Source organism: Pelobates fuscus, chromosome 3 (assembly GCF_036172605.1).
Source record: "Pelobates fuscus isolate aPelFus1 chromosome 3, aPelFus1.pri, whole genome shotgun sequence".
NCBI lineage: Eukaryota > Metazoa > Chordata > Amphibia > Anura > Pelobatidae > Pelobates > Pelobates fuscus.
Window position 1 is genome coordinate 175,884,602 of NC_086319.1, and position 288,358 is coordinate 176,172,959.

The window sequence follows — 288,358 nt, forward strand, 5'->3', positions numbered from 1 at the left end:
CGAAGAGGGGGCGGACCGAACAGCGCATCTGTTCGCCATCCGTGGCGAACGCGAACAAGCGATGTTCGCCAGGAACTATTCGCCAGCGAACAGTTCGGGACATCACTAGTCTGCACTACTCCAGGTCCCATGAATCCTATGTTGTTTGATAGCCTGTTTTTTTCCAGTAACATCTGTCCTTAGAGTTAGGCTCCTTGCCTGTGGGATGCCCTAGGTCCCGCCATTGTTCTCCAGGAGACACACAGACAGCACTTTCAGAATATTCCAGAGAGTATCAATTGCTTCATTACGTTTGTAATGAATGACAAAATTTAACAAATAATTAGAAGCACAAGAACTGAATATTTCTAAGTGAAATAGTGCCCTACAATGTCCTATTTGCATGACAGAAGGTAACACTCAGTTTGAGAGCCTTTGTCTTATAGCCTTGTACTATAGCAGATCTATTTCCTTTTATCTATGCTTTAATTACAGACAGCACATTCTTACCACTTTCACCTTTAATCTCTGAATGGGAAATTGTTCTTAGTCAAATAAACTGTGGACTAAAAAAATATTTAACACCCAATCCATTATTACCTGCGCTACATTAAAGGGGGAAAAAATCCTGTCACTATTTGCAGTGTGCAGTGTTAAAGTGTTTTCAGTTAATAACCTAAATACATATTCCAAACTACATCACCACAGCTGTGTCCCCTGGTTTTAGGTAAAAATTGTTAGAAGGAGTTTGATTTAAAAAAAAAATAAAAAATAGGGCTCCCCACAGCACCCATAGACTGACCCATCCTCTGATACATATAATCTAGAATTTACATTTCTATTCTCAATGTAATTTTGTCAAAGGCGGTGTTAAGTCAGAGTGCTAGGGGAGTGTCAGCAAGGCACTCATCCTATCAATGCTATCCAGGTTGAACAAGAGACATTGATAGTAGGGAAGTGTAAATTCGTAAAATTCACATTATCAATGTGACTAATCCGATTATGGTCTCTGACTGCCATTGATTTTCCAGTTTTTGCAAAACTCTGTCCTAAATGGTTTGAAATCAAAATGGAGGATGGAGCTTAAATTCTAGACAACAAAACAACTGGGCAGTGTTGAAATGGTTCTGCTACCCAGAGTGCCTCAAAAAATGGCAAACATAATTTTAAAATACTACAGATAATACAGAATATTTTACTGAAAGATTTACCCAGAATATAGGCCATTCATTATGTTGTACTGATTGACTGATTTGTATGTGACAAATCATTGTTAGGAAATCATGTGTATATTGTTATACAACTACTTGAAACTAATTGTGGTAACAGTTTTGGTTTTGTCACAGATCCCATTGTTTGTTTATTGTTTGCTCCAAAGACCTATTGTCATCTCTGCAAGGTCAGCTCCTTTCATCAACCACTTTTAAAAAGAAAAGTTCACGCTAAAGCAAGGGAGCTACCCATACAATACAGCAACATTCTAACAACACAACAGCATAATATTCAGACATAAATTCTATAATATTGTAACATCGCAAAGATTTATATCGTATGCATTATTTATAAAATGTTATAAATAGTATGCATTTATTTAGTACTGCAACATTTTAACAACACAAACCAGGGGTGTTCACTAAAGTGTGAATTATAAAGAATGCAAAGTGAATCCAAACAATTATTCACTAAAGTATGAATGGAAACTGAATTTTATTAAAGACACGGAGGCTCCTATTATGCATATCTCTTTCTTTATTTCCTCAGCAGCAAAGATAGAGGAATATAAATATTATCAAAATGAAAGAAAAAACTGTACAGGCATAACGAGTAGCCAATCACATAACAGAGGAAGTAGCTATATAAGTCCTGTGTCTCCCACAATCCCCCTCTTTCTTTGCTGCTTCCTCAGACAGCTAAGTATTTTACTTGAGCTCTCCTACTCATTGCATTTTGTTTACTTGTGATTCATGTTTCGCTTATGCTTGTTTCATTATTGTCATTTTTATTTATTGTGATTACTATCTAGTACCTACATCGTTGGTGTATTTGGGGGTTTCCCCTAGGGGCTTTGCCCGCCGCCGCGGGCTGTTTTCCCTCATACCGCCCCTGTTGCCGCTTCTCGGCGCTATCTCAGCCGCGTACCCCCTTTCTCTGTGGACGCGACTGAGTGTGCTCGTTTTTCCCCTCTCGCGGGCTGCCCACGCGGGTAGGTGCACGCGCCCCTTCCCCCGCCTGGAGCCGGTCCACGGGCACACCCTGACACGTGCGGCGGCCATTTTGGGCGATCATTCGTTTCACCCTGCTGTGCCGTGCGGTCGGTCCCTCTACTACGGGCCCCCTTACTACACCAACGATCAGGTTTAGTTTTTCTCTGTTCTACTGGGTTAATCAACCCATTTCTAGTATTCAGTTTGCTTCTCTCATACCTCATTATGCAGGATAGCAAGGATGGGCCTACCGTCCCCTCTGGGGATTTTCCAGTAGATAATCCTGAGGGCGCTATGGCCTCTCAGGAGCTTCAGGCCCTGTTAGAAGCTACTATGGCTTCCTCCCTTGAAAAGGCTATTGCCTCCGCTATGGGGACTGTCTCATCCTCTTTTGCCCAGTCCCTTCAGTCTGTGCTCTTGCCTTCTATGACTGCCCCTAACCCTCTGAGTGTGGGGTCCCCCTCCCCTGCCCTAACTGTGCCGGGTGCCCGTAAGGCAAAGGCAAAGGCTAGACATATCGGGTCCCACTCCTCGATGCAGGCTTTGCCTGTCATGATTGACACGCCTCTGGCGGTCGCAGATAGCGCGCATCCCACGCGCACAAGAGCCCCTGGCCGGGCTAAAAAGGCTAGATTGTGGAAACGGGCTAGAGCCCTGGATGATGGGTCGGATACCGACCGGAGTGTGGACGATGATTCCGATGCTATGGAATATGACTCCTATGGAGAGGACGAGTCTGACGAGGATAGACCCCTTGCGGGTGTAACCCCTTCTGGGTCCTCTGCCGTCCCCCGTAGAAAAGTGCCAGACCCCGCTGGGGATAATGGAAAAGGGTTTTTAGACCCACAGGGGAACCCCCTGTTTGACCCGGACGACCTGCGTCACCCGCGGTCTGCCGAATGGGTCCCTCCGGACCATATCGCCCAGTATGTGGCTAAGAGGATTCGCACACCTCTGTCAAAGGAAGGCCGCAATAAATTGCGTGCCGAATGCCCACGACCTTCCCTCCCTGGCGCTGCCTGTAAGACCCCTGAAGTGGACCCTCAGATTGCCCAATTTCTTAATAAGTCTGGGTGGAAGCCTAAAAAGGGTCTTGATCACTCCCTAAAAGGGTGCCAGGATAAAATTCTGGATACGCTGGGCCCCCTGTCTAAGCTGTACGAGCTCCTTGAGGCAGCCCGTAATGGCGACTCAGTTCTAGATATGGATGTGGCCATCGGGTGGGTCCAGCGAGCTATATGCCTTGTGGGGAATGCCAACACGGCTATGTCTTCCGAGAGACGCAAGGCTATTCTCTTGAAAATAGACCCTAAGCTGGCGGCTATGACCGTAGCTGAGCCTGACTCAGCCGATGAGGGGATGTTGTTCGGCACATCCTTTGTGAAGGACATGGGGTCCTATGTAAAAACCTTTACGGCTATTGACAAGGCGCAGGCCAATATGAAGCGCGTCTTCGCGCCCAAGGTTTTCGGTGGGGCCGGGCGTAGCAGGAACCGTCCTCCCGGCCGTGGTTTCCGAGGCTCATTCAGGACCAACAGAGGTTCCTTTTTCCCCTCTCGAGGGCTCCAGGACCCGAAAACGCCTCCTTTCTTCCCGGCTAGAGGGAGATCGTGGGGCTCTAGATACCCCCGTGGTGGGTCGTCGGGCAGACGCCCTTATGGTGAGTACCCCTTCTTCCCTTCTCGATCAGGTTCGGGTGGCGGGGAGGCTAGCCTTATTTTACCCAAGGTGGGCAGTTATTACCTCAGATGCTTGGGTTCTGCAATGCGTAAAGGGTTACCAACTAGATTTTGTTTCCCTGCCGGTCCAAACGTATACCCCCAGGGAATTGTCCCTCCCACGGGAGCAGGACGCGATGATCTCCGCGGAAGTCGCGGAGATGTTCTCAAAGGGCGCCATCGAAGAATTGCCGTTCGCCACTCCAGGCTTCACGAGCAATCTCTTCCTTGTACCCAAGAAAGGGGGCGGTGTCCGCCCAGTGATAAACCTTCGCCCTCTCAACGCCTTCCTACGTTACCAACATTTCCAGATGGAAGGCATCCATTGTCTCAGAGACCTTCTGAGACAGTCGGATTGGATGGCCAAATTGGACCTGAAGGATGCATACTTCACGGTTCCTATAGCGATAGAATCCAGGGACTACTTGCACTTCACCTGGCACGGACGGCGTTGGCGTTTTACATGCCTTCCGTTCGGCCTCTCCTCGGCTCCTTGGTGTTTCACCAAGGTTATGAAGCCGGTGGTGTCGTTCCTCCGTACCCGAGGGGTTCGACTAATTATTTACCTGGACGACATCCTGATCATGTCACAGTCGTTGGAATGCCTAAAGTTGCATTTAGACTGGACTATCAACCTCTTACAGAACCTAGGTTTTCTAGTAAACTGGGACAAGTCGGTCCTGACACCCGCCCAGTCTATGGAGTTCCTGGGGTTCCAGGTGGATTCCGTGCGGCAGTTCCTGTACTTACCAGAATCCAAAATAAAAGCCATCCAGAAGGAGCTCCGTCGAGCTCTTCGCGCTTCGGACTTGTCAGTCCGGCAGTTGGCGAGGATCATCGGCCTACTGGCCTCCTCCATTCAGGCGATATTCCCAGGCCCCTTACATTACCGGGCTCTCCAACGGCTCAAGGGGTCACACCTACGTTCGGGTCGATCGTACGAATCCCGACTTTGTCTGGACGAGGAGTCCAGAGACGAGCTGGTATGGTGGTTGGCACACATGGAAGCCTGGAACGGAAAAGCAATTTTCGGTTCCGTTCCGGACGTGGTCATAGAATCAGATGCCAGCTTGCACGGCTGGGGGGCTCGTTGTGGCGACATCTCCACGGGGGGCAGATGGTCCGACGCAGAGAAGTCGTTACACATCAACTGCCTGGAACTCCTGGCGGGGGCCTTTGCGATTCGCAGCCTTACCCCTGGAAAGGCGAACTGCTGTGTTCTCCTCAAATTGGACAACGTATCGGCAGTCCGATACATAAATCACTTGGGCGGGACCAAGTCCAAAATGTTGGCTCTGCTGGCGAAAGACTTTTGGCAGTTCTGCCTCCTAAACAACGTCTCGGTGACGGCGGAACACATTCCGGGCCTGGACAATTCAGGTGCGGATTGGAACTCCAGACATTTGAGAGACTCGGGAGACTGGCATTTGCACGCCTCGGTCTTCCAAAGCTTAAACAGGCTGTGGGGTCGGTTCGAGATGGACCTGTTCGCATCTCGACTGAACACTCAGTTACCGAGGTTCTTCAGTTGGAGACCGGACCCGGCGGCAGTGGCGACGGATGCCTTTCTTCAAGAATGGCCTCCAGGCCACCTGTATGCTTTTCCCCCATTCAACATGATCGCTCGTACGATCTCGAAGCTGGTTCGTCACGACTGTTGTCTGACCCTGATCACCCCTCTGTGGAGATCACGGCCGTGGTTCCCTCGTCTGATGGAGTTGTCCATAGACTTCCCTCGTCTGTTGCCGAACTTCCAGGACCTCCTTCTGGATCCGGATGGGAACTCGCACGAATTGGTGCTCCAGCACCAGTTGCCCCTGGTAGCATGGTTCCTTTCAGGGGACGCTGGCTTGTCCCTGACGTTCCACAGTCGACTCTCTTGCTCCTCGATAACGCCTGGGCCCCGGGCACACGATCAGCTTACCGAGCTGCATGGAAGTCTTGGTCTGATTGGTGCATGGAACGGGCAGTGGATCCCATATCTGCCCCTCTCCATTTGATACTGGGGTTTCTTACAGCCCTGTTCGACTCAGGCAAGGCGTACAGGACTATCAATGTTTTTCGATCGGCCATATCGGCCGGTCATGGTGGTTTGGAAGGTGTACCCATCGGCAAACATCCTTTTGTATGCCGTCTTCTCAAGGGTATTCGCTTCGTCCGTCCGCCTAGGTCGCGGTTTTCGACATTTTGGGACGTCAACATTGTGTTGCGTTTTCTGTCGGATTGGTACCCTAACCAGGACTTGACTCTTAAACAACTATCCTCCAAGATGGTTATGCTGTTTTGCCTGGTCTCTTGTAAGAGAGTCTCCGATGTTAGGGCTCTTGACTGGGGTGCCTTTGTGTTTACGCCGGATGGCGTTACTTTCACCATATCTAGGAGAACTAAGTCGGCGTCCAAATCCTTCGTATATCCTAGATTCCCGTTGTGTCCGGCGCTCTGCCCGGTGGATTGTTTGAAGGCCTATCTAGAGGCTACACGTGCGGTGCGCTCCTCTGAACGCCATCCCCTATTCATTTCGTTTAAGGCTCCTCATCGCCCAGTATCGACTCCGACGCTGGCGCGTTGGATTCGTTGGCTTTTATCCCTAGCGGGTATAGACACATCTGTCTTTACGCCTCATTCTGTAAGGGGTGCTATGGCCTCGAAGGCATCCACAGTCGGTTGCCGCCTAGAGGACATCATGCGCGCAGCGGACTGGTCCCGAGAGTCGACCTTCAGAGACTTCTATTTCAGACCAATTGAACACGTCGCATCTCAGGTGATAGCACAGCTTTAAACTTGCATAATAGGAGCCTCCGTGTCTTTAATAAAATTCCTAGATTTTACTAGTAACATGACGTAAAGTCATGATTTTATTAAAGACACGGAGGCGAGTATTATTCCCTCCCACCCTCCCGGTGTGGATTTGGGATTGGAGATGCTTCGATGCAATACAAGTACGTGGGCAATTAGGTCTGTATTGAGTTCATGTTTTTTGTACTGTGCAGTTTTTATCATGCTTAGATGATTTGACAGTTTTGTATTGATTTCTAATCATGTATATATTCTATTTCAGAATCGTGTTTCATGTAGATCCCTCACGTTTATGTCTGGTAAGTCTACAGTTTGAGTTTGGAAATTACCATATTTTTCTATCTTTTTTAGCTTGAAGTTCTCGTTTTGTTTCCCGTTTCCTGTTTGGATCAAGTGGGACATCGTGTATCTTACCTGGTCTTCGGTTGCGCAAGAAAGAGGGGGATTGTGGGAGACACAGGACTTATATAGCTACTTCCTCTGTTATGTGATTGGCTACTCGTTATGCCTGTACAGTTTTTTCTTTCATTTTGATAATATTTATATTCCTCTATCTTTGCTGCTGAGGAAATAAAGAAAGAGATATGCATAATACTCGCCTCCGTGTCTTTAATAAAATCATGACTTTACGTCATGTTACTAGTAAAATCTAGGAATTATACTAAGATATGTAACAGGGTTGATGTTCCAGGAGGGATAAGCCAAATGGCTAATGATTTAGGTAAACTAGAAAAATGGTCAGAGTTGTGGCAACTGACATTTAATGTGGATAAGTGCAAGATAATGCATCTTGGACGTAAAAGCCCAAGGGCAGAGTACAGAATATTTGATAGAGGCCAACCTCAACATCTGAGGAAAGGGATTAAGGGGTGATTATTTCTGATGACTTAAAAGTAAGCAGACAGCTGAAGTGGTAGAGGTTAACACAGTAAATAAGTTTAAGCATGGGTGGAATAGACATAAGGCTATCCTAACTATAAGATAAGGCCAGGGACTAATGAGAGTATTTAGAAAATTGGGCAGTCTAGATCGGCCAAATGATTCTTATCTGCTGTCACATTCTATGTTTCTAAGTGCATTTAAAGCTAATTTCAAATAGTTAGGTCAAAATATCTGAACTGGATGTTTACAATTCAGATATTGTGACCTAAAATCTGAAATTAATTTTGCATTCAGTTTAATTCACAATTTACACTTTTTGTGAATAACCTTCAGAATATCTGAACTGAAATCATTATTTTATGGGAGAATTGCTGTATTTGAATTCATTTTGCAATACTGACAATCCACACTATCATAATCCCACTATAGTCTCTGTCCCAAATATAGCCCCTGTCCCTCACTGCAGCCCCTATACCCCTACTGCAGCTAATATCCTTCCCACTATTCCACCAAAGCTGTATGTTTATGTGTCAGTTTCCTCTGTGTCATAATGTGTGTGTGTCTGTTTACTCTGTGGGTAACTGTTAAGTGTGTATTATATTTTCTTTTTGTGACTTTAATATTTCAGATCTTACATACACAATATTTACATTATCTCATATTTCCTTTTAAAATATTATTTACTACCTTTAATCATGCTTGCTCTCAAATCTGGAATTAACTTAAATATTGATGTGGGATTATTTAAAAAACCTTTGCACTTGTATTCAATTATTGCACTAACTCCATTTTAACCTCATACTGTGACAATCCTCCATTTTGTCCTCCTAACCTGACTTCTTCAATCCTCCATTTTGTCCTCATAACCTAACTTGTTCATTTTAAAACTACCTTACATGACAGAATTTCCCAGCACATCTAATACAATAGAACAAAGACTGTATTTTCTATAAAGACATGATTAACACAGGAATTGCTGACTTTTCCTTAGATTTGCAACATAGTATAGTTTGAAGGCCATGAGAACACAGTAGTAATGAAATGTTCTATTCATAAGAGACCTTGCACCTGGCCACGAGGCCTGAGATCACCGACCGTGTAAAATGACGCTCAAGACCCCTTGTCCCCCACCCGTGTCCAGAACAATCCCACCTCTTGGTGGGTGGACACGGGACTAACCACTTAGTTGTTTGAACCAATTAATTATATTGATAGGAGGACACTAATCCCGACACTTGACAATTAATCCAATTAATGATGTTTATTTACTGATATTCTAATAATCAATGATGACGTAAAATGTCTCTTAAAAGGACCTGCGCGTCCACTTTTTAATCACTTGCCAATAAATTTTCTCGAAGTTATTTTAACCTGAACCTTGTGTGTCAGACTTAATTACTTCAGCGTATATACGCAATTTATTTTATTAATTTGGACAGGAACAGATAGACATTTAAACATTTTGGTTTACTGCTAAAAAGTACCATAACAACTTGGCGCCCAACGTGGGGCACCGGGCTATGTCTGGCCGGTGAGCCGTCCTAAGGAAGACGCTGTTGGACGGAGGAATCCAGGGGGAAGGAAAGGAGATTGATCACCTCCAGGTACACGGTAGAGACTTCTGCAGAGCCACCGGTATGTTCCGGCCCCTTTGATTGACCCGTCCACGTGTCTGTGACTGCTTCCCGGGAGGACATCAAAGACAGGTAATATCTTGCCCGGTGTCTCGTTACTCATTTGTTTACCTGCATTTTAGTCTATCTGTTGCCTGGGTGTGTTTGAATTGTGTTTGAATTGTTTGCCTGTTTCCCCATTTTGAGATAAAGGGGGGGTGGACCTGCAGGGGATTTGCCTGGGGTTCTGTCTTGCTTGTTTTCCCCTTTTTGGGATAAAGGGGGGTGGACCTAAGGGGATTTGCCTGGGTCTTCAGTATATCTGTTTATCTGTTTGTATTTTGCCCCTTTTGGGATAAAGGGGGGTGGACCTGAGGGGATTTGCCTGGGTCTTCTGTTGCCTGTTTTACTCCTTTTAGGAACCACGGTGTTGTGGTTGTAGGGAAAAAGGGGGGTTGACCTGTGGATGCGTTCCTGGGGGTCTTCTTTGCCTGTTTACCTCTTTTAGGAGCCTCGTGGCTGTGGCTGTAAGGAAAAAGGGGATTGTTGGAACTGTGGATTTTGTGTAGACTCATAATTTCCTGTGATCCTTCTCGTGACACTCTGAGAGCTTAGCTAGCCTCATTGTGCACGTGGTAACCCACAGTTTCGGTTACTGGGGCTAGTGGAATTCCAAGTTTGGTAACCACTGTCCCGAGTACCGAGGCTGGGGGGATTCCAGTTTTGGTAAACCTCAGCTTCGGCTGGGGGGATTCCAGTTTTCTTTTGGTAACCACAGCCCAGAGCGCTGGGGCTGGTGGAATTCCAGTTTTCTGTTTATTTGTGGTAGGGGACTTAGTCTTGTGGTAAGGGACTCTGTTTCCTGGGGGGGGGGGTTTCAAGTAGGTATTGCTTGTTCCCCGAATCACGTAGTAGTGAGACTTATAAGTGGGTTTTATAGGGGCACTACGGGGTTGAGGGAGGTGACTTTGGAGTAAGCACATGAGTAAAGGAAAGGAATTACTGTTGATTTCATTTGAACTGTGATGCATACACTGTATTTCAACTGTATTGTTGTCTTGTTTCTTTAATAAGGAGTCTCATGTACTCCTGTGTCTGTCTCTAAGGATTTTTCCTTGCCTTTCATCTTTTCTACACTCTCTATATTATTATACTATCCACTCCCATTCCTCTTAAAAGAGAAGTGATTGGTCACACACTTCTCACCTCGCTCCAATCCGTGTCTACCACCCCGGGTAGGCGGATTCAGTGACTGGTCTACGTTTTGGGAAGACGCACCTGAGAAAGTCCCACGATTCTCGGGTGGCAGTCGAGCATTGTAGACGTTCCTGTTCAAATTTCCTTCTCTCTCTCTATATCTAGGACGCTGGTATAGGGGTAGAGGGACTATGGGACAGGATTTAGATAAGCCCAGCAAGGGCTGGTTAGCATGTGATTTGGTAGAGAACAGAGAGGGTGAAGAGATGGTTAAAGGTGTTGAAAAGATTGCAAAAGTATGTAAAATTGCTGTACCGACATGTGGGAGATTGCAACCAGAAAGTTGGCGCAAGTTACTAGCAGAAATGAAAGGCAAGCTTACAGATAATGGTTTATTAAAGACTGCTGAAGCATGGTACAGAGTAGCGAAGGCTATTCAGTTAGAAGGTTGGGTTGAGGAAGAAGTAAATCACAAAGGTGTGAAATTGTTTGTGTATCATAAAAACTGTGTTGCTGGGGTTTTCCCTCAGCCAGCGCCCCAAAATGGCGCCCAGGGGATGTCCGTCCCCAAGGTTCAGTCAGCCATAGGTGATAGCCAGCTGACTATGTTCCCCACTCCCGATCCTCCCGAATCCCATCCCATCACCTCCCCTGTCTGCCCGGTCCTGAATTCTGATGGATCTTTCTTTACCCCTTCCCTTTCTCTAACGGTCCCATCATCCTCCCTTCCATGCCTAATCCTAACATCTCATCTGCCGCCTCCTCCCTGCAATCCCTCTCTATGGTTAATCCCCTTCCATCAGCACCCACCCAGCTAACTACCCCTCCCTCCCATGCTACGACTCCTCTTTCTGCATCCATCCCTACTAATCCCGTCCTGTCTCCTCCGATAACCAGCTCCGCCCCAGTCCAATATCCTACCTCCTTAACCGTACCTGCCCACCCTACTCTTTTGCCCTCCCCTGCCTGGCCCTACCCCTTCCCATATCCCATGGCCTTGCCCTACCCCGGTTACCCTCCCTTTCCCCAAGCCACTCCCCAGGTTCCGGTCATGCCCAGTCCGGCCCAATCTGCCCCGGAAGTGCCCATATCAAATATGGCCGCCGCTTCTTCCCTTAATCCCACAGCAACCCCTTTCCCCGCCTCCAATATGGCGGCCCCCAGCTTGGCCCTGATGCCGGTAATTCCCGGTGATTACCTATCCCCAGGTTATGACTCACTGGCCACCCCTGCATCTGGGGCTCTTTCCCAACCACCGACCCTTTCACCTCACGCGGGACCTGCACCGCGTAGAAGAGTCAATATCATAGAATTCGATGATGACGAGATGGACAGGGTGTCCCATGTCTCGTCGGAACTTGCTGCGGGAGCCCCAACTCATCGTTCTATCGATGATCCCTTCGGCCACAAGGGTCGGGGAGAACAGGCCCCTCCTAAATATGTAGCCTTTAACCCCACTCAAGCTAGTGCTCTGATGAAATCGCTCCCTGACCCAGAAAAGCAGCCTATGCCCTTCTACCGAGGGATAGTTCAAATTCAAAAGACTTATTCAGCCGCATGGCGTGATCTATTGAGCATTTGTGCAATTAAAGCAGGGGATGCATATTGGCCAAGTATGGCCCGACACCTCAGTACAGATCAACTCAACAGTGATGTTGATTACCCCTCTGGAGTAACTTTTTGCACCCAATTAAGAGAATGGGCTAAGGACAAACTTGCAGATCAGGCTGCTGGCCTTACTGATGTTATTCAAGATAAAGGAGAATCAGTGGAAAGGTTTCATGCAAGACTGTATCAAATGTTTACAGATTTGGGGTTTGATCTTACTGACAAGATTCATTCACAAATGCTATCAGGTGCGTTTGTCCAAGGTGTTAAGGACTCTATACGCAAGGGAATCATTGCTGCACGCCCTGAATATAAGGTTGTTCCCCTGGACACCCTACTTTTAGTTGCTAGAGGTTTGGAATCCGCTCAGACCCCAAGAAGATCCACTTCAGCGCCTCTTATGGTATCTCGCTCCACCCCAGTCCCAAAGGGTACTAGACCGGAGGAGGGGGGACATTGTTTTAATTGTGGAGCCAAGGGGCACTTTAGAAGTGACTGCCCAGAACCTAAAAAGGAGCCAAGGGAGCCCAGAAAGCCCTCAAAACCTGCCCCGGCTCCCAAAGCCACCAAACAGGTTCCGATAATTGAGGAACCGGATGATTAGGAAATTGGCAAGCCTGTGTCTGTAACCCCTGTAATGGCAGTGTCTACAGGGGATAAGGGGGGGCCACTTGCCACAGTGACTTTGCCCATTGAAGGCCACCCTACCACATTTCTAGTTGACACAGGTGCAGCCCGTAGTGTTCTGCGAGAACAAGACCTGCCAGACCCATCCTTTCTGTCAAATATTGATGTCTCTTGTGTTGGAGTGGATGGCCAGCCAAGACATAGCCCTTTAACAACTCCATTACGAGTTGGCTCTAGCCTGCTTGCTCGCTTTGTGGTATCCTCCACATGTCCAATTAACCTATTAGGTGCTGATGTTCTCTCACGCCTGCAAGCATCCATCACCTTCACCCCGGATGGGCAGGTAGAGATGTCCACACCTCTATCTGAATCAGACACCTCAGCCTTGTGCTCCTTGCCTCTAATGCTGCATTTGGAAAAGCCCCGTGAGAAAGCAGCAGAATTAAGGTCCAATTTCCCAGAGGCATTAAAAATACAGGTGCCCGCCAAGTTATGGTCCTCAGGCCCAGAGGACATAGGTCACCTAAATGTTCCCCCTGTGGTGGTAAAGCTCATTCCAGGAGCTAAATTACCAAGAAAACCACAATATCCATTAAAACCAGCACAGGCCGCTGCCATTTCTACCCACATCAAGGCACTCTTGGAGAAGGGTGCCCTGGTGAAATGTAAATCTGAATGCAACACCCCATTATTCCCTGTGAAAAAGAAGACTCCCAAAGGTGAGCCAGAGAAGTACAGGATGGTTCAGGATCTCCGTGCTGTCAATGAAGCTACCGTCCTGGACACCCCTCTTGTACCAAACCCCCACACTCTGCTCTCTGGAGTCCCACCATCTGCAAAATTTTTCACAGTCATTGACCTAGCAAATGCTTTCTTCAGTGTCCCACTGGACCCATCCTGCCAATACCGGTTTGCTTTCACCCATGAGATGCAACAGTATACCTGGACTGTCATGCCCCAAGGGGCACAAAGTTCACCAAGTCAATTTGCAAAGGCCATGGCCACCATCCTTGACCCATGGCAAGCTGAGCACCCAGAAGTTGTCCTGCTCCAGTATGTGGATGATTTACTGCTCTGTGGAGATGATATACCCACTACTGAAAAGTGCTCAATTAGTCTGCTTTGTTATTTGGCAGAACAAGGATGCAAAGCTTCGCTCATCAAGCTACAGTTCTGCCAACCTTCAGTAATTTTCCTTGGACATTGCCTATCTCAAGGTACCAGACATCTTACCCGGGACCGGGTGAGAGCTGTACTGGATATTCCAACTCCAAGGACTTCGAAATCTCTCCATGCCTTCCTAGGCCTCATTTCCTACTGCAGAGCATGGATCCCAGAAGCCTCCCTGCTCATGCAACCTCTCTATGACGCACTTAAGTCTGACCCTTTCTGTTTGACTAATGAAGCTCTGGACAATTTCAATGCTCTCAAACGTGCCATTGCTTCTGCTCCTGCCTTGGGCCTACCTGACTACTCAAAACCTTTCAAATTATTTGTCTCTGAAAGACAAGGCCACGCAACAGGAGTTCTCACCCAAACCAATGACTTAAGAGGCCGCCAAAGGCCTTTTGGATATTTCTCATGTCAACTGGACATTGTGGCCAGAGGGACTCCTTCCTGTCTCAGGGCTGTCTTTGCTGCAAGAGAGCTCATAGAAAGAACCTCAGACCTGGTCCTTGGCCACCCTCTGGTTGTTTTGGCCCCTCATGACATTTCTGCCATCATCAACCAAGTCCAGCTCAAGCACGTGTCTCCAGCCAGACACCTACGCCTCCAATGTCATCTTCTTCTACCTGACAACATTTCCATACAAAGATGTCAAGTTCTTAACCCCTCCACTCTTCTTCCACTCCCTGAGGGGGGTATCTATTATGGATTTATCACAGATGAAACCTACATTTACCTGCTTTGTGGATGTATCAAGAAAGTCATGCATCCACATTTGACATTTTATGAAGATGAGAAGCCTCTCTGTGAAGGCCCAGATTACGCCTTCTGTACCATGTGGTACAAACCAGACATTGTTCCCGAACCTTGCTATGAAGATGAGCTTTACCACTGGACTGATGTGAAGCTCACTGCTCAAGATTTCTATTGTGACTCTGAAGGCAATAGCATGGTCTTGATCCAACTACCTCAACAACTTAACTACCTCTACCGCCATTGGGATACTGCTATCCCACATATTCCTGTTACCAAATTGAAGACAAGGTCATGGAATGATCTTGGGCCCATGGCAAAGCTATGGGCCACCATGGATGAAGAACAGCTACAGGAAAATGGTATTGTCAAATACCCAACAACTGACCTTCTGGAAGCATGGCCACGCCACTTCCTAGAAAAGGAATTTCAAGATCTGGTCATAGTGAATGATTATGACCCCGAAACACCTCATGACTGTTTTGAACAGATGAAAATGGAGACTGTACACCTACCAACTGTGCATGAGAATCCATTACAAGATCCAGATTTTACCCTGTTTGTGGACGGCTCAAGATATGCTGATGAAGAAGGAAGATATCATACAGGATATGCCGTAACCACAACAGACGAAGTTATCAAATCATCATCCTTACCGCCAGCAATGTCTGCGCAAGAAGCTGAATTACAGGCTCTGACTTCAGCATGCAAAATTTCCGAAGGAAAACGTGCCAACATCTATACAGATTCAAGATATGCTCTGGGTGTGGCACATGACTTCGGCCTAATTTGGAAGACAAGAGGATTTCTTACCACCGCCAGTACACCAGTCAAACATAGTACTGCAATCAAGGAGCTAATGGATGCCCTCCTACTCTCTGAAGAAGTGGCCGTTTTGAAGGTAAAGGCCCATGGGAAATTGGATACAGATGAAGCAAAGGGCAACCATTTGGCCGATCAGGCTGCTAAGCTAGCAGCCAGGGATCTGCAGGAAGTGGATAAAGAAGTGTCCGGAGAAGAAGAAGAAGAAGAAGTCCCTATTTTTGCTCTGCAAACTCTTCCTACTGATTTGCGAATTTTGCGAGAACAGCAAGCTGCAGTCACTCCTGAAGAAATCCAAAAATGGAAAAATAAAGGAGCTGTCCAAAAGGACGGAGTATATTACAACAACTTTAAATTTTGTCTTCCAAAAAATTTATATCCAGCAGTTGTCCAATGGGCACATGGGCCTGCACACCTGTCAAAGGAATTGATGGCCGCCCTCATACAGAAGTATTATGAAGCACCCGGAATCACAACATTGATCAGCAGCTTCTGTAAGGCCTGTGTTATTTGTGCAAAATGCAATCCAGGAAGACCAATCAAGGTGCCTGCAAAACACCTGGCAAAGCCCATGTACCCCTTCCAGCGAATTCAAATTGACCACATCCAAATGCCCAAGAGTGGGCCCCATGAATATGCACTAGTCATAGTGGACATGTTCTCAGGATGGCCAGAGGCCTACCCAGTGGCCAATATCACTGCAAAAACAACCGCAAGACGCCTACTTACAGAGATAGTATGTAGGTTTGGACTCCCAGAAGTCATTGAAAGTGATCAAGGCCCAGCCTTCACAGCAACAGTGACTAAAGAAATTTGGACTGCTCTAGGGGTAACCCTAGCCTTCCACACCCCTTACCACCCACAAAGTAGTGGTAAAGTAGAGCGCATGAATGGCACTCTAAAAGCCAGAATGTTAAAAATGTCACAAGAAACAAAGATGCCCTGGCCAGAAAGCCTGTCAATAGCTTTATTTAGTGTTAGGCACACACCTAGAGGGAAGCATTCACTGTCCCCATATGAAATTCTATTTGGGACAGCACCCAGACTAGGTTGTTATTATCCGCAACAGTTACAGCTCCAATCAGATGTTTTAGTAGATTATGTAACTGAACTTGCAAGTGCCTTGAACAAAATACATGCCCAAGTTTTCTCTTCAATTCCAGATCCCGATTTGGATACAGGTACCCATAACCTGCTTCCCGGAGATTGGGTTCTGGTCAAGAAGTTTGTGCGGAAAAATACCCTGGAACCAAGATTTGACGGTCCATTCCAAGTTCTCCTGATTACCGCAACCTCCGTCAAACTGGCCGGTAGGCCAAATTGGATCCACGCTTCCCACTGCAAGAAATCTCCAGCCCCTGAGGAAGCAGATACCGCACAAGCATGTACCTCTGGTACACCTTCTCCTTAATCAGCCTTATAAAGGCCCAACAAGTAGCCATCACCAAAGATATTAGTGGGTATACCTTCTGGTACAATTCATCATGCACCCATGTGGCTACTTACACCTTTGACTATTGTGACATTGTAGAATGCCCGTTCCCCACATCACAAATCCAGAGTATTTACAGAGATATCCCTCATTCAAAAGACCCATATGTTTGTGTAGTTGACAAACAATGGGGGCACAATTGTAATCATTGGGGGGCGGCGGGATGGAATGCCGGGCCTGCCTGGGGTTACAAACCAAAAAGTGCCTTATCTAAAGTAGATGATCAAGGTAGATCCCTTCTCCAGAGAATGACTTTGAGAAAGCCTGGGGGAGGCACACCAATGAAATTAATCCTTAACATTGAGCATCCAAGCCCAACGGATGCAGACCAGTATGTGATGGGAATGTATTGGAAAAAGGGTTCCTACCGTAAATTAGGGCATTTCTTCCTAAAAGATATGTGCAACTCTTCTGAGTGGCAAGGGGCCACCCATATGGTCCCTAACCCATTAAAACCTCATATCCAGACCTTTCAAGATATGATGGCCATTGCTAACCCCACCTTTGAAGATACCATGGCCGCTGAAACAGGTTTTAATGATGTAAATTTATGGTTAGAATGGATGAAATATAATGCTAATAAGCATAATAAGACTGCATGCTATGTGTGTGGTGGTGCCCGGCCTCACCTGGGTACCGTACCTCTAATCCTGCCAGTAGATATAGAGGAATGTGTTTTAAGCCTTTTTGCCTATCACTATGATTTTAACAGGTCCATATGTAGTGCATGGACAAAGGAGTATCCTCTCCTAACCAAGGATGTCAAACCCCCAGACGGTATTACCGTGTATAAAGGTAATTACACTTGTTATGCTAATTATGATGGAATTGGTAGATTCTTGGGTAACTTCTCTAAGGGGTATTGTGCTACCTACAGGAGTGTCTCTATGGACTTGTTGCAGTTTCACACCAGGTCATTAGGGGATATCTACTGGTTGTGTGGGGATTTACAGCTGAGATCCAGAATGGACAAGGAGTGGTGGGGGGAGTGTACTTTGGCTAAAGCTATTATGCCTATACATATTATCTCTGACACACACCTCGTCACCCATGAGTCCAGGCACACTAAGGTTAAGCGTGACGCCCCAGTGAAAGGAAGTTTTGATCCTCATGTTTATATTGATGCTATTGGGGTGCCTAGGGGGGTGCCCAATGAATTTAAAGCCAGAGATGAAGTTGCTGCAGGATTTGAATCACTTTTTGCCATAGTTACCACAAACAAGAATTTAAATTGGATCAATTACATTTATTATAATCAACAGCGTTTTGTTAATTATACAAGAGACGCCCTCCAGGGGTTGGCCGAACAGTTGCAGGCCACATCCCAAATGGCTTTCCAGAATAGAATGGCCCTAGATATGATCTTAGCCGAAAAAGGAGGGGTTTGTAAAATTTTACCTGACACCTTGACCTGTTGTACCTACATCCCAGAAAACACAGGCCCTAATGGTAAAGTTACTTTAGCCATAGAAAAATTAAATGACCTGTCTATAGAGTTAAAAAGGAATTCTGGGATACAAGATCCCTGGGAAAGATGGTTTGGTTGGATGACAGGATGGCAAAAGGCTTTAATGCATATTGGTATGGCTATACTAATTTTTCTTTTTCTCTTTGCTCTTCTCTTTTGTTGTATCCTCCCATGTCTGAGAAAATCCCTCCTGAAGACTGTTGACCAAGCGGCACCCACTTTCACCCATCTCGAAGTTGATGACCAAGAGCTCCAAGACATCAACTCACCCTGTCTGCCGCTGCAAACAATCCCTTTTGTTGATAAAGTGCAGGAATTCTAGGAAGGGACTAACTTAGGGACAGCATCTGTCAGTGAATGGTAAAGACCCCGTGTTGGAGAAGTGGTGGGTTAGCTGCCATGGGATACCCATGGGTGTGAAGTGTTCGAGAGCCATACTGACGGATGAGTTAGCCTATCAGGGTCAGAACTAGGGACAGCCTTGCACTTTGCATTAACACCTAGCTAGCGGCCACGGGGTTTCTGTGCCTTTGGGTTAACACGTCTTCCTGGTACTAACTTAATAAAGTTTTATCTCTTAGAATCTAACATTTCATAGGGGGGACTGATGTGGGATTATTTAAAAAACCTTTGCACTTGTATTCAATTATTGCACTAACTCCATTTTAACCTCATACTGTGACAATCCTCCATTTTGTCCTCCTAACCTGACTTCTTCAATCCTCCATTTTGTCCTCATAACCTAACTTGTTCATTTTAAAACTACCTTACATGACAGAATTTCCCAGCACATCTAATACAATAGAACAAAGACTGTATTTTCTATAAAGACATGATTAACACAGGAATTGCTGACTTTTCCTTAGATTTGCAACATAGTATAGTTTGAAGGCCATGAGAACACAGTAGTAATGAAATGTTCTATTCATAAGAGACCTTGCACCTGGCCACGAGGCCTGAGATCACCGACCGTGTAAAATGACGCTCAAGACCCCTTGTCCCCCACCCGTGTCCAGAACAATCCCACCTCTTGGTGGGTGGACACGGGACTAACCACTTAGTTGTTTGAACCAATTAATTATATTGATAGGAGGACACTAATCCCGACACTTGACAATTAATCCAATTAATGATGTTTATTTACTGATATTCTAATAATCAATGATGACGTAAAATGTCTCTTAAAAGGACCTGCGCGTCCACTTTTTAATCACTTGCCAATAAATTTTCTCGAAGTTATTTTAACCTGAACCTTGTGTGTCAGACTTAATTACTTCAGCGTATATACGCAATTTATTTTATTAATTTGGACAGGAACAGATAGACATTTAAACATTTTGGTTTACTGCTAAAAAGTACCATAACAATATCAGTGTCTACACTTTTAATTTTAAATTTAAGCCAATAAAAAATAGTTTCTCATAACAGGGGCACCACTGGAACTTGGAAAGACAGACAGACAGACAGACAGTGTGCAAACCCAATTTCAATCTGAATTAGCTTTCAGCAGATGTTTCTTTGAAATGGACAGACATTGAATGCTGACCATGGATTAAAATAACTCATTGGCTTGGAGGCCTGTTATCTGGAGATTGTTTGATTTCCCATGTACCTGAACATACTACCGTGCAGCAAGTCAAACTGAAAAGACTTGTCTAACTAGCCCTGACTGAGAAGAATAATAGAATCCTACTTACCCCATAGTGCTGTCAGAGAAGAAGCTCTGCAAATGGGAGGTCACTTGTCATCATTATATAGCCACAATTCTCCAGTGTTTAACTCATCAAATTCCATTATGCTTACTATACCAAATTACAACAAATCACAAAAATGACAAGGAGTGACACCGACCTATTTACTTAAGGGGAAAAAATAAATATCCAGGCACACCTGAGGTTTCTTCTAAAAGTCAGTCTTTTTATTTGAAACAAGGAATGTTAGAATTACTGATTGTAAAAGAAAACTGTCACTGGCTAGCTTTTTTGTAATTAATATGGGCTGCAATCAAAGATAAGACATTAGAATTAACAAACAAACTTGAGACAGAATTCAGTCCCAATAAACTTAATAAGCAGAAATTGTCTACTGCCTGGTTTTGAGGTATGACAAATAAAATGAAATCACAATATACACCTGTATTTACCAATATCCTGGAAATTTGGTTAAAATACGGTCATTTGACCAGAATTCTTCTAAACCAGACTGTGTATGTAATTGAATAAACCTCATTCCAGCACATTTCAGTCACTCTGGACAAGAAAGTAGATATCATTATAATACTCTGTAAACTAAACAGATAACATGGAATGAATCAAAGTGAAGTTTCTGCAGTAATCAATCACTTGCAAAGTGGAAAACAAAAATCCTGCATCACATTTAGCCATGCACCAATGAAGGATTAACGAATTCCCATGCTAGCAATTAATTCTCAACCTTCTGTTTTAATCTGTGATATTTATTGAAAATGCATACAGAGTATTTCACTAAAATTGGAATCTAAAGTGAATTTCAAAATCAAGGTAAAAGTAGCTGAACTGGAAAAATAATCTAAGCCAGCTCTGCTTTCAGTTCAGCTACTCTGGCCTTACATTTGAAATTTACTTTGAATCTCACTTCAGTGAATAACCCTGATAATGCTGGCCTTTATCTTAACCAATTCAGCCCTGAAGTACATATCAGGCTTTTAATTACATATCCCATATTAAAACATAGAAGTGATCATGGTGCATTAAGTACAGACAGATAGTGGGGGTATCCAGTTGTTTAATGCAGCAGGAATGTGCCAAATCAAAAATATAGAATGTGGTGGGCAAAAGTTCTTGGGGGGCTTTCATTTTTCTGCCCTTCACTGAATTTATTGGCTACCCTACTTAGTAGCAGCAAGCAACTTGAAAAACACAAAGCAGATTCTTTTTTTCCCATCTAATAATTAATTTAAAAAAGCAAAGTAAAAAAAACCCAACAAAAAAAAAACCCAACAACTGGTTATGCCTTTAATTTTGTACACAGTACAATTGACTACATGCTACTAAATACACTCTCACCCCTGCACTTGGTTATAGTACCATTAATGGTGTGAGTGTTCAGGTCTCAGGTCATGTGACATCCATTGAACAGGTAGTGGACAATCTATTGCAATAAAAATAAAGGACAGATTAGCAATGAAACTGAGGGGAGGAGTGAAACTGTTCCGTTTAGAAGGTGTGCACAAACTACTTAAATGAAGGGAGGAGCCAAGCACCTTTTTTTGACCAGGTGAAGGGGCTGAATTTGTAGTCACATTTCTGGATCCGTTGAATTGTTTGTTGTGTTTGGGATGTTTGTTTGAGTTAGTATCTCGCATTCTGTCTGCATCACATGGCGATCTCTTTCGTTCAGAGCTGCACAAACGGTAAGTGGGCAATACAATCAGTACCATGCAATGGGGGACTGTTAGAGTTTAGCTGGGAATAAGTACAGTGAGGCTGTTTAGGAATGTCTGTGTTGCCCTCCACTTGCCACAGCACTGTATTCTCTTAATTGGAATGTACACTCAAAGCTTCTAAATTCATCATCCTGCAGAGGATCAACATAGAGTATCTCTAAGGTTTTTAGCATTCTAACTCAATTTAGCCAAATGTTAAATATTCCTCGTATTGTAAAATATTTGCTGTGTTATATGTAGTAGTTCTCAGTTGGCAAATATTGAAGACCTTTTCTACCTTGTGTATAAAACTGGGTAAGTGACTAGTGTGAGCTGTTGGGAATTCAAAGTGCAGTTGGAATTTTACACTGAAAAGTGTTTTTAAGTCTATGTTCAGTTTTGGGTATTTTTGCTTGAAATTTAAAATTCACTCTTCCATTGGTACATTTAGTAGTTAATTCCTTTATGTAGGGGATGTAGGACAACAAGCTGTATTTTTCAATACAATAACCTGGATTGGCTCATTACCTGCTAGCTAGGTCTCTTATTTAGTGGATTAGTCTACACATGTAGAATATAGACCTCTTTTCAAGACAAATTCCCACAATAAGCTGAAACCCACCTTAGCTTTAATTCACCAGAACTAGAATGTACTAAATGTCTTGATAAAAAACAATCTTCAGTGCTGGAATTCTACTTGATTCAGCTTACCATATGGGAAAAAAAAACGTTTATTAATTGCATAAGGTAATCGACTTGAACCAGTGCAATCATTTCAGGAGAAATCCTCCTTAACCCCTTAAGGACCAAACTTCTGGAATAAAAGGGAATCATGACATGTCACACATGTCATGTGTCCTTAAGGGGTTAAAGGAACACACTAGGAATACAAACCTGCATTAAATAAAAGTTTTAAAATAAGTTTAGGCCTCCGACCCCCTCTCTTTACCTTAAAAATATTTTACCTTTTCTTCTCCATCGCTGTGCAGGTATTGCAGCAGCTGGCCTAGACTTGATGATCTCAGCCAATCCAATGTTTTCCCACAGGAAAGCATTGGGGGGCTATTGTGCATGCGTGGTAAAATGCCATGCTGTGCCAAAACATGTCATCATAGATATGCACTGAATCAATACATCTTGTTGGGGAGCGTTCAGTATCTCCATGGAGATGCAGCACTGACCCAGGAAATAACTGAAGTGATAGTCTAAGTCAGGGGTCCTCAAACTGTGGCCCTCCAGATGTTGCTGAACTACAACTCCCATGATTTTTTGAATTGCATAGATAGCCAGAGAATCATGGGAGTTGTAGTTCAGCAACATCTAGTGTTTTTTTATTTAATTTTTTTTGTGCTTATTTGGGGATTTTTCTTTTCCTGCATGGCTCTAGGCTGTCTTTATTCTACATATTTTTATGAAAGTGTGGAATTGTCACTTCATCAACCATTGAGTTTATATTTAATCGGTTTCATACTGTGAGTGTTTTTTTTTTTTTTGCTTTTATCATGGTTTTTAATTTATATATTTTCACATGCCTTGGCTTTGCATTATTGTCTGCCTGATTGTCATCTCTGCCCACCCCCTCTCCATTTAGATCAGGGCTGTCCAACATGCGGCCCCCAGATGTTGCTGAACTACAACTCCCATGATTCCATGGCTATTTGTGTGATTGAAAGAATCATGGGAGTTGTAGTTCAGCAACATCTGGGGGGGCCACAGGTTGGACAGGCCTGATTTAGATCAAGCTTAAAGGGACACTCGACACCCAAAGCACATTAGCTTTCTAAGGTTCTTTATGTTAAGTTTGCCCTTGAATTTTTTTTTTCCAACTTTACATAAAGTATAGACTTCACTAGAAAATTACTTTTCTAAATTAACCTTGTTGCACCGTCCACCCCCAGCTGTCAGACAACCAGTCTTGTTACTTCCTAGTAGTTTTGCTCCTTCAATCTAAACCCAAGGGGCAACTGCTGCTCAGTCTTGTAAAGACTTCTCATTGAGTTGCATTGGGAAGTCTGTAATTGCTCGCTCACAGAAAGTTTGGGCTGGGGAAGGTCATTTTAGGCTAGCTCACTATGTAATTGTGTATTTTGTATGTATTGTTCTTTCACTAGAATCCAAAGTGTATTCTAATTGGTAATATTCATCAAAATGTTGCATCCTGAAAAAATAAGCTGTATTGTTTGTTACTTTGCAAAATGTTTAGAGCAAGACCATGACAAGCCTCCCCCTTTGTGCCTTTATAAGTTCCTATGTTGGTGCATAATGGAAAGGGAGTAACTGTCAGTTTGTCAAACAATGGGTTGACAGACCTGTTTTGGACAGTGGGATATTTGGTGTGTCCTCGAATAGCCATACTCCGCTAAGGTTTAACAACATTGGAGGGAAACAAAGACCTGAAAAATGAAAGCATTTAATTCAAACACTAGGCCTCGTGCTTTTTAACCCCTTAAGGACACGTGACATGTCATGATTCCCTTTTATTTCAGAGGTATGGTCCTTAAGGGGTTAACAATCACTAGAATATTGTCATAAAACATATCTTTATTCCAACTCCCCGACAGTTATCTTTCTGTAACTTCTTTGCCTTCTACAAAATTCTGATGACTTTTTTTTTGTCAATCCAAAGCCTTTTCATAAATCAGGAATTTCTGTATTCCTCCATTCAGATGTTTCTCATAAAGCAACAAATCCCAAACATTAACAGCGTTTAGCATCGTAATGCTGGGAATGAAGGCATGTTATTTGATTTAAGCATTGTCGTTTTCTCAGGAATAGCAATGTTTTGAATTGCCGGACTGTAGGGCGATCACATTTAGTCATGCACCAATGAAGGATTTACACAAAAAAGACTACATTTAGATGTGGTAGTAGTGTTGGCGATTTTAAGAGCTTGCAAGTTTATATAATATTAAGTCTTTAACTTTTGGCAGTGCAATGTTTAAATAATGTAGCACTTTGTTAGTGCTTAGAATTAAAGTCATTGGGGTCAATAGAACTTCCAAATAACTAGAGGGATTATTTAATCCCGAACCTATTGTTCCTGTAAGTTTATTTGTAATTGTCCTATTTATAGTTAAATCCCCCTCTCATAATATTGTAAAGCGCTACGGAATCTGTTGGCGCTATATAAATGGCAATAATAAATAAATAATACCTGCACCAAGCATGTTACTGGTGGAGGTATATCAGCAAAATGGTGAGGCTGCTCAATGGGAGCTGTGGTATGGCTGTTTTTAGAATGAGAAATGGCAAAAGCATGTTCTTTCATGTGTTTTACAATAACCCCTATAGCTATCAGAATTCAAGCTCCAGATGATATCTGATCATTTACACAAAATTCAGTGATTAGTAAATAAACCTGACACTGTGTTTTAGTTTTGGTTTGTCTGTCCATGTTTGAGATTCTTCTGAAATTCTTCTATGTTCAGATATGTTTTTGTTTTTTTTAATTCTTTATTTTTGTAGTGCATGAAGATATAACAACGTGTATGTGGTACCCCAAAGGTATTCCACATGCTTTTCAATGACATTCACAACATTGGGGAACATAGTAATATTTGCACAATTTTTGTATTAATGTAAAAGGTCATATGTTACACGTAGCTTAAAAGTGGGTTCAATCCTTGAAACAAGAAACAGTTAAGTAAGATCATGTATATAGATATGTTATGCATAGTAAACATGCTATTCGAACTAGTAATGACCAGCTATTCCATTTAGTGAGGTTTATCAATTACGAGGTAAATCAACGCATGTTATATAGTAAGACTCAGGCTTGGTAGTTACACCGTATAGGTTAAGTTGAGGTGTGTGCTTTGTGGTATGTCTGCTATACATACTGTGAGTGGTGATAACTGTGCACTGAGTGGGCAGATATAAGTAAAGGCAGCATTGAACCTAAGATGTAATGTGAGTTGTAACATGCTGCTTTCGGGTAACAGTGAGGTTTTGAAGGTCAAAAGCATAATGCTGAACGAGTAAACTAACTTTGCTGGGTACACTGATTCATTCGCCTTAGGACTACTAATGATAAATTATATATAAAGGGAACGTAATCATAAACAGAGAAGCCTGACATTTTTAACCACTCGACTTTTCAAGGGGTTTGAGTGGGCAGCGCAGAATGACAGTCCTGCCATCCAAAGTGGGTCTCTCAGGGGTGGGCTGCACATTTAAGTGTTCCAGCAAGTGTGGGTAGTCCGTGTCACAGGTGCCCTAGGGTGAGTCTTTCTCCCACAGTGCCGTTCCGCCAATGCCTCGTGTGGGCAGAGTACAGACCTGAGAAACTCTGCATGTTGCTGTTCAGATTATTAGACAGGTTTGTGTCCATATGTCAGTCCCAGAGGCTCACAGGAGAGCCTGAACTCATCGGGTGTCCACTGGGATATACCAGGGCTGCAGTGCCATCAGTGTCTGTGCCATGAGACAGTCCGGAGCTTCTTGCCCGTTCATCCAATGTCTTGTCTATGTGGTGGTCGGTGTTTGCTTGGCAGTGGGTATGTATCATGCCGGAATGTACCTGTCACCTAGACGTGAAACAGTGCTGTGCCCGGGTGCCTCGTGTTTCTCCTGGACGCAGGTCTGCCATCTTGTGGGCCTTTGTTTGTCCGAGTCCCATTCGTGAGGCAGGTGTCTCGCCGGTCAGCCTTAGTTGCTAGGTTCTCAGAGTAGTCGGCAGCTTGTGTGCACCAGTGGGGTTTGCCCTGTTTGGAGGCATAACTGCTGCTGTCGGGGGGGCATGGTGCTGTTTTTTGCCCCGCTGGTTCGCGGTGCCATTTGTTACCGGAGGCCGCCATATAGTAGCAGTGGGGCTTCCCCCGAAGAAGGCGCTGGGTAACCGGACGGATCCATGCCTCCATTTCTCTTAGCGCTTGCCTGTAGAGTTGTCTTCGGGAGCTCAGCTTCCCCCAGAGGTAAGCGCTGAACCTCTCGTAGAATTCCAGAGTGTGCTGGGGTGGTTTGGTGAGTGCGCGTTTTGTCTTGGTCTGCTGTAGGGCTGCCATCTTGGCTAGGCTCCGACTGCCCTGCATGCTGCGGGGTTTCGGCGCTTGGGCTATCTGAGGCGTGGGGAAAGTCGTCCCCAGCGAGGACCGGGATGTTCCCCCACTGGTCCATAGGGGGGGGGGGGGGGGGGGGCAGCAGGGCTTTTGTATTCTCTCGCTTGTGAGCGCTTTCCGGGCCGTGGGATCGTCCGCCTCCCCTGGACCTCAGGTCCCGCTCTGTAGTAGGCCGCATGTCCGGCGTCTGTTGTTTTTCGACGTGCCGGGCAGGTATCTTTTAGATAGCATGAGTCCTCCTGTGCCCTTTGCTGGTCACCATTTGCCGCTAGCGCCGTCAGTTTGCTCGTTTTCACCAATCTTTTGCCTGTTGCTGCAGCAGCTCTGGGATTGTCAGATATGTTTTATTTTATGATCACCCCAATATCACTCAAATTGGTTTGGATATTATACTGCACAACAAATCGACCAATCCCCATGACTTTGAGGTAATCCTGGAATAAACAAATTTGTGTATTAAAAATGTACCGAATGCCCCTTTGAAAGGCTTGCTATCTTAATTTTGTCTAATTTTTACCACTAAATTACAAAACTTTTAAAGTAGTTCTGTTGGTTGCTCAAATGCAGTTGTGCTTCTTATGCCAGTTAAATCAGTTCTGCTGAAAAGATATGCCACACTGTGTGTGTGTGTGTGTGTGTGTGTATATGTATATTGTTTTGGAGATGATCTTCAGTATATATGTAACACCTTGGTGCTCCTTCAGTTACATTCCTATTTAATGGCACTCTGTCTTGGAATATAATTCCCTGACAACGACACCTGGTTTTTGTAGTTCAGCCTTATCTGGCATCTTCTAATCTGTCTCAAAACGGAAGCATTCTTGTACAGATCAGAGAATGATGGGTGGGGCACCAGGCATTCCCACAACAAGTTGTCCTGTGTGGATCTGGATGTCAGGTAAGTATTCTTTATCTGCAAATCTATAGACTTGCAATTGCGTTCCCAATGCATAAATGGAACTATCTCTGTTAAACATGTCCTGTTACATTTTGACGGTCTGCCTTTGACTTGTTTTATCTTGTATAAACGCTCTGGTTAACGGGGTTAATTTGCACTTGTTTGTATGTACAGCAGTAATTTAAAAGATGTAAATTTTTGCAATTATCAGTGATACAGTAAAGCAAATTGAATGTAATTTTTTTTTCATTTTTCTAATTTTGAGGTATGGCTAAGCAAGAGGTTGCACACTTCCTTCTAGTTATAGTGATTCATACCATAATGTAATAGGCTGAAAGTGGTCAGCTGATATGCTCAATGTCTAGAACAGCAGTTCACAATTAGTCCACAAGGCACCCCTACCAGTCCAGGATTTAGGGAGTTACACACACGTGTGTGTGGGCAGGGGGGGGTGTGTATATTTTATTTTACTGCATGACAAGTCTTTGATGCAGTGATGTACAATGCAAAAAGTCAGAGCTCCACAGCAAAAAACACCAATGAACGGATTGCTATGACTGTATCTTGTACTAGTAAGTTCCTCACAAGCCACTGACGTAACCTCACCACGTTCCTGGATCACAGAAACTTTCCTTTTTTTTTTTTTTTCTTTCAGTGGTTGCTTGCTCATGCAGCATTTCACAGTGCATAGGTAAACCGAAGAATATTCATATACTTCTGTAAGATTTTATAATGCTATATATCGTTCTAGCTAGGGGCTTTTGTAGTCAGATGGATCTCAAACTTTTTAAATTTTATTTTCATTGGTCTGTGTGGCATGTGCTGATTTCCAACGGCCCATGTTCATTTGGATGATGGTACGTCTCCTTTTTTTTTTTTTTTTTTTTTTTTTTTTTCTTCTTCTTAGGGACCCTGGTTACTTTGAAATGTCCTTCACGTCAGGTGGTCTGCAAGATCTTGAGTGATGATGACACCAGCTTGGGCTCTGCTCTAACAACAGACTATGACTTTCTTATTGGGCTGGCTCTGGCTGTGCTTTCCTGCCTTCTTATTGGAAGTAGTGTTATCCTTAAGAAAAAGGGACTGCTACGTCTGTCACAACAAGGCGGGATCCGTGCAGGTAAGGAGATCTGTTGATAAATCTTCATTTGGTCCAAGGGAAATGTATACTTGATTGAAATGTAGGGAAACCTAAATTGTGACTTGTGAGTGAAACTTTTGAGTCTGAAGACCTATCACCCAACAGAGTATAATGTGTTGCTGCTGTGCTTGCATACATATGTAATCTTTAGGGTCTCGTAAGGGAATTGTTTTGGGCAATATAACAAGCTACAATTTGTTTCTTTACTTTGTTCCAGGTGCTGGGGGTCATGGCTATCTCAAAGACTGGATGTGGTGGGCTGGCCTTTTAACAAGTGAGTACAAAACCAACACCACTGCCTAATTTATCAGTTTTACCTAATGAGTAGACTTATACACACTAATGCAGATAAGAGCTGCCTTTTTGTTTTTTGTGGAGAGTCCAGCAAGAAAGTGCAGAAGCTGTGCTGATTTTATTAAATTCTGACTAGTAAAAAAAAATAATGAAAATACTGACGTGATTAAGGGCCCCTTAGTAGACTTGCTAAAACCTATGGTTCTATGCCAAATACCATCTTCATGGAATTTTACTCTATACCAATTTTAAGAGTTTAAAACAGGACCTTTTCATAAAGACCAATTTTGGGACAAGGCTCTATTCCGTAGACTTTTGTCTCACGTGTGGTAGTGCGTGTGTAGTTTTTATTTACTTTAATGGATCCATTTTCTTCTCTTTGCAGTGGCAGGAGGTGAAGGTGCCAATTTCGCAGCATATGCTTTTGCCCCAGCCACAATTGTTACACCTCTGGGTGCCCTTAGTGTCCTAATCAGGTAATAATTGTATTATGTCGGATTTATTTTTAAATGAAACTAATCTGTTCTGTTAATCTAGGTTGCACAAATGCCTGACTACTTATCATGGAACTGTGCCAGAGCCCTCCTGTCATAATAGTAGGCTTACACTTGTTACGAACATTAACTGTGTAGAATTTTGTTTTTTTGTTTTGTTTTATGAATGTCTCTGCACAGATATTGTTGGTGCCAGGTCAGTTTTTAGCTCAACGTGTGTGTATTCTTCACCTTCCCATTTTCCATGGAACTATTGTATAATTATGCTGACACAAAATATTAAGATCTCATTATAACCTTTCCTATCCAGTGCTGTCCTGTCTTCTTACCTGCTGGGAGAACGGCTGAACCTTCTAGGGAAGTTGGGATGCATTCTCAGTGTACTGGGAAGCACTGTAATGGTAATCCACTCCCCTGAGGAACAGGAGGTTAATACTTTGGCAGAAATGACTTCAAAACTCAAAGATCCAGGTAAGTAAACAAATTACCTTCAGTTTCCATGTGTCATTTATTTTTTTTTACCACTTCCATACCTAGACTAATATTGTTAACACTGGTTTGATGTATTATGAATGGTCAATCATTAACACACTGAAACATTCCTATGCTCCACCCCATATTAAAAAAGAGTATGTAATAATGTCATTACAGAAACACTATAAGCATCAAAAACGTTGGCTTAATGAGCCAACTTGTGTATATATCATGCCCCTTCAGTCTCACTGCTGAATACTCTGCCATTTTAGAAGTTTAAATCACTTTTTTGTTTCTGTGCAGGCCTAGCCACACCTCTGCTTACTGTGACTGACTGCATGCATAAAATATGGTTTCATTTTCAATCCGATGTAAACTTACTTTAAAAGTTTTTAGATCTGCTCTGTATATTGAAATTTAATCATGTGCAGGACGCGTGTGTGTGTTCGTTCAACTTTATTACCAGAGCAGGAGATAAGAAATTCTAAATGAAACTGAGTGCAATAAAGTGTCATCTCCCCCCTCTCTCTCCCTCACACTCTCTCCCTCACACACTCTCCCTCACACACTCTCCCTCACACACTCTCCCTCACACACTCTCCCTCACACACTCTCCCTCACACACTCTCCCTCACACACTCTCCCTCACACACTCTCCCTCACACACTCTCCCTCACACACTCTCCCTCACACACTCTCCCTCCCCCACACTCTCCCTCCCCCACACTCTCCCTCCCCCACACTCTCCCTCCCCCACACTCTCCCTCCCCCACACTCTCCCTCCCCCACACTCTCCCTCCCCCACACTCTCTCTCCCCCACACTCTCCCTCCCCCACACTCTCCCTCCCCCACACTCTCTCTCTCTCACACTCTCTCTCTCTCTCACACTCTCTCTCAGCTGTGCGGGCATTATCTATACACCAAAACAGCTTTATTTTTATATAAGCTAAAGTTGTTTTGGGGACTATAGTGTCCTTTTTAAAAGCTTGCCATGTTTGATTTCCAAGCAGAAAGTATGTCACTTGAGAAGAATACAGCTTGCATATCTGTGACCCACATATGAGCTGTCCAGTATTAGACCCAGACAGGTCTACAGAGGTCTCATATGAAGTCACCATTGTTTGCCTAAATAAACAAAATAAATATCTCCCTCTTCAGAGTATAGTCAAAACATTGTTAAACACAGATCTTATCAAACCATAAGACTTGCATTTCTCACAGAAATCTCTAATCTAACTTCCCCCTTCCTTGATTTTTTTTCCCCCCATAAATTACTGCATGAAACATAACACAAGTGTTATACAATTTATAACTTTCCTAGATTTTATAGTATGAATTTGCTATAAGCATATACAAATCTATGTATTCCTTTTTTGTGTGTGATTAGATTTTTTTTTTTTGCAGGTTTTATAGCCTACATAACCTTACTGCTAATATGCTGCCTGATCTTGATCTTTGTGATCTGCCCTCGCTGTGGTTGCAGTAACATCCTCGTCTATCTGGCAATATGTTCCCTCTTGGGGGCTTTCTCAGTGTCTTCTGTCAAGGGTTTAGGAATTGCTGTTAAAGGTCTTCTTATGGGTCAGCCTGTTGTTCAACATCCCCTTCCCTGGATCCTTATCCTGATCTTGGTTGTATCCGTAGTTACTCAGGTCAACTATCTCAACAAGTCTCTGGATGTATTTAACACTTCAATGGTCTTTCCCATCTACTACGTCCTATTTACCAGTGTGGTTATCACAACGTCCCTTATCCTCTTCAAAGAATGGGTTTCCATGTCACCGGTGGATGGTGTTGGGGCCGTTTGTGGGTTTGTTATTATCATCCTAGGCGTCTTTATGCTTCATGCTTTCAAGGACTTCAACATCGGTCTTCAAAGCCTTAAGCAGCAATTGCAGATCCAGCAGTCACCCCTACATACTCCACCAACCTCTCAAAAAGAGGACCAGATTACTTTAATAGACTATATGGAGACTGAGAGCAAAGACAATGTTCCAAAGGTATTTGTGATCTATACATAGAAAATCAGAGACCATACCCAAGTGTTTGCTGCACTGGTGCTTGGTTTTATGATTTGTGTATATTTTTATTTTTTTATGTATGTTTTAGCAGCCACATATGACTTTTCTGCCAATATTGCAGCAATATTACTATAAATGACACAAACTGGTTATGGACCTTAAGTTTCTGTGAACATTTTTCAATTGGAGCGGATTCTACAAATTAAATTCTGCTTGAATTTTGCTACCCTCTGAAATTCTCACAAAGATTTGGACCTACATCTACAGCAAGAAACAAAGCTTACAATAAAAATGTATCATAAAGAGCTAAAACATACATTCTCTGGCTGTAATGCAAACTTAAATATATATATAAAAGATTATATTGCATGGTGCATAACCTAAGGTTCTTTTGTATCCATTAGCAGAAAATTATGGGAGCAATCTTCCTTTAAATTGGACGAGTGTCTAAAATGGATTCTCCCAGCATGCAGTTTACATTTTCAGGATTTTTATATACAACTTTGGGATTTAAAAAAGTACAATGAAATATTGCCTCAAGATTAGGGTTGCTTACTGGAAAAACCTAGAAATAGCCTTGCTTCTTAGACAATCTGCCTCTCATTTTAGTAAATATTTTGAAGGGTCTAATTCAGTCTGTGAATAGGTAACCCATCACCTGGTCTATTTAATCCTCTATTTGCTTTATCAATTCAATGTTTACAGAATCCACATTCAAAGTTAATGAATCTTCTTGTAATACTTTGGTCTGTAAATGTGTAATGTTTCTGTTTTTAAATGTATAAATGTATTTTAAAGTTTATTTTGTTATCCACACCTTTTTATTTCCCCTCTATTCTCTCATCCCCTCCCTTAACTGTCACTACCAGAACTATTCAGTTTTGCACTTTTCTGCTCCCTTTACGAAGTTTGAACATGGAATACTTATGAAATGTATCTCACCAATTTGTATTTTTTTTTTTATTGCTTGCTTCACTGCACCAGCTCCTTCTTCTGGTGTAGAGGTATACCCTGATTACTAAAATCTCACTTTAGGGAATATCTAAATTATTATTTTTTTTCCTTTAAATTATGAGGTGAAAACTTAAGACTAATGTACTTATTGAAGTAGTTTTTATTCCCATGCTGGCTATATCTATAAGGTGATGGGTATTGGTGAACAGGGGCCCAGTTGGGTGCCAAGGCCCTTTAAGAGTGCACCCAGGTCCCTATAGCATTGGCAACCTGGGAGGGGGGGAGATAGTGGGACTGGCTGGTGGCCTATCTGCCTTTGCAGTAGGAGAACTCCAGGAAAGCCACCCTTCTGCACATAAAATGTCAACAGGAGGGTGGCTAAAAATGTTGTGTAACAGTTTGTCAGTATGCATGTATGTGGCAGTAAGCGTGTGCATCCATTACATGCAAACACACACCTGCAGACGTGTGTGTGTGTATGTATGTATATATATATATCTCCATTTATACACCAATATTACTAAGTGCATCTCCATTTAAAGACCACATACACACTTCTACACTCACATTACATAACCTTACTACACTGCTTTCCAATGGCAACAGTGCATACAAATACATATACATGCACATAAAAACGTTTTTACTTCCAAATGCACAAATACAACTCCAAGGATGGGCACGTTGTGGATGGTTTTGTGTCCATGATGCAGTGTAGTACTTCTATGTAGTGTTGTCTTTTAAAGGCAGCTGCACTTCTGTAGTATTGGTGTATACATGAAGGGCTGTATTTATATATAATTTTGTTCTTCTGCTCCTGAATAAAACTATTTTCTCCACTCTGAAGCCTTTTGGAATTTGGTTCCATATGATTTATTAGGTGACACTATCCACTTATGTAATTAGGTGTCATTTTTCTTTCAATATTATGGGGATCTGGGGTTATGAAATTGTGACCATTAGACCTGGGTTTTCAGGACTCCACCCCCTGTGTTACTCAGGACATGAGATGTTGACTCCTTCTGAGATGAGGGTGAGAGAATAAATTGGCCCTCACCTTACATCATTCATGTCTCAACAGGTGGATTTATTACTGTACTATAAACCTACCTCATCTAGTCTTCGCTAGTGTAAGAAGATCCTTACATGCAATATTTATATAGCGCCATCAAATTCCATAGCGCTGTACAATGGGATATGTGAACATGCAGAACCAATGGCACTTTCCACAGAGAGGTTCACGTTAAACCCCTTAAGGACATGTGACATGTCATGATTCCCTTTTATTCCAGAGGTTTGGTCCTTAAGGGGTTAAAGGAACTTTTTCTTGGAGAAAGGATAGCCAAGAAAAGTGTGGGTTTTTTTTTGTGTGTGTGTGTGTGTGTGTTAGTCAGAATTGGAAATTACAAATTCTTTTACACTCAGATTGTAGTTCTAGTTCTCAACCAGTAGAGGTCACACCTGCTCTCTATCCCCAAATGATAGGGGGGAAGGGGGGTGATAAATGCATGAATATCAACAGAAAAGGAGACAGCAGTAATACCCACTATGTCAATAGTAGAGGTCCTACCAATGCATTTATTCCTATAGTGCTAGTTCAATTTAGGTGTCCCTTCATTGCTCCTAGTACCTCATAGGAGCTAGCTTGTGATCTTTAGAAAGTGGTGTCCTTTTTTAAAGGAAGGGATGTGACCAGTCAGGTGAAGCACTTGACATGCTTATCATCCTTGAGTAGGGATATTCAGGAATGCACTGAGCCATGATTACAGGTACTATACAGGTTTATCTATTCTCAGAACTTGCAACATTTTCTTTCAATGGTTCCAAAAATTTTAGACAAATTGTCCAGATTGGGCTCTAAACTTTGTGGACACATTCTAATAAATTTGCTGCTAGTCAGATTCTGAAATGATTCTCTGAAAAGGTTTCACCTACTGCCGATTGCATCTAAAGTAGCAATAGTTTTAACATTTGTATTCCCAAACTGCTCTTAGTTCATGAAGGTTAAAGTACACTGATTTAAGGAATCAGATGGGTAAGTTTGTGTAAACAAATGTTAAACATTTAAATACTTTATTCTGAAACTTTGACTTACAATAATTTAAAGATTAAGAATTTAACATGTACAAACAAGTGTTTGAAAAATCAAAACCAGAAAAGACCCTTATGGGTCAACTACTAAAAAGGTCCTTTTTCTTTTGGTCTGAAGCGATTAAATAATAGCTCTTCCTCTTTGCATTAAATATTCAGCCACAGAACTTTCCCCTATTTTATCTATATGAGAGGATATCTGTGTGTTCTTCCCAAAACTGTTCTCCGATGAGGTCAGTGTGCAAAAGGACCGGTTCAGTTCGCCAGCGGGACACTTCCACTTCTTGCTCATCTGTCTCATTGGGTAACTTAACAATTTTCTTACTGACTTCATTTACCTACAAAAGAACAGTTTTCTGATCATAAACCCAGAAAAATCACATCTATCATTTAAAAGTTTAGTAATACCTAAAATAGCTTTTACACAAAATATACAAATTACATCTGCTTAAAAGTTATGAGACTTGTTAATGTTTTTTTTTTTCTGATACAAACCATTAAACTTTAAAAGGAACACTAAGCACCAAAACATTAGCCTAAAGCAGCATTTCCCAACAACAAAATTGGGGTTCCGCTGCAATTTGCCCCAAGCATTTAGGACCATCCGATGGGTATCGCTAAACAGGGGTCCAGCCAGGTGACGCAGCAGTCTAAGACCACTCCGGGACCACTGTTGTATGGGATGCTTGGAGAAAGTGACAGCACTTCCTCTCAGACAGGGCGCAGAAGAGATTGACCAGCACACCAGGCTTAGCCTGCAGCACTGAAGACCCTCCTGCAGAAAAAAGTTAAGTGAACAGCAAAACAAACGTGTGTGTATCTGCCTATGTGTGTCAGATATACACAGTATATATGTCAGTGTTTGTATCTGTGTGTCAAGTTGTGTATGTGCCGGTGTGTCTGGTAATGTTAGTATGTATATGGCAGTACATGTACAGACATCCCAGCAATCCAACACCAACAAAACACACTCCTGCAAACACGCCATAAAAAGACACCCCTAAACTCTAACTCCAAAATTATATACAAACACCAATACTACACACAAATGTACATCCCATTTAAAATCCAAATACACCTCTGCACACAAATGCTAACATTCCAAACAAACACATCCTTGTATTAAAACTACATACAAACACAGCTGCTAAGTACTGCAATCTGTTTACTATTTGTAGAAATTAGTGGATGTATATACAGAAAAAAATAGGACATTATGCTCTGCTATTTGAAAGGTTTATGCAACGGCATGATATTTATTTTTTTGGGGGGTGGTGGTGTTCCACGATGATACTTTGTCAAAGGGATCCACTAGCCAATCTCATGGATCGGTAGAATTCACTCTATAAAAATGAATATTTTACTGAGGCTTTTATTTTTATTTCAATCCTCGCCTTTACAGGTGTGTAAAGGGGACTTAGAGAGCATCCAGAAAGCTATAGACACATTTACATGGCAGGGTGAGCGACGCAGAGTAGCTAGAACTCTATTGTATAGACTTAATGGCTAAGATCGTCAATTTTAAAGATCTCAGCCTCCCAATGCTTGCCTATGGGAAAGCATTGGATTGGCTATCGTGCATGGTGGCAAACCACCATGCTGCACCAACCAGCATCTCCTCATAGAGATGCATTGAATCAATGCATCTTATGGGGAGTGTTCAGCGTCTTGATGCAAAGCGTGGAGACGCTAAACATATGTGCTGCACATCTAGTGGCAGTCTAAATGACTGCTATAGACACTAGAACTGCTACATTACGCTGTAGTGGTTCTAGTGATTATAGTGTCCCTTTAATGTTATAGATTTTCAAAAGATGTGCAAAGTAAGCAGCAGCCAGACAACTTCTAGGGATCACCACTAAAATTACGGACAGACAGACAATGAGGTACATGTCTTCTTAAAGTTGGAAATTAAATGTGCCTTTATTACAGCCACAAGCTGACACTAAAACATATGAACTCAAAAGTGAGTTTGTCAAAATAAAAAAAATCTACACAAGATTTGACAAAGATGCCCTTTCAATTCAAAAATGTTGACAGATCACCTCTTAATGGCTCAAAAAAAAAAAAGCGCAAAACCTTTAAGAAGACTAATTTATTTTGTAGCAATTCAAAAGAGTCACCGTGGGCCACCAATTGACCATTCAGGCTAGTGCCAGATCAAAGTCAGCTGTGGTAAGAGACTCACCTTCTGCCATATAAGCACAGATCCTTTTCTGTATATTAATGGCTCATTGTTGTAGTTGATGCCGAATTCTGAAAATAGAATTTCATTTTTGTCCGCAGAAAGGGTACCCTGTAGCGAAATAACATCCTTAAAAATCACACAAAACAGTTTGATAAACTGTGCTCTTATGCTACGTCATACAGGGCCATTTTCCTAGACCTGCCAAAGCTATGTAAAAATGCAGGATGCAATTTGGTACCAAGTTATAATTTAATATACTAGCATTTACTGTAGTTGTCAGAAAATTAACGATTACCAGCCTCTAGTGGAACAAATTTCTCTGCCAGGGACTTATTCCATCCATTTAATGATAACAAGTGTGCCTAAAATATTAGCTACACTTACCTTTCCAAAAATAAAGGAATTTTAATAATCATACAAAAAACAACAATAAAATTGTTAAAGCACTTTTTAAAGGGACACTATAGTCACCTGAACAACTTCAGCTTAATGAAGCAGTTTTAGTGTATAGAACATGCCCCTGCAGCCTCACTGCTCAATCCTCTGCCATTTAGGAGTTAAATCCCTTTGTTTATGAACCCTAGTCACACCTCCCTGCATGTGACTTGCACAGCCTTCCATTAACACTTCCTGTAAAGAGAGCCCTATTTAGGCTTTCTTAATAGCAAGTTCTGTTTAATTAAGATTTTCTTATCCCCTGCTATGTTAATAGCTTGCTATACCCTGCAAGAGCCTCCTGTATGTGGTTAAAGTTCAATTTAGAGATTGAGATACAATTATTTAAGGTAAATTAAATCTGTTTGAAAGTGAAACCAGTTTTTTTTTTAATGCAGGCTCTGTCAATCATAGCCAGGGGAGGTGTGGCTAGGGCTGCATAAACAGAAACAAAGTGATTTAACTCCTAAATGACAGTGAATTGTGCAGTGAAATTGCAGGGGAATGATCTATACACTAAAACTGCTTTATTTAGCTAAAGTAATTTAGGTGACTATAGTGTTCCTTTAAATAACTTTATTTTAGAAATATATATTATAACTATACTTACTGTTTGTGAGCATTATGTTCAAATGCAAACAGACGCTATTTACATTATGTTGCCATTTTCAGTAAGCTGCACTGCTAGTAATGCCTGGAGGGTTTTTACAGATACCTATAAGCAGGCTGTTTGATCAGGTTTTTTTTTTTCACACTTACTGTACGCGAGGAAAGGAAAATTTGAGTTCAGACCCTGTGTGACGTACTACAAGACACAGGATACAGTCTAAAGAGTTTAATTCTCAAAAACAATTATATTAAGGATGAAAAATCAGAATTGCGTACCTTGTTTTACATAAATACGGATAATCCCTAGTTTAATGAATGAACAGAATTGTTTCTTTTTAGGACATATTAAAGAAATTGTTAAGTGCATGCAAATAATAGCCATAGAGATTATGTGAAATTATGTTATGCTAGATCAATGGCTCTAAGAGAGAGATCATAATTTGCATATATTAAAAGCTAAACAAATCTCTGTGTTGGCATTTTAGAAATTAATCAGTTACATTTATATACACTAATTCTATATTTTACTTTGATTTGTATTACCATATTTTGTTTTCTCCCTGTACACTAAAATGTTAATGTTATACACCTTTTCTTAGATATGAAATTAGCGAGCTCCAATATTGATCATGTGTCTAATTAAAGCTAAAAAAATAATAAATTTGGACAATTTTAAAGGGACACTATAGGCACCCCGCGTCAAGGCACCTGGGCGCTGAATCGGGTTGTAAAGTAAGGGTTAGTCACGCAGAACCAATTCTTGAAAATAATATAATTTGATTATTTTATTGATTAAATATTGATTCATAATGTGAAATCTGTGGCTGGACTGATAGATCTGGAGCTGCCTGTAGTAGCACAAAATGAGGATTGGTTGCTAGTAGCAGTGTTAGAGGAATTGAAATGGTGGCATAGTGGAATGTTCTTGAACTGTAAACTGTAAACTACTGTGATAAGCCACGAATATAACAGAATTACCAGATTCTAACTATCAGGATGGAGATGCTATAGAAGTGCTTACCCGCAGCCGTTCCTGTGCTTTTGCTGGTGTTAATCTGCCTTTCTGCACCAAGGCCCAAAACACGGTGTTGTACATATTGTTTATGTGACCTGAATGGAAAAGGGTCAGATGTGAGAAAATCTGGAAAAAAACTATTTCAGGTAGTCGAGTTCAGCACGTTTCTTCTACGATACCAAATGGGAATTCTTCACTGACATTACACACATCCCTAACCAATCTTGTGTGCAATTACAATAAAAGGTGAATTTGAAAGTAGGACACTATTAAACACTATTAAACATTGACCAAGCCAAAATTATACTTCAACTCTTCCAAAATATACTATTCTCTAGCTTGAGGCAAACCCTTAAACCAGTTATGTCTTGCTAAGTGTCCAGCAAATTCATTTTAGTACTATACATCTCTGTGGTAATCAAAAACAAGGATTCCATCCTTTTATTGCATACACTCTTGAAATATCCTAAAGTTAATAAAATGCACTTACAAACTTTAAGAGTAACCAAGTGTCAATCATATGCCATGATCTTTCTTAACATTGACAAAAAAAAAAAAAAAAACGCTCAATTTTAGCTCCAGAAAGGCTGATAAGGGCTAGGAGATGCTGATGCCCCTTTACTAATCACACTAAAGATAATCAGGACCTTGATTGGAAAGGTCTTTAATATGCTTTATTGGGTTGTTGTATTGGAAGAAAGCTTGCTTCAGACTTTCCAGAGCTAAAATTGTGAGTGTAGTTCATGTTTGTATCTTCCCAAAATGTTTTATAATTGAAACAGTTTATAGCTTATAAAAAAAGAGTTTGAAGCCCGATACCAGACTATTACATCAAGAGAAGTGTTCTTTCCATTTGCCATGCAACCTATATCCAACTTAAATGAATGCTTCCAGTTCAGCTACTTGGACATTAAGTAGCTGACATTACTTGAACACTCCAAACACCTAAATCACTTTAGCATTCGTAAAATGCTTTATATATTTGCACAATGTGTCCTCTTTTTACTTTTTCACAAAAAGTGCTGCTTTCAGTATCAATACGCACTTTCATGAATTAATCTTGTACATTCCCCTGGCTGTCAGACAATTGGTCCTGTTGCTTCCTGGTTGTTTAGCTCAGTGAAGCTAAACTCCGTATGCAAGCAATTGCATAAACTGCAGCCGATGAATAACCTACATACATTATAAAACCTTGCTGGCAGGGGTTTAAGTTAAAGGGACACTAAAGTCACCTGAACAACGTCAGCTTAATGGGGTTGTCCAGGTGAGTACAATAGCTCCCTGCAGGCTTTTTCATGTAAACACTATATTCTCTGAGAAAATACAGTGTTTACCTTAGAACCTAGGAAACACCTCCAGTGCCAGTCACTCAGACAGCCACCAGAGGGACTTTCAAGTTAAGTGCTGCCTGATGCACAGTACGCACATTTGACGTCTTCAGCTGAAGACATCAAATGTGCCATCAGGACACAAGAGGCACCGTGATCGCGCTTCCTGTGTCCTGTAGTAACCCAGAGCAACAGAGTGGGAGAAGATCTCTGGCAAAACCCAACATCGGCTCTAGCTGACAGGCAGCTGAAGGCAGGAGACCGAGCAGGAGGATCTACTGACTTCAAACAGTAAGTAAACTTATTTTAAAAATTAGTGAGAGTGAGAGAGTGAGTGATAGAAAGGGATGGATCCATCCATCCCTCTCTATTATTATTATTATTGTCATTGACAACAGATTCCGTAGCGCTTTTCAATATTATGAGAGGGGGGATTTAACTATAAATAGGACAATTACAAGAAAACTAACAGGAACGATAGGTTGAAGAGGACCCTGCTCAAACGAGCTTCCAGTCTCTCTATCCACCCATCCCTATGGACAGAGAGGGATGGATGGACGGACAGAGAGGGATGGATGGACAGAGAGGGATGGAGAGAAATGGATGGAATGGATAGAGAAGGCTGGATGGATAAAGAAAAATAGAGAGGGATGGATATAGATGTATAGATAGAAAGAGTGTTTGTATGTTTACAATATTTACAATGTGTGTGTTTGTATACAAACACTATATATATAGAGATCTCTATATACAGTGTTTCTATGCAAACACACAAACTTTGGGCATAAGAGGGTTGCGGAAGGAGGGGGCAGGCACAGACAGAGAGCTGAGCTGTCAGTCAGCTCAGTTTGTGAACGTGTATACCGTGCACATGCGCGGTAGACCGCTCAGAGTTCATTCATAGAGCGGCATTGATTTCAATGCCACTCTATGAAGAACAATGCAATTGGTGCAGTGCAAATCTGCACATGCGCACCACATACCGATAACGCTTCTCTAAGAGAAGCGGTTGATTGAGTCCTGCTATTTTGTAATGTTGACGAAAAAGGGGGCGTGGCCGGCAGAGGATCTCGCCGCTGGAACGGAGGTAAGTTTACACAATTAAAAGCACTCTGATTTTTTTTTTTTTTATTAGGGGGAAACTAATATAAAAGCAAGAAAGAATGCTAGGGAACCTGTCCTTCTTGCTTTTATATGTTGACTATAGTGGTCCTTTAAAATTACAAAATCCCACAGACAAGAATGAAAAACTCTTGATTTATAGTGCCTCTTCATGGTCAGTAATAAGTCTACCTGCTATAACATAACTGTGCTACTATTTTGTCAGCATTAAAGGCGAGTTTGCCTAGTATGAATGTTTATATATATATATATATATATATATAAAATAAATGTTTTAACAAATATGGTGCCAATTCCTGCTTAATTGATTTCATATGTTCAGAATGCTGAGAGATCATCGTAGAAAATCTACAACATCTGATCAGTACTTTTTAATTTTTATCATCTACATTTTATGCACTACCTATGATTTGTTTTCTTTTTCTTATGCACAGATCTCATTTTCCTAAGTGAGAGCTGGTTGTGCCGGTCAAGTGAAGTGGAGACATCATTCGTGTATGTGGAATAAACATTTATAAAAATAATTTTGGACATGCCCTCTAAAAACATGCTAACGCATCAAAGATATAGACCGATTCTTGTGGCGTATCAATGCCAGTCTCAGTTTCACTTTATTGCAAATCATGGGCATTGTAGTTTGGGAATCAGAGAATTATCTACAGGTTGCCCCGGTTCAGAAAATAATTAACAGATGTTCCTTACAGTCAGCTTGCCTCCAGCTTAGATAATCCTTTAGGTTTTCCTCAGTAGGATATATCACGACTCTAGCATCAAATCCGGGTGGGTATAGAATTGGCTGAGTTGAGAAGAACTCCTTCCAGTAAAAAACATAGCTGGACGCAAACTGTGAAACCACGTGTGTCATAAATTTGCTAAAAAACAGATGCAAAAAAAATAAATAAATGCAAAAAGCAGAAAATGCTCTATTACTTTGTTAATATAAGTAACTTGAAGAAAACTCTAGATTAGCCTGTCTAAATAAAAGAAGTGACACAAGATACAGGATGTGCATTGTCATTTGTATTCGATTGCAAAAGATGGATTTTCTTTGCTCTTTACAAGAAAGGAATCAGCCACTGATACCTTGAAATATTAATGAAATGCATTTTTAACAGCAAGTCTGATTTCAGTCTAATCTCCCCCTCCCCCACCTCATTTTACAAAAAGTGCAGATTTCAACCGAATTTGGCACATGCCAAAGCAACCTTGTTACACCCTCATGGCTTTCAGACAGCCAGTCCTGTTTCTTCCTGGTTTGGTTAGCTCAGTGGAGCTAAACTCAAGAGGAAGGCAATGACAACAGGAAGCTTATAACGTGAAGGGGAGATGATGTATCTATTTGTAGGTATTTCTACAGTGCTATGAGTGATCACACATCTGCCTGACATACAGTGAGAATATTTGGGTAGTATTCCAACAAATGGTTCTAACTATTCAAAAAAGATGCCACAGGCATTAAGCACTGTGGCATATATGTATGGTGGCAATAGAGGGTACATTTTCCTTTTAGTACAGTTAGGGAAAGTTTAGAGAGCTCATGACCCCTGGTTAGGTTGTTGGGCAGAGTGGGACAAGTAGCTGGGCAGATTTAGTGACACAGCTGTTGCTGGGGACAAGAGCTGGCTGAGGATTGGTTGCTGGCCTTGAGCCAGCGAAGCGAGGAAAGCCAGGTAAGAATAAAAGGTGGCAGCGTGAGCACAATGACAGTCAGCTATTTGCAGGACAGGAGAAGCACGGACGGACCCCCGCCCTCCCTCCCTATTTGCTAACTTTCTTTATAATTAATGTCGTGGTGTTAAAAAGCTTGGGGCACAGTCATCCTCAGATGTTCTGAGGAAGGATATGTGTTAAATGGTTGTATATAAAAGGTGGTCAGGTTAGCTATGACTGACTGGCAATTAAGTGATGGTGAAAGTTAAACGTTTTGGAAGTAAAGTGAAAAAGTTTATGTGAATTTGTAACAGTTTGCAAATTATGGTGGTATGCCCCCCTTTGAAACATTAAATAAATACCACGGCCTAGCCCATTGAAACATAAATAAACTGTGTGTGTTTATTGTGTGGTCTAAGTTATTTATGCAAATTATTGCCTACCATACATAAAAGTTAGGTGTGAGTTACTGAGCAGGAGGGTCATGCATTCCAATTTCCTGTCTTGACCGCATCATGAAGTATGGTAGATGCAGAGGGTCACCATGCTCTAGCAACAGCCATCTTGGCTGCCATTAAAACATGAGAGATTCAAGCAGCATGTGGTCATCTAACTGGGAAGGGGGTAATCCAAGTGGGAGGGCACAAAGCCATAACCTTAACACCAGGTGTGGTATTGCCAAAAGCTGTATGATGTAGCAAAAAGACCTTAAACAGATTATTCTGAAAATCTATGTACATACAAGGAACACCTTTAACTAGTTCTCCAAAAATGAGTGATTAACCTATTAAATTAGATAGTAGACAAGAAATCCCCCCCCCGCCCCCTCCCACTGAAATTCCAACCCAGTCAAGAGATATACAGAGACAAAGTTGGGACTACTTTGTCTCTATATATTTCCTCCATCTGACCATCTTAAAACTCTGGGCAGAGCTAGTGTCAGTCGAATTCAGCAAAGTCCCCAGACGGTGAAAGTGCCGTTTTAAAAGTATAGGACCACTGTACCCAGGCCACTTAATTGAGATGAAGTGGCCTGGGTTACTCAAGTGGTCCTTACTTGAAATCAAATCCAGCCTGGTGGAATGAATGTGTAGTTCCTCATGATATTATATACAAATAAAAAAATAAATAATAAAAAAAAGCCCTACTACTGTTTAAATCATCAAGTAAACAAAAAAGTAAAACCTGGAGGATGTAAAAATGTACCTAGCTCTTCTTTTGTGCCAGTTGGAATTCTTGTGAAAGACAAAGCTGTACTCGTCACTAGAGCCGTATGCTATGCAGATATTATCCAGCTCTTTCATTACATTCTTGGCACATCGGTTCATGAGCTGAAGAGCGCGGATATCATTGGGTTTGGTAAAATTGTGCTGCTCACTAAACCTGTTATAAGAGGGAAAATAATGATAGACACAATATAACATGCTGACTTTTACTTATTTATGTGGCTTTATGTAAAATCTATAATAGTTGCAATTCCTGTACCCTGAAACCAAGCAAATCCTGGTATATAATTTAAATATTAACAGGGTTATTCACTAAAGTGAGAATTCAAAGTGAATTTCAAATTGAAGGACACAGTAGTTGAACTGGAAGCATCACTGACTTAGAGAATTTTTCCCCTGGGTGCAGAATCAACATATGCAGGTGAGCAACAACAATATCACATAATCGAAAGCCAACGTGCTGTTTGGTGTAATGGCTCTCACTAGCTCAGGACTCATACAGGGTTATTCACAAGTGAGAATTCAAAGTGAATTTCAATTTTTAGACCAATTCAGCGATTTTGGCTTTAAATTTATAAATTCACTTTGAATGCTCACTTTAGTTAATAACCTAAAAGTATCCATAGGCGTGCGCACGGGGTGTGCCGGGTGTGCCTGGGCACACCCTAATCCCCGCGGCACGCGCTATGTATTGAGACCGGCAGGGGAGATCTCAGGATCTCCCCTGCCGGCTCATGCAGAGCCGGCTCTATCCGAGCGCCGGCTCTGCTCTCAGCCTCCCCTCACCGGCCCACAGGCATGGAGGGAGGCAGGAGAGGACCCGGGGAGCTATTGCCAGCAGCTCCGCCGGGTTCCTCTCGCGAGATCTGAGCGTTGCCACGGCAACGCTCAGATCTCGCGTGAGTGAACTCTAGCCCTGCGGGGCTAGAGTTCACTCTCCACTGGACCACCAGGGATGGATGGCGGCAGCAGCAGCAGGATCCCCCCTCCCAGGCATAAGGTAAGAAGGGAGGGGGGATAACTGATCTGCCCCCACCTCCACTGGACCACCAGGGAAAGCAGCAAGGAAAGATCCCCCCTCCCTACATGAAGTAAGAAGGGAGGGGGGATATTAAGTAATGTACCCCCACCCCCCACAATCACCCATACACAGCACCCATACACATCACATACACACATACAGCACCCACACATACACATCACCCACACACATACACATCACCCACACACACACAGCACCCTTACAAACACACAGCACCCTCACACAGCACACTAACAGTACCCTCACAAACACAAACAGCACACTACCAGTACCCTCACACACAAACATCACCCTCACACACAGTACATTTACAGCACCCTCACAAGTGCACACACACACAAACAGCACCCTGACACACAGTACATTCACAGCACCCTCACAAGCACGCACACACAAACACCCACATAGTACACTACCAGCACCCTCACACACACATCACATTAACAGCACCCTCACACAGCTTTGTGTCTGTGTGTGTATATATATATATATATATATACACATATATACATATATATACACGCCGCGTGTGCTTGTGCTTTAGGGTGCACACCCTAATGAAATAGGCTGCGCACGCCTATGAAAGTATCACAGCATTGCAGTAATAAACCGTGGTCACGCTCTGAATTGACCGGAGCTTGCGTGAGCCATACACCTGGTTGGCACAAAGCAGAGGATAAAACCAGAAACTCTTGGCTTGCCTGCTGAGTCTCGGCAGCTCCTAGCCAAAACTGATGGAGCTGACTGAACAGGGAAAGCAGCACAAAACTAGCAATTCTGAATTTTGGGCTGCTGGTGGGAGCAAAGGAATCACACCATGATGGTGTCACCAGGTACAGTCTGCACCTCCCTAGTGATGCCACTGGTGGGAGGGTAATACCCATCAATAAGTGTTGCCATGAAATTAAGTTATGGGGCAATGTGAGCACTGGCATGGACTTTGCTTCTCAGTCGCTCTAACCATGTACAAATCAGCAAGTATAGGCAACCTCCAGCACTCCAGATGCTGTGGACTACATCTCCCTTGATGCTTTGCCAGCATTATGTTGACCACAACTTCTGAAGTGCTGAAGGTTGCCTAACCCTGTTTGTCTACCATTGTATGTACTCTTAGTACTGGGAGCTCTCCCAGTCTGTGGATTTTCCCCCATGAACCATATACACTGCCAATGAATGAACTCAGAGCAGCACATGTCTCACCTGTGGAAGTTCTTTCCATCCAGTCTGACCACCACCCAGCAATTCCTCAGGCAGGTGTCCTGCACCTCGAACTCCTTCACGTACTCAAACTTGCTCTTCGCCATCCCCGCACCCCCTCTGGAGGTCCGCCACAGTACGAGCGCAGGACACCACGAGTACCTACCAAAGACCAGCGAGCACATGAGCGGAAATGGAACACCGTTCTCTCCACCAGACGCACTCTCTATGATTCGTTTCCATGGTGACATGACGCTTCGAGGATCTTGTGACGTCAAGTATGGGCAAAGGAAGCCCGGATGTGTGAGGGCAAAGCACTAAGTCACAGGATTACTGGCTGAGCAATGCCAGGCTCAGATAACGGCTGGATAGGGCTGTGGACTTAGAGGATTCAGTAAAAATGTCCGCCTTTTTTTTTTCTTTTTCCAATTGTATTTTATTGAAGTTTTTCAAAAATATAAATCCAGTACACAGTCACAAGTAGACATACATTCCGTGTTACAGCGAATTTTCTTTTTTTTAAATGTCCAATAGTTACATTTTAAATAAGTTTTCATTATTAAAATAATAGTTATAGTATTATAATAAAAGTCACTAAATACTTTTTTCCCATGGCAACATAACCGAATACATAGCACTGTGTGACCTGAGAGAAACTCTGACACAAATACAGTAACACTAAGCATGCAGAGATAGCAGTTATAGTTACTTATTATCAATATATTCATAGTATATTGCCAGCTCATAATGTATTGCTACATCTACTTGTCCTAATATTAAACAGGAAGAAACAGTGACTATGTATTAATGATTTCATTGTATTATTCTAGTTCAGCTCTAGATATGATTTATAATTTATTATCTTTTCTCACGGAGAGCTGAGAGGCTGGATTGGGGTAGCTGTGACGTCATACCCACACTATTATTTGATGTGTTGGAGGCGGAGCCCACGCTGACTAAATCTAGCATGCAGTTGCGCAATTACAGAGCCCGCGCCTATTGGCTGTCAGTCGGCGGGGGCGGGGCAAACCGGTGGGCGTGACGCAGGGCGCGAGGCGGAGCGCGGAGCCCGGTTTGAATGCGCGGTGTGAGGACGTTGGTGGCCGCGGAGGACGTTAGGTGAGCCTTGCTGCGGGCGGTGACCAAGTGGGGCAGGGAGGATTTTGGGAGAAATCTCTGAAGAAGGGCATGAACACTCCGGGCCTGTCTGCAAACCCGGGGCAGAAAGATGTCCAAGGGCCCATGGAGATGGTATGGGAGATCCGAGGTCTGAATTTGGACCACACCGAGGAGGAGCCCTTCCCATCCACCCAGATTATACATATAAAGGAACAGAAACGCGGGCTGCTCTATAAAACTGGCCAAACACAGACTGAAAGGGCCCTATTGAGATCAAGGGCGGTGAGTGGTCAGATAGTGAGTGATTTCAATGGTGGTAGAGAAATGAGTGGTCAGGAGGCGGCTTTCCCTGACATTGGCCACTCCTGGGGCCAATATTGTGCAGCCAGTACTCAGACTGGCCAACACATGGACACACAGAGTAACAATCAGACCATCCCCAGCATCACTTGTTTCTTATCAAATAAAAGAAAAATCAAAATGGAAAAAAATGATGATGACGAAATCGCAGAACAGTTGGAGAAAAAGGATCAAATTGTGCAGAACCAAGACATGTTTAGCTCAATCTCCAAAGACTTAGGAAAGCCAATAATTGTTCATGGCCTCCCGCCGGCGACCATGGTGCAACTCCAACCAGTATCAGTGTCAGATGTAGTCAAAAGTTCCACTCTTTCCCAGATACCGTTTCCATTAAAGATACAGTCTTTAGCAGGGCCTTCGAATAAATTGCAAAGTAAAGATGTTCCTCTTACAGTGCTTCCTTCAGAAGCAGGTATGTCACGTTTTAAACATAAAGGGGGAGATTTATAAGTGTCGCCAACACTGTTGCGTCTAATTTGTGGCAATTTTTTTTTATAAATTCTTTATTTATTCCAGTAGAAGACTCCAATACAATAACAAAAGCAGCAAAACAGACTTATATACAGTAGAACAATGACAAATTCACAATGGTACCAACAGATTGAGAAACACAGTTGTTATTCGTATTAATAACTAAGGCAAAACAGTTCAGTTCCGCAGTACAAGTCTCTATAACAGTGGTTTTTAATTTTAATTTTTAACACTATTTATTAAATCGGTTTCTTTTTTTTGTGTGGCCTAACAAGCATTATTTTGAATATACGCAACCAAAATATATCTTTCTTACCACTACTGTTTTTCTGCCATGCTAAATTTGGGGTCTTCTAAAATGGAATTTTTTTGCTAAAACTGTCAGATTTTATTAAGAAGACAACTGTCATTTTTAGATCACTTAAAAACACATGATCAAAGTAATGATTTTAAAAAACAAAACACTGTATTTTCAGAACACTTTAATAAACATCCCACAAAGAGTTATTTTGTGTAAAATTACCAGTTTTATTTTGTATCTCTCTATTACAGTTTTTGCCAGCTTTAACAACAACTAAACATTTCTAACTGATTTTTAGTAATTGTACTTGCTGACAATTCGGAGATATAGAGTACCTTGGCATACAGAGCAGGAAAGTGTTCATGCTCACTGAAGTGTGGTAGATTGAAATCTTCTTTGGTCCAATTTAGGCTAACTATTCGAGAATGAAACCTCTCCAGATCACTTCTATTCCAATTTTGGACACAGTTTGTCTACACTCTATATTTTGCTAATTCTCCTGATTATTAAATACATGTCAAAGAATATTGACCTGTGTGACCTAGGCTGACCTATGTGAACTAACAAGCTCTTTTTTTCCCAACGGCTGTATGTATGTTATCATCAGGAAGTCACATTGTGATATTCTGTTGCAGGCACAACTGTAATCTTTAAAACACATTGATGCTTCAATAAAAATAGTTTTATTCTTATTAAGACAGAATTTTAATTCACATAAAACTTATGTAAAGATAAAAATTCATGTCCTTATATCTGATTGACAACAACGTGTATAGAAAAGGGAACTAAAATTGTGTATAAATTTAGGTGTGCACGAGTATATAGGAGTATATATAGGCACACGAAGAATATAAATGCGGAATGTAACTGAGGGTCAAACCCAAAGGTGACTAAAGCTAACGAGATTGTATTGTATTACTGGCTTGTTAAATCCCACTCTTTTTTCTGTACCCCCTCCCCTTCTAAAAATCTCAATAAAAATTCTTGAACACTAAAAATTCAGTTAACATCTCAAAAAAACACACCATGCACTGTAGTGGTTTTGATGTCAGGATTGCCGTGCCATTTCATAAAGTAAGTAGTTGAACTGTATTAGAACAATTTGAGTTCTTACCTGGTATTCGCCAGGCAGTGCAGCCTTTAGAAAGCGGGAAGCTTATTGGCTATGAGTGATCAGCTGATGATTTCAGTCTGCACTGCAATTCTTAGCACTGGGAAGCTAATGGAAAAATCCAAAGCAGAAGCTTCCTGCTTTCTGAAAACTGTAGTGGCATCTCACAGAGCCCATATAAAAAGTGAAATCGTTCTAAAATAGTTTGACAACTTACAAAAGGAGGATGGGGGGGGGCGACTGCCCACTCCTGGCACCATAACCACTACAAGGCGCTATTTGACTTGTGATCTGGGTTTCCCAAAGTGCCGCCTCTTTGCTAGTGGCGGCTCTAGACTTTGTGAGGCCTTAGGTGAAACTCAAACATGAGGCCTCCACTAACATCGAAAGTAAAAAAAAAAAAAAAAAGGGGGGTTGTATTGTGGGTGTATAAGGTTATAGAAGCAAGCGTCTGTATTAATTGTTTAGAGGCTTGCAGTGTGATTGGCCAGAGCTCGCGACACACTTGCCACATGGTCTTAAGCTCTGCACCCAGCAAAGCTGCAGACCGGATGCTGTGATTGGCTCCCTCTATGTTCAGACTGAATGGAAGGGCCGCCGGGTCCCCTCCTATTTTTGGATCCTTCGTCACAAATGGCCTAATTAAAGAGCCACCTCTGCTCCCTGCCTCCTCAGTTTAGGAGCTTCTGTGAGAAATAGAAAACAAATTAAACAGAGTCCACGGGGAGAGTCCGCGGGTAGACACACACCCGGGGGTTAGTGTCTCCCACAGAATCTGATCACCAGTGAGGGTGCCTCTGGGCTTATCCCTTTAGTATAATAAATGCAAAAAGAAAATATGCACATCTCTCACACACTGAGGGGATGCTGCCTGGAAAATAGAAACAGTAACTTGTTGTGAATAACACTTTAATCTATATGATACACACTTGAGACATAGTTAAAGGCCTTAAAAATGCTTCTCCTAAGCCTTAATCTAATATTGCTTAGATAGAGGGCAGAGACAGAATGGAAGCCATAAATATGGCATACCATAGAATTAATATACGAGTGTGTATCTGTAGGCTTTATTGTAATAGGCCAATTACCACACTATAAAACATAAATATCGCCATGAGAAATACTATGAAGCAATGGGAGAGAGGACAAAAAATACTGGCATCAATTTCTGAAAAAGTTAATTAGCTTAGAAAAGTATAAACAGGAAAATTCAAAGTGTGTAGACACAGCCTCTCTCCCTTAACATCTAACTAGACAGGTGTAGGAGGAAAAAGAAAAGAGAAAAAAAAGTCTCTGAAATCATAATTCCATCAGAGTTAGACATACAACTCCTTCAATTCACAAAGTGTAACAACATAGTGAGGTAACGTGCCCGAAAAAAATTATAAAAGTAACCACCCCATAGCAAAAACAATCCGACGCACGTTTCGGTGCAAATACACGTGCACCTTCGTCAGGGAAAAACTGTGAACTAGAATATCCTCCTCTCCTCTATATACACCCTGTTCCAAATTATTATGCAAATTCTATTTAAGTGTCACAAAGATTAAATATTTTGTTTTCAGTTTAACTCATGGATGGCATTGTGTCTCAGGGCTCTTTTGATCACTGAAAACAATCTCGGACACCTGTGATAATTAGATTGCCAGGTGAGCCCAATTTAATGAAAAACTAAGAGCACCATTTTCATGCAATATGAGGAAGAAAAAGGATCTCTCTGCTGCAGAAAAGAGTGAAATAGTTCAATGCCTTGGACGAGGTATGAAAACATTAGATATTTCGCGAAAACTTAAGCGTCATCATCGCACTATTAAGAGATTTGTGGCTGATTCAGAGCAGAGACGGGTTCGTGCAGATAAAGGCACATTGAGGATGATTTTTGCCAGATCCTTGCATCAGATCAAGAGAGCAGCTGCTAAAATACCATTACATAGTAGCAAACAGATATTTGAAGCTACTGGTGCCTCTGGAGTCCCACAGACATCAAGGTGTAAAGTCCTCCAGAGTCTTGCAACTGTTCATAAACCTTCTATTCTGCTCAAAAGCAGAAACAGCTGCATTTGGCAGAAAAATACATGAAGACTAATTTTCAAACAGTCCTGTTCACTGATGAGTGCCATGCAACCCTGGATGGTCCAGATGGATGGAGTAGTGGATGGTTGGTGGGCGGCCACCCTGTTCCAACAAGGCTGCAACGTCAGCAAGGCGGTGGTGCAGTCATGTTGTGGGCCGGAATCATGGGAAGAGAGCTGGTCGGCCCCTTTAAGGTCCCCGAAGGTGTAAAGATGACCTCTGCAAAGTATGTGGAGTTTCTGACTGACCACCTTCTTCCCTGGTACAGAAGGAAGAACTATGCTTTCCGTAATAAAATCATCTTCATGCATGACAATGCACAGGGCCGTCTTTAATATTGATTGGACCCTGGGCAAACATTTACCTGGGCCCCTTGGACCCTGGCCCCCCATCTCTCGGGCATGCAATCACAACCTCAACTCCAACTAAGTGGCAGAACTAATGTATAGAGTGCCCTGCTGCAAGAATATTTTTCAAGCCTTCCCTGTATCGCAAGAGGGAAGAAAAGATAAATCCCCATCTTTCATATAAGTCATGCGATGCTGTGACAGCTGAGGATCTACCATCCTTGCAGGGTTGTGTTTGTGAGCAGTGTTTGTGCATTTGAAGGTAAGCATGTTATAGCATGTTTTTGTATAGAGTGTATGTGTGCATGTAGGGGTGTATTTGTATTTACTGTTACCATTGGAATGCAGTGGTGTACTTGTGTGTAGTGTTTGCGTTTGAATGCAGGGGTGTGTGTTTGTCTGTAGTGTTGGCTTTTAACCCCTTAAGACCGCAACCAAATGTACAAGTTGTGATCCAAAAAAAATGTAAACAAAAACTGGAATTTGCGCTATATGTCTGTCCAACCGTAATTCACCTCTTTCATATTAAATGCACCAACACTTATTATATATCATTTTATTCAGGGGAAAGAGGGCTTTCGTTTAACATCAAATATTTAGGTATGGAACATAATTTAATATGAAAAAAATATAAAAAAAATGGGAGAAAATAAGAATTTTTTAATTTGTTTTAGTTCTACATGACATTTTAACTGTGAATGTCAAAATACTGTTTGCTTTTACTGCAATACAATACACATATTTGTATTCAGCAATGTCTCACGTGTAAAACAGTACCCCCTATGTACAGGTTTTATGGTGTTTTGGGAAGTTACAGGGTCAAATATAGCATGTTACATATTTCAGTTTTTTCACATTGAAATTCGCCAGATTGGTTATGTTGCCTTTGAGACCATATGGTAGCCCAGGAATAAGAATTACCCCCATGATGGCATACCATTTGCAAAAGTAGACAACCCAAGGTATTGCAAATGGAGTATGTCCAGTCTTTTTTAGTAGCCACTTGATCACAAACACTGGCCAAAGTTAGTGTTAATATTTGAAAATGCAAAAAACTAATTTGAACGCAAATTTTGGCCAGTGTTTGTGACTAAGTGGCTACTAAAAAAAACTGAACATACCCTATTTGCAATACCCTGGGTTGTCTACTATTGCAAATGGTATGCCATCATGGGGATAATTTTCATTCCTGGGCTACCATACGGTCTCAAAGGCAACCTGGCGAATTTTAATGTGAAAAAACTGAAACGTAAACCGTATATTTGACTCTGTAACTTTTTAAAACACCATAAAACCTGTAAATGAGGGGTACTGTTATATTCAGGAGACTTCGCTGAACACAAATATTAGTGTTTCAAAACAGTAAAACGTATCACAACAATTATATTGTCAGTGTAAGTGCCATTTGTGTGTGAAAAATGCAAAAAATGTCACTGTCACTGACGATATCGTCGTTGTAATATATTTTACTGTTTTGAAAAACTAATATTTGTGTTCAGCGAAGTCGTCCGAGTAAAACAGTACCCCCCATGTACAGGTTTTATGGTGTCTTGGAAAGTTACAGGGTTAAATAAAGGGCTAGAAAATGTAATTCCCTGAACCTTCGGCCTGGGTTGTCAGGCAGGTCCTGCAAATTGTAATTAATGAAATGACCTAATTATGTAAAATTATTACATAAATATATACGTAGAATTATTATATATATATATATATATATGTGTGTATATATATATATGTGTATATATATATGTATATAATTTTTTTTATTATTTTTATTTATATATAGGTATCTATATATAGTGATATATACGTATATACTTATGTATATAAATATATATATTATTTCGTTCTACATGTATTTTGATATCAATATATATATATTCATTTTAAAATACAGTTAGAATGAAATGACGCATGTTTATATATTTTTTATCTATTTATTTTTATTATTTGTTATTATATATATTTAATCAATATCATTGTACGTGTATTTTGATATTAATATATATATATATAATTATGTATATATTAATATTAAAATACACGTAGACAGTGTATGTATATTTATGTGTATATGTGTATATGTGTATATATATATACTTAGATCATAAATATAAATATATATATATGATCTAAGTATATATTATTTAATTTTACACTTATTTAACATGTTTCATTTATTTTTCAGACAGCAGGGGGAGTACCTGTCATTACAGGCACTCCCCCTGCTGGCATTGACATGGACGGCTAAGCCGTCCATGTGATCGCGGGGTCCTCGCAAGGACCTCGCGATCACATGGCCCTGGGGGGCCGAAGAGGACGGAGGGGGACTCTGTGGGCTCCAAGGTAAGTCCCCCATACCGCGATCGCCGGCGTGGGATCGCCGGCGTGGGATCGCCGGCGACCGGGTAAGTACATTAGATCGCAGGATGTTCTATGCCGTCCTGGGGCGTTTAGAGCCACCAAAATAAGGACGGCATAGAACATCCTGCGGTCTTAAGGGGTTAAATGCAGGCGTGCTTTTGTCTGTAGAGTTGATGTTTTAATATCATTTTAGCGTTTTAATACAGGGATGTGTTTGTATTTGCATGCAGGGGTGTGTTTGTATGTATTGTTTGCATTTGCATGCATGGGTGTGTTTGGATGTAGTGTTGTTTTTTAAATGCATATGTACATTTGTGTGTAGTATTGGTGTTTCAGCAAAGGGGTTTGTTTATATGTAATGTTTGTGTTTGCATGGGTGTGTTTCCATGTTCTGTTTGATTTCTGGGATGTATGTACTTACATATTAACACATATAAATATACACATTAACACGCAGATACACCTTGTCACATACTGGCATATACACACACATACACAGATACACACCCTTTGGCACACAGATACATGCACTTTGATACACACACTGACATACACACACTGGCACAGCCACACAGAGACACACACACACATCGACACAGATATGTACACACACTCAGATACACACATACACAGAGGTATGCATGCAGGGGTGTATTTGTGTACAGTGCTAGTGATGGAATGTAGGAGTGTATTTGTGTTGGCATTAAAATGTTGGGATGTATGCATTACCACACACTCAGATGGACACTTACACACCGACACTTACATACACACAGGTACACATACACACTGACACACAGATACACACACACACAACTAGATACACACTTACTGAGACCCATGTACACACACATATATAAGTGTCAATTTACATATTTTAATCTCTGCCCTCTATCTTGGCCAATATAATATCTTAACTCTGTTCTTACATAGTTAAAATAAATATTTGTCAATGTTTTATTTATTTATATTTAATAGGGCACTGTCAGGTTCATCTAGACATTTCTAACATGTAGTTATCCCCAGTGTGTTTCGTTACAAACACCCACACATGGGTGTTTGTAATGTCTGATGAAAAAAAATAATAATATTTAGCCCCTCTCCTGTCTCCTTACCTTTTGGGTTCAGAAGGGTGGTTTTCATGGGGTCCAGTGGGAGCTTGCTGGCCCTGGCTGATAGGAGTCTGCATTCAGCTGCCCCAGTCCCTCTCCCCCCACAATGCTTGCATCCTCTGTGTGGTGTGTGCCCCCTCCCCAGCAGCACTGAGGAGGAAGTGATCTGTTCTTACTGGGAGGAAGCGATCTGGCCTCACTTCCTCCCAGCATGCCCGGGAAACAAAGAGACTCACAGGGAAGTATGTGAGGGGGCTAGCAGTGAGTATGTAGTCATCCACCCCCATATTACAGGGGCCCGGTCCGGAGCAGTATTAAAGGGCTGTGGCCCCTGATTACCTCTGGTGCTACAGGGGGCCCATGGGGCAGCTGCCTTAGGCCCCCCAGGAGTAACTGGGCCCGGGGCAGCTGCCCCTTTTGCCCCACCTTAAAGACGGCCCTGACAATGCACCATCTCATGCTGCAAAGAATACATCTGCATCAATGACTGCTATGGGGTAAAAGGAGAGAAAGTCATGGTGTGGCCTCCATCCTCCCCTGACCTCAATCCTATTGAGAACCTTTGGAGCATCCTCAAGCAAAAGATCTATGGGGGTGGGAGGCAGTTTACATAGAAACAGCAGCTCTGGGAGGCTATTCTGACATCTGACAGCAAACAAATTCAAGAAGAAACTGTCCAAAAACTCACAAGTTCAATGGATGCAAGACTTGTGAAGCTGCTATCAAATAAGGGGTCCTATGTTAAAATGTAACGTGACCTGTTAAAATGTTTAAAAAATTAAAATGTTGTTATAAGTTCGATTGAAATAGCTTTTGATTTCAGTAAATATGCTGCAAACACAACAAATGACAATTTTCAGTTCTTTACAACCTATAAAGTGTTTTGAAACTTACTGTGCGTAATAATTTGGAAAAGTGCATTGTTAGTTTTTTATGTTTAAAAAAAATACTGTTATCATTAGGAGGTTTGTTCAATCAAACTTGAATTGTACTCTTAATAGTTGATAACATGAGAATTATGCTGACTGTTATTTACATCAATTATTTAGGTAAATGAGAAAAATATAATTTGCATAATCATTTGGAACAGGGTGTAGGCATGTTCCAGATGGGAGCCAGGAGTGATACATATCACTCAGATTGTAGCCGTGGGAAAGCCCACGTCATCCTGGTGAGTAACACCCACAGGCTTGTAATCCAATCATAAGTCAGAAAGGATATAAAAAAATCATGAATGTGTTAGATCATAGTAATGTGTTGGAGTGAATAATCCAAGAAGTCCCACAATCTAAATAAAACCACATACACCCCCCTATGGTCTGTAAAATTTATCAAGATTCATAATAAAGAGGGGTGATGAAACCCCAAGGTGTCTAATATTACAGACTTATATAATATGTAGAGTCTCTAAACTAGATCATGCAGTGCTCATACTTAACCCTTTAAGTCCGGAGGACGTACTATTACGCCACGCAGAAACCGGCTCTAAACGCCAGCGGGCGTAATAGTACGTCCTCGCTTTTATTGCCGCCCACGTGGCCGGCGGTATTCTCCCGCTGCAGATCGCGGTCGGGGGGGATGCCTGGCCCCCCGGGCAACCCCCCCTGTGGCCGGTGACCGCGATCTGCAGTCTCTGATCGCAGTGACAGGCTGTCACTGCGACCAGTATTCAGCATGTGTCAGCCGATTTCAAATCGGCTGACACATGCGGCCGGCGGCTTTCCCCTTCTGCAGATCGCGGTCGGGGGACTTACCTGGCCCCCCAGGCAGTCCCCCTGGGGTCAGTGACCGCGATCTGCTAGGTCTGAGATCGCAGTGACAGGCTGTCACTGCGATCTCAGAGCGCTCTGATCGCAGTGACAGCCTGTCACTGCGATCAGTGTTACATGTGTCAGCCTATTGGCTGACACATGTAACTGGCACAATGATCCCCCTGCAGATTGGAAGGGGGGAGTGCTTGTACCACCCAGGCACTCCCCCCTGTGGTCAATTACCCAATCTGCAGGAGGTGATCACAGTGACAGGCAGTCACTGTGATCACTGATCCTGTGTGTCAGCCAGTGATGTGACATCACTGGCTAACACTGTCTCTGCCCCCTGTCCTGTAAAAAAAATAAAATATTAGTTCAAAAAATAAATAAAAAAAATTACAGTTACAAATAAAATATACTTAGATCATATATATTATATATATATGATCTAAGTATATATATATATATATATATATACACATACACACATTTACACATACACGACGTGTATTTAAATATTAATATATATATATATATATATATATATATTAATATCAAATTACACGTAGACTGATACTGATTAAATATATATATAATTATTGTTATATATATATTTATATATAATATAAAAAAAATATATATGTAAATACGTAAAAAAATAAAATTAAAAAAATATTTAAAAATAAATAATTAAAAAATATATAGATGTGTGTTATTTCGTTCTAACTGTATTGTGATAATAATATATATATATTTATATCAAAATACACGTAGAACAAAATAATATATATCATAATATATATATCTATATACATAAATATATACGTATATATCACTATATATACCTATATATAAATAAAAATATTAAAAAAAAATTATATATATATATATACGTATATATACACATATGTATATATATACATATATTAATTCTACACATATATTTATGTAATAATTTTACATAATTAGGTATCCTAATTAATTACAATTAGCGGGACCTGCCTGACAACCCATGCCGAAAGTATAGGGAATTTAATTTGCTAGCACTATATTTAACCCTATAACTTTCCAAGACACCATAAAACCTGTACATGGGGGGTACTGTTTTACTCGGGAGACTTTGCTGAACACAAATATTAGTGTTTCAAAACAGTAAAATGTATTACAACGATGATATCGCCAGTAAAAGTGACGTTTTCTGCATTTTTCACGCACAAACAGCACTTACACGGACGATATTATTGCTGCAATACTTTTTACTGTTTTGAAATACAAATATTTGTGTTGAGCGAAGTCTCCCGAGTACAACAGTACCCCACATGTACAGGTTTTATGGTGTTTTCAAAAGTTACAGCGTCAAATATAAGGCTTGTGTTTCAGTTTTTTCACATTAAAATTCGCCAGATTGCTTACGTTGCCTTTGTGACCCTATGGTAGCCCAAGAATGAAAATTACCCCTATGATGGCATACCATTTGCAATAGTAGACAACCCAAGGTATTGCAAATGGGGTTTGTCCAGACTTTTTTAGTAGCCACTTAGTCACAAACACTGGCCAAAATTGGCGTTTTTTGCATTTTTCACACACAAACAAATACTAACGCTAACTTTGGCCAGTGTTTGTGACCAAATGGCTACTAAAAAGGACTGGACATACCCCATTTGCAATACCTTGGGTTGTCTACTATTGCAAATGGTATGCCATTATGGGTGTAAATTTAATTCCTGGGCTACTATACAGTCTCAAAGGCAACGTAACCAATCTGGCGAATTTCAATTTCAAATGTAACACGCTATATTTGACCCTGTAACTTCCCAAAACACCATAAAACCTGTATATAGGGGGTACTGTTTTACATGTGAGACATCGCTGAATACAAATATGTGTATTGCATTGCAGTAAAAGCAAACAGTATTTTGACATCCACAGTTAAAATGTCACATAGAACTAAAAAAATAAAAAAATCTTTTTTTCTCCCATTTTTTTATATATTTTTTATATTAAATTATGTTCAATACCTAAATATTTAATGTTAAATGAAAGCCCTGTTTCCCCTGAATAAAATGATATATAATAAGGGGGGATGCATTTCATATGAAAGAGGTGAATTACGGTTGGACAGACATATAGCGCAAATGCCAGGTTTTGTTTACGTTTTGTTCTGTTCACAACTTGTACATTTGGCTGTGGTGTTAAGGGGTTAAGATCTCGTTAAAAAATAAAATTAGTGGATAATAAATAAATACACGTTGGAACACCTGTTGGTAAGGCATATCCTCACGTCCCGCGGGGATAAGACAAAAGTCTGGGTAAATTCTAACCAGAAATTAGCGATGAAGCGATCTGGGTCACATGAAATATGTAGGGAATACTTAATCCCGATCCCTTAGATAAATGATAAATACCCCTGACGAGTAAATCAATAAATAAATGGGAAACTAGAGAGTAGGTAAGTCCAAACTTATCTTCACTGTGTATATAAACGTCCCTATGTTCAGCCGCTAGCAGAGTTAATAGTAATTAATTAATCTGGCGCAGTCCCCAAAGTACAAAGAAGCCAATCAGTTCCTTTTGGGGCGGGGGGACGTGTCTTACCATGTTATGCAATGAGAGACCTCACGATTGTAGTGTACGTGAGATTCTCATGAAAAATCAACACTGCACAAAATTGTAACTCACTATGATATGCTGTACTTAATATGAACTATCCAAAGCAAAGGAATAAATAAACGCAAATAGAAATGATAATGAAAAAAAATATTTAAAAATAATAAAATAAATAAAAAGTAATAATAATAATGCTATAACAAACTAATCAGAGACCTTATTGTAAAGATTAGTGTCATAATAAACCATCTTACAAATATAGTTTAAAATTCGTATTAGACACCACTGTGACAACACAAACCATAATTTCTGGGGCATGCCTACTCTATAAGAGACAAAATGAATAAACAAAAATATCCCAATATTATTAAAATGTGTGAAAATATAAGTTGAACAAGATACTGTATAAGAAATGAGAAGTGCTACTATAGCTGATTAAAGGGAGGCAATTCAATCCAAGATGAATGATGTATGAGAGAAACCTTAATTCAACCCTAGTGGTGACAGAGTTTTAAGTTGAAAAATCCAATAACTCTCTCTTTAATAACTCTCTCTCTCTCTCTAAAACTACTCTTTCAATGCCACAGAAATGCAACCTATCCGAAGAGCCCCCATGATGTAGTTTGAGGTGTTTTGAGATAGGGGTATGAATATGCCTAGAAGGGTTGACAGAATTCACATGTTCTAGTATTCTTCTTTTAAAGGCATGGCGTGTCTTGTCTACATAATTAATCTGGCAGCTACAATTAAGCAGATATCCCAGTCCCATCGTTTCACAATTGAAGAATGTATTAGTTGTAAAAGTTTCAAAATGACGGGTGGGAGTCCGGTAGGCAGATATTTGTGCTCACCCTTGCAGATGAACACAGTCCAAGGTGATAAGGTTAGAACCCACCAGGACTGTGAATCTGTGCACGAGGGCTGTGCATGAAAGGTGCTCCAATTCACAGTACAGACAAGGACACAAGCAGAAGGATTGTTGAGGATAAGCCAAAGTCAGCGGATGACAGAGGTCAGGATAAACAAGGAGGGAAGCCAAGGTCAGGAGGGTCAATCTGGAGAATAAGTATCAGGAGACAAAACAGGAACAATTCACGATCAAAAAACTGACAGAGTTCCCAGGGCAAGGCAGTGTTTAAATACCCGGTTGATTATCGATCTACCTCAGCTGAAGCACAGGTATCAGCCACAGATGGAGTCCAGCCCCCTAGTGCTGCAGACAAAGCCAGGAATCTGGAACAGAATCTGCTGTGGCCCAGGATACGAAGGACCCAGGTTCAAATCCCCTTTTGGGCACTGGGCGTCTGGCCGTCTGGATGTCACGAGAACCGTGACACAGAATCGGTAGAGTTCGTAAAGTTGGAATGGCGCTGGATTTGTATTTGCAAGCTTTACATATCCCACATTGGTAAGTTCCAATTGTGGGAGATAAAAGCCATGATGATTTAACAGTAGGAAAACTTGGGGCCAAGGTATCCTTAAGATTACACCCCCTTCTGACTGTAATAGAAACATGGGGTGTAACTACTTGTTGTAAATGTCTTGGTATATTAATGGCCAAAATCTTTCCAAGATAGTTTTGACTATATGCAACTTATGATGTTGGTGTTGTTGGTAAGTCCTCTCTCAGTCAGAAGTGCCCTTCTATATGCTTACTTAAAGCATCAATTAGGGTATCTTAGCTTTAAACTACTGTACTGAGGGTTTTAGCTTTCAGTTTAAAATCTTCTACGAACAATTTCGTCTCATGCAAAGCTCATGCAAAGCTACTGTCCAATCGGTATTCCCCCTGGTGGGTGCCAGCTTTCCCAGTTCAACAAAAATTGTTTGTTGCAGTGGACTTGTGAAAGAGTGTGGTGCAAAGTTTCTTATCACTTTCCACGCTAATCGTGATATCCAGAAAGTTCAACGGTGTCCACCAACCTCTGTTGTCAATCTTAGGTTGATATCATTATGATTCAAGAGGTCTACAAATTCTAAGAAAGCTTCACTAGTACTTGTCAAGACTATCAGAATGTCATTTATGTAACGTTTCCATAGTTGAATAAACTTGGTATATTTTGCAAGCTCATCAACAAATACAAACGTCTTCTCCCACCATCCCAGGTGAAGGTTGGATATGAGGGGGCACAAGCCGTCCCCATAGAAGTCCCCCTCACCTGGTGATAGTATTTTCCCTGAAAGAGAAAGTAGCTGTGCGTCAAAATAAATTTTAAAAGTTTCCTGACAAGCTGATTATGTGCAGGTATTGATGGAGTATGTGTGTCAATGAATGACATTATATATGGGAGAGTCCCACCTCATGTGGTATGGAACTATAGAGGCCTTCTACATCAAGACTACATGGTATGGCATTTTCTGATAACTGTAAGTTGTCCAGTACATTTCAGGTTTGCTTTGTATCTCTAAGGTATGATGGGAGTATATTGACCAGGTCCCATATGGTCAACGTAAATACTGGCATTTTGTGTCAAATTATTCCTACCCAACACTATTGGTGTGGCTGTGAGTATAGATTGTTGTTTGTGAATTTTCAGTAGTGCATAAAATGTAGCTACCTTGGGATGCTTGATCCACATAAAGTTATATTCATCCTTGGTTATTAGAGCCTTCGCAAGGGCTTCATCAAGCAAAGATTTAAGCTCTTGAGAATACTTCATAGAGGGATCTGAATGTAGAATGCTATATGTATCACAATATCCTATCAAACACTGTACCATCTCTACATACTGCCACCGATCCATTACTACCTCGTTACGTCCCTTATCTGAGGGTTTAATAACCATGGAGTCAGTTTTCTTAGCCATTTGCATTAATTTGTGGTCATGTAGCTGCAGGGTTTGAGTTTCATTATTAGCTACTTAGCTTATTAGCTTCTAGACATGTACACCATGGAAATTTTTGTTTTTTACGAATGATTTCGTACTAAATAGAGATTTTGTTCGTCCATTACGGATTATGTCCGTAAACCATTAGTTTTTAGGATGAAATTCATGAAAAAATAATTTGTTTTCATCCATTAGGAAATAAATAGCACTGCGCATGCAGCTCCCTCCTTGTAATAAATATTAATTCCTACTCCCCCCTGCATTAAAACCTATGGGGGTTACTGTGATCCCCATATTAATAAAAGGGAGGTTAAATCCTCCTGCATGCCCCTACTCGTGGCATACCGCGAGTAGGGGCATGTCGCCTAAACAGCAAGCAGCTAGTGGCTGCTCGCTGTCATTTTCAACTGAATATAAATCAGTGTGGGGGTCACTATTACCCCAATATTGATAAAAGGGAGGTTAAATCCTACTGCAAGCCCCTACTCGCGGCATGCCGCTTGTGGGGCATGTCGCCTAAACAGCGAGCAGCGGGCAGCTATTGCTTCCCAGTCGCTAGTGCAATAAGGGGAGACCTGGCACAGGTCCATGGTGGGGAACCCAAATAACTAAAATGGCACTATGTCCCCCCCCGCACCCCCACCAGTGACCCGTGGGTGGAGGCTATTAATATAAACTGTGGGACCTAGTGTCCCCCGCAGGCCCCTACCCATGACCGGCGGGTGGGGACCCTAATTAAATAAATACTGAGGGAGACCTTATGCCCCCCCCCAGGTCCCCACCCATGAGTGGCAGATGGGGACCCTAATTAATGAAAGGGGGGACCTAATGTCCCCCCTGATCCCAACCCATGAGCAGCAGGTGGGGTCCTTAAATAAATAAATAATGGGGGGACCTAATATCCCCCACAGGTCCCCACCCATAAGCGGCAGGTGGTGACCACAAATAATAAAGTGCCACTTATGGGTGGGGACTTTGAGGGAACATTAGATCCCCCCATTATTTAATGATTTAAGGTCCCCACCCATCGCTCATGGGTGGGGACCTGGGGGGGACATTAGGCCCCCCCAATAATTTAATTACTTAAGGTCCCCTACTCTCCCTTCATTTAATGCAGTCACAGATTAGTATACTATGGCAATGCAATAGTGCAACAGTATATTTATACAAAATGCACAATAAATTGCAACAGTTAGATAATGTAGCAAAAATACATATCAAAAATAATATGTCTCTAGGATCACAGGTGGGTTTAAAAATAGCATTTTGAAAAATGAATTCAATCCAATTCAATTTGCCACAATCCAACTGAGACACCCACGGAGAAAACAAGCAAGGCGCAGACAGCGAGACAGGGTACAGAAACCTCCACAACCTAACACTGCGGACCCAACACTAAAGGTCGGAAGGAGCAAGGAACACAATCACCTACCCAGATCCTAGACAGCCACAACCCGCCACACCGATCCGGTCATAAGATATTGCATCGGAACATGCCTGAACCATACGAGGACCGGAATCTGCCACAGCCCAGCAAGAGGGCACAAATAGACATCATACCGGGCCAAAGAATGGACTATCGGTTCCAGCACATTAATGGCATCGGGTGAAGGTTTGCAGCAGAGAGGACTCTCTTAACTGCAGCTGAGCTCAGTTTGCACTCGTTACATTTATTTTTCATTTGTTGCTCTGTTTTTCCCTCTTGATTTGCTTTTCCCTATCTCTGCCTCAATTCTGCAGTCTCACAGTGTATGCATTGCCAGTTTGTCATTAGTTAACTGATTATTTGTTTTATCACTCAATATTTGTTATTGGTATTTCTTAAATCTCATCCTATAGTGACCTCAAAAGCATAATGCATCACACTATAATGTCTCAAGCTGTTGTAACTGTGGCATGGGCATCAGGGTTGGGGTATTGAGGTTGCATTGACTCCCGGTTCACCAGGGTGCGCGGGGTCTAGGCCCGCTGTCTTTCATTTTGCATATCTCCATTAACCCACTGTTGACGGGCTCTGAGCTACAAGACGGCACTGCATTATCACTATCACTGCCTGTACTGTCCCTGCCTCACCTGAATGCCCAGGTTACCCCCAGGTCACACACAACAGGTTGTCTAGCTGACACACCCACATTGTTTATGCCTGCAGCCAACCTACATCAGGCTTCTTACTTTTGTGCCACTTAACTCCCTTGACGAACACCCGTTACACACATGGCACAAGGCAACCGACATACCTACTATAGCGACGCTTATACAACTACTCGGCCCTAGGGGCATCACCATACTCGTAGGCTCGAACTATGCCTAATCTTTAAACGCACCTGACACTACTCGAAATTTCTATTTTGCCTCTCGTAGCTGCCACCCTAGACGAAAGTAATGTCAGAGACAGTTCTACCTAACCTAACTTCTCTTGTTAAAAAAAAAAATGTGCTGTTAACGTTTGCCATGTTATTGACAATCTTGTTCACTTTATCTGCTTGTATTTGCTGTCGTGGCAACACAAGCGTGTTTGTTATTCTAAGCACAATTAAAATAAAGAATTAAAAAAAAAAAAGTAATTGACTCTTTTTAAACTCTCTTTAAACTATATTTAACTATAATGTATTTTTTCAAATGTTTGTTTAATAAAAGGAATTATTATTAGGGGCATGCAGGAGGATGTAACCTCCCTTTTATCAATATGAGAATCATAGTGACCCCCATACTGATTTATATTCAGTTGAAAATGACAGCGAGCAGCCACTGGCTGCTTGCTGTTTAGGCGACATGCCCCTACTCGCGGCATGCGGAAGAATTTAACCTTCCTTTTTATTAATAAGGCGGTCATAGTGACACCCATAGGTTTTAATGCAGGGGGGTAGGAATTTATATTTATTACAAGGAGGGAGCTGGTAGCGTGGCCGGCTCCCTCCTTGCTTTTTTTTCCAGCGCATGCGCAGTGTTATTTCTCAGTGCTGTGGGGGTTAATTCCCCTGCAGCACAGAGTTTATTAAACGAACGAAAAGAAAAGGTAATGCATTCGGCATTTGTCCTTTAGTTTCGTTTACATTTTGTATGTAGGGCTTTCGTTTACGTTTTAGTAAACAAATACGAAAAAAACTGAATTTTCGGTCAAAATCGTATTCATACGAAAACTAATGCACATGACTATTAGCTTCTGTTAGTTTTCTTGAACTCAGCAGATCGCTCTTAGCCACTGGGCTAAAACCCTAAAACCAGCACAGCCAGGCTTTGCTCAGTGAAACAAGCATTTGGTGCGGTTTACCCCATATTTTGACATATACACATATAACAAGGTTTTTGTAATGTGTTTTTCATGAAGCTGGTGTTTTCTGCACAGTTTTTTTCTCTTTTCTATTTCTGCACAGAACCCCATAGTGTGTTCAGCTGATTATAACGATACCCCCCATTGAATGCCTTTGGCATTATTCTGTAAAGCTACAATGCCATATAAGAGACAAGGCTATTTCAGTTTCATAGATGGATATGATGGGCATATTTTGGGGTATTATAGTTGTTTGACTGTTCAAATAACCCCACAAAAGGCTTTCATTTGATAAAGCAGACACCCCAGGGTATATTATATGGTGTATATTGTGCCTTAACTTGTCACAATTTTTTCACCAATTTATGTCAATGTTTGTGGTGAGGGGAACAAAATAGAATTTTTACATACATGTTGCATTTTTGCAGAGTATTTCTTACACTTGATATGTACCACTGTCATAAAATCCCCCAAGTTATGCTCAGTTACATCTTCTGAGTAAGACAATATGCCCACTGTATGACCTAGACACTATTTTGTGAAGTTACAGTGCTGTAAAAGAGACGTGGAAAGTTCAGGTTTTTAAGTGTGAATTTTCATGGAGGGTTTTGATGAGTCCGTGTCCCACTTTGGAGCACTTGAGCAGGCTACATATTCCAGCTACACCATAAAGGCATACAATTTCTTAAAGAAGACATCCTAGGATATTTCAAAAGGCATATTTTGAACCTTAGCGTGGGATAATTTTTCAGCTAGCTTGTATCAAGTGTAGTGGAAATAAGCATTTTTTCTGCCTTTTTGACAAACAAAGTGAGTTTGCACAGTATATTTTGCAAAGCTTATGTGTGCTATGACTTTATAATACTTCATATGTTTTTCAGCGATGTCGTCTGAGTACAACAACACCCCCGTATGTACCTTTGCCAGGTATATGTGGATGCTGAAGGGGCACATTTGAGACACAGCCATTCATTTTTTTTTCTAACTTTGAAGTTTTATGCTGTGTCCATGTTCCATTTTGGAGTAGTTTAGCTGGTTAGTTATTCAAACTTCCCCACAAACACATACCATTTTTTAAAACGTCGGTAGGTAACTATAAGGTCTCGATACCCAACTTATTGTTGGGAGAACCATGTACATTTTTAGGAAGTACCATGATAATAAACAGTGTATTTAAACATTTTTAAAAGTTGAAAGAAGAAAGAAAATTAAGTGTTGTCAAAAACTTGTAGTAACATGCGGTCCTTAAGTGGTGAGTGTTTTCTCTTAGGGTGCGTGTTAGTCAGAGTGTTAAGGTAGTATGCACGATAACTCGCTAGTCAGTCAGCGTACCTACTGTGTGTCTTCGTATCCTAGAGTGGTAAACAGGCTTAGGGTAATGTACGTGGTGGTTCTCGTTTAGGGTGTGTGTTTGGCATGATAAATTTTTACATATCGATCGTGTTTGTTGCGCCGCACTAGCAGTGGACAGTCGAGGAGTATCTATATGCAACTAGGCTTTAGGAATACTGTGCAGTTTCGCCGACATTCCGACGTTTGAAAAGCTGTGCGTTGTCTCAACCTAGGTTAATATGCAGGCTTTGCGTGGGATATGTGAGGGTGTAAGTAAGACATAGCAAGGTTGAGCTTCGATAACAAATTGGCATATTGGGGAGGATAAGTTAGCTACGGTGTGTCAAGTGGTTTGCATGAGGTCCAGAGAGTCGTGAGAGTATACTGTCACCTAAATTACCTGAGGGCCGTGTAGGTGTGGCATGTGCCTGCGTTCAGCTTTGTATGAGGAAGTGGTGGTGTGATCGTATGTTAAGTCGCTACGCTGGTAGCAAGAATTGGTGCCCTAAACTAGGTAAGTGTTAAGGTAGTAGATCTAACAATACATCTATCAATGAAAAGAACGGGCTAGGAGTGATCTTGAGTAGTGATCTCAGTCTTTTGCAGAGGTTTTGGCTCCCCCTTCTCATCCGGTCTGCGAAGGTGTCTTCTCTCGGGGAAAGCACCTCTGGTGCCCAGGTCACTCACAAACATACGTGGGGGGTGGGATGTGTCTGGGGCAGTTGGTTACTGACCCGGACTGTCGAGAAAGTGTTGGGGTATAACTTATGTCCCGACTGGGTGAGCGTACCTGTTGTGTTCCAAGTCAATTATGGAGGAGGTAGAGAATGGGCCCCGTCGCCTTTAGGTAGTGGCCCGGGTGTAAGGCTCCACTGTGGTCGATCTTGGCTCGAACACTGCTGCCGTCTGTGGGTTCCAGTGGTGCCGGTGTGCGGGAGTCTCGGGTAGGGTATGGGCTGTGTCCGTGAGGCCCATATTCTGTATAATGGCCGCTGCTTCCTTGACGTCCTGGGCTGTGTGGGATACCTCCCTGTGGTAGATGGTTAGGGCACGTGAGAAGTGCCAGCGGTAGCGGATTTTGTGCTGCTGTAGCCTCAATGTGAGTGGCCGAAATTCCCTGCTGCCCGATATGTCGGCATAGAAGTTGATCTCCATTGCTTCAAAGTGGTATGGCAGCTTGTCCCTAGATGCCGCCAGCATCGCCATTTTGTCTCTCCCATTGCGGAATTGAACAACCAGGTCTTAGGTGGCGCTTTCGGCGGTTTGGGCACCCGGAATACCCCTTCTATCTCCACGGATTTAGCCTGTCGTGGTGTAATCAAGGCCGCCAGCAGGCGCCTGACCATGTGGGGCAGCTCTGCATCGGGGACTGTGTCCGCGACCCCCCTTATTTTAAGGTTGTTTTTTCTACGTGTGTCCTCCTGGACCGCGAAGCGGCGTTCGTATATAAGATTTTGCTTTTGTAGGTCACGGACTGCCGTTTGAAGTGATGCAATTTGTTTTGTACCTTCGGTGGAGGTCCTTTCCAAGTCCCCGAGGCGGCCTGTCAGGCCCTGTATGTCTCTGCGTATGGTAGCCATATCGGCCATGAGGTTCCGCTGTAGGTCCGCTAAGAGCTCCTTCATCACTGCCGTCGTTACAGGGGCAGAGTTGTTGTGCTGCCGAGGCGTCTTTGGCGCGGCTGTCTGCTTGGCTGGGTACTCCTCGCCCAGATCCGTGGACTGGTCGTCGGAGAAGTCCGAGCATTCTCCCATGAGGGCCGCCATCTTGGCCTCTTGCTCGCCGTTTGCCTGCCGCCACATGTCGCCGATGGACATCCCCAGTCGGGGTTTGTCGGGTTTCATTTTTTTTGTTTTCTTCCCCATGGTAGTTCTATTAGCTTGGGGGACTTCTTCGGCCCAAATGCGCCAGTAGATGGGGTTGTTTAACGCTGGTTTGGGCCTTAGTTTCCAGGAGCTCTGGAAACATGCGACCGCTCGTTGTGGTCAGAGACTGGGCCCCTTAAAACAGCATTAACACCCAACACTCCCAAGCAACCAAGTCCTGCTGAATCTTCAGAGCAGAGACTGGGCCCCTTAAAACAGCATTAACACCCAACACTCCCAAGCAACCAAGTCCTGCTGAATCTTCAGAGCAGAGACTGGGCCCCTTAAAACAGCATTAACACCCAACACTCCCAAGCAACCAAGTCCTGCTGAATCTTCAGAGCAGAGACTGGGCCCCTTAAAACAGCATTAACACCCAACACTCCCAAGCAACCAAGTCCTGCTGAATCTTCAGAGCAGAGACTGGGCCCCTTAAAACAGCATTAACACCCAACACTCCCAAGCAACCAAGTCCTGCTGAATCTTCAGAGCAGAGACTGGGCCCCTTAAAACAGCATTAACACCCAACACTCCCAAGCAACCAAGTCCTGCTGAATCTTCAGAGCAGAGACTGGGCCCCTTAAAACAGCATTAACACCCAACACTCCCAAGCAACCAAGTCCTGCTGAATCTTCAGAGCAGAGACTGGGCCCCTTAAAACAGCATTAACACCCAACACTCCCAAGCAACCAAGTCCTGCTGAATCTTCAGAGCAGAGGTATCATCTCTGGAAGATCTACTCAAGAATACCTGTATTACTGTTTCCTTTAAACTCTTATTTTAAAATTGTGTTCAATTCCATCTCCCTCCCTATACTATCACTACTTAATTGATACCTATATCTCCCATCCCAATCTTCTGTTTTTGTTTTGCTTAAAGCTGGTGTGATCATGTCATTTTATGTTCATTCTTTAAGACTTTTTGTTAATTGTTTGTTTACCTAGTGTTACTACTCACTGATAATCTTGTAAATTTATGTTCATGGTTTATGACTTTCACCTATCTGATCCTTCCTATCTTTTTATCCCAAATGTTATCTCCTTTTAGCTTTTCATCTCTAATTAATTACCTCAATAGCCCCATGTCTCCCCACCCATAATAGTGTGTTTTATTTCTTTTTTTTTCTAACCTCAGACCTTATATTTCAGACTGGGCCCCTTAAAACAGCATTAACACCCAACACTCCCAAGCAACCAAGTCCTGCTGAATCTTCAGAGCAGAGGTATCATCTCTGGAAGATTGCCCACCCTCCCCTCCCCACACCATCCCACCCCATGGTCAACAACTTACTTATAGATAGTGCACATCAGCTAGTTTCCTTAACACACCAATCAAATCACTAAACCTCTCCTCACCTGAATTTATTTAACACACTGCATCCTTACATTGGTTTAATCACTCATTTATATTTGTGTGTTTGTATATATGATCTACATATCTATATAATACACATTTTTTTTCTAATGTTCTCCCTTCTATTTTTCACTTTAACACTAACTTCTCTCATCACTAAAATATCCCTATCCTTTCACTCACCTGTCCCTAGCAACACCATAATTATTACTTCCACCTTACTCCCCTCCCCTCTCTATTCATCCCATGCACTCTACACATACCTTTCCAGCCTATCTCCACCAACTCCTCCCAAATCCTCTACATACATACCCTCCTACAAAACTTTCAAATCCTACTCCCACCTTCACTTCCTTTCTATCATTCTGCTCCTAGCTGCTGGTGATGTCTCTCCTAACCCCGGCCCCCTCGCAACAAACTCAGCACATACTAACCCAAGGATCCACACTAATCTCATACCCATCTCATGTTCCTCTAAATCCTCCTTCAATACTGCCCTCTGGAACGCACGCTCTGTTTGCAATATAACTAAATCCACTGCTGTCCATGACTTCTTCATCTCTCGTTCTATAGATTTACTAGCCATAACAGAAACCTGGCTCTCCCCCTCTGACACTGCCACCCCTGCATCTTTGTCCTTCGGTGGTCTCCAACTTACCCACAACCCAAGAAACTCTGAATGTAAAGGTGGTGGTGTTGGGTTTCTCCTCTCCCCTCACTGCTCTTTTAAACCTCTTCCCACCCCCCCTTCTCTCTCTTTCCCATCATTTGAAATACACTCAATTCGCCTTTTCAAACCCTTCTCTGCTAACATTGCTGTTATTTACCGTCCCCCTGGTTCCCCTCTTCTCTTCCTTGACCACTTTGCTGCCTGGCTACCCTATTTCCTCTCTTCTAACATTCCATCCCTAATTCTCGGGGACTTCAATATTCCTATAAACCCACCTTTGACCTCTGCAGCCACTAAACTACTTTCAATTACTTCCTCCCTCGGGCTATCGCAGTGGGCAAATTCTCCCACCCATGTAGCTGGCAATACCCTTGACCTAATCTTCACTTATGCATGTACAGTATCTAATATCTGCAACACTCCATATCCACTCTCTGATCACCACCTCTTATCATTTGCTCTCACATACCCCCTCACCCAAAAACCTCAGCCTAACCCCCCTCAACTCAGGAGGGACCTTAATTCTCTTGATCTCCAACAGTTGTCAGCTGACATTGATTCACAACTGCTGTCCATCCCTTCCCTCTCCTGTCCTTCACAGGCCATCTCCATATATAACTCTACTCTTACATATGCCTTGAACACTGCAGCGCCACTCCAAACAAGCACCTCGAGGAGGACCCGCCCCCAACCATGGCATACTAAATCAACGCGCTACCTGCAAAGATGTTCCCGTTGTGCTGAACGCTCCTGGAGGAAGTCTTGTACACAATCAGACTTTCTCCATTATAGATTCATATTGTGTTCATACAGTGCAGCCCTTGCCCTTGCCAAACAGTCCTATTTTTCCACTCTCATTAGTTCATGTTCCCGCAACCCCAGGCGTCTCTTTCACACCTTTAATTCTCTTCTTCGCCCTGCTGTGGCCACCCCCAAAACTAACCTTACTGCTGATAACTTTGCATGTTACTTCACTGACAAGATTGAACAGCTAAGGAAAGAATTCTCCCCTCCTTGCCTTTCTGTTTCTCAATCACACATAGATCATGCCTTTCCTACCCTTCAGACATTCTCCCCAGCTACTGTCCAAGAGGTGGCTGCTCTTCTTTGCTCCTCTCGCCCCACCACTTGCCCGCTCAATCCTGTCCCATCTCACCTTATTAGATCTCTCTCCACTTGTCTTGTGCCTTCTCTAACACACATCTTCAACTGCTCACTCTCTTCTGGCATCGTCCCTGCTGACCTTAAACATGCCACTGTAGTACCTATACTAAAAAAACCATCCCTCGACCCATCCACCCCCTCTAACTACCGTCCCATATCCCTGCTCCCTTTTTCCTCAAAGCTTCTGGAAAGACTTGTCTTTACCCGTGTGTCTCATTTCCTCAATTCCAACTCTCTCCTTGACCCCCTTCAATCTGGCTTCCGCCCTCTCCACTCTACAGAGACTGCCCTTATCAAAGTTACTAACGACCTAATCGCAGCTAAATCCAAAGGCCACTACTCCATACTAATTCTTCTTGACCTCTCAGCGGCCTTTGACACCGTTGATCATGCTCTCCTTCTTCAAACTCTTCAATCGCTTGGTCTCTGTGACTCTGTCCTCTCATGGTTTTCCTCTTATCTCTCCCAACGCTCATTCAGTGTCTCCTTTTCTAATGATACCTCCTCCCCTTGCCCTGTCTCAGTTGGCGTTCCCCAAGGCTCCGTCCTTGGTCCCCTTCTATTTTCTCTTTATACTGCCTCTCTTGGCAAACTTATTGCCTCTTTTGGATTTCACTACCACCTGTACGCTGATGACACCCAGCTATATCTCTCCTCCCCGGACCTCTCCCCTGCCGTCCTGCAACGTGTCACTGCTTGCCTTTCTTCCATCTCTGACTGGATGTCCTCCCGCTTTCTGAAACTCAATATCTCCAAAACTGAGCTCCTTGTCTTTCCTCCTCCTAATACTGATCCTCATCTTTCGCTCTCCCTCCAAGTTTGTGGTACCAACATTAGTCCATCCTTGCAAGCGCGCTGTCTTGGCGTCATACTTGACTCTGGTCTCACCTTTGAGCCTCACATCCAGCATGTTGCCAAATCCTGTAGATTCCATCTTAAAAACATAGCCCGCATCCGCCCCTTTCTTGCACCAGATACTACCAAGGAGCTTGTCCATGCTCTAGTAATTTCCCGCATGGATTATTGTAACCCTCTCCTGATTGGTCTTCCCAATAGCCGTACTGCACCCTTACAGTCCGTAATGAATGCTGCTGCTAGATTGATTTTCCTCTCTAGTCGTTTCTCTCACACCTCACCCCTCTGCCAGTCCTTACATTGGCTTCCTGTATGCTATAGGAGTCAATTCAAGGTACTAACTCACACCTATAAAGCACTGAACAACTCTAGCCCCTCTTATATCTCCTCACAGATCCATAGGTATGTCCCTTCTCGGTCTCTCCGTTCTGCCCATGACCACCTGCTGTCCGTTGTCCGCACTCGTACGGCCAACTCGCGCTTGCAGGACTTCTCACGGGCGGCTCCCTTCCTGTGGAATAGCCTGCCTACCGCCATCAGACTCTCCCCTAGTCTTGCATCTTTTAAGAAGTGCCTTAAAACCCATCTCTTTAGGAAAGCTTATGGCCTCCAAGACTAACCCTTACCTCACATACCTGTCTCTTGCCCTCTCCTAAAGGGCAGCCCACCTTATTTGATTGTAAATTCCTGTCCTAATGTGTTTTACACCCCACCTCCTATAGAATGTAAGCTCGTTTGAGCAGGGTCCTCTTCAACCTATTGTTCCTGTAAGTTTATTTGTAATTGTCCTATTTATAGTTAAATCCCCCTCTCATAATATTGTAAAGCGCTACGGAATCTGTTGGCGCTATATAAATGGCAATAATAAATAAAATAAATAAAAAAATCTCACATATATATTATTATTCTTATTATAGCCAAATTTGCCACCCTAACTCCTCCCACAGTTTTTACACTACATAGACAGAAATATACCGAAACGTGCGGATTGTTCCCGATTGGATTGCTATTACTTTGTGAAACGTTTCGCCGAATGGTTCACGGAATATCGTAATTCTTGTGGCGAAATTGGTCCCATAGGAATGAATGGCAAAATGTTCAAAACTAAAGTGGGAGCTGGCAAAAGCTGAAAAATCAGGACATGATTTCTAAACTGCCACCACTCCCTCATTTTCAAGCCCACCTACACAAATCCTATATCAAAACGTTCAGCTATCCCTGCTGCCACTAGAAATGTCCACGGCTAAGCCATAGTCCTCATAGTTGTCACAATATGACCATTTGTTTGCAACTCACGCCGTCCGTTGACATTCATTGAAACTCCACTCTGCAAAGCTCAAATTTGAAGGGCAATTTCTAAACTGAGACTGTGCCTTCATTTGTAATACTTCAGAGACATACTATGCATCACAATGTAGGTCTGGGTCTTGTGATTCTCACAATATAAAGCTCTTCGCTGTAGGATGTACAGTTTTTAAAATACGACCATTTGAAGATGGCAACCGCCAAAATTCTCTGACCTGTGCCAGGCTGAAGCAGCAAGTGATGTCATAGACATGACCTTTTGTACACCTGCTAATGTTTTTATAAATGTATGTTTTAATGTAACTGTAAAGCACTTTGGGCAACAACGTTGCAATTAAATGTGCTATATAAATAAATAATAACAGTTACTCCGCCCACTCCAGTTGTAGACTACTGGTGGAGGCAAGAACACTTCACACAATTTCCCCAGAAATTTTAGCTTTTCTAGTTATTAAGTGTTCTTGCATAGCAAGACCACTTACTGTTATCTCACATATATATTATTATTAAGTGTTCTTGCATAGCAAGACCACTTACTGTTATCTCACATATATTATTATTATTAAGTGTTCTTGCATAGCAAGACCACTTAATGTTATCTCACATATATATTATTATTATTATTATTAAGTGTTCTTGCATAGCAAGACCACTTAATATTATCTCACATATATATTATTAAGTGTTCTTGCATAGCAAGACCACTTACTGTTATCTCACATATATATTATTATTATTATTATAGCCAAATTTGCCACCCTAACTCCTCCCACAGTTTTTACACTACATAGACAAAAATATACCAAAACGTGCAGATTGTTACCGATCGGATTGCTATTACTTTGTGGAACGTTTCGCCGAATGGTTCTCGGAATATCGTCATTCTTGTGGCGAAATTTGTCCCATAGGAATGAATGGCAAAGCTAGAGTGGGAACTGGCAAAAGCTGAAAAATCAGGATATGATTTCTAAACTGCCACCACTCCCTCATTTTCAGGCCCACCTACACAAATCTTATATCAAAACGTTCAGCTATCCGCGGTGTCACTAAAAATGTCCACGGCTAAGCCATAGTCCAAATAGTTTTCACAATATGACCATTTGTTGCAACTCATGCCGTCCATTGACATTCATTGAAACTCCACTCTGCAAAGCTCACATTTGAAGGGCAATTTCTAAACTGCGACTGTGCCTTCATTGTTAATATCTCAGAGACATACTATACATCAAAATGTAGGTATGGGTCTTGTGATTCTCACAATATAAAGCTCTTCGCTGTAGGATTTATAGTTTTAAAAATATGACCGTTTGAAGATGGCAACCGCAAAAATACTCTGACCTGTGCCAGGCTGCAGCAGCAAGTGATGTCATAGACAAAGCCTTTTACACCTGCTAATGTTTTTATAACTGTATGTTTTAATGTAACTGTGAAGCACTTTGGGCAACAACATTGCAATTAAATGTGCTATATAAATAAATAATAACAGTTACTCCGCCCACTCCAGTTGTAGACTACTGGTGGAGGCAAGAACACTTCACACAATTTCCCCAGAAATTGTAGCTTTTCTAGTTAAGTGTTCTTGCATAGCAAGACCACTTACTGTTATCTCACATATATATTATTATTATTATTATAGCCAAATTTGCCACCCTAACTCCTCCCACAGTTTTTACACTACATAGACAAAAATATACCAAAACGTGCAGATTGTTACCGATCGGATTGCTATTACTTTGTGGAACGTTTCGCCGAATGGTTCACGGAATATCGTCGTTCTTCTGGCGAAATTTGTCCCATGGGAATGAATGGCAAAGCTAGAGTGGGAGCTAGCAAAAGCTGAAAAATCAGGACATGATTTCTAAACTGCCACCACTCCCTCATTTTCATGCCCACCTACACAAATCTTATATCAAAACGTTCAGCTATCCCTGCTGCCACTAAAAATGTCCACGGTTAAGCCATAGTCCTAATAGTTTTCACAATATGACCATTTGTTTGCAACTCACGCCTTCCATTGACATTCATTGAAACTCCACTCTGCAAAGCTCACATTTGAAGTGCAATTTCTAAACTGCGGCTGTGCCTTCATTGTTTATATCTCAGAGACATACTATGCATAAAAATGTAGGTCTGGGTCTTGTGATTCTCACAATATAAAGCTCTTCGCTGTAGGATGTGTAGTTTTTAAAATACGACCATTTGAAGATGGCAACCGCCAAAATACTCTGACCTGTGCAAGGCTGCAGCAGCAAGTGATGTCATAGACAGGGCCTTTTCCACCTGCTAATGTTTTTATAACTGTATGTTTTTATGTAACTGTGAAGCACATTGGGCAACAACGTTGCAATTAAATGTGCTATATAAATAAATAATAACAGTTACTCCGCCCACTCCAGTTGTAGACTACTGGTGGAGGCAAGAACACTTCACAATTTCCCCAGAAATTGTAGCTTTTCTAGTTATTATTATTATTATTATAGCCAAATTTCCCACCCTAACTCCTCCCACAGTTTTTACACTACATAGACGAAAATTTACCAAAACGTGCAGATTGTTCCCAATCGGATTGCTATTACTTTGTCGAACGTTTCGACGAATGGTTCACGGAATATCATCGTTCTTGTGGCGAAATTTGTCCCATAGGAATGAATGGCAAAGCTAGAGTGGGAGCTGGCAAAAGCTGAAAAATCAGGACATGATTTCTAAACTGCCACCACTCCCTCATTTTCAGGCCCACCTACACAAGTCTTATATCAAAACGTTCAGCTATCCCTGCTGCCACTAAAAATGTCCACGGTTAAGCCATAGTCCTGATAGTTTTCACAATATGACCATTTGTTTGCAACTCACGCAGTCCATTGACATTCATTGAAACTCCACTCTGCAAAGCTCACATTTGAAGGGCAATTTCTAAACTGCGACTGTGCCTTCATTGTTAATATCTCAGAGACATACTATACATCAAAATGTAGGTCTGGGTCTTGTGATTCTCACAATATAAAGCTCTTCGCTGTAGGATGTACAGTTTTTAAAATACGACCATTTGAAGATGGCAACCGCCAAAATTCTCTGACCTGTGCCAAGCTGAAGCAGCAAGTGATGCCATAGACATGACCTTTTGTACACCTGCTAATGTTTTTATAAATGTATGTTTTAATGTAACTGTAAAGCACTTTGGGCAACAACGTTGCAATTAAATGTGCTATATAAATAAATAATAACAGTTACTCCGCCCACTCCAGTTGTAGACTACTGGTGGAGGCAAGAACACTTCACACAATTTCCCCAGAAATTGTAGCTTTTCTAGTTATTAAGTGTTCTTGCATAGCAAGACCACTTACTGTTATCTCACATATATATTATTATTAAGTGTTCTTGCATAGCAAGACCACTTACTGTTATCTCACATATATATTATTATTATTAAGTGTTCTTGCATAGCAAGACCACTTACTGTTATCTCACATATATATTATTATTATTAAGTGTTCTTGCATAGCAAGACCACTTAATGTTATCTCACATATATATTATTATTATTATTATTAAGTGTTCTTGCATAGCAAGACCACTTAATATTATCTCACATATATATTATTAAGTGTTCTTGCATAGCAAGACCACTTACTGTTATCTCACATATATATTATTATTATTATTATAGCCAAATTTGCCACCCTAACTCCTCCCACAGTTTTTACACTACATAGACAAAAATATACCAAAACGTGCAGATTGTTACCGATCGGATTGCTATTACTTTGTGGAACGTTTCGCCGAATGGTTCTCGGAATATCGTCATTCTTGTGGCGAAATTTGTCCCATAGGAATGAATGGCAAAGCTAGAGTGGGAACTGCAAAAGCTGAAAAATCAGGATATGATTTCTAAACTGCCACCACTCCCTCATTTTCAGGCCCACCTACACAAATCTTATATCAAAACGTTCAGCTATCCGTGGTGTCACTAAAAATGTCCACGGCTAAGCCATAGTCCAAATAGTTTTCACAATATGACCATTTGTTGCAACTCATGCCGTCCATTGACATTCATTGAAACTCCACTCTGCAAAGCTCACATTTGAAGGGCAATTTCTAAACTGCGACTGTGCCTTCATTGTTAATATCTCAGAGACATACTATACATCAAAATGTAGGTCTGGGTCTTGTGATTCTCACAATATAAAGCTCTTCGCTGTAGGATGTGTAGTTTTTAAAATACGACCATTTGAAGATGGCAACCGCCAAAATACTCTGACCTGTGCCAGGCTGCAGCAGCAAGTGATGTCATAGACAAAGCCTTTTACACCTGCTAATGTTTTTATAACTGTATGTTTTAATGTAACTGTGAAGCACTTTGGGCAACAACATTGCAATTAAATGTGCTATATAAATAAATAATAACAGTTACTCCGCCCACTCCAGTTGTAGACTACTGGTGGAGGCAAGAACACTTCACACAATTTCCCCAGAAATTGTAGCTTTTCTAGTTAAGTGTTCTTGCATAGCAAGACCACTTACTGTTATCTCACATATATATTATTATTATAGCCAAATTTGCCACCCTAACTCCTCCCACAGTTTTTACACTACATAGACAAAAATTTACCAAAATGTGCAGATTGTTTCCGATCGGATTGCTATTACTTTGTGGAACGTTTCGTCGAATGGTTCACGGAATATCGTCGTTCTTCTGGCGAAATTTGTCCCATAGGAATGAATGGCAAAGCTAGAGTGGGAGCTAGCAAAAGCTGAAAAATCAGGACATGATTTCTAAACTGCCACCACTCCCTCATTTTCATGCCCACCTACACAAATCTTATATCAAAACGTTCAGCTATCCCTGCTGCCACTAAAAATGTCCACGGTTAAGCCATAGTCCTGATAGTTTTCACAATATGACCATTTGTTTGCAACTCACGCAGTCCATTGACATTCATTGAAACTCCACTCTGCAAAGCTCAAATTTGAAAGGCAATTTCTAAACTGCGGCTGTGCCTTCATTGTTTATATCTCAGAGACATACTATGCATCAAAATGTAGGTCTGGGTCTTGTGATTCTCACAATATAAAGCTCTTCGCTGTAGGATGTGTAGTTTTTAAAATACGACCATTTGAAGATGGCAACCGCCAAAATACTCTGACCTGTGCCAGGCTGCAGCAGCAAGTGATGTCATAGACAGTGCCTTTTGTACACCTGCTAATGTTTTTATAAATGTATGGTTTAATGTAACTGTGCAACAACGTTGCAATTAAATGTGCTATATAAATGATAACAGTTACTCCGCCCACTCCAGTTGTAGACTACTGGTGGAGGCAAGAACACTTCACACAATTTCCCCAGAAATTGTAGCTTTTCTAGTTATTATTATTATTATTAAAGCCAAATTTTCCACCCTAACTCCTCCCACAGTTTTTACACTACATAGACAAAAATTTACCAAAACGTGCAGATTGTTCCCGATCGGATTGCTATTACTTTGTAGAACGTTTCGACGAATGGTTCACGGAATATCATCGTTCTTGTGGCGAAATTTGTCCCATAGGAATGAATGGCAAAGCTAGAGTGGGAGCTGGCAAAAGCTGAAAAATCAGGACATGATTTCTAAACTGCCACCACTCCCTCATTTTCAGGCCCACCTACACAAGTCTTATATCAAAACGTTCAGCTATCCCTGCTGCCACTAAAAATGTCCACAGCTAAGCCATAGTCCTGATAGTTTTCACAATATGACCATTTGTTTGCAACTCACGCAGTCCATTGACATTCATTGAAACTCCACTCTGCAAAGCTCACATTTGAAGGGCAATTTCTAAACTGCGACTGTGCCTTCATTGTTAATATCTCAGAGACATACTATACATCAAAATGTAGGTCTGGGTCTTGTGATTCTCACAATATAAAGCTCTTCACTGTAGGATTTATAGTTTTTAAAATACGACCGTTTGAAGATGGCAACCGCAAAAATACTCTGACCTGTGCAAGGCTGCAGCAGCAAGTGATGTCATAGACAGGGCCTGCTAATGTTTTTATAAATGTATGTTTTAATGTAACTGTGCAACAACGTTGCAATTAAATGTGCTATATAAATGATAACAGTTACTCCGCCCACTCCAGTTGTAGACTATTGGTGGAGGCAAGAACACTTCACACAATTTCCCCAGAAATTGTAGCTTTTCTAGTTATTATTCTTATTATAGCCAAATTTGCCACCCTAACTCCTCCCACAGTTTTTACACTACATAGACGAAAATTTACCAAAACGTGCAGATTGTTCCCGATCGGATTGCTATTGCTTTGTAGAACGTTTCGCCGAATGGTTCACGGAATATCGTCGTTCTTGTGGCGCAATTTGTCCCATAGGAATGAATGAGAAAGCTAGAGTGGGAGCTGGCAAAAGCTGAAAAATCAGGACATGATTTCTAAACTGCCACCACTCCCTCATTTTCAGGCCCACCTACACAAATCCTATATCAAAACGTTCAGCTATCCCTGCTGCGACTAGAAATGTCCACGGCTAAGCCATAGTCCTCATAGTTGTCACAATATGACCATTTGTTTGCAACTCACGCCGTCCATTGACATTCATTGAAACTCCACTCTGCAAAGCTCACATTTGAAGGGCAATTTCTAAACTGCGACTGTGCCTTCATTGTTAACATCTCAGAGACATACTATACATCAAAATGTAGGTCTGGGTCTTGTGATTCTCACAATATAAAGCTCTTCACTGTAGGATTTATAGTTTTAAAAATATGACCGTTTGAAGATGGCAACCGCAAAAATACTCTGACCTGTGCAAGGCTGCAGCAGCAAGTGATGTCATAGACAGGGCCTTTTCCACCTGCTAATGTTTTTATAACTGTATGTTTTTATGTAACTGTGAAGCACATTGGGCAACAACGTTGCAATTAAATGTGCTATATAAATAAATAATAACAGTTACTCCGCCCACTCCAGTTGTAGACTACTGGTGGAGGTGTTATGGTACTTTTTGCAGTAAACCAAAATGTTTAAATGTCTATCTGTTCCTGTCCAAATTAAAGAAAATTGAATTGCGTATATACGCTGAAGTAATTCAGTCTGACACACGGAGTTCAGGTTAAAATAACTTCGAGGAAATTTATTGGCAAGTGAAGCAAGAGCGGGCTCGCAGGCCCTTTTAAGAGGCATTTTGCGTCATCATTGATTATCAAGATATCAGTAAATAAACATCATTAATTGGATTAATTGTTAAGTGTCTGGATTAGTGTCCACCTATCAATATAATTAATTGGCTCAAAAACTTAAGTGGTTAGCTTCGTGTCCACCCACCGAGAGGTGGTATTGTTTTGGACACGGGTGGGGACAAGGGGCTCAAGCGCCATCTCCCTTAGCATGAGGTTTACTCGGTGGAAAGGGGGGCTTGAGCGTCATTTTACACAGTCAGTGATGTCAGGTCTTGTGGTCAGGTGCAAGGTCTCTTATGAATAGAACATTTCATTACTACAGTGTTCTCATGGCCTTCAAATTATACTATGTTGCGAGTTAGGGGAAATTCAACAGTTTCTGGGTTAGTCATGTCTTTATGGAAAATACAGTCTTTGTCCATTGTGTTAGATGTGTTTGGGAAATTTTGTCATGTAATGTAGTTTTGAAATGGAGAAGTCAGGTTATGAGGACAAAATGGAGGATTTGTCACAGTATTAGGTTAAAATGGAGTTAGTGCATTAATTCAATCAGAAGTTTAATAAAGATTTTTAATAATTCTACATCAGTCCCCCCTATGAAATGTTAGATTCTAAGAGATAAAACTTTATTTGTTAATACCAGAAGGTGTGTTTGCCCAAAGGCACAGAAACCCCGTGGCCGCTAGCTAGGTGTTAATGCAAAGTGCAAGTCTGTCCCTAAGTCTGACCCTAATAGGCTAACTCATCGTCAGTATGGCTCTCGAACACTTCACACCCATGGGTGGCCCATGTTGGCTTGCCCACCACTTCTCCACACGGGGCCTTTACCATTCACTGACAGATGCTGTCCCTAGGCTGGTCCCTTCCTAGAATTCTCGCACTTTATCAACAAAAGGGATAGATTGCAGCAGCAAACAGGGTGAGTTGAGATCTTGGAAATCTTGGTCATCAACTTCAAGATGTGTGAAAGTGGGTGCCGCTTGGTCAACAGTCTTCGTGAGGGATTTTCTCAGACAAGGGAAGACACAACAAAAGAGAAGAGCAAAGATAAAAAGAAAAATTAGTATTGCTATACCAATATGCATTAAAGCTTTTTGCCATCCTGACATCCAACCAAACCATCTGTCCCAGGGATCTGTTACCCCAGAATTCCTTTTCAACTCTTCAGAGAGCTCATTTAATTTTGCTATGGCTAATGTAACTTTACCATTAGGGCCTGTGTTTTCTGGGATGTAAGTACAACATGTCATGGTGTCGGGCAAAATTTTACATACTCCTCCTTTTTCAGCTAGAATCATGTCTAGGGCCATTCTATTCTGGAAGGCCATTTGGGATGTGGCCTGCAACTGTTCGGCTAATCCCTGGAGGGCATCTCTGGTGTAATTAACAAAACGCTGTTGGTTGTAATAAATGTAATTTATCCAATTTAAATTCTTGTTTGCGGTAACTATGGTAAAAAGTGATTCAAACCCTGCAGCATCTTCATCTCTTGCTTTAAACTCATTGGGTACCCCCCTAGGCACCCCAATGGCATCAATGTAAATGTGAGGATCAAAACTTCCTTTTACTGGGGCTTCACGCTTAACCTTAGTGTGGCTGGACTCATGGGTGTTGAGGTGTGTGTCTGAGATAATGTGTATAGGCATAATGGCCTTAGCCAAAGTACACTCTCCCCACCATTCCGTGTCCATTCTGGATCTTAACTGTAAATCCCCACACAACCAGTAAATGTCTCCTAGTGACCTAGTGTGATGTTGCAGCAAGTGTACAGGAACAGTTCTATACGTAGCACAATAACCTTTGGAAAAGTTACCCACAAATTTACCAATCCCATCGTACATGGCATAGCAAGTGTAATTACCTTTATATACGGTAATACCATCAGGGGGTTTGACATCTTTGGCTAGAAGAGGATACTCTGCTGTCCATGCTTGACATATGGACCTGTTAAAATTGTAGTGATAGTCAAAAAGACTCAAAACACAATTTTCTATATCTACTGGTAGGGTTAAAGGCACAGTACCCAGATGGGGCCGGGCAACCACATAGCATGCGGTTCTGTTATGTTTGTTGGCATTATATTTCATCCATTCTAACCATAGATTAACATCATTAAAACCTGTTTCAGCGGCCATAGTATCTTCAAAGGTGGGGTTAGCAATGGCCATCATGTCCTTAAAGGACTGGATGTGTGGTTTTAATGGGTTTGTGACCATGTGAGTAGCTCCTTGCCACTCAGAAGAATTACACATATCTTTAAGGTAGAAATGCCCTAATTTAGTATAGGAACCCTTTTTCCAATACTTTCCCAGTACATATCGGTCTGCATCTGTTGGACTTGAATGCTCAATATTTAGAATTAATTTCATTGGTGTGCCTCCTCCAGGCTTTCTCAGAGTCATTCTTTGAAGGAGGGACCTACCATGATCATCTACTTTAGATAAGGCACTTTTTGGCTTGTAACCCCAGGCAGGCCCGGCATTCCATCCCGCCGCCCCCCAATGGTCACAATTGTGCCCCCATTGTCTGTCAACTACACAAACATATGGGTCTTTTGCATGAGGGATATCTCTATAGATATTCTGGATTTGTGATGTAGGGAATGGGCATTCTACGATGTCACAATAATCAAAGGTATAGGTAGCCACGCGGGTACATGATGAATTATACCAGAAGGTGTACCCACTAACATCTTTAGTGATGGCTACTTGCTGGGCCTTAATTAGACTAATTAAGGAGACAATGTACCAGAGGTACATGGTTGTGCGGTATCTGCTTCCTCTGGGGCAGGAGACTTCTTACAGTGGGAAGCGTGGATCCAATGTGGCCTGCCGGCCAATTTGACGGAGGTTGCGGTAATCAGGAGAACTTGGAATGGCCCGTCAAATCTTGGTTCCAGGGTGTTTTTCCGCACAAACTTCTTGACCAGAACCCAATCTCCGGGAAGCAGGTTGTGGGTACCTGTGTCCAAATCGGGATCTGGAATTGAAGAGAAAACTTGGGCATATATTTTGTTCAAGGCACTTGCAAGTTCAGTTACATAGTCTACCAAAACATCAGATTGAAGCTGTAACTGCTGCGGATAATAACAACCTAGTCTGGGTGCTGTCCCAAATAGAATCTCATATGGGGATAATGAGTGCTTCCCTCTAGGTGTGTGCCTAACGCTGAATAAAGCTATTGGCAGGCTTTCTGGCCAGGACATCTTTGTTTATTGTGACATTTTTAACATTCTGGCTTTTAGAGTGCCGTTCATGTGCTCTACTTTACCACTACTTTGTGGGTGGTAAGGGGTGTGAAAGGCTAGGGTCACCCCCAGAGCAGTCCAAATTTCTTTAGTCACTGTTGCTGTAAAGGCTGGACCCTGATCACTTTCAATGACTTCTGGAAGTCCAAATCTACATACAATGTCTGTAAGTAGGCGTCTTGCGGTTGTTTTTGCAGTGATATTGGCCACAGGGTAGGCTTCTGGCCAGCCTGAGAACATGTCCACTATTACTAGTGCATATTCATGAGGCCCACTCTTGGGCATTTGGATGTGATCAATTTGAATTCTCTGGAATGGGTACATGGGTTTTGCTAGGTGCTTTGCAGGCACCTTGATTGGTCTTCCTGGATTGCATTTTGCACAAATGACACAGGCCTTGCAGAAGCTGTTGATCAATGTTGTGATTCCAGGTGCTTCATAATACTTTTGAATGAGGGCGGCCATTAGGTCTTTTGACAGATGTGCAGGCCCATGTGCCCATTGGACAACTGCTGGATATAAATTTCTTGGAAGGCAAAATTTAGAGTTGTTGTAATATATTCCGTCCTTTAGGACAGCTCCTTTCTTCTTCCATTTCTGGATTTCTTCAGGGGTAATTGCAGCTTGTTGTTCTCGCAAAATTCTTAGGTTAGTAGGAAGAGTTTGCAAGGCGAAGATAGGAACTTCTTCTTCTTGACCGGACACTTCTTCATCCACTTCCTGCAAGTCTCTGGCCGCTTGCTTAGCAGCCTGGTCAGCCAAATGGTTGCCCTTTGCTTCATCTGTATCCAACTTCCCATGTGCCTTGACTTTCAAAACGGCCACTTCTTCAGGGAGTAGGAGGGCATCCATTAGTTCCTTGATTGCAGAGCTGTGTTTGACTGGTGTACCGGCGGTGGTAAGAAATCCTCTTGTCTTCCAAATTAGGCCGAAGTCATGTGCCACACTCAGAGCATATCTTGAATCTGTATAGATGTTGGCACGCTTTCCTTCGGCAATTTTGCATGCTGAGGTCAGGGCTTGTAATTCAGCTTCTTGCGCAGACATTGCTGGCGGTAAAGATGATGACTTGATAACTTCATCTGTTGTGGTTACGGCATATCCTGTGTGGTATTTTCCTTCTTCATCAGCATACCTTGAACCGTCCACAAACAGAGTAAAATCCGGATCTGGTAATGGATTCTCATGCACAGTTGGTAAGTGCACTGTTTCCATTTTCATCTGTTCAAAACAGTCATGAGGTGTTTCTGGGTCATAATCATTCACTATGACCAGTTCTTGAAATTCTTTTTCCAGGAAATGGCGTGGCCATGCTTCAAGAAGATCAGTTGTTGTGTATTTGGCAATGCCATTTTCCTGTAGCTGTGATTCATCCATGGTGGCCCATAATTTTGCCATAGGCCCAAGATCATTCCATGATCTTGTTTTCAACTTGGTAACAGGGATATGTGGAATAGCAGTATCCCAATGGCGGTACAGGTAATTGAGTTCTGAGGGCAGTTGGATCAGGACCATGCTATTGCCTTCAGAGTCACAATAGAAATCTTGAGCAGTGAGCCTCACTTCAATCCAGTGGTAAAGCTCATCTTCATAGCAAGGTTCAGGAGTAATGTTTGGCTTGTACCACATGGTACAGAAGGCATAATCCGGGCCTTCACAGAGAGGTGTCTTATCTTTGTAAAATGTTAGATGTGGATGCATTTTCTTGATACATCCACAGAGAAGGTAGATGTAGGTTTCATCCGTGACAAACCCATAGTAGATACCCCCCTCAGGGAGTGGAAGAAGAGTGGATGGGTTAAGAACTTGACATCTTTGTATAGAAATGTTGTCAGGCAGAAGAAGATGACATTGCAGACGCAGGTGTCTAGCAGGAGACACATGCTTGAGCTGGACTTGGTTGATAATGGCAGAGATGTCATGAGGGGCCAAAACAACCAGGGGGTGGCCAAGGACCAGGTCTGAAGTTCTTTCAATGAGCTCTCTTGCGGCAAAAACAGCCCTAAGGCAGGAAGGGGTCCCTCTGGCCACAATGTCCAGTTGACATGAGAAATATCCAATAGGCCTCTGGCGGCCTCTTAAGTCATTAGTTTGGGTAAGAACTCCTGTAGCATGGCCTTGTCTTTCAGAGACAAATAATTTGAAAGGTTTGGTATAGTCTGGTAGGCCCAAAGCAGGAGCAGAAGCAATGGCACGTTTGAGAGATCTGAAATTGTCCAGAGCTTCATTGGTCAGGCAGAATGGGTCTGACTTGAGTGTATCATAGAGAGGTTGCATAAGCAGAGAGGCTTCTGGGATCCATGCTCTGCAGTAGGAAATGAGGCCTAAGAAGGCATGAAGAGATTTTGAAGTCCTTGGGGGTGGAATGTCCAGAACTGCTCTGACTCGGTCTCGAGTGAGATGTCTGGTACCTTGAGATAAGCAATGTCCAAGGAAAATAACTGAAGGTTGGCAGAACTGCAGCTTGAGAAGTGAAGCTTTGCATCCTTGTTCTGCCAAATAGCAAAGCAGACTAATTGAACACTTTTCAGTAGTGGGTATATCATCTCCACAGAGCAGTAAATCATCCACATACTGGAGCAAAACAACTTCTGGGTGTTCAGCTTGCCATGGGTCAAGGATGGTACACATGGCCTTTGCAAATTGACTTGGAGAATTTTGTGCTCCTTGGGGCATGACAGTCCAAGTATACTGTTGCATTTCATGGGTGAAAGCAAACAAGTATTGACAGGATGGATCCAGTGGAACACTGAAAAAGGCATTAGCCAGGTCAATGACTGTGAAGAACTTTGCAGATGGAGGGACTCCTGAGAGCAGAGTGTGAGGGTTTGGCACAAGAGGGGTGTCCAGAACAGTTGCTTCATTGACAGCACGGAGATCCTGAACCATCCTGTACTTCTCTGGCTCACCTTTTGGAGTTTTCTTCTTCACAGGAAACAATGGAGTATTACATTCTGATTTGCATTTCACTAGAGCACCCTTCTCCAAGAGTGCTTTGATTTGGATAGAAATGGCTGCAGCCTGTGCTGGTTTTAGAGGATATTGTGGTTTTCTTGGTAACTTAGCTCCTGGAATAAGCTTTACCACCACAGGTGGGACATTTAGATGACCTATGTCCTCTGGGCCTGAGGACCATAACTTAGCAGGCACCTGTGTTTTTAGCACATCTGGGAAATTGGACCTTGGTTCTGCTGCTTCCCTACGGGGTTCTTCTAATTGCAGCATCAGAGGTAGGGAGCACAAGGCTGAGGTGTCTGAAACAGATAGAGGTGTAGACATTTCTACTTGTCCATCTGGAGTGAAGGTTATAGATGCCTGCAGGCGTGAGAGGACATCAGCGCCTAACAGGTTAATTGGGCATGTGGAGGATACTACAAAATGAGCAAGCAGGCTTGTGCCAACTCGCAGTGGGGTTGTTAGAGGACTGTGTCTTGGTTGGCCATCCACTCCAACACAGGAGACATCAATATTTGACAAGAAAGATGGGTCTGGCAGGTCTTGTTCTCTTAGAACACTTCGGGCTGCACCTGTGTCAACAAGAAATGTGGTAGGTTGGCCTTCAATGGGTAAAGTCACTGTGGCAAGTGCCCCCCCCCCTTTATCCCCTGTAAATACTGCCATGACAGGGGTTACAGACACAGGCTTGTCAACTTCCTAATCATCTGGTTCCTCAATTAGTGGAACCGTTGCCTCGGCCTTAGGGGCCGGGGCAGGCTTAGACGGCTTTTTGGGATCTTTTGGCTCCCTTTTAGGTTCTGGGCAGTCACTTCTATAATGTCCTGTAGCTTTGCAATTAAAACAAGTTACATCCTCTAGTTTAGCACCCTTGAGGGCAGGGGAGGGGCGGGCCACCATAATGGGAGCTGGATTGGGTCTTCTGGGGGTCTGGGCAGGTTCCAGACCTCTAGCAACTAGGAGTAAAGTATCCAGAGGAACAACCTTATATTCAGGGCGTGCAGCAATGATTCCCTTGCGTATGGAGTCTTTAATACCTTGAACAAACGCACCTGACAGCATTTGTGAATGAATTTTGTCAGTAAGATCAAATCCCAAATCTGTAAACATTTGATACAGTCTTGCATGAAACCTTTCCACTGATTCTCCTTTGTCTTGCACAACATCAGTAAGACCAGCAGCCTGATCTGCAAGTTTGTCCTTAGCCCAATCTTTTAATTGATTGCAAAAAGTTACTCCGGAGGGGTAATCAACATCACTTGTAAGCAGATCTGTACTGAGGTGGCGGGCCATGCTGGGCCAATATGCATCCCCTGCTTTAATAGCACAAATGCTCAGTAAGTCACGCCAGGCGGCGGAATAAGTCTTTTGAATCTGAACTATCCCTCGGTAAAAAGGCATAGGCTGTTTTTCCGGGTCAGGGAGGGATTTCATTAAAGCACTAGCTTGTGTGGGGTTAAAGGCAACATATTTAGGAGGGGCCCGTTCTCCCCGACCCTTATGGCCGAAGGTATCTTCAATAGAACGGTGGGCCAAGACTCCCGCAGCCTCCAATGAATCCTGAGACAGCCTGTCAACCTCATCCTCATCTAATTCTATGATCTGGGCCCTTCTGCGTGAGGGGATCACCTGAGGTGACAGAACCGGGGGATGAGAGGGAGTCCCGGAGGCGGGAGTCGCCATTGGGTCATAATCTTGGGATCGGTAATCACCGGGAAGCACCGGCATCAGGGGTGCTGAATGACTGGGGGCCGCCATATTGGAGGCGGGGAAGGAAGTTGCATTGGGGTTAAGGGAAGAAGCGGCGGCCATGTTGGATGTGGGCACATCCGGGGCAGACTGTACCGGACTGGGCATGACCGGAACCTGGGGAGTGCTTGGGGAAAGGGGTATGGATAATTTGGATAGGGCATGGACATGGGGTATGGGAAGGGGTATGGCCAAGCCATCTGGGCGGGGGCTGGGGCGGTACCTGGAGAGGGTAGGAAAGTTGGGTAGGGATTAGGGAAGGAGGTGGGAACCTGGGCAGTGGTAGGGGCGGGCAAGGGGGAGGGCAGGAGAGTTGGGTAGGGATTAGGGAAGGAGGTGGGAACTTGGGCCGTGGCGGGGGCGGGCAAGGGAGAGGATGGAGAGGAATCAGTAGAGGCGGGTGAAGAAGGAGGAGCCGGAGTGGGTTCAGCAGGATTGACGGTGGCAAGGGAGGAGGGGTTAGCTAACTGGGCGGATCCAGATGGGAGGGTAGGATTATCAACGGAGAGAAAGTGCAGGGAAGGAATGGCAGATGAAATGTTAGGATTAGACACAGAAGGTGGTTTAGGGATGGATGAGGATGATGGGAGTGTTAGGGAAGGAGAAGGGGAAAAGAAAGATCCATCAGAATTCAGGACCGGGCAAACGGGGGAGGTGGCGGGATGGGTGTTGGGATGATTGGGAGTGGGGAACATAGTCAGCTGGCAATCACCCATTGCTGACTGAACCTTGGGGATAGACATCCCCTGGGCGCCATTTTGGGGCGCTGGCTGAGGAAAAGCCCCAGCAACACAGTTATTATGATACACAAACAATTTCACACCCTTGTGAATTATTTCTTCCTCAACCCAACCTTCTTGCTGAATAGCCTTCGCTACTCTGTACCATGCTTACGCTGTCTTTAATAAATCATTATTTGCAAGCTTGCCTTTCTTCTCTGTCAGTAACCTACGCCAGCTTTCTGGCTGCAATCTACCACATGTTGGCACAGCAATTTTACATACTTTAGCAATCTTTTCAACACCTTTAACCATCTCCTCACCCTCTCTGTCTTCAACTAAATCACGCGCTAGCCAGCCCTTACTGGGCTTACTCAATTCCTGCCCCATATTCCCCCTTCCCCTACACCAGCGTCCTAAATATAGGGAAAGATAAGGAAAATTGAACAAGAACGTCTACAATGCTCGACTGCCACTTGAGAAAGGTGGGTCCTACTCAAGTGCGTCTTCCCAAAACGTAGACTAGTCACTGAATCCGCCTACCCGGGGTGGTAGACACGGATTGGAGCGAGGTGAGAAGTGTGTGACCAATCACTTCTCTATTAAGAGGAATGGGAGTGGATAGTGTAATAGTACAGGAAGTGTAGAAAAGGTAAAAAGGTAAGGAAAAATCCTGAGAGACAGACACAGGAGTTTGAATGACTCCTAATTAAACAAACAAGACAACAATACAGTTGAAATACAGTGCATGCATCACAGTTCAAATAAAATCAACAGTAATTCCTTTCCTTTACTCGTGTGACCCAAGTCACCTCCCTCAACCTCGTAGTGTCTCCGCTCGGAGAACGACTTCCTCAAGTCTCACTACCAGCGGCCACAGGAAACAGCAATCCTCTCCGACCCGAATCCTGTCTAGCCTCCCTCGTTACAGCAGTCCACAAAGAGTGGCCACCTCTATCCTCACTCCCGTAGTGCCCCTATAAAACCCACTTATAAGTCTCACTACCACGTGGTGCGGAAAACAAGCAATGCCTACTTGAATCCCCCCAGGAGACTGAGTCCCCTACCACAAATAATAATCAGGAATGCCCCCAACTCAACACTTAGAGCCGGAGGGTTCCGGGGTCAGGAAAGCCCCCAACTCAGCACTTAGAGTTGGAGGGTTCCGAAGCGCACAATGAAGCTAGCTAGGCTATCAAAGTGACACAAGAAGGATCACAGGAAACTATGAGTCTACACAGTTCCCACAGTTCCAACAAACCTCTTTTTCCATACAGCCACAGCCACGAGGCTCCTAAAAGAAGTAAACAGGCAAAGAAGACTCCCAGGAAAACTTCCACAGGTCAACCCCCCTTTTTTCCCTACAGCCACAGCCACGTGGCTCCTAAAAGGAGTAAAACAGGCAACAGGACTCCAGGCAAATCCCCCGGGTCCACCCCCCTTTATCCCAAAAGGGGCAACAGACAAACACAGGACCCCCAGGCAAACTACCACGGGTCCACCCCCCCCCCCCCACCCTTATCCCAAAGGGGAGACAAATAAGCACTCAGCCCGGGCACTCAAACTAGACCATGCCAATACAGACACACCCAGGCAACAGATAGACTAAATGCAGGTAAACAAATGGGTAATGAGACCCCGGGCAAGATATTACCTGTCTTTGATGTCCTCCCGGGAAGCAGTCACAGACACGTGGACGGGTCAATCAAAGGGGCCGGAACATACCGGTGGCTCTGCAGAAGTCTCTACCGTGTACCTGGAGGTGATCAATCTCCTTTCCTTCCCCCCGGATTCCTCCGTCCAACTGCGTCTTCCTTAGGACGGCTCACCGGCCAGACATAGCCCTGGGTCCCTGTTCGGGCGCCAAAGTTGTTATGGTACTTTTTGCAGTAAACCAAAATGTTTAAATGTCTATCTGTTCCTGTCCAAATTAAAGAAAATTGAATTGCGTATGTAGCGGAGAGCCGATCTTGCACAGCTATTCTCCACTAGAGATTCCAGTGAGGCTCAGGAACAAGGTGATGTTAAGTCCATAGGCAAGTAATACAGCAGTATCCCCATCGCAATCCCAATAACTGGACGACACACAGTTTCAGGAGTAGACTGACAAGCTTTATTCCACAGTTCCTTATAAAGCCCTCTCCCATGCAAGGGAGGAGGTTCTATCACTTAAGACATTATCCAATCTCTAAGTAGTAACCTCCCACAGATCTCCTCCCCTCCTCTAGCATCATAATCCCCTTATTGTGTACACAGTTTTCCCCGAGTTTTGGATGTACCCTAAATACTTGGGGTACATCCACAAATCCAACATCCCCAGATAGCTCTATTCTGGGGGACCAACATACTTAAAAATTAGCCCATTCGGATGAATGGTTCGTGAGATATGGGGTTCCAAAGATTTGACCGACCGCATGGGTAAAGTATCCGAAAACAGTTCCATGCATTTTGGCCCTGCGGTCGGTCACAAACAAGGGAATGAAAACAGGCGAATTGCCTGTGTTATAGAGCCTGGAGAGGGTTTGAATGAATTCCCTTGTTTATGGGGCTCTTTCTACCGAACGGCGGGTCATTCGGTAGTTTCCATACGAATTTCTGGAAGTATGGAGGTCTCAGCGGTGTTTGCCTAGTCAAGTGTCCGATTTTAGTTCCAGACACTCGACGGCAAAACACCGCTGTTCGGTAGTTTAAGATGGCCGCCGCCACGTGTTTGTTTCCCGAATGGCGGCCACCCAGAGGACAAAGACCACACTGCACTGATTGCCAATTACCTGTTTGCATCATTGTTGCAAACGGTAATTGGAGGCACACTCATTCCTGGGTGGTCTGGTTGTTCGGTAGTTTCATTCCCTTGTTTTATTTGAATGATTCTACCGAACAACTAGAGGAATACAATTCTTTACATACATTTAACTGTCATTATACCCGGATACCATGCTTTCTATACATGTACATACACATTAAACCAGCCATATGACCAAATACACTTATTCTCATACATGTCGTGGGACAGCCCGGTACCAATCCGCTACACTGCTCCCCCTTGCCCACAAGCCGGCATACACAGTCTGATCCAACACGGATCGGCTTGGGGATGTCCGGGGGCTCACGGATCATTTCTCTAAGTCAGTTTGTCTTGACAACCCGTCAGCATTTCCATTCTGCTTTCCCGGCCGGTACTGGATATTAAAGTCAAAAGGCTGTAGCGCCAAACTCCAGCGCAGCAGCCTGGCGTTGTCTCCAGCCACCCGGTTCAGCCAGACTAACGGGTTGTGATCCGTGAGCAAGGAAAAGGGCTGTCCATATAAATAGGGTTGTAGCTTCTTTAGGGCCCACACCACAGCCAGGCATTCCTTTTCGATGGCGGCGTAGCTTACTTCTCGAGGTAACAGTTTGCGACTGATGTAAGCCACTGGATGTTCCCCGCCATCGGCCCCGACTTGACTCAGTACTGCCCCCAATCCAAACATAGAAGCGTCTGTGTGAACAAGAAAACGTTTAGTTGGATTGGGAGCTGCCAAGACAGGGGCATTTATCAGTGCATTTTTCAATTGTTGGAATGCCTGCTCACACTCCGGGGTCCAGTTTACTTGGCGGGGAAGGTTCTTACGGGTCAGGTCAGTGAGGGGTTTGGCCAGGGCGCTATAATTGGGAACAAACTTCCGGTAATACCCTGCTGTCCCTAGAAACGCTAAAACCTGGGTCTTAGTCCTAGGGGTGGGCCACTGGGCTACAGCCTCTACTTTGGCGGGTTCGGGTTTTTGTTTACCGCACCCTACTCTATGTCCCAGGTATTGTACCTCAGCCATGCCGATACTACACTTGGCCGGCTTCAAGGTCAGACCTGCTTCCCTTATCCTATCTAGTACAGCTCCGATGTGAGCTAAGTGTTCCTGCCACGTATTGCTAAAAATAGCAATATCGTCCAGGTAGGCACATGTATAGTCCTGGAATCCATCTAGGAGTCGATCCACCATCCTTTGGAAGGTGGCTGGGGCGTTTTTCATCCCAAATGGCATGACCTTAAACTGGTACAAGCCAAATGGGGTGACAAAGGCCGACTTCGGGATGGCGTCTGGGGCCAGGGGGATTTGCCAATACCCTTTACACAAGTCAATAGTGGTGAGGTATTGGCCCCTGGCCATTCTGTCCAGTAACTCGTCTATCCGGGGCATCGGATAGGCGTCAGATACAGTCTTCTCGTTCAATCTCCTATAGTCCACGCAGAAGCGGGTCGTACCGTCTCGCTTTGGTACGAGGACTACAGGAGATGCCCAAGGACTGTCTGAGGGTTCAATCACCCCCAGTTGGAGCATTTCGTCGATCTCCTTACGCATGTTTGCCCGTACCGCTTCTGGAATGCGGTATGGCGTCTGGCGCATGGGTAGTTGCCCTGGGGTCTCGACCCGGTGAGTTGCCAGAGGCGTGTATCCAGGTACATTAGAGAACGTGTCGCGTTTCTCTTCCAATAGTTGCTGTACCTCGATCCGCTCCTGTGGGCTCAGCCGATCTCCCAGCGCAACCTCCCCTAAATCTCCGGACAGCTGCCCATCCCCCAGCAAATCGGGGAGGGGTAAGCTGTCAAACTCTTCCGTGTTAGGGGCACAGATGGCGGTTACCTCCTCAGTACGCTCGTGGTAGGGCTTCAGCATGTTCACATGGAGCATGCGTCGCCCCCCAGTCCCTGTGCAGGGGCCGATAATATAGGTGGTATCTCATCTTTGCTCCACCACCTTATATGGGCCCTGCCAGGCGGCCTGTAACTTATCATGTCGGACAGGTTTTAAAATTAGTACCTTCTGCCCGACCTGAAAGCTACGGTCCCTGGCTCCCCGATCATACCATGTACGCTGGCGGGTCTGGGCCTCCTGAAGGTTTTCCTGTACCGTCTTGGTCAACGCTTCTAGGCGGTCCCGAAAGGCCAACACATATGGTAGGATGGGAGTGCCATCTGTGCTCCGGTCTCCCTCCCAATGCTCTCTAATAAGATCCAATGGGCCTCGGACCCTCCTTCCAAACAATAATTCAAACGGGGAGAACCCTGTGGATTCCTGCGGCACCTCCCGGTATGCAAATAGGAGGTGCGGCAGGAATCGTTCCCAGTCCTTGTGGGTCTCTGCGAAGGTTCGGAGCATCTGCTTCAAGGTACCATTGAATCGTTCGCAGAGCCCGTTCGTCTGGGGGTGGTAAGGGGCGCTGATAATAGGCTTAATGCCACAGATCCTCCAGAGGTGTTGGGTGAATTCTGCGGTAAACTGGGTACCCTGATCCGAGATAATCTCCCTGGGTAATCCCATCCGGGAGAATATCCGCATGAGGGCATCCGCGACCGTCTCAGCGTGGATGTTGGTCAGAGCCACTGCTTCTGGATACCTGGTGGCATAATCTACGACCGTTAAAATATACCGTTTTCCTGACGGGCTAACTTTATTGAGGGGGCCTATCAGATCCACCGCTATTCGGCTAAAAGGTTCCTCTATTATGGGTAAGGGGTGAAGTTTAGCCTTCCTGCGATCCCCCCTTTTTCCCACTCTCTGGCAGGTATCGCAAGTCGTGCAATATCTGCGTACTTCCTGGCTAATCCCTGGCCAGAAGAAACTCTGGGTTAGTCTGTACCTGGTGCGACTAACCCCTAGATGTCCGGATAGCGGAATATCATGCGCTATCCGGAGTAATTCAGCCCGGTACCGCTGTGGTACCACTAATTGTCTCCTCGCTATCGGGTCTAACCCCGTAATCTGTTTGGTTGTTTCCCTGTATAAAAGTTGTTTATCCCAGATAAACTTCTCTCTCTCCGCCCCGGGGGAACCCGTGCCAACCTTGTCCCTATACACCTGAAGCGTGGGGTCTGTTGCGACTTCAGCTACAAATTCATTAGGTGGAGCCCAGGGGACACATTCTAGAGGGGGGGTAGGGTTGCTTACCTGGACCTCCGGCAGTGTGTTGTGGTCCTGGGTGCGGGCCTGTTGTCGGGTGACTACAGGGTTGACCTCTCCTGTGGTGGGTGACTGGGGCTCAAAAGCAGAAGTGAGCCTCCCCAGATCGTTCCCCAATAAAACCTCCGCCGGTAAATGTGGCATCAACCCCACCTCCACTTCCCCTGCCCCCGCTCCCCAATGTAAATGTACCCTTGCTGTAGGTAGCCAGTACACTGCTCCCCCAGCTACCCGGACGGCAACAGTTTTGTTCAGTTTTGCCTGATCTGAAATCAGGTGGCTCTGTACCAAAGTGATGGTGGCTCCCGAATCTCGTAATCCCCGGACTGCTGTACCATTCAGATATACCGTCTGTCGATGGTGCCGTAGATTATCCACATTGGCCTGGACCGGATCTGCCTCGTGCAGTACCTCCCATTGTTCCACAGTAGTAATGGGTACTGCGGAACCATATGGGGTGGTGACTAGGTCCTGGTAGTGGTGGGCTGCGGCCGCCCTGGGTGGAGGTGGGCCTGGACGAATCCAGGTGGAACGGTCCCGTAGCTGTGGGCATTCCCTTTTATAATGTCCCCACTTCTGGCAGTGATGACAGGGGCCAGCGGTGGGTTGTCGGAACCGGGGCTGTGCAGCGGGTGGTGGAGGTGGTGGTAGCGGTCTCGGTGGAGCTGGGGTGTAGTTGTTTCCCCCGAATGTTTTAAAGGTTGCTTTTGGAGCTGCAGGTTTTTGTGACCTGCGTGCATCCAGGTAGTCATCCGCTTTCCTAGCCGCCTCGGTAAGGGAAGTAGGGTTTCTGTCCCTTACCCATTCCTGGACCTCATTGGTTACTCCCTCATAGAACTGCTCCATCAGCAACATTTGTATTACATCCTCCATAGAACGTGCCTTGCTAGCTTGCACCCACCCGAGCGCTGCCCCCTGTAATCGGCATGCCCACTCTGCGTGCGAGTCCTTCTCTGTTTTCTTTAGATCCCGGAACCTCCGCCGGTATGCCTCGGGTGTTATAGCATACCTGGCGAGTATAATTTCTTTCACTTTACTGTAATTCCTTATTTCGTCATTAGGTACAGTCCGATATGCCTCTGCTGCCCTCCCGGTTAACCTTCCGGCCAAAATAGGTACCCAGTCCTCTGCGTTAATTTTATGCAGTGCACACAGTCTTTCAAAGTCTTGCAGGAAAGCGTCTATATCTTCCTCTGCCTCCACATATGTTTTAAAAGCCTGGTATGGTATTTTAGGCTTACCTTCCTGTGGCACATTAATTGCAGAGCTTTGTTCTGGTGCCTGTGTCCTTAGGATGAATTCTTGTACCTCGGCCATTGTCCTGGTAACAATTTCTGTTGGGGGGTTTTCCCCATAAAAGGATAGCCTGAACTGAACCTGCCTCTGGAATTCCGATCCTTGTGGTGTTCCTCCCGGCTCCCTCTGTGCCGGAACTGAATCGCCCTCCATTCTGTACTCTGCCATGAGTTCTGTAACAAGTACTGCTTTCTTCTTATTGCTGGCTTGTATACCCCTTGCCTCTAGGAGGTCCTTTAGCGTGGAGCGTTTTAGCGCAGAAAAATCAATCTCCATCCGTACTCCATTTACGCTTGTTCCTCTGTGAGTTTGGATCCCAGCGCTGCCAACCAATGTAGCGGAGAGCCGATCTTGCACAGCTATTCTCCACTAGAGATTCCAGTGAGGCTCAGGAACAAGGTGATGTTAAGTCCATAGGCAAGTAATACAGCAGTATCCCCATCGCAATCCCAATAACTGGACGACACACAGTTTCAGGAGTAGACTGACAAGCTTTATTCCACAGTTCCTTATAAAGCCCTCTCCCATGCAAGGGAGGAGGTTCTATCACTTAAGACATTATCCAATCTCTAAGTAGTAACCTCCCACAGATCTCCTCCCCTCCTCTAGCATCATAATCCCCTTATTGTGTACACAGTTTTCCCCGAGTTTTGGATGTACCCTAAATACTTGGGGTACATCCACAAATCCAACATCCCCAGATAGCTCTATTCTGGGGGACCAACATACTTAAAAATTAGCCCATTCGGATGAATGGTTCGTGAGATATGGGGTTCCAAAGATTTGACCGACCGCATGGGTAAAGTATCCGAAAACAGTTCCATGCATTTTGGCCCTGCGGTCGGTCACAAACAAGGGAATGAAAACAGGCGAATTGCCTGTGTTATAGAGCCTGGAGAGGGTTTGAATGAATTCCCTTGTTTATGGGGCTCTTTCTACCGAACGGCGGGTCATTCGGTAGTTTCCATACGAATTTCTGGAAGTATGGAGGTCTCAGCGGTGTTTGCCTAGTCAAGTGTCCGATTTTAGTTCCAGACACTCGACGGCAAAACACCGCTGTTCGGTAGTTTAAGATGGCCGCCGCCACGTGTTTGTTTCCCGAATGGCGGCCACCCAGAGGACAAAGACCACACTGCACTGATTGCCAATTACCTGTTTGCAACATTGTTGCAAACGGTAATTGGAGGCACACTCATTCCTGGGTGGTCTGGTTGTTCGGTAGTTTCATTCCCTTGTTTTATTTGAATGATTCTACCGAACAACTAGAGGAATACAATTCTTTACATACATTTAACTGTCATTATACCCGGATACCATGCTTTCTATACATGTACATACACATTAAACCAGCCATATGACCAAATACACTTATTCTCATACATGTCGTGGGACAGCCCGGTACCAATCCGCTACAGCGTATATACGCTGAAGTAATTCAGTCTGACACACGGAGTTCAGGTTAAAATAACTTCGAGGAAATTTATTGGCAAGTGAAGCAAGAGCGGGCTCGCAGGCCCTTTTAAGAGGCATTTTGCGTCATCATTGATTATCAAGATATCAGTAAATAAACATCATTAATTGGATTAATTGTTAAGTGTCTGGATTAGTGTCCACCTATCAATATAATTAGTTGGCTCAAAAACTTAAGTGGTTAGCTTCGTGTCCACCCACCGAGAGGTGGTATTGTTTTGGACACGGGTGGGGACAAGGGGCTCAAGCGCCATCTCCCTTAGCATGAGGTTTACTCGGTGGAAAGGGGGGCTTGAGCGTCATTTTACACAGTCAGTGATGTCAGGTCTTGTGGTCAGGTGCAAGGTCTCTTATGAATAGAACATTTCATTACTACCGTGTTCTCATGGCCTTCAAATTATACTATGTTGCGAGTTAGGGGAAATTCAACAGTTTCTGGGTTAGTCATGTCTGTATGGAAAATACAGTCTTTGTCCATTGTGTTAGATGTGTTTGGGAAATTTTGTCATGTAATGTAGTTTTGAAATGGAGAAGTCAGGTTATGAGGACAAAATGGAGGATTTGTCACAGTATTAGGTTAAAATGGAGTTAGTGCAATAATTCAATCAGAAGTTTAATAAAGATTTTTAATAATTCTACATCAGAGGCAAGAACACTTCACACAATTTCCCCAGAAATTGTAGCTTTTCTAGTTAAGTGTTCTTGCATAGCAAGACCACTTAATGTTATCTCACATATATATTATTATTATTATTATTATTATTATTATTATTCTTATTATAGCCAAATTTGCCACCCTAACTCCTCCCACAGTTTTTACACTACATAGACAAAAATTTAGCAAAACGTGCAGATTGTTCCCGATCGGATTGCTATTACTTTGTGGAACGTTTCGCCGAATGGTTCACGGAATATCGTCGTTCTTGTGGCGAAATTTGTCCCATAGGAATGATTTCTAAACTGCCACCACTCCCTCATTTTCAGGCCCACCTACACAAATCTTATATCAAAACGTTCAGCTATCCCTGCTGCCACTAAAAATGTCCACGGCTAAGCCATAGTCCTGATTGTTTTCGCAATATGAGCATTTGTTTGCTACTCACGCAGTCCATTGACATTCATTGAAACTCAACTCTGCAAAGCTCACATTTGAAGGGCAATTTCTAAACTGCGACTGTGCCTTCATTGTTAATATCTCAGAGACATACTATACATCAAAATGTAGGTCTGGGTCTTGTGATTCTCACAATATAAAGCTCTTCGCTGTAGGATTTATAGTTTTTAAAATACGACCGTTTGAAGATGGCAACCGCAAAAATACTCTGACCTGTGCAAGGCTGCTGCAGCAAGTGATGTCATAGACCGGGCCATTTGCACCTGCTAAGGTTTGTATAACTGTATGTTTTAATGTAACTGTGAAGCACTTTGGGCAACAACGTTGCAATTAAATGTGCTATATAAATGATAACAGTACTCCGCCCACTCCAGTTGTAGACTACTGGTGGAGGCAAGAACACTTCACACAATTTCCCCAGAAATTGTAGCTTTTCTAGTTATTATTATTCTTATTATAGCCAAATTTGCCACCCTAACTCCTCCCACAGTTTTTACACTACATAGACAAAAATATACCAAAACGTGCGGATTGTTCCCGACTGGATTGCTATTACTTTGTGGAACGTTTCGCCGAATGATTCACGGAATATCGTCATCAGGGCCGGCCTTAGGCATTTAGACGCCCTGCGCAAAAAATCTTCACAGCGCCCCCCCCCCCCCCGTCATCCATGTATGCTGTAATGTTTGTGTTGTCTGTGTATGTGATAGTAGGTGTGATGACTGTGTGTGATATGTATGCTATGTGTGATATTTGTAATGGGTGTATTAACAGTGTGTGATATGCGTGTATTGGTTGTATGTGACACACACACACACAGAGTCAGACGGCCATACACACACACAGGAAGACATCCACACACACACACAGGCAGACAGTCATACACACACACACAGACACACAAAGGCAGACAGTCTCACACACACACAGACACACACACACAGGCAGACAGTCAGTCATACACACAGACACAGACAGTAATACACACCGACACACACAGTCATACACACACACACGCAGTCATACACACAGACAAACACGCAGACAGTCATACACACAGACAAACACGCAGACAGTCATACACACAGACACACACAGGCAGACAGCCATACACACAGACACACAGAGGCAGACAGCCATACACACAGAGGCAGACAGCCATACACACAGAGGCAGTCATACACACAGAAGCAGTCATACACACAATCACACACACAGAGGCAGACAGTAATACACACAGACACACAGTGGCAGACAGTCATACACACACACACAGACACACACATGCAGATAGTCATACACACAGACACACAGAGGCAGACAGTCATACATACAGAGGCAGACAGTCATACACACAGAGGCAGACAGTCATACACACAGACACACACACAGAGGCAGACAGTAATACACACAGACACACAGTGGCAGACAGTCATATACTGTCAGGATCGGGACAGGGATCCAACACGCAGAGTACAAACAGTAGCCAGATACGTATACCGGACCTTAGAATGGCCGGACTAACGTAAGTAGTACAGTATAGAATGGTCAAAGACAAGCCGAGGTCGAGGGTAACAGAAGACAGGTAAGCGAGAGACAAGCCGAATCAAGGGTAACAGAGATAAGCAGAGTAAGGTAAACAAGCCGGGTCAAAACCAAAAGGGATAATAGAAAACACAAGCACTGAGTGACTAGAACAAGCTAGAACCACGACAGGGCAATGAGCTAATGAAGGAAGCTCTGTTAAATACCCTGTTCAGAGCAGTAACCACACCTCCGAGACGTCCTGATTGGTCCTGCAGCAATTGACTGACAGGTCGATCCGGGGGAGTGTCCTGATGATGACTTCCTGCCTAGATGGTGTAAAAGGCAGTCACTCCCTCGCGGCCGGCCTTGCATGACCGGATATACCGCAGGGAAGGGAGTCATCAGACCGTCTGAATGGTGGAACAGCTAAGTCTCTACCTCTTTTGGAGGTAGAGACCACAGGTACCCTGACAGTACCCCCCCTCTCAGATACGCCCACCGGGCGGAATGAACCGGGACGAGATGGGAAGCGAGAGTGATACGCCCTGCGGAGACGGGGAGCATGAACATCCTCCTGAGGTACCCAACTCCTCTCCTCAGGACCATATCCCTTCCAATCAACCAGATATTGTACTCTCCCCCGGGAGATTCGAGAATCAATAATAGAGTTGACCTCATACTCCTCCTGACCCTCCACCTGAACGGAGCGAGGAGGGGCTATTGTGGAGGAAAATCTGTTACATATGAGTGGTTTCAGCAATGAAACGTGAAACGAGTTCGGAATGCGTAAGGTATTAGGAAGAGCTAAACGATACGCAACCGGATTGATACGGGTCAGCACCCTGTAGGGTCCAATATACCGAGGAGCGAACTTCATGGAGGGCACTTTTAAACGGATGTTCCTCGTGCTCAGCCATACCCTATCACCTGGAACAAAGACCGGAGCCGCCCTTCTACGTTTATCAGCGTGTTTCTTGACCAACATAGAGTTGTGCACAAGGATTTGTCGAGTTTGATCCCACAACTTCCTCAAATTGGCAACATGAACATCAACCGACGGCACCCCCTGGGAAGGAGAATCCAAAGGAAGAATAGACGGATGAAAACCATAATTCATGAAGAAGGGGCTTGAATGAGTAGAATCGCAAACGAGATTGTTGTGTGCAAACTCCGCCCAAGGAATCAAACCGACCCAATCATCCTGGTGTTCAGAAACAAAGCATCGTAAATATTGTTCAATTTTCTGGTTGGTACGTTCAGCAGCTCCGTTAGACTGAGGATGATAGGCAGAAGAAAAGTTTAATTTAATACCAAGTTGAGAGCAGAAGGACCTCCAAAAGCGGGAAACAAATTGGGAGCCTCTGTCCGATACAATTTGAGAGGGTATCCCATGTAGGCGAAAAATCTCCTTGGCGAATATCTCTGCCAATTCGGGAGAAGACGGAAGTTTAGGCAGGGGAATGAAGTGTGCCATCCTAGTAAACCTGTCAACCACGGTGAGGATAACAGTCTGTCTTTTAGAGATAGGTAGATCGACAATAAAGTCCATGGCCAAACAGGACCATGGTTTCTCTGGAACCTCCAAGGGTTGCAGGAGTCCACATGGAAGCGTATGGGGTTGTTTGGTTTTAGTACAAACTTCACATGCAGCGATGAACTCCTCAACATCCCTCCGTAAAGCAGGCCACCAGAAGTCCTTAGAGATCAACGCGTAAGTCTTGCGAATACCAGGATGTCCCGCCATCTTGCTATTATGTAAACACTGTAAAAGTTCCAGTTGAAGAGCAGGAGGAACGAAATGACGGCCCGCAGGAGTCTGTTTAGGTGCTAGATGTTGCAACTTAATGATCTCGGCCAATAATGGAGAATGAATCCTGAGATTCGTATTAGCAATGATATTGCATTTCGGAACTATAGAAGAAAGAACTGGTTCAGGTACAGTAGAAGGTTCATATTGGCGAGATAATGCATCGGCTTTAGAGTTTTTAGAACCAGGTCTGTAAGTCAGTACATAATTGAAGTGAGTCAGGAATAAGGACCAACGAGCTTGTCTAGAGGATAAGCGCTTAGCCTCCCCAATATAGGACAAGTTTTTGTGGTCCGTCAAAATCGTAATAGGGTGTAGGGTCCCCTCCAACAAATGTCTCCACTCCTTTAAGGCTTTAATGACTGCTAACAGTTCCCTTTCCCCGATGTCATATCTGCTCTCAGGCCCAGAAAATTTCTTAGAGAAGAAACCACAAGGGTGTAACGGTTTATCCACCCCTAACCTTTGAGACAGAACAGCCCCAACTGCTGTCTCAGAGGCATCGACCTCGAGCAAGAAAGGCAGAGTCGTATCAGGATGGACTAGAATGGGAGCCGAGGCAAAAAGTTCCTTGAGAGTCTTGAAAGCACCCAGAGCCTCCTTAGACCAGAACTTAGTATCAGCCCCTTGTTTGGTCATATTGGTAATAGGCGCAATGATAGAGGAGTATCCTTTAATGAAGCGCCTATAGTAGTTGGAAAAACCAATAAACCTTTGGATAGCCTTGAGTCCTTTGGGCAAGGGCCAGTCTAAAATAGATTGAAGTTTTACAGGATCCATTTTAAAACCTTCCCCAGAAATCACGTATCCAAGAAAGTCTACCTGAGACTGATCAAAACTGCACTTCTCCAATTTGCAATATAGACCATGTTGCAGCAGCTTGTGTAATACCTTTCTGACCTGTCTATGGTGAGTCTCAATCTCCTTAGAGTGTATTAGTATGTCGTCCAGGTAAACGATAACACAATCATGCTGAAACTCCCTAAGTACCTCATTAATCAAATCTTGAAATACTGCAGGAGCATTGCATAGTCCAAATGGCATCACAGTGTATTCGTAATGGCCATACCGGGTATTGAATGCCGTCATCCACTCGTGACCTTGCTGGATTCTCACCAAATTGTAAGCCCCTCTGAGATCTAACTTGGTGAAGATTTTGGAGCCCTTAAGACGATCAAATAACTCGGTAATCAGTGGGATAGGATAGGCATTTCTGACAGTTATTTTATTCAAGCCTCGGTAATCGATACAAGGTCTCAGCGTGCCATCCTTCTTCTTAATGAAAAAGAACCCAGCCCCGGCCGGAGAAGAAGACCTCCTGATGAATCCCTTTTCTAAATTCTCCCGAATATACTCCTCTAGAACCGAGTTTTCCTGAACAGACAAAGGATATACATGGCCCCTCGGAGGCATAGTGCCGGGTAGAAGCTTAATCTTACAGTCAAATGACCTGTGTGGAGGCAAAGAATCGGCATTCTTCTTGTCAAACACTGCCCTTAAGTCTAGGTAAAGGTCTGGTATTTGTCTTTCTGTGGACTGAGTAGGATTCTCCGGTATGTTAATATTAGCTAATGGAGAAACCTTGCACAAACACCGATCCTGGCAGCCCTGGCCCCACGAGAGTATCTCTCCTAACTCCCAATCGATAATAGGGTTATGTTTTTTCAACCATGGGTACCCCAGAACTATGGGAACGGAAGGAGACGAAATGAGCAGAAGAGATAAATTCTCCACGTGTAGGATACCAACATTTAAATTAATGGGTATGGTCTCACGAAAGATAACAGGGTCTAGTAGTGGTCTACCATCTATGGCCTCAACGGCCAAAGGTGTCTCCCTTAGCTGGGATGGGAAATTGTTCTTACTAGCAAAGGCTTGGTCGATAAAATTCTCAGCAGCACCGGAATCTATCAATGCCTTAGCCTTTACTACTTCCTTCCCCCAAGTTAAGGAAACTGGTAGCAGAAGCCTGTGATCTTTATAATCAGGAGTAGAGGACAAAATAGAAACACCCAAGGCCTGTCCTCTAGAGAGACTTAGGTGCGAGCGTTTCCCGGGCGGTTAGAACAGTTCGAGAGTAAATGACCCTTGGCTCCACAATACATACACAAACCCTCTCTTCTCCTGTGCTGTCTTTCCTCCTCAGAGAGGCGGGTATACCCTATCTGCATAGGTTCAGTAAGCAAAGATATCGTGGAGTCAGGACTTGGAACAGCGGGAGCTAACCTAAAAGAAGGTCTCTGGTTCCTCTCTCGAGTGTTCTGTCTCTCTCTTAGACGTTCATCTATACGAGAGATGAATGAAATTAAATCCTCTAAATTCTCAGGGAGTTCTCTGGTAGCAACCTCATCAAGGATTACATCAGATAGGCCATTCAAAAATACATCCATATACGCCTGCTCATTCCACTTGATTTCTGCCGCCAGAGACCTGAACTCTAGTGCATAATCCACCAGTGTTTGGTTCTCCTGTCTCAGGCGCAACAGTAATCTGGCTGCATTAACCTTTCTACCTGGAGGGTCAAATGTTCTTCTAAAAGCAGCTACAAATGCGTTATAGTTATAAACTAATGGATTATCGTTCTCCCATAGTGGGTTGGCCCATCTCAGAGCTTTCTCAATGAGTAGGGTGATAATAAATCCTACTTTTGCCCTATCTGTAGGATAAGAGCGAGGTTGCAATTCAAAGTGGATACTAATTTGGTTTAAAAAACCACGACACTTCTCAGGAGCCCCACCATAGCGTACTGGGGGGGTAATGTGAGAAGAAGCACCCACTGTGGCTACCTCTAGACCAGAACCGACAGGAGAAACAGGGGTATTACGTATCTCCTCTGGTGGGTTATTGGCACCAGCTAATAGAGCCTGTAGCGCAAGCGCCATCTGATCCATTCTGTGATCCATGGCTTCAAACCTAGGATCAGGAGCAGCCAGCTGACTGTTTGTACTTGCAGGATCCATTGGCCCTGTCGTAATGTCAGGATCGGGACAGGGATCCAACACGCAGAGTACAAACAGTAGCCAGATACGTATACCGGACCTTAGAATGGCCGGACTAACGTAAGTAGTACAGTATAGAATGGTCAAAGACAAGCCGAGGTCGAGGGTAACAGAAGACAGGTAAGCGAGAGACAAGCCGAATCAAGGGTAACAGAGATAAGCAGAGTAAGGTAAACAAGCCGGGTCAAAACCAAAAGGGATAATAGAAAACACAAGCACTGAGTGACTAGAACAAGCTAGAACCACGACAGGGCAATGAGCTAATGAAGGAAGCTCTGTTAAATACCCTGTTCAGAGCAGTAACCACACCTCCGAGACGTCCTGATTGGTCCTGCAGCAATTGACTGACAGGTCGATCCGGGGGAGTGTCCTGATGATGACTTCCTGCCTAGATGGTGTAAAAGGCAGTCACTCCCTCGCGGCCGGCCTTGCATGACCGGATATACCGCAGGGAAGGGAGTCATCAGACCGTCTGAATGGTGGAACAGCTAAGTCTCTACCTCTTTTGGAGGTAGAGACCACAGGTACCCTGACATATACACACACACAGACACACACAGGCAGACAGTCAGTCATACACACAGACACAGACAGTAATACACACAGACACACACAGAGGCAGACAGTAATACACACAGACACACACAGTCATACACACAGACACACACAGAGGCAGACAGTCATACACACAGACACACACAGAGGCAGACAGTCATACACACACACAGACACACACAGGCAGACAGTCATACACAGACACACACACACAGGCAGACAGTCATACACACAGACACACAGAGGCAGACAGTCATACACACACAGACAGTAATAAACACAGGCAGAGAGTCATACTCACCTGACAATCCCACAGTTACCTGTGGAGTTCATTGTGGAGGCAGTGCAGCTCCTGGTGACTGTTTGGTGGGGAAGCAGGGACTCCTTCCTGCTTCCCCTGCAGCAGTTTTCCGGCGCTTTTAGCTCCGCCCCCGCCGCACGGTAAGCTCCGCCCCCGCTGCAAATGTAAAAAAAAAAAAATTTTTTTTTTTTTTAATCCCGGCCGGCTATGCGGCCGCACGGCGCCCCCTGCTCCATGGCGGCCTGTGCGGCCGCACAGCTCGCACACCCCTAAGGCCGGCCCTGATCGTCATTCTTGTGGCGAAATTGGTCCCATAGGAATGAATGGCAAAATGTTCAAAACTAGAGTGGGAGCTGGCAAAAGCTGAAAAATCAGGACATGATTTCTAAACTGCTTCATTGAAACTCCACTCTAGACAGCTCAAACTTGAAGGGCAATTTCTAAACTGCGACTGTGCCTTCATTTTTACTTCAGAGACATACTATGCATCATAATGTAGGATTTGGGTCTTGTGATTCTCACAATATAAAGCTCTTCGTTGTAGGATTTATAGTTTTTAAAATACGACCGTTTGAAGATGGCAACCACCAAAATACTCTCACCTGTGCCAGGCTGGAGCAGCAAGTGATGTCATAGACAGGGCCTTTTGTACACCTGCTAATGTTTGTATAAATGTATCTTTTAATGTAACTGTAAAGCACTTTGGGAAACAACGTTGCAATTAAATGTGCTATATAAATAAATAATAACAGTTACTCCACCCACTCCAGTTGTAGACTACTGGTGGAGGCAAGAACACTTCACACAATTTCCCCAGAAATTGTAGCTTTCTAGTTCATACATACACACATACATACTGAAATACATAAACATACATACAGATAGATACATACATACTGACATACATACACACATATAGACAGACATACACACACACACAGACAGACTGACATACATACATACATATACATACACATACTGACATACATACACACACACACACACACACATACTGACATACATACATACTAAAATACATACATACTGAAATACATACATACCAACACATACATACTGAAATATATACATACAGATAGATACATACACACTGGCATACATACAGATACATAAACACACACATGCAGACAGACATACACACACACACACACACACACACACACAGACAGACTGACATATATACATACACATACTGACATACATACATATACATACACATACTGACATACATACATACAGACACATACATACAAACACACATACAGATAGATACATAAATACATACTGACATACATACACACACACACACACAGACAGACAGACATACACACAGATAGACAGACACATACTGGCATACATACTGACATACATACATACTGAAATATACATACATACATACTCAAATACAAACATATACATACATACACATACATACATACATACTGAAATACATACACATATATATACATACATACATATTGACATACACACAGACATAATACATATACATACATACACATATTGACATACATACACATACATACTGACATTCATGCACATACAGATATACATACATACATACTGACATACACACACACATAGTTAATTTGTCTTACCTTTTCTTTGCAGGATGGTGGCTGGGGCTGATGGGAGTTGGCATGGCGCTCCCGTCCTCGCAGCGTGTCTCTCTCCGCTCCCGGCCGTCACTTCCTCCCAGCACTCCTTTGCGGCTGCAATTTTTTAAAGGGGCCCGGTAGCGCTATTGCACGGCCGCAGCGATGACCGGGCCCTTGAAGATGTAGGGCCGTAAATGCTTTGGCCACCCGGTGGGCCCTATCAGCATGCAGCCCAGGTGCAGCTGCACCGGCGGCAATTCCACCGCTACACATGGCGGCCCTATACATATCCACTATACACACGCTACATCCACTAAACTCACACTCTGCATCCTCTTTACACACACTGCATCCAGTCTACACACCCACTGCTTCCTTGTGGGCGGACTCAGGGTGTGCCCTGTGGGCAGACTCGATGACGGGTGCTAGCGGGCCAGATCTTGAGCTGTGTAAGGGGATCTAAAATTTCTGATGGCAGCCTTGGCTGTCCACACACATCTGGGGATATGTCCACATACATCTTGGCAAATGATATGGCATATTATATCACGGGATGAAATGTGGCATTCGAGTCTGTGGGGGGAAATATGAAATGATGGCAAATGGTACTATGGAGGGAAATATATGGTATATGAGATTATGGAGGGAAATATGTCACATAAAAACTCGTGGTGAAATATGGTATACAGAAATCATGAAATGAATACGAAATGTTATGGTATATGGGATCATAGGGTGAAACATTAACTTATATGGCACATGGGATCAAGGAGTGAAATATGACATGACATATGAAATGATATGGCATATGAGATTATGGAATAAAATGACTGCTCACAAAACATTCATATTTTGTCTCCACGCCATCCCCCACCCCCAAACAGTGGCCTACCATGTGAACAAGAGAGGAAGGGCTCTTTAAATGTTGAAGATTTGTTTAATACTTAAAAAAACGTTTTATACTTTAATAATACTTTCTTATAGCATTATTAGAATAATATTAATAAATCAATTAAAACCACTGACCCTTCTTTATTTTCCTTAGTATCATAACTGAAAATATAGCATGTTACATTACTGTAACTCAAGATTAAACGTACATCTATGGTGCAACATAAGGAAGGAAGTAAACGATAACGTGTAGAATGCAGAGGTGCAGTTATTTTTCAATTATAATCTACAGCCAGACGTGGTACTCTCTCCCTTCATCGATAATCCATAAAGCATTCAGCTACACGGCCCAATACAATATATACTTGGAATTTTAGTATAAGTAAAATATAAATAGAGAAAGAGTGTGAGTGTGTGTATAAATAAACAGCATATGAGAGTCAATAATGATATCTATATTTATTTTATTAAATGATTAATTGTATTCTATAGATATTATTTATAACAGGTTCATTTTACATGGGGAGAGATCCATTTTGATTAATAAAGAAGACACAAGTTAAAGCTTGTTCTAAGTTGATCATTTCGAACTTCAGTTGCATTAATGTCAGGAAACAGAAAATATGTTTTTTTGGATTGTGTTGAAAACAAATACAAAATAACTTTTAAAGTTCATAAACAGTTATCAAATTAAAACAAGCTCGGGATGGTGTTTGAGGACCACATTTGAGTTATTATTCTTTATCGAATGTCTGATGCAACATTTTTATGCAAAAGTTTATTAATAAAAATGTTTCTTGTCTTCATCTAGGAATGCCTGAAAGACCTTTTAGTACAAATCGCAGTGGGCAAGTTAAGCGTCCTATGAATGCATTTATGGTGTGGTCAAGAATTCACCGCCCAGCAATGGCTAAAGCTAATCCATTGGCCACTAATTCAGAGATTAGTGTACAGCTAGGGCTAGAATGGAGTAAGTTAAGTGAAGAGCAAAAGAAGCCATACTTTGAAGAAGCACAAAAAATCAAAGAGAAGCACAGCAAAGAATTTCCAGGTATCTGAGATACTGAGGTTTGCTATGGTCATCAATATTTTATGCCACTGTTTTTGCATTTTACAACTACACAATGAAAATGACTGTTACTTTCATTAAATTAATGATAGGCAATAAAACAGTGATAAATTATTATTTATCACTAGTTTTGCAATCCGGCTTCCCTTTAAACACAAACTTTTTGCAAGAAAATCTTTTTAGGAATTATGAAAACATATGACAAATTAAACCCAGATTTGAAAGCCCTATTCCATTACCCTTTTTTTTTTTTATCTGTGGTTGCACTAATGCATTATCAGATTCAATTAGGATTGCACACAGTGATTGCAAGCCATTTAGGTCTATATGATGGTGCTTCAGCAGCACTATGTGCATAGGCAACCATGTGGCTATCTTGCAGAGCTGCCTGTCAACCTAATGTGCTTGGACACTGTGACAGAACACCCAGTCAATTGTGCCCATACCAGGAGCAACCCACACCATCATGTTTGTCCCTTGTTTTATTTCCATATTTTCACCAACAGACTATTGTCACTACCCCTGGCATACATCACCTTACCCTCTAGGTAATTAACTAGGAGCACCCTTTTCCTTGACTGTAACTGTAGTCCAGAAAGCCGCAAACACTTTCGTGTGACCTATGTACAACTCTTCTGGAACTCCGGTCTGGCCACGACTAGCCTTAACCCCTGGCCAACTTTCACCCCGTTTTTTTCCCCACTTCTCTAATAGCTACAAGAGCTTTTTTTTAGAGGGAAGGTGCCTCAGACTATGTGGCACAATCACTCCATGGGAGCCAGGGAGAGTGCCCCTTATTTCATCCATAGGAGGTTCCGACATTTGACAGGCCGAAGCCCTAATTGTTCTGAAACACTTTTGGGCACGGACCACGTGTGCAAAACTTTACTCTGTTGGCGTTTTGTCATCTCTTCATTAATCCGGGCACTATTTTGCCAACATGAGTACTCTGTTCAGAGGTATCTGGGGATGTATAATGTTTTGGGTTCCTGTATGTGTTTATTGTGTTTTTGGAGTGATTTTATATTGTGCGCTCTGTATCTGGGAGATAATTAGTTTAGCGAACAGCAGCTCAATTATCTCCCAGACACAGAAGCACCAGGGTGGGATCATTGTACTTTTAATAGGTACCTCATGCTGGGGGTCTGTGTATATATACCTGTGCTGATCTTAATAAAAACAGATCTTTTCCCAGCATTAAGTCTTGACTAATGTATGGGGGGGGGAAAGCTATAACACTGCTATACTCTAATGCTATCCTGGGAACAATAATCACTGACTACTGCGCTGAATGGGATACTTCAAAGGGGAAAAAGGCAGCCTTGACGGTGGCACTCGTACCCATTAATGAGTGGTCCGCCACAGACACAAAGGTCACCCCTCTGCTTACAGTCCTTGGTCCTTCACACACCTCTTTCCATCCCAATTTCATATTTGCCAATTTTAGGCGATATGTTACAGACTTCTGTAGTGGTATGGTGCCAGAAATGCCCTGGCACTGTCCAAGTGTAATGTGTTTGTGGCGACCTGTCTGGGTCAGGTTGTAGGGGAGCCCAGCAGATGCAGGAAACAGTACGCCCTTACTAACACAGCCTTCATGAGGGACCTGGAGGTGGAGACAGGGTCTTGATAAGTCCATGGTGGCAAGGTATAGAGCAAGGTATCTGAAAGGGGCGAGAACAAGGCTTAGTCGGGATTTCCATAGGTCAGCGAGGTAGCAGAGTCAGAAACAAGTCATAGACTGTAAGCCATGGGAGACAACCATGGGGATGGAATATGAACAGGACAGCGATAAATAGGACAGCAAGACAGCATGTAACGCCAGGACTCACAGCAAGCTGTAAAGCAACCAAGCAACTGTTGGTGCATGCACTGGGGGTTTATAGACGAACACGATCACATGACCAGTTCTTACCTGTAGGTGGAGTCCTGGTTATGTCCATAAATTAACCCAAAGTCCTGCTGGATGTCCTCGCTGACTCTGGTCTTCTCAGAGCTGGAGAAGCCAGATGTCAGTTGAATACAAGAGCTTGTTTAACTCATTCTTTGGTTAAATGCACTCAGCTGACATTGGCATTTGGCTCTTCCTGCTCTGGAAGACTGCAAGCACAGCTGCTCAGGTAAGTGTCAAAAATGATTTGACAGATTGTAGAGAAGTATTGAAGCCAGTGTTAATCTTTGAAAAGCATGTCAGACAATGTCGAGCATGGAGGCTTTCAATTATCGAAAGTCTTCACTAGGAAGTGTAAATAAGAAATCCACTAGAGGAATCATTTCCCGAGAATCATTTCTCGGGAAATAGCAATATTTACATTTGTCAGACTGAAGGAACAGGATCTCTGCATCAACACCACATGTAGCAATTTTGTTTCTTAGACGGTTCCTTTAAAAAAAGGATTTAAAATAAATTAGACCATGTTTGACAGCCAGGGCCGGATTTAGATGAAAAGAGGCCCTAGGCTATTCCACTTATGAGGCCCTTTCACCTCCCATTTTTAAGTTTGTAAATTTCATGAGAGACAATAAAATACATCATTACTGTGATATATATCAATATGTTAAAGGAAACATGTTGTGATTGGTACTAACCTTTATAAAAAATGTGGCATGGATAATAAATAAAAAAAAAGTCGAGATGAGGAGGGGGGGGATGATTGTGAGAGGGAGGGGGGTGATGAGGAGAGGGGGGGGTGATTGTGAGAGGGAGGGGGTGATGAGGAGAGGGGGGGTGACTAAAAAAATTACCTTAAATACCTGGTGGTCCCCCCCCCCCCCCCCTTAGTACGCCACTGGTAATTTCTCCTTATTTTCTGTTCAGTGTTTTAGTGTTTACTGTTTTTAGAATAGTGTAGTTTTAATTTTGCCAACAATTTGAATGTAGGCCCCTCTTGATCTTGAGGTCCTAGGCTGAAGCCTAGTTAGCCTATAGGAAAATCCGGCCCTGTTGACAGCTACTATGGTGATCCATAGAATATGTTAAGATGCTGTCATATTGCAAATGCACTCACATTAGCTTCTTACATAATGAAATACTTGCATGTGTTCACACTAACTTGCTACCAATTTTGTAATTTCGGCTGTTTGCCAAAATAAATTCAAGTTACAGTTATATAATGAATATGGACTTAAAGTGCAGTCTCTCAGCTTTAATTTGAGGTTATTCACATCAAAATTGGAGAAAAGGTTTAGGAATTACAACTTATATGTAGCCCCTCTTTTTTCAGGGACCAAAAGTAATTAGACAATTGACTGAAAATCTACTTCATGGACTGGTGTGGGATATTCCTTTATTATTTCTTAATTAATTAAGCAGGTCTAGAGTGGATTCCAGGTGTGGCATTCACATTTTAAAGTTGTTGTTGTTGTGAACCAACAACATGCGGTCAAAGGAGCTCTGAATGCAAGTGAAACAGGCCACCCTTAGGCTGCAAAAAGAAATCCATCAGAGAGATAGCAGGAACATTAGGAGTGGCCAAATCAATAGTTTGGTACATTCTGAAAAAAAAAGAACATACAGCAACACAAAAAGGCCATGGAAAACAATAGTGGTGGATGATCGTAGGACTTTTTACATAGTAAAGAAAAACCCTTAAAGGACCGCTATAGTGCCAGGAAAACAAACTCGTTTTCCTGGCACTATAGGGTCTTTAGGTCCCTCCCACCCTCCTGGCCCCACTCCCACCAGGCTGAATGAGGCTGAAGGGGTTAAACACATACCTTTCTCCAGCGCCGGGCTCCCTTGGCGCTGGGGAACTCTCCTCCCTCTCCCGACATAAGCTTTGAATGTGCATGCGCAGGAAGAGCCGCGCGCATTCAAACAGTCCATAGGAAAGCATTTCTCAATGCTTTCCTATGGACGTTAGCGTCTTCTCACTGTGATTTTCACAGTGAGAAGCGTGGAAGCGCCTCTAGCGGCTATCAGTGAGACAGCCACTAGAGGCTGGATTAACCCTATTGTAAACATAGCTGTTTCTCTGAAACTGCTATGTTTAGAGCTGCAGGGTTAACACTAGATGGACCTGGCACCCAGACCACTTCATTGAGCTGAAGTGGTCTGGGTGCCTATAGTGGTCCTTTAACAACATCCAGCCAAGTGAAGAACCCCCTCCAGGAGATGGGCATATAATTATTTAAATCTAACAAAATAATGGACCTAAGTGTATGTATTAATTAATTCCTGCTCTCTTTCTCCATAGACTGGGTCTACCAACCACGTATTGGAAAGAGGAAATGCTACCCCTATAATGTTTCCAGTGAACTCTTCTGTCCTTCCTCAAAGTCCTCTCCAGTATGTTCCTTAAGCTCCTCTGTCTACACTGTTACAATGCCTCCATCGGATCTGGCTAATGGTGAGTTGACAATATATAAAATAAATATAGTGTGTTTGCAAAGTGTCTGTTGCAGTGGTTGCCATGTTACCATTTTAACCAGGGAAACTTGAATGAATGACTGAAAAATGAAATCCATTTTATCAAACACAGTACAATGCAAACTTTAATTGATTCTAATTAAAGCATGGGGCAAGCTTAGGCTTTAATTTAATTAGAGTTGATCATCTTTATCAGTTCCTAGTAATTTATTGGTTCAGGTTTATTACATTAACACTGTTAAAGGCTTAGAGGAAGATGATAATTAAAGTAGATCTGCCAGTTTCAGAGGCCTTTGCATATTTTGGTGAGGCCTATGGTGGATCGAGATGGTGGGATCTTACATAGACAAAACCTGAATACCACAGCCATCATTTGTAATGGTTGCTGGGATTGGACAAATGTTGACAACTTTTGTTGTCAAGTTTTGTTAATCTCTGTCTTTTTAAGTCCTTACCTAGTCTTATAATATCTTTAGATTACGTTGGAATTTCAGTAAAATTCCAGAAAAGTCTTAATCAGTATTTCATAGTGGGAGACCTGCTTTAACATTTTGAATATAGAAACCAATACCTATACTTTACATTGAAAACATTGGCTTAAGTGATTTAATTTCTTCTATTAGGCACACATTGCTCGATAAATGGCCTCATCGGATTTGTCAACTAAGTTGTCCATACATGCTTTTTACCTTTAGGCATATGGTGGGGACTTAATATTAAATAATGGGGGTTATCAGGTTGCTGTCCACCCACCTGCCCCCATCTTTGGACTCTGTAAAATAAAAAAACAAATTGGGGAAGGCCATCATAGTGCCCCCCAACCCCACTAGAACGGAATGGTGAGTGGTGGCTATCATATAATATACATAGAGGACCAAGCGATTTCCCCCCAGCCTTCCCTTATGAGCAATGGGTAGGGGCTATTAATTAAATAAGAGAGGGCAACAGAGTGTCCCACCTTGAAAGCTCATTGGCATAGAGCTCTTGCTTGGTGAATGTAAGGAAACATGGAAACATATATCGATTCTGCATTAATTTTGCCACAGTTTCAGGCCCATGTTTTCAAGTGGTAGATCCACGAAGGATGCAGCCATGTTTATCTAAACAGCAATTGGATAAATACTTGCAAAAAACATGATATACAGGGATATAATTTCTAATTAGTGTGGTAATAGCTTCTTGATCCAAGGAGACATCTGACTGCTATTTTGGGGTCAAGAAGGAATGTCCTCCTAGTTTGTTGCAAAATTGGAAGCGCTTCAGACTGGGTTTTTTTTGGCTTCTTTTGGATCAACATCAAAAACATATGCGAGAAAGGCTGAACGTGATGGACGCAAATCTCTTTTCAGCTATGTAACTATGTCATTCCCTCTGGCTCTAGGTCCAACTTGGGTTTAACCACAGCAAGCCAGCTGCAAAGGAGAATCCCTAGATTGTAAAGGCTAGTTAAATGCTTAGGCACATCATTGTGGATGTAGCATAATACATACTAGGGCACACTCGCGTCATTCTAAAATGAAGCAAACCTAAATGTTGCGAGTTGCGACCTTGACACCCGTTTATACCTTAATTGTTTGGCGTTCTGAAAGCGCTCTTGCACATGTGTTAGTGATGCTAAATTGACGCAATGGCCTGAGCCTATACATACACTTGCTTTTCCACTTGCTTTTTTGGATTTTCATTTAGCATTATTTAGCCATTTGTAAGTCTGAAGAAAAGAAGATTTAAGAACAAAGAAGACATCTAACTATAATAAAGAAGTTTTCTTGCAGAGTTTTACTCAGTTATTAAAGTAAGGAGATTAGGATATTTTTTTTAATTGTGGAGATGGCTAGGGATGAAATTTTTTCTTAAACCATACAGAAAAAACAAGGGAAAAAGACTTGTTATAGAGACAGCATATATCACCTATGAAAAAGAAGTTCAAGCATAATATTAACCGAATTTAAAGGTACACTATAGTCACTAGAACAACTACAGCTTAATGTAGTTGCTCTGGTGAGAATAATAGCTCCCTTCAGGCATTTTCATGTAAACACTGCCTTTTCTGAGAAAATGCAGTGTTTACATTGCCCCTAGGGACACCTCCAAATGGCCACTCCTTAGATGGCCACTGGAGGGGCTTCCTGGCTCAGGGCTGCACAGTAAGCAGCCCTGCCGTTCAGCGTCCCCACGCTCTGCATGGAGACGCTGAAATTTCCTCATAGAGATGCATTGATTCAATGCATCTCTATGAGAAGGTCCTGATTGGCCAAAACTGCATTTGGCCCCGCCCCCATGCTGATTTTAGCCAATCCAATTCTTTCCCTATGCGAAAGCATTTGATTGGCTAAAAATTGTTTATTTTGATGATGTCACAAAGGGGGCGGAGACAGCGCCAGCGGACCCACACGGTGCTGGAAATAAGGTGAGTTTTAAACTTTTATAGGGGGTTAGGGGGGGGGTAGGTAAGCCACCTAAATGGTGGGTTTAGCACTATAGGGTCAGGAATACATACTTGTGTTCCTGACCCTATAGTGATCCTTAAATATTAACTGGGATAGAAGGACTAGTAGTTCAGCAAGCAGAATCAGGTTTTTGAACGTGTTAAATGACACCTTCATGTTGCAACTGGTACAAACACAAACTAGAAAGGATGCATGTCTGGATTTGATTATAACAAACAATGTTGATCTTTTGACCAATATTCAAGTAGGGGAGCACTTGGAAAATAGTGATCACAATATGGTGTATTTTGAAATAAACTTCTAAATACAAAAGCACATGGTTATACTAAAACATAATTTTTAAAAAGGGCTATTTCAATAAGATAAGGGCAGCTTTACAAAATATTGACTATCATATATCCTGTGGAACTCACTTCCCTCCTCCGTTAGATGCTCACCCAGTCTCCACTCCTTCAAAAAATCATTAAAAATCTTCATAAAAGCGTATCAATTAAACTGTTAATAGCTCCCGACTGATTCCTCTATTGCAGCTGTCTTTAGTCTAATACTATCCTTAGCTTTTGTGTCACTTTACCCCACTCCCTCTAGCCTGTAAGCTCATTGAGCAGGGCCCTCAACCCCTCTGTTCCTGTGTGTCCAACTTGTCTGGTTACAACTACATGTCTGTTCGTCCACCCGTTGTAAAGCTCTGCGGAATTTGTTGGCGCTATATAAATAATAATATAATAATAACAATAATAAACTCTTTAGTGAAAAAAAAACACTGATCATAAATGGAATATATTAAAATAGATTTTATAAAGGTACATTTCACAGTATGTACCATTAGGTAACCATTAGGTAAGAAATATAAAAGAAACAAATTGAAACCAATGTGGCTTAGTTGGAATGTAAACCAAGAGATTAGAAATAAGAAACGAGCATTTAAATCAGACATATCAGAGGCATCCTATATAAGCCATAAGGAAGCCAATAACGCATGTGAATGGCAATTAGAGGTGATAAACTAGAAAATGAGAAAGTGATAGCCAAAAAAAAAAAAAAGAGCAAAACCAACCCCAAGAAATTTTTAAGTACATAAATTCTAAAAAAAATAGGGAAGAGTCTAGTATAAAGGTGTGAGTGCAAAACAGTAGTGTTCAGATTGGTAATTATGGGCTCACAGGGTGAGAGGGACCTCATTCGCCCAGAGTAGTGTATGGCTACCTGGGTAGGGAGATATGTTTAGAGTAATAGAGTTGCAAAATCCTCTGATGTGGAGGACAGGAACCAAAGCAACCAAATCTCTATGTGTGTCTGCTTCCTACTGGTTACCCTAAAGACCAGTCTCTCAATAGAGTACAGTTCCTCCATTTGAGAAAACCACAGCCATTGGGTATGGTTGAAGCTGGTTTTAGAACTGTTGGATCAAGCTCTTCACCACATTAATATTGCAGATTGTCAGCTATTTTTGTATATAGCTGTTGGGGTATTTGTGTGGGTGAGCCGGAACTGGCTTGGTTGGAAAAGGGGAGGTTTGTACAAAAATCGACAGAGGTTTGAGTGGATCCGTTGCCAGAAGGTCTGAATTCTTGTGCATTCCCACCAAATATGTATAGTCAGTCTTACCATCTGCCTGATGGCAGTGCCAGTAAAGCCCAGACAATGTTGGGCCAATGGCTTGCATTCTCTGTGGTGTTTGGTACCAGAGTGACAGAAGATTATATACAGACTCCTGCACCTTGTTGGATAATGAGCAGTGGTGAAGCAGATCACAAATCTTCTGCTACTGTGGCACTGAAAACAACATCTCCAGGGCATACTCCCAGGTCCAAAAGAAAGACAGTAGGGTATTATCTTTTAGGGTATTATTTTGATAGAATATCCCGTGCCAGGGCCTTTTGGAGAAGTGTGAAGGCCAGCCTCCTGCCCATGACCTTTGAACCTGTTCCCAAGATCCACTAAAAAAGGCTAGAGAGGGGCTATGGAGACCCCTGGATGCCTACTCTGCCTCCCAGCTGGAATTGGGGACCTCTGGGTATTGCCTGGACCCATCCTGCACATGGAGCCATAACCAGGAGATACCCTGAAATTCTCTGGAACTGTTTGCCGCATTGGGACTGTGCTATGATCCGGTAAATCTTTGATCAGGTATTTGTCTGTCCCCCAACCACCAATGAGGGCACAATTTGATCAACATGGGCATTCAATCCAGGGACATATATAAAATGTGGGTGTGCCGGCGTTATCGGAAATATTGACGACTGAAGAACCTGCTACAGTGAAACGCGTTTTGGATGTAATACTGGACTGGAGTCGTATTGGAGCACTATTTTATTTAGTTTTGCCCTGTTTTTATACCAAGTTTATTAATACATTTCTTCTGAAAAGCACTACAGTGGTCCTCCTGTTGTTACTCCAGGCTCCAGATATCAGTTTGGAGAAGTGTCATCCCACAATTTGACACACTTCTCTTAAACCTTAATGCCAGGGACTTAGGGCTCAGAAGTAGGTGAGCTGACAACTTTATCCCCACCTACTCTGCTGTTTATACATGTTGCACTATTGGTTTTCCTTGTTATATTTTCCTCTGAGATTAAGACAAATCTCCATATGCAAAATATGTGATGCTGCCTTAAAGAGCACAACTGTGATATTACTGTGCCATATCTTAAGGCTATATTCCACCATGTATATTTTAGTCCTTAGATTTGTACCATCTGCATTATATGCTTTTCTTTTGTTTATATTTCATGTACAGTTATTGGAGACTTCTCTACATACCCATATTCTACACAGGGTAAGAATATTTACGCTTTTCTATACTAGTGCTCCACTCTTTTTTTTATAAGTTCTTTACTTATAAAATACCTGTACATTTAAGCTCTCAGCAAAGTGGTGGTGGGGTCAAGTGGTCTGCAAAGGGTGGGCGCAAATAGGCCCTGCATATAGGGAAAAGGGAGGACTGAACCTAACTGTCCCTAGGCCATTAGAATGGTCCAATGTCCTGGTCTGAACTTCTCTTCCTTCTGTTGGGACAAGTTAGAGCAGTATAGTTCATCGGGCCAACCAAGGGCCATAGGTTCAATAGGCTGAGGCTGAAGGAACCCTCCATAGAAAAAAATAAATAGTAAAAAACGAAGGACTAAATAAAAGTCTATGATGAACAGTCCCTATCCATGATGGTAAACCAAAAGTCATGATAAAGGCCCTGCAGCCCACTCTGAGATGGGGGCACATCTCTCCATGTAGAGTTCAATAAGGCCAAAACATAGTTGTCCACGCTACAGGACCACACTTCCAAGGATACACAATGTAAGTGGCTGGCACTGTCAGTGCAGTTCAGCGTGGCCAAGAATCACTATTGGAGTAGCCGAACAATAATCATGCAGGGGGAAAAAAAAAACAAGAAAAAGTATGGAAATAAACAGCTATCAAAAGATAACTGTAAAGTGAACTGTCCCTAATCAAGGTTTAGGACATACTTGTCTGATTGCAGCTTGCCTACCTGTCCTTGGTTATTGAGGCAAAGCCACTGGGGCCCGACCAAGCAAGGGCAGTTGGGGAGTAAAAGTTCAGTAGATGAGGCAATCTCATATTAAGGGGAGGAAGTTGCAGGACCTCTTCCAGGCGCAAAGTTCGTCGTCCATGTGGGTTAAAGACCGTAAAGTCTGTAGTGATAATCCAATGATATGTGATCTTCTGCACCATAAGTTCCCTGATAAGTAGATTGATAGCTCGCCGATAGCCCAGTGTGATAGGCAAGAGGTCTGGGAAGCGCTGGAGGTGGTGTTGGTGGTAACATAGCTCGGAAGCCTTGCAGGCTGCATGCAGTATCTCCTCCTTGAGGATAAAGTTCCGCAAGCAGCATTTTTTGTATAAGTGGGGGTGGAGTGATGACAGAGTGTGTTGCATGCGTTCTCGTGGAATGTGGCTGAGGGGGCGATCGAGGGAGCTGACCAAGTGCTGAGGGGATGGGTTGGTCTACCCGGCGTATTACCTGGGGTGCTCCACGGATCCCACGATAACGGTCAGAGAGGATCAAATGCTTGGCTGAGAAGTAGGGAGCTACTCATCTTGCTGCTGGATAGAGCTATATACTACAGCCAGTTTCTCCATAGATAAAGTTACCAGGGGAGAATAACCAGCGAGAACCTAACACACTGATAGCAGGAGAAAACAGCAAGCTGCAATAATGTAGATTGGGAGTACTTCACCAAAAGCTAAGTGCCCAAATGTTACAAAATGTATGCGCATAGTCTGTAGGAGATTGTACAAACGTGATAGCATAAAATATTTGGTCATTTGATTACTAAAGGGCTCTTGAGAAAGAGGGGAATATACAGGACACTATACAAAGCAGAATTCAGGGAGCAGTATATGAGCTAAAGTTCATTTCATTTTGCTCACAGTGTCGACTGCCTGACAGTCATAAGTGGGTCGGGTTAATACTCCCTGTGGTGTTTTTTGTTGGTTTGATTTAGTTATTTATTTTTTATTTATTTATGTTAAATACGAAAGGAATATCATATCATTATTCCAAAAAGTTTATAATCTGTAGAGAGGGATTAAACAAACCAAGAAACAAAATGGCTACTAACAAAATCCCAAAATGGCAAGCATGTAAAAAAAAAAAAAAAAGAAGAAAACCCTGAAAACAAAACAGAAAAACGCCTTTTTTTTTTTTTTTAAAACCTGGAGGAATCTCTCCTATCAAATATCCCAACAGAGGGAGATAGATACAAAGGACAAACGAAGGAAAATCAAGAGTCAACAGAAGGAAGAAACGAATATGACCATCTACTCAGAAACCTAGACAAACAAGTTGGGAAATTGAGAGAAGAAATCCAAGTTAATACCCTGGATATTAAGAAATAACTGCTGACTCTTAACCTACGAATACAAGGGATAGAAGAGAAATTAAATTGGGATGGGATACAAGGAAAAAGCCCACAAAGAAGAACATCTGGCACTAGAAAAGAAAATGGCTGACGTGGAGAACAAGTTGATAGACCTGGATGACCGGTCAAGACGGAACAACTTAAGAATCAGAAGAGTATCAGAACAAATAATTGCAAAGAATCTGGAGCCATATGTAGAAGATTTTATCAAACACCTGGATGTGGAATGGGACGCCAGAATCCCTATGATGGAGAGATGCCATAGAGTGAATAAACCTAACGATGTCCCAGACCACCTCCCAAGAGATGTACTGATATGCTGCGTGTCTTCCAAACTTGCAAATACTGATGCAAATACTGAAAGCTACAAGAAATAACAAATGCGCATAAGAATACGAAACCCTGAAAATATTTCAGGACCTGTCATGGACAACCAGAAAAAAGAGGAAAACCTTTTCTGATGGTACATTAATTTTGAGATATAATAATAGTAAATACCGATGGGGGTTCCAAACGAAAATTATTATTTTACATGAAGGAAAGATTACTCCTATAGTCCGAGCAGAAGATCTAAAAAGCTGGCTAACTGCAAACAAAATTGAAAGCAGCTCCAATCAACAGTCAATAAACAGCGAGGCCCCAACTACTAAAAAGAAAGGATAAAAATAGAAAAAAAGGGAAAAAATTTGCACTAGCGAAACTTAATTCCTCAAGTATGGGAGACGAAAGAGAAGAATATATGAAATAAGAAGAATCACGGATAAATATACATATGCACACGTGTGCCTTTTTTTTTCTCTTTCTTTCTTTTCTTTTGAGCTTAGAAGCCCAGAGAATGGGGAATTATAAGCAAGTAAAATTAGGAACTTAGGGGAAATAAAATAAAAAGAGAAGGTCCCTATGTGTCATGACATGAAGGGGTGCTGCCCTGCAACAGCACTGTCCCTTTAAGTGTGGGAACCAACTTAGCAGAGAAATAATTCTAGGACACGATAAATGGAGTAATAAAGAAAATGTATTAAGGCAAACCAAAAGGATATAGATATATATAATATATACAAAACAAAATATGACAATGCCACAAATATATACAATAACCCAATATATACAATAGAGCAGGCAGAGTCCACGATAGTCCTAGGCAAAGGTAAAGGCTTAGTCAGGTTAGTGCAGCCACCAAGTACAAAATGAACATCAAGGGGCAAAGTCCTAAGCAGGTCACACAGCAATAATGCAGCAAGGTCAGAATCACTGGAGAAGGAGTCTAGACAGGAACACTGCAGGAGAACACTGGAACAGGAGACACAGGACACAGGACCATAAGGACATCGGAACACCAGATCAGGAAACACAAGATACTCAGGATACTCAGGAAACAAGACACAGGAGACAGGAGCCAGAATCACGGGAGCCAGGAAACAGCAGGTACAGGGTCAAGGATAGAGGGTAATGATCTGACAGGGAGTGAGGGGAGAAACCAGAATATATAGGTGCTAAACAAGGGCCAGGTGTAGTGCCTAACGAAAGGAAATGAGAACAGTGCCAAACAGAAAGAGTGGTGAGTGCGAGTACTGCACGAGGGCATGTCGACTAAGGAGTGTCGTGACACTATGAAAAGGGACATATAGTGCGTCCAGGGAACTTCTAATAGGGGGTAGCCCTTAAAAATTGAAGAACAAGCACCAATGTGATACAAAGACATAAAGTCTGAGGAACACAAAAAAGTCCTCTGGGTTTGCAAGTAAATATATGTAATTGATTAAAAACACATTTTTTTGTAGAACATAAGTATCAAAATAAAAATTAAAAATAATAAGTAAACTAATCACTCCACATCTAAATCCCTGAGGAAAGCTAGTAAGCTTAGCAGACCTAATGGGGATTCAGGATAGCAGGTAATCTAGGGTTGCTAAATAGCAAATGTTAATAGTTGGGTAGCTTTATAATGAGAAAAATGAACCAATTGGTAGAAATATTTAATGTATCCCCTGTCTTGTAGTCAGTTATAATGTTTGGTTAAAGATGCCTAAGCGGACTTAGTCTGTATAGCCTTAAGTGCTAGTATTGAAGGTCTGACAGGTTATGTATTTCTGCTCTATCCAAAAAATAAACACTGTATCCCCTAGTCAGTGGCGTACACATGACCCATGGGGCCCCGGTGCGAAAATTGATCCGTGCCCCCCCCCCCACCCCCCGCTTACTCTGCGCAGGCCGGGGCTGCAACACATGGCGGCGGGCACCTGGTCTCAGTGGTTGCAGTGCTACGACCCCTGCGACTGCGGTATGTATGCCAGTGCATTCAGATGCACACACTTAAAGGACCACTACAGACACCCAGATCACTTCAGCTCAATGAAGTGGTCTGGGTGCCAGGTCCCTCTAGTTTTAACCCTGCAGCTGGAAACATAGCAGTTTCAGAGAAACTGCTATGTTTCACTGAGGGTTAATTCAGCCTCTAGTGGCTGTCTCATTGACAGCCGCTAGAGGAGCTTCCGCTATTCTCACTGTGAAAATCACAGTGAGAAGACACAGAACATCCATAGGAAAGCATTGAGTAATGCTTTCCTATGGGGCGGTTTGAATGCGCGCGCGGCTCTTGCCGCGCATTCGGAGCTGAGAGGCGGAGGGATCCCCAGCGCCAAGGGAGTCCGGCGCTTGAGAAAGGTAAGTGCTGAAGACACACACACACACTGTCACGAACAGGCGCATACACACTAGCTAACAGACACACACATTTACTGACAGAGACACACTCAGCGACAGACATACATACACACTCACTTACAAAACATACACTCACTGACAAACACTCACTAACAGACACACACAGTAACACACTAACTGACACTCACTAGCAGACACACACTCACTGACACTCACTAGCAGACACACACTAACACACACACACACTAACACACACACACATGTTTGTTTTTTTTAATTTAATTTAATCCCCCCAGCCTCCTTACCTGGGGTCCAGTGGTGCTTCTGGGCTCCTGGGCAGCCGGTCACTGGGCGGGCAGGCGGGCTGGCCGGCGCGCGAGGGAGCACTCTCCCCTGTGTGCTCCCTCTTCAGCTCCCTCGCGCGCCGCGTACTGATGCCAGCGCCGGATGATGACGTCATCTTCCGGCTCCGGTATCAGTGCTGTGCGCTAGGGAGCTGAAGAGGGAGCACACAGGGGAGAGTGCTCCCTCGCGCGCCCGCAGGACCGGCCAATCCTATGGGGAAACACTGTGATTGGATCAGGCTCCCACTTCTGCTGATGTCAGCAGACTGCTTGCGTTTTTTTGAGGCAAACAGCATGCAGAGTTACAGCTTCAGGCTTGAATATAGTAAGATTTTTACTATATTTATAGAGGCATGAGGGGCCCAGGGGGGCTAGATGGTGGGGTTAACACTATACATGTTTGTGTTCCTGACCCTATAGTGATCCTTTAAATTCATTAAAAAGTCTAATAATAAAATAATAGGAAAAAAACTTTTTTTCAAACATTTGGGGGAAAAAAGTCATTTTCCGTTTTGGTTTTGGGCCAAGGTTATCCTAAATTTTTGGTTTCGGCCCAGAATTCTTTTTTCAGTGCATCCCTACTATTAACATTAGAAGAACCAAAAATATCGGTCCTAGAGGTACTGAAGGAAATAAATAAATACTCAAAAGTCTCAGGATATAAAATGAACCTAGAGAAATCAATATTCGTCACAAAAAATATGAACAGTAGTCTAACTTTCTTGTACAAAAAGCCATAGATTGCCATGGCAGCCTCTGTTATCCAGGTTAGCCATGTGGAGAGCCATTGCACACAGCTGGGCCATTTGGTGCTCCAATGCGATTGATGTGGATGTCTGTGCTGTGCTATCTGCCTCCAATGGCCCATGTGGACGGAGGACTATAAGGTAGTAGTAGCCACTCGGAGGTCCATTTTGGTTGGCAAGTCCCAGACCAGCATGTTGTGGTACTTACCTTATCCGTAGGCTGGCCGGGGTCGCTCGATCTCCTCTTCTGAGCAAGCCGTGTGCACTGACTGCAGTGGGCTCACATCACGAGCGCGCTCTTAAAGGGCAGTGGGAGCCACAAGTGGGTTCAAGCTCCCATTGGCCTATGTCATTCCGGCCCCCCCACAAACACACATTTTGGGGTGTAGGCATGACATGTGTCAATCAAATGTTAATTAAAGGCTATTTAAACTTCCCTCGCCCTATCCACTTTGCCCTATCGTGGTTTTTGTTTCAGTACCCTTTAGTGCATTCCTTAATCCTTGTGCAATCAGTAACTGTGATGAAAGTAACCTCGTCACTGGCTTTTGGAGGGGCCTGCTGGCCAGCCTATTGCCTCAGGACTATGGGCCCTGCAATATACCTTGCCAAATGCACTTTAAAAGGCATTGTTCATGGGAAGTATGTACTTTTGTACTTCAGACAGAGAGACCGACCGTTAGCCCTAATTCTCTGGAACTGTTTGGGCATGGGACCATGTGCACGGGGGTAAAAAATAAGACTTCCAGGAATTACCTGAACCCCTGCTCTGATCTGGGGGATTTTTGGATATGTTGTTTACCCAGATCAGGGCTATTAGGGGATAATTAGGGGATTATTGGGATATGTTGTATTTTGGGGTACTTATAAGACTTTGTAAAATATGTGTTTTTTATGCTTGGGGATAATTACATTGATACATTATCTACCTTAATTGTATCACAGGCAGAGGAGAGGGATTGTGTGCTGTATGTGGGAGTGTCAGGCATTGTTACATTGATTCTATTGGTATGTACAATTTGTGTCCTGTGCCCCATCAGGTCCAGTGGGTGTTTCTCTGGCCTGAAAAGTTGTATAAAAATTCATCCTGTACCATTAAACTCTCAGATCATCTTGCACCTTAATGACATTTCAGCTCGTGTTTGGGGATTAGAGAACTACACTCTGGGGATTGCTATAATCACTATACTCCCCTAAATAAAATCACTAAGCTCTTGTAAGAGCTGTTCCTTCTTGACTCTCTGGAGCGAGAGAGGTTCACCCACTGGAACCTGGAGTATTGTCGTAGGTCCAGGGTTGGTAGGAGACCAAGCTGCGGCAGTTCGTGGGGTTTGCAGTGGTTATGGTGCTCCAGCACAGTGCTTATGGTACTCGTCAGTACTAGGAAGCAGCTATTGACGGAGGTCGGGGTGCAGTCGGTCCGTCACAGTAACCATTTCCTATAGATGAATCTTACCAATTACCAACAGGAAATCAAACCTTGTGCAAACAGTAACCTTTTCCTATAGATGAATCTTACCTGTAACAGTAAAAAAGAAAACTCTTAGCAAAATCTTAGACAGTTGAAGATTCTGTAAAACTTTCCAGAATATCTCCAATCACACACTTTGAAGCAGCACTTGATGTAGCAACCAAGCTACACAGTAACTCATGCAGGTGTGATTTACAGGACAAAAAGAAGAGTTAGATAATGTACTAGTTGAAGAAATAGCTAAAATGACAATGAAAGGGGAAGTTATCATCATGGGTGACTTTAATCTTCCTGATGTGAACTGGAAAACCAAAATAGCTGCTTGTGCAAGGAGTACACATATTCTAAACTCCCTACTGGGATTGTCTCTAAAACAAGTCATTTAGGAGCCAACTTGTAAAGAGGCCATACTAGATTTGTGTTAACAAATGGAGATTTGGTATCCGATATTAGTATAGGTGAAAGTTTAGGATACAGTGATCATCAGTCAGTGTGGTTTAATATAAGAACGGTGACTGAGTCACACCACACAAAAACAAAAGTTTTAGACTTTAGTAAAACAGACTTTTCTAAAATTAGAATATGTGTAAAGGAGTCATTATCAGACTGGAGCAATTTAAATGGAGTCTGTAACGGCACCCCCAGGCATAAAAGGGTTAAACCGCCGTTTAGTAGATCTTCCCTTCCAGAGACACAGGCACAGCTACTGTAGACACCAATACAGCAAACCGGAGAAGCATATGAATGCCGTAAACAGGCAAACCGAAACCATACGAATGCTGTAAACAGCCGAATAGGAAAACCATACGAATAGGTTTACACTCCTAGCAGTCGAACTGGAACAGCATACAATAAATCCCCCCAAGAACGAGACAAAGCTCCGTGTTGAGGGTCAAGCAGTGAACAGACAGAGCTGTGGGTTTATTGTTCTTACATTAGTACCTTAGTACATTAGGTGGTACATTAGTACCACCCACAGGGTTTTGGAAAACAACCAATAAACACGTACAATACACTCAGACACTCCCACACAAAATCCTCCCCTCTGCCTGTGATACAATTACCTTACACAATGGGTAATGTAATTATCACAAGCAGAGAAATACAGTTTTTCCACATTATTTATAACTTAAAAAGTATGCATCACATTCACATAAACTTACATTTTCAGAATCAGCATACTCCAAATACAAACATACGTCAAAATCATACAAATTGGTCCAGTGGTTCAAAAGATAGATCGTAGTCCTTTGTGACCAAATGAAGCATGGCTTTTCTGCCCAAAACCGGTTCCACAGAGTCTTCTATCCTGGAGATAATTGGGGAGTAATGCAATTATCTCCAAGGACAGAGGCAAAACTCCATTGAACACATGGCAGCAAAAGACAATAAAATACATAAAAATATATAACTGTGCAGCCATTGCATAAAACAGGTACATTCAACATATCCCCAGATAGCTCAGATCTGAGCACACATTATTACTGAATGGCGCTCAGATCACACACATACAGTTCAATTACCATGGAGCCAAAGTCTTTCCCATAGTCTTTCATTATACGAATGGGCTCTATGGCATAGCTATCTGGGGTATCACCGCTCAAACAGGGCAGGCACAGAATGACCCGGCTTTTGTGTCTTTGCATTGGAAAATCAAGCTTTTTAACATGGGGCCATAGTCCAGAGGCAACAGGCGGGCAACTAGGCTCCTCCAATGCAATGTGGCGAGATTTGTCTCGTCTCAGGGTCCAAGAGAAATGTTATTATTTAAAAGTTGTACTGCTGAAGGCAACAGAAAATTGCATTAGGCTTGTCAGTAAAAGCAAAAAATTCAAGAAACCACTGTGGTACTCCGCAGATGTGGCCAAAATAATAAAAACAAAAAGTTAGCATTTAGTAATTATAAAAAAAAAAACAGAGTGAGGAAGATGGAATGGTCTATAAGATTAGGCAGAAAGAGGATACACAAGTTATAAGAGCTTCCAAATCACACACAGAAGAGAAAATAGCACCGTCAGTATAAAAAGGGGTCAAAAATTTTTTAGAGAAAGGGAAAGTAAAAAAGGATTAGTTAGATTAAAAACAAAAGAAGGAAGGTATGTAGAAGAGGATAAAGGTCTAGCTGACTGCCTCAATGAATATTTTTGTTCAGTATTTACAGATGAAAATGAAGAAAAGGGGCCTCAGTTAGGAAAAGGACAAATTAGTAATGTGTTACATGTAAGTTTACAGAGGAAGAGGTTCTATTTCAATTGTCAAAGGTAAGGACAATTAAGTCAACGGGACCTGATGGAATACACCCAAAGTTATTAAAAGAGCTTAATGGTGTACTAGCAAAACCATTAACAGATTTATTTAATCAATCATTGTTAACAGGAGTAGTCCCAGAAGATTGGAAGTTACAGAATGTTGTGCCCATTCACAAGAAAAGTAGTAGGGAGGAGTCGGGCAACTATAGGCCAGTAAGCCTTACTTCAGTTGTGGGGAAAGAAATTTAAACCATGTTAAAGGATAGGATTGTTGAACATCTAAAATCACATGAATTTCAAGATCAGAGACAACATGGGTTTACTTCAGGGAGATCATGCCAAACTAATCTTATTGATTTTTTTGATTGGGTAACTAAAATAATAGATCAGGGTGGTGCAGTAGACATTGCTTACCTAGATTTCAGTAAGGCTTTTGACACTGTTGCACACAGAAGGCTTATCAATAAACTGCAATCTTTAGGTTTGGATTCCAATATTGTTGAATGGGTAAGGCAGTGGCTGAGTGACAGGCAACAGAGGGTTGTAGTCAATGGAGTATATTCGAAGTATGGGCTTGTCACCAGTGGGGTACTTCAGGGATCTGTACTTTGACCCATTCTCTTTAATATTTTTATTAGTGATATTGCAGAAGGTATTGATGGTAAGGTATATCTTTTTGCTGATGATACTAAGATATGTAACAGGGTTGATGTTCCAGGAGGGATAAGCCAAATGGCAAATGATTTAGGTAAACTAGAAAAATAGACAGAGTTGTGGCAACTGACATTTAATGTGGATAAGTGCAAGATAACCTTAACATCTGAGGAAAGGGATTTAGGGGTGATTGTTTCTGATGACTTAAAGGCAGGCAGACAATGTAATAGAGCAGCAGGAAATGCTAGCAGAATGCTTGGTTGTATAGAGATATTAGCAGTAGAAAGAGAGAAGTGCTCATGCCTTTGTACAGAACACTGGTGAGACGTCACTTGGAGTATTGTACGCAGTACTGGAGACCGTATCTCCAGAAGCATATTGATACTTAAGAGAGAATTCACAGAAGGGCTACTAAACTGGTTCAGGGATTGCAGGATAAAACGTACATGGAAAGGTTAAAGGAACTTAACATGTATAGCTTGGAGGAAAGACGAGACAGGGGGGATATAATAGAAACATTTAAATACATAAAGTGAATCAACACATTAAAGGATGAGACTAGATTTAAAAGAAGAAAAACTACCACAACAAGTGGACATAGTCTTAAATTAGAGGGGCAAAGGTTTAAAAATAATATCAGGAAGTATTACTTTACTGAGAGGGTAGTGGATGCATGGAATAGCCTTCCAGCTGAAGTGGTAGAGGTTAACACAGTAAAGGAGTTTAAGCATGCGTGGGATAGGCATAAGGCTATCCTAACTATAAGATAAGGCCAGGCACTAATGAAAGTATTTAGAAAATTGGGCAGACTAGAAGGGCCGAATGGTTCTTATCTGCCGTCACAGTCTATGATCTATTGTGTTTATTCTGGTATTGACATTGGCTTTGCTCCTGACTCTGAGTTTATCTTTTCCTTTCCTGTCTTGATTCCCCGTCTGACTGATTAATGTGTACCTCACTCTGGCCAGTTCACATTTTCGCTGTCTGTCAATTACCCTGACCTTGACTCGTCTCTGATTACGCTTTATCCCTGTCTGACTTTTAGTCCGACCATTCTGGCCATGTCTTGTCCCTTGCTATCCTAAACTCTATGTGTTGGGGTATTACACCGTGACAATCGGGTAGGGAATTGTGGTCAGAAAGCAGAAAATTCTAGTCTGCAAATAGAGAGCCAGCAGGGCAGAGAGGTTTCCTTGCACTGAGGAAGTAAGATGGCCCTTCTTCAGTGCAAAGTTCTGCAGAGAGCCAGTGGGCTTATGAGCTTTTACAATCTTCTGGTGCAGTGTGGTGGCAGGCAATGGCATAGGAGCTCAAGATAGCACATCCATATTCATAGGCAGCCTAGCCACGCCCCAACATGATCTTTTTTAATAGCAAGCACTTTTCTACTATCTTTTGTAAAGAGAGCAGACGTATTGAAGCCAATGGACCTGGCAAATAAGCAGTCATGTCTGCTTCCTGCTCAGAATAGGTTTGTCATTATGTTATGTCTGCTTCCTGCTCAGAACCGGTTTGTCATTATGTTTGCTGGTCGTCATGGTAACCGTAGTTGCATTACAATCAACTCGTATCAGGCTGGCGAGTGTTCCAAACAGTTAGACAAGCTAACTTTGGTCTGTAGAATATTCAGGAAACATATCAACTCACACTAGAGGGAGGGCAAATACATAATATCAAAGCCACAATCTTAAAAAAACAGGGGTTCTGAACTCCCAGATTATGTCATATTTGGGTCCCTATGATATTTGAGTGGGTCAATAATTGTTGCAAAGGGTGATATTATTCAGGTATATTATAAGGCAATACCAACACAATGTGTAAATACAAACGAAAGTGGAAAATATGTAAAACAATAATAATATCCTTTTCATGAAAAGATTTATTCCCCAGGACTCCTACAAACCCTAAAAACAAATACAAGAATATACAGAAAAATACTGCAAAAATAAAAATATCTCATAGAGTGGTAATCAAATAGGCAATATCTTATTTAATAATACTCTCTGACCAGGTAATATATAGAGGAAAAATAAAGACAGAATAGTGTAACACACCAACTTTAAAATATTATTGAAAATGCACTTACAAAACACATAAAATCAGAATATATATCATAATCTCTAAGACAGGCACGGCCTCAACTGCATCTCACGATGCACAGTATACCTAGAATATATTGGAAAGCTAAACCGCTGCCAAGTCCATGCATAGACACAAACAAATACAAGGATAAAATCCAACAAGTCCTATATGATTTGTCTACCTGTATAGATTTTTTTTATGGACACATTATCTTCCTCCTCAGTGTCATATCTTCCTTATTCCTTTCCCCGGTCTTTTATTTTCCAACAGGTCACAGCACCACCCACTCAGTGTGGGTCATATGTAACCCATTTGCCCCAATATCAACAAAGTCACATGTATAAGTCTGTTCTCAAATGCCTCACATTGCAAATGCAGAAAATTGGTATTTTCCCCTTGTATATTATTATATTATAAGGCAGAGCTTAAAAAAAAATCCTCTAAAATCTAACAGCCAAGTTCAAAGTTAGGAGCCAGTTAAAATGTCTAGTTTGTGGGCTTTATTTTTGTACAAAATATAACCAAACTTATAAATAATCATTTGAAAAATGAGCACAATATATTCCAAGTACTAATTATTTAGCAGAGAAACAAAAGCAGAAAATATTCAACCATTAATATTTCATTTTCACTTAAGTTAACTCTAATAAAAAAATCAGTAAAAACATTTTAATCCTAACCAAATACATGTTAAATAGGAATACAGGTTGTTTAATAATTGTGAATGTTAAACAAAACATAATTTAAGAAAAACAGAAAAACAATTAGCCTTTAATAACCATGTATTTTTCAGTAAAAGTCTAGCTCGTGTCAAAAACTTATCTCAGTTCCTTCTTCTGGAGGTAAAAGATTATTTTGGGGCAATAATCTTTGCAATAATTGTCAAATGGGAATTCAGACACAAGGATCTTCCACCAGCATCTAAACTAATTAAAGCATTTTATGGGAAGCTCATGTCCACTCTCACATAGATAGCATCTCAACTTATCTTTTACTTTCTGCAGTAGTGACACTCTGTCCATCACCTGGTTGAAGTCCTTTTCAATCAACTTCAGTTTGAATAATTGCACCTTGTTGTTCTCTGCTCATTATCTTTTTGCCTCCACCACTGTAACATACTCTTTGTTATTTTTACCTGACAGGTGTTTAAGCTTCTTTTTTACTTTCTAGAAATGTAAAACTTTGTCCATTAGTTGTTTGTGTTGTTTTTCAAGCAGCTTCATTTTGTTAACGGAACACTAAAGCATTAGGAATACAAATGTGTATTCCTAATGCTGTAGTGTCCAATTCACCATTGCGGTTGCTCTACCCCACCCACCACGCAAGATTTAAGAAGGTTGTTGTGGTGGTATACTTGCAAGTAGCTGGGCTGTCAGTGCTCCTTTCTCCCAGTTGTGATTGCAGCTAGAGTGATTATAGGTCTGAGGATTATAACTCTTAACGCTGTTCCACCCAAACTCTAGCTAAGATTTAGTGAAGGGTGAAGAAGAACTGGTTTATTGGAACAATAGTTACACTTTTATGCCTGGGGCCTCAACACTAGGTCCACAGGAGAGCAATGGTATTGCAACGTGTCCGGCGCCTTGATGTCTGTTCCATGAGCAGATAATTTAATTAGCAGACAGACACCTTGGCATTGGGTTAACAAAAACACATGAAAATGAGGGTTCCCGTGCCACCACCCCCAAAATAGAGCAATCCCTGGGATGCTCTCTTCTGAGCCCCCACTCTGTCCAAAAAGCGCTCGGACAGTAGGTGTGTCTAACCCGAGTTAGCTAGAAAGTAAAGGTTTTACCAGGCCGCAAAAACCTTTCAATCCAGCGCAGAGTTCCATAGTGATGGGTAGAAATCCTGGTCACCTGAAATTATGTTACTTTCCGTTGTTACATGGAGCACCCTCAAGTCCTTGGTGCTGTTCAATCCCTTGCCCTTCTGGGACTGAGAGCCCCCTCGTCAATGGTTTACCAGACCACGGCAACACTGCAATGTGATCAGGAGTTCTAGAATGTTTTAAGGTTGCTTCCGGTCAGCCGTGCCATGCTTCAGTGAGTTACCAGCTGGGCCGCGGAAAAGGGATGCTGGACTAGGAGGCACAGGCTGGAGGGGTAACTAGTAGTGATTAAAGTCATTTAGGAGGGAGGTGGTGGTTGGGAGACATGTACCAGTCCTAGGTGGCCAGGTGGTCTGTCACAGTAGTTTACTTACCTTTTATCCCATACCTCTTTATAAAGTTGGTCCTTCCTCCTAGATGATCTCAGCCAGCCACACCATGCTAATCATATTGTCTCTAAGAGATCGTCTGATTAAAATAGCTAGATTTCACTCAGCTATTTCTCCACTAGAAGTAACCCTACATTGCAGGGTTAAAATGAAAGAGACATGGCACCTAAGCCGCTTCATTGAATTGTCCCTGTAATCACACTTGGTATTTCTCTTCTACTTGTCTTTTTAACACCATAACGTGCAATCTATTACTCTCTGTCCAGTCTCTTTTTGCTTTCACCTCTATAACATGATCTTCCTTAAGAACAAAAGCTTCTAAATTATATATTATCAAGAGATCAGTCATATTGGAGCCAGTGACCCTGGCACAAGCGTATTTCATGTCTGCCTCCTACTCAGAACTCTGTGTGTCTGGATCAGTTGGTCAATGTGTTTACTGGTTGTTATGGTAACTCCATGTGCATAACAATCAACTCATGTCAGGCTGGTGCCAGTATTGGAAACAGTTAGTTAAGCCAACTGCTGTCAATAGAATATTCAGGCAATATGGCATTAGACAAAAAGAACATTGTCAACGTTTGTCACTTTACCGTTTGTGCCCTTATTTTGGAACTGAAGTACCAAGCATCCAGTCCTTTTGAAGAGTCAATGCAATCACTGATGGTCCATTCATATTAATCATATTGAAGTCACTAAAGCGTTCCTCTTGCATTGTTGATTTGAACTAATTCGTTATATATAAGAGTGAATCTTTCACAACAGGCAACAAAACCAGCAACGCACAACGCTGAAAGAAAATTTCCTAAAATTGGAAATCTTTCACTGCGAAATAGTACTCTGGTATAGAATTCTCAGTAACAACAGGTGACATTGTTGTGGAAATGATTGGCCAAAACAGTAATTCCCCTGACACCATGTTATTGCATGTTCTTTCTGTGGACAAGGCAAAATTATTCAAATTAAAATGACATTTTCCTATTTCTCAAATGATCAAAAAACATTCTTCCAATAACTTAACTGTGTCTCAAAGGAATTTTCATTTTTCAGATAGAATAAATATTGTTTGCAGTGTTGCTCAAACCAAGTAACAGCACACCTCAAGCACACCTTGGGGTGCCCAAAAGGTAGATCGCCAGATGTTGTAAAACTGCAACTTTATAATGCTTTGCATGTCTTTAGAATTCTTTAGAATGGCAAAGCATCATGGAAGCTGTAGTTCTACAACATCTGGGGGTCTACATTTTGGGTAACCCTGCCTTAAAACATTGCTTTAGTTGATGTGTTAGAAATTAATCTTTCCTTATACTGCCCTGGGTCACCGTTAAACGATTAAAGGAACACTATAGTCAACTAAATTACTTTAGCTAATTAAAGCAGTTTTAGTGTATAGATCATTCCCCTGCAATTTCACTGCTCAATTCACTGTCATTTAGGAGTTAAATCACTTTGTTTCTGTTTATGCAGCCCTAGCCACACCTCCCCTGGCTATGATTGACAGAGGCTGTATGAAAAAAAAAACTGGTTTAACTTTCAAACAGATGTAATTTACCTTAAATAATTGTATCTCAATCTCTACATTGAACTTTAATCACATACAGGAGGCTCTTGCAGGATCTAGCAAGCTATTAACATAGCAGGGGATAAGAAAATCTTAATTAAACAGAACTTGCAATAAAGAAAGCCTAAATAGGGCTCTCTTTACAGGAAGTGTTTATGGAAGGCTGTGCAAGTCACATGCAGGGAGGTGTGACTAGGGTTCAGAAACAAAGGGATTTAACTCCTAAATGGCAGAGGATTGAGCAGTGAGGCTGCAGGGGCATGTTCTATACACCAAAACTGCTTCATTAAGCTAAAGTTGTTCAGGTGACTATAGTGTCCCTTTAACCCCTTAAGGACCAAACTTCTGGAATAAAAGGGAATCATGACATGTCACACATGTCATGTGTCCTTAAGGGGTTAAAGAGAAAACATATTGTATTCTCTACAAATAACATAACAGAACTAAACATTTTTTTTTTTAATTCTCCTTTTTAAATAGAAGAGAGAAAAATGTGTAAATCTCAAATCCATGAGAAAATTGAGTGTAGCATGTGGAAAAATGTGTGCTATGTCAGAGTCTATTGGCAATTGTAACAACACTTTCTTTAACTAATGCAACACTTTCCTGGTGTGATACAACGCATTTAAAATCTGTCACAGGTGCAGACAGTGAACTTACTTTTCTTTCCATTTATCTCACAGTATGTAAATATTAGAATTTGTATATTTTATAATAAAGATTTGAAGTCACTTCTTCCAGCTGTCTCATTCTCATACTGAAAATGTGTATTCTTTTCAGGATACAATCTACTTAATTTTAGATTACATCAGAATTTAGCACACTTAGATTTAGTCATTGAGCAACACAGTTTATGCAACTTTTTTATTTCAAAAACTGTCAACAAAAAAATTAATTTGTCATAGCACCCTAGATGTCATCGACACATGAAAACAGGTGAGAGTAGAGGTGGGAGACCTAAACTAAGAGACGGCCTGTTTTTATCAAACAAAAATGGGAAATTGCTGCTGAATGTGGTCCCTTGAATGTTAAAAGGTTACTTCAACCCATCTAACTTATTTTTTTAATGAATAATAAATAGGATGGGACTTTTCCACTAAAAAAGCCAATATTATCAGACAACACGTGCATCAGAAATTCATATCAATCCCTGTTTTTTCTATAGGTCAAAATTAGATATATTATATTTTTAGAGGGCAAGAATTTTTAAATTAAACTGGGCACTCAGAAACAGGTTTCTTCCACCAGCAACTAAATAAAATCAAAGCATTTTATGGGCTCCTCCTGTCCATTCTCACATAGGGAAACTCTCTTTATTCTCCAGAAGTGTGATTGTTTGTGCATCAGCTGATTGGTGTCCTTTCCAAGCAGCTTCATCTTCATTAATAACACCTTGTCTTTCTTTGCCCATTCAGTTTGTGCCTCCACCACCGTAAAATGTTCTTTCTTATTTTTCCCTGTGAGTAGTCTAAGGTTAGAGACAGATTTCCCATTAGACAAAGTAGGTACCTGCCTACTGATGCATGTTTAGGTACCTGTAGGGGTTGCATATCAGCACTTATAATGCATGTCTTTTTGAGTTGAAGTGGGCTGGTAGGGAGAGATAAGTATCAGGAGCCTCGGTCAATGTCCTCTTTAGTCCAGGCAGCCTTCTAGGCTTGATAGCAGAGCTGCAGGAACACAGGAACTGACTTGCAGGAGAAGCAGGCAAAGAAAGCTCTGTGTGATGCACAGGTTATAACTGCTCCTGCAGCTCTAATAACAATCTTACGAGACTGGCTTGACAATAGAACACATAGAAAGGTGAGTACTTTGCAAATAACTATTAAACCCCATCATGCCCTTATCACCCCTTTCCACTAACACAAAATGTAACCCTTTCCAAAACTGAACAAGCCCCTGTCCTTATTCCCAAAGTTAGCAACTAAACCCTAAACCTTTAAAAAAAAAAAAAAAAATCCTTCCCATTTAAGGACAACTGTCACCTTCAATCATCGAGTTGTGAAAAAAAAGAAAAATTATTTTTGTTAAATAAGTATATAAAGAAAATGAAAATAAATCTCATCCCTACCTTCAGTATGTGACAGGATCCTTCCGCCATATACATGCATCTTGGATCAGTCAGTCTCTGTTGTAGTCTCTATGGTTTTCCTTGCTTTGACCAGCTGTCGAATTCAAACTCGGTCTGACTCAAGGTGCATGTATATGGCTGTAGGATCTTGTCATATACTGAAGTTGTATTTTCTTTCAATACTTGAAAGGGTTATTATGTAAACAGAATAGTTTTGAGGTGACAGTTGTCCTTTAATCCTAGATTTGACTTCTCTTAAAAACGAATTATTGTCCAATGAAATCTTCAGTTACATTTATTAAACTCACTTTATCTGCCTTTTTTTGGAGGGGTGTTGGAGATGTGGACTAATACACTTAATACAGACAATATATACTAGCTTGGTTACAATTTCTACAGCTTAATGTTGCTTAACCTGACTGAATACCCCCTCAACTAAGTCATTTCTTTATAATGCCCATCTCAGGATTGGAGCCATACACTGAAAATTGTACCAAGGAGACAGTAAGATCTTCCCCACTGCCAGTACAGCCAACATCTACCATATCAGAACCAGAACAGGCTGTGAGTCCACCCATTCAAGAATCCGAACCAACCTTGCTTGCAGACAACAATACCACGGCATCACAGACCCAGACCACAGCATTATCCACTTACTCCATTCCTGATCTGCATCATACAAATGAATTTGGAAGTATGCCCTCCTGTAATCGATCTGGATGCATCCCTCCAACTCAGAGCCTTCCACATGGATATCAGGCACCACACTTTATGCCTTGTCTCTTTGGAGCTCCCATGCCCTATTCTTTTCATCATCCCTATTTTATGCACAGACCTCAATTTATGCCTTCCAGGTAAGATGTTTTTGTTGCTTACAATGCTACCTTTACATTTTAATGTGTTCAAGTGCAGATAGACGGTATATTATTTAGCAGCAGCACCAGTGACAGAAATATGGGCATGCAAAGAGATCTGAGTGATTTTGACTAGGGCCAAATAGTAATGGCTAGATAAATGGGTCAGCGCATCTCTAAAATGACATGTCTTGTGTGGTGTTCCCACTGTGTAGTGGCTAGTACCTATTAAAACCCTAGAAAGGTGTCAGGACACAGAGTGCATCTCAGTTTGCTCCATATGGGGCTGTGTAGCTGCAGACCGGTCAGAGTGCCCCTTTAATGGGGACGTGAGTGTCCAAACTGGACCATAGAACAATGGAAGAAGGTTGCCAGGTGATGAATCACATTTTCTTTAGATCAGATGGATGGCCGATTGTGTGTGCGTTGTTTACCTGGGAAAGAGATGGCAGCAGAATACACTTTGGGAAGAAGGAAGGCTGACAGAGGCAGTGTTATTCTCTGGGCAATGTTCTGTTGGAAAACCTTGGGTCCTGTCATTCATGTGGATATTACTTTGACAAGTACCCCCTACCTAGAAATTGTTGCAGACCACAGCCTTTTATGGCCATAGTGTCCCTGATGGCAGAGACCTCTTTCAACAGGATAAGGCATCATGCCACACTGCAAAAAAAAATTAGGAATAATTTCAGGAACATAACAAATAATTCAAGGTGTTGCATTAGCCTACAAATTTACCAGATCTCATCCGATTGAGCATCTGTGGGATGTGCAGGAACAATAAATCCAATCCATGGAGGCCACATGCAGCAACTTGCAGGGATTAAAGGATCTGCATCTAATCTCCTGGTGCCAGATACCACAGGGCATGTTCAGAGGTCTTGCAGAGTCCATACCTCGATGCATCAGAGTTGTTTTGGCAGCACTAGGCAGACCTACATGATATTAGGCAGGTGGTTTTATTGTTGTGGCTGATCAGTTTGTACTTTATTGCTTGAATCAATATTTTGTGTAGAAAAATGCACAGCTGAACAGCAGCGATCAATTGTTGGTAACTGATAAGCATATGCCTTTCAATATCCAATCAGAAATCCTTATGGTAAAGTCTGCCATCACCAAGTTTTATAATTTCTCACAAATTACTTTAGTGATAGTGGTGGGGAAGAGGCTTCTTCTCTCGCATCATAAGATAAGTCGCATCAAAAGAGTTTGTCATCTTTGGGTGTTTTTGTAAAACAAAGTAGTCCCCCACCCACCAAAAAAAAGTGACAAAGCCATTTCAGTTAATTCAAATACTTTTAAGACAACCTATATAGAGTTTTATCTAAAACATACTTTTACAAAATAACCATTTTTGTAATGGTTTTATTTTCAAGTAAAAAACAACACATTCAGATTACTAATGAAACAAAATATTTTTTTCACACTGGAAACATGGAAGGTTAAGAATATTAGCAGTAAGCAAAGCGAAAGAGGAAATGTGTAGAGATGTAGATATATATGTAAAAAAGAAAGGGGCAAAACCCCAGTTGGACCCACCCATTGCTCTTTCTCACCTCAGATGCTCCATTTGAAACTCCCACCCACAGTTTAAATTACACAATCTTTTTATTGTGCATTAAAGGACCACTATAGTGCCAGGGAAAAAAAACTTGTTTTCCTGGCACTATAGTGTTAATAGGTTGTCCGCCCCGCCGGGCTCTAGGGGGAGGAAGGGGTTAAACACTTACCTTTCTCCAGCGCTGGGGACTCTCCTCCTCCTTCGGTCGTCATCGGCTGAATGCGCATGCGCGGCAAGAGCCGCGCACGCATTCAGTCAGTCCATAGGAAAGCATTCTCAATGCTTTCCTATGGACGCTGGTGTCTTCTCACTGTGAAAATCACAGTGAGAAGCGCGAAAGCGCCTCTAGCAGCTGTCTAGAGGCTGGATTAACCCATATGTAAACATAGCCGTTTCTCTGAAACTGCTATGTTTTCAGCAGGCAGGGTTAACCCTAGATGGACCTGGCACCCAGACCACTTCATTGAGCTGAAGCGGTCTGGGTGCCTATAGTCAGGGCCGGATTAACATAGGGGCTGATGGAGCTGCAGCTCCAGGCCCAGGCCCATGGAATAGGCCCATTTAAAATAAATAAATAAATATATATATATATATATATATATATATATTTTTTTTTTTTTTTTTTTACACAATACTCTGAGGTTTGCCACCTGACTGGTATTTTACTGGCACAGCCGGTATATGAGACTGTCTGGCTGTGCAGGTATTGCAGTAATACTGGCAATACAAATGCAGGTATTTTTCTCAGTATAAACGGAAATTACTCTGCAATACCAGCACCGGCCTGTAGGGGTCACTGTGTGTGGAGAGAGGCAGGGATAGGAAGTTAAGGTATATCCCTGCCTCGCTCTACTACTCACTGATTCATGGGGGAGCAGCTACACAGCACAGAGTCCAGACAGCAGCTCAGGTAAGTGCGAGATGGGGGGAAAGGCAGCAGGGAGACATGGGGACACTGAGACACATGTGGACACAGACACTAGGGGACACTGGGAGACCTTGGGACACTGAGATACTTGTGGACACTGGAAAACATGGGGACACTGAGACACTAGGGGACACTGGGAGACATGGGGATGCTGAGACACATGGGGACGCTGTGAGACATAGGGACATTGGGAGACAGTGAGACATTGGGACATGGAGACACTAGGGACACAGTGTCCCCATGTCTCCCCATGTTCCCAGCCAGTGTCCCTAGTGGCTCAGTGTACACATGGCTCCCAGTTTCCCCTAGTCTCCCAGTGTCTGTGTCTCCATGTCTCTCAGTGTCCCTAGGGGACACACTGAGACATGGGGGCACTGGGAGACTATGGGACTGGGCAACGTGGGGACACTGACACTGGGTGACTTGCGAGACTGAGATACTGGGAGCAATTCATCTATACAGCATATATATCAAACTGTGAGTAGTTTGTTGGTTATTTTACAGAATTTTCTCTTATGTCACTCCTTGTGATTTACATCATGTGATGTCATGCATAACTAATTCATTATACAAATGATTAAGGCTGGTATTTTTTTTCCAAGAAAGGTGGCAACCCTAACTACTCTTCATATACTCTTGCTTAAAGGAACACTATAGGGTCAGAAACACAATCATGTATTTATGACCCCATTATGTAAAAAAACACCATCTAGCCCCCCTGAGCCCCTCTTGGCTCCCTAAATATAGTAAAATCTTACTTGTATTCAAGCCTGCAGATGCTGGCGCTGCCTCTGAACTGACATCATCAGAAGTGGTGGTCTGAGCAAATTACAATGCTTCCCCATAAGACTGTCAACTAGGCAGATCAGGGGCAGAGCCAGCACAAGTCAAACATAGCCCTTGCCAATCAGCATCTCCTCATAAAGATAAATTGAATCAATGCCTAGGGCAGCACAAAACCAGGATACACCACTGGTGCTGCCTGCATAGTATGCCCTTAGTTGGACAGCCTGCATGATTGGCAGGCAGCCTGACATGCATTCATGCCTGGCTGGCCTTCCAATTCTTTGGACAAACATGCCCCCTTTTTGGGCATGTTCACCCCTTTTTGCAGGTCTGGTCACGTGATTCACGTCAGTGGCACACCCTTTTACCCTGTCCATTGACTTCCTGCTTCACTGGACACTGCTATTAGGGGGTATGGATTTACTTGAAAGATGAAAGCATAAATTAGAGAGAGATTAGCATAGAGTATATGTTTTCGTATAGCTGCATCCTTTCCCTCCAACACCATCTACATCAGATACACGACGCTTGGGAGGTATGGTTGTTTTAGTGTTTTTGGTCGATAAGATTCTGTAATTAGGCCCATCATAATTGTCAGCACCAGGCCCACTGGGCTCTTAATCTGGCCCTGCCTATAGTGGTCCTTTAACTGAGAGGGCAACAGTTAGTCCTAAATGTAGATCTCTCCTACGTTTAGGCTGAAATGTTGCCATTCTTCTGTTAAGGCACAATAATAAGAGATAACTTTTCTTGGAGATTATACAACTCACTTTTCTTTTGAACCAGCAGAATTGTTCATAAATTGCAACCTTCATTTTTTCATCTATATATGAGATATACCTTTAAGAAGTACCTGACATACATTTATTTAAAGTAAATCATCCTAAAGTTGTCAGGATTTCTTGTGTATTAAAACCATCAAGCCAAGGTGACCACATTTTCAAGTAATGTTCTGACTCACGGGTCCATTTATTAAGTTATATCAATCTTGTGTTTTTTTTTTTTAGCTTGTGGTGCCGTTATGCTAAACAAGCTTTTAACAATCAGTATTGTTGTTTCATCCCACACAGCACCTGCCCATTCATCCTTCCTCCTTTTCCACTCGGGGTTTTTTATCCCACATTGCAAGAGGGCATGAATTATGATGATAATTGCCAAAAACAGGAAGGCCTTTTCTCTGGTTGTGATGGACTTTGCCCTGTGCCCGGACGCAGTGATGAGTGTGGACAAAGCATGGCTTCATATGACTGCAATCAAATGGAATATGACTCTCCATACCATGAATCAGATGAATATCTTCCTGTAATTCAACAAGTGGATCCAGAAGACATTCAAAGTGTATTTTCACCTTCAACCTCACAACTATCCCTCATTGAACAGGTCAATGTAACTGATGTTGATGATGAGGAAGTAATTAAAATTTTTGGAAATTTATAGCTGTCAGAATTAAAGCTAAATAAAGACATCTCTAAGCAAGTACTTTATGTAGATGATATACTGTAATGTCCTTTCGGAAAAAAAAGCTTTAACGTCTGCATAGAAAGTAAATGCGTATGGTATTCTTATAAAACTCTCTCTGTCTTTCTTTCTCTCTACATATAGATAGAGAGAGAGAGCATTACTCATAAAAAATGATGAACAGGTGCTCTGGTTCCCTCATAGAACTATGTTCCCTTAATCATTAACATAGGTTTTTGGATTTTTCATTATTTTCATAGTCTGTCAACTGCTTTCCAGTGGATATTAAAATTAAAGAGAGGCTGTCATGTCCAACAATACATTTGCTCTTTTTAAAGAGCATCAAATCCCATTTACATGGATTGGGAGAAATTCTCATTTAAAAATAGGTATTTCTCCCACCTGTCAATCAATTCCTCGGCATAGACGGTATGCAAAAGAATTGATTGATAAAGTAGAGCAGGAAAGATAACCCTCAGGCAGTGGTGTATCTTGCATTTGTGCTACCCTAGGCACGACTAAATTCAGGCACCTCCTACTCTAAACAACACCACTTTGTGTCAAAGCCACTTTTTTGACTGACAGACACACGCCCTCATTGACACATGCACTGACATACACTCACTGACAGATACACAGTTATTGGCACACACATACAGTCATTGACACTGTTTAAACAACCCAGACTTTCACTGACAGACACACACACTGACAGGCACAAACTCTCAGATACACATACACTGACATACACTCACTGACAGACACACACTGACACAAACATCCTCACTGATTAGACTCACTATGACAGACACACACATTCACTCAAAGACACACACACATACAGCAACACACACTGACATACGCACTTACTGACAAACACACACACACTCTGTGACAGACATACTCAGTGACAGACAGACACACACACTCAGTGACTGACATACAAAGTGACCGACACATACACACTAACAGACAGACATAGACATACTCACTGACAGACACACACGCTCCCTGACAGACACACACGCTCCCTGACAGACACACACGCTCCCTGACAGACACACACGCTCCCTGACAGACACACACGCTCCCTGACAGACACACACGCTCCCTGACAGACACACACACTCCCTGACAGACACACACACTCCCTGACAGAAACACACACTCCCTGACAGACAGGCACACTCACTGACACACACAGTGACAGATATACTCAGTGACAGACACAGACATACTCACTGATAGACACAGACTCACTCACAGACACACACACTGACAGACACACACACTGACATACACTCACCGATTATTATTATCATTTTTTAGAATTTAAATCTACCCAGCCTCCCTACCTTTGGGAGAGCTGGAGTGGATGCTGTCCCTGACTGCTGCTGGGCTCCTTGCTGGGGCTGCTGGATTCTGCAAGCTGGGCGCACGGGCAGGCAGGCGCTCAATGGAGGTTGCGAGCAAACTGAGCTCTTCCTGCTCTGCTCCCTCGCACACCGCGGGGGTTGGAGTGACATAATATTCCAACTCCCGGCATCATAGAAGGGCGCGCAAGGTAGCAGAGCAGGAAGAGCTCAGAGGACTGTGCTCCCTCGCTGCCTGTTTACACTTTGAACAGCTGCATGCCTCCGGGGAGCCCAAAGGTGGTCATGTGGCCACCTCTTGCGCCCCCCCCAGGACATGAGGCAAACAAAGCACTTGCCTAGGCAGGACTGCGTGTTTTGCCACCACCCCTGTGGCAAATACAGCCCTGCCCAGAGGAGGTCCTTCAGCTCTCCACACATAGCAATCACAGCAAATATACAGATAAACTGTGCAATATAGGCGCTTTAAATTAGATGTAATACAGAACCCAAATCTGGTGAGCAGCTCAACACACGTGTAGGTACCTCTAACCTTAACACAGATGCATGCAAAAAAGTGGAGTGTTATAAGTGGGACAGAATTGCCACAACAGACAAAATCCAGTGGAGCGCTATTTTAAAAAACAACTTACCCTTATAATAAGGGATACAAATCTATAGTATGGAAGTATCTAGAGAAAAAATACATGGAGACAATGTGGTGCAGTATGCTTGGAACTGAATAGTTTGGAAAGACTTTAAATATAGCAAACAGTGGAACAAAGTCCTAGTGTGTTATCCTCTAAAACAATATTGCAATTGAAATTGATGCAAGTACTTGCTCACCTTATTGAGAGCCAATCCAAACCGGGCTCTCAGTATAATAAGCACTGTGCCTTTAAGAGGGCACAACTCTTCTTTTAAAGCAGGAAAAAGTTGTTGCAGCTCATAGAACTCAATAAAAATAAAAACAATTTATTGTATAAACATACATAAAATATAAATAAAATACCATCAAATAGTGGTCAATATAAAAGTTCTAGCTGTCCGAGACACGTTTCACCTTAAAAAGGCTTTTTCAATCGGTTTCCTGCTTTGGTTTTCCCTCCATTTAAATATCCAAAAGGCTCTTCCCCATTGGTTCCAGTCGCCTTCTTTCTTCATTTTCGTCTGCCTAAATAAGGCAGAAGATATCCGGTTCATCTGTTGTTGATTTACGTAAATGACGTATCGCAATGGCCGCAACGTCACTTCCGGTTAGTCCCGATCACCATCTTTAATACTGGCGGCCGCCAGATAGTTTGTATATCATTCATATGGTGCCCATACGTTCAGTATTACATGCACAATCAAACAGAAAAAGAGGAAAAAAGTATCAGTCTAACATCTTGAGAATATTTATATTGCACAAGTATATTTATAAGTATATTTACCATATTACCTTAATATATTTGGTTTGTTAGTGCATCGATTTATAACAGATGGTTTTTATGTCAATAAAAAGACAGATAGAACAGCTCCAAAAATAAGCTGAATACCTAATAACATTGTTTCAGGAATCTCTACTTATTGATTTAAATTGAAAGGCAGGTGAAAGGACTGAAATGAAACTGTAGTAAAAAATATATAGTAAAAATAAATATAAACTTTTAAAATGGATATTTCATAAAAAATGGCAAAGTTCAAAATCATTATTTAGACCTTTTAGGATGCAGAGTGTCTAATTGAAATTTCCATTTCATTTCAGCCTTTCCCATTTTTTTCACCAAATCATCACCTCTCCAATCTGTAACTATTTTTTGAAAAAATAGTTACAGATTGGAGAGGTGATTGTTTTGAAAAAAATAGTTACAGATTGGAGAGGTGATTGTTTTGAAAAAATTGTTACAAATTGGAGAGGTGATGATTTGGTGAAAAAAATGGGAAAGGCTGAAATGAAATGGAAATTTCAATTAGACACTCTGCATCCTAATGGTCTAAATAATGATTTTGAACTTTGCCATTTTTTATGAAATATCCATTTTAAGAGTAAGTTTATTTGTATTTATTTTTACTATATATTTTTTACTACAGTTTTCATTTCAGTCCTTTCACCCGCCTTTCACTTTAAATCAATAAGTAGAGACCTGAAACAATGTTATTAGGTATTCAGCTTCTTTTTGGAACAAGAGGACATAGTCTTAAATTAGAGGGACAAAGGTTTAAAAATAATATTTTAATAATATAAGTAATAATAATATAAGTATTACTTTACTGAGAGGGTAGTGGATGCATGGAATAGCCTTCCAGCTGAAGTGGTAGAGGTTAACACAGTAAAGGAGTTTAAGCATGCGTGGGATAGGCATGAGGCTATTCTAACTATAAGATAAGGCCAGGGACTAATGAAAGTATTTAGAAAATTGGGCAGACTAGATGGGCCGAATGGTTTTTATCTGCCTTCACATTCCATGTTTCTATGTTTCTGTTCTATGTGTATTTTTATTGACATAAAAACCATCTGTTATAAATCGATGCACTAACAAACCAAATATATTAAGGTAATATGGTAAATATACTTATAAATATACTTGTGCAATATAAATATTCTCAAGATGTTAGACTGATACTTTTTTCCTCTTTTTCTGTTTGATTGTGCATGTAATACTGAACGTATGGGCACCATATGAATGATATACAAACTATCTGGCGGCCGCCAGTATTAAAGATGGTGATCGGGACTAACCGGAAGTGACGTTGCGGCCATTGCGAAACGTCATTTCCGCATTTATGTATATCAACAACAGATGAACCAGATATCTTCTCCCTTATTTGGGCAGACGGAAATGAAGAAAGAAGAGGACTGGAACCAATGGGGAAGAACCTTTTGGATATTTAAATGGTGGGAAAACCAAAGCAGGAGACTGATTAAAAAATACTTTGTATAAGGTGAAACGCGTCTCGGACAGCTAGGACTTTTATATTGATCACTATTTGATAGTATTTTATTTATATTTTATGTATGTTTATACAATACATTGTTTTTATTTTTATTGAGTTCTATGAGCTGCAACAACTTTTTCCTGCTTTAAAAGAAGAGTTATGCCCTCTTAAAGGCACAGTGCTTATTATACTGAGAGCCCAGTTTGGATTGGCTCTCAATAAGGTTAACAAGTACATGCATCAATTTCAATTGCAATATTGTTTTAGAGGATAACACACTAGGACTTTGTTCCACTGTTTCTTCTCTCCTCTTTCTGAGTATCTGAAAGTTGTCATAGAATAAGTCTGGTATTCACTTTACATACCTCGGCGCTTGTGACTTGAGCCTATCCCTCCCAGGCTCTAAGCCATGTGAGTTTGCTATATTTAAAGTCTTTCCAAACGATTCAGTTCCAAGCATACTGCACCAAATTGTCTCCGTGTATTTTTTCTCTAGATACTTCCATACTATAGATTTGTATCCCTTATTATAAGGGTAAGTTGTTTTTTAAAATAGCGCTCCACTGGGTTTTGTCTGTTATGGCAATTCTGTCCCACTTATAGCAATCACAGCGCATGCACTCCATTCAGATGCTGGCAATCAAGCCAGCATGTCAACGTTATGGAGGAGGTTTGCCCAGCTGAGGAGGAGCGAGGGCAGACCCAAAGTGGGGCAATGCAGCACAGGAGGTAAGTCTGTAACAAGTTCCATTAATATTGAAGTGGTTTGGTATATTTTCTAAAAGTGCAAAATAATCACAAATAGAGTATGGAGTATATAGCACTGTACTCTTGCTTTGTGCAAGTAACTAAGTAAAAAGAAAGTGTTGTTAATACAAGTACTGTAAACTGACTATATATTGCACACACAACATCTGCTTTTATCCAACAAAAACAATTAAGCACTGGTTCCAAAATGTCTAAAACCAAGGGTCAGCTCTGGTAGTTATATAAATCTTATATAAGTGGGATATTTGTAGTACCCATTTAATAATAAAATTACCATTCGTAATATGAGACATACAATATTAATTATATTAACACAGCTAACACATTTTGCAAATTACATTTTCACTATCTATTTTTTGTATAATGGAATTTAGTATTTATGTTGTTCCATGTTTATATTGTATACACGGTGTGATGTATATCCATAGCGTTGTATAATAATAAAAAAAAATAATAATATTAAACAATAAAACTAGAAATCATGTGTAATTCAGCACTGTGTCATTGACAAACACAAGTACTTTATTAATTAGTTTACAGTTTTGCTTAGTTATCTAGAGCTGATTCCCCATTGTGATTCCTTAATGTCTGCGATGAGGTCTGACTTTATGAAACACACCACAAGTTTATTCTCAGTTGACCTGAATGACAGATTTCACATTGATGAACATCACACTGCCAATGAGGGCTAAATGTGCGTAATTTTATTTCTGTAAATATGCCAAATGATGATATTGGGGTTTTTGTTTCACAAATTCAACGCATTCAACGCATTCAACCTATTTATGATCTTATTGAAATACATGTATCGCTAATTCTATGATCAAGCTTCAGCCATTGAAACTTCTGTAATTAAAATTGTAAATTTATTTTATTGAAGCATCAAATAAACAAATATTCAATACCATCACATCTTCAATAAAAATGAAGACAACTCTACACATTTTGCGCATATCTGCACCAATTTTAAGGCTTTGATCCTTCATTTTTCCACTTACAACAAAAGGTCATTTTAAAGGGTTACTGCAACCAAAAACACTGTTTTTGTTTAGAGTAACTCTTACGGGTATGTATCCTCTTTTAAAAAATAGATAGCAATAAAGTAAAAAACTCACCTGCGACCCTTGTCAATGCCAAGTTCTCCCTGCAGCCCTTTCCTCATCCAGTGATGTCACTCTCCATTACAGGAGAAGGGTAGTCCTGGAGAACGGGCTAAGGGGAGGGTGTCTGGGTGTCTGTCACCAGCATGCTATAGGTGCTGACGGCAGATGCCTTTTATGCAAAGAATTAATATTAGCCAGCCCTGAACTCTCGTTCCAGACTTGCTAATGGTCTGTTGGAGGTGGAGTTCCACCTCAGGCAGCAAAGTGCACTTTCTCTGTATGTTCCGCACTTGATACCGAAATGCTGCAATACCAGACTCCAAATGATTTGAACACCTCAAATCAGTGATGTAGCCATGGTGCCTGGAGTAAAAAATTTATGGAAATTAATATTAATTCCTCATTATAATACAAACAAAACAAGGGATTTCAGTCTCATATCTGCTTAGACGTTCTCTACACCCTCAGTTCTACTTCTGGTACCATTACCACTTTTTCGCATAGGAAAGCATTGGAAGGTTATTGCGCATGCACAGCTAAATGCTGCAATTCGCCAATCAGCATATCCTCATGGAGATTCATTAAATCAATGCATCTCTATGGGGAGCGTTCAGCTGTCTTGACTGCCGCTAGAGGTGTTACTAGGAAGTAATGTAAACACTGCCTTTTCTCTAAAACAAATGCAATGTGTTTTAGAGAAAAGGCAGTGCATGTGCATGCACTTACATTAAAAAGCCTGCAGGGACAGACTGTAGACACCAAAACAACTACATTAAGCTGTAGTTGTTTGTGTGACTATAGTGTCCCTCTAACATAACAGCGGTCCATTTCAGCTATTTTCCTAATAATTAAAATTACCGTAGTTAGTCAAGTCTCCATATTTGACAATTTAATAACTAATGACCCCCTATGATCTACTGCTCAGGTGCTTTCTCCAAACTCACAGTTAATGCAGAGCCCCAGCGAGTTGGGAGCTGAATCGTAATCTTTGTGTTGAGCTATCAGCCAGGGCTAGTCTTAGCATAACCAAGAGGCTAGTCTTAGGATACCCAAGAGGCTAGTCTTAGCATACCCAGGTGCCTGGCTCTGGGTGTTTACTCAGGGTAGCAACGTGCAGTCATTTTACTGTTATTTGCTTATCATTCTGTGGTAATCCATTGCATCACTCTGTAAAACATACAAAAACACAAGAAATGGATCAGTGCTAATATAACAAGGGGTAGGCAGCAGCCACAACAAAGGGGATCATTCTCAACCTTTGAACAAAAGACAGAAATGTACAAAGAAGGATAGGGGCTGTGCCAAGGGTAGATGAAATATAGTCAATGACAGGAAGTCCAAGGGTATAAAAGAAAACCTTTAGGTTCACACCAGATGGTGTCTCTATGACATATTCAACGTGAGATATGAGTTCTTAAAGCTTGGAAATTGTATCCTTGATCAGTCTCTCCGACTTTCAGTCATATAAAACGGAGAGAAGAAGAGAGAAAGGACCTGATAGTACAGTATGTTTCGTATAAAGTGGTTATGGTGAAATGGTAATTATCTACTCACATTTGGCAGATCTATGGCTAGCTCTAGCGTCTATCGCTTGCAGTGGTACAACCCCCACTTTGGGATATACTGTAGGTGTCCTCTACCTTTGGGTAAGCTGGAGCTATTTTTTAATATTGTAAATCTCTGTAAAACATGTCCTGCTGAGGATGTAGAAATCTTCTATACAGTCTACATTATCTTTAAAGGAACACTATAGTCACCTAAATTACTTTAGCTAAATAAAGCAGTTTTAGTGTATAGATCATTCCCCTGCAATTTCACTGCTCAATTCACTGTCATTTAGGAGTTAAATCACTTTGTTTCTGTTTATGCAGCCTTAGCCACACCTCCCCTGGCTAAGATTGACAGAGCCTGCATGAAAAAAAAAAACTGGTTTCACTTTCAAACAGATGTAATTTACCTTAAATAATTGTATCTCAATCTCTAAATTGAACTTTAATCACATACAGGAGGCTCTTGCAGGGTCTAGCAAGCTATTAACATAGCAGGGGATAAGAAAATCTTAATTAAACCGAACTTGCAATAAAGAAAATACAAATACAAAAAGAGAAGTCCTGCAACACACATCAGCCCCAATATATAGTAAAAACCAAAGAAAAGAAAATGTTACTTGCGCTTTTTCCTTAATCCCTATGTATATTTAGACAAATGGAGGTCATTTAGTTGCTCCAATGGCCATTGGAGGGATGCCCGCCTGCCAACGTCAAGGCAGACCCCCCCTAAGCGGGTCCTAACACTGACCCTTCAGCCTGCTTCCTTGAGCTTCTGGCAAAGATATCTCTAATGAGACAGAAAGGGGTATTTTTTATATACACCCCTTTACTTATTAACCCTTAATAGGGAACACATGGGATGGGTAGCAGCATTGTAACCAGGCTGTGTGATACAAAGTAAATACAAATACAAAAAGAGAAGTCCTGCGCTAAAGCAGCAAGGACTACAACACACATCAGCCCCAATATATAGTCAAAACCAAAGAAAAGAAAATGTTACTTGCGCTTTTTCCTTAATCCCTATGTATATTTAGACAAATGGAGGTCATTTAGTTGCTCCAATGGCCATTGGAGGGATGCCCGCCTGCCAACGTCAAGGCAGACCCCCCCTAAGCGGGTCCTAACACTGACCCTTCAGCCTGCTTCCTTGAGCTTCTGGCAAAGATATCTCTAATGAGACAGAAAGGGGTATTTTTTATATACACCCCTTTACTTATTAACCCTTAATAGGGAACACATGGGATGGGTAGCAGCATTGTAACCAGGCTGTGTGATACAAAGTAAATACAAATACAAAAAGAGAAGTCCTGCGCTAAAGCAGCAAGGACTACAACACACATCAGCCCCAATATATAGTCAAAACCAAAGAAAAGAAAATGTTACTTGCGCTTTTTCCTTAATCCCTATGTATATTTAGACAAATGGAGGTCATTTAGTTGCTCCAATGGCCATTGGAGGGATGCCCGCCTGCCAACGTCAAGGCAGACCCCCCCTAAGCGGGTCCTAACACTGACCCTTCAGCCTGCTTCCTTGAGCTTCTGGCAAAGATATCTCTAATGAGACAGAAAGGGGTATTTTTTATATACACCCCTTTACTTATTAACCCTTAATAGGGAACACATGGGATGGGTAGCAGCATTGTAACCAGGCTGTGTGATACAAAGTAAATACAAATACAAAAAGAGAAGTCCTGCGCTAAAGCAGCAAGGACTACAACACACATCAGCCCCAATATATAGTAAAAACCAAAGAAAAGAAAATGTTACTTGCGCTTTTTCCTTAATCCCTATGTATATTTAGACAAATGGAGGTCATTTAGTTGCTCCAATGGCCATTGGAGGGATGCCCGCCTGCCAACGTCAAGGCAGACTCCCCCTAAGCGGGTCCTAACACTGACCCTTCAGCCTGCTTCCTTGAGCTTCTGGCAAAGATATCTCTAATGAGACAGAAAGGGGTATTTTTTATATACACCCCTTTACTTATTAACCCTTAATAGGGAACACATGGGATGGGTAGCAGCATTGTAACCAGGCTGTGTGATACAAAGTAAATACAAATACAAAAAGAGAAGTCCTGCGCTAAAGCAGCAAGGACTACAACACACATCAGCCCCAATATATAGTAAAAACCAAAGAAAAGAAAATGTTACTTGCGCTTTTTCCTTAATCCCTATGTATATTTAGACAAATGGAGGGCGTTTAGTTGCTCCAATGGCCATTGGAGGGATGCCCGCCTGCCAACGTCAAGGCAGACCCCCCCTAAGCGGGTCCTAACACTGACCCTTCAGCCTGCTTCCTTGAGCTTCTGGCAAAGATATCTCTAATGAGACAGAAAGGGGTATTTTTTATATACACCCCTTTACTTATTAACCCTTAATAGGGAACACATGGGATGGGTAGCAGCATTGTAACCAGGCTGTGTGATACAAAGTAAATACAAATACAAAAAGAGAAGTCCTCCATTTGTCTAAATATACATAGGGATTAAGGAAAAAGCGCAAGTAACATTTTCTTTTCTTTGGTTTTTGCAATAAAGAAAGCCTAAATAGGGCTCTCTTTACAGGAAGTGTTTATGGAAGGCTGTGCAAGTCACATGCAGGGAGGTGTGACTAGGGTTCATAAACAAAGGGATTTAACTCCTAAATGGCAGAGGATTGAGCAGTGAGGCTGCATGGGCATGTTCTATACACCAAAACTGCTTCATTAAGCTAAAGTTGTTAAGGTGACTATAGTGTCCCTTTAATGTAAGTCTTGCAAATCCATTTCCTCAATAGGGAATGTAACTCTATGAAATTCCACACATCATGAAAATATACTTACCACTTTGAAAACAGTAGTGTGTGTGTGTCTTGAAACAACACTGGCAACCTATATCTGTAATTTATTCCCCTTGTTATCATCGCAAACCCTCTGACACATGCCATCTGCTAAGGAATCCCCTATACTTGGACCCTGACAGCTGTCACCATTTCCTTTTGGGAGCAGTTGTCTGTGGTTTACTCTGAAGAACCAGAAATAGTGTCCAGGCATTGATGTATTGCTTGAAAGGAATGTGAATGTAACTCTGTAGATGTTTGGTGCAAGGAAAGGTTAATACTGATGAATCATTGCACAACTCTTCTGAGATGGACTTTTGCTAGTTTGGTGTAATTACTAAGGAGATGGTTCTAAATCCCTGATAAAGCATTTCAGCTCTTGCAACACTCTAGCTTGGTTGCTTCATCTAAGTGTTGCTTCTAAGTGTGTGGTTGGAGATATTCTGGAGATAAACTGGGAGGTAATCTGAGGTATTCAGGAGGATAAATAAAAAGTTAAGATTCATTTGATTTAAATTATTCACCTCATTGGAATGGCAGACTTAGTTCAATGTAATAGTTGCTATGCATTTGTTTCACGTTCCACTTTTTGGAGGTTTGGTTGTTGTCTAATCTGTAGACAGTTCTCTATCTTGCGGCAGGAGATTGTATTTTTGAAGTCTGAGATATTTAAATTATCTGGTAAACAAACTCAGGCTGGAACTGCTGCAAAGCCACTGCCACAGAGACATACCAGGAATGGCAGATGGATCACTGTAGGATTTGGTAGACTTAGAGTTGTGGATAAAAGGCATATTGCACAGTCTGTTGCTCTACATAATTAATTTTCTGCACTTTCAGAGTGTAATGGTGTTGTGGAGAGAGGCATTGAGGCTAGTGGTGTTGTGGAGAGAGGCACTGAAGCTAGTGGTGTTGTGAAGAGAGGGACTGAGGCTAGTGGTGTTGTGGAGAGAGGCACTGAAGCTAGTGATGTTGTGGAGAGAGGCACTGAGGCTAGTGATGTTGTGGAGAGAGGCACTGAGGCTAGTGATGTTGTGGAGAGAGGCACTGAGGCTAGTGGTGCTGTGGAGAGAGGCACTGAGGCTAGTGGTGTTGTGGAGAGAGGCACTGAGGCTAGTGGTGTTGTGGAGAAAGGCATTGAGGCTAGTGGTGTTGTGGAGAGAGGCATTGAGGCTAGTTGTGGAGAGAGGCATTGAGGCTAGTGGTGTTGTGGAGAGAGGCATTGAGGCTAGTGGTGTTGTGGAGAGAGGCTTGGAGCCTATGGTGAGGCCTAATAGAAAGCAGTTGTTGGGGGATTCCATCATAAAAGGGTGTGGAGATGGACAATGGTGGTCTTGTGAGGTGTCTTCCCGGAGCTACTGCTCACAGAGACAGGAGACGTATCTGTAATATTGTTAAGCGAGCAAAGCAGGAAGGCGAATTGGATGTACTTGTCCATCTAGGGACAAATGACTTGTTTTGCAATGAGGTTTCAGAGGTTAAGGAAGTTTTTAGTGTTTTTGCCAATGATATACGGCAGTTTGCTTCCACACTGTCATTCTCTGAAGTTCTGCCTGTGCATAACACTCAGAACGACAGGCGGATGCGTATTAGGGACTTCAACTTGTGGCTTGGTGAATGGTGTCGGGAGCAAGGATTTGGCTTTATTTTTCATGGTAGCTCTGTTTGGAATGGAAATAAACTGTACAAAAAAGATGGTTTGCATCTTTCTCAAAAGGGAACAAATGTTCTCAGTGAGCAGTTTAGAGGTTTTGTTAGGATGTATTTAAACTAGGAGGGGGGGGGGGGGGGCAAAAGGGTGATAAAACATCAATCCAATTGTTCCCCAAAACAAGGATAGAAGGTGCTTGTAGCAAGTCTGTTAAAAAATGATAAGCTTAGAGTCATGTCTACAAATGCTCGCAGTTTAGAGAATAAGATCCATGAACTTGTGGCAATAATGGCAACTGATAGTGTAGATTTAGTCGCTGTTACTGAGACATGGTATAATGAGAAAAATGACTGGGACATAGCAATACCAGGGTACTCTTTATATAGAAAAGACAGGGAAGACAGGAAAGGGGAAGAGGTGGCCCTGTATGTGAAGCAGTGGTGTATCCTGGTTTTGTGCTGCCCTAGGCAGGACAAAACTCAGGCGCCCCCCTCCCGCGCCACCCCCACCCAACCCTTCCCCAGCCCCGCCTTCTAAATACACACACACACACATTCACTGACAGATACGCATACACTAGCTAACAGAAACACACACTCACACTAACAGACACACAGTCAGACACACACACAGTCAGACACACACATACACACACTAAGACATACAGACACACATACACACACACACTAACAGACACACACTAACAGACATACACAGACACAATAACAGACATACACAGACACAATAACAGACATACACAGACACAATAACAGACATACACAGACACAATAACAGACACACACACACACACTCACTTTTTTTTTTTTTATTTAACCCCCCCCCAGCCTCCTTACCTTTGGGAATGCTGGGGGGGGGGGGAGTTCCCTCTCTCCCTGGTGGTCCAGTGGCTGCTGGGCGGTCGCTGGCGAGGGAGCACTTCCTCTGAGCTGTCTGCTCAGCTCCCTCGCGCGCCGCAGAGTGAGGCTGGGAGCCGGAATATGATGTCATATTACGGCTCGCAGCCTCACTCTTCGGCGCGCGAGGGAGCTGAGCAGACAGCTCAGAGGAAGTGCTCCCTCGCCAGCCGCCCGCCAGCGCCGCCCAGCAGATCGCCCGCCCAGAGGGCTTGTCAGTTAGCCGCAAGGCTAACAAGGCATTTGCCCTGGGTATTTGGGGGCGGCGTTTTTTGCCGTCACCTGGAAAATGCCGCCCAAGGCAAATGCCTTGTTTGCCTCGCGGCTAATACGCCCCTGATGTGAAGGATAGCATAAAATCTAGCCTAATAAAAGTTAGTGAGGCGAACATAGAGTCCGTTTGGGTTACGTTAGAATTTGGTAATCACACAGTAACTCGTGTGGGTGTGATTTATAGGCCCCCAGGACAAATTGAAGAGTTAGATAATCTACTGGTTGAGGAAATAGCTAAAATGACAATGAAGGGGGAAGTTATCATCATGGGTGACTTTAATCTTCCTGATGTGAATTGGAAAACAAAAATAGCTGCTTGTGCCAGGAGCACACATATTCTAAACTCCCTACTGGGATTGTCTCTAAAACAAGTCGTTGAGGAGCCAACTCGTAAAGAGGCCATACTAGATTTAGTGTTAACAAATGGAGATTTGGTATCTGATATGACTGTAGGTGAAAGTTTAGGATCCAGTGATCATCAATCAGTGTGGTTTAATATAAGAACAGTGACTGAGTCACACCACACAAAAACAAAAGTTTTAGACTTTAGAAAAACAGACTTTTCTAAAATTAGAATATGTGTAAAGGAGTCATTATCAGACTGGAGCAATTTAAATGGAGTCCAAGAGAAATTGGATTATTTAAAAGTTGCACTACTGAAGGCAACAGAAAATTGCATTAGGCTTGTCAGTAAAAGCAAAAAATTCAAGAAACCACTGTGGTACTCCGCAGATGTGGCCAAAATAGTAAAAAATAAAAAGTTAGCATTTAGTAATTATAAAAAAAAAAACAGAGTGAGGAAGACAGAATGATCTATAAGATTAGGCAGAAAGAGGCTAAGCAAGTTATAAGAGCTTCCAAATCACACACAGAAGAGAAAATAGCACAGTCAGTAAAAAAGGGGGACAAAACTTTTTTTAGATACATAAATGAGAAAAGAAAAGTAAAACAAGGATTAGTTAGATTAAAAACAAAAGAAGGAAGGTATGTAGAAGAGGATAAAGGTCTAGCTGACTGCCTCAATGAATATTTTTGTTCGGTATTTACAGATGAAAATGAAGGAAAGGGACCTCAGTTAAGAAAAAGGATAAATTAGTCATTTATTACAAGTGAGTTTACAGAGGAAGAGGTTCTATTTCAACTGTCAAAAGTAAAGACAAATAAGTCAATGGGACCTGATGGAATACACCCAAAGCTATTAAAAGAGCTTAGTGGTGTACTAGCAAAACTATTTACAGATTTATTTAACCAATCATTGATACCAGGAGTAGTCCCAGAAGATTGGAAGTTGCGGAATGTTGTGCCCATTCACAAGAAAGGTAATAGGGAGGAGTCGGGCAACTATATGCCAGTAAGTCTTATTTCAGTAGTAGGGAAAGTGATGGAAACCATGTTAAAGGATAGGATTGTTGAACATCTAAAAACACATGGATTTCAAGATCAGAGACAACATGGTTTTACTTCAGATCATGCCAAACTAATCTTATTGATTTTTTTGATTGGGTAACAAAAATTATAGATCAGGGTGGCGCAGTAGACATTGCTTACCTAGATTTCAGTAAGGCTTTTGACACTGTTGCACATAGAAGGCTTATCAATAAACTAATCTTTAAGTTTGGATTCCAATATTGTTGAATGGGTAAGGCAGTGGCTGAGTGACAGGCAACAGAGGGTTGTAGTCAATGGAGTATATTCAAAGTTTGGGCTTGTCACCAGTGGGGTACCTCAGGGATCTGTACTTGGACCCATACTTGGACCCATTCTCTTTAATATTTTTAGTAGTGATATTGCAGAAGGTCTTGATGGTAAGGTATGTCTTTTTGCTGATGATACTAAGATATGTAACAGGGTTGATGTTCCAGGAGGGATAAGCCAAATGGCTAATGATTTAGGTAAACTAGAAAAATGGTTGTGGCAACTGACATTTAATGTGGATAAGTGCAAGATAATGCATCTTGGATGTAAAAACCCAAGGGCAGAGTACAGAATATTTGATAGAGTCCTAACCTCAACATCTGAGGAAAGGGATTTAGGGGTGATTATTTCTGATGACTTAAAGGTAGGCAGATAATGTAATAGAGCAGCAGGAAATGCTAGCAGAATGCGTGGTTGTATAGGGAGAGGTATTAGCAGTAGAAAGAGGGAAGTGCTCATGCCATTGTACAGAACACTGGTGAGACCTCACTTGGAGTCAGGGGCGGACTGACCGGTCGGGCACTTCGGACGTGGTCCGAGGGCCTGGCCGGGAGGGGGGCCCGCCATCAGGGGGCCCGGCCGCCCCTTTAAATGCTGCAGCCGCCTGAGCGCTCTCTTAAGAGCCTCAGGCGGCTGCAGCTTCTCACCTCCCCTGTAGCGTGACCGAGCTGCACTCCGGTCCGCGGTGCCCGGCCGGAGTGATAGGAAGGTGCACAAACACTGTGCACCTTCCTGTCAGTCCGGCCGGGTACAGGAAACAGAAACTCCTGTTCCGCGAGGAACAGGAGTTTCTGTTTCCTGTACCCGGCCGGACTGACAGGAAGGTGCACACTCAGTGTGCACCTTCCTATCACTCCGGCCGGGCACCGCGGACCGGAGTGCAGCTCGGTCACGCTACAGGTGGGGGGGGAGGTGGGAGCAAAAAGAGAAAGGGAGGGGAGGGGTGGGCAAAAAGAGAAAGGGAGGGGAGGGGGGCAAAAAGAGAAGGGGAGGGGAGGGGGCAAAAAGAGAAAAGGAGGGGGGGCAAAAAGAGAAAGGGAGGGGAGGGGGGGCAAAAAGAGAAAGGGAGGGGAGGGGGCAAAAAGAGAAAAGGAGGGGGGGCAAAAAGAGAAAGGGAAGGGAGGGGGGCAAAAAGAGAAAGGGAGGGGAGGGGGTAAAAAGAAAGGGGGGTAAGAAGAGAGGAGGGGGGAGTAAGAAGGGGGTATAAAGAGGGGGGGAGTAAGAAGAGGGGGAGGGGGGAGTAAGAAGAGGGGGGAGGGAAGAGTAAGAAGAGGGGGGAGGGAACAGTAAGAAGAGTGGGGAGGGAAGAGTAAGAAGAGTGGGGAGGGAAGAGTAAGAAGAGGGGGGAGGGAAGAGTAAGAAGGGGGAGGGAAGAGTAAGAAGGGGGGAGGGAAGAGTAAGAAGGGGGAGGGAAGAGTAAGAAGGGGGAGGGAAGAGTAAGAAGAGGGGAGGGGGGTAAGAAGAGGGGGAGGTGGGTAAGAAGAGGGGGCGGGAGTAAGAAGGGGGTAAGAAGAGGGAGAGGGGGGAGTTAGAAGAGGGGGAGGGGGTAAGAAGAGGGGGGGAGTAAGAAGAGGGAGGAGTAAGAAGAGGGGGAGGAGGGGTAAGAAGAGGGGTAGGGGGGAGTAAGAGGAGGGCAATTGCCCCCTCCCCTGTCCGCAGGCACCGTGTGTGCAGCCGGCAGGGGAGGGAGGAAGAGAGGACCCGGGAGCTCAGCCTGCAGCTCCTCTGGGTCCTTCTTGCGCGAGCACAGATCGTTGCCGCGGTTACCATGGCAACGTTACGGCTCTGGCGAAAGTAAACTCTAGCCCTGGAGCTACGGGCTAGAGTTCACTCTCAACACTGTGACCACCAGGGATTCCTGGTGGTTGCAGTGGTGAGAGTGAACTCTAGCCCCATAAACACACTACCCCCACACACCATACACATTCACACACTGCCCCCCATACACACACAGCCCCCCATACTAATATTGCCACACACATACACAGCCCCCTCATACACACATTGCCCCACACACCCTACACATTCACACACTACACCCCCTCACACACACTGAACCTTTCACACACACTGCACCCCTTACACATTGCACCACTGCTCCTATACCCTACAACAGCCTCATATCCCAGCAGACCCCAGGTAAGTTGTCCAACTGTTCTTAAACGGTTTGACTACTTACTCTGGGAGGGGGGCCCGGCCCTCCTTGCACTATAACGACTACACAGAGCAGTAGTGGTTATTGTGCATGGATTATTTCTTTAAATAATCTCCAAGTGCCCCAGTAGCCAGCAAGCCAGCCAGCCCACAGGCCGGCCAGCCAGCCAGCCCACAGGCTGGCCGCTGGCCAGTAGCCAGCCAGCCAGCCCACAGGCCACCAGTTAGGCTTACAGCCAGCAAGCCCACAGCCTGCCAACCGCAGCCAGCAAGCCACAGCCAGCAAGCCGACAGCCTGCTAGCCGCAGCCAGCAAGCCCACAGCCTGCCGGCAGTAGCCAGCAAGCCCACAGCCTGCCAGCAAGCCCACAGACTGCCAGCCAACAACAGTAATTAAGGTAAGAGGAGCCAACTTGGCCTAGGTATCAGCGAGCTATGTTGTGTTGCTATATTGTGAATAGGAACCAGAGTGTTGGAGAGACCCCCTCCAGGCCCCATTAGACTCCATTGTAGTCTCTAATGGGACCTGGAGGAAATTCTTTCTAACACACTCTCTAAAGGACACTGAGATAGCCTCTGCTAGAATACTCCCCCCCCCTGCATGGCCCATTAGCCCTCAATTGTAGTCTCTACTGGGGCCTGGAGGCGACTGTTTCCAGCAGGGACACTGAGATGGCCTCTGTTAGAAATACCCCCTTCCAAGCCTATTAGACTCCATTGTAGTCTCTAATAGGGCCTGGAGGGGATTCTTTCTAACACACTCTCTAAAGGACACTGAGATAGCCTCTGCTAGAAAGACCCCCCAGCAAGCCCACAGCCTGCCGGCAGTAGCCAGCAAGCCCACAGCCTGCCAGCAAGCCCACAGCCTGCCAGCCGCAGCCAGTAAGCCCACAGCCTTCCAGCAAGCCCACAGACTGCCAGCCAACAACAGTAATTAAGGTAAGAGGAGCCAACTTGGCCTAGGTATCAGCGAGCTATGTTGTGTTGCTATATTGTGAATAGGAACACTGAGGACACTGAGATAGCCTCTGCTAGAAAGACCCCCCTCCATGGCCCATTAGCCCTCAATTGTAGTCTCTACTGGGGCCTTGAAGGGATTATTGCACTTTTGTTCCTTGTGTCTAAAGATTGTGTAGGGTGTGGCTGGAGGCGGTGCATGGAGGCGGGACATGGGTGGCGCTTGCTGCGGAGTATGGGTGGGGCCTGTAAGGGGGCCCTTGATTTATTTTGCCCGGGGGCCCTGAGGGTTCTCAGTCCGCCCCTGCTTGGAGTATTGTACGCAGTACTGGAGACCATATCTTCAGAAGGATATTGATACCTTAGAGAGAGTTCAGAGAAGGGCTACTAAACTGGTTCATGGATTGCAGGATAAAACTTACCAGGAAAGGTTAAAGGATCTTAACATGTATAGCTTGGAGGAAAGACCAGACAAGGGGGATATGATAGAAACATTTAAATACATAAAGGGAATCAACACAGTAAAGGAGGAGACTATATTTAAAAGAAGAAAAACTACCACAACAAGAGGACAGTCTTAAATTAGAGGGACAAAGGTTTAAAAATAATATCAGGAAGTATTACTTTACTGAGAGAGTAGTGGATGCATGGAATAGCCTTCCAGCCGAAGTGGTAGAGGTTAACACAGTAAAGGAGTTTAAGCATGCATGGGATAGGCATAAGGCTATCCTAACTATAAGATAAGGCCAGGGACTAATGAAAGTATTTAGAAAATTGGGCAGAGTAGATTGGCCGAATGGTTCTTATCTGCGGTCACATTCTATGTTTCTATGCAAAGAAACACTTCGCAGAACTGTAATGTAAAGTGAAAATACCCATTATTATTTTCATACAAAAACATAAAACTAAATAATAGTAATAATAATGCTTTACGACCAGGAATGCCAACTACACAACATCACGACTTTGCAATATCAAACTTTGTATGAAAGGATCAAGGTAAAACAAAGAGTAATTTAGTACCACTGGCTATTGCATAACATTTTTGGCACTACAAAACGAGTCTAGTGTTCAAAATAGATTTGTCATTTTTTGCAACCCCTCTTAGTGAGGTTCAAATCGCTATGTCTGAATCTGGTTAAATAGGTAGGTTTAATACCTACAAAACTTTCTGTCTATACACAGAAATTGGAAATGTACTTTAACCTAGCAGGTTAGGAATGGTCTGAATACCTGTTAAATCCCACAAAATTGCAGTGTGCACTCTTATTAAAGGCACACTCCACTGCCCAAATATTTGTAATCACAATTTAGTAGAAATACCCCCAATGAAAACATGCATGCATTTACTTGTGCATTGTTCCATTAGGGTATATCTAAAACAGCTTGTAATAGCTGTAGATCTCTTTTCTGAAGCCTATGCAAGCCCTCCCCTTTTAGTCCAGCCCAGACATTCTGTGGTTGTCCAATCACAGACTTCCCAATGCAGCATGAGAAGATTTTGCATGGCAGGTGCTCTGGACAATTGCTGCCTCTTGACTGGACTGAGCTGAGCTAACCAAACCAGGAAGTAACATGACCTGTTGATTACTCTATTAAAGTGCAAATTTCTATAGAAATCTGCACCTTTTGTAAACTGAGAAAAGAACACACTCAACGCATAATGCTTAATTCGTTGACTGCTTTTGTTCTGAAACCAAAAAATTAGATAGTGATAGATTTCACTGCTTATTGCATTTAATGTTATTACTTGCTATACCCACTTCCCTTAGTAAGTATTATATTTAAAAAAAAAAATCATATTAAAGGGACACTTCAGGCACAAAAACAACTTAAAGGGACACTATAGTCACCTGAACAACTTTAGCTTAATGAAGCAGTTTTGGTGTATAGAACATGCCCCTGCAGCCTCACTGCTCAATCCTCTGCCATTTAGGAGTTAAATCCCTTTGTTTATGAACCCTAGTCACACCTCCCTGCATGTGACTTGCACAGACTTCCATAAACACATCCTGTAAAGAGAGCCCAATTTAGGCTCTTTATTGCAAGTTCTGTTTAATTAAACAAGACAAGACTAAAAGAACCCAGAACCGGAGCAGGACAGAAAGCAGAACCCAGAACATGTACACAAGGCATGAGGGAAACATGAACAGGGCAGGATAGGACTGTATATGAACTTGGAATACAAGACAAAATAAAGTAAGACAAGAGATACATGGCAAAACAAGAGGAGACATAACTAAGTACTATATATGTATAAAACATTGGAAATTTAGACATACATAAATGGCCAAGATGTATGCAGCCCACCATTGCGGAAAAGTACTCCAATTATGGTGGGTTCCTAGACTGCCTAGATGTGGCAAATAATCAATAATAAAACACACACACCAATTACCTGCAAGAAAGGGCAGAGCACTTGGAACAACTGCTTGCAGGAACCAACTGAAACAAAAGCATTAATGGAAAAGGAAAGGGTGTGGCAACATAAAACAAACATATAAAGGAATCCAGGAGACTGGGAATTCCAGGAACGGAATAAAGGAATGAACCCAGCATAAAGAAAACCAACTAAACAAGAATTGCAAAAAGAGTACTGGATACCAGAAGCCATTGCCAGAAATCTCTGCAGAACAGAGCAGGATATATATATATATATAATTTTGTACAAATAATTTTTACAGTTTATTTATTTTTAATTATTATTTTTTTATAAGATATATACTCACACAGTATATATAGTTATTATATATATGTGTGTAATTTTACTCTAAGTGTATTTTTATATTAATACAAAAATACATTTAGTATGATGTATATAAGATATATATATATATATATATACGCACAGTTCAGTCAGTCCCCCTGCTGGCAGCACTATGGACACATATGGTGGCCATGTGACCGCACCCTCAGAGCGGTCACATGGCCCCTGGGGGTCCTTTTTTGCAGAGGGCAAGACTCTCTAGGCTCAGCCCAGAAAGTCCCCCCTAAGAAGAAGACCGATCGCCGTCGGGGAAACAGCGGCGATCGGTAAGTACATGGGGTGGGAGGGTAAGGTTAATTTTTTTTATTTTATTTATTTACTTAGTGCCTCGACCCCTCAATGGCTTCCAATGCTCTGTCTCACTGCCAGGCTCCACGTGGAGCAACCTGCAGTGAGGGGGTATTACAGCGATGCCTCAACATCGAGGCATCGCTGCAATACCTTTAGAGCTGCTGGAAGCAATCATGATCGCTTCCAGTGCTCTAATTCCCCTAGGACGTATAAGGTACGTCCCCGGTTCTTAAGGACCATTTTTTGTTGGACATACCTGATACGTACTTGGTCCTTAAGGGGTTAAAGAATCCTTGTGTATATAAATGGCTGCAAAGTTTTGAGGTTATCCCCTGTTTAAAGTGGGTCTCTTGAAAATAAACAGTGTGTGTATGCTCCTGCATTGTCTTATTGCGTGAGAGCTCTTTTCTGGGGAGTTTAACCCACGGGTCAGTCACAGACACAGTTACAGGCAGACTGACACAGGCAGCCACACATGCAGGCACAGGCAGACAGTCACACACACAGTCACAGGTAAACCGTTACACATGCAGTCACACACATTGTCAGAGGCAGACAATCACAGGCAGACAGTCACACACACAAACACAGTCACAGACATACAGACAAAATCACAGTTAAACACACAGCACACACTCTCTCTCACTTACTGAAGGAGGAATGGAGTCACTGAAGTCTCTGGTGTGTAGTTGTTGGGGGAGCAGGGACTCTGGCATGTAAACCTTCAGAGTTTAGTATGCGCCAGTGCTCACTGAAATCTTAGTGCTTGTTACCACAAAGTCTTGTTTCAGGTGTTTTGCAGTCACTCGAGAGGTTTTCTCATAAATCTGGTTACCAACATTGATTGCTTCCTTTTTCTGCTCCATCCAACTAGTTTAACCACCTGTTCCTTCAACTTTTAACTTGCAAACTATGCTTCCAACAGTTTCTCTAGGAACATTCCTAGACATTTCAGTTGAAGTTGGGTAAACCTCTTTCATTTTCTTTTTTTTTTGTCAATCTCTTTTTATTGAAATTTTCAAGAATATTTGAAATGTACATCAAACATAATCATGAAAACATAGTATGGCATGAACAATAGCATGTAAACTAAATCATGTACTAGAGAATGTGGGCCTGCAATGGTATGTTATCGTGAGTGTGTGAATTGCCTCGGGAGAATGGGCGAGTAACCATAATATGTGTGTAGTAACCCTCTCGGGTTCTGAGTTATGGCCTTCTTCTATGTGTACCCAGGGCCCTGGGGGGCCTGGGGGGGGGGGGGGGTACGTAGGTTTGGAGCAGTCGCTCCCTCTTGCCAGTGGGGGGGAATGGGGTGAGCTAGGAGTGGCTCAAGGCCAGCAGATTGTGTGTAGTTATAACTGTGCAACGTAGAACATGTGTGGTAAAGTCTCTGTTGTTGGAATCAGGCCTCAGGAGTAGGTCGCTTGTCAATGGCCTGGTTGGGTGCGGGTATGCCCAAAGCGTGGCAGAATGTTGGGAACTCCTCAAGTGTGGAGATTTTGTGAACAGTTCAGTGTCTAGTGACCACCAGGAATCTGGGTGACCTCCAATGGTATTCTATCCCCGCTTCTCTGAGGGTGCTGGTGACTTGGTTCAGCGATCTGCGCCATTGTAGCGTGGCTCTGGTGAGGTCTTGGTAGATGTGCGCCTTCAAATGTGAGTGGCGTCTTGCCCCGGAGAGCAGTCATCAGGATTCTTTTGTCTTGGGAGGTAGCACAGCGGACAATCACGTCTCGGGACAAGTTTGGGGCTGTCCTGCCCGAAGGTGGCAGGCGGTATATCCCATCCGTATTAAATTTCTTGGCCTGTGTAGGTGGCAGGATGGCGGCCACGAGGCGTCTCAGGTAGTGAGGTAATTCGTCTGAGGAGACGTCGTCTGGTACTCCTCTTATTTTTATGTGATTTCGCCTTGTCCTGTCATCGAGGGCGATATAGTGGAGGGAGAGTGCTTGCTGTTGATTCTGGAGTGCCAGTACTGTGTCCTGCAAGGTGGTTAGTCCCTGTTTGATGTCAGTAACATCGTTCTCTGTGGTCTGAACCCTGACAGCTATAGCCTGCACGTCAGACTTAATGGCTTCTATGCTGGTCGCCAAGAGGTTTTTGATTTCCCCAATTAGGTGTTGGAAGTCCCGCTGGGTGACTGGGGCAGACCCATCAGTGGTTCCCCCTGGTGTAGGTACCTGTTCTAGGGGTTGGGCATGTGGGCTGGGACCCCTGTGTACCTTCATGGTGTCCTGCTCCGCTGTTCCCGCCATTGTGGCTGGCGGCCTGTGTTGTTGCAGCATGGTGCTGATATCCCTGGACCCTGAGGCAGTCTCCGGTGGGGGTTTCTGGGACCGGCGACCCATTTCTGCCCGAGTGTGTAGGGGTGCCGTATGGGGATCGTCCCCTGCTGAGTCCTCAGGCTGATCGAGGCCGACGAGGAATGCCGCCAATCGAGGGCTGCAGCCGGCTTGTAGGCCGCAGGTCTGCGCTTCCGGCGGTTCACCCGTGCCGGGCACACAAACGGCATGGGAGGTGGTAGGGGAGAGTGCCGATGATGCCCTGGTCAGGAGTGGGTGAGTTGGGGGTGTTAATCCCCACTTGTCGAGATTTTTGCGGGTTGCGGTCGGGAGCTGTGCTGAGGTGCGACCGCTCCGGCTCGTGGTCAGGCTCCGCCCCCCCCCCCCCCCCTCCTCTTTCATTTTCATACATTCATTGTTCTGAACTTTTTCAATTGCTTTTGTTTGATTTGTTTATTGCACACAGCTGAAAGTCTGTAAATTGTGACAATAAACCTGATTTTCAATGGAGGTTGAATACTTTTGATTACAACTGTAAATGCGAATGCAATTCAACTGTATCCAGGTATGACAAGTGTCATAATACACAATAAATGGGAGTAATCCCCAAAATGTGTCAAGGACATGAAGTAGTCGGGTGCCTATAGTGTCCTTTTAACCCCTTAAGGACACATGACATGTGTGACATGTCATGATTCCCTTTTATTCCAGAAGTTTGGTCCTTAAGGGGTTAAATAAACAATTATAAGCTACTTAACAGTCCTTATATATAGGGTGAGGTAGAGGCAAAAAATGCCTACAAAATTCAAAATATAAACAAAGAAAAAACAAAGAAAAAATTAGACCTGTGCTGCAGATACTCCACACTGAAGTTCCAACAGTGTATATACAACCAAAAAACAAACAGTATCCAAAAGCATTCAGTATAGGTGTGCACACCCAGGTGCTACTACAATTTATTTGAAGTCAAAGTTAATGCAGCAAATGTTTCGAGCAGCAGCCCTTTCTCAATGCTAATGTCCTGCAGTTTATGCAAGATAACAATATGTACAAACAATAGTGCATACATAACCCAAAAGTGCCACCCCCAGGTAATCAAATCTTGAAGCAGGATCAGATGTGCAGTACATTTCCATCACTCTGGCATGTCACTTCCTGGATTGGCAGAAATGGGCGTGATATCATCATCACATTAAAAAACACAAAAAAAACAACTTTTTTAAAAGTCTGGAAATAATAGCAAGACAGCCTTTTAAGTTATCAAAACAACCCACAAACGGCAGCAAGTGATGGAAAAACACACTTATGACTATCAGAGTAATATTCATTACTATAATAAACAAATACTTGAGCACATATACATTCCTAAAGCATGTGTATAAGGATACAATTAAGTCTATGCTGAAATTTGCAAGCAGTAAGGAATATATACAATTACAATATATATGTGCAGAGCCAGGCAGAGCAGAAATAACTACACAGATTACCCAACCAGTGAAGTGTATAATACAGTATAGAAATAACAATTAAGTAGACAAAACAGAAATATATATATATATATATACACAGCGACCACCCTCGCTATCTTCGTTCTGCGCGATACTGAAAAATGAAACACTGTCAGGGGAGTAGGAATAAAATCTCCACGTCAACAGTGCAAATATCTGAGACGCGAGGGGTAGACACGTGACAGAGGAAAAAAAACAGCTTAGCTGGGGAGACAGATCTCTGTTAACTGGTTAGTCCCCAAGGAAATGAAAGGAATAGTGCGAAACAGCGGTCTAGAAAGACGCATACCTCGGAGCAGCCTGAAGACTGAGAGGCTTATGCCAATGCAAAAGCCCTGAGAAGGAACATAAACCATCAAAATGGTGGACTGGAAGACAAAAATAGGCCGGAAAGACTTACCTTGAAAAAACAATACAGCCAATGAGTTCAGGCTGCCCATGACCTGCGTCACAAAAGGATCAATATGCCTCTCCAGTCAACAGTAATGTCAGGCCCGTTGGACGTGCAGAGATAATCTTCTAGTGCCCGGCATCCAATAGTCACGGGGCAACTCTCCAGCCACAACTCTCGAACATCAACATATGCGGGATCCAAGCCTTATTCCATGTGTCATGGAAAAAGGCAGCAACGTATATGCCCCCATGAACGGCCAGACCCGGATGAACGCATCCACCGCCACGTCGTGAGAAAACCAGGAGCCAGGTGAGGAACAACACCATAAATGGTTTGGCCTGGACATGAAGAGGTCCAGATGGAGCGGAACCCGAAGGAAGTCCATCACGCAAAACACTGGGAATGAAGCTGTCAATAGCTGGTGTCCCACCAGTGCAGGGAAAAATTCAGGAGAAAGTCTGGAGGGGAGCCGAAATCACCTCGTTTTTCCAGGTCCCCATGAGTCGAAGCCACCAATGAAGTTCCAGGTATGCTTTGTCTGAAAGGAGCAAAACCAGGCCACAGGAAGCTGAAGTCCTGAGATAGCGAGCCGTCGGGCATAGTAGGCCCCAATAATGCATGGGTCCCGGGAAGATGTCCCGAATGGAGGATGAGGGCAGACCTATCGTCTGTGTCAGATCCCACAAGATGATCCGAGGGCTTCAGATCAAGAGCCTGACATCCTTCCTGATCATGGCCACCTTGGAGAGAGGGATAGGGAAACGGAGCAACACCTGAGTAAAATCCACGATGAAGGTCAGAAACCGGACCGACCAAAAGTGCACCAGATAGGACTTCTCCATGTTGATTACGAACCACAGATCCTGGAGCAGAAGGACCATGAGGAACATTAAGACATCGCAGGACGACGGTGTCCAGTGTCATCAGTAAAATGTCGTCCAGATAGACTATACACTGTATCCCCCAGGCTCTCAGAGCCATCTTGACTGGTTTCAACAAAGAGATGAAGAACCATGGGACCAAGCAGAGGCCAAATAGAAGGCAGGTAAAAGTGCCAAATGTGGACTAGCCACCAAACCATTGCCTGTCATCGCAATGAATCAGCACAGTGAGAAAAGAAGCTTCCCTCAGTTCTAGACATGAGAACCGAACGTCCACTCAGAGCAAATCCCTAGGAGATAAATACCCTCCACCTTAAAACACTGATAAACGCGTTGAGGGCACGAAGGTTGAAAAATTGACGCAGCCTGCCCGTAATCGGTAAGCCAGGCAAGTAAGGAAAGACTCTTACCTAAGAAGTATCAAGCCCGGTGGATGAGGGACCACAGTCCCTGAACAAACCACCGGGGAACAGCAGGCAGTACTGGCACCAGAAGGAATAGGAGGAAAACGACTCAGAAATTGCGCTGTGGTCGGATGCGAGTGACAGGATGGTCCACCTGTGTCTGAATGTGAGTAACAGGATGACTCCTTGTGGATGGCTGTTAGTAATAGGAATCAGCAGCTAAAAAAAACATCATCCATAATGGCCTGGACAGGGGTCACCACCCTATACAGTGCACTCACGCACTAGACATTGTAAGACCGTGAGATCAGTAATAAGGGGCCTGAACACCAGGCATACACAGATGTGGCACTCTGCAACAGCCAATTTTCTCCCCGAGTTGGAACACACAAAACAAACACTACAGATTAATAGTAATGCAAACAAAGAGTGAGTGGGAGCAGCACACCATGTCTACAGAATACATACTGTGCTGCCCTCACATTAAAAAAACTGCAAGAGAGAGGAGGAAAAAAAGGTGGCCAGACACAGAGCCAGTAGAACCCCCACGCAGCGCTGCAAGTGCGGCCCAAGAGCCGAGATGCAAAGCAAGCACATGGGAGCCGTGTGGCTCCGACAAAATGGCCGCTGTGCTAACATGCCGTGGCCTATCGCAGCAAATGCAGCTGCTTAGCGTAAAGCCCCTGGCAACTGGGAGAGCACACAGGACGCGGGCCGGTAAAAACATGGCGCAGATCGCTGAAATCTATGCAGGTGGGCGCGGGAGAGCAGACAGGGAAAAAAGCCTGCGAATGTAGCAATGCACAGTGAGGGGAGTCCAGAGCAGGGGAAACCCCATAAAGTAGTCCACACTAGCCCCAAATGCCCCACACAAAACTAGATGGTGGATAAACAACAAATTATACTAGACTAAACACTGCAGACATCAAGGCAAAATGCAGCATATATTGCAACATGAAAAATAGAGTAATAAACACACACTCTCTGAGTTGGGGAAAGCTCATCATGCACACAAAACTAGATTAAATAAATAATCAACTAGACTAATTAAATGCAGCTTCGAAATCAAGGAAAACATGCAGCATATAGTAATACATGAACAATAAAGCAATAAACAGCCCAGAGCAGACACACTCTCTGAGTTAGGAAGTGCTCACCTGGAGGCAGCAGCAGCAAAGAAAGATGAAGTGGGAGGGTCTGCCTGAGTGTTTTGTTGTACTGTTCATTTGTTCTGATTGGTTGTTTCTGAAAAGTTCTGTTAACTATTTATTTGCTGCTGGAGGTTTTCAGTAAAGAAGGTAAAGCAAATATAAAGCCTCCTGCCTTGCCATAAAAGTGCTTCTCTAAGATCATTGCTGATGTCTTTCCTCCTTGACATTGTGTTAATACACACATGGAAGTACCAAACCAGCAAACTGCTAAAACTTCAGCTTCTACAGAGTTGGTCACACTTGCTGACGATCAATTAATCAAGAGCATTTAATTCCTATGGTAGCAAAAAAAAAAATTTTTTTTTCCACACATGGCTTCTCCATTTTGGCTTTATTCTTGACCTTGTGAAATATGCATGTGTTGTTGTTCATCTGAGGTTGTATTTTGCTGTCAAGGAACAGATGATTGTTATTAAGTCCTGATATATAAAACCATAGAATTCAAAGAGGGCTGACTTTTCCCCCCCATGACTTTATGTGACAAGGTTGGTTGGTAGGTATAGGTGATAGAACAGGAAGTGGATGCTGGATAAAATGTGACAGAGTTGGTGTATAATTCTGGGATTGCTGGTCCTGATCCGGAGCACCCTTGGCCGCTGGGATTGAGTGCGGTTCCCATCATCTACTTTGCGTAAGAGTTGGTGAGTGTGACTATTGGTAGGTATTTGACTAGGTGGGTGAATGTGGCAGACTTGGTATGTTATTCAGTGGGTGGAGTGAATGTAACTAGAGGCTGAGTGTATGTGAGTGTATTGGGGTATGTGACAGCATTTATGCTATGGCTGGGTAAATGTGAATAACTTTATATAACAGGTTAGGAATAAGTGACATGCAAGCGCTGGTGAGAGACAGGATGGGTTAAAGTTATAACCACACACTCTCTTAAAGCTATTTGGGTGGCTGACAAATGACACAGTAAATACATTCAAATATAGTAAATCCACCTTGAAATATGAGGTGCCTAGATGCATTGCTGGAGGGAAATGTGAGAGTGAGGTCCTTGCGAGGCTGGAAATAAAATCAAATAAAAGTTAAGCAGTGTAAAAAAATAAAATAATATACTTAGATCATATATGTATATATTTTATATATATATGATCTAAGTATATATATATACACATATACACACACACATACACTGTCTAGGTGTATTTTACTATTAATATATATATAATTTTATATATATATATATATATTAATATCAAATTACACGTAGACTGATACTGATTAAATATATATATAATTATTGTTATAGACTGATACTGATTAAATATATATATATATATCTATATATATATATAATATAAAAACAATTAAATACGTTAAAAAATAAAATTAAAGAAATAATTAAAAAATATATAGATGTGTGTTATTTCGTTCTAACTGTATTGTGATATTAATATATATATTTATATCAAAATACACGTAGAACGAAATAATATATATATCTATATACATAAATAAATACGTATATATCACTAGGTATTGCAAATGGGGTATGTCCAGTCTTTTTTAGTAGCCACTTAGTCACAAACACTGCCCAAAATTGACGTTTTGCATTTTTCACACACAAACAAATACTAACGCTAACTTTGGCCAGTGTTTGTGACCAAATGGCTACTAAAAAAGACTGGACATACCCCATTTGCAATACCTTGGGTTGTCTACTATTGCAAATGGTATGCCAGCATGGGGGCAATTCTCATTCCTGGGCTACTATACAGTCTCAAAGGCAACGTAACCAATCTGTCGAATTTCAATTTCAAATGTAACGTGCTATATTTGACCCTGTAACTTCCCAAAACACCATAAAACCTGTACATAGGGGGTACTGTTTTACACGAGAGACTTTGCTGAATTCAAATATGTGTATTTTTTTGCAGTAAAAGCAAACAGTATTATGACATTGACAGTTAAAATGTCATGTAGAACTAAAAAAATAAAACAAAATTCTTATTTTCTCCCATTTTTTTCATATTAAATTATGTTTCATAGCTAAATATTTGATATTAAATGAAAGCCCTGTTTCCCCTGAATAAAATGATATATAATAAGGGGGGGTGCATTTAATATGAAAGAGGTGAATTACGGTTGGACAGACATATAGCGCAAATGCCAGGTTTTGTTTACGTTTTGTTTTGTTCACAACGTGTACATTTGGCTCAGTCCTTAAGGGGTTAAAGACCGGAGATGTTTGGTTACAAATTATGTGTTTTAAAGTAAATAAGTTACGTTTGCATAAATTGTAAAATTAACAAAGGACCACGGCCTATTCAGCACACATCTGAGTCTGTGTTTTATTATTATGCTTCTGTGCCTTACTATGTTATGTATTACTTGCTGTTATTATGTGTCGGTCTGAATTAACCCCTGATGAGCACAAGTAATGTTAGCAGTGCCAGTGTTCCTTTCTTTTTTTTTTTATAATTCTTTATTTTATTTGTGCATATGGTTTACAGGTAGAGTTGCGTCGCCACAATAGCTGGCGCAAACAGTATTAAACAGATGGGTACATTAGTGTGGCATCAACTTTGCACATTTTTATAAAACAAGGTTAGTAAACAGAGTTTATCAGAGATAGATTAGGTATGCTTATCTGATTGTTAGTTCAAAATTCAATCTTTCCTATCGGTAGAGTATATCAGACAAGAGGGGTGCTGTATAAACCACAAGCCAGGGTCATGCATCTAAGCATTAGGACATGTATGTATAGTCTAACCTTAACAAGTTTTAACAGGCTTAGATACAAGGTTAATTGCACGGTATAGCCATAGGTGTGACTGTGAGGTGGCAGGGGTGAGCACGTATGATGTATGGATTCTGGACCGTATAGCTTTGCCCCATATTATACTAAGTAAGCTAACAGAAATTCACAGTCTATGCTGATCTGCCAGGACTGCCATACAGGTGATATGAATAGATTGCTGCACAACAGGCTAGATTTATAAAATCGGGCTTGGGCTACTGTGGTTGCCCCTAAGTAAGACTGCTGCACAACAGGCAGGGATTACAGGGGTTAATGACAGTGGAATGCCCTGTATCTAGGCTACAGATAAGAATATCATATATTGGACACGCTAAACTAGCAGAACCAGCGTGCCTAGCATAGCTGAACATAGATAACCGAGAAGTAAACAACACATTGTCGGCAGGGGCAAAAAACAAGGGAAAGAAATTACATATTGATATGTCACATGGGGTTATTTGTGAGAAGAGTGAAATCATAAGAGGCAATTAACGCTGTCAGAAGTCAGCCGATGCCTGTGGTGTCTATCTGCTCGTGTTGGGTGTAAGAGTCCAGCAACTCCGTAGCGGGGAAGGTGCAGTGTAGAGCTTCTCTCCAGCCTGCTCGATTAGCTGTGTTGCTGACCTGGCTGAGGTTGTCCTTCCAGCATGGAGGGGGAAAGGAGGATGTAGTGTGGTGATGCCGCTGCCTGCGGGTTCTTCGCTGGTGGCGTGAACGATGTTGCAGGGTCTTGCTCCTTTTGACCCGTGGTCTAGGGGTTCTGGTTGTCGGAGGTGCACGTGCGTGTTTAGGGTTGAGGCCCTGGGTAGGCCCACCTTCCTCCACTCTCTCCGGCACCTCTTTGGTCGCTGGTGGCTGAGATGCCCTTATTGCATGCCTCTCCTCCAGAGAGGCCCAGAAGTGGGCAAATAAATTGTCCAGTTTCCTCAGGGTCTCCTGGACGCTGACATAGCGTTTCCTCTCAGGCAGTATGGGTTCGGTAACACGAGGTGGGATTGCAGCCGCCATCTTGAGAGGGGGAGCTGCATGCCGGGCAGGATCGGGTGCAGTGTCCTCATTTCTCTGTGTGGTTTGTAGCTGGCCTGCGGGGACCGGGATAACCCCCACCGGTCCAGAGGGGGGGGAACGGGTCAGCAGAGGCATGTCAGTGCGGTGCTGTATGCCGTGCGGGAGAGCGGCCGCCTCGCCCGCCCGGCTATTTCTCCAGGCCTCGCCGGGACCTCCGTTATAGGTACGATTTGGCAGAGATTCTCGTGAGTCAGGGTGCCCCGGCAGGCTCCTGGCTGAGGTTAGTTGCATACTTAGCTTTTTTGGCTTGCTGGGACGCAGTATAGTCGCTTTATTCTCCAGTTTAGTGTGGAGCCCTCTTGAAACGCGTCCAGCCGCCATGAAGCTCAGGCCCCGCCCCCGCCAGTGTTCCTTTCTTGAAGGTAAAGTGTGACTGAAATAAACTTGTCAAACCTTTTCATAGCATAGCACAATTACAAAATAAATCAATGTATAATCAATTCATGTCTCAAATCCTAAATGTTTTCACCTAGGAACGAATTCACCATTTAAGACTCATAACAAACAGGCCAAAGAAGAGGTATATTAGGAGAAATACCCATAGAAACCGATGGAATCTTGGTACACCTGGTGCATATCACTTTGCCACCTATTGCTTTGCTACATATTGATAGACAAAAAGTATAGATCAGAGAGGGGCTGCTCGATGGAAAAGGCAATTCCATTGTAAACAACCCGAATCTTTATGCTATAATCACATCAAACAGGTATTTACATTTCAAAGAAAAATCATAGTTTTTATCTTCCTTATAATCTTCCAGTAGAGAATTTTATACACAAAGGACACGGTCACTGCTGAACTGCTCGTCCCTTTGGGTAGCAAAATGCCCTTTATTGCAAAAGCAGATAGATCCCTGGAGTGCCAGCTGTGCGGCACTATAATGAGTGATGGGAGTAGTCGTGCCAGATGTTGCCCTTCCCTGTCTGACACGCAGCTCAGCATCACCCAGGATAACAGGCAGGACCTGGGGGAGGGAGCAGCTCTGGCTGTCTGGGAGTGTGCAGGGCGGGGTGAGGCTGTGTGCTATGTGCTGCTATTAGTCAGGGGCTGCGGGACCCCCATACACCATGCTCTGCCCTTGATTAGGTGGCTGCATGCGGTGGAGAGGTACCAGGGGGTCCCGCGGATGGAAGGAGCTGCGGGACTCGGGGGGACCCGTATCTGGATGGGGGTGGCAGTAATGATGCTCGTCACACCTTCGGTACTCACTGGGAGAGGCAAGTACTGGGTATGATGGATACAGTGTGACTAATTTATATAGATTGTACATTATACTATATATACTATAGTATATATAAATAGCAATAAACAGAACTGTTGGCAGCTTTATAACAATGGGAGAGGCAAGTCTTGGGTATATGTACACTATGTGATGTATACAGTGTGACTGACTTCCTATATAGATTATATTATATACACTATACTACCATCAATAGACACACCATTCTATAAACCTTCTATAACTGTTAGCATCTCTACAATACAATGGGAGAGACAAGTGACACACAAGAGATTGTTGTTAATTATATTACACTGTCATCAATAGACATCATTAACCATCTACTACACAGAGATCTTTATACTAAAGCAAAGATAGACAGACAGACATACAGACATGTATCATATATGATTTTTTTCAACATAAGAAAATAAATGTGAGTGTACATATAAAGAAATAAATCATATTTATTTTGGTTAAATACAATGTACAGGTAGTACTTTGACTTTGAGTAACTTTTATGTTTGTATCAGGTATTTCATTAAAGTCATATACAGAAAGAATAGTTTTTAAATTCTGTTCTCTTTAGATTTTAGAACCTTTTAACTTTATGTATTATAGAACATTGTGCAGCTTGACTTACTAAGGTAATCTGTTTTTACATCTTATAAATATATACATGTAGTCACATGTGATTTATAAATATGTACAACTATATTTATATACAGGTTTGTGGCTAATAAATACAGTTGGTTTAAATGTATATGTATAAAAGGAGTTGGACAGTAGGTGTTATGAATACAGTCATCAGGCACAGTGTAGGAGACTGAAGAGGTCTGAGATATATATAGCATAGAGAGGAGAATTTATAGATACTGTGGGTATGTGGGAGGCTTGGGCCTAAGCTGGCTCACATTTATTTTAAAAGAATATCCAGTGAATATATTAAATATATTTGGTTTCTACTGACACATACTTTTTAAATAGCAAGGATTGCAGGCCAGATCATTAAATCAATTGTTATTTTTTTTTATTGGTTATTTTCTGTTTGTTTGTTTATTTCTCTTTTTTTCTTTGTGTTAACATTTATTTAAATAGATGCCCTTTTGTTAATATAATCATATATTTTAATATGTTTTAATTCAGCATTGCCACTACATCAGGCAGATATCTGCCTTTCCTATAAGCTCCAGCAATTTGAAACTCTTCAAAGATTGCAGTATTTAGCCATTTTTAATGAATGGCTCTTAGAGAATCAGGAAAACATGTATCATGTTATTCGGCAATGTAATGTATCAGTTAAGACAGAAATACACCGATATATTTTGTGCTTGAATCACTTTTCTTGTGCATACGTGTATAAGGATGAGCCATACACCAAATAAAATGATATATTATACTATTTTACTAAATAGTGAATAGTGATTTGTAACTCACTAAATATTGAACTGACAATCAGCCGGCCAAATCTAGGCTAATATTATCAATCTGGGAAAATATGGCAACTGATCTGTTTTACAACTCTACTAACGTGGTCTAAAATGTTTAGTATGGTTATCAATTCAACAGCTTTACTTTAAAAAAAAGTGTCATTTTTTATTAAATTCTGCACTTTTTGTAAAATAAAAAAAAATAGTTCACACATTCTTTGCAAAAAGTGCTTTAGGGTTTGGAGTGTCCCTTTAACTGAAATAAATATTTCCTTAAAGCCACACTGTCATGTTTTTTTTGTTTTTTTTATGTATCTTAATGATTGTATTCCTCATTTGCTGCTTACTGTTATTTTTATTTATTTATTAGCTTTTCTTCTTGTGCCAGATGTCAATATCTGGGTGTCTCCATGTCATCCTCTGTGTTAATATTATATGCAGTTGTCCCTACTGTGGGATTCTTTTGAATGATGGATTTTGGTTAAATTACAAAAATATGCTATATGTCACGCTTCCCTTTAGAAAAAAGCAGTATATCTAAAAAACTAAGGTAAATTAAAAAACAATAAAATCAAAGGGAAATAGATAGACATATTTCATTACAGTCTTCATTCATCATGATTGTTTTTTTTTGGTTTTTATATTGTGATATTCTTCAATTCTAAAGTTTTAAATACAGGCACATTTTTTTCTTATTATGTAGTGCACCGGAATATATTTATTTTATCCCTTCTAAGTTTTTCTACCTTGACTTGCAACATTTTAAAATTTTCTTTTAAAAACCACTGACGCTGCTTGACTATCACATAATAAATCTGTTACTTTTTTTCTTGTTAGCATTTTTATATATTCCTCATTTTACAAATAGCGTTACCATAAATAACTGCATCCTACAAGAACTGCTATCTATTTCTGACAACTGTTTGTACTTTCCACCCATTAATCTTTTTAGCACAACCTTTACACACCCAATGGTATTTGTGCTTGACACTTATTTTTCTACCATCTCTATTTAACAGAATTGCATAGTAATCAAATTCATCTAAAGAAGGTTTGGCCACATTCTGCAGTAATAGAGCCCCTCTGGCTGGTACCTCACGCGGCACAGTCTAAACTCAAGGTGAGTAGACAGACCCTAAACTGCACACAGGATGAGTCACTGGCATGCAGCAATAAAACAACAATACTTCTCAATCATGGGCCTGCTTGTATCAATTGGTAGTACACTTGCCCAGATTATTCTTAATCTTTTTCCTCCCTTTATTGTAACTAGTGGAATATGCTAAAACATAAAAGAGCAGTGATCTCCTCTCTATTATTGGTGCTGGATTACCATGAAAAAGCCCCATCTCCTATAAATGCAAAGTTGAAACAAGCAGAAGAGCATACCTCCCAAGCGTCCCTATTTAGGAAGGACAGTCCCTATTTCTGACCCAAATCCCTCTTTTCTGTCCTAATGTCCCTTTTTTTCTAGAAGCTCCATATTATTGGTACGTCTGAGTGTATAATAGAGCTCCACAGCAATAATACTGATATTAATGTGTCTTTAAACTACAATAAATGTGTTTAGAAATCAGTCTGTGTAAATAAGATATATTCTTCTAAATTACATTTTAGTTTCATAAATTGATATTAGTAAGTCACCTACAATGTTTTTAGAACAGCCCCACCACTGGCCACCCCTCACCCCCTCACATATCTAGAATTAAGGTGTCCTTCTTTGTATGTGACATGTTGAGAGCTATGGATGAGCACTCACATGTACTAACTGTCTTTGGAGCGCTGGTCACCATTTCCAGTCCAAGCCATCTAATTCAATAGAGGAACTAAATTGCTCCACCATTGCACATCCAATTTATAACACTTTATCCAGCTTTATACGAGTGAATAAACAGTAAGTAAGTAAAGCAGAATTACTTTCCAGTGTCTTCTACAAAAGTGAACTGACAGAAGCTTCACAGGGATTTCATGAGGCACAGACAGGGCATGAAAAGATTGCAGTTTGTGGAGTTGAGACGTGGAATGGGACGATTGAATATTTAATATGGGGGTAAACTAGGATTATAAAACACAGCGCAGGAAGTTTAAAGGGTTAGTCCAAGCACCATGACCACTTTAGTGATATCAAGTCGTCATGGTGATTGGACTCTGTATGGCAGTGTTTTATTATCGAATGCTGGTCATTGAGGTGTCTTTGGGCAGCCTCGTACAAACATTCTAGATGGCCAATGGTAATTCTAAAATATGTTTGGCATCTGTTGTCAACACACCCAGCATGTTGATAATAAACTTCTAATGGCAGCACAGCCCTCCCCCTGTGCCGCCCATGTCCTCTCATCAGTCCATCATCCTTTTTTGAGGATGAGGGCAAGTTTGAAAGGGTTACCCTGAGCAAAACCAGTGTTTTTTTTTTTTTGTTTTTTGTTTTTTAAGACAATATACAGAGAGGTAATCATTAGGATTCAGATCTGAAGTATAACCAACAGTGACATTGTAAGAGTAGGTAACATACGTGTCTAAAGGCACAATTAACTTGGAACAGAGTCAGTGTCTTATACAGTCCTGTTAATAGGGGTGTTGCTAGGGGTGCCCGCTAGTCAAGGCTCCTTCAAGGTGCATGATGCCTGGCCCTGACTTTGGGCTGTTGTTGGTTTAAGGAAGAGTAGGGACTTCTAGGCACAAGGTCATATCGCTGTAAGCATAGTGGCAGAGGGTCTTTAAATGGAGGGTCGATATTTATAAAGCTGTTCCTATCAGGCTACTTATTTGTCTGATCCTGTAGCCTACAGAGCACATTATGGGGGAATATGTGATGGTTTTAAACTATTTGTAAACCGGAGTTATGTAAAAAATGTCAAAGATGGAAAGGAACTAGAGAAAGAGAGAAAGGAGAGGTGGTGGTTGTCCTGCAGCACCGCCAGAAAAAGTAGATAGTACTGTGTGTCCACAGGTCGCGATCCCCGTCCGGTGGGGGAAAGGCAGGGTGAGGGGCGGGCGGAGATGGATATTTTTTTTTTAACAAATAAAAATGGACATATATGTATGCTTACATACATATTTGAATAAGGCGTGAGCAGGTGATGTCAATGTCTCAACTTTTGTCAGAGTGGAGGCGCCAAATAGAGATGCTCAAGTATGGTGGAATTTTAACATGGGAGTGATGTGTCTCCTTCCAGCCAGGGGTCCCAGATCTTATGAAATAATTTTTGGGGAATTGTTTAAATTGTGCTGTTATCATGTCCATGTCAATGCTATCTAATATCTTTTTATTGATTATTGCTTGTGAGGGAATTTTGGTAGTGGACTAGATCTCAGCTATTGCCCTTCGTGCTGCTAGATATATGCGTGTGGCAAGTTTATTTTCATTTTGGGTAAGCGGGTCAATAGGGTTCGAGAGTAGGAGTCCCAAGGGATTTATAGGAAAGGGTCTGTTGGGAACACTAGAGAGTAAAGCTGATATTCTTCACCAAAGTGGGATTAGTTAAGGGCAGGACCACCAGCAGTGAAGAAAGAAGCCAGTTTCACCACACAGTTTTCAACATAGGTTAGTTAATATACATTTCATAGCGGCCAGGTGTTGTGGGGTGAGGTACCATCGGAAGAGCATTTTATATGGGTCACACAGATGGAGATTGAATTTGTGGATGACAATATGTCCAACCAATCAGTGGGGTCTCCAGGGTGGGCAATTTCATGTTCCCATGCTGAGATATATGGGATATAACAAAACAACACGGACACCCGTGGAAAAGTGATAAAAACCACAAAAAAACTTTAACTTAACTGATAGGTACACGGCCTCCCAGGGTTATCTCCCAGCTGATAACCAAATTGCAGGACTATATAGTTGATGGGATATTTTGGGATATTGCTAGTGTACCTATAATAGAGGACAAAACATAGTGCAAATATTGCTAATAAAATATAGTGAAAATTGCCAGTGATCAGAATGCACTCACATATTCCAGAATAATAAAGCGTATTATAGGTTCAACCTTTTATGCGATTCTACACAATATGGATATGTAATCGAATATATAAATAAATATTCATGTCACTTCACATTAATGGTGATATAGTCATTTTAGTTTTGATTGTTTAATCATTTGTTCAATTATCCTATACAATATGGATGTGCAATTGAATATAGGAAAATGGACATTTTATGTCACTTTTTTCAAATGAATTCACAATTGAGAATGTGAATTCATTCTACAATGTCACTTTAATAGATATTATGATAACAATATTGTCACTAACATACGAATTCACTATTATTATTGACAAATTAATTATGGTTGACGGTTAATATGATAAAAAAATGTTGTTGCTAATGTATGAATTCATTTTCAGTATTATTAGTTATCAAGTAAAATTATAATTAAAATTAGTATTATTGGTATTGCATAAATCCACTATTAGTATCACTAATGACTAAGTAAAATTACAATTGATATAATGAATGATTGACTTGGATGGGAAGTTTTTTCATTCATTTTAACTGGTTAAAGCTATCATTACACTTAGAGGACGTATTATTTAGATTAAGATATTTTTCTAATGTGATCAAAGAAAACATTCTAATAGTTTTTTATTCCTAGTGCCTGAGTTATACATTAGATGCTTCTTTAAGCCGTTATAAATGCTGTGGAACGCACAGCCATTTTTGCTTCCCGAGCATGGAACGCATAAAGATCACGTGATCGGCAATTATACACGTGACGCATGACGTACGACGTGGCGCATGACGAATGCGGAAGTGGCTGGAGTTCCGAACGGACCCGGCTTTTTCATTGCGGCTAAACAGCTACACCTGAGAAGAAGATTTTGGCGAATCGGAAGCAGGCATGGAGAAGACACCCACTATTCCACCAATGACTTGGAGGGCTTAGCCCTATATAATAGCTTTTGATTGTTAGCGGTTTTAGGATGCTGTTTTTTGTACCTGTGAAATTTGATTTACTGAAAGAGGTCCCTGAGGAAGTCCTTGCTGTAGAAGGACGAAACGCGTAGGACCAGCATCTCTTATTTGTTTTTATTATATTTTATTCAATTTAACCTTTTTCAAGTGAATAAATCGCCTTTAAGTATTCCTTTGGTTGCTGTTTGTGAGATTTTATGCTGACCTGGATACCCTATCGGCTATCACTTGAGGAGGGAATTTTAAAGGAACACACCCCCCATTTCCATCAAGGGGAGGCACCTATAATACGCTTTATTATTCTGGAATATGTGAGTGCATTCTGATCACTGGCAATTTTCACTATATTTTATTAGCAATATTTGCACTATGTTTTGTCCTCTATTATAGGTACACTAGCAATATCCCAAAATATCCCATCAACTATATAGTCCTGAGATATATGGGAGCAGTATCTGGGCGTGGTGTGTTGCCATTGTGGTATATGGAAAAAAAGGCAATCGTTGGGGAGGAGGTGAAGCTTCTTTTTGTCAATCTTTTATTAAGGCATTTGCGATGGGGTACAGAATGAAGAAAGGGAAACGTGTGAGCATTATATACGATATAAGATTAATACAGCGCAAACATTGTTGGCTTACATTTCCGTGATATTGATGCCTCATTTTTTGCTTTATATCATTTAACAATGTCATTTTATAGACAAGCTTAGATAATAAGCAGTGCAACTTATGGAACGTTTGCAGTAGTACTAGTGTTTTTCTGTCATGTTAAGTTACATTAAACTCGATTAAGGTACTACAGAGTACGCTATGCCTATGACATGTGAGTCGAACAGCGAAAAGGTATGGCTTATACTAAGCGGGCTAGTCTACCAGCTCACTGCTACTCATCGTGTTACCTGTGTGCCAGAATGTATAGGTCAGCGATTAAGGTACATGTTAGGTAAATTCTAAGTTTAACATTCAAGCAGGTCTGGCTAGTCCAGCGTTGGTTAGGTAGGTTAAGCTATGAACAGGTTATAACATATTTGAAATGTGTGAGCATATGTAGCCTGCCATCCTCGTTAAGTAGTCTACATGACTAATTGAATAACACATATAGGAACAAAACAGTTAAGCTGGGACTGGTTAATACACCACTGGTTTCGGTTCTGTGTTTGTTGAACCACCGCTAGTCATATGATTATGGCAGCTGCAGGGGGATTGCGTAGCTTGGGCTGTTCAGATTATGTCCCAAGGGGCTCTCAGCCAGTAGCGTTGTCTAGCTGAGCTGTGGGGCAGAGAATCAACAGTCAGCCAGTACCGGCAGTATGATATCATTGCTGTAACCAAAATAAACTAAGTGAGCAATTGGCCGAAATAAACATAAAAGTGAGCCTAGCGGGTGATGCTTAGCGATGTCACTCAGCTTCATCCACTCACTTTGACGGCTTGTAGAGGAAGACTGGCCGTCAGCCGGCTCCGGTATATGGCAGTCCTCACAGGCTTTTTGGTAGACTGTGCCTTAAGAATATTATTGGAGTGTGGCAGTCTCTTGAATTGCCACCCTTCATCGCGAACACATCTTCCAAGTTGGTGTATCCACTGTCCACTGTTGGTGTCACTGTTGCGGTGGCCCTTGGGGTTAACAGTGACAGAGTCATTGGTACCTTGCTCGTTTAGAGATAGGGGGTCTGTATACCAGCCATCCGGCCTTCAGCCAATACCCATTCTCAGCCGGGGAATCATGGGTGCCGCGGGAGTGCGTAGTGCCGCAGTGTATAGCGGGCGGGTCGGAGGTCTCCTCCTGCCCGAGGCCTGTATGGAGGGTGTCATCTGTAGGCCACAGACTCGCCGACTCCAGGAGGCTGAGTCTGTCCCTTGACAGGCGCATCGGGAGACCTGGGTGTTTTGCCGCCGCCAGCAGCGGACGGTCTTCTTGCGGTGTGGTCTATGCCGTCTAGGTATTTTCCTCGGGGGCCCTCGGCCCAGGTAGGCATTTAACGCAGAGGTTTGGGGCTGGCAGAGGTGCTTTTCCCATTCCATTCCCCCGCTCTTTCATTGTGGTTAATGGTGGCTGATGCAATCGTGCCTCCAACTTTGCCCAGAATCGTAGGAAGATTTCCTCGAGCCGTTGGTTTGTTTGCTCCGTTGAGGCATTTTCTTCTGGTTTAATAAATATATGGCTCTTCATGTTCAGCTGTAGGCAGGTGTTAATTTAAAAAAAAACAACCATGTGTTGTTACATCTATGGTTGATTCTCCAAATTCAAAGTTGTTGAAAAACCCCAGTGAGCTTTTGTATCTGAATCTTATTCCCAGCATTGAACTTCTATCAAGAGATAGTCACAGAATTAGGAATCTGACATTGCCAGGGTTAGTTACTAAAGTGAGAATTCAAGATGTTTGCAAAGTGAATTTCAAACTAAAGGCTAGAATAGCTGAACTGAAGGCATAGCTGACTGAGAGAACATGTCCAGTTTGGATATTGTGACCTTGAATTTGAAATTCACCTTGAATTCTGACTGTAGTGAATAACCCTGAAGGTGTTTGTTCAGGGCGGTATTTGACACTTGCCATTTACCCACAATATGCAGGAAAGTGGATCTCCTTTGTTAGCTGATGTTGAAATCCAACTCCCACTGGCTAGCTAAGATGATTGGAGTAAGAATTTTGCAGTAAGTGGAGGGATCCTGATGGCAATATTCATTTTCTATATTCAATCACAAGTCTTCCAATCCCATTTCTTTCTCAGTAGCAAATGTTCCTATGGACATCAATGCACCACTGTCATTTTTTTGTCATACAATAAAAAGCATTACATTACATGATAAAATACTACAAATGTTATATATTATTTTGTCTCATTTAAAACAGTGAATAGTATATATACCTAGTATACTAAAATACAGTATTAAGTTAAACAGTTACTTTTGTTTCCTAATACATTGTTATTGTTTAATTTGTTTTATAGTATCCGCCACACGTGGAGCTATTGGTGACAGCAGAAGGCAAAGATCTGATCTTGTCTCTACATAGAAATCAGTAAGTATAATTGTTTCTTATTGTGAATTAACTAAATATAAAAAGGGCAAAATTGACATTCAGCTCAGGGTTCCAGTTAATGTTTGCTGTTAGCTGGCATAATCCTGAAAACAAAGGTGTGAGTTTGTTATCTAATACCATTTACAATCTCACTCTCTGATATTGTGGAGTTATGGGTAACATGATTCTTAGATAACCAGTTTAGAACCTGCCAGGATTAATACAAAATGCAACAGTAGTCCCTTTAAGATATTTACACAGGGGGGCAAATCAGTGGCAGCTTAGTTTACAAAGAAAAAACTGTTTCCTTTAAATTGACCTCCTCATTTGAGTAAGTGAACAAAATTGCTGTTTGTAATTTCTCAGTCTGGATTCACTATCTCTGAATTGCAGAAAATTATACTGAAGCACAAATATCTGAAACATTCTCCATATCAAATATAGCTACGGAAACAAGGACATAGAAACATAGAATGTGACGGCAGATAAGATTTCTAAATACTTTCATTAGTCCCCTGGCCTTATCTTAAGTCTAGGATAGGCTTATGCCTATCCCACGCATGCTTAAACTCCTTTACTGTGTTAACCTCTACCACTTCAGCTGGAAGGCTATTCCATGCATCCACTACCCTCTCAGTAAAGTAATACTTCCTGATATTATTTTTAAACCTTTGCCACTCTAATTTAAGACTATATCCTCTTGTTGTGGTAGTTGTTCTTCTTTTAAATATAGTCTCCTCCTTTACGGTGTTGATTCCCTTTATGTATTTAAATGTTTCTATTATATCCCCCTTGTCTCGTCTTTCCTCCAAGCTATACATGTTAAGTTCCTTTAAAGGGACACTATAGTCACCTGAACAACTACAGCTTAATGTAGTTGTTCAGGTATGATCTATAGCTCCCTGCAGGCAATCTAATGTAAACACTGTATTTTCAGAGAAAATGCAGTGTTTACATTGATTGATAGGAATACCTCCAGTTGCCGTCACTCAGACGGCCACCAGAGGGACTTCCTATCATGCAGGGCCCTAAAAAGACCCTGCCTCCTGCGCCCCCCCCCCTCCCCGGCCATGTGAGAATGAGGTCCTTGCGAGGACCTCACAATCACATGGCCGGGTTAGCTGGTTGCTGCATTGCCAGCAGGGGGACTAACTGTAATGACAGTTGGTCCCCCTGCTGGCTGGAAATAAAATTCAAGTTAATCAGTGTAAAAAAACTTTACACTTTGATCATATATATATATACACACACATATACATACACTGTCTAGGTGTGTTTTACTATTAATATATATATATATCTATATATATATATATATATATATATATATAATTATATATATTAATATCAAATTACATGTAGACTGATACTGATTAAATATATATATAATTATTGTTATATATATTTATATATAATATAAAAAATGTAAATAGGTAAAAAAAATTAAAAAAAAATAAAAAAAAATAATTAAAAAATATATAGATGTGTGTTATTTCGTTCTAACTGTATTGTGATATTAATATATATATATATATTTATATCAAAATACACGTAGAACGAAATAATATATATATCTATATACACAAATATATACGTATATATCACTATATATATACCTATATATATAAATAAAAATATTTTAAAAAATTATATATATATATATATATATATATATACATATATATATATACATATATTAATTCTACACATATATTTATGTAATATTTTTACATAATTAGGTATCTTAATTAATTACAATTAGCGGGACCTGCCTGACAACCCATGCCGAAAGTATTGGGAATTTAATTTGCTAGCACTATATTTAACCCTATAACTTTCCAAGACACTATAAAACCTGTACATGGGGGGTACTGTTTTACTCGGGAGACTTCACTGAACACAAATATTAGTGTTTCAAAACAGTAAAATGTATTACAACGATGATATCGCCAGTAAAAGTGAAGTTTTTTTGCATTTTTTCACGCACAAACAGCACTTACACGGACGATATTATTGCTGTGATACTTTTTACTGTTTTGAAACACAAATATTTGTGTTCAGCAAAGTCTCTCGAGTACAACAGTACCCCTCATGCACAGGTTTTATGGTGTTTTCAAAAGTTACAGCGTCAAATATAAGGTTTGTGTTTCTTTTTTTTCACATTAAAATTCACCAGATTGGTTACATTGCCTTTGAGACCCTATGGTAGCCCAAGAATGAAAATTACCCCTATGATGGCATACCATTTGCAATAGTAGACAACCCAAGGTATTGCAAATGGGGTATGTCCAGTCTTTTTTAGTAGCCACTTAGTCACAAACACTGGCCAAAATTGGCGTTTTTTTGCATTTTTCACACACAAATACTAAGACTATATAGTCTCAAAGGCAACGTAACCAATCTGGAGGATTTCAATTTAAAATTTAACGTGCTATATTTGACCCTGTAACTTCCAAAAACACCATAAAACCTGTACACAGGGAGTACTGTTTTACACGTGAGACTTTGCTGAATACAAATATGTGTATTTTATTGCAGTAAAAGCAAACAGTATTATGACATTGACAGTTAAAATGTCATGTAGTACTAAACAAAATTCTTATTTTCTCCCATTTTTTAAATATTAAATTATGTTTCATAGCTAAATATTTGATATTAAATGAAAGCCCTGTTTCCCCTGAATAAAATGATATATAATAAGGGGGGGGGGGTTGCATTTAATATGAAAGAGGTGAATTACGGTTGGACAGACATACAGGGAGTGCAGAATTATTAGGCAAGTTGTATTTTTGAGGATTAATTTTATTATTGAACAACAACCATGTTCTCAATGAACCCAAAAAACTCATTAATATCAAAAGCTGAATATTTTTGGAAGTAGTTTTTAGTTTGTTTTTAGTTATAGCTATTTTAGGGGGATATCTGTGTGTGCAGGTGACTATTACTGTGCATAATTATTAGGCAACTTAACAAAAAACAAATATATTCCCATTTCAATTATTTATTTTTACCAGTGAAACCAATATAACATCTCAACATTCACAAATATACATTTCTGACATTCAAAAACATAACAAAAACAAATCAGTGACCAATATAGCCACCTTTCTTTGCAAGGACACTCAAAAGCCTGCCATCCATGGATTCTGTCAGTGTTTTAATCGGTTCACCATCAACATTGCGTGCAGCAGCAACCACAGCCTCCCAGACACTGTTCAGAGAGGTGTACTGTTTTCCCTCCTTGTAAATCTCATATTTGATGATGGACCACAGGTTCTCAATGGGGTTCAGATCAGGTGAACAAGAAGGCCATGTCATTAGATTTTCTTCTTTTATACCCTTTCTTGCCAGCCACGCTGTAGAGTACTTGGACGCGTGTGATGGAGCATTGTCCTGCATGAAAATCATGTTTTTCTTGAAGGATGCAGACTTCTTCCTGTACCACTGCTTGAAGAAGGTGTCTTCCAGAAACTGGCAGTAGGACTGGGAGTTGAGCTTGACTCCATCCTCAACCCGAAAAGGCCCCACAAGCTCATCTTTGATGATACCAGCCCAAACCAGTACTCCACCTCCACCTTGCTGGCGTCTGAGTCGGACTGGAGCTCTCTGCCCTTTACCAATCCATCCATCTGGCCCATCAAGACTCACTCTCATTTCATCAGTCCATAAAACCTTAGAAAAATCAGTCTTGAGATATTTCTTGGCCCAGTCTTGACGTTTCAGCTTGTGTGTCTTGTTCAGTGGTGGTCGTCTTTCAGCCTTTCTTACCTTGGCCATGTCTCTGAGTATTGCACACCTTGTGCTTTTGGGCACTCCAGTGATGTTGCAGCTCTGAAATATGGCCAAACTGGTGGCAAGTGGCATCTTGGCAGCTGCACGCTTGACTTTTCTCAGTTCATGGGCAGTTATTTTGTGCCTTGGTTTCTCCACACGCTTCTTGCGACCCTGTTGACTATTTTGAATGAAACGCTTGATTGTTCGATGATCACGCTTCAGAAGCTTTGCAATTTTAAGAGTGCTGCATCCCTCTGCAAGATATCTCACTATTTTTGACTTTTCTGAGCCTGTCAAGTCCTTCTTTTGACCCATTTTGCCAAAGGAAAGGAAGTTGCCTAATAATTATGCACACCTGCTATAAGGTGTTGATGTCATTAGACCACACCCCTTCTCATTACAGAGATGCACATCACCTAATATGCTTAATTGGTAGTAGGCTTTCGAGCCTATACAGCTTGGAGTAAGACAACATGCATAAAGAGGATGATGTGGTCAAAATACTAATTTGCCTAATAATTCTGCACTCCCTGTATAGCGCAAATGCCAGGTTTTGTTTACGTTTTGTTTTGTTCACAACGTGTACATTTGGCTCAGTCCTTTAGGGGTTAAAGAGTGCCATCACATTTCTCAGCGCTGTCCATGGTTACAATTGGTACAAGTAAAAAGACACATTAAACTACAACTAAGAGACAATACAAAATTTGACAAACTAATACAGGAGGAGAAGAGTGCCCTTTATAACAATCTAGGGTTCTGTTAGAAATGGCCATAACCGTTCTGAATACCTAAAATCTTCCATTCCATGTATCAATTTGTAGCCTGCCTTTGCACTTTTCCAAGTTGCATAATATCCTTCATTAAACAGGTTCTGAGAAATTACACCGCATATTCAAGCAGGAGATTTATAAAGAGGCAAAATTATATTTTCATCCAGTAAATCAATACGTTTTTTTTGTGACAATCCCCTATACATTTTAATGTGTGCATAATTTTTTGGGGGGAATTTGTATCACATGCAAAAATCAATAAGATCTACTGCAACACCCTGACCTATACTTCTAGTGACTTCTTCATTGCATGCAATTAAGATATTCTGACATGATCTGCATCGTCAGCCCTTTTTAGGTCCAAATTGGTCCTCTGGAAGCAAGCAGCATTTAGACGGGTCAGGCATTTTTCCGTCTTCCCTACAGTCTATTTCTCTTATGTTTCTGCAATACTCAATAAATGTTATCAAAAGCATGTGATTTGGAGTCACATCAACCAGACTCAAAGTCGAGTGTTAGCAGGAGCTGGACCAAATCTACCTTGAGTGTATCATTTATCACTGTGCCAGAGTGAGACCGTGTGATTGACAGGCTAGGAGAAAATCATATCATTGTAAAGCTCAATATCCTTAAGAATTCCAGGACATTGGAATTGGCATTTATCGAAATAGTTATGATGTATTTGAATCTGTCAGTATACAAGTGTATGTGTCTCTGTAAGTGTGTGTTGTGGAGAGATGTACTAGGGGTGTATAAGGATTTTTAACTAAGGAGGGATATGACTGATGGAGATGTATGTAGTGCAGGGAGATGAACTGGGAGTAATATAGTAGGATAGATGACTTGTGGAAATATAACTGGGGTAGATGAATTGGAGGATAAAATATGTATTGGGTGAATCAGCTTTGATCCAAATACACTGATCAGCCACAACATTAAAACACTGACAGGTGAAGTGAACAACATTAATTAAATGTTCTTGCATAGCAAGACCACTTAATGTTATCTCACATATATATTATTATTACTCTTATTATAGCCAAATTTACCATCCTAACTCCTCCCACAGTTTTTACACTACATAGACAGTAATATACCGAAACGTGCGGATTGTTCCCGATTGGATTGCTATTACTTTGTGGAATGTTTCTCCGAATGGTTCACGAAATATCGTCGTTCTTGTGGCGAAATTGGTCCCATAGGAATGAATGGCAAAATGTTCAAAACTAGAGTGGGAGCTGGCAAAAGCTCAAAAATCAGGACACGATTTCTAAACTGTCACGAGTCCTTCATTTTCGAGCCCACCTACACAAATCTTATATCAAAACTCAGCTATCCCTGCTGCCACTAAACATGTCCATGGCTAAGCCATAGTCCTGATAGTTTTCACAATATGACCATTTGTTTGCAACTCATGCCGTCCATTGACATTCATTGAAACTCCACTATAACCAGCTCAAATTTGAAGGGCAATATCTAAACTGCGACTGTGTCTTCATTGTTAATATTTCAGAGACATACTATGCATAAAAATGTAGGTCTGGGTCTTGTGATTCTCACAATATAAAGCTCTTCGCTGTAGGATGTATAGTTATTGAAGTGAGCAATTTTGGAGCAGTTTGTTTTTAACCGCTCTTCTCTGCCCTATTTGAAATCTATTAGTTCCTGTGTGAAGTGAACCACACTCCAACCTTTCCACAGTTACTCAAGCCACTCCACCCAGTTACTCCGCCCACTCCAGTTGTAGATTACTGGTGGAGGCAAGAACACTTCACACAATTTCCCCAGAAAATGTAGCTTTTCTAGTTATGTTGTTACAATGACACACGGTCAAAGGGTGGGATTTATGAGGCATCAAGTCAACAGTCAGTTCTTGAATTTCATGTGTTGGAAGCAGGAAAAAAATGCCAAACAAAATTATCTGAGTGAGTTTGACAAGGGCCAAATAGTGATGGCCAGATGACTGTGTCAGAGCTTCTCCAAAACAGTAAGTCTTGTGGGGTATTCTCAGTATGCAGTGGTTAGTACCTACCAAAAGTGTTGCCAGTCGTGGGTGCTCAAGGCTCTTTGATCAGCGTGGGAAGCGAAGCCTAGCGTATCTGGTACAATCACAAAGAAGAGATACTGTCTTTTCATTTTGCTGAAAACCTTTATGCTGGCCATGATAGGTGTCAAAATGCACAGTGCATCGCCGTTTACAGTGCTATTGATGACCCCTTGTCCACCGCTGAAAGTGCCTTCAATGGGGATGTGAGTATCAGAACTGGAGCATGGAACAATGGAAGAAGGTTGCTTGGTCTGATTAATCATGTTTATTTTTAGATCAGGTGGATGTATGTGCATTATGGGAAGAAGGCAGGCCAGAGGCAGTGTTATTCTCTGGACATTGTTCTGCTTGGAAATATTTGGTCCTGGCATTCAAGTAATCTCTTCTCCAGTTAAATACCATCCACTTGTTCTAAAAGAAAACTTGATTCATTAGACAAAGCAACCTTCTTTCATTGCTCTATGGTCCACTTCTGATGATCACCTCCCCATTGAAGGATCTTTTAGAGGTGGACAGGGGTCATCATTGGCACTCTGACTGGTTTAAGGTTACTTAGCCGATACCCAACAAATTACAATACACTATGAGTTCTGACATCTTTCTATCACAGATTGGACCAGACGGCCTAGCCTTCCTTGCACCACTTTTGGTAAGTACTAACCACTACATACTGGGAACACCCTACAAGGCTTGCTGTTTTGGAGATACTCTGAACCAGTTGTCTAACCATCACTATTTGGCCCTTGTAAAGGTCACTCAGATCTTTTCGCTTGCTCATTTTCCCTTGTTTCAACACTTGGAATTAAGGAACTGACTGTTCAATTGCTGCCAAATATATATCACACCGCTTGACAGGTGCCATTGCAAAAAATATAATCAATGTTATTCACTTCATCAGTCAGTGGTTTTAATGTTGTGGCGATCAGTGTACTTCTCCACACTGATAACCACCTGCTTTAAATAAGGATGTTGGTGGTGTGATCTGTTGGAGGCAAGATAGTTGATTGTTATATAATGCAAAAGCTTTTTTTCTGACTGCAAAGAAATGCAAAGGTAGGGCAAGAAGTCCAAATCCTTAGAGGACCATGGGATTGGCCAGGCTCCTGTTCACATACAGTCACACTTTTCACCCAGCACCCAAGTCAATAAAGGATCCTTGGGACCACACTCAGTATTCATTACCTTCGATCTTTTGGTCACTATGTGCCCTGGGGGCTTCTGAATGTCTTTAAGGAAATCAATAAAGCATCTTTTAACTCATATGGGAGTACTGGAGGAGTCAAACACATTTTTTTTCTTTTGGTATGTGGGTTTAGCTCCTCATATCACCCTATATTACGACTCTCTCAATTAGTTCCCTCTGACAACCATCGTTGTAGGAATTAATCAGTATCAGAGGGCATTTTGTATTGTGGATTTTTAGCCACGCTGCCATCTAATTTGGTCATTTAATATTACTGAAAAAAATCAAAATACTTTCGGCAGCCGGAAAAAATGACTGCTAGTTTTAACAGGTCACACTGCATTTTATCTACTGAATTAGAGCAGCAAGGACTATCAGAAATGGTAAGTGCATGTAAAATACACTTATACGACAGTATTACATTTTTAAATCAATGTATTGATAGTGTAAGCACACCATAAAGAGAAAGCTACTTTGAAGTTAAGCTGCACATAGTTTTTTTTAATCTTTTTATTTTGCAGAAATTGCTATTAAATCCAGACATATTTTTTTTTATTTTTTTTAGTTTGCAAGATTAAACATGTCATATATACTATATAAAACCAAATATTCTATTCTCTTTTTCTTCTTCTCTCCATTCTTTTCGCTTTCTTTTTCTTTTTTTTTTATTTCAACAAATATATTCATACTCATAAATACTTCATTCATACTCATACAAAGAACACTAACTTGCCTGTCTGAAAGAAGGTGAAATTGGGGATTTAATGGGGTATGGGGTTTACTTATTTGATCTTAAATGACTAACCCAAAGGGGCCAAATTTCGTCATATTTCTCTTTGGATACTCTGTCTAATACTATGCATGCTTCCATCCTGTATTGGAAATCCACTTGTGAGCGAATATCGTGCCAATTTAAAGGGCCTATATTTCTCCAGTTCCTAGCCATAACTATTTTAATTGCCGTAAAAATATGAATCAAGAGGATTTTGCACATTGTATTGACCCTTGGCATTTCTAAATGAAACAAAAACATTTGGGGAGTTATATCTGTTTGAACCCCAAGAATAAAGCTTACTAGCTCATTTAGAATTAATTTCATTGGATTCAGCTCATCACAATCCCACCATATGTGAGAAAAAGAGCCTAGTGCCCTACCACATCTCCAACAATCTGTGTAGGTTGGAATTTATGAAGACGGGTGGGCACTAGGTACCATCGATAAACAAGTTTAAAGTACACTTCCCTTATATTTACTCCATGTATATGCCTTTTCACTAAGTGTAGGCCCGATAACCACTCTTTGAGTGGAAAAGAAAATTGAAAATCTTGCTCCCATTTAATCAATGCTGACGCTTTATCTATTTGCTTTTGATTTTTCATAAATCTGTTAAATTGGGATGCAATTTTTTTCTATGATGAGATTCCATAAATTGATCAATTGGGGTATTTTCCGAAAGTTATTTTCTAACTTTAAAGGATAAAGTTTAACTTTAAAAGATAAAGGATTTTATTCTTAAGTAATTAAATAATTCATTAGAAGGGAGATTCAATTTAAGCTGTAGCATTGGAAAAGGTAAAATTTGATTTCCCTCTAATAACTCCTCAAAATGTATAATTCCACACTTTACCCATTCTTGAATATTTATAAACATATTAATGAGGCACTTCTTGATATATATTTGGTACCATATTTTTTCTTTAAATGCTTTACTACATATATCATTGTATTATTCATCGGATTAATAGATTTTATGCTTTTCACAAGCTCGTTATCACACCAAATAAGATATATAGGTTCGATATTACCAGACATCCAGACATGATATCTTGCCGCATCATGACAAAGATTGGGGACAAAGAGAAAAAAACAGGGTTATTCACAAAAGTGGGAATTTAAAATTTAAGGCCAAAATAGCGAAATGCCTACAGTTTGGCTATTTTGACTTTAAATTTGAAATTCACTTTGAATTTACTTTGAATTAACAACAATTCTCATGTTAGTTGATTGGTGTGAATTGTCAGGAATTCAAACTGGTTATTTCCAAACATTGTAATTTATATATTTGCATTCCATAGGATAGGTGATATGCCTCCCATTCAGTACCGTTGCTTCCTGCAACACATGGAGTTGTTTAACCCCTTAAGGACCAAACGTCTGGAATAAAAGGGAATCATGACATGTCACACATGTCATGTGTCCTTAAGGGGTTAATCATTGACTGATACTTGATATGCAATAACCATAGTGTTTTCCCTTGGACTTGAGAGGAATTTGAGGATCTATTTACTCAATATATATTTTATTGGGTTGGCAACTCCCTTTAAACTAAAATAAAACCCCATGCTTTTAAATAGACACTATAGGCACTATGATCATTTCATCTCATTGAATTGGTTGTAGTGCCTGTATTCCCCTGGCACTGTCCCTCCTTTCAATGTGAAATGGTTTTTGAGCAGTGTAACACAGAATGAGGGCGCCTGTCTTTCCATAGCCCTGCCCCCGCTGGAGGTATAGCTAATGGAGAGAGATTACACATGTCCATGTACCAATTCATATCAGCAATGGCACCCTGATAGGCTGAATGTGGTCCACTGGCATTCTTAGCCAATCACAGCCGTTCACTGAGTAAAAGTGGTTTAATGCTGAATGGAAGGACACTACCAGGGGACTCCAGGCATTACAATCACTTCAATGAGATGAAGCAGTTAGGGTGCCTACCAGTGGCGGAACTATCAATGGCTGCACGCTTTAGGGGCATTGTGTGGCCCATGTACTTAGTATTATTACTGAACAAGGGCGAGGGCGGGGGCCATGCCCTTTTAAGAGCATGGCCGGGCAGGCTGGGTGGAAGTGACAGTGATTCTATAATTTATGTGAAAGCCATCCTTTTTTTTACATTTTTATTACCCTGCAAAGTTGGGATTGCGTTAGTTTATCTTCATCTGTTTTTTTCTTTTCCTTGGTAATGATCAAGAGTTAAATTATATCTATTTTCTGGTGGGGTAAAAGCCCAAACCATTTTATGACATGTTCATGAAATTCTAGGATTCTGGTCTTTGCTGTATTCTTTTTAATTAAAAAAGTTAATATTCCATTCTTCTTGCATCCAGTCTTCACCCCTAAAAAATACAGAATTCCAACACTTTGTAGAGCATATTTGTAACTCATTAAATTAAATACAGTCGTGTTCTTTGTAAGCAGTAAGATCAGTGCCCACAAATTAACCCTTTCCATGCCAAACTTAGTTTATTGTTAGAATACCAGTGAGTCAAATAATTTTATTATGTTTTAACACGTTTCCGAGACAAAAATATAACGTTAGCTTATTATATGCAATGTCTTCCTGTTCTATATATTAAACAAATAGTTATTTCTTTTATGTTCTGCTGGCTATTGAATTTCAGATCAGCATATATATGATGTAGGAAAAAAATGCTAGAGAGACCTTTTAGTAAAGAGTTAATGGTTTTCTCCTCCTGAGACTATTTGCTTCCTGTAATAGTTATATGATGTGTCTGGCTCTTTCAATGCATTGATTTAAGGAATTTCTGTTAAACCATAGTCAGCTTCCTATTACATTGGGTAAATATATTGACTGGCGTCTTATTGCCATATCATTAAACTACTTAACATGTATTTTCATTTTAACTCTTCACATGAGTGTAAAAAGTTAAAATATGGCATTGTGGCAGCTGAATTTTGATTAACATTGAATGTTTTCTCATGCTGATTATATATAATATGACCTGATGTGACTGCAGCAAGCCCTTGTCTGGTGTGAGTGATGAGATCATTGTTATGACATCACAGGGTCTCACTGCTATGACCTTTCTCACAATGATCTCATTGTGTGATACACTCTGCAGTTTTAACATTGAGGGCTTTTAGCCAGAATTTCCTCCCAGCCCCCATCTTACATCTTAATGCTTTTAGCTTAATGAAACCTGTGCACAGACAGAGATGGAGAGCCAAGGGGAGGGTGGTGGGCTCTTATGACTGGCCTTCTAATGACATTAGTAATCTGAAGCTTCCTCCTCAGTTTGCTCACTTCCGATACAGCAAAGTGTTGCTGATGTGTTGCTGAGTTGCTGATAAAGGACAGTGATAAAATGAGGCAGCGACTGAAGACCATTCACAGTTTTTTCCTATTTGCATTTTGCATCTGAGCCATTCTCATCTTCTGATACGTGTGAATGGAATCCAATAGGCTAGTTTAGCAATGGTTGTCTCCCTTACTTTGGTCCCTGACACCTCTGATGCTCCATGGTTCCCAGTGACGTGCTCCTGGCTGCTGCAGAGCTGCAGAGGCCAGAAGCCATATTAGTAACCATTTTATGGCTGAGAGCATCTGCTGATCACTCTCAGCCAATGACTGTCATTCTGTGCAACAAAAGTCAACAAACTCTAGTACCAGGCTGGCTCATGACACTCCTATAGGCGCTGCTGGATGTGAGGATTAAATCAAAGCGAAACACTGCACATACAGAAACCCGGCACTATAACCACTACAAATCACTGAAGCGGTCATAGTGATGGAGTAACCCTTTAATTTGCACTACATCTAAGAATCTCAGATGTACCATCTTTTCTTGGCTATATAACAGTTCTTCATGATGAAGTAAAAGAAGAGTGCTTCTCTTTAGAATCAAATAAATCAATCAAGGCTGTTCCTTTGGGATCTTTTTCTTGAGTCAGTCATTGATATTATGAAAAACTCACACTCCCAGAGTGACGCCATCTCCCATAAGCAACATATTACATGCTGCTCATTCCCTTCCTGCTTCCTTTATGGCATCTCATGGGGTTTAGTGGCTAAAGCCAAAAAAGTAAGAGGTAGCATGACCCCACCATCTTTAAACTTCACCAATCACTGCTACACATGACACAACCTCTTTATGGAAGGACTGTGAAGGAGGATCTGGCTGCAGTCTCAGGTTAAAGTAGCAGGAGGTCTATTGAGGTTAAAGTAGCAGGAGGTCTATTGCAGGTTAAAGTACCAGGAGGTCTATTGAGATTTCTGTTGGCACAGTACAAGATGAGTGAAACTGCAAGGCAAGAATTATGGAGAGCCTTTACTAGTTCAACAATTTGTAGGTTTGCAAATAGGCTGGTACAAAACACAGATTAAAGAACAGCACACACACAAAAATACAGTTTAACATTTTACAGCAAACAATTATGGGGCTTCAGTTCCATCATATGGCCATATTGTGTTAAGCCCAACACTACGCCATAGTACCCCAATATCAGTGGATCCTACACTCATTTCAACATGCGAGACAAATTAAATAGTGCTTGTGCTAAATGAACTAAAGTGTATTTAATTAATCTGTTGTAAGAGCATTGTGAATATATTTAATGCAAAATTAATGTATGTATGAATGAAATTTGGACATTTCCACTTAGGGGTGTACTCACTTTTGTTGCCAACGGTTTAGACATTAATGAATGTGTGTTGAGTTATTTTGATGGGACAGCAAATTCACACTGTTATATAGGCTGCACACTTACTACTTTACATTGTAGCAGAGTGTAATTTCTTCAGTGTTGTCACATGAAAAGATATAATAAAATATTTACAAAAATGTGAGGGTCACTTTTGTGAGAAACTGTATATATAATGATATATAATGTACAGTGTTATATACATTATGTATATATATATATTCATAGTGCAGATTAATTATGTAATGCACTCTAAGGACTGGTACGCGTTCCTTTACTGTGTTCTTTAGGTTTGCATGTTATTGTATCTCCACTCCTGACATATCAGCAGGGCCATGGACCCTGCAAACGTAGGGCAAGAGATTGCTTCCTGCAAAGCACGAATGGAACATATGGATCACAGGATGGATCAATTTGTGCAAACGTGCTCAACTATCCTCTCTAGGATAGCCTGTCTCCAACCTGAGGATCAGTCTCCTTAGTTGGCAGTCCAGGTTCCTTCCCATCCTGTTTCTTCCACATTACAATTGGTATTCCCTTCAGTACTTAGTACACTGGAAGGGTTATGGCCCACAAGAACGTTCTTGGGTTCCGGCTTCTGATATCCATGATCCGGTCCTGCTTCATAAGTTCCATGATAGATTTCCTTCACGTCCTGGTTCTGTCTACCCATGGGGTGCTACTGGAGGAGGGTTAATGTCACAATACCTGTCCCTCTCAGTGCCATGCGATCACAGAAATTATGTCTCTTTTGTGTTCTGATGCACACCCACTCATCCATAGCTTCCTAGTGCCTCATTATGACATCATATATGACATGGAACCCTTCCATTGGTCTCCTTTTACAATGTCAGTCTATGTGCCGCTTTTTGATGATGTTTACACACTTATGACATCATGGCTGTCTGTAACCAACCCCAACCCAGTATTGGGTATATATAGTTCCTAATCGTCCATGTTTTCTTGCCCTGTAGTGGTTCATGTTACCCGAGAGTGTGTTTATACTGTGTATTGGATTTACTGTTTTCTGATCTCGGCTTGTTTGGTCATTCTTTCTCTCTGTTATCCTGTCCTTTTGCCTGACTATTGATACTGTTTATCTTTGTTATTCTGACCCTGGCCTGTCTGTCTGCTTGTAGACATTTCATTTATCTGTCTTAGGCACTAGAACGGCCATTCTAAGGCCACACTTTTACTGTTTCCTTTAGGTTTGCATGTTACGATATCTCCATTCTTGATATGTAAGCCACATTCTTCACACCATTTATCTTAATTAGTTTACGTCCTGCTCGGAGCATGCACAAAACTAAAGCATATATGAAACAAGTGACCTAGCCCTATTTAAACCCGCACTAAATTTATTCTAGACCACTGCCCTCTCGTGGTTTTTAGATCCTTAAGCATTTTAACCAGTTGCTCAATTAGTTGGTGTCTGATATGGCTTGTCCTTAAGCCTGATTGCTGTTCTAGTAGTTCTGTTTACCAGACCCAGCTTGCTACTGACTCTGACTATCCCTTGCCCATTATTTCTGAGTTCCAACGTTCAGGTGTAATAGACCCAGCTCACATTGACTTTGTTCTGTCTATCTTTGGCGTTATTTATCCTTTCTTACCATTGGTTAGATTGCTGACTTGTACCTTCCTGAGGATCTTTCAGCATCCTGACACTTATATCATAATCCTCTCATGTGTTTTATAACATCCAACAAAGCAATCAGCACCTTATTTCAGTCATATGGTAACATTTCTTATATCATCACTTTGCCCCATATAATTCCACATTGATCCATATGTTGTCATGTCCCTGAAGTATGTGCACCATATTATTTCCCCGATTATACAGCAATATTGTAACCACAATATCATATATGTTATATCACCAATGTTGCTTCTCGTATGTTTTTATATGTTGTAGCTTCATAAACACACAAGGATAAACATAGACACAACTAGAAACACACAATAGGGAAACACAATCACACAGAGATACATATATACATTGATTTTTAAGCTGCATCACTGCCGTCAGGATCTCCAGCAGCTGCTTGAGCACTGCACATACAGTGATACACATCTACTTACCTTTCTCTCCAGCACAGCACATACAGCGATACACTTACTTATCTTTCTTTTCAGCACTGCACATACAGTGATACACATTTACTTACCTTTCTCTCCATCACTGCACATACAGTGATAAACATTTATTTACCTTTCTCTCCAGCACAGCACATACAGTGATACATTTACTTTTCTTTCTCTCCAGCACTGCACATACGGTGATACACATTTACTTACCTTTCTCTTCAGCACTGCACATACAGTGATACACATTTACTTACCTTTCTCTCCAGCACTGCATATTCAGTGATACACATTTACTTACCTTTCTCTTCAACACAGCACATACAGTGATAAACATTTACTTACCTTTCTCTCTGATACTGCACATACAGTGATAAACATTTACTTACCTTTCTCTCCGGCTCTGCACATACAGTGATACACATTTACTTACCTTTCTCTCCGGCTCTGCACATACAGTGATACACATTTACTTACCTTTCTCTTCAGCACTGCACATACAGTGATACACATTTACTTAACTTTCTCTTCAGCACTGCACATACAGTGATACACATTTACTTACCTTTCTCTCCAGCACTGCATATTCAGTGATACACATTTACTTACCTTTCTCTTCAACACAGCACATACAGTGATAAACATTTACTTACCTTTCTCTCCGGCACTGCACATACAGTGATAAACATTTACTTACCTTTCTCTCCGATACTGCACATACAGTGATAAACATTTACTTACCTTTCTCCCCATGTATGTGCCCTTGATGAAGCATCAGTTGGAGATGATGCTTGAGGTTCAGCTAAAACTTGCAGCTCACAAGTGAGGTGCACTTATGTAAAAAGTGCATATTTTGCAAACAAAATTCCTTCATCATTAATAAAAGTGCTTTTGCAGTGGTATCAATCATGTATACACAATGATGAGGTACACATACCTTTAACACTCATGTATACACATGGTATTAAAAAGGTTAAACTTTGAGAGCAGGCCTCCAAACTGTTCTAATTTAGGTGGTTAAGGCCCTGTTTCTGATATACAAAGCACCTCTATTGGATGTGGGCCAATAGAGGTGTATTTGACCCTGCAATTTCCTACAAAACTGTAATGTTTTACATTGCATAGTTAAAACAACAAGACCACTGTATTCAGACCACTTTATGAAGAGAAAGTGGCCTGGGTGACTTTTGCAGTAATTAACAAAGGTTGCTATGTAATCACATTGAAGAAATCACTCTTAAACCCCTGGACTGATCTGGGTGAATTTTGGGTATGTTGGTCACCCAGATCAGGGCTATCTGGGGATGTAATATTTATGAAAATTGTATGTGTTCTGGGTACTTTTGAAGTTTTGGGGAAAAGGTGTTTTTTCTGCCTTGAGATAATTGAGTTATTACAGTATCTGACCCTAAAATCTCCCAGGCAGAGAGGAGGGATTGTATGTTTATTATGAGAGTGTTATACTTTGTAGCCCGGTTGTGATTGGTGTATAACATTGTGTTGGAGTCTGCAATAAGGTCCATGTGGGAGTACCATTAAAATCATTCTTCATCTAGTTTCGGCTGATATTTGGGTACCTGTCTACTTTGCTGGGAGAATTCACTTGGGTAGCTGACATTCGTATGGATAATTGTTCAAACCAACACCCGAACTGCGAGCTATAATCACTCAGGCTCTAGCTGTTCGGGAGGAAATAGGCGATACTAGCATTTGTTACACTCACTAATAAAACCTTTATTAATAATTGGACACATGGCTGAATAGTCCCCACTTTCCTCACACCATTTGTGGTGTGTGGTCAATAAAAAGTATCTAGAGGATGACTGGGACATTTTTATTTACCCTTTCACCAATGTCTGTAATCTGATATATTGGGGACCATTGTCAGTAGATAATTTAGGGTCCAAGTAACTTCGGTTTTATTTTATTTATACTGCTTTTTATATTGCTTGATTTTTTATGCATTTTCTGCTGACTGTTTGTATGATTTGTTTTATTGTGACAGGGAAACTGCTGACTTTTTATTGAGTTTCATTTGAGACCATAGCTGATTAATTTGGATGGACTCCAATTTGAATCCTATTTGGATTAATTCTGAGTGTGGTTTGCAAACATCGAACAGTCTGGAACTTTGACTTTCAGTTACTGTGAATATCTTCATTTCCCCTCAGAAAATACTAAGTAATGCCTATGTAACAGGTAAACACGGCTTGTAATAGTAAGGCTGATTGAACATCTTGCGGTAACCTTAAGAGGATGTTTTATTAGAATTTCATATTGTTTTTTTGCAACTCCAATTTGATATGTATTAGCTGGTGTATCTCAGCCACAATTAAAAAAGGCCGATGATCAGAATGCAACCTGACGTGAAAACATACAAACCTGTAACAACATTCAGTAATTATTAGATACCGTTGTGATCTTTCCTGCTGGGATCCTTACCACTTAACTCTTCCCTCCACTTCCAGCACTATTGGGATAGAGAAAGAAATTAGGCAAATCATCAGGCCTTTTGATGAATACTGGGGCATAGGAGATGCCATGATAGACAGAGATATATATATAGAGAGAGAAAACCGTCTCTCTCCTGGGGTATATACTGAAATTGTTTAGCTATAACGTAACTCAAGTTAATACAGCCTAAAGTATGATTTTTTTTTTCTTTAAATCCCTAAAGCTCAATAAAACCATCTCTATGAGAAGCTTTGGGCTTAAGATGTACTTTCAGTATTTTTTGGTGAGAAGTATTTGATTGCAAAATGCCTAACTCTAACAAGGAATTAAATATTGGGCATAATGAAGATGACTTTGCAGTTCGTGTAATGTAAGTTTTAGGGCTTAGGAAATCTTTGTGCAAAGTTTAGGAATTGCATTTTTTTTGCAACAATAAATTATATGAAGAAACATAATCTGCATTTTTGGACATAGAGTTTTATTTTTACACTTTGTTTCCCTCTCTTTTCTCTGCAGGGAACTCATTAATCCAAATTACATTGAAACCTATTACAGCCCGAGTGATAGGCCTATTGTCCGGATGCCAAACATGACGGTATGAGAGGCTATTGGTGACCGTATGGATTCTGTCTGTCTTCTTTCACAGTGTCTTATATTCTGTCAAAGCATAGATGTCTTAGCAAATATTTTCAGCTTGGCTTCTATGGCTTTGAATTGTAAACATACCTTTAATTCTCATGTTAGTGAGGAGCCATGTACATATAGAATTCAAAATGTCTTTATCTTGCAACTGGGTGTATCCATCTTAACTCCATACCAATTATTGTTATGAGCCTAACAGTCAGAATAAAGAAAGCATAAATGAGATAAATAATACCTAGGGGGTCATTCACTAAAGTGTGAACTGAATGAAATTTAACGTGACATTTAAATTGTAAACCTAGCTGGATTGGAGATTTTTTCCCCTAGTTTAGCTATTTTGGTGTTAAATTTGAAATAAAACTTTTAATTCCTAACAAGTAACACTCTAATCACTAATAATAGTGATTGTTTCTATTTCTCCTCCTCATTTGCAATGTGTGCCTTGGCTGTGCCAGGATGAACCAATTTGTGATGGAATTTGCTAAATCTTTGATATACATTTAAAAGAAAACAAAGCGTTACATGAAAACCAAAAATTCTAAATCAGTGATTTTCATGTTTTATTCAATAGTGTAATTTTAGAGAAACAATGGTTCCCATTTAATATTATTCACCTTAGATGATTTGTTTGTCTCTTCAAAGAGCACTAACAAAGGTAAATGTGTTGATGCAGATACTAGTTAGCGTTTCAAAATTATTTATCAATGACAGAAGCGAGGTGCTAACATAGAATATGCTAACTGTTTTACATGTCTATGTAAAATTCGGCTCCTTATTCTCTAACCTCCTGAGGCTGAACTAGCTACTAGTAGTTCTTTCTTCTTTTGAAACATAGTAACATAGTATTTATTAAAGGATCACTACAGCGTCAGGAACACAAACATGTATTCCTGACCCTATAGTGTTTAACCCACCATTTAGGTGGCTTGCCCCCCCTTAACCTCCGATAAAAGTATTTCCAGAGCCACGTGGGCTGCTGGCACGGGCTCCGCCCCCTTTGTGACATTATCAAAACAGCCGATTTTTAGCCAATCCAATGCTTTCCAAAAGGTAACGATTGGGAAAGCATTGGATTGGCTAAAATCTGCAGGGGCGGGTCCAAATGCCATTTTGGCCAATCAGGACCTCCTCATAGAGATGCATTGAATCAATGTATCTCTATGAGGAAACTTCAGCATCTCCATCTGAAGCTGTATGTGGAGGGAGTACTGAGTGTGTCTTTGTGTGCCATTGAGTGTTGTGTATGTGGAGGCTACATTTTGTGTGGAGATGTCTGAGTGTTGTTTATGTGTGAGTTTGTAGGGAGTGTGTTGGGTAGATTTTTCAATGTCCTCTCCTGCGTGCTTTTTCGGTGTAGTCCTAGAGGTCCACTCAAGGGAACACTAAGAAAGTGGTTCCATGGTTGTTCACTGGGGGAACATGGTGGTCTGTACCAATATTGGGTGCAGATCACTTAATGAGTTTCTTTGCATGGATGACCACATCACAGCCAGAGCTAAAGCTCCAGGCTCAGAAAACCCCTGATAACCCTGTAATGTAGGCTTGAAAAGAGTGGGACAAGGACCCAGGACACTTCATTGAGTTGAAATGGTCTGGGTTTCTTTAGTCTCCCTTTATTTTTTATTTTCTCCATTATAGTTCCCTTTGGACACTGTTAATGAGGTACTTGTGTTTAGTAAATAATTCCTATAACGCCCTAGCACATGTACAGTGATTATCTGGCTATGCAGACACTGTTTAGCAGCAGATGTTACGCCTGGCACGCTTCCTTCCTCTCTCCGATGCTTTAAATCTGAAATCTGTTCAGCACATTTAACTGAAGATTTATTTTGGCAAACAGTAAATTCACAATAGTGAGTAATTAGCACCAGCTCTCCCCTTGATCAAAACATTGCTGTAGCTAAAAAGCAGGACATCCGGAATTATACATTCTCCTGGCTTTCTGTAAAGTATGTATTTTGCTTTTCTGTTTCTACCCACAATAAACACTATGTTCAGATTGGATGTCTCATGTTCTTTTTCCATGAGTGTCTTGTTCAGAACAAGTTATGTTAACAAAAGGAAAGGGTAGCTTCCCCGAGGTCTGTTTTGTTTCCTCACAAAGTTCAACCACACATTTCCAGTAGGTGAGCACTGGAAGCATTTCTTATAGTCTTACTCAAATAAAAAGTCAAAAAAAGACTTGACAAGATACCAAGTGAGGTAGAGCACATGCTGGCTAGTTCTGTCTGTAGTACAGAAATGTGAAAACCATCCAATAACCCACATGCAACCTAGAGGTGGAACAAGATGAAGTGGGGTCATCCATACATGAATATTTTCTTGAGGTTTCCCACTTCTGGTTATAATCCTCTACCATCACATCACTTTCCTTACACCTTTTCAGTCCCTACGTGCAAATGTAATGAGGAAACTGGAAGCAGAGCTGTGTCAATGGAGGGTTTAATCCTACTGCCCCAACTGTTATACCACCAGAACAATGGCAGTGTTGCTGGAAAGGAAACGTAAAGCATGTTTTGTACTACAATCTTCACATTTACACCACTGCTCCCCCCAGCTAATTAACCCTTCATGACAAAGTGTCTAGTAAATACAGTTCTGTCAAGTCATCTGCCAAATGGATCACACCTTGTCTCTTTCAATGTTTTCTGACATTTCAATCTTTGGAGTAAATACACCATGAGAGTATATGCTCCAGTGTATTGAATTTAAACATTAACCAACGTGTTAGAATATACAACAGTCACTTCATACTCATGAATAAAAAAGTGAAAATACTGTATAATAAGTAAGTCTATAAGTCTATTTACTTTTTGCATGTTATGCTCTGTTTTCTTTTAAATGTATATTTATAATTTAGAAAATTACATTATAGCCTAGTTCTGACAAGACAAAGCCAATTTAAAAATTGCAAGTGAAGAGAACAAATAAAAACATTTCTTCATTTCTCCTGTTTTATGTCTGGTTTTCTCTATGCTGACTACCAAGAGCAAAGTATAGAATTATTTATCAATTATTGAGATGGAGCTGAGATGGTGGAGTCCAGGTGCTAGGTTCCAGGAGTAGGCAACCTTTGACACTCCCGATGTTGTGGACTACATTTCCAATGATGCTCCTACAGTCATAATAACGGCAAAGCATCAGGATAAATGTAGTCCACAACATCTGTAAGGCCAAAGGTTTCCACTGTGCTAGACTATTAAAATGCTGGAATTGCCCCTTAAGTTGGACTTTTCTCATAGGATTATCAATATTGCGGGTCCATGTTGAGACATAATCAATCCCTTTACATAGAAACATATTATCAAAGGTTGGAAAAGATCCAAGTCTATTAATAATATTGTCACGAGAACTGACTGATATATTGGTGCATTTTATGGCTCTGTGAGCTATGAAAAGTCTCTGGCAAAATCACGTCTATACATAGATCTCTTTGTGTCTATCTGAGCCTCAGCCTCCCTATATTTAATGTCTTTAACCCCTTAAGGACCAAACTTCTGGAATAAAAGGGAATCATGACATGTCACACATGTCGTGTGTCCTTAAGGGGTTAAATACACTGAGAGAGAATGGACACTAGCCATTAAATGGTTAAATCTCACCCAATTAGCTAATGCCTATAGCCCTTTATACAAGGAAGCTCAGATGAGGGAGCAGGCAAGAGGAAATTAGGGTATATCAAGAAGAATGTTGATGAGAAAGATCCCTATGTTCATTGTCTGGATGTGAACCAGGGCAAATTCAAACTCACAACCAAATTAGCAAGACAGTCATCAAAGTTTCTGATTTATCTGCCTGGTAAAAAGCTATGTCTTGATGTGGGATCTTATGGGTCTTACTCATCAAAGGCTGGACAGTACCTCACTGTCTCTACAGAATCCATGGAATAACACAGGAGGATGTATTATGTGCCTCATAAGATAAAAGGAACACTTAATGAATGAACACATGTGTCCTTTACATGAGTCTAACTCTAGTGATTGATATAAAAATATTAATGGCCACTTATTAAGACGTATTGTGTTATACAGACTGAGACAACTTTTAGACTCTATAGACACAGTGTATACTAGTTTGCTAGTTTGCAAGCAGGGTATTGTGTCAAAGAATTCTAAAATACCAATTAGGTACTAGATCAAGCATTATGCTAATAAAGGCTAGTAAAAAATAAAAATAAATAATAAAGTATGTATTCATTTCGTTTTCAGATTTGTCCATGTCCATGGTACATCTAATTGTACTGAGTAAGCATAGTGAATTTAGAGTGAAATACATGATTTGTTATATAACAAACAACCGGATATAGCTAAAAACATAGAGAAAAAACTCATAGGACAAAAACGCAATTTACAAAACCCCCAGAATTCAAGGTTACATTCACAAAGTCACAGAATATTCAGGCTAATCAATAGTCTGTAGGTACCACCAGATTCAATGGTATTCAGGTTCCAAAGGTTTATGTGAAAATAATTGAAAGAAGCATAAAAAGTAAAAACGCCTGCTTTAATGGTTACACTTACAAAGTATAAGTAGGTTAAAAGCCCATGAGAATAATCCCGTGGTCCCCAGTGCTGGTCTTAGTAATAAAAGTGACAAGAGTCTCCACAGGTACTGAAGGCAAAAACATCAGCATATATACTTTTTTTAATTCTCTTTTTATTTGTGAGGCATAAGAGTTAACAGAATTATCAAAAAATATGCATGGTACATAAGACAATTGCAGTTGTAACAACGTGATATCGGACATGTTTTCATACATATGCGGTCCAGCCTCTTTTTATGGGAGTAGGCTACAGGTTAGACATGCCGTATGTGGTAAGGTGGTTATGTGTAGAGGTCGGCAGTCATGAAGCACATGCCACATTACGACATTGAAAGTTGAACAAAAATTAACAAGTTAAACTATCTACTGAAGTAGAGACATATATGTAGGCACTACCGTGTCCCCTTATGGAGATGTATTGCTGTATATTACTAGTTGGGAGCTTTAGGCGTCAGTGTGTTTGCTCATGTTCCTGGTGTAGGGTGGATCCTTTTGACTGTTGGTGTCTATGGGTTGCTTGCTGCGGGTCCCTAATGCTCCAGGCGGGGATTTTGGATGTTTTGTATGGTCTCTCTTGTGTGAGTGGGCCCACATGTACCTGTGTATGTGTGTCCCAGGTTGTTGGCGCTATTTATGTGGTGTCTAGGACATTTGTGGGGTTGTGGTTACCCCTAACCAAGGGGGTAGCGGGGGGGGGAGGGGTTGACGGAGTAGCTGTCTGCGGTGTACTTATTTATGTAGTCAGCTGCTTGTGGTGCTTACAAATTTGGCTCCAAGAGGTGGTCAGGGACTGCCCGTGACAGTTAGTAATACCTTCTCTGGGGGCCTGGGTTCTATGTTGGCCTCTCCTATAGTGAACATGCATCAGCATTAAATGGTAACACAAAACATGAACAGTAGAAACTGTGCTGCAGCTCTCGTTGCTGCCTTAGGTTTGGTTGTCTTTGAGTCCAGTCATGTAGCTGAGTCTAGGGATGTTGTTGCCCATGGGACAAAAGGCACTGAGGTGTCAGGGTTCCAGGAGGTGGTCTGCTGCGGTGACTCTGTGGATGTAGGTGTGAGTCCTAGTTTGGACATCAGAGCGGGGACGTCTGCCCCAGTGGAGATCTTGTGGACAGTTCCGGCGTGGGTGATTGTGAGGAATCTTGGTAGTCCCCAGCGGTATTGTATCCCTTTGGTTTGTAGCTGGTTGGTAAGGTGGTTCAGAGACTTTCGCCACTGGAGTGTGGCTCGGGTTAGGTCTTGAAAGAAGGATAAATGTGAATTCTCAAATGTGAGAGGTGTTTTACCTCGAAGCGCTGTCATGATTTGAGTCTTGTCATAAGATGTGGAGCAGCGGAGGATTACGTCTCTGGCATCGTCGGCAGGTGCATTCGATGGAGTCGGGAGGCGATATATCCCGTCCAGGGTGATTTTCCGGGCTGTCGCCGGGGGCAAAATGGTGGCCAGGAGTCTCCTTGTGTAGTGTGGCAGTTCGTCTGCCGTTATGTCGCCTAGTATACAGCAAATTTTAATGTGGTTACGTCGTGCGCGGTCTTCCTGGGTGGACATCTGCAGCGTGAGTGTTTGTTGCGCTGTGTGTAGATGTTGCATATGATCCTTCATGTTGGACAGACTGTTGTGGATGTCCATTATTTCATCCTCTGTCGCCTTGACGCGGTCTGTAACATTTTGCATGTCAGCCTTGAGGATCCCTATGTCAGCAGAGAGCATTTTCTGTATGTCTTGCACCCAGTTTTGTAAGTCCCTTTTTGTTGCTAGGGAGTTGTCATCTGGGGTCACCAGTGATGGTACTTGGACCTGTATTGGGTCAGGTCTGGGCTGAGTGGTAGGATGGGTCCCCGAGTGGGGTTGTGATGGTGGGGCTGGGGCCTCTGCGGCGGCCATCTTTGGTTGTGCCTGCCGCTGGAGCATGGCTCCAATGTCTGGGTGCTCAGCTGAGGGGCCTGATTGCGTTTTTTGCGTGTGGCGCCACATATTTACCGGAGTCTTGTCGCAGGGAGAGGTAGGTTTCCTCTAGAGACTCAGACACTAGAGGGGGAGTCTGGAGACACTTAGCAAAAAAAGGGGGGGAGAAAAATATATATATAAGTATGTATAGTAACCCACAGACTATTGAGGAGCCTGAATTTTCTGTGACTTTGTGAATGTAACCTTGAATTCTGGGTTTTTTGTAAAGTTATTATCCTATAAGTTTTTTCTCCATTTTATGTTTTCAGGTATATCCGGTTGTTTGTTATTTGTGTTTGAGGATTGAGAGGAATCCTTCTGCTATACCTTGTATCCAAAAGGGTAATTACCTTTTTGTATTGATTGCTCACATACCGCACCTGGTTGGTCTATATATATTATTTTGTGTTTAAATGATTTGTTATATGGCTGCTTATGAACAGAATTCTTTGGTTAAGAAAGGTACTTTTATGATAATTCATTCTGAATAGATGATGATTTAGATGAACTATGATGATTTAGAGTAGGGGTGTCCAACAGGTAGATCCCCAAATATTATAGAACTACAACTCCCATGATACTTTGCATGTCTTTAGAATGACAAAGCATCATGCAAACTGTAGTTTTAAAATATCCGGGATCTACATTTTGGGCACCCCTGATTTTGAGTCTGTTAATCTCAAAACAGTGAATAATTAAATATGCTTTTTGACTGTTTTTTAGGAACATTGTTACTATCAAGGTTTTGTTCTTGGAGAGATGGAGTCCAGTGTTGTTATTAGCACCTGCTTGGGAATAAAGTGAGTAGATGACCCGCTCTTGCCATATTGTAAATACCATTATTGTTCTTTGGTCTACTTCTGTTTGATACTATTAACTATCATTTTGTTTACACCCCCCAAAATATTTTAATTATCTCACAACCCAAGCAAGCTATTGTTGCAAGAGGACCTGACAACTATTATTTATCACTGCCCATAATATCTCTAATTGTTCACTAGGCAGTCTTTTCTATAAAGTATTTACTAAAATAGAAGCAATTTATGCTTTACCTTTCTTAAAGTATACTACTAGTGATGCTGCAAACTGTGTTGTGTCTACAGGGGACTAATAACACTAAACAACAACCTAAGCTACATTGTGGAACCACTGTTAGGAGAGGGAAATAAACACATCATCTATAGAGCTGAACATTTGAATGTTGAAGAAAGAAAATGCGGATATATCAGAGAAGATAGACACTCCAATTTAACCAGCTATGCTATAGAACATCGCCAGAGGGTGAGTTCAGACTGTATAATATTGTGGGTTATGTCTAAATTTGATCACATTCCCAAATCACATTCGTGCCATTTTATTATATATAAAACTGTTACACCACCTTTATACATTTAAAAAAAAAAGTATTTTTCGTGCTTGGTTTGTCATTTCAACAAGATCATCAATTTCACACGGCAAAAGAAGTACAAGGTTAATGATGTTTTTCTTGTGGAACACTGTGGTTAACAGCAAAAAGAAAAACATTTACATGAGGGTATTAAGCACTTTTTTTTATTACTAACAGGTGAGGTAACAGACCCGGGGTAGGCATAGTATTAACAAAGTTGAAGAGAGGTGCATGCTATGCCCCTAGAATACTCCAAATGTGGGAAATTGAGTATGCTCAATGGGTTGATCCATGATGCAAGGAGAAGTGTTAGGCATCTAACTTGCACAGGTGAACTAGCTTGCTTTTGCACACATTTATGCTCTGTGTTTGCTAGTCGACTGAATGCTGTGCATAGTATGTCTGGTCAGGTTGGATTGCTATGTGTGGGCACTACTCAGAGACACAGTGAAAATAATTTGGCATCATAGCTGTTAACCCTAACCATGGGGGCTGTGGGGGAGGGCTAGTTAAGGTATACGCCATCAATCTGTTGGTAGTAGAGGAATTATCAACCTCTGTTGAAGGTAGTTAAACCCTGCAGGGTACCTGGTACTCTCAGTGTTGTTGAGAGAATAGGGTCTCAACGTAAATATTACTAAAAATGATAGACAAAAGGGTAAAAATAAATAAACTAAAGAAAACATAAACATATGAAGATCTAAATCATAAATTTGTTAGTAAAATCTAAATTTTGGGCAACATATTTGGTTGTCACAGTCCCTAGTTAGTTTCAGGTATTTAGAGTCTGTGGGCCTCTTGTCATCAGGCCACTAGTGGTGTCATCAGGGTTCCAGTTTTCTGGTAAATTTTGCAGTCCTATTGAATTCAGATGCTTCAATGTGAGGTTTTAAGCAGTCCCGTTACGATGGATAAGTAAAGAGCCAGTGTTAACCCATCTGTATGGTATTCCAGCTTTTATCAGAGAGGTCGTCACTGGTCCAAAAGAGTAGAGTGGCTCTGGTGAGGTCTTGAAAGAATAAAAGCTGGGAGTCTTCGAAGGCCAGTGGTATTTTACCGTTCAGGGCTGACATTATCTGTATTTTGTTGTGCACCACAGCACAGTATTACATCCCGGAGTGTATTGGGTATAATAAGGACTGAGCCTGTCACTCGATAGATCCCATCCAGGATGATTCTCTTAGCAATCATCTGTGACAATATTGAGGAAAGTAGGTGTTGAATATAGTGCAGCATTTCTTCAGTCGAGACTGTAGTGGGGACACCGCAAATTTTAATGTGTGTCCGACGTTGCTTGTCTTCGAGGGACATTATTTGGGCAGCTAACACTTGCTGCTCTGCTTGGAGTAGTTGGACTGAGTGATTAAGGGTGTATACAGTGTTGTGGACATTAGTAATGTCTTTCTCCGTGGTTTTGACGCCGTCAGTAACATGTTGTATGTCCATTTTGACTAGTGCAACATCAGCTGCTAACAACTTTTGTATATTGACCAGGAGTGCTTTTAGGTCCCCTTTAGTGGTGGGAGCTGAGTCTTCTGGGGATTCAGGAGGTAAGGTATATTCGGCCTGAGGGGCCTTTGTGGTACAGGCTTCCCACCTTTTGGTTCTGAGGCTGGAGCAGCGTTGGGCTGGTGTTCCGCTTGTGCTGGGTCTGGTTGTGCGGGCCTCAGCAACATCTCTCCCAAGTCCCTACCTTGTGTGCTGGAGCAGGCAGTGAGTTTTTGGGTGTGGCGGCATATAGTAGGTGTGCAAGTGGCCGTGTTAGGTGGGGAGTGCTCTGGATAACTGCATCCCTCTCCCAACCCACCAAGGAATGCCTCAAGGCCTAGAAGTGGCGGTGCGCCGTAGGCCACGTATTTGTGTCTCTGCTTGCGCTGCTTGGGTTCCTGAAAGAAAGGCATCAATCAATGCGCCTTCTTGATATAGAGAGAGTGCTTTGTGGGGTAGGATGGGATCTGGTGAGGGAAATAATCTGCAGATTTTTTTTTTTAATGATTTTATTTTAATTCTTTAATTTTGGTGTGCGTGAAATAACATTCGTATGTCAACAATGCCACAGCAGCATTTGCAAACAGTTGAAGAAAAAACACATATTCGTTAACTGCTGTACAGCATTCAGGTTATATGCACAGTTTTTTTGGTTAGTAGTACATGCTAGGTACAAGCTGGATAACTATATTTGTCATAATTAATTATTTTGTCGATTAGTAACAGTGGCTTAAAAGTGTTTATGTAGAGTGTCGTCGCTTAATTAGCATACATTTTAAAGTAAAGGAGGTAACAATATAGTGAACAAGCTATTGTCGATCTGTTTTAAGGTACATTTATGTAATTGGCTTGAGTCAGTATGATGGATTCAACAAGCTTGTGAACTAATGAGGAAACAACGAAAAATCAATGATAAATCAAACAATGAGAAAGTGATGCGTTTGTCGTGCTTTTCTCTATAGACATACTCTAAAGTGAGCATGCTACTTGCAAGTGGTGCAGGCTGGGTTCTTATATGTATTATGAGTAGTCACGTTGGTGTCACCCGGTTTGTGTCTTTAGTCAACTGTGCTTGACAGTAGTAGCATGTGTCAGGTCGTGGTTATCCCTTTGGAGGTCCTCGGGCTGACCATTGGGCAGGCGTGTATTTCATACTAGGCTGTGCATGCTGAGTGTGGTCGGGTGTGTGCTGGTTGTCCATGCCTCAATATGTCGACACACCTACGGTACTGTGGTCCCTCCGCCCCCGCATTCACTGATGTTGCGAACAGGTCGGTTTAGTGTCCCCCTTGTCAGCTTGGTAGTGGGTGCGGCTCGCTTGTATTTGCTTGTGGTTGTGCGACTGATTGGCGTGTGCCTCAGGTGTAGTCAGCCCACCCAACCCGCTTAGCTTTACTTCCCATGTAGTGCAAATGTGTGTGCTAAGTGTAGACTTATAAAATATAACATGCAGGCAGGGTAATACTTAAGTCTCTGTATTATCTGGTGCAAAGTTCTCCCTGCGGCTGCCCGCGCAGGAGTGGCAAGGTAGGCTGGGAGTTTGTTGAAAAAGTTAAGTCCAGCGTGTGGGTAGTCCTGCCATCTTTCCTCGCTGTTTTAGATTAAGAGTCCCGGTTTGGTCCATGCCTCGGCTTTATTTCAGGCATGGGGGTGGCGTGGCGGCATGAGCAGGGTCTTGGTACACCTCCCATGTAGCATTGGGCCGGCGTTGAGGCCTGCACCTCGTGGTCGCAGACCAGGTTGCTCCCGTGGGAGGCCGAGTTCTTCCCCTGTGGGGGGCTGCCTGGTGGTTAATCGTCACCTGCTGCATCGGATGCTCAATGTGTGCGGCCGGTGTCAGGTATCGTTTCCGGCACAGGAGAGGCGGCTGTCGGCCATCTTGGGGTATACCGCCCCGACCTGCATGTTTGGCGGGGCCGGAGTGGAGGTGCCGCGGCATATCATGGAGGTCGCCCTTAGAGACCGGGATGACCCCCCTGGTCCAAAGGGGAGGGGGGAGGCAGAGCGCCGGTCAGAGAGCCGGGTGAGCGGCCGTCTCACCCGAGCTCAAGCTCGTAGGCCTCAGGCCTTATTCGGGTTACTTTGGTGCCGTGGGTCCTATTGGGTATCCCCTGGAGCACTGTCGCCTTTGTAGTGCTATGATCGCAATTCTGGGTCGGTAGCTGCTTGGGGCCCGCCGTTAGCTCAGTTTTTCAGCTCAGAAGCAGGAGCTCAGACAAAGCATGTCTGATCCGACCGGCGGTCAGGCCCCGCCCCCCTAATCTGCAGATTTGATCTGGTTTTCAGGAGAGCAAGCTGAGATGGCGTCTGATCAGGATGGCTGCCAGGCTCCGCCCCCCACCGTTATACATTTTAAACTTTTTTTCTCATTATTTCTGTATTGTGCCATAATGATCTTTTTCCATCAATTTTTATACTTCTTTTTAGATTTTTCTGCTCATTTGTTTACACTGGATTTTACCACTGATAACATTCACAAAACAGGACACATTACTAATATTACTAGGGGGAAAAAGCATATTCCCAGTTTGAATGATTTTTTAGTCCTTGAACAGAAGGGAAGCTCATGAAAGCATCTAACCTGTTTCAGAGGTTCAGCCACTCTTACAGTTACAGAAAACATTTTGGAAGAAAAAAGATACACTTTTGCCCTTATTTTTACTTGAGTGACACAGTTGTGAACCACATGGAACTGGAAAATAAAGTAATGAAAGGCACGTTAAATAATACTTTAGTGCAAATAAGGGAATAAATAAGAGCAAAGAACATCATAAAACAGATTACGGTAATACAGATTAAGGAACAGCGGACTCATAAAATACATTTCTAAATTCTATAAGGCTACTCAAAATCACCTCAGCAAACAAATATGGGAATTAAGTTCCACCATATGGCCATACTGTGTCAAGCCTACCACTACTTTACAGTACCCCAATATCAGTGGGTCCTACACTAATTCAAACGTGGTACACAAATCAAATAATGCTAATTTTATAGTTCTCGGGAAAGGCAGTGTTTACAGCAAAATACCCTCAGGGACATGGTATAGACAGTGGCGTACATACCAGGGTCTTAGGGGTCGCGGCTGCGACCAGGCACGGCCCACCAGGGGGCGCGGCCGCCCCTGCGACTCAGTATGTATGCCACTGGGCCAGCCTCTTCTCCTGGGGGGCCCAGGAGCCGGCCACCTCAGAGCCCCCCGAGGCTGGCCCTGCTGTCACCCGGCAGGCAGGCTGGCCGGCGTGCGAGGAAGCACTCTCCCTGGCTGAGTGCTTCCTCTTCAGCTCCCTCGCGCACCGCACTGATACCGGAGCCGGAAGATGACGTCATCTTCCGGCGCCGGCATCCCTACGCGACGCGCGAGGGAGCTGAAGAGGAAGCACTCAGCCAGGGAGAGTGCTCCCTCGCGCGCCAGCCAGCCTGCCTGCCTGCCTGCCTGCCCACCCAGTGACCGGCCGCCCAGGAGCCCAGCAGCACCACTGGACCCAAGGGAATCCCCTCAGCACTCCAAAAAGGTAAGGAGGCTGGGGGGATTAAATTTAAAAAAACAAACATGTGTGAGTGTTAGTGTTACTGTGAGTGTTAGTGTGTGTGTTAGTTTGTGTGTGTGTTAGTGTTACTGTGAGTGGTAGTGTGTGTGTTAGTGTGTGAGTGTGTGTGTTAGTGTGAGTGTGTGTGTGAGAGTGTGTGTTAGTGTGTGTGAGTTTTAGTGTGTGTGTGTTAGTGAGTGTGTGTGTTAGTGTGTGTTAGTGTTAGCGTGTGAGTGTCAGTGAGTGTGTTTGTGTGTGTGTTAGTGAGTCTGTTTGATGTCTGTTAGTGAGTGTGTGTTTGTCAGTGAGAGTGTATGTTTTGTGAGTGTGTATTTGTCTGTCGCTGAGTGTGTCTCTGTCAGTAAATGTGTGTGTCTGTTAGCAAGTGTGTATGCGTCTGTTCGTGAGAGTGTGTGTGTGTCTTCAGCACTTACCTTTCTCCTGCGCCTGGACGCCCTCGGCGCTGGGGATCCCTCCGCCTCTCAGCTCCGAATGCGCATGCACGGCAAGAGCCGTGCATGCATTCAAACCGCCCATAGGAAAGCATTACTAAATGCTTTCCTATGGACATTCAGTGTCTTAGAATCACGGAAGCGCCTCTAGCGGCTGTCAGTGAGACAGCCACTAGAGGCTGGATTAACCCTCAGTGAAACATAGCAGTTTCTCTGAAACTGCTATGTTTTCAGCTGCAGGGTTAAAACTAAAGGGACCTGACACCCAGACCACTTAATTGAGCTGATGTGATCTGGGTGTCTGTAGTGGTACTTTAAGTGTGTGTGCATCTGCATGCACTGGCGTACATACCGCGGTCGCAAGGGTCGCAGCCCTGCAACCCTTACGACCAGGTGCCCGCCGCCATGTGTTGCGGTCCCCTGGCCCACGCAGAGTAAGCGCGGGGGGGCGGCCCACGGATCATTTTTCAACCGGGGCCCCATGGGTCATGTGTACGCCACTGGGTATTGAGACACCATAACAACTACATTAAGGTGTCTATAGTGTCTCTTTAAATTGATATACCCCATGCCCTCTCCACTCCCACCCCCTCACTCCCCCCCCCCCAAAAAAAAATAGAGTAAATCTAACTATTTTACTCAGCCCTGAAAATAAATGCTGACTTTCATTTTAAAGAGGCTCCCTGAATGAAAACGCACTATTTCCAAGTGTCTTTCCTCTACATAACATTTTCAGTTCTCTAAAAGTGGGGACACTACTACAAGAAAAGGAACACGTGTAGATATGCTCTTTTGAGAAGTAATGAGACTCAGACAGCTCTTTATCTATATGTATTGCTCCTTAAGAGAAGTGACAGACTAACTAAGCACCATAACAACTGCACTAACCAAGCACCATAACCATTGCAATTTGCAACTCAATTGTAAGGAGTCAAACCATTTTAGAACAGTACTTGGCGTCCACTGGATATTGCTCCTCACTTCCTCTACAACTAAGTGAGTGCTGGAAGCCAAGTATGATCCCTAGTACAAACTCAAACAGATTTAAAATCGATCTACTTGCAATATATGGAGAACATTCCTGGCTCGATACTAGAATTGTATCTTTATTGTTCAGCTAGCTGCTAATCAAGCCACAGTTGGTTTACCTTGCCTTTTCACACATCTATTGACAGATACTTCAGGGCTATGTCTGCCAAAAACTGCAGAGAACTCCAACCAAACCACATCATATTGGTGACAGAAACATCTGGTGATGCTGTACAGACATAGACATGTTTCTGTGTAAAACCAGAATACTTGTTATTATTGTTCAGTTTGTAGCTCTAATTAACATGTGTCCATCTGTTCTGCAAATCTCCAAAAAAAAACTGTTTATATTATAATATGTCTAATGTAAAATTGTATCATATATACATGTAGAGAGCGAGAGAGAGCGTGAATCCATTTGTACAGAACGCAGGGCCCTAAACTGCATGCCATGTCAATCCACACACATTATAAACCTACTCTGAATTAACAATAGCAAGCAATGATGGTTGCATCTACATAACAGAGATTCACTAATATGAATCTGCAATCTTACGTGTCTATGAGTCATTAAAGATTCACAGGTATGTCTTCACCACTGCCTTTCTTTCCTGCCATTACCACTGCTATAGTGCTATAAACGGAGGTCGCCAAGGTGAAGTAAGATGTACATTGGCAGTTAGTCATAGCAGAACCCTGAGCCTCTTACCTTATAGATATGACACATATCTGTGTCCTGTAATGTAAATCCATATAAATTACTGTCTTAATAGTCTCTCTAGATTTCCTGTGTAATCCTTGCTAACATTGGTCACTCCTCCTAGTAGCAAGCGAGAACATTATAAATGCTGCTTGTGTGATTTATTTTTTTTTTTTTCATATATTAAATACATTAAATTAAGTTTTAAAAGAAAAAGGAGCATGGCAGTTATTTTTTTTTTATTATCTTTTTTTATTCTTTAATATAAATAATGTTTAGTTTTCTGTACCCTTTCCACTGTGCAACCATTCACATTTTTTTCTGACAACATAATTGTAATCGTCTACCAGTATCTACAGGTAAATGATCACTTTAGTTATTAGCAGAGCAGTAATGAACACCAGTTATATAATAAGAAAATAAAAATAAGTATGTGGAGCGAGCTTGCCTGCTGCTCGGATCAGACGTGTTCCGTCTGAGCTCCTGCATCTGTGTCCAAAATCCGGGGATATCTGCGGACCATAAGCCGACACTGACCCTAATCTGTGACCTACCTCTTAAGCTGCCGAAGGTGCACCTGGGGATACCTTTCATGACTCCATATGGCATTGCAGTGACCCAATCAAGGCCTGAGGCCTACCAGAGCTTGAGCTGGGGTGAGACTTCCGCTCTCCCAGTTCTCCAACCGACGCTTTGCTGTCCCCCTCTGGACCGGTGGGGGTTATTCCGGTCCCCTCCGGCAACCACCTCTGCCTACAGCTGCACCCCAATATCCGCACTACCACAAGTTACAAATCGTGCGGCTAGTCTCAAGATGGCGGACACTCTACAGCAACGTGTACAGCTTCCTGCCGAGACAACGCAGAGCACCAGTGAGCACATATCACAGCGCTTGGCTATGGCGTTCGACTGCTTCTGGGCCAAGCTATCTGCCCACCTCACCTTCAGACTCCGGCTGAAGAAAGTGAGCGGAGGGAAGAGAGGCAGGAGACAAGCGCCCCTCCCCCCCAGGCACTCCTTCCACAGCAGTATGGCAGTCTTCCATGATGGGCCCACCCAGGCTGAAGACAAATAGGGAGGTACTTCCAGTGCATCAGCCACCGACGGGGGGGATCCGACACCGCGTGCGGCGAACATGCACTGGGATCCAGCGCCGTCCCCTGCAAGGGAAGAACTCTGCCTCACACCGGAGCAACTAAGTTCGTGGCCCAAGGATGCAGGCCTTCACGACGGCCTGGGGCTATGGGGAGTACTTACTCAGACTCTGCCTCTCGATGTTGCACTACCCCCTAAGCCTGCCACCAAGCCGGGGAATAGGCTGATCCGGGACTTCAAACCCAAAGTACTGATTTGTCTATTTTACATATCAAATTGTTATAACTCACCTAGCATATTATGTAGTATACTAATGATTGATGGGAACAGCTTGCATACATACAAGCTCTAAGTCAGCCGCTATGACATGGCCTACACCAAGCACACAATTAAGGCAATAACTGACATTAACACGTACCAGATATGACAAACACGTCCAAAAACGAAGCACCTACCATCATATCCATCTTGGGGAGACAGTGCCCCACTCATACACAATGCAACCATCAACTGTGAGGTGGTACCAGAGGTTTTACCAGCCTGTAAATCTTATGTTTAAGTGAACACAATACTCTCACTATGTACGCTATTTTGATAAACCATATACTCTTTTTTTTTTTTTCCTTTATTTAATTTTTTACCAAGCATCAGTCTAGCCAGCCAAATCCTATTCAAGAATATGCCATAATGCCAAGCTAGATATGTATCTTTAGCCAGCGGCATGCATCACATGTTTAAAAAACATTATCTTGTTTACTATGACTGCTAAGCGACGTTTAACATTTCTCATTAAGCCAATAACTAGCATGTTTGTTTGTTTTTCTTCTATTATTATTTGAAAATGAGGCAGGAGTCTGCTGGAGTGTCTGCAACTGTACACTTAGATTGCAAATGTGATATCTGTATACTTGATAACACTCCCCTTTTCTTCTTTCTGTAATGTCCTTTACATTGCCTTAATAAAGAAAGATTGCCAAAACAATAAAAAATAAATAAAGTATGGACTAATTAAATATGTCTATTAAAATGGTAAACTAATATATTGCATTTAAACACAAATCTGTTAGAGTCCTTTAAAGAAATGATTTATCTTTTTACACTCAAATTCTATCCCCATTTAGAGGCTTATTCATTAAACTCCAAATTGAAAAAGATCATATTCTAAATGGCAATATGTGCATACAGCTGACTTGGAGATTGTGTTGCATATCATATATTTTTGCTTGTTGGATTTTAATTTGCCAAAATTTGGATATTAATAAAAAGAAAACTACATTTACCTGAAGTTGGCCGATAGCATCTGTATTATGTTGGGTTGCTGAGACATCATTGGTTCTTCATCACGTTCAGATTAATTTGAAAGCTCTGTCTATAAGTTTTTGATTTATTTATTTATTTTTGGGAGGCAGGGAGAGGTTATTATGTTATTGCTACAATTTATGTCCCACAGGTGAAGAGAGAGGATCCAGACGGGGAGAGATGTGTTGAACTATACCTTGTTGCTGATTATGCAGAGGTAAAAGCATATGCTTTAAAGAATGGTTTTTAATGTTGGATTAGAAACAATAAAATCTCTGTTACTTATAGTTGTCAGAGCCCAACTTCACTTACTGTAAAGAAGAATGCTAGTTGGATTTATTCCAGGGTATTTGGTTTGTTTTATTCATTCACCCTATTGCAAACAGTATAGTATATTTTAAGGTAAAACTGAGAAGATTAGAGCCATCCATTAGCATCCCAGCAGCCGCTGACCTACAGAAAACATTTGTGATATAATAAATGAGAAGTTAATGTGCTTGGTTGTTTTTGGGATATCCCTGTTCAAACATGTATGTGTAATTACCCAAATAACACTTCATTATCAGTCTCCAGTGGTAAAGTAAAGTGTCCACAGCTAGACAAAATAGACATAAAGCGTTATTCAAGTTTGAATGGCCATTCGTACGGCAAAACCCAGACGTTGTTGATGAAATTCATCCATGTCCAGGTTTTGTAATTCAGACCTGAATTTGGTCCGGATACCAGCCGGACCAAACGCTGCCGGACATCTTTAATCCGGACCTATTGCGGCAAATCCAGGTTCAGAGATTGCACTCCGAGCCCTAACTGTGTGGGGCAATTTATAATCTGTCATTTGACATTTATTGACTTTTGTTGGCAGCCTTGTAACCAGTAACAATGTCACTAATTTTACTATTTTGGGTTTATTGAAAAATGACCTGTAACTTACATTAAATGCTGAATAAGAGTTTAATGGAAACATCTGACACTTAGAAAACTCAACACCCCAAAAGGATTAAACCAAAGAAAACGCCTCTCTAATTTTCCTGGGATTATGATACTTGCAAGCAATGTAATCAATTACTACATCTGTCATATAAGCAGCATGCCACTTTGGGGGAATTCCCCCCGCCCCCCCCAAAAAAAAAAAAGTAAAAGGTTTTCTATCTCCCATACAGTCATTTCGCTCTTGTTAATATTTCATTGACTTTTACCTCCTGTGCCTTCACCCTTTTATAAAAAATATATATATATTAAAAAAACGAAATTGTGTGCTGTAAACAAAGGGCAGAGTATCAAAGTGATACTTTGATACTCTGCCCTTCATAAAGTGAGGAATATCAAAATGCTTACTCCTATTATAGGTCTTTACAAACCAATTTTAGCCAAGTGAAGCGCCACAGAAAATCAGTAGATGATAATATTGCAAATCTTCATAGTATTTAATCAATTATAATACATGAAAATAAACATAGTGTGAATCCATTTAATACAAATAAAATGGAAATGAATACTATGCACTTACAAACATATAGCCACTACCAGTGTACAGAAAGGCACGTAGATAGGTCCCAAAGATCTTAAAAGTGTCAGGATGATGTCTCCATAAGCCTTTCCATCTATCTGCTCTGGGTCTGAATCCCTTGCATCAGTGGGAAAACCTTTTCCTGGTAAATGCAGAATGCCACAGATTGCTCTATGTCACCTAATATGTATCACCCCCAGTGCCATCAGTTAAATTGTTAACATGTCAATATTCCCACCCTTTCCTACAGTGCCCATGCCCCACTAATTTTAAATCTTTTACCGATCTAGCAGTGGTTTTATCACTTTCGCATATTTTGTAAGGTCTAATGTTTCTTCTCACAGACTGGTTATTGGTGGGCAGTTTGATAAATATTACAAATACATATCTGACATATCATGGAGGTATAAAACCAGGTGCAGCAGAATACAGGGAAGATTTAGCAATTCAGTATCAAAATTAACAAATCAATGTTTTTGGTGAATCATTTTATATAAAAAAAATGCAAAAAAGGAAATTAAGCTATATTTTTTTCCAGCCATCTCCTAAAATATTCAGATATTTACTGCATGCCTTATGGGTATGAAAAGAAAAAGCAGATGTTTAAATTATTGTATTTTTTTTTCTTGTAAATAAAGACAAAAACTATTGGATATTACTCTTTTTTTGCATTTCTTTATTATCATGTGTGTTTAGTTTCAGAAGCATAATTCAGATTTGGAGCGGACTCAGCACAAGATGCTGGAGGTCACAAATTATATTGATAAGGTGAGATTTTAAGTCCATCGAAACTTTATTTTTTACTTTAAAAGCATCACAAATGTTTGCATATATAGCGTTTCCCATACAAAAATAATTTTATTATAGGGCAAACATGTCTGGCTCTTCCTAAAGTTTGAGGTCAGACATAAGCTACTGCTCCATAACGCATGTAAGTTGGTTTGCTAATGCTAAGTCACCTCCGTGACTATTGTATTCTTTTTTCCCCCATTAATGTAATTTAGAAACAGATATATCTCTCCCTCATTCTACCTATTTATACTTCTATAAGATCAGTGCAAGTGCAAGAGGTATCATAACTTGCACAGAATGCTGTCACAGAATACTGTTCTAGGTGTATTAATGCACCATTCTCTTGGTTGGAGGAATCAACCTATGTAGCCATGTATGGTTGCTAAAGAAATAATATTTGGCATCAATTTGACTTACCTTTGTAACTTGGCGTATATTCACCTCCTCTATATGTTCTCTCTTTTGTGTCTTCTTTTTCATTTTCACATTTTACACTCCCCACCTTGCAGTTGTAAGATTTACTGTGAGCTATACTCTTGCATGGTCCATTGATTTTTTATTTTTTTTAAATCTATGTACAAATACAGAATAACATGATCTCGTCTCTCTTGGGTTCCTCTTATCTGCATGATAATTATGTGATTGCCTTTCTTCCTTCTTCTTTTTTACCTCCATATTTATATATGTGTCTCCATAAGTAGCATACCATTTTTGGGGGGGATGGGGAGATCCAGATTTCCAGGAGGAGTCACTGGATGGATCTGTGACAAAATGCAACATTTATCTTCATGGCAGAATGTTACAGTCCCCTCATTTCTTTCCTTGCAGTTTTACAGGTCTCTGAACATTCGGATTGCCTTAGTGGGCCTGGAGATTTGGTCTACAGGAGACCGGTGCAATGTCTCAGAGAATCCATACAGTACCTTACGTGCCTTCCTTTCATGGAGAAGAAAGCTTCTACAGCAAATACCGCATGACAATGCCCAGCTAATAACGTAAGGGCATTTCGCTCTATCTTTGCCAAAATATTTTCGTCACACTAAGGGTTTTAGTATTTGTTACTAGCATTTATAAATGGAAAATATGAGATTTAATCCATCCCACTTGTGGAAACAAAGTGTTCCTTCTAGGCAGACATAGCAATAAAATAGTTAGGAAAGAAGTTATTATGAACTACACCTTTAGGTAAAAACTTACCTTTATACATTATTCCAGCTGGAATAATAAATACATATATACATTGATTTGAGTCATGTGACAAGCTTTTTGTCTATAATAATTGGAGAGGAGAGGTCCAGAATTAAGAAGATGTGCCCCAGCCACTTTGAAAATGCCTTCTGTCATCTCCTTCATAATACATTCTCCAATATTTCACTCAGGGTTCCTGGATGTGGTCTCAAATCTTGGACCCCTGTGTCTAGGTCTTCCAATAAGAAGAAAGCAGATTAGTTCTATGCAGATGTAGATGCAAATCTTTTTCCTGCCACATTCTTCTACTAGAGTTAGGTGAACTTGTAGACTCGGTGGATTCAAGTTCATTGCCACAAGTGACCCCCCCCTGCAAACCCTATTGTTGCACTACTCAATTCCTACATTATAACAGTTTAACTTGATAAGATAGGTAAAACCTTAGGTAATTATATATTATACCATCCATCATTTAGCAAATAAAAAACATTGTTACCGTTAGCAAGTAATTTCCTTAATCATGAAAATTGAATGTACACTTTTGGGGGAGGGCTAATGCCGTTAAGACTTTAAATATATCTTAGGCTACCAATGGTAGCCTCAGAATTGTTATCTATCTTTAAATATATCTTAATCAATTTTGATGAACTTCAGTTTACAAGGAGGAATAAGCAATAACGTTTTTTTTTCTAGGGGACGTGCTTTTCAAGGTACAACCATCGGACTGGCCCCTCTTCAGGCAATGTGTTCTTCATATCAGTCTGGCGGGGTGAATATGGTGAGATACGAGAGATAATCCTGCATTTGTTTGTTCTATATAATATATTTTTAACAGACTCGCACTCTTGATGTATATGTGTGCATTCTATGATAAGAGCAGTATGTATTTACGTAACAGTATCATAAAACTTGCATCTAACAACAGTGAAGGAAGGGTACGTATCTTTCTTCGTTACTAGAATATTAGCTCATGAAACATATAAATATCGACCTATAAGCCTTTACTATACAGATTTACGAAATAATGAATGAGATCATTTCACCTGTTATTCTACATTGCATCATGACAATAAAGGAGTTTAACACTAAAATGGATGGAAAACACTGCTGCCAATAGAGTAGTAGTAGTAATCATGTCACTTTCAATGTTTGTGTACCACATGCAGGACTAGTCATCACTGCACTAGGAGACTAGGTTAAAGGAATATTATAGTGCCAGGAATAAAAACAAGTATTTTTGACACGATAGTGTCTATAACTAATTATATATGTGACAGGCCCTCCACCGATAGCATGGGAAAGGTGTTTTTAGTCACATTTTTTCCTGCACCGCATTTACAGTGCTCAAAAAAGAAGAAGAGTAAGCGCTAATTAACACAGAGGCAGCAACCCTAGAAAGGGAGATCCCTCAAACCATTTCAGATACAAAAACAAATGAAAAGAAAGAAGGTAAGGGCTGCGCCAAATCTAATATTGGGAGATCGAAACAGTTATCACAGATAGAAAAGTCCAAGTTTGCAATAAATATTATTAGAAAAGTCCAAAAGGAAGGATCTCACTCAGATCCAGTAGTGAATGACGTGCTTGGTTGTGAATAATATCTTCAGTGTCTTTGTCCAGGTATGTCCACTTTTATGAAAGACAAAAAATGAGGGAACCAATAGTGCAATATTTACAGTCCAATATATAAACTATATGGAAGAGGATGTACTACACTCAATCATATAGTAATCTACTATATATCCCATAAGCGGCTGCGGGGATTATACCGCTGTACGCCCTTCACACTAGAGCTAGTTATAAGCTCCTACAAATGTGAGTGTATTACCATCCTCTTCCATATAGTTTATATATTGGACTGTAAATATTGCACTATTGGTTCCTTCTATTTTTTGTCTTTCATAAAAGTGGACATACCTGGACAAAGACACTGAAGATATTATTCACAATCAAGCACGTCATTCACTACTGGATCTGAGTGAGGTCCTTCCTTTTCTAATAATATTTATTGCAAACTTGGACTTTTCTATCTGTGATAACTGTTTCTATCTCCCAATATTAGATTTGGCGCAGCCCTTATCTTTTTTTTTTTTTTTTTTTCATTTATTTACGGTGCTCACCCTGCAGGGAGAGGTTATTGACAGCAGAACCACTACATTAAGCTGCAGTGGTTCTAGTGACTTTAGTGTCCCTTTAATGAGAGTGATGTGAAAGCAGTGGGAGGTGTGTTACATTATTTTAGTCATTAATACTAGAGAACTACAAAAACAGGGAAATATAGCAAGAAGCATATGTACTGTTTATGCCCTTGTGCATACGTGGATTTAAAATGGACAAACAAGGACACTTTCATTTTACATAATAATCTATGCAACTAAAATGGAATTTAGAACAAGAACAATGTATCTTATTTACACAGACTGATTTCTAAACACATTACTATTACTCGTATTATTGCTGTGGAGCGCTGATATAAATTCAGATACTTCAAGAATACTGAGCTCCTACAAATGAGGGATGTGGGCCCAAAATGGGGGCTGTCCCTTCCAACAGGGACACTTTGGAGTTTGGACGTGTGTCTTGTAGCATAATATTGGCCTACAGTAATGTGTAGTAGCAGGAAGCCAGAGGTGAAAATGTACAAATAAGGGAGGCATTTCTAATTTAAAGAAAATTAATCTGATTTTAATTCTGTGTGTGGGCCTGCACAGCAAAAAATAAAATAAAACACAAAACCAGAGAGGGCAAACTGTTTTTTTTTTTTTTTATATTCAAAGAAGATTTCTAATCTCATTTAATGTAATGTAATTTGTTGCAACTTGTAAGGAAAAGATAAAGCCAGACACAGAAATGTGCAATTATTAGATCGGTTTCTGGAGCCGCTGGTTCATGGATGTTTTTCCTGGTGGTATTTATATTGTGCATATAGGTAGACACAATACACACAGATACACACACACATGTTTTTTTATATACGTATATCTCCCATTATCTTCATTTTTCTCTTGTAGGATCACTCCGATAATGCAATTGGTGTAGCAGCCACTATGGCCCATGAGATTGGACACAATTTTGGAATGAGCCATGATGCTGATGGGTGCTGTACAGCTAAGCCTGAGGATGGAGGGTGCATTATGGCAGCTGCTACTGGGTAAGCAATTACAAAATCACAACAGTGGGGTTTATTCACTAAATAAAGAGTTACAGGAAGTTGAGAAAAATAGTTTGCAAATATTTTACTGAGAGGGTAGTGGATGCATGGAATAGCATTCCAGCTGAAGTGGTAGAGGTTAACACAGTGAAGATGTTTAAGCACGTGTGGGATAGGCATAAGTCTATCCTAGCTATAAAATAAGGCTAGGGACTAATGAAAGTATTTAGAAAATTGGACAGACTAGATGGGCCGAATGGTTCTTATCTGCCGTAACATTCTATGTTTCTAAAATGTAGGCTAAAATACCTGAGATAGAAAAATTCTCCAGTTTAAACCTATGTTTTGCAGCTCAGTTGTTAACTCACAACTCACTGATTAGTGAGTAAACTCGAAAGCACTGCTGTTTCTTAATTAATCAAGCCTGCATTGAATGTATAACTTAAAGGACCACTATAGTGCCAGGAAAACAAACTTGTTTTCCTTGCACTATGCATTCCTTAGGTCCCCCCCACCCTCATGGCCCCCCTCCCACTTACCTGTCTCCAGCGCCGGGCTCCCTCAGCGCTGGGGAGCTCTCCTCCTCCTGCCGACGTCAGCGTCGAATGCCATACGCGGCAAGAGCTGCGCGTATTCAAACCGCCCATAGGAAAGCATTACTCCTTGCTTTCCTATTGACGTCAGCGTCTTCTCACTGTGAGACAGCAACTAGAGGCTGGATTAACCCTCAGTGTAAACATAGCAGTTTCTCTGAAACTGCTATGTTTTCAGCTGCAGGGTTAAAACTAGAGGGATGTGGCACCCAGACCACTTCATTGAGCTGAAGCCGTCTGGGTGACTGTAGTAGTCCTTTAACTTTGAAGTGGGCTTTTCACAAGCACGGGACCAGAAAAACCTAAGTAACCTTATGTTTAACCATTTTATCATAATCTGCAAACATAAAAAGGAAAATTTGCTTCATACTTACCGTAATTTTCTTTTTCTGATCATTATTCATGGCAGCATTTACTCATGGGTTAGCTCCTCCCCTCACAGCAGAAAGGACAGGAAATAGAACTCTGAAACTGGTATATATAGATCCTCCCCCTTCCCATCAGGCAGTCTTAGTAACTAGCATCACATCTTATAGTATATGGGTGGGACCGTAATGCTGCCATGAATAATGATCAGAAAAAGAAAATTACGGTAAGTATGAAGCAAATTTTCCTTTTTTCCTGACATTATTCATGGCAGCATTTACTCATGGGGAATACCCAAGCAATATATATAGAGGGAGGGACAGAGTTCAAAAACAGCTAATAGCTATAAAACCATTCTTGAGCTGCATAAATCTTAGAAGACTTGAAAAAAGCCAAACAAGACATCCATAGGATATTGTCATACATTCTGCTCAGACAAGTAAATTAACCTAGAGGCTGCCAGGTCAGCAACCTCCTGGCATTCAATATCTGAAATATCCTGAATAATGATAGAGTCCGAAAGGACTTAAGGCCATGATAGCCTAAGTTAGATAAGGATAATGCCATTTTGATATAAAATTTAAAACCAAATTGATGACCTCATCAGATCAGAACCTTGACAAAGGCATAACAGAATGTTGGATGAGAACAACACACCATGCTTTTCAACACGGGGAGAATTACACTGAGAATCCAATTACTTCCCGGATGTAATTATTAAGGACGGTTCACACTGCTTCCTCTTGCCTTGTGAACTACTTACCTGTGGATACAGGAAACAAATCAATACCTGCCTGTCAGAAAGAGGCAGAGCCTAGTAGAGAAATAAGTGTTATTAAAACACTGCAATAATGAATAAATCAGGCTCACAACAATACCTCACACCGTGGATGAATTGATACAGTAATGATCAGTCACAGGAGAGGTAGAAACCAATGACATTACTAGGCAAAGGCAAGAAGAATCATATACAGATTAGTCAAGGATCAATCACGTCAGTACCTACATTCAAAGAAACATATTGTAAATAGTACAGATTATGCCAAACCGTATAATCAAATTTATTAGAGACAGTTGTGTAACATAAGTAGGAGATATGTAATTGGCAGGATACTGATTAGAAGGTGGTAACCAGAGGCACATGATCCATTGTGGCAACCGACACATAATAAGCAGGATAGTAGAAGATATTCAGTTATCCTTATGAGAAGAAACAACCGCTTACTTACTCTTACCATATCTTCATATAGTGATGAAATACTTATGGCAGAGCCTATGGCGATAATAAGCAGTTTGTATTATCTGTAAGATATCAACACCAATACAAGTATATAATCCACAAGTATTAAATCAATGCAATGTTAGGAGTGATCATAATTTATACCGATCTAGGTACAGAGACCATGTAAAAACATATCAGTCAAATGTTTGTCATCAACAAGCTGCATTACATTATTTTATGTAGGATGAATCAACCACTTAAAGCCATACATTGGTTGCAAATTCCACATATAAGGACCCCTAGAAGAATCCCCATGAATATCAGAAGAGAGGACCGTAATGGAGTCACCTGTTAAGGGGTTACCTCTCTTGTTCTGGTAGCAGGTGAATTTTACCAGAAATAGTAAACCTGGTAGAATGGCCCATTGGACTAGAAAGACCTCCCAGTGTCAATTAAAATACTTGCAATACCAAGTATCGAAAACTTACCTGGATCATATGAGCCGAAAAGAATACCTTTAATTGCAGAAAGGAAATTATAATATTCCCCTTCACAACAGGGGAATCTTGTCAGAAATTTCTGGACATTAATTCCTTACGAACCAATTGCATGCCACCCCTGACATATCCTAAAGGGATTGCCAAACTCTCAGGTCCCCAAGGGATAAAAGAGAATACTGCATAAAAAAAAATTAGTACATTCTTCAATTATAAAGATTATGTTTTAAGGAAATGTACTCAGTCCTAAAGAATATGTTAAACCAATTCCAGGGAATTGAGCAAAAAACTGAATAAAATTCACAAACCAGACCAGAAGTAGTGAATTCTTCAGAGTAGAAGTTTGCGGAAAATTAAAATGATACTAAAGTTAAGACCAGGAGAGAAACAAGCCAATATGAACAGCTTTTAAATCAGGTAATGGCTTCAGAGTTACCTACTTATGAGAACGATTAATAGCCCAATTTGTGCTCCTGCAACCAGCATGAACTACTAAGCTGTGCATCAGTAACAGCATATATTTGAAGGTTAAACACTGCCACCAAAATTGAAAAAAAAAAATGCCCTATCTTGATAAGAGAGGAAAGGATATCTGGCAATAAAAAAACTTTTGAGAAATGGTCTCATGTATAAATACATAGGAGTGCACACAAAAAGGCCTTAAATTTGTTAAACAGTACCATGCTCCATTTTGGAAATTCAGGTCTCCTCTCCTGGGAGAGGCACTCAGAAAGGTTCAGAAACACCTGCAATCCCTCTGAAGTGGTAAAATGTGTTAATTGCTTATCCTGAAACACCTGTGGTAGAAGGAATCTAATACAAAGCCAAAAGCAGTATGTTTCCTTATCTACTTCATTAAAAAACTGAAATAGAGAATCCACAGTAGGCACTAGTTACTTACCCAGTACAACAGTGCATTTGCTAGAATTGGTCTGTATTACATTTCAGCGCAAAACAGACCTTAGATCATTTGTATATATTAAATCTACCAAGGCTGTGAATAAATTGGGGTTATATAATAATACCAACCTGCATAAGATTATATGAAATACATACATTGTGGATGTTTCTTAACAGCACCCTATGCACATATATATCAGTTACATATACTGAGTCTGTTTAAACAGTAATCATACATAGCCTACCTTTGCTATATACAGTGACAATGTGCCTGCACCCATATTAAAATTATATGAGTGAGATACATTGAGGCTGTGTTTTCAACAGAACTTCATGCACATATTATACCACTCACATATACTGAGGTTGTGACTAATAACCTACACATAGAACCATTATTAGAGTGGACTCATAGAGGATGTGTCTTATATAATTCACATATATTGTGTTTCCACTAATATATCAAGCATATAGTGAACAGATCCACTGAAGCAATGTCCACACCAACTTACATATAGAGCATGTAGAGGACATATACTGAGGCTCCATTTTCAGAGCAAATGAACACAAACTGAGGCAGATACTTACGATCAACTCATACATAGAGCATATGGTGGATATATATACTGAGGCTGTGTCCTCATAGTAACTCATACACAGAGCCTATAGTGGGTACATACACTGAGGCTGTGTCCTCACAGTAACTCATACATATGGCCTATAGTCAGGGCCGTCTTTAATATTGATTGGACCCTGAGCAAACATTTGCTTGGGCCCCCTGAACCCTGTCGTCCCCTCCCTGGCATGCAATCATGCCCCCCACCCCAATGCAGAGGCGGACGTAAAGTAGAGAGGGCTCTGGTGCATGAATTATTTTGGGCAAGAGGGGGCAAAAGGTAGATCCCCATCTGTCATGCAACTACCTGTCACTACATGTTACTACCATTTTCCCATGCATGCAGGGTTGTATTTAGCACTGAGCAGTATTTGTGTGTTTGAGTGTAAGCATGTTTTTGTATGGAGTATGTTTGTGTGAATGTAGGGGTGTGTTTGTATGTGGAGATGGCATTCAAATGCAAGTATGCATTTATGTGTAGTGTTGGTTTATGAATACACTGGTGTGTTTATATATAATTTTGTTATTTAAAAAAAAAGAGGTGTGTTTATATGTAGTGTTGAAGTTTGAATGCAGGTCTGTATTTGCGTGTAGTGTTGAATGCTGAGATGTATGCACAAATACACATGCACTGTCACAAACACACACACACACACACACTGATTATTGCAGGCGGTGGGGCCCACGGGGCAGCTGCTTTGGGCCCCCCATGAATAACTGGGCCCAGGGCAGCTGCCCCGTTTGCCCCTCCTTAAAGACGGCCCTGCCTATAGTAGATACATATACTGAGGCCGTGTCCTCATAGTAATTCATACACAGAGCATATAGTGCATACATAAACTGAGGCTGTGTCTCCATAGTAACTCATATATATATATATCCTATAGTGGATACCAATACTGAGGCTGTGTCCTCACAGTAACTCACACAGAGCATATAGTGTATACATAAACAGAGGCTCTGTCTCCATAGTAACTCATATATATATCCTATAGTGGATACCAATACTGAGGCTGTGTCCTCACAGTAACTCACACAGAGCATATAGTGTATACATAAACTGAGGCAGCGTCCTCATTGTAACTCATACATAGAGCCTATAATGGATACATATACTGAGGCTGTCCCCATAGAAACTCACACAGAGCATATAGTGGATACATATACTGAGGCTGTGTCTCAATAGAAACTCCTATGTATATCATATAGAGGATACTTATACTGAGGCGGTGTACTCACAGTAACTCTTATATAGACCATATAGCGGATACATATACTGAGGCAGTATCCTAGTAACTCCTACATAGAGCATATAGTGGATACATATACTGAGGCAGTGTCCTTATAGTAACCCATACATGGAGCATATACTGGACACACTCTGATCATACGTTAGAGCATAAAGTGAAAACATACCGATGCTGTACCACCACCAGATTATGTATGGATACTGAGGCCCGTGGTCTCATATGCAGTATATACTTCCACTTTCTGGAAAAGCCTGCTTATTTGCAATAATGCACAGATAACAGCAATCAATGCCACATATCTTGATAGAAACAAGTGTGTGTGGACTTAGAGTTAGGTTTTTAAAACCTATCATATACATGTGTGTACTTCAATCAGTCACCCAGGAAAGTTCTCTTACCTTGGATATTTCTCTGTCTTCAGGACTGTGAAATTCCAGCAGACTTAATACAGCCAGCATATCCATTATTAGCACTCTTTTTCACAATGCCTCACTGCATCATAAGCACTCTTTTTTTTTTCACAATGCCTTCTTGCATTATCAGCACTCTTTTGCACCAAGCATCCTTTCATGTATAAACTTACCTAAATGCTCACCACACAAACCTCCTAAATGTGACCTATTTGTTAGAAGGAAGCCTAATGTAAGCAGCTGGGAGGGACTGAAAGAACAGAGATCCAGGTGCCTATACTAGTTTTAATCTAATTTACTAATGCACTTACCTGAACCGCTGCAGGCCTGTGTTTCAGCGGCAAAATGGGGATTTGATAAACTGACAGCCTAAACTGTTTAAACTATAGGTTTCCATCTGTACCCCATATGCCGTCCATCATCACCAGTGGGAGGAGGTTTAACCAACCCCATACAAGGTGGAACACATAGAAAAGGAATACCCAGGTAGTCACCTTATGGAAGTGCTGTTTACTGGGTCTTCAAGGATAATGGCTTAGACTCGGCTGGGCCTCATGTATGCAGTGGACAGCTGTCATCCCCTCAGGGAGAGAGATAGACCAGACTCCTGATTGCTGAAGTAGGTACCCAGACTGGCAATTCTTACAGATGTGCTGTTTGCTGGGTCTTCAGGGATAAGAGGCTGAACCCTGGCTTGGCTTCATGTAGGCAGTATATCACATTCATCCCTTGAGTGGGTACCCAAGCTGGCCTGTTGCTGGGTCTTCAGGGATAAGAGGCTGAACCCTGGCATGCAGTGGACCATTTTCATCCCTTAAGGGAGAGGTTGGGTCCGACCCCCGGTCACTAAAGGGGGTACCCAGGTTTGCAGTATTAACAATAGTGCGCTGCTGGGTCTTCAGGGCTTAGAGGCTGAACCCTGGCATGGCTACAAAAATATTGCCTGGTGAGCATAAAATAAAAATTCTAGGCCTGCATAAGCAGACTCCTTCCAAACTGCTGTGAAGGACAGGAAAAAAGACTGTCTGATGGGAAGGGGGAGGATCTATATATACCAGTTTCAGAGTTCTATTTCCTGTCCTTTCTGCTGTGAGGGGAGGAGCTAACCCATGAGTAAATGCTGCCATGAATAATGTCAGGAAAATACATTTATACTAAGCATGCATACTATACAGGGCATTGAAGGCCCTCTCAGTGGCTAGAAAGGATGAGGGGTGTTGCAATCTCAGTCCTTATTTAGGGCCATAAATGAGCAAAATGACATTTTGAAAGTTAGTTTATGTTTAAACATTGCTGTGAGTAAAAGGAATACATAAATATGACTCTTAAGCCTTTGTTATAACTGCTTTCTGTGTTTTCTACACAGACAAGAATTGTGTTTAGGAAATATTACTCTAATCCTTGTCACTAACTGCTTGCTATGTTTTTTTACCCAGACACCCGTTCCCAAAAGTATTCAACAGCTGTAACAGACAGGAGTTGGATCGCTTTCTTCGCTCAGGTGGAGGAATGTGTCTTGGTAACACACCTGACACCAAGACACTGTATGGTGGTGCGAGGTGTGGCAATGGGTTCTTAGAAGAAGGGGAGGAATGTGACTGTGGAGACACTGAGGTAAAATATACTAAAGTGAATGCATTAGTAGCCAGACTTTACATTGCCAGTTATTTTCAGCCATGTATTTTAGTTGTTATAATGGGGCTATATAACATACATTTGTGGACATTTTTATGGCTTCTTGAAGATGCCACAACAGGTGGAGCTCCAATTGGGATAAGTGTTCCCTGGAAACATTATACACCAGTCACACAACTGTAGTAAGAGAGTTTTTGGTTTGTACACAAAACTTAATCATGGTAGACAAACAAAATTTAGGCCAAAGTAGCTGAATTGGAGCTGGTCTCTAAATCAGTTGTTTTCAGTTTGGCTATTTTGGCCTTAAATTTCAAATTCACTTTGAGTTTACTTTAAATTCCCAGCCATTCTCGGTGAGTAACACTGTAATTGTTCATGCTTCCCCTTTGTTGGTGAAAAACAAGAGAACAACCTTTACAAATGCAGTTCTACTCTTTCTTTTGTTACTTGTCCTTATTTTTTTGCATTTTATGTACTTTCTGGCACTTTTTTATATTTTTCTGTGTTTTTTTTTTTTATCCCCTTTTGTATGTATTTGACAAGGAATTCTTAAATAACATTGCTTACACACATAAAATACATTGCCAACAGGGGTGTACCGCGGGTGTACCACAGGGCTGGTGATAGCAGCGCCGGCCAAGGGGGGTGCAAAAATCACTTGTTTGCTCCTCTCCCTCCCGCTCTGCGTAGGAGCTCCTGGTGTCATGTGACTACGTCCAGACTACGTCCCTCCTCCCCTGCTTTGTGAGGTAAAACGTCCAACAGTGTGTAGGGGGGAGAGCAGAGCCAGCACCATTATCACCTCAGGCGCAGACTCTTAAAAAAAGCAGCTGCCTAATAATATTGATATGCATGGAAGGCTTAGAGGGGAGATTATAATTGCAAGAGGGGGATTAGTAATAGGAATGGAAGGGGTAGGGGGTAGTAATATGAAGGGGTGCATGGGTAGTTATATAAATGGAAGGGGTAGGGGGTAGTAATAGTAATGGAAGGGGTGCATGGGTAGTAATATAAATGGAAGAGGGGGATTAGTAATAGGAATGGAAGGGGTAGGGGGTAGTAATATGAAGGGGTGCATGGGTAGTTATATAAATGGAAGGGGTAGGGGGTAGTAATAGTAATGGAAGGGGTGCATGGGTAGTAATATAAATGGAAGGGGTAGAGGGGTAGTAATAGTAATGGAAGGGGTGGAGGGTAGTAATATGAAGGGGCAGGGGGTAATAATATGAATGGAACGGGTGAGGATAGTAATATGAATGGAAGGGGTAGGAGGGTTAGTTATATGAATGGAAGGGGTAGGGGAAGAGTGATATGAATGGAAGGGTTAGGGGAAGAGTAATATGAATGGAAGGGGTGGGGGTACTATGAATGGAAGGGGTGGGTGGGGGAGAAATATGAATGGAAGGAGTGGGGGGAGAACTATGAATGAAAAGAGTGGGGGGATAGCTATGAATGGAAGGGGTAAGGGGGAGAACTATGAATGGAAGGAGTAGGGGGTAGAGCTATGAATGTGAGGTGTAGAGGGGGAGAGAGCTATGAATGGAAGGGGTAGGGGAGGAGAGAGCTATGAATGGAAGAGGTGGGGGTACTATGAATTGAAAGGGTAGTGGGGGGGGCATTTAAGAATGGAAAGGGTGAGGGGGGAGAGCTCTGAATGGAAGGGTGGGGGGAACTATAAATGGAAGGGGTGGGGGAACTATGAATGAAACGGGTAGGGGGGGACTATGAATGGAAAAGGTAGGGGGGAGAGCTATGAATGGAAGGAGTGGGGGGATGCTATGAATGGAAAGGGTAGGTGGGTGCTATGAATGGAAGGGGTACATAAATAAATCATATACCCCACTGGACCACCAAGTATAAGAAACCCCTGGACAACCTACGATTTAAAATTTCTGCTGGATCACCAGGGTTCCTAGCTGCATCCCTGCAAAAAAAAAAAAAAAAAAAAAGGTAAGCAGGAGGGGAGCAACAACCCCATATTTTTTTACATTTATTTCAGAAATGCAAAATTAAATAGAGAGGCTGGAGTTGCAACATACAAACAAAGCCACCTCACCAATATCTCACACAGACCACACAGGCCACACATCCATCACACACATACATATTACACTCAATAATCACACCCACACGACACATTCAGCCATCACACACAGCACATCAGCCACCACATACATATTACACGCAGGAACCCAGCACACTCAGCCACCACACACCCACATACATATTACACTCAGGAATCACACACAGCACACTCAGCCACCACACACCCACATACATATTACACTCAGGAATCACACACAACACACTCAGGAATCACACACAGCTATCACACACAGCACACTCAGCCACCACACACCCACATACACATTACACTCAGGAACCAAACACAACACATTCAGCTACCACACATCACACTCAGGAATCGCACACAGCTATCACAAACAGCACACACATGGCCTTACAGTCATAATGGGAAAAAAATCAATCCATTAAAACTTACAATGGTCATACATTTAACATAAAGTATTGACATTTTGTGGTGTTTTGTTTTGTTAGGTATTCCACCTGCTGTAAACACTCATTTTCCTTTAGATACGTTATTTATTGGATCTGTGAATTGCGATGGAATCATTGTGCACATTAATATAAGTTGTATTTCTGCAGTAACTGAGCTACGTGTAACTTGGTGTGAGTTTAAGTGCAATGAGTCTAGTTATATACTCACATCCACCAGACATTACTTTATTGCTGTGGAGCACTGATAAATTTGTCTACTATACACATTACACAATGCACATTACTGTCAGTTTTAGTGTGGTGGAGTTCTGTGATGCTCATGCAAACTGCACATTACTGTGAGTTTTAGTGTGGTGGAGCTTTGTGATACTCATACACAATGCACATTACTGTGAATTTTAGTGTGGTGGAGCTTTGTGATACTCATACACAATGCACATTACTGTGAGTTTTAGTGCGGTGGAGCTCTGTGAAAATCTGGTTATTAGTACAGGGCTGCTCAGCCGATGGCCGTTGATGGGGGCCATGAACAGTGGGAGTTGAGAGTCCATTGGGGCCTGGGGGGGTTGTCCCTACAGCTCTAGGTGCTTATGCAAACCCGCCATGTGGACCAAAACAATGCACGCTGCAGGCCCTGCCAAGCGGGAATCCACTGACTGTGCGGGTTACGCAGGAGTATTTGACCACCTCTTGAGAGCTGTGCGGCAACACATCTGTCGGGCATAGTGGTAGGTTTGCTGCATGCGTGTATCAGCTGCGGCCCCCAAGTTCCTCTCACCTTCACCCAGCGTCGGCGGTTAAGTGCCACCCGTTGCGGTCTCCTGCGCCTCCTTCTCCGCACTAGCCAGCATGGCTGCATGGGCGATGGCCGGCCACGTGGCGTTGTCCCACGGACCGGCTCTAGGTTGCTCTGCCTTTGCTGATAGAAATGGAGGTAGGTACCTGAGTACTCTGCTTTGCCCAGGTTTGGATTAGCGGGTCATCGTGGATGGTTGGCTTTGGGTAGGAACCCAAATCGGCAGAGCTAGCCGCGGCAGCCATCTTAATCTGTAGGCCTCAGCTTCCTACGTCGCTGTGCTGTTTGTAGTGATAGATCACTAGAGGGTACCAGTGGGGACCGGGATAACCCCCACCGGACCAGAGGGGGGGAGAACAGAGCTCTTAATCTGATGTTTGCCAGACACGGGCAGAGGATCGGCCGCCTCCTCCACCACGAGTACTAGTGAAGGTCGCAGAGGGAGCTTTTCATGGGTTATGCACGCAGAATCGAGCACTATCAGGCACAGTGCTTGCCAAGGTCCTCTTGGTGAGGGTAAGCAGGTTTGTGCCAAAATTGTGATACGAAAGTCCAGGTTATAGGCTTAGTAGGAGGATTCCCCTCAAGAGCTCCAGCAACATGCAGCCTTCTTGGACAGCGATCAGTCCCCGCCCCCCATGCCCTTCTTTTGTGGCTTGAATACCAAATCATCCCGCAAGACTCAGTGGAGTTCCAGACTGTGCAGCCTGCGGATCTCAGCGGGACACGCAGGAACATTTGCCGACTGGGCCCTTTACTCACCGAGGTAGAATAAATCCTTCAAACGATGGGCTGCATGAGACCAAAAACACTGGCAACGGTGTCCCAAGAAACGACAGACATCTGCAAGCTGCTTCAATGCACACCGAAAACTAAAGCAGCGGAGCCAGCCACCACAGACCCGTCGGATGATGAGGTCAGTCTACAACAGACAGGGCCTAGTGAACCCACTCCCTCCACCTCAAATGTACCCCCAGGGACACCAATATCTTCTCTGGCCACCAAAGATGACATCACTAACCTATATGAACGTATCAGGAAACTCTTTGACGCGGATATTGCTCTGGTGAAGGTTGAGGTCCAGGCGGTCACAGAGCTTGTTCAAACTACAGAAGAAGAGGTGTCAGAGCTCAAAAGAGGCCTAACAACATTACAATCCCGTAGTTCGCCCAGAGATCCAGATGCAACCTCCTAACACATACTGTCTGAGACTAGGAACTATGTTGTTGCATTTGCGTTTCACAACCTACCTAACGTGTAACTTTATTTTAATTTACTTCATAAATTTAAAAATGTGCATGTATGCCTCATTGTCCCAAATGTTATCTATGATGGTTTCCTTAAGGTATGCTGTTGGGACACCTTTAAGCATGTTTGTACACTTTTGCACTGCACATATAAAGAATTATAAAAATAAATGTTATGGCCAGGTGGTGTTTCAGTGAACATATACCTTCCACAGACTTTCTCCAGTAGCTATTGGAAAAGTTAAGGATTGTTTTGTAGAGATTGGAGAACCCATTAATAATATGACATGACTGGACTGTTGTTTTGGCTTGCTCTCTTGTTGAATGCTTGTGTTTTGACTTACCCATTGTGACAGATGTTTGACACTGTTTTGCCCCAGTGGGTACGGGATGTCTGTGAACAAGCTTTCAGGACAGTTTTCATATAAATCGCCTAAGATGCTCCATTTGAGGACTGTATTCCCCATCACCCCTAGCTAGCCAGATATAAGCTGCTGTTAAACAATGTCCTGACCACAGTAGACTCCAAACCTACAATATGGTTTTGTTTATATGTGTAGCAATGCCTTTATATTGATAACACTGTCTGCTTTTTCCACTTAGCACTGCAATAATCCCTGTTGTAATGCCACTACATGCACTCTGCTGCCAGGAGCTGAATGTGCTCACGGGACCTGTTGCCATCGTTGCAAAGTAAGTAGGAGATAGAAAAAATTACAATTATTTGAATACTTTATTTTTAATCCTAATTTATTTTATTGAAATTTATAAAAGAAATCACAGTTTCTTTTCAAACACATTTAAGAAGACAAGGAATCTTGTTTAAGAACATCACCACTATCACAAAGTTTATCTCACTATTACCGTGAAAGGTTATCAAACTACTCATCAATTTCGCAAACATAAAGAAGGTCTCACACAATCTGTAAAATGGTATGGATAGCTTACTTAGAATAATTACTTGGGGGCTTTTTTTGTTGGCCTCAACCATCAGTGTATATTTGGCAAATTCTACTATCAACTGAACACATGTATAGTGAGGGGAGTTCCTTAACCCCTTAAGGACCAACTTCTGGAATAAAAGGGAATCATGACATGTCACACATGTCATGTGTCCTTAAGGGGTTAATTTGAGTCTATGTTTAGGACTGTGCAGATATTTAGTTAATTCAATGTCAGAATAAGTGAGAGAAACAATATGACTCTTTCTATAATCACCTGATAACTAATCATATATATGCTGTATTATGTCATTATCTAAAAAAAAAAAAAAAAACATCCACAGAGTACACAGAGTATATGCAAAATGTTCTGGTTCCTTAAATATAAACAATCTGCACAACTGTGAAACTATTGTAAACATTCCAGCAAGCGTGCTATTTTGTATTATATTCTTGTTTAGTTAAGGCCACCTGGGATTCTGTGTCGGAAAACATCTAGACCCTGTGATCTTCCAGAGTACTGCACTGGGCGATCTGCGGTTTGTCCTTCAAACTCCTTCCAGCTGGATGGAACACCCTGCCACGGGGGACGAGCTTTCTGCTATACTGGAAGATGTCTTACCCACCAGGAACAGTGCCACCTACTGTGGGGAAGTGGTGAGTAAATCCAAATAATGGATATGCTTAATGACTCTTTCTGCTTAAATAGCTATACGGTTAAAAGCTGCAGTAACTACTAACAACTAGAAAGAAAGAAAAAGGAACTGTCCAAAAGTCCATTGTTGAACCCCTTGAGGACAGAGGTAATTGTCCAAGTTCTGAACCAAAACAAAACTTAGTATTTGCGCTATGTGTTTGTTTCACCATAATTTAAGGATTTCTCTTTAAGCGCCCCATACATGCTATGTATTGCTTTTTAACCCCTTAAGGACACATGACATGTGTGACATGTCATGATTCCCTTTTATTCCAGAAGTTTGGTCCTTAATGGGTTAAGGTGCATAAAAGGGCTTTTTTTAAAATATCCTGTATGTATACCTAACACGGCATTAATTTTAGTAGTTAATGCTAACCGTGTACCAAATCTCCCCTCCTCCACCTCCAATGCTACAGCAATTATACCGCTAACCCTATGCTCACACTAACACTAACCATATATTTACCCTAACTTTATTATTGACCTTACACTAAACCAGGGGTAGACAACATTCAGCAATCCAGATGTTTTGGACTACATCTCCCATAATGCTTTTACAGCCATAATGCTGGCAAAGTAGCAAAGGAAATGTAGTCCAATACATCTGGGGTGACGAATTTTACCTCCACTTGATATGTCCTGCAATTCTGGTTACCTGAATATATATCCCCAATACTCTTCTAAACCTAGTCTTAACCAAACCTAGTCTAACCTAGTCTAACTACCATAAAAAATAATATTGTAATAACATGTATACATAAGTAAATTATACATTCTCTTTTTTGTGTTAGGTGCTCGCTCTGCCCCAGATAAGTGCTTTGAAAGGATCAATGAAGCTGGTGACCAATATGGTAATTGTGGACGAGACATGAATGGGGAATACAGGAAGTGTGCAGCTCGGTGAGTGAGCCATAGAGGAGGTGTGTCACTTGAGTAGGCTGTACAGGGAGTGAGAAATACAGGTATGGCATGGCGAGAACTCAGCAAAAGTTACCATACAAACTTTACTTTAAAAGTTATGCGCCTAAACCACTAGAGAACAATGCTGTTGCAATAGACACCACAATCCTCGTAGATGAGAAACGTGTACGATGTCGAGGGTCATATTTCTACAGGGCTCCTGAAGAAGAGGATACAGTGGATCCAGGGCTTGTTCTCACTGGCACTAAATGTGGAGAGGACCAGGTACGAGCTAGAGAAGAGTACCTTATCCCTCTTATCATCTGTGGACATACTACAGTATATATTTCATTAGACGTGTGTGGTAAATGGATTTAGGCTGTATTTAACCTGGTTAAATAGAAAACCTCTCCTAGAAATCAGTGAAGCAATTGATGATGTTCAAAAATGGAGAACTCAGCAAAAGATACCATATCAACTTTACTTAAAAAATACTTATTTAAAAAATGAAATACAAATTATAATTTCTTTGTGACAGGTATAACCATGGTTTGTTTCTTCTTTTAAAACATATCAAACTGAGGCCTTGATGTAATATTTTTAGATATACTTTTAAAAAGATGGAATATGAAAAATATTTTCATTTTGTAACATTATATGTTTTTTTTTTCAATTTGACAATTTTTATTTTTCAAATAGGTGGGATCAGGGTTAGGGTTACAGAAAGGAAAAAGGGGGAGTGGGGGAGGGGTTTACAAAGGTATCACATTAGAGACATTAGAAACATTAGAAACATCTCACTGAAGACGTCACATTAAATACACATTGCAGCGTCGTGTAATAGCATAGTCTAATCACATTACGCAGGCTTATTATCTTGTTACATATTTTATTTTTTTTTATTTTTTTTATTTTTTTTTCCCCAGCTTAGACTGTTGGCTCTCTGCTAGGAGTAAGTGCGAGGTTGATGTCAAATTCTCTGTTATGGTGTTTGGTGCACTTTGTTGTTGGAGCTGGCACAACATTTCTCTGTACATTAGCCACAATCTTACTTTCATTGGTTTATTGTGGAGTGCGTCCAGTGAGCTTTGTGGGTCATTGCATGGGGTGGGAAAGCGGTTAAACGTTAACTTATGTACAAGTGGGTTCCTATACTCAGTAGTGGAATCATCTGGTGGGTCATACTACAGTGTGGGCTTTACCTTACTCGGAGTCGTTGTTAACTCAGGTGGTGCCTATCCTCAGGTAGGGGTTCTCCATAAGGAGCATTATGTTGATGGTGGTGATGAGGATTGTGGGGAGCAACTCAGTTTATGCTATTTGTAGGGCCTGGTACACTCGTGGTTCATGGGTGGCTTGCCCTTGCTTTCCGTTGTGTAGTTCCTCCTCAGTTTGCTACGGTGTAGTATTATGTGACAGTGTTGCAAGCTTGTCCCTAGTTTGATTTTAAGTCCGTGGGACTTTCTAGTATCCTAACTATGACATGGGTTACTGCCTGAATTCACATGGGTCAATCGCTCACTCCCCTCCCATGTTCTGTATTCCCAGTGTTTGCCAATACCTTTCCCACATCTGCCCCGCATCCCGTGTCACCCCCGGTTGCCTAATGTGTCGGGCAGCCATCAGTTCATACTCCCAGTTAGTCTGTATTTGTAGCTTTAGTGAGTGGTTTGTGGGGGGGGTTGCCGCTTTCCATGCTCTAGCAATTAAGGTGTTTGCTGCTATTAGGGTTTGGAATAGAAGTTTAGCATGGACCTTAGAGAGATGCTCGGGCCATATGCCCAAGAGGCACATCTCAGGGGTTAGTTCCATTGGTATTGGTATGATGTGGGCAAGTATTTCGGCTACTCCTGCCCAATAAGGACGGATAAGCGCACACGTCCACCATATGTGATATAGCGTGCCAGTCTCAGCCTGGCATCGCCAGCAGTGAGTGGGGGTGCCTGGGAACATGTGTGCCAATCTCGTTGGGACCAAGTACCATCTGTATTGTATTTTCCGTAGTTGTTCCAGATGGGCTATGCATGCTGTGTTACCTTTATGTATGATATATGCTCTGTTCCATTGGTCAGGTGTGAATGTTCGGCCTATATCGTCATGCCATGCTTGTGTGTATTTGCTTATAGAAGCTGTTGTGTTGTCAAGAATTGTAGAGTAAATCAGTGAAAAGCATTTCTTATGCGGTTCGCCTTTGAGGCACCATGAGTCAAACTTCGAGATGGTAGGCGCCCTGAGGTTGCTTGTGGTCGATTGCATGAGGGATTTGAGTTGGAGAAATGAGAAGATTGCTTTGTGTGGCAGGCTAAATTGAGTCTGTAAGGTTGGGAATTGCTTTAAGGTGGTCCCCTCATATAATTGGTGTACATGTGTGCATCCTGCTTTTATCCACGTGTGGTGATCAAATGATTGGTTCCTGAGATGTATGCTGTGCATTGGGGTGGCCAGCGACACCGCCCCGGGTCCGCTGAGACGGTCCCGGTATCTGTCCCATGTGTTTACCAGTAGTGTGGTTGTTGGTAGCATGTCTGGCATCGCAGGTCTCTGCGTTTTAGGTACCCAGAATAGGTAATGTAAGCCTGCTTTGCTGGATCAGTGGGATTCTATGGCCACCCATTGTGATGTGGCACCTTGTGAGCGTGTATGTGTGTTCGCCACTGTAGAGAGGATCGCTGCTGTGTAGTACAGTTTAATGTCGGGGACGCTCATCCCCCCTTTCCCTACCGGTCTTGTGAGTGCAGGCAGTGCTATTCTAGGCCTTTTTTTCGCCCAGATGAATTTCGTGACTGTTTTTTGCATTGCCGTCAGGAATTGTTTAGATAGTGGGATCTGAAGTGTGCGGAACAGGTACTGCAGTTTGGGGAGTAGTGACATTTTGAACGCCGCTATTCGGCCATACCAGGATATGAAGTCATTGCTCCAAGATTCTAGCGTTCGTATTATTTCCCCGTGTAGTTTCTCGTAATTATATTTGTGTAGGAGGTGTATCGTTTTGGTTAGTCTAATCCCCAGAAAAGTGATGTAGTCCTCCCTCCAGTCGAAGTTAAAGGATGACTTGAGGGTCTGTAGGGTGTGTCTTGGAATGTCCAGACCCAATGCCTGTGTCTTGGTTAAGTTGAGTCTGTAGTAGGAGACCGCGTTGTAGTCTTGTATGCTTTGTAGTAGATTGGGGAGTGATATGTGGGGTTGCGTCAGGGTCAGGAGAATGTCGTCAGCAAATAAATTTAGGGTGTATGTCTCACCGCCTATGGATACACCATGTATGGATGGGTTTGTACGGATCGCTGAGGCCAATGGCTCCAGCGCCAAGACATAGAGAAGGTGGGACAGGGGGCATCCTTGCCTAGTGCCGTTAGTAATTCTGAATTTGTCTGATACAAAACCCGAGTTCAAGACTCGTGCTGTTGGCGCCGAGTAGAGAGCCCTGACCGCCGAGATGAAGACCCCCGGGAGCCCAAACTTTAGGAGGGCCGCCTCCAGGAATCCCCAGCCCAGCCGGTCAAAGGCTTTTTCTGCGTCAAGAGAGAGCAGTAGTCCCCCTCCTCCCGATTTTTTAAGGCTCTGTATTACATTTAGGACTTTCCTCGTATTATCTGCCCCCTGTCTCCCCATCACAAACCCCACCTGGTCACCGTGCACCACATGGGGGAGTATGGGTCTCAGTCTCAGTGCGAATAGTTTGGCTAGTAATTTTGCGTCCGTATTTAGGAGTGAAATCGGTCGGAAATTTTGTGGGCATGTTGGCGGTTTCCCCGGTTTTGGGAGGGTAACAATGTGAGCCAGCTGAGTTTCCTCAGGGAGTGATTCCTACCTTACTGCCTCATTAAAAACCTCTGCTAGCTGAGGTGCCAATATGTCCTGGAATTTGAGATAATAAGAGTTGGCGAAGCCATCTGGGCCCGGAGCTTTGCCCTTTGGTAAGGTCTGTATTGTAGCGGCGACTTCTTCCGCTGTTATGGGATGGGATAGTGCGTCTCGTTGGTGGTCCGTCAGTGTGGGTAGGTTAATTTTATCTAGGTATGTTGCTATGTCCGAGGTCGAGGGGGTGTGGGTGGTCGGGTCTCGTTTGAGGTTGTAGAGTTCTGAATAGTATTTTGCAAACTCATTCCCTATATCAATTGGAGCCATTACTTTCCCTCCTATTTTAGTGTTCAAATATGCTATTTTATGTGCCTGCTGTTGTTTTTTTAGTCGGTGAGCCAGCAATTTCCCAGCTCTGTTCCCTTGAGAGTAATGGGTTGCTTTAAGCCTTCGTAGATTGTACCCCGTCTTGTGGAGGGCCTGTTGGCGGATTTGTGAGCCTATGAGGGATATTTGTTCCCTTAAGCGCGGGGTTGGGTGGGTTTGGTTTAGGGTTGTCAGGTTGTATAGCTCTTTCTGCCATTCCAGTAGTTGGGTTTGTGACTTGCGCTTGAGATACGAGGCTCGTTTTATTAGGATTCCCCGTATAACCGCCTTGTGCGCCTGCCAGATCATGTGGTGTGGTAGTGATGGGTTTGTGTTGTCTTCAAAGTATTGGTGCAGGGAGGTAGTCAATTCGTCTGTGAATGTCTGGTCTGTCAGAATTGATTCATTAAGTCTCCATGGACTTCTGTGTTTAAAGTCGTAGGAGTCTTTGAGGGTCAGCTCTACTGGTGCATGGTCTGACCATACAATTTGGCCTACTTTGCAGTCGACTACCTGTCCCAGTGTTGCTCCTCCCATCAGGAACCCGTCAATCCTTGAGTATGTGTTATGGACTGATGAGTGGTGTGTGTATTCTTTTTTGTCCGGATGTACCACCCTCCACACATCATAATAATGGTGCAATGCCAATAGTTTCCCCAAGGCTGTGCATTGGCGCCTAAGCGGTTTATGTCTGGGGCTTCTGTGCGGTAAGGTGGAATCCATTGCCGGGTTTAGGACATGATTCATATCCCTGCATAATATGGTTATCCCCTGCTGGATTCGTGATACCTTGCTTATGATCATGTGTATGAAGTTTCGTTGATTGGTGTTAGGTGCATATATATTTGCTATCATGTAAAGGGTGTTGTTTATGCGTCCTACAAGTATGACATATCTCCCTTCCTTGTCTATATCCTCCAGAATTGGCTCGTAAGCTACGTGTCGGCTTATGAGGGTGGAAACCCCTTTAGATTTGGTTTGTGCTGTAGAATGGTATTGGTGGGGGAATTGTTCCGACAGAATACTCGGGTGTGTCGTCCCCCTAAAGTGAGTTTCTTGCAGGCAGAGTATATCTGCATCACTGTATCTTATGTCCCTCCCCAGGAGGTGCCTCTGCACCGGAAGGTTCAGCCCTCTTACATTATGAGTATAGACCTTTATGGTGGCTTATACGTGAAGCGACTGTATAGTGCCAGTAGACTTTTAATTATTCGGGGGTGCTGCCCGTCCCATCTCTCTCGAGCTGGGCAGTTCCCTCCTTGAGTGTCCCACCTAAGTAGGAATATGCCATTTTGGTGTCCCCCACCAGAGTCCAGCTCCAGTGTGGTGGATCTGTCCCGTACAGTGTAGCCGGAACTGGCTGGTGTGGATAGGTTACCCGGTGTACCTTTGTGGATGGGGAAAGGGGTGATAGGGGGGGATTGTGCAACAACATATATACATAACACAAAATAAATTGTAAAACTATATACAAGCAAACAATCAAGTACTATCTCGTAAGCCAGATGTATGGCTTGGCGCCTATAGGAGGCGCCTTGGGGGTCGGAGCTTAAGCGCTTCGATCCTGGATTTAACTGCTCTCGCGAGGTCGGCCCTCGCTGACATGGTGGTTAAACATTGTGACCCTAATTTTATATTCTACATACTGTATGGTATAATTCTGCCTCATTTACCGATACGGGTTCCTGTGTAGGCACCCCTAGTTAACTATACTGATTTGGATTAGGGCTAGTTAGGCCAGCCTCATCCCCAGTGATAGCTGAGCATGAGGTATCGTTACAGTGCCCAGGGGGGAGGCTGTTTCATGGCCTCTATTGTCGCAGGTTAAGGGGGTTAACAGTATGATTGTATTATACAGAGAAAACACATTATATGATACTTGCGTACTCTGGAGAAGTCTATTAGTATTGTTAGTATTATGGCCTGCTTTGCGTTTTGTCCATGGCCTGCTCGCTATTTGCGGGCTTTTTTCCAAACTTGTTGCAGGTGACCTGCTGGCTGGTTCTCTGGCAGGTGTGCCGGTGGGTTGAGACCCCATTCTTTCAGCTTCAGTAATCCATCCTCTGGCGTGCATATGGCTGTAAGGGCCCCATTGCGTTGTATCAGCAGTTTCGTCGGGTATCCCCACCGATAAGCGATATTGTTGTTCCTAAGCAGGTCGGTAATAACGTTGAAGGTTTTCCTGCATCGTAGCGTCATTGCTGAGATATCCGCAAAGATTTTGATTTTTTGGTACGAAGCCGGTAATTCTTTTTGCGTACGGCTGGCTTTCATAATTGCCTCTTTGGCGTGATAATAATGCATCTTAAGGATTATATCCCTAGGCTTGTCGGCTGGTAAGTACTGCGGTTTCGCCACTCTGTGGATCCTGTCCATCAACAGGACATCTTGGGGCAAGTCAGGGACCAGCAGACGGAAAAGTCCTGTGGCATAAGCTGGTAGATCTTGTGGGCCTATGCTTTCGGGTTCATTTCTTAGGCGTAGGTTGCTCCGTCGCGCTCGGTCTTCCAGGTCGGCCATTTTGGCTTCATAGCTGTTAAGTTTGATCCATGCTTCCTCCACTCTATCTGCTAACCTGTTGTGGGCTTCCACATGTGCCTCCATGTTGGCCTCAAGCTCCGAGGTCCGGGTGCCCAGTGTTTGTATATCCGTTCGGAGGTCAGTGAAGGACCGCTGCAGGGTATCTTGTAATTTTGCGGCCATACTGTCAAACATCGCTTGCAGGCTGTCTGTGGTAAGTATAAGGCCTGTGGGGTCTGGCGTTCCCGCCTGTTCGCTGTCTGTGTCAGCGCCATCTTGGGAATCTTCCCGTGGCAGCGCGCTCTTTGGCTGACCTGTTTTTGCTCCAAAGAAGTGGAGCTTATCCTGTTTTTCGGTCGCCCGCTTGCTTTTTGCGTGGGACATGACCAGTAAGTGTTGCTGTGATATTTTTCTCCGGTGTTCGGGTCCTAAACTCAATGTGAGGGCCTAATGCTCACGGAGCTAGTCAAACATGCGACCGCTCGCGTTCCGTTCCAACATTATATGTTTTGATATAATAATATATGTTTTACATATTATATATTTTAATGTTTTGTAAAAGGATTTTTTTTTTTTTACATTCTTTATTTATAATAAGGTTAAACACCAATAACATAAAACATAGTGACACATGTACAACAACGTGGATAGAGTCATGAGCCAATACAATAGAAGTGAGCCGTTCATATGAGGAGCCAGAATGTATTGGCCCCTTTGCAGATGGCGAAAGTGTGTTGTCCATGGGGTGTCCATAATAATGCATAGTGTCCAACCATTTTTTTTTTTTTTTTAAAGTAGAAAATCGAGGCCAATCAGAAAAGAACGGCTATATTGCTTGAAATACAATGTATCCGGAACTAGGAGTACGTATTCGCATCGCTTTCGGGTGTAATAAGAGCCTAGTCCTAGCCCAATGGTGGGGGCACCCAGTAGTGTACGTGCATATATTTGGTTGAGGCCTCCAGGTATAAGCGCCCCTTACCACTCGGGACTCAGGTGTAGCTAGTGTAATAACGGATATGAGTATGGAGCCATTCAGAGTATTAGTGGCCAAAAAAGAAAAAGAATAGACAAGAGAGATAAACATGAGAGAAGGGATCGTAGGCAAAGGAGGGAACGGTAGGGAGAGTAGAGAAAAAAGGCGGGGTCATAGGTGGGGGGGAAGGAGGAGGGAAGGGAGGGGATTTCACTCGTGTCGCCCCTCAGTGCCCCGTTAGACAGCTTAAGATCATAAGGCCTCACGAGACAGTATCTGGGTTAAATTAGTACAGTCCCAACGGGCTAGCTTTATCCCTGATGTCTCTCGTTGAGCTCCCCAGTAAACCTTAGCATTGGGATAAATCAAGGAGGCGCTCAGTTCCAATGAGTACTAGGTAGGGGGCGGGCGATCCCTGCGTCTCTAGTCTCCGATGCCACTATCTATCCATGGTGTCCATACCTTATCAAATTTTGAAGTCGTGCCCCTGACCTTTGCCGTAAGTTTGTCCATGAGGAATGTGTCTTTAATCTTTTGTATCACTATGCAAAGCGGGGGCGTGGAGGTCTGAAGCCAAACCTGTGCCAGGGCCCTCCTTGCCGCTAGGTTCACCTTATGTACTAGCGTCTGTTCGGTTCTGGTCCAGTTTTCTAGAGGTCTAGCCAGAAGGAACACCCACGGGTCCAGCCTAATCTCCCTACCAAAGATATCCTTCAGTAAATCTATCACCAGTTTCCAGTATTTTTGGGCTTCCGGACATTCCCACCACATATGCAAATAAGTCCCTTTGTGTCCGCACCCTCTCCAGCACAAGTCTGTAGTCGTTTTATGCATTCTGAAGAGTTTCACCGGGGTGGTGTACCACCTAAACATGGTCTTGTACGCTTGTTCCTGCATGGATACACATATGGAGGAGGTCGCGGCCGCCTCCCAGATCTCCTGCCAATCGACCCCCTCCAGCTCCTCGCCTAGATCGGTTTCCCATTGAGCTGTATAAGTAAGCTCCCCCCATTCGGAAGTGGAGTTAGATATGTGTGCATATATAGCCGTTATGAGGCCCCTTGGGAATCGTTTATTAAGGCACATGGTTTCGAAAAAAGTGAGTGGCTGCGTCGCGCTAGCTCTATTCCTCGGGGCCTGTGCAAAATCTCTAAGCTGGAGATATCGAAAGAAATCCGAAGGGCGTAGGGCAGCCCTATTTTTTAATTCTTCAAATTGAAGAATTGAGCCGCCTTCATACATATGACATAAGCGTTGGACGCCTGCGCTTTCTAAGCCCTTGAAATCCCTTACGTCTAAACCAGGGGTGAACGTTTTGTTCCTCAAATAAGGCGTTAATGGGGACATTTTGGAGGATAATCCATATTTGATTGACGCCACGTCCCATATTTTAATCGAGTTTGCTATGGCAGGACAGTCGATGCGTGTAGTCGGTCTGTGGTCCCGGGGGACCCACATGGCGAGTTGTGGGATGTCGGGTCCCATAAGGGACGACTCTAAATCCACCCATCTCCTTACCTCCGGGGGAGAGTGCCAATGCGCTATCTGTGTTAGCTGAGCTGCTAAATAATAGAAATAAAAATTGGGTAAACCCAGGCCCCCCCTTGTTTTTGCCCTGTACAAAATATTGCGGGAGACCCTTTGTCTCTTATTTTGCCATATGAATTTCCCTACTGCCTGCTGGAGTGTTCCCAGGTCCGATTTAGTCAGTCGAACCGGGAGGGCTTGGAATAGAAATAACATTCTGGGGAGCACATTCATTTTGACCGAGTGGATTCTGCCGATCCACGAGATCGGTTTATCCTGCCATTTCTCCATATCCGTAATCAGAGTACGAAGTAAAGGGGAATAGTTTTGTTGGAAGAGCTGGGTGGGGTCCGCCGTTAGGTGGATCCCCAAATACTTTATATGGTGTTTCACGATGCGTATATTGTGAGCGGACCCCACGTAAGCGATATCAGAGTCTCGCATACATATAGGAAGCGCGCTCGACTTAGGGAGGTTCACCTTATAGCCTGCTAGGTTGCCATAAGATTCCAGCGCCGTTGCCAGCGCTTCCATGGACCTTATCGGGTCTGTCAGAGTCAGCAATACATCGTCCGCGAAAGCTGACACAACGTATCTCCGGTCCCCCACTGCTATCCCTTGAATCTCCTGGGTATAGCGCACTTTCTGTAACAGGGGTTCGAGCGACAAGGCGAAAAGCAGAGGTGATAATGGGCAGCCCTGTCTGGTCCCGTTGCCCAAGGTAAATGGTGAGGCTCGTGAACCCGCTATTTGAACCCGCGCTCGTACGTTCGTATACATTGCCCTGATAGCAGTGATGTAAGCGTGAGGTAGGCCAAAATGCCGGAGGACTTCGAACAGATAGGGCCACTTAACCCTATCGAAAGCCTTTTCCGCGTCGAGCGACAGGATCATTGTTGGTATCCCCTTATCCGCCTGCCTCCAGATCAGGTCAATGTTGCGCCGGGTATTCTCATATAGTTGTCTGCCGGGTATAAAACCCACCTGATCAGGGTGTATCAGACTCGTTAAGAAGGGGTTCAAGCGGGTCGCCAAAATTTTAGCTAAAATTTTTGAGTCGTGATTTATTAGCGATATCGGGCGAAAATTTTCAGGGACTGCATCGTCCCTGCCCGGTTTTGGTAAGAGTACTACGTCGGCCAGCGACATGTCCCTGTCTGGTGTGCCCCCCTCCATGAGATCGTTAAACAGCGTTTCCAAATGTGGGGTGAGTTCTTCGCGGAAGATCTTGTAGTACCCGCCCTCAAAACCATCTGGGCCCGGAGCCTTATTACCTTTCAATGCTGAGATTGCCGCGTCTATTTCCTCAGCCGTGATACGCGCTCCCAAAACAGCTGCGTTCCCTTCGCTCAACTTCGGCAGAGACAGTGGAGCCAAAAAGTCCCTAGTGTCGTCTATCGCACGCTGTTGGTGATCGCTGCCACTCTCCCCAGAATGGTTATATAATTTAGAATAGTAATCAGTGAAAACTTTCGCTATATCGGTGGGGTCCGTGCAATAGTTGCCCTCGGCATTCTTGATTCTCGTGACGTGAGAATGAGCCTGTCTCGGGCGGAGGGATCTAGCCAACAGCGTATCCATTTTATTGGACTTCTCGTAGTATGTCCGTTTGGACCGCACCACGGCCCTAGCTGTGTCGTCCAGGAGCGCCTCACGTACCGACGTGCGGTGTGTTTGTACGTCCACCAACGAGTTGGGGGACGGAGCGGCCTTGTGTTTTTCTTCCGCTTTTCCTAGGGCCTCCAGTAGAGTCGATAGTAATTGTGTTTTGCGTTTCTTTTTAAGTGTAGCTTCACGGATAAGTATGCCACGTATGACCGCCTTGTGAGCGGCCCATACCGTGGCCGGGCTGAGATCGGGTGCCGTATTTCGAAGGAAATAGTCGGATAGTTCCTGTCGGACCGACTCCACCACGACCGGATCTTGTAGCAGGGAGGTATTAAGTTTCCAGGACCACGGGGAGGCTATACACAAATTATCTAGGGTCAGCGTAACTTCCGCGTGATCCGACCAAGTTATAGATCCGATCGTGGATGTCGAGGTCCTCGACGCTGAATGCGAGTTCACTAGGAACATGTCGATTCTGGAATAAGTTCCATGGGGTGCAGAGTAATAAGTATAGTCTCGGTCATCTGGATGGTGAGCCCTCCAGATGTCCAAGAGGCCTGTACGCTGGATAAACGTACGGAGTAGTTTATCCTGGCTCCCTCGACCATGTGATCTTGGCGACCCGCCGCCGTGGCTCCTATCCACGGCTGGGCATGGGGTAGCATTAAGATCCCCTCCTACAATGATCATGCCGTGCGGTAAGCCATTCACTGTTTGGGTCATGTGATCCCAAAATTCAGTGGAAGGGATGTTCGGGGCGTAAATATTAAGAAGGTGGATCGTATGGGAATACAAACTCCCCGATAGTAATATATAGCGCCCCGCCGGGTCTGTTAACACCTTCCCAATCCGAAAAGGGCATCTATGGTGTACGAGTATGGCGATGCCGTTCCTTTTGTTTAATGCTCTAGCCTCGTGTGCTACTCTGAAAGTGTGGTCTTTTAGGGTGAACTTCGCATGCGTGGATATATGCGTTTCCTGCAGGAACGCTATATCTGGATTCAAGCGTTTAAGTTCCCTAAACATAAGGCGTCTTTTACTGGGGGCATTAAGGCCCTTAACATTCAGAGATAATATTTTTAACGGCATGGCAATGGGTGGGACGTGAAGCTTGTCCTGGTACTCTGATCCCACGGGACCCGGCACAGATAAGTCTTTGTCGTGTGCGAAGGCCTATAGCTCTCGTCCAATCTCAGCAAATCAGGACTGTGACCCATGCTACGGGCGAACACAAGGCCCCCCCCTCCCAAGGGGACGGGGACATAGGGGAAGGAGAAGGGGAAAGGAAAGACAGTAGGGTAGAGTAGAAGGGTTATGAGAGAGAATCGTAAGAAAATTGAGAAGGAAAAGAAAAACAAACACAAACGCCTGGTCTTACCTATTGCCAGGACGAACTGGGGTATATGTCGAAGCTTGCTCAGAGCACTGAAAGGGCTCCAGAGAAGCAGGAACATAGACCAACCACTGGAAGCACCCTAGGGGTGCCAAACTGAACTTCATTGGAGATAAAAAAATTTAAACATCTGGAGTGTACAAAGGTAGGGGAATGTAATCGGGCTGCATTTAGCTCGGGCCCTGACCTGTGGGCCCCCACAAGAAGGCGTCGGAGTGGGTGTCAGGGGAGGGGGTAGTGAGCCAATCACAACCTGTCCCCCTATAACTCAATAGCGGACAGCTGTGTGAGGTTAATACTAGGGAGCATAATGCAAACTGTGTGTAAGGGTCGGAACTCAGAAGTGGTAAAGGCTGGAGGGGGTCACATAAAATGAAGGAGTACTATAGTAGAGTAGCTGGGCGACATGTAGTATCAGTATATTACGCCCTTAAGTAAGTGTCCTCCTTGCTTGCCGCAATACGGGGAACGATGATAACTATATACCTTATGTAGTTATGAGCTATGTTACATGCATCTCGAGGTGCATGGCACAGGAATTTTAAGGCGAGACACCAACTCGGATCCCCTCGAAGACTGTTAGTTTCCTCTCATCTCTAACTATATGGGGATCTGAATATTTGAAATACAGCCCGCCCGGGGGTAATGGAGTGCGTGCAACTGTCGCCCACGTACAACTATGGAGGAGCCTAAGTGAGGGGTAAAACATCCCCCTTGTAGATCCAGAGCCTACAGTGCGTCCCATATCATCCTATATCGAACAATGTACCCCCTACCACCCCCGGCCCCGGGTCCCAATGGTCAACTACCCCCCGCATAATAAGAGACAGGAAATGTCAAACCCCGCATCCTAGCTCATAAAAACCAATAGCATACAAGTTGAGGGGGTGTTACAAAAAACGTATCCCGCCGCCCGCCGCCCCACACCGGGCCCGTGCCCCCGCCAGAGCATGAAAACACAGATAAAATGCATCGCAACTCCCGCCCCCTGGGGACTTAATGATACGTGGAAAAATAGGGGATGGGAGGCTATAAGCCGGTACACGGTATTCGCCAGAAGACCCCCAAAAAATTAGGTAGGGCCGTGTTCTGGGGGTGCAGAAATATTAAGATAGAAATATACAACCAAAACACATGTCCCCGGAGTATAACAGTACATATATGCCGCAGCGCGACGCCGGGCATAGTAAAACATTCGAACCCGCCGCCCGCCGCCCCCATCAGACCCGAACCCCTGAGACAACAGAGGACCATCGCACGATACTCCGGTCCCGGTCTCGAGGGACCTGCTTAACTCAGGAGAGCGGGGAAACTGATAGAGAATGTTGTAGGATGGGTCCCATCGGGCCTATACACAGCGTCTGCCGCCAGACCCCAAAACCAGGCGTTTCTATGGGGAAGGGTGGCCACAAAGAAGCAGCATATGAGCGGTATCAAGGTGGGTAGCAGGTAGAAGCCCTAGCCCACCCCAAGCAAGAGGGAGCCCACCCACAAAAGGGGGAGCCCGCAAACCCACGGAGGCCTCACTGCGGGTCCCTATACCCAGGGCCACAAAATGACAAAAATAAAACAAGAGAGAAAAAAAGGGGATATATAAAGAAAAAAAAAAAAAAAAAAAAAATTTTCAACCCCCCGGGAACGAGGCTCCGGTAACCCCCTCCCAAGCAACATTAACCCCCCCCCTGTGAGGCCTCACCAACCGGGATAACAGCCACCCGACCCGGGACAGCATCCGACGATCGCCATCTTCACCCGTCCGCAGCATACCATTCGCGAGGGAGGGCAGAGAGGACCTCCACCTGGGCCGTCGATACAGCAAAATCAGCGGGCGGGTGAATCCCCAGATCCCTCAGGAACTGCGCCGGGTCGCCATCAGGAAAAAGAAGCCTGGTGCGGCCCTCTTTGAAGGCCATGAGCCGGAAGGGGTGCCCCCATGCATACTTGACAGAATGGCGCTGCAGTAGCTCAGTGATGGGGCGCCATTCTCGTCGTCTCTGTAAAGTTAGTGGGGTCAAATCTTGAAACAGCGCGAGTTCGACCCCGTTGTGGGTGATCGGGCGCTCTCTGCCTCGTCTCATCAGGGCCTCTTTTGTTTGGAAGGAGAGGAATTTTATTATTACGTCTCTTGGCCGTCGGTCGTCCGCCCTTCTCGCCCGGAGTGCCCTATGCGCCCGTTCTATCTGCCATAAGTGGTCGGGGATGTCGGGGAGCAGAGGTTTAAAGATCCCCAGGACTGCTTCGCTCAGGGACCCCTCCCCCTCCTGTTCGGGCAAGCCCCGGAGGCGAACGTTATTTCGTCTCGATCTGTTACCCAGATCGTCGATTGCCGACTCCGCTGACAACAATTGAGAAGTAAGGTGATTGATTTGGGCAGCAGCTGCGTTGTGAGCCACAACCGTGGACTCCACCCGATTCTCCAGCGCCGCCGTCCTTACTCCCAGGGCCTGGATTTCTGTCTTCACTTCCGCGGAGTTACGGGCGATCTCTGCAGCCAGGTAGGTGCGGACCTCCGTCAATTTAGCCATGATCTGGCTGGCCTCAGAGTCCGGAGAGCCCATGGCCCCGCTGCTCGCTGGGCTCGAGGGGGAATGGGGCGTACCTCGACCATCCCGTCCGCCATCTTGTGTGCTCGATCGCGCCGTGCGAGAGGCCGCAAACATGTCGGTCAAAGTTACTCCCGGTTCAGCCGCCGGTTTGGTTTGCTTTCTCGAGGCCCTTCTGTCCATTGCACTTCCCCAACTTGGTAAAGCAGTTTAGGCAATTTATCTCCGCTTTCGTAGGCTGTTGGCACCGCGGTCGCAGCAGAGCTCTACATGGACACGTCCAGCTCGCTCGGCTGCTAACCACGCCCCCTGTAAAAGGATTTTTAAATATGTTATCCAAAAATATTAAATGATTTAAAAAGCTTATTCAACAATATTAATTTGAGGCTTAAATCAAACTCTGAAAAGTACCAATGACACCCTAAATACGGGAATTGGAGACCTTACATTAGGATGTGCCTGGACACACTCTGAATGCACCTTGTACACACCTATGAGTATGAAGCTGTGCTAATAAGAAATATAAAATCTCTGCAACAAGGTAAATGGGGGGTATGCTGAGCATGGCGGGAAAAACTCACATTGGAAAAAAAAAAAACACAATCTTACCTCATTCTAAACATTGAATTAGTTCTGGCCATAGGAACATGAACAGTTTAGTGGATGCAGCAATATGTATTGATCATTCGAATGATTTCTTCTGTGCACATATTGCAGACAATTTGAAAATGCTTCTCATATTGTAGTATTGAGAATCTAGGGTGCTTGCATGGCAGCTGCTGCTCTACTCAAAATGCTTCTCATTACTAATTTGTGTTGTTTTGTAGATTTGAGTACTATATTAAAGAAATAGTGTTGACAGTTAACAGAGTGTTTGCTTTTGTTCTTTGTTTAGAGATGCCAAGTGTGGAAAGGTTCAATGCCAAAGTTCTGCCACAAAACCACTGGAGAATAATGCTGTTGCAATAGACACCACAATCCTCGTAGATGGGAAACGTGTACGATGTCGAGGGTCATATTTCTACAGGGCTCCTGAAGAAGAAGATACAGTGGATCCAGGGCTTGTACTCACTGGCACTAAATGTGGAGAGAACCAGGTACGAGCTAGAGAAGAGTAGCAGTATAATAAATAGGAAACCTCTCCTAGAAATCAGTGAAGCAAGTGATGATGTCCAAAAATGTGTATATATCTTTATAAATGAAGACAAAGAGAAAAAGCATGCACTAATTTGTACAAATACCTAAATCCTTACTTTCATTACCTGCAGACTGGCATCTGCAACTGATTAAGTTCCACATTCTGTCCAGCACATCCTCCCTTGTGAGTGCTGGGTATTTCCCAATCATATGATTCTCATACAGAAGGATTAAATGGAAACTTTTAGCACCAAATCATCAATAACTTAGTATTGCAGTTTTGGTGAGTAGATCATGCCCTATCAGTCTTACTGCTCGATTCTTCGAATCCCTAACCACTCCTCTCTGACTGTGACTCACTCGACATCCATGAATGAAAGGTTTCATTTTCAATCAGATCTTACAGCACAGTGTTTTCATTTAGAATGTCTTATTTTATACAGAGGCGGCTCTAGACTTTATGAGGCACATATACACATTGATGCACTGTTTACCTGTTTATGTGCCTGAGAGTGTGTCTGACAGAGAATATCCTTGTGTGTGTGAATGTATATCTCTGTGAGCATGTTTGCATTTTTGTCTGGGACCGTATGTGTATGGGGTAGCTGCTTGAAGTGTGTTGTGTGTATGGGGGGTCTGCCTGTGGCCTTTGTGCAGTTTCCTGACTGTGTGTGTATAATGAATGTCTTCAGCTGGTGACTGTGCCAAGGTGAGTAAAGGGGTACCAGTGGCAGGGAGAGTGTGACAGGGCGAAGGTGGTAAAGGGACAGGGGGGGGGGGGAGTTGTGAGAGAGAATGAGGGAGTATGACATGGTTTGATGAGGGAGTGTAACAGGGCGAGTAGAGGTAAGTGTGTCAGGGCAATTGTGGCATGGTAGGAGGGATGAGTTTGGAGGGGTTAACAGGATAGGAGTGGTTAATGTGAGTGTGGATGCATGAAGAGGCTGACCGTATGGGGGGGGGTGACGATAGTGTAGGAAGGGGTGACAATTTGTGGGGAGGTGACAGAGTGAGTTGATGCTAAAAGTGTGTCTGGGGAGGCTGTGTGTGTAAGGGGGGGGGTGATACTGTGTGTGTGTGTGTGGGTGGGTGGGTGATCCTGTGTGTGAGTAGGTGATGGGGTGAGGGAGGGGTGGGGTGATGGTGAGAGGGAGGGGAGGGTGATGATGAGAGGGAGAGGGGGTGATGGTGAGAGGGGGTGATGGTGAGAGGGAGGGGAAGGTGATGGTGAGAGGGAGTGATGGTGACAGGGAGAGAGGGAGTGATGGTGACAGGGAGAGAGGGAGTGATGGTGACAGGGAGAGAGGGAGTGATGGTGAGAGGGAGAGGGGGTGATGGTGAGAGGGAGGGGAGGGTGATGGTGAGAGGGAGGGGACGGTGATGGTGAGATGGAGGGGACGGTGATGGTGAGGGGGAGGGTGATGGGGAGAGGGTGATGGTGAGAAGGGGGTGATGGTGAGAGGGGGGTGTGATGGTGAGGGAGGAGGGTGATATTGAGAGGTGGGGGTGATGGTGAGGGAGTGATATTGAGAGGGAGGGGGTGATGGCGAGGGAGGGGGGTGATAGGGAGGGGGTGTGATGGTGAGAGGTGGAGGGTGATGTGAGGGGGGGTGATATTGAGATGGAGGGGGGTGATGGTGAGGGGGGGTGATGTGAGAGTGGGGGCTACTATTACTAAATACATTTATTCCCTGGTGGTCCAGTGTGGGATCCCTGGTGGTCCGGTGGGCATTACCTCTGGAGCTGCGGACCATGAATCTCGCGAGACCCAGTCAAAGCGTTGCCATGGTAACCTTCGGCAACGCTCTGATTGGCCAGTTCTCGGCAAGACACAGGGTCTGCAGCTCTGCTCACTGCTCTCTGATGGCTGGCCGGGCAGACAGGAGGGGCCTCGCACCCGGCGGCATACTGAGCAAGCTGCCGGGCCCCCTCCCGAGGACCCGACACAGTCTGCCCTCAGGCGGTTTAGGTGGCTGCCTAACCACTTAATTAGAGAGACGCCCCTGATCTCATATATACATAGTTACATAGGTAAAAAGAAACATGTGTCCATCAAGTTCAGCCTTCTCACATCTGTTTTTGCTGTTGATCCAAAAGAAGGCAAAAAAAAAAAAAACCAGCATGAAGCTCTTTCGATTTTGCAACAGATTCAGAAAAATGTGTGAACTTGTCTCCTATCTATAGTCCTGTTTATGAATACATTTCCAGACAATGATTTACATTGGCCCCCAATATATATTTATATAATGCTATCATTTTTCTAAACTAACGATATTGCAATTTGTTAACCTTTCTTCATAACCAAAATGTTCCATTCTTTTTATATATTTTGTAGCCCGCTTCTGCACTTTTTTTAGTGCCATAATATCCTTCTTTAGAACAGGTGCCCACAATTGCACAGCATATTCAAGGTGTGGTCTAACCAGTGATTTATAAAGAGACAAAATTATATTTTCATCCCTAGAATGAATGCCCCTATTTATACATCACATTTTTTTTAACTAAAGAGTTTATGCCAGTCAATGCGTAGTAAAGCTGCCCTTATCTTATTGAAATTAGCATTTTAAAAACTATGTTATAGTATACCCTATGCACTTTGGATTTTTTACATTTATTTCAAATGATTCCGTATTGGGATTACTATTTCCTAAGTGCTCCCCTACTTGATTGGTAGTCAAAAGATCAACATTGTTTGTTATATCCATATCCAGACAAGCGCCCTTTCTAGTTGGTTCTTGTGTCATTTAACAGGTTAAAAAACCTGATTCTCCTGCTCTACAAACTGAACTTTAAAGGAACACTATAGTCACCAGAACAACTTTAGCTGAATGAAGCAGTTTTAGTGTAGAGCTCATGCCTCTCAGATTTCACTGTTCAATTCACTGCCATTTAGGAGTTAAATCACTTAGTTTCTGTTTATGCAGGCCTTGTCACACATCCCCTGGCTCTGACTGACACATGAAAAAAAAACTGGTTTCACTTTCAATCAGATGTAATTTACCTTAAACAAGACTCTTGCAGGTACTAGCAAGCTATTAATATAACAGGGGGTAAGAAAATCTAAATTAAACAGAACTTGCAATAAAGAAAGGATAAACTTTAGATGACTCTTTACAGGGACTCTTATGCAGGGAGGTGTGATTAGGGTTAATAAACAAAGCGATTTAACTCCTAAATGGCAGATAATTAAGCATTGAGACTGCAGGGACATGGTCTTTACACCAAAACTGCTTCATTAATCTAACGTTGTTTTGGTGACTATAGTGTCCCTTTAATCACACATAAGTGACATTGCAGACCATATCATGTAATTAAAAGAGAAGAATATAAGAAATTATAAATTAAATAAAATGTGCAAAAACTGAAGCTACAAAATCTGGAATTCTTTTTCAGGGTGTGTGTAGGAAGATGTGAGCCAGGGAATGTGTGGCTAAGGCTATATAAGCAAAGTGATTTAACTCCTAAAGAAGAATGGGGCATGAACTACACTCCAGAAAACACCTTATTATTGAGTTTCTCCAACCATTTTTAGTGTAAAATAGAATAATGCCCTACTTAGCTTTATTCTATCGGTTACCTCCAAAACATATTAATAATATTCTTCCATGCTGTGTAGATTACAGATCCAATTTGACTGTAAAAAGTTAACTTTTTTAAAGGAAATCTCCCAGGTGGTATAATATAACCTGTACAGTCTAACAAGCTGGGCTTTTAATACGGATTCCATAAGTTTTAATGATTCTCCAAAATGATGTCCAATGCTACATAATATGTTAGTGCTCTCTGAATATTAATAATCCATGTTCTGTTTCCATTTAGATTTGTTTTGATGGGCAGTGCAGAAACACATCTTTCCTGCAGGTTGAAGAATGTGAAAAGAAATGCAATGGGAATGGGGTAAGATTGACCAATATATACAACATATCTGTACAGATGTTGACTGACAAACTCCTGGCTCTCTACCATAAACAGATATCACAGAAAATATTTATACAGAAATCAAACAATACATACACGTAAAATCACAAACCAACCACTCTGTGTTAAAAAAAAACCCACTTTTTTCTTATAATAAAGATTTCTGTTCTTTCTTCTTCTTGTTGGGTGCGTCGTCATGATGTTAGTTTACATATATATTATAATTCTTCTGTTTGTCAGTTAAAAACATCAGTATGCGGGGGGGCGGAGCCGAGCAGCCAAAGCGATCAGACGCACATTCTCGGAGCTCCGAGATAAACGGCGTAAATAGGCGATATAACTGGAATAAAACCCCTACAATTCGAGAAACTAGACGCTCCAGAACGACCAGAGCCACCATGGGTCGAAATTCTAAAAAGCAGAAGGCACATAAACCCAAACACGGGATGAATATAGGCGAGCTCTTCAAACAGGCGCATGGTGCGATTGGGCCCAAAATGGGCGCGGAGCTGGATGAATACTCCGACTCCTCGGAAGAGATGTCGCAATTCATCGGAACGGCAGACATGCCACCACAGAGACCCTCTCATACAGGCAATTGGAGCTTACCCTGCCAGCCTACAGGTTTCAAAAAATCCTCCAGGCTGATGTGGCCGCACTGAGACAGGACCTCACAGGCCTGGTGGGCCGACTGGGAGCTATGGAGGCTTCCACAATGGACCACGATCAGAGAATATCCTCTCTGGAACAAGAGGTACAAATGCTGAAAAGGCAACAGGCTGGGGTAGAACAGAAACTGGCGACCGCTGAAGACGCAAGACGACACAAACCTTAAAATAAAAGGTATCCCAGAGGAGGTACCGACGGCAGAGTTACCGCACCTCTCAAGAAGGCTACTGGGAGCATTGCTGCCTCCAAAACAAGCCAGGCAAATTGTGGTAGATGGGGTATTCTGGATTCCGAAACCCAGGAGGGCCCCAGAAGAGGCACCCAGAGATACAAGAAGCCTTTAAGGGTCAGTCCCCATATGCATTTGAAGGCATGTCATTAACTTTTTATGCCGACCTCTCTAGGAGCACCCTACAATGGAGGAGGTCTCTGCAGGGGTTTACCACTCTCCTATGGAACTGTCAAATCCAATACAGGTGGAGGTCCTGCACGCTCCAAGTGCAACACAGAGACTCCGTCCACCCAGTCCAAGACATACAGGAGGCATCGGCGCTTCTAGATACCCTTGGCCTACCACGGGACGCTTTGCAGAGTAATGGGACTCGAAGAGCGACCACACAAGCACACACATGGGACCCTGCAGGAAGCATTCCGTTTGTCCCGCGTCGAGACCCACGCGGAGCCTACGCTTCGGCAACTTCTTTTTTTTTTAAAATCTTTATTTTTCGTGTGCTTGAAGTAACAAACAGGCCTGCAAAGCCACGATGGCAGTTGCAAGCGGTAATAAAGCGGTACATAGCGTGGCATGTAAAACAGCACTTTTTTTTTTTTTATATTATAGTTTGAAACCATGCTTTGGGTCAATAGTTTTTTGTAAGGTAAGTACGCTAACAATCTTTAACACAAATGAGAATGAGCTATTCAACAATATTAGTAGATTTCTAATATTCACAGGTTATGAACCTTATGAGAGTATCAATAGCGCTAAGCAGGTTTTCTGGTCTGGCAATTTTCGATTTGACATGAATAGAAATAGCATGCTGCCGCACTATGGGGAAGGAGCTAAGATGGAGTGAGATTTGCTATTTCCTCAGGTGCCAGTGCAGCTCTAGGGGTGCCACAGCGAGGCTTTTGCAGCAGGCAGTCAGTGGGCATAGCGAAGGGGTTGGGAATTTACCGCCAGGAGGGAGGGCCCCGATCCTGGAGTCTTTAATAAGGCGTGCCTTTACTATTAGCTAGGATAACTGAATTGTAAGGTGGGCAAACCAGATAAACGTTAAGCATAACTCAGGAGCATAGGGGTATAAAAGTAACACCAAATGCATATAAAAACATTAAATTTGCCATATGGAAGTCAGAGTCTATGCGAGGCAAGGTGGGTGACTCATTTATGGCTTCTAGAGTCCCAGTCAGCCCACACCCGCACGAGGCATACCACTGTCCTGTTCGGGTGCCTTTGTAGATCCTGGTCTTGGTCTCTTCGTGTACTCAGAAGGCGGCCCATGTCGTGGTCGCGGGTCGGTAGCTGACAGACCAGGTGTTGCCGTCATTCTGGGCCCTGTGTCCGACCTTCTCCATCCTCGGACTTGCGTCGCTCTGTTCTTGGGCGAGGTGAGTCTTGTCAGTGCATTCTTCTCCTTATCAGTGTGCCCTGATCTCCGCAGCCCTTTGCATCTCCACTCCCCACCAGGTCCCGACCGCGGCTGCAGGTGTTGCTGCGACGTGTGACTCTTTTGATAGTGTGGTCTGGGAGCGCGGAGTCGGTCCCCGTCGGACCTTTGTGCAGTGTAGTATCGGTGGGAGGGGAGGGCATGTTTGCGTTGGCGCCCTGCTCGAGCGGGTAGGAGTGCTGGGCGGCTGTGCGGCTGCCGGTTCGTGTGATGGGAGTAGGTGAGCGTTGCTTGCTTTGTGGTAGTGGGTGGCTGTTGTGGAGCACTTTGTTTCAGTATACCCGCTAGCTTCATCCAGAAGGTCTCAAAGTGGTAGTTGATTCGTGTGACAATATCTTGTGGGGAGTCGCTGGGGTGGTCGGCACATGTTGTGTCCGCCATCTTAGAGAGGCCTCCATTCGCTGGCTTTGGCAGTGTTCCATCTCTCCTCAAGCTTGGGGTCGCCCCCCTAGGGTGGACCGGGATCACCCCCGCCGGTCCAAGGGGGGGGTAGCAGGGCTGGCTTGTACTGTGAGCAGCTTCAGGGTGCCTCCAGGTCTGGGGAGCGGCCGCCTCCCCCGCCCGTTGAACACCAGGCCGCAATGTCATTTGGATCTTCAGCTGGCCCCAATCGGGCTGCACAGGATCCCATCGAGTGCCCTCTATCATGGGTGACAGGAGGGTGTCTGGCAATGCCGTGTGTCGCGACTGGGTGAGACGATCTTCGCTTATTTTGTCAGGATTTAAGCAGGAGCTCGTGTAAGACACGTCTCCCCGCCATGATGGTCAGGCCCCGCCCCTCGGCAACTTCTTGAGGCGCACATCTCTCACATGTACCTGACACCAGAGGGGTACCGAGCCCCGACAGGCTCACCATTTCTGTGACTATTTCTTTTTCATCATTTCCTTTTGTTAATCACTGTCTGTTTTGTTTGGCACCTGTTTAGTAAGCACCAAACGTCCCATAAGGACGATTCCCCTCACTCCCCCCCCCACCTCCACTCAATGCCCGCTAAACCGAGACCCACTCTATCTTGCAGGGAGGTGTAAAAATTATCACATAGCAATCCACCTCCAGTCTTCCTCATTAAAAACAATAGTAACACAATTCGTAGCACTAGTATGTGTAAAATAACTAGACTCAAACACATATGCAAGAAAGCTAAGGCCTTAAACAATTACTAATTCTCAGATATGTCGTCTCTTATTCACAATAGGCTCAGCATAACCCTCAGACAACATAGTAAACCATTCTAATGCCTATACTAAATAGTTACATACCCAACATTAACCAGACAAGTCATGCAATATACACCTACGCTTCCTTACGATACCTCATAGTCACTCTCACACCGCACACTACGATGAGCATACCGAGGTTACTGCTTGCCACTCTGATGATTTACCATTAGATGCATGTACCTAGCTTGAGTACCATCACACGAATATAAAAAATGTGCTCATATATCAATGACATCAATGTGAAAAACCTGTGTTACTGGATGTGTACCACGCTGTTGTGGCACCGCCAACTGATATGCTATCTCATGCACAATAAAAATAAAGAATAAAAATAAAAATAGAAATATCAGTATGCTTCAGACTTTTTTTTAGGTTTATTCTGCTAACAATTACTAATATATATTAAAACAACAAAGCATGTTACAAGATGATGGATATTCAACAGCAGATGTTAAATAAAGAAAATTAGAGAGATAGTCTTCAAAGTCAGAAAACAGCCAGACAACAATTCTTGTGGAGTATGATGGGTACCTATTATTGATTTTCTAGCAATATTGGTATTGGAGTAATCCTGCTCTTTGTATACTCAGCTCTTTATTTACAATTACTGCTGGATGAGCGGTTTCATTGCTTCTGAGTGATATGCAGACAATTCCCTTGTGTCTCCATCTACCTTTGATAGTGCCTGTATATTAGCAGGATTTATAACCAGAGTGGAGTTACTTTTGTGCCTCTTATCTGTCCTTTAGGGCTACCCTCTACCCGGCATTCAGACACTGTTTTCCTATTTAGGACCCCTAGTTAGATAGTGACTCTATGTTTTAGTCTTAATAAAGGTTTCTCGTTTATTTTGGTTTTTCCACTATATACTATTTTAGTTTGTACTCTTTCTCATACACCACCTCTGTTGGCAGTGGATGTCTGGGATTCTGTTCTTTTATTTTCTCACTATTCTATATAGCTAGGACCTTAATGACGTCAGACTTTTTAGGTAAAACCCGGACCATATAAGGACGTGAATGTAGACCCTTGACAATCAATCCTCTCATTATACACCAACTTTCCAGACTTCTCATGGTAGAGCATAGCAAATGGCCAACTGTTCTTTTTAACACATTAGACATCCGGTCAAGGCAGAGCGCCCAGAGGGGTCTGCCTTGACGTTGGCAGGTGGGCATTCCCTCCAATAGCCATTGGAGTAACTAAATGACCTCCATTTGTTTATATATATACATAGGGATTTCGGAGAGAGTGCAAGTAACTTTTTTCTTTGGTTTTCACTGTATGTATTGGGGCTGATGTGCACTGTGGTCGTTGCTGCTGCCCAGGAGTGATGGGAGTGAGCGCAGGACTTTTCTTTTTTGTATTTGTATCCATACATATAAATGGGAACATGGAATTTGTAATGTTCTACACTCCACAAAAAAGCTAAAACCTTTAAAGAAAAAAAAGGAAGTTACAAATACAGCAGACTCTGCAGATGAAGAAAATAACACAAGTTTCTGTGTGGAAAAGGGTAAATGCACGGGAAGGGGAAGAAGAGAGCATAGACTCTGTAGTGTGAGGGAGATTGCAAAAAAAACCTGCAGGTGCGTCGATGGGGTAGAGACAACACAAGGTGAAGAAAATAGAATTTGGAATAAAGGATCTGCCCAAGTTGGTACTTACTGCTCCAGTTTCTGTTTTACAATCCCAAACTTCTTGGTAGTTTCATTTAAACCTTTCATTCTTCCGAGATGGATAAAATCAGTACAATTGAGTTGAGTAATAATAATTTATAAACCTACACAAACTTTGATTGCATTTTTTAAATGCATTCTTCCCAGTTTATTATTTTTTATGCTATTATATTGTGCTCGCACACAGTACATGCTCTGGCTGAAACCTTTTCATTATGTGCAATCTTAGAAGCAAGTTTTCTTTCCTGCTTAGCAACATCTACCGGTCAGAATGTGCAACACCACTCTTTTAAATATGTTTCTCCTATTTTCCAGCTGTTAGCAGTATAGATATAAATGTTGTGCCTGCCAGGAAACATGCCGTTAGTGGTGAATTTAATATTATGGAAAAAAATATTAAAATGCCTATTGAAGCAGAACCAACTTTTTAATATTATAGTCTTGACTTAAAATATCAAGTAATACACTACTAACCAGGCTTTAAAAGTTACTTGTCTAGATAGTCCATGACAATTTTTAGTCATCAGGCTAAATTTTCACTCGTGGCTTTTGGCAAGTGGGAATTTCAAGCCTTGGTATAGTGCCCTTTTTTTTTTAAATTACATTTTCATTTTCAGGTTTGTAACAATAACCGGAACTGCCACTGTTTGGCTGGCTGGCAGCCCCCGTATTGTAACCAGACAGGCTATGGCGGGAGTATTGACAGTGGTCCTGTACCTCCTGAAAGTGAGTATATTTATGGCATGGAATGTTGTTAAATATGGTGGACCTCAATTCTTTATTTGTTTCTTACAGGTTCGTCTATTGTGTTCTGGATATTGATTCCAATAGCATTACTGGCTGGAATGGCATTTTCTCTATGTGTGTATCTTTATAAACACAGATCTGAGAGTAGTTTAGGCAAGTCGGATCATTCATCTGAAGCCTGTTCCTTGTCCAAAAGGTATTTACTTACCTATTTACTGTACTGTAAACCTCTCAGTATGAACAGTAACATATAAGTGGGAATCAAAACAGGGCTCAATACTAACCTCCATACTACTATTGGGGTCTAAACGTTGGTCACCACTGAAAGCCTGAGTGGTCCATGTTGAACTCGCTAGAGGTTAATTTCTACTCTACAGGGCTGAATTTTCACTAGTTATGGTGACCTCACTTCTGGTGGTGACTAAATAATTATATTCTAATTAGATGTAATGTGATGCTTAAAGGAGCACTATAGTCAACATATAAAAGCAAAAAAGACAGGTCCCCTAGCCTTCTTTCTCGCTTTTATATTAACTTCCCCTTAATAAAAAATATTTTCAAGTCCTTATTATAGTTTAAACTTACCTCCGTTCCAGCACCAAGATCCTCTGCAGGCAGCGCCCCCTTTTTCGTCAAAATGACGAAGTAGCAGGGCTCAATCAGACGCTTCTCTTGGTGCTTCGCGCTGCACCAATCGCGTTCTTCAAAGAGCAGCATTGAATGCCACACTATGAATGAACACTGAGCGCTCTACCACACTGTCCATGCTCGGCCCCCTCCTAGCGCAGCCCTCCAGCCCAATGTATATAGTATATAAACACTATATATATAGATATCTATATATATATATTGTTTGTACACAAACACACACATTGAAAATAAAAATTGTTAAACATACACACACACACTCTATCTATCTATCTATCTATCTATCTATTTCTATCTATTTTTTTCTATCTATCTAATTCTAGCTATCTAATTCTATCCATCTCTCTATCTATCTCTATCTATTTCTCTTACTCTCGCTCACACTCTCTCTTACACTCTCTCTCACACACACTCTCACTCTCACATTCACACCCACACTCTCACCCACCCACACTCTCTCACCCACCCACACTCTCTCACCCACACTCACTCTCTCACCCACACTCACTCTCTCACCCACACTCATTCTCTCACCCACACTCACTCTCTCACCCACACTCACTCTCTCACCCACACTCATTCTCTCACCCACACTCACTCTCTCACCCACACTCACTCATTCACCCACACTCATTCACCCACACTCACTCTCTCACCCACACTCATTCTCTCACCCACACTCACTCTCTCACCCACACTCACTCATTCACCCACACTCATTCACCCACACTCACTCTCTCACCCACACTTACTCATTCACCCACACTCACTCTCTCACCCTCTCACCCTCACCCACACTCACTCCCCCACACTCACTCACCCTCACTCACACTCACAAAATAAGTTTACTTACGGTTTGGATCCTCTTGCTCAGCCTCCAGTCTCCTGCCTGTCAGCCAGAGCCGCTCCTGTGTCCTGATAGCACGTTTGATGTCTTCAGCCAAGCGTGAAGACGTCAAACGTGATGAATTCGAATTAGGCAGCACTTACTTCGGAAATCCCTCTGGTGGCCGTCTGAGTCACTGCCACTGGAGTTGTTCCTAGCTTCCAAGGTAAACACTGTATTTTCTCTGAAAATACAGTGTTTACATGAAAAGGGCTGCAGGGAGCTATTGTACTCACCTGTACAACCCCATTAAGCTGAAGTTGTTCAGATGACTATAGTGTCCCTTTAACCCCTTAAAGGGACACTCCAGGCACCCAGACCACTTCTGCTCATTGGAGTGGTCTGGGTGCCAACTCCCACTACCCTTAACCCTGCAACTGTAATTATTGCAGTTTTTCATAAACTGCAATATTTACATTGCAGGGTTAACTCCACCTCTAGTGGCTGTCTATTAGACAGCCACTAGAGGTCACTTCCTGGGTTCTAGCACAGGTTTCCTGTGCTAGAGCGTCGCTGGACGTCCTCACGCTGTGTGAGGACCTCCAGCATCGCTCAAAACCCCATAGGAAAGCATTGAAATGATTTTTCAATGCTTTCCTATGGGGAGACGTAATGCGCATGCGCGGAATTTCCGCGCATGCGCATTAGGTCTCCTCGCCCGGTGAGCGAGATTAGTCTCGCCCACCGGCCGACGTAATCACTAGGAGGAGCGTCGCGGAGGCGGAGACAGCGGCGAGGGACATCGCCGCTGTCCCAGGTAAGTCACTGAAGGGGTTTTCACCCCTTCAGTAACCGGGGATTGGTGGGTGGGAGGGAGAGGGACCCTCCAGTGCCAGAAAAACGGATCGTTTTTCTGGCACTGGAGTTTCCCTTTAAGGACACATGACATGTGACATGTCATGATTCCCTTTTAGTCCAGAAGTTTGGTCATTAAGGGGTTAAGCAAGAGTAAAGAGCAAGTTTTTGGAATGTGGGTGTAGTATGGTCAAAATATACCCACCTTGCGCGGCCAATCAGCATCTCCATAGGGAGCGTTCAGCGCCTCCATGCAGACCCAATCTAATACACTGCCCCCCCATTCTAATACACTGCCCCCAAATCCAATACATTTACCCCAAATCCAATACACTGCACCTAAATCAATACATTTCCCTAAATCCAATCTAATACACTGCCCCCTCCACCCAATCTAATACACTGCCCCTCATTCCTCCGCTCTAATTAAATACACTGCCCTCCCTTCCCCAATTTAATACACTGCCCACTCTCTCCTCTAATCTAATACACTGCCCTCCATGCCCAATTTAACACACTGCCCCCACTCCCACAATCTAATTTAATACACTGCCCCCTCCCTCCCCTAATTTAACACACTGCCCCCCTCCCACCACTCTAATACACTGCCCCCCATTTAACACACTACACAGGAAGGTCGCTAAAGCCCCTCTTCTCCTACCTCTTGTGGCCATGGGAGGGAAGGCAAGAATCAGACAGGAAATATCTTCACAATCAATGTATCCATACATGAAAGTTAGTTTTACAACATCTTAAAGGAGAGTAAAAACCCTGTGCATGTATTAATTAAAAACGTAAATATATCACCATAACTTCTCCATACCATTGTTATATATGTTCAGCTGGACACCAGACATAACTCCATTTTAACTTTTAAAATAAAGGTTTAAGGTGACATCAGCCCTACTAATTACATTTTAATCTAGTAATCTTCGATAATACAGTCAAGCTAAATATTGCTCTTAACGTTGAATTTACAGTGGCAGCCAAGAAAAAAACATGTTGGATACAAACATCAGACAGAAGCCTGCAGAAAAAACAGTACGTTCCAAAAACTGTGGTCAAACAGAGAAAATGAGGTGTGAAATTGTATACAAATAAATATTGTAAGAGCAGATACTCAAGTACTATCTTTGTGTAGGTAAATACTGCCAAGGTAAGGTTACATAATGCAGTCTTACTCAAAAAACGCTAATTGAGATTCACACTGAAATTAGCGTATTATTAACATTGGTGTGGTCTTTAGTGCTGGTTTAAGAAGCACAGGAAAACACATGATACAGTTGTGTTTTAGAATTATATGCCCTCATTAGGAGTTGCATGGCCCTAAAATGTTACATCCTGCGCAATTAACCATAGCACGGCTCTGTAGAATGGAATTTCTTACTCATTAAAAATTAGAAGAATTCAATAGAATTGAATGCCTTAGATATTGCTGTTAGACTGGCTTTAGAGAATAGAAGGTTGAACTAACTCAGCGTCGCAGTGCTTGTAGAGTAGAATGCTTGTTCATTTTGCATTATAATAGTATGCCCTACTGAAAGGGATACTATAGGCATCAACACAACTTTAGCTTAATAAAGCAGTTTTGATGTCTATATCATGCTGTATTGTCTCACAACAAAATTTTCTGCCATTTAGGAGTTAAATCACTGTGTTTATACAACCCTAGTCACACCTCCCCTGCCTGTGACTTACACAGCTTGCATAAAAAAACGCTTTCATTTTCAATCTGATCTTCACTTAATTTACTGTTAACTCTCTGTATATTAAACTTTAATCATACATAGGAGGCACCGGCTGGGTCAAGCAAGCTATTGCCAGAACACGCGTTCCGAAACTCTAAATTAAACAGACTGTGCAATAAAGGAAGTTTAAATATTAAATCTCTCTTTACAGGAAGTGTTTAGGAAGGCTGTGTAAGACACATGCAGGGGGGTATGGCTAAGGCTGTATAAACAAACCGATCCTAAGTGGCAGAGAATTGCTGGGGCATAATCCATACACCAAAACTGCTTCATTAAACTAAAGTTGTTTTGGTTCCTTTAATTACCAATAGGAGGGCTCAGTAATTTTAAGTGTAGTTACACTTCATAGAGACAACTTTTTAAGCTTTGTTGATTGATGTTAAGTCATTTCTAAGTTACAGAACAACTTTCTCAAATAACTGCATTACTTTTATTTATTTTCTTCATCTATTATCATTTTTCGAAAATAAACCAGTAACATAAGGTGAAACTGGAAAATAATTATTTTATTTTTATTTGTTCCAAGAGTAACCAATATTGTTTTTATACAATTATACATAAAGCAATGTTTTGTTTAATATTAAATATTTTTGTTGGTGTACAATGATTGCTGAATAACATTTGAAATGTCTCCACACAGTGTTCAAAGAGTCCAATTACGCTGAATCCTAATCTTAGGGAAAAAACAAGATCTTCAGCCACTAGTCATACCAGAAGTCAGCCACTAGGTGATGCTAAGAAAATTGCCAATCCAGTGAGAATACCACCCCCTAGTAGGCCAGCTCCACCACCTCCAGTTCCTCCTCTAAGAGTAAGTGATACACAAACCGCCAAACTATGATCACGTATTTATCAAAGGCATTTTTTAATGGTTATTAGTATATAGTATACTATTATTAGTACATAGCACTGTGTATGTGTATCTAATCATTATTAAAACATTATATTTTCCATATATAATTAGACTGTAGATTAGAGCTTTTGAAATGTGCAAACGATAACGGTATGTTACCAGTTAATACTGTGTGTGTAACCTACTTGTATGGAGACAGGAATAGTTCACCTGGCTACTCTAAAAAATGTGTATTTTAATATAAAATGTACATTCTATGCACTACAGCCACTGTAACATGTTGTAGTGGTGATGGTGCAAAGAATCTTTGTCAATTTATGTTAAATTGTTTTTATGTGGTTTGAAAACAAAAAATAAAACAGGGGCGCTCCATCTCTCTCTTGCAGCTTGAAAAATACAAAAATATGCTTCAGCATTATCCGTCCAAATTTAGATGATAAAGTAGGGCAATCTAGACCAACATTGATTTGACAGATAAGGCGGATATAGATAGTTCAGACTTAAAGATCAAGTAAAAAATAGCCATGGAAATCTTTAAGCGCTGTTACATAGTCTGAAGAAAGACTTCCTTCAATCTAGTTCAGCCTTTTTCACATCTGTTTCTGCTGTTAATTTTGCAACAAAACTTCTCACCACCAGAATGGCAGTCAGATCTCTCCTCAGATCAAGAAGCTGTCACCCCACCTATATAAATCCATGAATATTAGGGTTTTGCAAGAATTCATGCGATCGTTAAATATGTACAAACTTTGATAAAACCACCCCTTCATGCAGAGATATTTCCTTTGCTGTAGACTAAATCCCCTTTCTTCCAGTTGCAATGGGTGACCTTGTGCCCTATTATTGGTTTGCGCTGACCCTGAGGCAAAATGTTCTAAACTAAACATATTTAAACTCAACAGACTAACAAAGACAAATGATTGCAAAATAACCAAGGTCATAAATGGGATCACTTATTGTTATGTATCAGGACCTGTTAAGTAGTAGGTACCTAAATAACCCCAGTTGTCATCTGTCTACACCACTATTAAAGGGGCAATATAGTCACTAGAACAACTACAGCTTAGTGTAGGTGTTCTGGTGAGTTTAGTCAGTCACTGCACCATTTTTGCTGTAAACATTGCCTTTTCAGGGTAAAGGCAGTGTTTACATTGCTCCCTAGAGCAACCAGTGGCTACTCCTTAGATAGCCACTGAAGGTGCTTTCTGAAGGTGCTGCACAGTGTGTATGGAGACACTGAACTTTCCCCATAGAGATGCATTGATGCAGTGCATCTCTATAAAGGGGATGCTGATTGGCCAAGCCAATGATTACCACCGCCCCACCTCCCTGACGATCTCAGCCAATCCAATGCTTTCCTATGGGAAAGCATTGGGTTAGCTGGAATCATCAATTCTGATTATGTCAACCAAGGAGGCGGATCAGGGCAGGGCCAGCACCGGTGGACCGTCGCAGCGCTGGAAATAAGGTAAGGAGTGGCAAACCACCTAATTGGTGATTTTAACACCATAGGGTCAGGAATACTGTACATACCCTACAGTGTTCCTTTATATGTAGGGCTATTTCTTTTTTATTTCGTGTGTTTGTAGATTTTCTGATTAAAGTGTAGAAGAAACTAGCCTAGCTAATGATTTCCTTGTAATTGGCTCACTTCCTCCTTCTAAGACAATGTAGGATATGGGAAGATGACAATTCCACTTTTAAATCAAAGTACAGAAAACAGATGCTACATTCTGGAGTAACAATATTGGTCAGTGAGCAAAATAATTTCTGTTTTGTTTTGGGGAATAATAATATATAATGATAATCGTGTCATTTGCATTTTGCAGAAATTAGACCCACCTAGGAGGACACCTCCCATTCCACCAAGCAGATCCAGACACAATGTTGGTGTGCAGCAAAATTCCTGACAATGGCAGATATCTTCGAGAATCTCTCCAGCTCGGGACCATCAACTGAAATACTGGTCACTGAATGCCTGTATTGCAGGACATACTACCTTCATAGTTTTATTTAAATGAAAAAATTATGTAATAATGGGTTCTTCCCTTTAAAGAGAAAGATACATGAAGCAAGCTGTGTAACAGAAGAACACCTTCCCATACTCATGAAATTGTTTTTTATTTTGTATACAGAGACAGGTATTTTGTAAATGACAGCTTCAACCAAACCAAACAGTAATATTAAATTAAATATTAAATGGGAAGTAAAGTTTTGAAATGGAACAGAGAATTGAAACAGAGGTGCTGGGAAAGTTGAAATTCAGAAATGGACTACAGAAGAGGGACCAAACAGAACAGAGGGAAAGGCCGACATTAATGAAGGGATGGTACTAAGTTGAAAGGCAGAGAGGATGGTGTGCAATATTGAACAGAAAAGAACTGAGAATGCAAAACGACACGGAAGTGGAGACAGACTACATCTGATACTTGTTCAGTGCTGGATACATGTTAACTAGTAACAAATATACCGTATACTAAGAGCAGAGTTGGTTCATATATGTATTCTAAATAATCCTAATCATCGATTTCTGATAGAACTCTTTTGCCTTAGGGAATCCCAGTCAGAAATAGCATATTGTATGAGACAGAAAACCCTTGTAGTAGATATCCAGAAAATTTGATTTTGTGGTCCAAACGTTGCTGCTTTATAGGGTTTCTGATCTACATGATTTAAGGTCATCACAGATTTGAATTTAAAGAAAATTCTTTAATGTTACAGTTTTTGCGAATCCCTCCTAACCCAAAGAAAGCTCTAGAGAATCAATATGGGATAGATATCTTGTCGTCTTCTCTTACTCAGGAAAGCAATGCACTCACATGCTATTATAGCACCATGTTATTTTTAAACAATGTATAGTGAGATTTAGTTACATATAACCTGGACTTAGATCAGCTTGAAAATATCTATTGAAGTTGTTAATTACCAGGTAACTTCTAGGTTGAATCATTATTTACTTTAGTTTGGATTTGATCCTAAAACTAAACAAGGCCTGTCAAATCAAGCTGGCAGTGCTGGCAAACAAGTTATATTATAAGTGCAATTCTGTGTTCTCAACTAGAAATATGCTTACAGGTTTACTCACAAAACATGAAGAAAACAGTGAACTGTTGTCTAGCTCAACTATATTCAAAATCTGGCTGTTTTGATCTACATATAGGTTGATGGTTGATGCAAAAAAACTTAAGGTGTATGAATAAGTCTCACATTTTAATTATATGGTCTTACTTGCAAGGAGTGTGTGTGAAACACAGGATTTAAAAATCTGGGGCAGTTCCCAGATACGGTAATTATAATAATTCCACCTCACTTTGATCTGTAATAACAGTTTGCTATAGTCATAATGGTCGTAACTGATCTAATTCTGTGCCTGAAACATGGCCTGCCGTTTGACCACAGGTCCTCAATCTCTGTGTTCATTTGAAAATCACAATTACGTGTGATTTCTTACAAATAAAATTGATAAATGACAGTTAAACTATCTGCTTTTGTTATTTTGGTTAGTCATATTTATTAAAATGAACAAATAAAGAACATTTTTATAAATAAACAGCTTTTTTTTTTATTCTCATACATCCATTTAACAACAAAATATACAGAGAACAGAAGGCAGTTCCCTACGTAGTCTAAAGATAATAAGCAGAGAAAGAACAAAAGATTACACCTATATTATTTCCGATCAGTGCATGCATACCCTCCAACATTTCAATAGAGAAAGATGGACACTTTATTGTTAGGGGTGTGAGTGGGGGTGTGGCCGGGGGCGAGGCGACTCTATTACCCTTAACATACAATACTACTTTATAGAAGTGTCTTTGTGGTACCATCGCTTGAGATTATATTCCGATTATTACTATTACCATTACCAATTAACTTGAAAATATCGCAGTTGTCCACATTAAAAAAAGAAAAGTTTGGGAACCACTGTGTTAAAGGGACATTCCAGACCTCTAAAGTGCTTTAGTTTGCTAGAGTGCTTTATGTGTACAGACTGTGTCCTATGTTTTTTTTTCTTCATTTTACAAAAAGTACAGATTCATTAGTGTTATGTTTTGATGAAGTTCGTCGATATCTGTTCCTGACAGGATTTCTTTACTATCAAAACTCACTTCAATCAGGGCAGTTATTGCAGAATATTATGTAAAAAAAATAGGAACATGTAAGTCAATAATTAAAGGACCACTATAGGCACCCAGACCACTTCAGATTAATGAAGTGGTCTGGGTGCCTGGTCCATCTAGGATTAACCCTTTCTGCTGTAAACCTATGGGTTAATCCAGCCTCTAGTGGCTGTCTCATTGACAGCCGCTAGAGGCGCTTCTGCGCTTCTCACTGTGATTTTCACAGCGAGAAGACGCCAGCGTCTGCTTTCCTATGAGACTGGATAAATGGGCACGTGCATTCAGCCGATGATGGGTAAAGGAGGCGGAGAGTCCCCACCGGCGAGGGAGCCTGGCGGTGGAAAAAAGGTGAGTGTTTAACCCCTTACTCACCCTAGAGCCCGGCGGGAGGGGGACCCTAAGGGTGGGGGGGGGGACCTAGAGACCCTATAGTGCCAGGAAAACGAGTATGTTTTCCTGGCACTATAGTGGTCCTTTAAGCCCTAAGTTGTGGTCTGTAGAGATGTCGCGAACATAAAATTTTCTGTTCGCGAACGGCGAACGCAAATTTCCACAAATGTTCGCGAACAGGCGAACCGCCATAGACTTTAATAGGCAGGCGAATTTTAAAACCCACAGGGACTCTTTCTGGCCACAATAGTGAAAAGTTGTTTCAAGGGGACTAACACCTGGACTGTGGCATGCCAGAGGGGGATCCATGGCAAAACTCCCATGGAAAATTACATAGTTGATGCAGAGTCTGGTTTTAATCCATAAAGGGCATAAATCACCTAACATTCCTAAATTGTTTGGAATAACGTGCTTTAAAACATCAGGTATGATGTTGTATCGATCAGGTAGTGTAAGGGTTACGCTCGCTTCACAGTGACAGACCAAACTCCCCGTTTAACGCACCGCAAACAGTCCATTTGCACAACCGCAAACTCCCCATTTGCACAAGGTTGGATACCAAGCTAGCCATGTCCCGTTCCTTGTCCTCACTGATGTCATCGAAGGTCTCTTCCTCCACCCAGCCACGTACAACACCAAGGGTCCCCGAAAGGTGACAACCTTTGTGTTTGGTCTTCCACCTCCCCAAAGCCACCTTCCTCCTCTGACTCTTCTTCCTCACAATCCTCTTCCAGCGTTGTCGCAGGTCCAGCAAGCGATGCTGATAAGGCTGTTTCTGGTGGTGATAGTGACCACAACTCTTCCTCTTCACGCTCATCTACGGCCTGATCCAGCACTCTTCGCAGGGCATGCTCCATGAAGAAAACAAATGGTATGATGTTGCTGATGGTGCCTTCGGTGCGACTGACTAGGTTTGTCACCTCCTCAAAAGGACGCATGAGCCTACAGGCATTCCCGCAGAGGCTGTCCTAGCACCCCGGTCATACAAATAGTAGTTAACGGCTTTTTCTTGTTGGAGCAGGCGGTCGAACATTAGGAGTGTTGAATTCCAACGTGTCGGGCTGTCGCAAATCAAGCGCTTCACTGGCATGTTGTTTCGCCGCTGGATATCTGAAAAGTGCGCCATGGCCGTGTAGGAATGCCTGAAATGGCCACACACCTTCCTGCCCTGCTTCAGGATGTCCTGTAAGCCTGGGTACTTATGCACAAAGCGTTGTATGATCAGATTACACACATGTGCCATGCACGGCACATGTGTCAACTTGTCCAAATTCAATGCCGCCAACAAATTTCTTCCGTTGTCACAAACCACTTTGCCGATCTCCAGTTGGTGCGGAGTCAGCCACTGATCCACCTGTGTGTTCAGGGCGGACAGGAGTGCTGGTCCGGTGTGACTCTCTGCTTTCAGGCAAGTCAATCCCAAGACGGCGTGACACTGCCGTATCCGGGATGTGGAATAGTACCTGAGGAGCTGGGGGGGTGCCGTTGATGTGGAGCAAGACGCAGCAGCAGAAGAGGACTCAGCCGAGGAGGTTATGGAAGAGGATGGAGTAGGACGAGTAGAGGAGGTGGCAGCAGGCCTGCCTGCAAGTCGTGGCGGTGTCACCAACTCCTCTGCAGAGCCACGCATTCCATGCTTGGCAGCCATCAGCAGGTTTACCCAATGCGCAGTGTAGGTGATATACCTGCCCTGACCATGCTTTGCAGACCAGGTATCAGTGGTCAGATGGACCCTTGCCCCAACACTGTGTGCCAGACATGCCATTACTTCCTTTTGCACAATCGAGTACAGGTTGGGGATTGCCTTTTATGCAAAGAAATTTCGGCTGGGTACCTTCCACTGCGGTGTCCCAATAGCTACAAATTTTTGCAACGCCTCAGACTCCACCAGCTTGTATGGTAAAAGCTGGCGGGCTAAGAGTTCAGACAAGCCAGCTGTCAGATGCCGGGCAAGGGGGTGACTTTGTGACATTGGCTTCTTACGCTCAAACATGTCCTTGACAGACACCTGACTGTGGGCAGATGAGCAGGAACTGCTCAAGGCAAGAGACGGAGTTGCGGATGGTTGAGAGGGGGCAAGGAGGACAGCAGTGGTTGACGTGGCTGAAGATGCTGGACCAGGAGGAGGATGGCGGCTTTGAGTTTGTGTGCTGCTTGTACTCATGTGTTGATCCCATAGGTGTTTGTGATGTGCGAGCATGTGCCTTCGCAAAGCAGTTGTAACTAGGTGGGTGTTGGACTTCCCACGACTCAGTTTCTTTTGGCACAGGTTGCAAATGGCATCGCTGTTGTCAGAGGCAGACACACACAAAAAAATGCCACACTGCTGAGCTCTGCAATGACGGCATTCTGGTGGTGGCAACAGCATGCGTTGATTAGCGTGCTGTCTGGCTGACCCCGGGTGCCGATGCATGCTGTCTGACTGTGCCACTAGCTCCTTGCGACGACCTCCCCCTGTTTCCAACTCGTCTCCTCCTCCTCTCTGTCTCCCCATCTGAACTTTCCCCCTGTTCTTCTTCTCTTCTAGCGGGCACCCACTTGACATCCACGGACGCATCATCATCATCAACCGCTTCACTTGTATCTGACAACTCAGCAAAGGAAGCAGCAGCGGGTACAACATCATCATCATCACACTGTACGTCCATGTGTGTAATGCTGCCTGACTGAGACATATCCCTGTTCTCTACATCCTCTGGCAATAATGGTTGCGCATCACTCATTTCTTCAAACGGATGTGTAAATAACTCGTCTGACAGATAAAGTGAAGCGGCTGTGGTGCTAGTGTTGGTGGTGGCGGCAGGTGGGCGAGTGGTAACTTGAGAGGTGCCTGAAGCTAAGCTGGAGGAGGATGGTGCGTCAAGGTTCCGAGCGGAAGCTGTAGAAGATTGGGTGTCCTGTGTTAGCCAGTCAACTATGTCCTCAGAACTTTTCGAGTTCAGGGTACGTGGCCTCTGAACACTGGGCATTATTCTAGGGCCAAAGGGAATCACAGCACCACGACCACGACGGCCCCTGCGGGGTGGCCTGCCTCTGCCTGTCATTTTTTTTCGATTAGTGGTACTATGCGTCCAAGCTACTGTGACAACAGATATGAGTGGCACTGTGCACTGGCAGAAGTTGGCAGAGTAGACGCTGTAGGCCTGACACACACGCTTGCAGACAACTAACTGCTATTCAATCAATTACAGTCAAAATTGTATTTTTTTTTTAAATGTACACTACTGTTACACCAGATATGAGTTGCACTGGTGTGACACTGTGCCCTGGCAGGCCCTGAAACGCACACGTGTGAAGGAAACTGACTGCTATTATTTCACAGTCAAATTTCTATTTTTTTTTAATGTACACTACTGTTACACCACATAGGAGTTGCACTGGTGTGACACTGTGCCCTGGCAGGCCCTGAAACGCACACGTGTGAAGGAAACTGACTGCTATTATATTACAGTCAAAAAAGTTTTTTTTTTTTAAATGCAAGCTATTGTGACACCAGATATGAGTGGTGGCACTGGGCAAGTGGGCACAGTATACGCTGTGAGCCTTACACACACGCTGGCAGGCAGACAACTGCAATTAGATTACACAGAAAAAAAAAAAGCAGACTGATGTGCTGTCCTTACAGCAGAGATCAAATGAGTCTTTCAGGACTGTAGTGGACACTGAATACACTAGCCTAGCTATCGATTTCCCTATTAAATCAGCAGCAGCTACACTGTCCCTTCTCTCACTAAGAATGCAGCTTCCGGGGGGCGGGGCCTAGCTGTCATGGAGGAAAGACACACTTCGTGTGAGCTCCCTCAATATCTCATTTTAAGCAGCTATCAACAAGCTAATTTCACCCCAGAAGGGGATGACCCACCAATGTTTCTCCTACCTGACCGACAGTGGCGTACATACCAGGGTCGCAGGGGTCGCGGCTGCGACCGGGCCCGGCCCACCAGGGGGCCCGGCCGCCCCTGCGACCCGGTATGTACGCTCTGGGCCAGCCTCTTCTCCTGGGGGGCCCAGGAGCCGGCCACCTCCGGGCCCCCCGAGGCTGGCCCTGCTTACACCCGGCGGCCGGCTGGTGCGCGAGGGAGCACTCTCCCCTGAGTGCTTCCTCTTCAGCTCCCTCGCGCACCGCACTGATACCGGAGCCGGAAGATGATGTCATCTTCCGGCGCCGGTATCAGTACGCGGCGCGCGAGGGAGCTGAAGAGGAAGCACTCAGGGGAGAGTGCTCCCTCGCGCGCCCGCAGGACCAGCCAGCCCGCCGGGTGACCGGCCCCCCCAGGAGCCCAGCAGCACCACTGGACCCCAGGGAATCCCCTCAGCACTCCAAAAGGTAAGGAGGCTGGGGGGATTAAATTAAAAAAAAAACATGTGTAAGTGTGTGTGAGTGTGTGAGTGTGTGTGTGAGCGTGTGAGTGTGTGTGTGTGTGTGTTAGTGTGTGTGTGTGTTAGTGTGTGTGTGTGTGTTAGTGTGTGTGTGTTAGTGTGTGTGTGTTAGTGTGTGTGTGTGTGTTAGTGTGTGTGTTAGTGTTTGTGTTAGAGTGTGTGTCTGCTAGTGAGTGTCAGTGAGTGTGTTACTGTGTGTGTCTGTTACTGAGTGTGTGTGTGTGTTAGTGAGTCTGTTTGATGTCTGTTAGTGAGTGTGTGTTTGTCAGTGAGAGTGTATGTTTTGTAAGTGAGTGTGTATGTATGTCTGCTGCTGAGTGTGTCTTTGTCAGTAAATGTGTGTCTGTTAGCTAGTGTGTATGCATTTGTTCGTGAGAGTGTGTGTGTGTCTTCAGCACTTACCTTTCTCCAGCGCCGGACTCCCATGGCTTTGGGGATCCCTCCGCCTCTCAGCTCCGAATGCGCATGCACGGCAAGAGCCGCGCACGCATTCAAACCGCCCATAGGAAAGCATTACTCAATGCTTTCCTATGGACGTTCAGTGTCTTAAAATGGCGGAAGCGCCTCTAGCGGCTGTCAGTGAGACAGCCACTAGAGGCTGGATTAACCCTCAGTGAAACATAACAGTTTCTCTGAAACTGCTATGCTTTCAGCTGCAGGGTTAAAACTAGAGGGACCTGACACCCAGACCACTTCATTGAGCTGATGTGATCTGGGTGTCTGTAGTGGTCCTTTAAGTGTGTGTGCATCTGCATGCAGTGGCGTACATACCGCGGTCGCAACCCCTGCGACCAGGTGCCCGCCGCCATGTGTTGCTGCCCCGGCCCGCGCAGAGTAAGCGCGAGGGGGGGGCCCACGGATCAATTTTCGCACCGGGGCCCCATGGGTCATGTGTACGCCACTGCTGACCGACCCGACATGCTTAATAGCGGTCAGCAACTCGACAGAGTCTTACTTACCTCCGCGTGGCAAGTGTGGCCTGGTGCTCACCGGGCGGGAGAGGCGGCCGATCTCCTGATCCTGGGATGCCCAGGAGCAGCTACTTCCAGGCAGGAGCTCCGTTACCCCCCCCCCTCGGACCGGTGGAGGTTACTCCGCTGTCTGGAGCTAATGGACGCACAGAGCACAGCCGCCCCGGCTGACATACTCATCTGCGACTCTCCCAATATGGCAGCAGCCGCGTGTCCTCCTGGTACCAGCAAAGCATAGCAGGATATTGAGTCTAAGTTGTACAGACTCTTTAATCAATTTTGGAAGCAAATAACAAGCAGGAAGCCCCAACAAGCTCCACCACAGCCCCAACAAGCTCCACCACAGCTAAGCGAAGCAGTCCCCATTAAAATCCACCAACGCAAAAGGCGTCGAAGACGGGACCGGAGGCACAAACAGAAATGCAGAGCCTGCCCCACGTCAAGCACTCGCCTCCACCTTAAGCCACCACAATCCCACACCGGACGTGAAGCACCACCGGGACAGATCCGACCACCCGACAAAACAAGCTTCCACCACCTTTGTTGTTCCAGGTATCAGGGACTCCCAGGGTCTGCACCTGGCGCCCAGAAGGGATCGGATGAGCACAAGCAGTAAACAGCAGCCTGCCAAGCATATCCCACTATAGCCGATCCTCCACACCATGCCTTTGAAACATGTCATTATTTCACCTCCTAAAGAGTTTATTGTCGTAGTTCCTTACATGCCTTTACCTTAACCGTTCATGTATTATGTTATTCACTAGTCTCATCTCATGGGGCGACTCACACTGGATTTATAACTAGTGATGCTGATATAAATACACAAGCTACACCCTAAACTTGACAGCCATCTTTCACAACAATGTACTGTTATATACTCATACCCTCAGTGCAACTAGCCATGATATATGCACGTTCAGCCTAGCATGCTCAAATATAACACACTTCTGTCTAAAAAAAAAAGAAAAAAAAAAGAATGCAGCTTCCGAATGAATCTAAAATGGATGCTGTCCAGGAGGTGGGAGGGTCTGGGAGGGAGGGTCTGCTGCTGATTGGCTGGAATGTGTCTTCTAACTGTGAGGTACCGGGTCAAAGTTTACTCAATGATGACGAATAGGGGGCGGACCGAACAGCGCATATGTTCGCCCACCGAGGCGAATGCGAACAAGCTATGTTCGCCAGAAACTATTTGCCAGTGAACTATTCGGGACATCTCTAGTGGTCTGTGATCTTGTGAGCAGTTACATATTTATTGTGTTATATTCGTTATAAATCTATATTTTTAATATCAGCTATACACTTCTTAGTGTTATATAAAGTACCATAACTTTATTATATTGCTATACTGCACCATTATTGTTTTTTTGTGCTTTCTCCTTTTATATGGGAACAATTACCCTTTGAGAGTCATACAACCAAACTATAAGTACATTTTGTTATCTACACTTTTGGTTGTAATTAATTCAATAATTAAGCCCTAACTTGTGGAGCACTATCCCACCAAATGGAAACATTCAGATTGCCTAAATACTGATAACGATCCTGGTGACTATACACATCCCCCAAGGTGGGTTGAAATTAATTTATAATTAACCATTTTTCTTAGGTCTCTATACGTACATCTAAAGTTTCCCATACAGTCATCATCAATTGATATAATATGTAATAATTACGTATCAGATTCATTCCTTATTTCCCTGGCAATTGATGACTTTAAAAATTATAATATTTCCTTAGATCTCTATTTGTATATTTGTTTATTTATTTCTTTATTTCTATTTTTGTATTTAATGTTTTTTACTTTAGTCATTATTAATTTATATAATATTTAATTAGCCATTGATTGATTCTTTATCTCTTTTGCAAATAATGCTTTTATGATTTATAAGATTTCCTTTATAGTTTTCCTGTCTGAGCACTGATTGGTCAATTCAAAATTACCTTATCCAAACACGTAAATGGTACTCATATAAATACCAGACACAATCAAAGTCTGGTTCCCCTCTAATGAGCCGAAAGATGAAACGCGTGTCAGGTTGTCTAGTTCATATTAACGCTATAAAACTCATTTTCATTTTTGAATGTGCTGAATAAATTACCTATACTATATATAACACCATTAAGTAGACCAACATTCTTATCGTTACTTGTATTAAAAGTTAAGTTTTATTTTGTAGTTATTAAACTATTGGTTGGTACCAAATTTGCCATTCTAAACTTGGCATATAGATTGACCATTTATCCAGTTATATTATTCTACCTCTAGATACATAGAAATCCTCCTGTCCTTTTCTTTGTTTGTCATTGCTTCGAATGAGTTTGGAGAGTCACTAAAATCTGCATTCGAACCAATTTGCTGCGCTGGAATCAGAGATTTATCAATGACCACATTGTGGCCGATGATAAACCGAATATAGTGAATGATGATTTAAAGAACTATTTTGCAAGTAAATGATAAATTTAACAACTATAGTTAAAAAAATTTGCAAGCAGGCCACCACATTAAAAATGTAAAAACAAAATAAATAAAAATCTCATGGCCTCAATTTTACTATAATCTCCATATGCCATCGAAAAGGTTAGACATATCAACTAAACATTAAAAACAAGGAGCTGGGCAGCCATTGCTTAGTCAACTATACAATACCTCAATTATAATAATATGGGAGTATAACTGACTCCCGTAGGATTTTTATTTATTTATTATTATTATTTTATTATTTATATAGCGCCAGCAAATTCCGTAGCGCTGTACAATGGGTGAACTAACAGACATATAGTTTCTAAAAAAAAAAATTTTTACCTGTTTAATGTAGTGTTAGCAAGCACTGGACAGCCTCCATAAGATTAACCCACGTGCCTCCAAGTGGCTTTAAAAATTTGCAAATCCTTCAGATTTTTTTTTTTTTATCCAGGCCTAGAGTTGAAGCCATGGCTGAGATTGGACCAAATAACAAGTCTGAATTACAAAATCTGAACATTGGGTGAACTCCATCAACAGTGTCTGGATTTGACCCCATATGCAGCCAGACAGTTTTGCCCCATTCAGTTTGGAGGACATTCAGACTAGTTTAGAGAATAATAACCCTGTATCAATTCTCACTTTAGTGAATAAATGGTGGATGACAGTTTATCTGAATACATAAATGCCAAACGAAATATACATAAAAGCATGTAACCAATTTATGAAAACGTAAATAGAATTCTAACTAATTACAAAATCATACATTATAACGTCAGTTTCCTGGCTAATCATGGCAGCATCACTTATGGGTAGTTCCGCACCAAAACAGGAACAGGACAGGAAAAATTCAACCAATCTGAACAAGACTGAAGTCATATATTTATTCATATTTCATATATACGAGTTAAGGGAGGAAGGGGGGGA

The 288,358-nt window shown here is 42.4% G+C and overlaps 4 protein-coding genes across 5 annotated transcripts; 3 read left to right on the forward strand and 1 right to left on the reverse strand.

Moving 5' to 3' along the window:
- The first annotated feature begins 21,547 nt into the window (after positions 1 to 21,547).
- NIPAL4 (NIPA like domain containing 4) lies at positions 21,548 to 32,109 on the forward strand. Its single transcript, XM_063445348.1, has 6 exons — positions 21,548 to 21,717; positions 28,592 to 28,804; positions 29,043 to 29,099; positions 29,505 to 29,595; positions 29,924 to 30,084; positions 31,493 to 32,109. The coding sequence occupies exons 1-6, from the start codon at positions 21,684 to 21,686 to the stop codon at positions 32,107 to 32,109; spliced, it is 1,173 nt and encodes a 390-aa protein (XP_063301418.1). The 5' UTR covers positions 21,548 to 21,683.
- A 3,182-nt stretch (positions 32,110 to 35,291) lies between these two features.
- THG1L (tRNA-histidine guanylyltransferase 1 like) lies at positions 35,292 to 47,164 on the reverse strand. The gene is made up of 6 exons (XM_063445349.1): positions 46,970 to 47,164; positions 44,708 to 44,884; positions 42,554 to 42,723; positions 39,408 to 39,496; positions 37,343 to 37,450; positions 35,292 to 35,492 (listed from the first exon to the last, which is right to left on the reverse strand). Exons 1-6 carry the CDS (start codon positions 47,149 to 47,151, stop codon positions 35,334 to 35,336), a joined length of 885 nt encoding a protein of 294 aa, XP_063301419.1. The 5' UTR covers positions 47,152 to 47,164; the 3' UTR covers positions 35,292 to 35,333.
- A 913-nt stretch (positions 47,165 to 48,077) lies between these two features.
- Positions 48,078 to 144,985, forward strand: SOX30 (SRY-box transcription factor 30). Its single transcript, XM_063445350.1, has 6 exons — positions 48,078 to 48,857; positions 111,404 to 111,643; positions 115,858 to 116,010; positions 121,218 to 121,256; positions 139,886 to 140,273; positions 144,619 to 144,985. The coding sequence occupies exons 1-6, from the start codon at positions 48,155 to 48,157 to the stop codon at positions 144,983 to 144,985; spliced, it is 1,890 nt and encodes a 629-aa protein (XP_063301420.1). The 5' UTR covers positions 48,078 to 48,154.
- Positions 144,986 to 177,748: 32,763 nt separating this feature from the next.
- ADAM19 (ADAM metallopeptidase domain 19) lies at positions 177,749 to 278,586 on the forward strand. Of its 2 annotated transcripts, XM_063447755.1 has the most exons (22): positions 177,749 to 177,929; positions 180,381 to 180,481; positions 187,234 to 187,304; positions 205,580 to 205,658; positions 212,922 to 212,998; positions 213,302 to 213,479; positions 223,330 to 223,395; positions 225,382 to 225,453; positions 226,306 to 226,472; positions 227,359 to 227,443; positions 229,677 to 229,816; positions 237,107 to 237,284; positions 242,472 to 242,561; positions 243,271 to 243,466; positions 244,298 to 244,406; positions 260,033 to 260,234; positions 264,094 to 264,171; positions 270,049 to 270,157; positions 270,227 to 270,374; positions 273,488 to 273,548; positions 274,896 to 275,066; positions 276,938 to 278,586. In XM_063447755.1, the coding sequence occupies exons 1-22, from the start codon at positions 177,839 to 177,841 to the stop codon at positions 277,016 to 277,018; spliced, it is 2,550 nt and encodes an 849-aa protein (XP_063303825.1). In that variant the 5' UTR covers positions 177,749 to 177,838; the 3' UTR covers positions 277,019 to 278,586. The 2 variants fall into 2 exon arrangements, with proteins under 2 accessions (XP_063303825.1, XP_063303826.1); XM_063447756.1 differs by lacking the exons at positions 177,749 to 177,929; positions 180,381 to 180,481; positions 205,580 to 205,658 and having other exon boundaries at positions 187,232 to 187,304.
- The last annotated feature ends 9,772 nt before the right edge of the window (positions 278,587 to 288,358 follow it).

What these genes read in the sequence shown, in the direction of transcription:
- NIPAL4 (XM_063445348.1), top strand. Translation starts at nt 21,684, where the DNA reads ATGGCGATCTCTTTCGTTCAGAGCTGCACAAACG. An exon ending in ACAAGGCGGGATCCGTGCAG is followed by an intron (nt 28,805 to 29,042) that starts GTAAGGAGATCT and finishes ACTTTGTTCCAG; the next exon opens with GTGCTGGGGGTCATGGCTAT. An exon ending in TTCAAAACTCAAAGATCCAG is followed by an intron (nt 30,085 to 31,492) that starts GTAAGTAAACAA and finishes TTTTTTTTGCAG; the next exon opens with GTTTTATAGCCTACATAACC.
- THG1L (XM_063445349.1), bottom strand. Translation starts at nt 47,151, where the DNA reads ATGTGCTCGCTGGTCTTTGGTAGGTACTCGTGGTGTCCTGCGCTCGTA. An exon ending in AAGCTGGAGGCAAGCTGACT is followed by an intron (nt 39,497 to 42,553) that starts GTAAGGAACATC and finishes TTTTCCATTCAG; the next exon opens with GTCACATAAACAATATGTAC. An exon ending in AAGCACAGGAACGGCTGCGG is followed by an intron (nt 37,451 to 39,407) that starts GTAAGCACTTCT and finishes ATTTCGCTACAG; the next exon opens with GGTACCCTTTCTGCGGACAA.
- SOX30 (XM_063445350.1), top strand. Translation starts at nt 48,155, where the DNA reads ATGAACACTCCGGGCCTGTCTGCAAACCCGGGGCAGAAAGATGTCCAA. An exon ending in AGTGCTTCCTTCAGAAGCAG is followed by an intron (nt 48,858 to 111,403) that starts GTATGTCACGTT and finishes GTCTTCATCTAG; the next exon opens with GAATGCCTGAAAGACCTTTT. An exon ending in TCCATCGGATCTGGCTAATG is followed by an intron (nt 116,011 to 121,217) that starts GTGAGTTGACAA and finishes TTTCATGTACAG; the next exon opens with TTATTGGAGACTTCTCTACA.
- ADAM19 (XM_063447755.1), top strand. Translation starts at nt 177,839, where the DNA reads ATGGAAGGAGCTGCGGGACTCGGGGGGACCCGTATCTGGATGGGGGTG. An exon ending in TCCGGATGCCAAACATGACG is followed by an intron (nt 205,659 to 212,921) that starts GTATGAGAGGCT and finishes ACTGTTTTTTAG; the next exon opens with GAACATTGTTACTATCAAGG. An exon ending in TACAGGAAGTGTGCAGCTCG is followed by an intron (nt 244,407 to 260,032) that starts GTGAGTGAGCCA and finishes TTCTTTGTTTAG; the next exon opens with AGATGCCAAGTGTGGAAAGG.